Source organism: Bubalus bubalis, chromosome 2 (genome assembly GCF_019923935.1).
Source record: "Bubalus bubalis isolate 160015118507 breed Murrah chromosome 2, NDDB_SH_1, whole genome shotgun sequence".
In the NCBI taxonomy this organism is placed as follows: Eukaryota; Metazoa; Chordata; class Mammalia; order Artiodactyla; family Bovidae; genus Bubalus; species Bubalus bubalis.
This window is the reverse complement of record NC_059158.1, coordinates 20,626,554-20,905,915: the sequence shown is the minus strand read 5'-3', so window position 1 is coordinate 20,905,915 and position 279,362 is coordinate 20,626,554. Positions and strand designations below refer to the sequence as shown.

Genomic DNA, 279,362 nt, shown 5'->3' with positions numbered 1-279,362 from the left:
ACTAAGCTCCTTTCTATTCATGTAATTTTATCATTTTAAGAATGCCATATATGTGGGATTATACAGTTGTTTGTAACATTTTGGGATTGACTTTTTCACCTAGAGTGGTTATTTCAATATTATTTGTTGTTAAGTGGGTTATATTAATATTTTCCCTTGTGGTCTTAAAATTGATTTTTCTAAAGGCAAGACAATGTGGAAGCACTATCAACTTTCATTGCTTATTAATGGGGATAATTATAACTTGTTTCTTAATAAATTGCTTGACAGTATCTCATCATTGCCTGGCATTTATTCCTATGTAGTATCATTATGACAACTGAACTTCACTTTTTGAGTCATTAATTTCTACTTCTCTTAAAAACAGGTGATGAAAATCTGTGCAGTTGATTGTCATTGCTGAGAAGTTTCACAGGGCTTATTAAGGCAAAACTTACCCCAATGAATTTCTTGGTATTCAAAAACACAGGGTCAGTTTTTGAACAACTGCCTAGATTGAAGGGAAAAATTATATCAAGCTTAGATATAGATATCTATCAAGCTTAGATAGAGATGAAACACAGAGTTAAATTGATGATCTTTTTCATTGTTCTCATCTCAGGGCTCATTTTGAAATAAGTGCTTGACCTGTGCAGGTGCTGTATTTGCTTATGATGCTTACAGAGGTGAAGCATCATATATCCACTGGTCCAGCACATAGAACCCAGGAAGAAGGTATTTCGAAGAACCATGAATGTGAGAAAGAACCATCTAGTTAGGTCATCCATTTATTTCCCAAATGAAGCAGGACTCTGGATAGAGATCTATTCCTTAAGGCTGTAACTGAGATTACTAAATTAGAAGATATGAGTAGATTAAGCATCCAGATGTATAGAAAGGAATAAAAGACGTACAGTGGGTTTCTGGCTTTAAATGATGCCCAGTAAGAGCTACCAGGGTAATGGTGATGGCTTGAAGAATGCTTAAACAACCTGTCAAATAGATGGAAAGGTCACATGATACTCTGTGTAGGCAAGCATTTGTCTTACATATAATATCATCTATGAGAGTTCTGAACCCCAAAGCTGCTCCTGCCTCAGGGATTCCTGTAGTACAAACTAGAGACATATAAACCAAGGATAAGTGGGTTATTATGAGGCATATGAACCTCTGTTTGATGCTCACAAAGAAAATATGAGGGTAGCACACAAAGAGAATGGCATTCCCCAAAACACCAAGTCCAGTTTGAAAGAGAAAAGCAATTCCCAGGATGCCATCCAATGAAATCATTCTGACATTTCATAGATTGAAGGACTTCAGGATAAACTTCTGACTGTGTGGATCACAACAAACTGTGGAAAATTCTTAGAGATGGGAATACCAGACCACCTGACCCGCCTGCTGAGAAATCTGTATGCAGGTCAAGAAGCAACAGTTCGAACTGGATATGGAACAGCAGACTGGTTCCAAATCAGGAAAGGAGTACGTCAAGGCTGTATTTTGTGACCCTGCTTATTTAATTTATATGCAGAATACATCACGTGAAATGCCAGGCAGAATGAAGCACAAGCTGGAATCAAGATTGCTGGGAGAAAGATCAATAACCTCAGATACACAGATGACACCAACCTTATAGCAGAAAGTGAAGAAGACCTAAAGAGCCTCTTGATGAAAGTGAAAGAGAGTGAAAAAGTTGGCTTAAAACTCAACATTCAGAAAACAAACATCATGGCATCTAGTCCCATCACTTCTTGGCAAATGGACGGGGGAACAATGGAAACAGTGAGACACTTTATTTTATTGGGCTCCAAAATCAGTGCAGATGGTGACTGCAGCCCCAAATTAAAACGTTTGCTCCTTGGAAGAAAAGCTATGACTAACCTAGATAGCATATTAAAAAGCAGAGACACTACTTTGCCAACTAAGGTCCTTCTAGTCAAAGGTATGGTTTTTCCAGTAGTCAGGTATGGATGTGAGAGTTGGACTATAAAGAAAGCTCAGTGCTGAAGAAGTGATGCTTTTGAACTGTGGTGTTGAAGAAGACTCTTGAGAGTCCCTTGGACTGCAAGGAGATCCAACCAGTCAATCCTAAAGGAAATCAGTCCTGAATATTCATTGGAAGGACTGATGCTGAGGCTGAAACTCCAATACTTTGGCCACCTCATGCGAAGAGTTGACTCATTGGAAAAGACCCTGATGCTGGGAGGGATTGGGGGCAGGAGGAGAAGGGGATGGCAGAGGATGAGATGGTTGGATGGCATCCCTGACTCAATGGACATGAGTTTGAGTAAGCTCAAGGAGTTGGTGATGGACAGGGAAGCCTGGCGCGCTGCAGTCCATGCAGTTGCAAAGAGTCAGACATGACTGAGTGATTGAACTGAACTGAATCTGTTTTTTAAAATTCCTCATTTTAGTAATTATTTCCTGTGACCTCAAGAGGCATTAAACTAGTAGAAAGTAAAGGGAGATGGAGGTTTACAAAGAAGTATTGTGTGGGTGTTAGAAGAAAAATAGTAAGTATGGGAAAAATAAGAAGAGATACAAACTTTGTGTATAAGAGGAAAGTGTTAGAAAAGGAAAACATTTACAGAAGAAAGAGAAAGGATGAGGAGGGAAAGTGGTGAACTCAGGAGAAATGGTGATGAGGAAACGACAAAAAGCAAGGTTAGGGAGGAAGTTTAGCATTGAAAAACATATCACAAGGGAAATTAAAGCCCATCAAAATGTAGTGGGAAGGGAAGAAATGAAAGAAAAGGTGCGAGTACAGTAGACTGGGATGAGAGAACCAGGCACTTAGCATGTCCTTCCTTCTTCCTTGGTGAATTGCAATTATGACCTTCAGCAATTTTCTGCTCCTTCTGCCACCAGGCTACTGGTAAAGGCATAGTGATTCATTTAGGAAGATAAATATTAATAAGTGCTGTTTTGTGAGTCAATAAATTTAAGGCAGTTCACTCATGGTTTTTGGGCTCTGCATGTGAAGCAATTTCCCACACTGAACACCTTATTATTGAATGAACTGGTATGCAGAAAGCTTGAAGATTTACATGTGCATGGGTCTATTACTTTAAAGATTGAGAAAGAAATATTTAAAGATCAGTATATCATGGAACAACAGACTGGTTCCAAATAGGAAAAGGAGTACGTCAAGGCTGTATATTGTCACCCTGCTTATTTAAGTTATATGCAGAGTACATCATGAGAAATGCTGGGCTGGAAGAAGCACAAGCTGGAGTCAAGATTGCCGGGAGAAATATCAAGAACCTCAGATATGCAGATGACACCACCCTTATGGCAGAAAGTGAAGAGGAACTAAAGAGCCTCTTGATGAAAGTGAAAGAGGAGAGTGAAAAACTTGGCTTAAAGCTCAACATACAGAAAACGAAGATCATGGCATCCAGTCCCATCACTTCATGGCAAATAGATGGGGAAACAGTGGAAACAGTGTCAGACTTTATTTTTCTGGGCTCCAAAATCACTGCAGCCATGAAATTAAAAGACGCTTACTCCTTGGAAGGAAAGTTATGACCAACCTAGATAGCATATTCAAAAGCAGAGACATCACTTTGCCAACAAAGGTCCATCTAGTCAAGGCTATGGTTTTCACAGTAGTCATGTATGGATGTGAGAGTTGGACTGTGAAGAAAGCTGAGAGCCAAAGAATTCATGCTTTTGAACTGTGGTGTTGGAGAAGATTCTTGAGAGTCCCTTGGACTGCAAGGAGATCCAACCAGTCCATTCTAAAGGAGATCAGTCCTGGGTGTTCATTGGAAGGACTGATGCTAAAGCTGAAACTCCAATACTTTGGCCACCTCATGCAAAGAGTTGACTCACTGGAAAAGACTCTGATGCTGGGAGGGATTGGGGGCAGGAGGAGAAGGGGATGACAGAGGATGAGATGGCTGGATGGCATCACTGACTCGATGGACGTGAACCTGAGTGAACTCCGGGAGTTGGTGATGGACAGGGAGACCTGGCATGCTGCAATTCATGGGGTCACAAAGAGCTGGACACGACTGAGCGATTGAACTGAACTGATATATTCCAGTGAACTTTCCTTAATGTTCTAATCCATTGGTTAAAATAACACTGTTTAGAACACATTGTTCCACATTCCATGAGAATTCAGCATTTCTAAATAATTAAGCATTGCTAATTGTGTTGGTTGCTTTAGGGTTATTTGAAAACTGCAAAAAGAATCTTGTGAATGGGCTACATGTGGTTAAAACAATTTTCATTTTAAATGAACCATTTGTAAAAATGTGAAAGTCAAGGCAGCAACTTAGATATTTCAAACTGGTGGTCCGAGGCCTAATTTAAGAACAAGCCTGTACCGGTTTTCCATTGAGAAATATGTGAAACTAAATTTAAAACATAAATATAAAAGATAGTTTTAAGAGGAAAATTAATAGTACTGCTAGGTAGTAACCTACTAGGTAGTAGCAGGTTAGTAGCATTGGTAGTCGGAGAAGGCAATGGCACCCCACTCCAGTACTCTTGCCTGGAAAATCCCATGTATGGGGAGCCTGGTAGGCTGCAGTCCATGAGGTCTCTAAGAGTCGGACACGACTGAGTGACTTCACTTTCACTTTTCACTTTCATGCATTGGAGAAGGAAATGGCAACCCACTCCAGTGTTTTTGCCTGGAGAATCCCAGGGACGGGGGAGCCTGGTGGGCTGCCGTCTATGGGGTCGCACAGAGTCGGACACGACTGAAGCGACTTAGCAGCAGCAGCAGCATTGGTAGTAACCTGCTAGGAAATTACAAGTGTGATTTTGAGAATATTTAAAATTTTGGGGTCACTCAATTTTTCAAATATAAGCCTCATATTTTCCCACCCACTAGGAAGGTAGCCTCCCACTTTATCTTTTAAGGACTTTTCAAAGAGTTGTTGTTCAGTCAGTCATTCGTGTCTGACTCTTTGCAACCCCATGGACTGTAGCACACCAGGCTTCCCAATCCTTCACTATCTCTTGGAGTTTGCTCAAACTCATGTCCATCGAGTCGGTGATGCCATCCAGCCATCTCATCCTCTGTTGTCCCCTTCTCCTCCTGCCTTCCATCTTGCCCAGCATTAGGGTCTTTTCAAATGAGTCAGTTCTTCGCATCAGATGGCCAAAGTATTGGAGCCTCGGCTTCAGTATCAGTCCTTTCAATGAATATTCAGGATTGACTTCCTTCAAGATTGACTGGTTTGATCTCCTTTCTGTTCAAGGAACTCTCAAGAGTCTTCTCTAGCACCACAGTTCAAAAGCTTCAGTTCTTCAGAACTCAGCCTTCTTTACAGTCCAACACTCATATCCATACATGACTACTGGAAAAACCATAGCTTTGACTAGACAGACTTTTTTTGGCAAAGTGATGTCTCTGCTTTTTAATACATTGTCTTGGTTTGTCATAGCTTTTCTTTCAAGGAGCAAGCATCTTTTAATTTCATGACTGAAGTCACTGTCCTCAATGATTTTGGAGTACCAAAAAATAAAGTCTCTAACTGTTTTCATTGTTTCCCCATCTACTTGCTATGAGGTGATAGGACCGGATGCCATGATCTGAGTTTCTTGAATGTTGAGTTTCAAGCCAACTTTTTCATCCTCCTCTTTCACCTTCATCAAGATGCTCTTTAGTTCCTCTTCACTTTTTACCATTAGGGTGGTGTCATCTTCATATCCGAGATTATTGATTTCTTCCGGCAATCTCCCGGCAATCTTCCAGCTTGTGATTCATCCAGCCCAGCATTTCGCATGATGTACTCTGCATATAAGTTAAATAAGCAGGATGAAATACACAGCATTGATTTACTTTTTGCCTAATTTTGAACCAGTCCATTGTTCCACATCTGTCTCTATGCTTCTTGACCTGCACACAGGTTTCTCAGGAGGCAGGTAAGGTGATCTGGCATTCCCATCTCTTGAAGAATTTTTCACCATTTGTTGTAATCCACACAAAGAAAGGTATTATTTTAGTGTGATCAATGAAGCAGATGTTTTCCTGGAATTCCTTTGCTTTCTCTATGATCCAGTGAATGTTGGCAATTTGATCTCTGGTTACTCTACCTTTGCTAAATCCAGCTTGTACATCTGCATGTTCTCGGTTCACATACTGCTGAAATCTAGCTTGAAGGATTTTGAGCATAACCTTACTAGCATGTGAAATGAGCACAATTGTGCAGTAGTTTGAATATTCTTTGGCATTGCCCTTCTTTGGGACTGGAATGAAAACTGACCTTTTTCAGTCCTGTGGCCACTGCTAAGTTTTCTAAATTTGCTGACATAGGTAAAGATGGTCAAAAATAAAGTAAGTCCTGAGGAGGTAATGTACAACATGTTGATTTTTTAAAAAAAGAGGTTACACTGAAAATATACTAAAATGGACAGTATGTTGGGTCATAATTGAAGCCTCACTTCAAAGGACCAGAAGCATTCACTTTGCTATTGGTTACAGTGCATTATACTAGAAGTCAATAATAAAAAGGTAATCAGATAATCTATACCTGCTTGGAAATTATGGAACATAATTATAACTTCTAAAATAACTTCTAAATAACACGTGTCAAGACAGAAACCGCAATAAAAAATAAATATTTTTACTCAATTATATAGGCACGTCATATTAAAATTTGTGGATGGTGCAAAAGGAAAAGGAAATTTTATAGATGTGAATGCACTTCAGAACATAAGAATGCCTGAAAATATGTAGACTAATCTTCCATCTCAAAAAAACTGAGCAAAATAATAGGAACTCAAACTCAAAGGAAGCACAAGCAAAACAAATAGGGATACACAGAGAAAACAAACATACAGTGGGAGATAATTAACAAAGCACCAAGAATGGCTCTTTGAAATACATTCTTGTCAAATGCAAATAAAATAGTCACCAAAGTAGACCATGTCCTGAGCCATCAAATGAGTATCTGTAAATTTAAAATTGAAATTTAACAAAATACCAAATTAGAAATCAACAACAAACATACAAAAAATTTACAGATATTTAGAAATAAAAAATAACCCATGAGTCAAGGAATAAGTCAAGTGAGAATGAAAATATTTAAACTATAAGATAATAGAAGGATAACATAATAAAATCCACAAAAGAAAATGCACATACAAAATTGTATGAAGGAAAACACAGAGCTCTGAAGAGAAATTTATTTATTTATTTTTAAAATTTATTTGGCTGTGCCAGTTCTTAGTCACAGCATGCAAACTCTTATTTGTGGCATGTGGGTTCTAGTTCCCTGACCAGAGATCAAACCCAGGTCCGCTGCAGTGGGAGACTGGAGTGTTAGCCACTGGACCATCAGGGATGTCCTGAAATGAGAAATTAAAAGTCAGATATCCGTTTCCACATTAATCAGATAGAAAAAAGAAAAAATTCAAACCAAAACAGTAGAAGAAAGGAAAGAGTAACACTAAGAGAGTGAAAAATAATTAAAATGTAATAGCAAAATAGGGAAAATGAACAAAATAAAAAATTGTTAGTAAATTTGACAAATCTCTAGCAAGTTGTTGGGAAAGTAGCTGGATGCCCTATGAGTCCTGACCTGCCAAATTTTCTCTGCTTGAAAAAACTTTGGTCACCCTCCTGAACCTTCTCCTAGGCCCGTCTAAGCACTCACTTGAGAATTCCAGTTTTAGCAAGAACAGTGTGTGTCAATTTAACCAGAAATCCACCACCATGACCTGTGATTGCCCTCAATTTCTGATCCATTTCCTCATCCTCCATCATCCCCCAGGTGATGTCTGATCTCTGAGGATACAATAAACCTGGATCTACAGGTGTTTCATAAAATCTGGAAAATGGAACAAATGTTTTGTCAATGCAGAGTGGACAGCTGTCGCCCTATAATACAGAACATACCAGAGAATAGTCCCTCTAGTGACAGAATCTAACAGAAAACCAGCCAGCAAAGGGGAAATGTGTTTTGCAGAATCACAGCCCAAGCATCCCCAAAGTGCAACACACAATTGGGACCTATGAGATTCATATCATATATTTTTATGCTAAACTCACGTGCTTATATGAGTTTTCCTATTCTAGATTACCCTACTGAAAAGATTTTTAAATCTTATTTCCAAACTTTATTACATGGGTAACATTATGTCTTTACATATTTTCTGTGAAGTAAATTCAATAGAAAACTACTCTTTTATTCCCTTGGGCTTCAGATCCAAATCTGAGCATCTAGACCTGTCTCAGTTACTGAGAACTTAGGGATTTTCTGCTTATCCCTTTAAACCATGATTCTCAGGGTTTCTTCTACACCCTAATTTATCATGCTATTTTTGATAATGACTTTTAAAACCAACTAAAATATATTAGGTGAACATCAAGCTACTCTCACATCTGCCGATGAATTATAGTAAATAATATTTAAGACCTAGAAACATGATCCTTGCACTTCTAAATTTCTCCAATGAACTGGACTGTTCATATCAGACTCCCACTTGAAGTTTCTTTATAGAAGACTGCTGCTGCTGCTAAGTCACTTCAGTCGTGTCCGACTCTGTGCCACCCCATGGACAGCAGCCCACCAGGCTCCCCCATCCCTGGGATTCTCCAGGCAAGAACACTGGAGTGGATTGCCATTTCCTTCTCCAATGCAGCAAAGTGAAAAGTGAAAGTGAAGTCATTCAGTCATGTCCGACTCTTCGTGACCCCATGGACTGCAGTCCACCAGGCTCCTCCGTCCATGGGATTTTCCAGGCAAGAGTACTGGAGTGGGGTGCCATTGCCTTCTCCATTATAGAAGACTAGTTAACAATAAATTCTACATTTATACTATCTCTATGGGGGTGTAATGGACATAATGTAACATGGGATTAATATTTAGACATGCCAAAACACTAAGATTTAAAATTCAATCAAGCTTCCATTTGATCTAATTTTATAATCACTTAACTAAGTGAACTAATTGAGAATTACTTTATGTAAGGGAACAAAGATTCCTGGCTGTTTCCAGACCTTTGGAATGAATTTTTTATTTTAAGGTTCAACTAACCCTAAGGATGAATCACTTTTATTTTCAAAGTTTTCAAATACATGCAGAAATCCAGTGGTCAAGGGAGAATAACTCGTGATCATAAAGGGAGAATGTGTTGGGCCCAGGAAATCACCTGAGGGAACAAACTTTTGTCAGTGTATGTTTTCCAAAGAAGGGGTAGCAAATGGAAGTCTTTGGACCACGAAATGTCCCTGTGATTCTTGAGAATGTTTAGCACTCTGGTTGTGAAATAGTAGAGCTATGCTTAAGCCAGCTCTGCTTTCAGGTGGGAGAGATGCTCCTAAATTGAGAACATCTTCATGGCATTTCTATTGGGCTCTATTTCTAAAGATGATGGACCATGTACTTTATCAATTTAAGCTGTATTAAAAACTCCTGAGGCTTCCTGAAGATTCAGAAAGTCTGCCAGTCAGGAACCTTTTTCAAAGAAGATCTGGATCAGCAATCATCCTTTGAGGATCATTTGCTTCTGATTCTAGGATTCTTCAGGTTCTCACAGGGCAACTTTGGGCTCTGGATTTCTCGGCCAATCCAAGTTAAATTTCATCCTTCCTTGATGATCTCATATTTCAGAAGATCTCTGTCACCATAGGCCTTCCTGAAGTGCCTCCTTTAGAAAAGGCGCCTGTGGATCCTCTTCTAAAGTCACATGTGATCTTGATTTCAATATAGTTTTCATCTGTTTCTCTGCCTCCCTCTCTCTCCATGTCTGTCATTTGTACTGATTTGTACTGTGTTCTTCCGTCTCTCTCCGTGTCTCTAGATTCCCTCACTGAGGTCCCCATAAGTCATACACCGGTCCCTGTATACAGCAGAGGGGCATGAAAATATCTGTCTCTTCAGATTGGCCTCTCATGCACCAGCAGACACCTTTAACTTACTGATTTCCTGAGACACCTTCACTCTATCCCTCAGTTATTCAGTGAAACTTTTCCAAAGACAACTCTAGGAAACATTTGGTAAGATTTTCACTTAATAAGTAAAGATTTTCAGAACCTGATAGGGAATCAGAATCAGAAAGTAAATAAACCCACAAAGTTCCTAACAGATCACAAGGGAATGGCAAACCACTTCAGTATTCTTGCCTTGAGAACCCCATGAACAGTACAAAAAGGCAAAATGATAGGATACTGAAAGAGAAACTCCCCAGGTCAGTAGGTGTCCAATATGCTACTGGAGATCAGTGGAGAAATAACTCCAGAAAGAATGAAGGGATGGAACCAAAGCAAAAAGAATACCCAGCTGTGGATGTGACTGGTGATAGAAGCAAGGTCCAATGCTGTAAAGAGCAATATTGCATAGGAACCTGGAATGTCAGGTCCATGAATCAAGGCAAATTGGAAGTGGTCAAACAAGAGATGGCAAGAGTGAATGTCAACATTCTAGGAATCAGCGAACTGAAATGGACTGGAATAGGTGAATTTAACCCAGATGACCATTATATCTACTACTGCGGGCAGGAATCCCTCAGAAGAAATGGAGTAGCCATCATGGTCAACAAAAGAGTCCAAAATGCAGTACTTGGATGCAATCTCAAAAACGACAGAATGATCTCTGTTCGTTTCCAAGGCAAACCATTCAATATCACAGTAATCCAAGTCTATGCCCCAACCAGTAATGCTGAAGAAGCTGAAGTTGAATGGTTCTATGAGGACCTACAAGACCTTTTAGAACTAACACCCAAAAAAGATGTCCTTTTCATTATAGGGGACTGGAATGCAAAAGTAGGAAGTCAAGAAACTCATGGGGTAACAGGCAAATTTGGCTTTGGAATACGGAATGAAGCAAGGCAAAAAGGCTAATAGAGTTTTGCCAAGAAAATGCACTGGTCATAACAAACACCCTCTTCCAACAACACAAGAGAAGACTATACATGGACATCACCAGATGGTCAACACCAAAATCAGATTGATTATATTCTTTGCAGCCAAAGATGGAGAAGCTCTATACAGTCAGCAAAAACAAGACCAGGAGCTGACTGTGGCTCAGCTCATGAACTCATTGCCAAATTCAGACTTAAATTGAAGAAAGTAGGGAAAACCACTAGACCATTCAGGTATGACCTAAATCAAATCCCTTATGATTATACAGTGGAAGTGAGAAATAGATTTAAGGGCCTAGATCTGATAGACTGCCTGATGAACTATGGAATGAGGTTCATGACACTGTACAGGAGACAGGGATCAAGACCATCCCCATGGAAAAGAAATGCAAAAAATCAAAATGGCTGTCTGGGGAGGCCTTACAAATAGCTGTGAAAAGAAGACAAGCGAAAAGCAAAAGAGAAAAGGAAAGATATAAACATCTGAATTCAGAGCTCCAAAGAATAGCAAGAAGAGGTAAGAAAGCCTTCTTCAGCGATCAGTGCAAAGAAATAGAGGAAAACAACAGAATGGGAAAGACTAGAGATCTCCTTAAGAAAATCAGAGATACCAAAGGAACATTTCATGCAAAGATGGGCTCGATAAAGGACAGGAATGGTATGGACCTAACAGAAGCAGAAGATATGAAGAAGAGGTGGCAAGAATACACAGAAGAACTATACAAAAAAGATCTTCACGACCCAGATAATCACGATGGTGTGATCACTGACCTAGAGCCAGACATCCTGGAATGTGAAGTCAAGTGGGCCTTAGAAAACATCATTATGAACAAAGCTAGTGGAGGTGATGGAATTCCAGTTGAGCTATTCCAAATCCTGAAAGATGATGCTGTGAAAGTGCTGCACTCAATAATGCCAGCAAATTTGGAAAACTCAGCAGTGGCCACAGGACTGGAAAAGGTCAGTTTTCATTCCAATCCCAAAGAAAGGCATGTCAAAGAATGCTCAAACTACCCCACAATTGCACTCATCTCACACGCTAGTAAAGTAATGCTCAAAATTCTCCAAGCCAGGCTTCAGCAATATGTGAACCGTGAACTTCCTGACATTCAAGCTGGTTTTAGAAAAGGCAGAGGAACCAGAGATCAAATTGCCAACATCCGCTCGATCATGGAAAAAGCAAGAGAGTTCCAGAAAAACATCTATTTCTGCTTTATTGACTATGCCAAAGCCTTTGTGTGGATCACAACGGAAAATTCTGAAAGAGATGGGAATACCAGACCACCTGATCTGCCTCTTGAGAAATTTGTATGCAGGTCAGGAAGCAACAGTTAGAACTGGACATGGAACAACAGACTGGTTCAAAATAGGAAAAGGAGTTCGTCAAGGCTGTATATTGTCACCCTGTTTATTTAAATTATATGCAGAGTACATCATGAGAAATGCTGGACTGGAAGAAACACAAGCTGGAGTCAAGATTGCCGGGAGAAATATCAAGAACCTCAGATATGCAGATGACACCACCCTTATGGCAGAAAGTGAAGAGGAACTCAAAAGCCTCTTGATGAAAGTGAAAGTTGAGAGTGAAAAAGTTGGCTTAAAGCTCAACATTCAGAAAATGAAGATCATGGCATCCAGTCCCATCACTTCATGGCAAATAGATGGGGAAACAGTGGAAACAGTGTCAGACTTTATTTTTCTGGGCTCCAAAATCACTGCAGGTGGTGATTGCAGCCATGAAATTAAAAGACACTTAGTCCTTGGAAGGAAAGTTATGACCAACCTAGATAGCATATTCAAAAGCAGAGACATCACTTTGCCAACAAAGGTTCATCTAGTTAAGGCTATGGTTTTTCCTGTGGTCATGTTATGGATGTGAGAGTTGGACTGTGAAGAAGGCTGAGCACCAAAGAATTGATGCTTTTGAACTGTGGTGTTGGAAAAGACTCTTGAGAGTCTCTTGAACTGCAAGGAGATCCAACCAGTCCATTCTGAAGGAGATCAGCCCCGGGATTTCTTTGGAAGGAATGATGCTAAAGCTGAAACTCCAGTACTTTGGCCACCTCATGCGAAGAGTTGACTCATTGGAAAAGACTCTGATGCTGCGAGGGATTGGGGGCAAGAGGAGAAGGGGACAACAGAGGATGAGATGGCTGGATGGCATCACTGACTTGATGGACTTGAGTCTGAGTGAATTCCAGGAGTTGTTGATGCACAGGGAGGCCTGGCGTGCTGCAATTCATGGGTTCGCAAAGAGTCGGACACAACTGAGTGACTGATCTGATCTGAACAGATCACATCCGTCAAAGCCAGCCCTGGGTGGGCTTGAACCACCACCCTTTTGGTTAACAGCCAAAGGTGCTAACTGATTGTGCCACAGAGCCAGACACTATAGAGTTTCTTTTCCAAGGATGTTATTTTTTCAGTTTAAACTGTATATAACATTTTAGAAATGTATCTTTTGCTGGGTAATAATACAGATATTATTCCTAGTAGAGAAAAACTGGAGTGTCAATTAAGTGGGCACTGGGATGCGGAACTGTTGTTTACCCAAACATGAGCTTATTCTAAGGAAAGACATCCAGACAGAACTTATTCTCATTTCAGTGAGAGAGTTTTCGCTAATAATTCAATTGATGGAAAACCCCTCGAAGGATTCCATAGACACGAAGATACATTAAATGGGAAAGACACCATTAAGAGCAACGAAGATGGGTAAATAATTTAGAAGAAAATCTGTTGTTAAGTTTTCCAATAGAAAGTTGGAAAAGTTGAGGGGAAACAAATGACCATCACGAAAGCCAAGCCTAGCAAGTTGTTCCTTGAAAAGAATTCAGGCGAGGGCTTCCTTTAGGTGAGTAGTTTGGGCACTTTCACATTTAGTTAAGTGAAAGCCATAACTCTGGTCTCCATTATCTTATTATTTCATATTAACTAGTGCTTTATTATGAATTTCTGTCCTGAATGTTCAAATGGGTGCAACAGTATCAATAAAATGTACCTAAAAGTGCATGGCGTTTTTCATTAGGTTATTTTCTCTTTATATATATAGTATATATTATATAAATATATAAAAATGTATTTAAAATATAGACCCTTAACTCAATCACACACAGTAGCTCACGGGTGGGATGAGTGGGCAGTAACTGACAAGAGTCCCGGTTATTCTCAGGTCCCTTGAGACCAGTCCTGGGTCAATGCCTGGTCTTCGCCCTGGAAGCTGCCACCCATTGAAGCCCTTCTACACCAGATGTGCTTCTCAAACACATTTTCTTGTCCTTCCCTCCCCTTTTACCCTTCCCCTGTGATTTCTAGGGTAATTTCAACCACGCCCTCCCATATCCTGCAGTATCCTGAGACACAACTGGTGTTTGTGCCTGCACCAGGCTCCTTTGTAAGTTCTTCTGCATCCTCCCGAGTTGATTTCACGCCTGAAAGGGGAGGCCGAGGAAAGGGAAAGCCAAAACACTTTACATTGCTATTCACGGAAGCTTAGTTCAGGTCTCAGAGGTATTCCACATTTTAACATATTAAAAAAAAAAAAAAATTAGAGCCTAGAAAAGCAAACACTTTAACCAATTACTTTCCATTTCATTCCCTCTGGCTGAGTTTATTACTCAGATCGCTTTGTGTGGTGAAGGAAATGGCAACCCACTCCAGTATTCTTGTCTGGAGAATCCTAGGGACAGAGGAGCCTGGTGGGCTGCCGTCTATGGGACCACACAGAGTCGGACACGACTGAAGTGACTTAGCAGCAGCAGCAGCAGCTTTGTGTGGGTGTGAGAATGGTGGACACATTTACCAAAAAGGAAGAAAATTACCTCTTCTGCTGGGAATTGGAGGTGGGACTCCCTCTTAAAGGTTGGGAAATCTAATTAACACAGAATCTTCCTCTGCTGAGGATAGGGTCACATCAAATAAACCCATCTAAGTTGAAAGCATCTGTAATTCCAAAATGCATTTAATATACCCAACCTACTGAACAGCATAACGTAGCCTGGTGGTGGTGGTTTAGTTGCCAAGTCTATCAGACTAGGCTCCTCTGTCCATGGGATTCTCCAGGCAAGAATACTGGAGTGAGTTGCCATTTTCTTTTCCAGGGGATCTTCCTGACCCAGGAATCAAAGCCGGGTCTCCTGCATTGCAGGCAGATGATTTACCAACTCTACCCTAAATGTGCTCAGGACACTTTCGTTAGTTGGGCAAAATCTAACCTAAAGCCTATTTCATAACTGTGTTATCTCATATTATTTATTGAATACTGTACTTTACCCTTATGATTGAATGGCTGCCCAGCTCCAGGAGAGTATCACACCACTTATCAATGGCACTAGCCATGGAAAAGATCAAAATTCAAAACTGGAAGTAGTTTCTACTGAATGTGCACCACCTTTGCACTGAAGATGAAAAATTAAACACTGAACCATTTTAAGTCAGGGACCACAAGCAATCCACTGAAACGTTAACTCTTAGAGAAACGGCACATTCCTGAGGCTTAGACAAAGGGTTTTTCCCCTTCAACTCCACAGTATTGTTACAAGACTACTTCCAGAGATATGAAGAACAATGGAAAAGTAAACTGAGGAAGAGTGCTTTGTGACTTTTGGACATTTTCAGGAATTTCACATGCCTGGACACACCTATCAAGAGCCCTCCTACTCTCTTAAGCAGAATCCCATTTCTCATCTTACCAATTTATCACTTTCTGCAAATACAGGGTCCTACCTTCTTGGATAGTGTGTAACTAAGTTGATTCAAAGAATTCATTGCAACAATAGGTTCCTAACTTAGTCTAACAGTCTAATCATATAGGGGATGGTTGAGCGCTAAATCACCCAATTTGCAACACTTGGTATTAGATTAATCCATTCATATTTGCAGTAACTCTTCACTATATGTCACATGATGTTCATGCAATAAACATTTACCATATACACATAGGCAAAGCAACTGGGGAAGATGCTGGTAATAAAAAACATTAAGGAGCAACTTGTGTCATATATGAGCCTAATTTTAATGATGGAAATGTGGAGATGATATGATTTTGTATGCTTGTGTATTAAACAAGTTAACTCATATAAAAAACTTAAGCATTGTTCAAATGGGGACAAAACTGGAAGTATAAAAAAGGTATTTTCCTTTCAAAGGGCTTAGAAGTGAGGGAATCACAATTATAGTTCCTGGGAAATCGATTTCCTTCCACCCATTCTTATTTTCATTTTTCACTCCACTTGTGACTTACCCACCCATAGGTGTGAGCTCCACATGCAGAACTGTTTAAACTTGAGACTGAAATGCTGACTTTGAATATCCTTATATATAACATCAATCTGGAAACACAAGTTCATTCATTCAAAAAATTAAGCCCTATGTGTGTTTTACTGTTAGTAACTTAAGTTTCTTCATCTTCGTATTCTCTATGTAGAAGTGACAACAGACACTCAGAACTTTGAATAAATGAATATAACAGCTTGTCAGATTCTGAAACTGGATCTTCCTGGTTCACATGGAAGACATCATGAAGAGTCCACATGGAATAAACCCACATGAAATGAGCACAGATGTGTTTGTGTGCTGAGTTTTGAGGATTGTGAAAAATGTTACACCTAACAGATCATAATTCATTTCTTTCCTCCCAAATAAACTGCACTTAACAAGTTGAGAGCTTAACAAAGCTTAGTTATTTAGAGCCAAAGTAGGTGAATCCACTTGACCCAAAGAACACAATGATAATTATATTGATGACAGTTAAGTAGAAAGAACAAAAAGAACCTAAGAACATAAATGGCACAAACAAAACTCAAATGACTTTACTATTATTGATCTAACACTTCCTGTAAGTTTAAAAGCCAGAATTTTAGTCTATTATGAGGCTGTGTATAGATATTTTTCAGTTTTTTGTTGACATCTGAGTTTTCATTTCCCATCAGTGGCTTACATGCATTCTATCACCTCCAGAGCTGCTTTGCATGTTGTTTGTGAACCTTCCCTTGTCTAAGCGTAGACAAAATGTATAAATGCACCAGAAGGACATCATGTGTGCACAACTACCTCCTAGGCTTTGCCCACCTTCACAACAGTCTGAACCCAACACGTCATCCATGGAGTTTTGTTTGCAATTACAGGAGTATATCAGGCTCTTTCAGACTTTGGTTCACTTCTCAGGATGTTGCTTACTTTCCCAGATAGAATCAATCAGGCCTTCCCATGGCCTCACTCTACCTCTTATATACATCTAGCATGATGCCTACAGTACTTCTATACATTTATTTCTTAAACATCTGTCTTTCTTAGCAGTCTATAAGACTTACACCAAGGGCCATGTGTCCTCATATAGTGACTTAGTAAACGTTGAATTAAATAAGTGTTAACAACAAGGCCTAAGAAATTGATTAGATAGGTAAATGTTGAATTAGGTAAGTGTTAACAACATGGCCTAAGAAACTGATTAGATGGAAAACTATCCAGGTTAAAATGGAGGGAGGTATCCTGTGTCCAGAAGATGGAGCGAAGGTGGGTGAATTCTGTCCAACACACAAGTTGGAACTTATCCAATGACCATCTCCACCCGGCCCCCCCCACGCCATAAACTACAAAGGCATGTTTAAAAATATGTATTTACATATATCTTTTTCTATTCTATAAATATATTTTGAAGGTAGCTCCCAAGCCACTCCAGCCCATTAACCCCTGTCCCTACTAATCTTTTCTAAATAAAAAGGATGTTGCTGCTGCCCAATAATGTGGTTGGTAAACAGCTGTCTGGACTAGCCATTATCACGCTAACTCAAGGTAAAGGCCGTTCCTGGGGCCAGAAAGTAGGACTTTTAAAGGGTCCCAGTGGGCAGAAGACAGGAAGCCAAGAACTGAACAAGGTAAAACAGACATGAGCAGACTAGCATAATCATGCTGGTAAGAACTAAGTGCCTCAGCCAGGCATGTACAGGAGCTGGGAGGAGGAAGAGGAGAGGCCTACAAAACTTCTGAGGAACTCACCAGACTCCTGGTTTGAGAAACACAACAGAATGTCCGCCTGGGTAGTCATTATAAGGTAGACAGGACGCTGGGCTGGGCTAGGAGGTGGAAGGGGCCTCTCTGACCCTCAAGAGTTCCTGACCGGTGAGGAGTTCCCCCTGCTCTCTGAGGGTGTAGGGGCTCCAAAGATCTTGGCAAGAAGCCCTCGGTTGGAGCGGGCCTGGTCCTGAGCGTTAGCCAGGCGAGCTCGTTCACGTCCCCCTGGCCGAGCTGCCTTCCGGGCCCTCATCTCCTGCTCAGTAGGACGCTGGACAAAGGCCCAGGAACCATTCGGGCGGGTAGAGTCCCCATCAGCCGCAAGAAAACGCTGTCCGCGCTCCACACTTCGAAGATAGAAGTCAGTCTCACGCTTGGCCTGGGCAACCTCAGCTCTCAGACGCTGCCTGCGCACCTGGCGCTCAAAAGCAAGATGCTCGCTGAGGTGGGACCAGGTAAAACGGTGCAGGTACTGTGGACAGGAAAACAAGAAAAGATCTGAGTAGGGCAGATCACAGATGGGGAGCTGATGGAAGGGATGGGCGCCAAAAAGATGATAGGGGTGCGTGGGCTGTGGCCGCGAAGGCGAGAGGGTGAGTGGTGCGGCAGACAAGCCAATCCCCTCACCTTGAGGTTCCACAGATCATAACGGAAGGGGCTGCGCCTGCGGGAGCCCATGGGCGTGTTGTGAAGACTGACCGCCACACGCTTGGCTACTCGCTTGTCCCGGAACTCCACCCAGCCCTCCGTGTAGTCCTTGCTGTACTTGGACCGCTTTTTCCCTCCGGCGGCGGAGGCAGCTGCTGCCTTCTTCTTGCGCTTCACGAACCCGTCTGGAGTCCAAGACAAAGCAGTGGTCAAAGAGGCCCATACAGCATCTACTCAACAGCATCTCCCACTCACCAATTCTCCAGACCTCCCCGCAGGCCAGGATCCCACCTTGTCTTTGCCCAGAAGTGGCTAACTGCATAGTCCACACTTTACCCCTCATCTAAACTCAACCTTTTCCTCAAATGTTAATTCTTTTATCATTACGTCTGCCCTAATCGTTCTATTTAAAACCTGCACAGGCCCCCAACCCCAATTAGTGACTGAATGGGAGTTGGGCGCGGCCTATCATATACTGTCTCTTGACCTGGGCCTCGACATGACAAAGAGATACGTTCAGTTTTGTGGAAAAATCAGAGATTTTAATTCAGGCCGTACTCATTTAACAAACTGGTAAATTCGCCTCAAGAAAGCAGGGTGAGCGGAGCCGAGATTAGAATCCAAAAATTAGCGAAGAATTTAGGCTCAGCTAGGTATACAAAGCTACCCACATTCTGCATTTCAGCCTTCTAAAAACGTGCGCGTCACCTACTTACCAAAGAAAACAGACGCAGGTCCCCGGCTCCGTCACCGCCTCCAAGCACGGCTGAGGCAACAAACACGCACTGTGTATTCAGTGCCGGCGAGTACCACCCCTCTTCCCTCACCATCAAGGCCTGAGCACTTACCCTCAGCCTGGAAAAAAACACGCCCGACCTCCCCGTAGGCGCTGAGAAGGTTCCGTACGTGTAAAGGCCTAAAGCGGGGCGGGATGTGGCCCAGGTACACAATGCCCGGCACTACCCGTTTCTTGCTGCCACCAGCCGCCTCTTTAGATTCCTCCTGTTCCTCCTCTGCCTCTAGTTTCTGGTCACTCCCTTCCAGAGGTCCCAGCTCCGCGGCGCCCAGCTCCAAACCCTCTACCTCCATGCTTGCCGATACGTAAGACAGGGCAGCCATAAAGCGCCGCGCCTCTGACGCACTAGTGTGCGACAGCCTGCGTTTGGTGGGCGGGGCCGGCTCGAGTGACGTCAAACGAAAAGAAAGGACTGTGCCGGAAAGTGCAGGAACTAGCGGAAAGGGCGGAAGTAGGCAGGGTCAGCCGCGAGATACAAAGCATGAGAACCTTTGACCCCCGAGCTGAAGAGACTAAGGCGAGGTAGACCCTCAAGTATAATTTATCCTAAAGAATTCCGTGGTGAAATGCAAAAGGAGGGGGATGAGGCATGCTCTTCGGAAATTTTGGAGAACTATTTTGGAAGTGAGGGGAGGTTTCTTTGTATTCTAGCGGTCAAAGTAGCATTTTACCCAAAGGACTCGGGTGAGACTCCAGTTGAGGGATGGCTCAACTTTTGAAGTTTACTGAAATTTCAGGTTTTTAATTAATTAAGTTTGAGTGTTAACTAATTTTCCAAATTTAATTTAGAGATTTGAGTTTTTAAAATTTAAGTTTTGAGAATGTAATTTACCTTTGCAAATAAAAGTTTTAGAAATTTAGTCAGACTTAATGTTTGAAAATTTCACTTGTGACCTTTTCATTTAGTTAAAATCTTTTTTACTTTAAAATATTAATTTAAAATTTGATTTTGTGAATAAATCGTCTAAAAGTTTTAACTTGCCACAATTTTTTATTTTAAAATTTGGCGCCTGTTTTACATTTGTGTTAATGCATGATTTGTATTTATACTTCTGTTTCAAACATCTACTGGCAAATGTATACTTAGCCTTGATTTAAGCCACCGCTAGGACAGGGAGCTTTATTCTCCCTGGGATTTGTGTTTTCACAGTGTTGGGGTCCAGGGTACCCAAAATGTGCCTCAGTGGCATACTGATTATGTTGAAATAAAGTTACTGAAGAATCTGGTATCACTACAAGAACTGCTGTTAGACTCTTCTGTCTCCCTAAAAGCAAGAAATCTCTCTTGTGAAAGGTGTACTCCATGCATTTGGTGGAAAGATACCATTAGCACCAAAGATATTCTAAGTTAAGGTTATATAAACAAACCTTACTTCTTTAATTTACTACCTCAAGCCTAAACTCTATTTAGATTCTTCAGTAGCTGGGTACCCAGAACCTAAGTTTCTTTGTCTAAAAAGTATCAAAGCTGCCTGATTTGGCCACTTCTTAGGTCCCATTTCCATGGGACCTCCATGTTCATGAATTAAAATTTCTTTCTTTTTCTCCTGTTAACATCTTGCAACCACAGGTACTCAAGAGGAGAAGGGGAAATTTCCCCCTCCCCAACAACAGATTTGCTGTTAGATCACAAACTAATTTTCCCTCTGTTGTAGCCAAACACTCCAGAAAGCAAACTCACTCAGAAGGACAGCATGAAGGAGTGGAGTGCAGTTTATTATACCAGCGGGTCTGAGGCAGAGTTTCCTCTTTAGCCAGGGTTACCAACCAATTTTTGTGACAACCTTTTATGCCCAAAGTGTACGTGCCCAAGCCCACATCTGCAAATTCTTTAAAACCCACTCTGGACAATGTTAGTAAGAGATACAATCAGGTTTTAGCCATAAATTCACATTCTAAAGCTATCTGGACATACAGTTTACCCCACATCAATAGGTATTATTAAGATTCAGAAGATAGTGATTGATTACATAGTGGGCATTGCATTCCTTCTGGCTCCGGGAGGTCTAGGTACAGGGTCTGCCTGGTCTGGTTTTTATCCATCCCGGAGACCTGTTCAGCCGCTGGTATTTTATCTGCATGGCCTCCCAGATATACAGTCCAAAAGTTTGCTGAGAGTGTAAGATGGAGTTCCTTTTCTTTTAAAAATGAAGTCAGTCCAGTCAAGGCAACCTGCTCCTTTCGTCTTTCATTCCCCCCTCTTGATGCTCTCAGCTTCTAATGTGAATATCACTTATAGGGACATATTGCACAATAGGTCCTTTGGCATGTACTTGGGTAAATGTAGTCAATATCAGCGACACAAATTGGACAATATACTGGAGAATACAAGGTCCACATAACAAAATTAACAGAGCAACTGTAACAACAATTGACAGTTCACCAATCGCCCTTTATCCATGAAAAAACAGAAGTCCAAAAAGGTACTGAGTCATCTGACATTTGTTTTACATGAGCTTGTGTATCTCTCAGAGCTTCAGTAACATTTCCAGACAAGACTGGGATATACACACAGCACTCAACCTTTATTATGGCACAAGTCTCTCCTTTGAGCAGCGGTCAAGATGTCCAAAGTCATTCTATTTTGAATTACTGCCTTTCTCATTTGTATTTGTTCAGTATTTAATGCTTGAATTGCCTTCAGGCTGTCATTTAGGGCCCTTTGGGTGAAATTAGTTAGGGCTTCAACTCTAATCATTGTACCTGTAGTGCCCAATGAAGGAACAAATGTAGCAGTCAAATAATCATACCAATGGAAAACTGATCGTGACCATCTGGCCCGTAGGGAGGGTACATTTAAGGGATCCTGTATTGTTGGCCTAATGTTCCCATGGGCCAAGGCTAGACCTAAAGTACATCTTCCTACCCACCCTTAGGTACCCATGGCCACAGATTGGTCCTGCATAACCAATGAGTGCTGTTTGGGGCAATCCACCGGATTCCGGGGTTGACTCCCTAGTCCGTCCCAGGCCATTGGGTGGATTGATTGGGATCATAAGTAATTTTATAGATCTTATAACACTGTTCTGTCCGTGGAAAGCCCATTGGCTTCAAGTCCTTTTTGTCTATTGTCTGGTTATTATATCCAGTAGTGAGTACAGCCTGTTCCCAGCAAATGTCAGCTATCATAACAAGTTGTCCCTTTTCTGGAGTAATCCACATATATTCATTTCATATCTGGTAAAATTGGTCAAAATACCTGTTTTTTTTTTAATTGTTTGGACTTATTGGCTATCACATAATATTGATAAGCATTTTCTGAGCTAAGAATACAATTAAAATGTATCCCGTGGCCTTTTGTCAGATCATCAGCCTTTTTATCAAACCAATGGGTAGTGGCTGCTGTAATGACAGTTTCCACATTCGACTTTTGTTGTTTCATCTGAAGAAAATAGTCACATAAACTAGGCATGTCACCCCTTCGTAGAGGTGACACCCACCACGGGAGTCCATCCATGATGGACATGGGCATAGCTCCACATACCCAGCAGTTAGATCTATTGTGGAGTCAGCATAAGAATGTCCCCATGAGATGAAAACGTTGTCTTGTGCTGAAATTAGGGTTAGTCCCAGGATACCAGAAAGTCCATGTAGTAGGAGTTGATTGCGGAGCTTCATTTTTTCTTTTTAAGATGATCTTGGTTTCACGGAAATCAGCGAGGTCCTTTTGTATAGTCCACTCGGCATCCTCCAGGTGTGTGTGGTATGTCCTCTTCACCCTCGTGTGATGGATCCAGGGAGTGACACCTGCAACTTTAACTGCCTTAGGTGTAGTTAGTACAAGAGTATATGGACCTTTCCAATGTGGGGCCAAGGAGTCATGCTTCCAGTCCTTGACCCACACTTGATCACTGGGCACAAATTCATGAATCTGCTCCCCAAGGGGGAATGACACCCATTCTTGGACAAACTTAGTTACCTGGTTTATCACTTTACCTAATTTTTCCATCCTCTGTGAAATCCCAGTCCCCTCTTACATGGCAAATTTGCCAACACCTGTCTTACTATGGGAGGGGGTCTTCCATAGACAGTTTCATAAGGAGAATAACCATGGGAACACGGGGTCATTCTTAATTTGAGCAAGGCCACCGGAAGTAAGTCCATCCATGAACTGTCAGTCTTTATGATCCATTTTGAAAGTGTATCTTTTAGGGTTTGGTTAGTTCTTTCCACCATTCTGGAACTCTGGGGTCTATATGCTTTATGTAATTTCCATTTGACATTTAGAGGTTTACATAGTTGTTGAATTAAATTGGCTACAAAAGCAAGACCATTGTCTGATCCTATACTGGTTGAGAACCCGAATCTGGGGATTATTTCTCGAATCAGACAATGAGCCACTTCATTTGCTTTTTCAGTTCAGGTGGGGAACGCCTCTACCCAACCTGAAAAGGTACGTACCACAACTCGTAAATAATGATAATACCAGTAGAGTTTCATTTCAGTAAAGTCCACTTCTAAATGTTCAAAGGGCAGAGTACCCTTTAATTGTATTCCCGGAGATTTCTGCTTATGTCCGGGGGTAGCATTGACCTCTGAGCAAGCAGAACAGTTCTGGGATTCCATTTTACACAAGGAAGAAAGCCGTGGTATTAAAAAATATTTCCGAATTAATTCTTCCATTTTGTCACATCCCAAGTGAGTGGCCTGGGGTACCGAGACACTAATGAAGAGGCCAATATTTCGGGAACTAGCAACCTGCTATCCAGCAGTTCCCACCAGCCCTTTTCATTCTTGGTGGCCCTTTCTATTTCAGACAGCTGGTCTTGGGCCGGGGTGTACTGTGGGAGAGTTGAAGTTAACTCGGGCATTCTCAAGAGCACAAAAGCCTTAACAATCCCACCCCAGTGACTCCAAATTCTTCAGCGGCTTATTTTGTGGCTCCATCTGCCTGTCGATTTCCCCACGCCTGCAGGGTGCCCTCTTTTTGGTGAGCCCAGCAATATATTATTGCTACTTTTTCAGGTTCCCATACAGCATCTAGTAGGGTCAAGATCTCTTCCTTGTTTTTGATGTCTTTACCGTTAGCTGTTAAGAGCCCTCTCTCCTTGTATAGGGCCCCATGTACATTGCAAAGTAGCAAAAGCATACCTGGAGTGAGTGTAAACGTTGGTCTTCTTACCTTTTGACATCTGGAGGGCCCGAATGAGAGCCCATAATTCAGTCCGTTGAGCAGACCAGCGAGATGGCAGAGAACCAGCCTCGACGATGCTCTTTTCTGTGACTACCGCATACCCCGACAGCCATTGTCCTTGTTTCACCAGGCTGGTGCCATCAGTGTACAGGACCCACTGTGGGTCCAGGATTGGCTAGTCTCTCAGGTCAGGTCTGCTAGCATAAACTTCTTCCAGGATTTCTTCACAATTATGTGAGGGTCCGCCTTCCCCCATAGGAAGGAATGTAGCCGGATTTAAGGTCTGACAGAGCTCAATAGTAACATGGGGGTTCCCACATAAAAGTCCCTGATATTGGGTAATCTGCTACGTTGACAACCATTTGTGGGGATCTCCTCATAGGAGAGCATTGACCTCATGGTGGACCTTTACAATTAAGTTTTGGGCCAAAGTTAGCTTGGTTGCTTCTCGGACCAGTAAGGCAACCACGGCAATCACTCGAAAGCACCCGGGCCACCCGGTGGCAATGTTGTACAGCCATTTTGAGAGATAGGCCATTGGTCTATCCCACGTCCCCATAGCCTGGGTTAATACCCCCATAGCCTGGGTTAATACCCCCATAGCCACTTTGTCTTTTTCAGTCACATAAAGAGTGAATGGTTTAGTAAGTTCTGGCAGACCCAATGCAGGTGCTGATGTAATTGCCAATTTTAACTTTTCAAAGGCCTGTTGCTGCCTCTCAGTCCAATTTCGTGAATTCCCTTCAGGCCCTGTTAAGAGTTCATATAACGGCTAGTCCATCTGAGAGTATCCTGGGATCCAAATTCTACAGAACCCAGTGGCTCCCCAAAATTCTCAGACCTATTGTCAGGTTTTTGGTCATGGGATTCTCAAGATTACTTCGTTTCTGGATTGGTCCAACAGTCTTTTGCCCCCTCTCAGGACAAACCCCAAATATCTTACCTCCTCCTTGTAGATCTGTGCCTTTTTCTTCGAAACTCAGTAGCCCGCCTCCATCAACAGTTCTAGCAAAGCCTTAGTTCCTTCCCAGCAGTGTTCTTTATTCTCTTCAGCCAACAGCAGATCATCCATGTATTGTAGCAACCAGTATCTAAACCTTCCTGGCTGGAATGAATCCAGATCGGAAGCCAAGACTTGCCCAAAAATGATCGAGGAATTCTTAAATCCTTGTGGGAGGCAAGTCCAAGTGAGCTGTTGTTTGGTGCTCCCTGCTGGATCTTCCCAATCAAAGACAAAAATGGGTTCAGGTACTGGAGCAATGTGGATACAAAAGAATGTGTCTTTTAGATACAGGCAAGTATAGATCTTAGCACTTGGTGGGAGGAGGCTGAGTAAGGTATATGGGTTAGCAACAGTGGAGTGTAGAGTTATCACTGCTTGGTTGACCTGTGTGAGGTCCTATACAGGCCTGTAGTCCTGTCCCCCTTCCTTCTTAACTGGCAAGATCAGTGTGTTCCAGGCTGACTGGCATTCAATCATGATGCCCACCTGCTGTAGCGTATTTATATGTGGCAAGATACCAAATTAGGCCTCCAGCGGTAGCTGGTACTGACATTTCCTGACTGGTATGGCACCAGGTTTGAGTTCTCTTACCACCGGAGCTTAATGTTTGGCGAGCCCGGGCAGGGGCAGGGGGGTGGGGGGGGGGGGGGAGGGTGGATATCTTTCGCCCAAACCTCAAGGAATTGTTGGATTAGCTCTCTCTCTGGATTGTTTAACCCATCAGACTTCCCTTCCGAAGGATCATGCAACCTCCATTCATCTTGAGGGGTTACCGAGAGGGAGAGTAAATAGGTGGTCAAGCCCACTGGAGAGTGGGTCTTTCTTGGGGGGAAAGGTCACTTGTGGCCCCAATTTAGACGACAAGTCTCTCCACAACAGAGGTACTGGGCATTCAGGAATATACAAGAATTCATAAGTCACTTGATGCCCCCCACCCCTATCTGGCATTTTTTGGGTAGACAGAATGGCCTAATCAGCTTTTCCCTGGTTACTCCTACAGCAGTGACCTTCTCTGGGGGGCCAGCGGTTCGGTCACCACTGGCATTTCTGCTCCAGTATTCACCATAAAGTCAATAATTTGCTTCTCCACTTTTAGTTTTACCATGGGCTCTTGGGGACCTTGTGTCTTTGAGCCCTGGCACCCCTATTCAGCCTCCAGTTCAGCCAGCCCTAAAACAGCCAATGCCAGTTATTTTTCCCAGCTATTCTGGGGGCATTCATTTTTCCAATGGCCGAAGCCCCGGCATCAGGTGCATTGATTTGGTTGCAGGGCGGTCCTGGGCTTCCTTGTAGGAGGCTTGCCAGGAGACCAACTCTGATTTAGAGGGGGTGGAGGTTTTGGGGAAGGCCCAGGGAGGGGGCTTCCCAAGGCCTCAGCCAGTAACGCGATCCTCTGATCTGCTCTCTTGTTATCCTTCTCTCCGTTTTTTATCAGCCTTCTTTTTTGCCTCCATGTCTCTGTTTCTGAACACCTTATTAGCAATGTCAATTATTTGTCATCTGGTCGTGGCTAATACTCCGTCTACCTTTTGGAGCTTGCGTCTGATATCAGGGTAGGCTTGAGATACAAAGGCTGTATTTATCACAATTTGAGACCAAGCTGCCTCTGGATCTGCTAAGTCACTTCAGTCGTGTCCGACTCTGTGCGACCCCATAGACGGCAGCCCACCAGGCTCCCCCGTTCCTGGGATTCTCCAGGCAAGAACACTGGAGTGGGTTGCCATTTCCTTCTCCAATGCATGAAAGCGAAAAGTGAAAGTGAAGTCTCTCAGTCGTGTCCGAGTCTTCGCGACCCCATGGACTGCAGCCTACCAGGCTCCTCCGTCCATGGGATTTACCAGGCAAGAGTACTGGAGTGGGGTGCCATTGCCTTCTCCGATGCCTCTGGATCTATTGGTGTATAAAGTCTATAGGTCTTGCATAGTCTTTCATAAAACTCAGTAGGTGTTTCAGTTTCCTTTCGGACTACTTCGGTAGGTTTTGCCTTATTTATAGGCTTACGGGACGCCCTCTTGAGACCTTGTAAAATAGCCGCCCTATATCTCTCAAGGTGGCCCCTTCTGCCTCTGTGTTATAGTCCCAACCCGGCCTTTCATCAGGGGTGGCTAATTCTGCCTACCGCTGTGGGTTTACAGTACACTCGGGGGCCACTTCTTGTAGCCATTTTCTAGCCTCAGTATGGATCCTGTGTCTTCTTCAGTGCTGAAGAGGGAGACTAGCAGCTGGATTATGTCGTCCCACGTAAGACGTTAGATTCGAAAAATAGTCTCCATCAGCCTAATCATGCGTTGTGGCTCCTCCGAGTACGGTGGAGTGAGTTTCTGCCAATTTAGTAGGTCCACAAAGGAAAATGGTTGGTAATAGTAGGCGCGGGGAGGCTGGTGGTAGTGTCTGTCTGCTGAACAGGCTGTTGTAGCTCTCTGCGAGGCACTTGTTGCGGGACGCTTTCCCCCGGCTCCTTGGTGGAGCGCAGCCTCGGTCGAATTCCTGTGTCTCCTTCCCCTCTTCCGTCAGTACTCACCGGGAGAGGCGGATACTGCTTAGGAGGTTCCGCTGAGGCTGAGTCCTGTGGACGTTGACTAGAGGTTCCTACCGCCGGGATCGGAGCCTGCCGAGATGGCAGCTCTACGATCTCCGGGGTAATTGGCCCAGGAGCAACTGGTGGAGCCCCAGCAGGCCCTGGATCCGTGGTCATTAAGGCGGCCTCCGGTCCTGGTGGAGCATTAGGTGGCCGACGCGTCATCCAGTATGGGGGAGAGGGCAAATCGCTCCCGTCCGGATCCTGCAGAATTTCTTTTTTGTCATCAGTCGATTTTTGTGCCATTAATGTTTTCCCTCTCTCTTTTTGAATGCAGAGTCTTGCCCGAGGGGGAGGATCTCGAGCCAACCACAGCCATGAATCAATATATGGGTATTGATCCGGCTGCTCCGGCGTTCCTGTTACTACTGCAGAGACTGCTTTTATTGTTTTTAAGTCCATGGTGCCCTCTGGTGGCCATCCTATTCCCAGAGAGGGCCGTTCAACCTCACAGAATATGCGGAGTCGGTTAGGCGTCATGTTCACCCCATAGTCGTCTTCAAATCCCTTCTTAAAATTCTTAATCACGCACTCCAATACAGTTGCCTTAGATACACTTCCTCCCATCTCGCTTACCTTCTTGAACCTTCTTCCTTCCCTTTTCGTTCTGTCCACAAGTTCTCGGTATCCTAAGTACTTCTTGATATTTCCACTCAATGAAACACTTAAATTGCCATTCCGCCTCCTTAATTGGGGTGAGGAGAGCCTTCATGCCAGAAGGGGGATCGGGGAGTCTTCACCTGGAGGTCCGCACGGCCCAACCAGAACACCAAGTGGTCCAAGATTGTTTCTCCTCTCACTTTGAAAGTCCGTTCTGCCTTGGTGGGCTTGATTGGGTGAGGATGAAAACATAGATGGATTAAATATCCCACGTCCCAGACCGTCTCCGAAAAGGTCAATTTTTATTCACTCGCGTATTTCCCTCCCTTTAGCCTGATAACCCTGAGGGGATCAAAAATTCCACAGCAGATGGGACACCTCTTCGGGGAGGGCAGAATATAAGCACACAAAGACCAAGTTTCTTCCTCCCAAAACTCTCTTGCAATCGCCTGGTAATAATTTACCCCAAGACGACGCGGACACCACCTCCTTTGTGACTTTGACTGTCAGTGTGTGTCCCCTATTCCCTCCCAGGGGGTTGATCAGGCCGCCTCTTCCACCCCGCAGGGTGGGAACCTCCTTACCTGAGCGCCTAACTCCCCTGCCGCAGTCCACTACCCACTAACGTGAAAGATCCCTGCGTGGAGAAGTGAAATCTTTCCAGAAGGGCGAGGCGCCTTTCCCCGTCTAGAAGATCCGAGCCGCGAAGCCTCCGAGTAGCCCCAAATGGGACTTGTCTCTCACAGAGAGGAGTTTCCCGGCCTGCCGGGGTCCAGCCCCAGCTGATCCAGGGTATTCAAAGGAGAGACGGCATAGGCGAGGGTCAGGAAACAACTGCTTAATTACACGTTAATTAAGAGTAATAGAATGAGGATAGCTCAGTAGGAAAATTCAGTGGAGAAAAGAGGCTGAGTAGCTTGGTTTAGGCGGGAGACCAATAAACCTTCAAGACAAGAAGTTTGCACCACTTACGTAGGCCGCAGGCGTCCTTCCGTTCTCCCGAAGGAGAGGAGACACTGAGGCCTCCCCGGTCGGATCTTAGAAGCCCAGGCATAATTAGCAAGCATGGTGGGTTCCGCGCTCCAGATGGAGACTCAGCCAGAAGTTGAAAGAGAGAGCGACATGGGGAGACCAAGTTTCAGTGAACAAGGCCCGCACTTTATTTTCCAAAGTAGTTTTTGTACCTTAAGTTATGCATAGAGGATAATGGGGGAAGGGGTGGAGTCATGCAAGGACAGCAGTTCCTGGTTCTAATTGAAGCCAGGCTTTCAAACTTATCATATGCAAAAGTTCAGGTGATTGACATCATCTTCTGGCCAGGAGGCCTGTTAACATTTTAAGAAACTTATTTTTCTCTAAAGGTGATTATTCCAAAGTCAGGCACCAGCCTCCAAAAAAGCACTGGACAAAGCTGCATTTTACATTTCTATACACCCATTATATCAATCAATACACTGCCAAGGACACAGTAGGTAAGGAGTATGGAGACTTAGCAGCAAACATTGGCCCAACAAGTGAAAAACCCTTCACCAATACAATTTCTAATCAATCTTTTAACTACTCAAAGGAATCTGTGTTTAGGCAGTTTAGAACATCTCCTGCCTCTCACAGTTGGGAGGCTCTGAACAATCACATGTGGCCGGAAAAACCTATTCAGGCAGGCTAGAGGATTTCCAAAGGAGTTTTTAGGTTGAAACACTGTCACACCAGGAATTATTAACTGGAGCTGTAAGCTAACTCTTTTTTCAGAGAGAGGTAGTGGGGGACAGCCCCCCCGTAAAGTCAGAGGTGTAGGTGAAAGCACAAAGCAGAAAGTAGGCAGACTCTGGTTTTGGGGGTAGATGCTCCAGAATTTCCAGGGGGACTCCTGAGGCTCGATCCCGCGTTTGCGTATGCCGAGCCTCCTTCCTCATGACCTTTGTCATGGGCGGAGTTCCTCACGCTGGCTCCCGGCAGTGATAGAATTCCAGTTGAGCTATTCCAAATCCTGAAAGATGATGCTGTGGAAAGTGCTGCACTCAATATGCAATATGCACTCAATATGCAATATGCCTGCTCCCGGCACCGGCCAAAGCACGAAATGTAGCCAAACGCTCCGGGAAGCAAACTCACTCAGAAGGATAGCGTGAATAGTGGATTGCAGTTTATTACACCCGCGGGTCCGAGACAGAGTTTCCTCTTTAGCCAGGGACCCGACCGATTTTTGTGACAACCTATTATGCCCAAAATGTACGTGCCCAAGCCCACATCCCCAAATTCTTTAAAACAGGCTCTGGACAACGTTAGTCAGAGATACAATCAGGTTTTAGCCGTAAATTCACATTCTAAAGCTAACTGGACATACAGTTTAGCCCACATCAATAGGTATTATTAAGATTACAGATAGTGATTGATTAGATAGTGGACATTGCTTTCCTTCTGGCTCCGGGAGGTCTAGGTACGGCGTCTGCCTGGTCTGGGTTTTCGTTCGTGTGCTGATATTTTATCTCCATGGCCTCCCAGATATACAGTCCAAAAGTTCGCCGAGGGTGTAAGATGGAGTTCCTTTTCTTTTAAAAATGGAGTCAGCCCAGGCAGAGCAACCTGCTTCTTTCCTCTTTCACCTCCATGAGCTGAACAACCGCTAGAACGAACTCGGCCCTGGCAGTTCCCAACTATGGCGAGGCCTTGAACGCGGTCCCTTCATCAAACCAGAGGCCGCTTTCGGGCTCGCTCCCCTCATCTTGTGGCCGGAGGACTTGTCCGTTTGTGCGCGCTACCCGTGTCCTTAAGGCGCCAAGGTTCCTCCGACCCACATCTGCCTTGGGGTCGACTTCAAGGCGCCGAGCCCTGGAATGCATACAAATACTTGGGCCGGCTTCCTGGAAGGGGCTGTGGACGAGTTTGTGGCTCAAGATTTCCCATCCCGGTGGAACCAGGGAACCAAGAAAGCCAGAGGATGGAAGCAGTAGTAAATCTACCCACAGTTATAATCCGAGATGACAGTCGTTGCTGAACAGGACTCCAAGTATATTTTCTAAAGTTAACTCGTCACGTGCTCTTTGATGGAGTGGTTCTAAAGACTAATAAACTGTGTTTCTCTAGTTCTCATATGCCTGTTTCATTCATTTATGGACGAGAACTTTCTGTTAGTTGCCTCCTACTTTTTTGGAATAGGGAGAGAAACAAACTAGGTTTCGCTTTTAGCTCTTAACACCGAAGTCTTCAAAATACTGAGCCACAGAGAGTGAAACGAGAAAACTTTGGGGGATTGACTACAAGAATGAGGGAGGTGGGTCTTGTGCAAGAGTAGATGATGTCCGTTGCCACTGTGATGGCCACAATGGTAAATTATTCTGTGTTCTTTACCTTGGGTGTATTTGAAATTGTCATTGATAGAAAGTTTATTCACATAAGTCTCAACATAGAGCTTTAAAGGCCTTTGAACCTTTAGGAAAAATGAAAACATTGTGATAGGGTGACCTACCCCTTTGCCATAAACCCCTTCTCAATTCCTTGAAAAATCAGTTCCTGGAGATTCTTTAGCAACCCAGATGAAAAAAACCTTTTTTGACAGCTTCCTGTGCCTACCTCAGGTTCATTTGTTTGTTTATCTATCTATTCCTACAAGGTCATCGTGTTTAGGCTTGCAATGCTGCTAAGTCAATTCAGTCGTGTCCGACTCTATGCGACCCCAGAGACGGCAGCCCATCAGGCTCCCCCATCCCTGGGATTCTCCAGGCAAAAACACTGGAGTGGGTTGCCATTTCCTTCTCCAATGCAGGAAAGTGAAAAGTGAAAGTGAAGTCGCTCAGTCGTGTTCGACCCTCAGCGACTGCAGCCTTCCAGGCTCCTCAGTCCATGGGATGTTCCAGGCAAGAGTACTGGAGTGGGGTGCCTTTGCCTTCTCCGTTAGGCTTGCAATGGTTTTCCTAAAATGAGACCTCCTTCGAGCCGGATTCGAACCAGCGACCTAAGGATGACCATCAATCAAGTTCCTACAGTCCTCCGCTCTACCAACTGAGCTATCGAAGGAGCTACTGAGCAGTTGTCTTAGAATACTTTAAATAATCTTTACCTGAGTATTGTAATTTTGACTATTTAAAAATAAAAAGAGGCAAACATGAAAGGTGCTAGAAATATTCTAAAATTAATATGGGTAGTGATTATGTAATTGTATTTTAAAAATTAATTCCCTTGAACACTAAAGAGTTTTGCTTTGCTACTCCTGTTCTATCTGCTTTAGCTCCTCCTCTCTCAATCAAAAGTGAGCCATGAGTGATACGGTTTTCCTAAATGGGTAGGAGAGAGACTTGTTATCTTGAAGCGGAGTTACTTTTCAAAAAGTGTCCTCCTTCGAGCCGGATTCGAACCAGCGACCTAAGGATGACCATCAGTCAAGTACCTACAGTCCTCCGCTCTACCAACTGAGCTATCGAAGGATCACGTCTGGGAACTTTTTAGACTCTCTTTTCTAATGTCTATCCAGATGATTTCTGCTTTGATAATACGCATTCATTTTTAAAAGTATAATTCATTTTAAGCAGCCTTTTTAAAGGCTGAATAAGTCCTATGTCATGATCTGGGTAATTGCTTTCACGGATTTAATAAACATCTAAAATCCATTGGGTTGTACATCTAGGACGTTAGGATATTGTTCTATGTATATCTTAAAAGTTCTACCGGTATCCCACGTCCTCCTCCCTAAGTTTTACATACCTAGGGTGAATTTCTTGCATTACGCCCGATTTCCTGCTGTCCCCTCTAATTACCATTTCCTTTTTCTCTAGAAAAAAATGTCTGCTGCTGCTGCCAAGTCACTTCAGTCGTGTCCGACTCTGAGCGACCCCAGAGACGGCAGCCCACCAGGCTCCCCGTCCCTGGGATTCTCCAGGCAAGAGAATTTCTCCACTGGAGATTCTCCACTGGAGTGGGTTGCCATTTCCTTCTCCAATGCATGAAAGTGAAAAGTGAAAGTGAAGTCACTCAGTCGTGTCCGACTCTTAGCGACCCTATGGACTGCAGCTCACCAGGCTCCTGCGTCCATGGGATTTTCCAGGCAAGAGTACTGGAGTGGTTTGCTCAATAAATGATATAATTACTGAAAACACAATTAGGTTAAAGAGGACCCCTAAGTTGTGAACAGAGAAATATCTGGTGCATTTTCGTATCATTGTGATTCTCTTTCTGAAAATCTAATGGGAAATTGTGTGTGTTCATAGATCTAATGATGAAATATGTGGAGTGTCAATTTTTTTAGTTGGATAAATAATTTGGGTGGTTCATATTATATTGAATGATTACTGTGGTGCAATTAAAGTGAACCCAAAACACCTATGAAATTTAAATGCAAATATAAATAAATGGTTTTTCCGGAATAAATCGTCAAACATTGAGGTTCAACAGAGATTGCCTTAGACTTGTGCCTAAAGCAGAAATAGACATAAATGGGGAATACACTAAATTATGTGGAGAGAAAAGGCTTTCTTTGGAAATACACTTAAGGAAAATATATTTTATAAATGTCTGTGCTTATTTATACAAATTTATGCAAAACTATATTATTTATACAAAATGATATTATTGAAAAATATTCCCAAATTTTCCTGAAATGGCAGTTCCCAATGCCTTCTATTTAGGAATATTGAGAGCATGTAGTCAATATTGAACTCAGTAATTAAATCCCTTTCCGTGAAAAATTAAGAAAATATCTAGCAACTTTCAGTGTTCCTGACCTAATAGAGAATTACCAGCTGGAGGGGAGAGATCCTAGAAAGTGAAGTTTCTAATTCATTGTCCAGTGTCCTATCCATGCTTCAAATACAAGGTGGAAAATAGCAGATATGCCAAGTGTGAAAAATTCAGCATGGTGCTGGATTCAATTGCTGCTTCAGAACTGTTGTGTCTTTTGGGATGCAGAAGTTTACTGGGGTGATACTTAGAGGCTTAGGAAGCTCCCAGGAAGAAAACTGAAAAGACAAGTCCACCTTTCCTCTTCCTCCTCCAGCCTTGCATTCTCCCGCTAGATTCCTTTTTGGCAAAGGAAGGGGATGACAGAGGATGAGATGGTTGGATGGCATCACCGACTGGTTGGACATGAGTTTGAGTAAGCTCAGGGAGTTGGTGATGGGCAGGGAAGCCTGCTGTGCTGCAGTCCTTGGAGTCGCAGAGTCAGACATGACTGAGTGACTGAACTGAATATAGAGCCTAGTAGTAAGTCAGCAGTGTGGTTTAGAGAGTCCTACCTCCTTTATCACAAGGCAGATTAAAGGATGCGTGTCTTAGTCTGCACCAGCTGCTATGACAAAATGCCATAGACTGGGTGGTTTAAATAACAGAAATTAATTTTCTCACAGTTCTGGAGGCTGGGATGTCTGAGATCAAGATGACAACCATTCAGTTCCAGGTGAGAGCTCTCTTCCTGATTTGACAGAGAGAACTCTGATGTCTCCCATTATGAGGATAGTAATACTACAGGATCAGGGCCCCACCCTAACTACTACATTAACCATAATCACTTTCTAATTCCAAATACAGTCACATTTGGATGTGGGAAGAATACAGTTCAGTCCAGAGCAGTGAGTTTAGAGTTCAGTCAATAGTTTAACAACTGGTAAAATGTCAGTGTGAATTTTATGACAGTATTCTTGATCTTCATTTTACTTCTAATGGAAGCTAAGAGGTTCAAAATTTAATACCTAATCCAATGCTATTGGAAACTAGAACTCCTAGCTCATGGTTGAAATCCCGAAGTTGGTCCCAGTTCATAATCAGTCATCCCAAAGCTCAATCCATGGATCTGAACTGTGGAATTAGGCCACTTTTTTCTTTTTTTCATTCCAGTTCCACATTTGCATCTCTAATATAATCATGGAAAATAAATGCTAAAAAAAAAAAATGAGTGGAGGACAAACTGACTTTTGTACCTGGGTAAATTCTATCCAAGGAAGAGTAAAGTGAGAACATGTAGATGGAGAGAAGGCAAGGCTGACCTTGAGCCGAATTTTGAGATAAACGGTGGGTTTCTATATACACTTGGAATATCTGAGTTTTGAACTCTTTTGTCTCAAATGGAGCGGGTGCAGGAAGGTGGAGGACTTTTTCCCACAGAAAGTTATTCACTTTTTTTTTTTATCAGCCTTGATTGCACTGAAATAGAAAAGAGAAGCACAAGCATTTAAGAGGATTAAAAGGGTTCTGGAAAGGCCTGCACAGCATGCCTACACAGCATAGGAACATAGAGTCACTTTCTTGAGTAAAATGCTCCATCTTCTCCATTTCAATTTTATCACTTTGCCCCAATTTCATTGAGACTAGAAAATAAAATTAGACGATAAGAACAAAAAGTTTCTAATGATGGAATTTCAGACAAAGAAGTAGTTGATATTTAGATGTTGGAGAAGGACCTTCAAATGACTTTACTGCAAGTGATGGTCCTTGAAATGCCCAAGAGTTCTCTTTTCAGAACTGACTCTGTACAGTACCTAGCACCTAAAACAGTACTTGGTACCTGGTACTCCACAGGCCCAGAATAAAAAGTGGCACCTACTACTTTTGTTTTTGTTTTGCAGAGAATCCAGATCTAAGCATGTAACCATGATTATATTCTCTTCTCCTATTAATATTTACCCTTAGAAAAATAACTTGTACACCCTTGATCGAAATCGGCACTACGAAGTCAGAATGAAGGGAGGAATTTACTGGGACGCACATCCCCTCGTGACCTTGTGTCCACCGAAGGAGATTTTTTTTTTAAGCCAGACAGAAAGCAGATCTTAGGGGACATTTGTCCGAACTCTGGAGAATCTGTTTCTGGGGCTAGCTGAGTCAACTGGTGGAAAATTTAGGAATGAGGGAATTGGCAGGAACTGTTGGGATGGCCAAAAGCCGAGTCTCATTGGTCGAGAAACTTGAATTGCCCTTCTGGATGCACCTGCAATTTCCTTCCTGTCCCCGGTTTCCGTAGATATGATTCCAGAGTGAAACTCTTGCGCAATATCGAATACAAGTACAAATCGCAGTGGCCACGAGTTCTGAATTACTTTCAGATTTAAAGCGAGAAAGGAAGAGCGGTTTACCTATCCACGTGGGGAATTAGCTCAAATGGTAGAGCGCTCGCTTAGCATGCGAGAGGTAGCGGGATCGATGCCCGCATTCTCCAGCTTTATGTTCCACTTACGCTTTGGCCTTTATTCCCATGCTTTCTATAAATAATAAACACCTTGGTTAAACATTACCACTTAAAGACGCAATTCAGTAATATTGATGACCTCACCTTTATCTTCAATGATAAGGTAGGCAAGTTTGGGTGCTTTGGGTTTTCTCTCCGGTTTTGAAGATTGTCTCTACCAGGTGAATTTACACATCTACATTCCAGTTATTTATACGTTAATGTTACATTTTTATTCTCAGAATCAATTTCCCACATGTCTGACCTCTTGAAGGTAACCTGAAATTCTTACAACTGAAACAAATGATTTCCACCTTTTTTTAGAACTTGGGAGATGATTGCTTTATGTACTGCTTAATACGATTGTGACGAGCTAAAGAATATGTAGGTATGTTTGAGGTTTGCTTTTTTTTTTTTTACATTCACTCTTTCTCTTCTGAAGTCATCTGGCTGTTTCTACGGAGATGGTGGGGCTGCTGCTGGCACTAATACTGGAAATCTTGCGGAATGTGGCCTAATTATGGGAGGGAAGGGCTTCCAGGTGGCGCTAGTGATAAAGAACCTACCTGCCAGTGCAGGAGACTAAGAGACGCCTGTTCGATCCCTGGGTTGGGAAGACCCCCTGGAGGACAGCACGCAACCCACTTCCCTATTCTTGCCTGGAGAATCCCCTGGACAGAAGAGCCTAGAGAGCTACAGTCCATAGGGTTGCAAAGAGTTGGACACGACTGAAGCGAGTAAGCAGGCAAGCACAGCATGGGAGAGAAATCGTAGTGGAGAACTTGTTTGAATTGGAAGCTCTGGTGAGAGCTCGGTGAGAAAATCCAGGACAATCTAATAAGCTGTGCATCCAAGGCCCATGTTACCTTTGAAAAGAAAATTGGACCATTTTTCTTGTTTACTCTTTTGCCCTCAATTCGCTTTCAAAGAGCAAGGATACTACCAGTTCTAGCCGTTAATACTGGTAGTTGCCAATGTGTTATAGGCAGTGTCTCTCAAACCTAGTTCATTAAGCCTGGACTTCTGTGTCCTACATTAACTCTCTAGGTGGTTCACTCACCAAAGTTTGAGAATTGCTTACTTAAAGAATAAAAGTTCTGAAGCATGGGAAGGAACATGCAAAAGGGTCAGGCACAAAACCCTCAGACAACTCTTTCTTACTTAATATCTTTTATAGTTGGGAACTCTTCTGTAGGTATTCGGAATCACATTTTTCAGACGGGGTAGAAGTGTGGTTAACATATTTTAATGAAATTGACATAAAACTAACAATTATTTTCTATTGTTAACCCTTGTTTATTAATTTTCTAAAAACTTCAATTCTGCAGTGGTTCTCAAATCTTGCAACACATTCAAATTACCTGGGAGCTTTTATTTTATTTTTTATTTTTGAAAAGTTAAAAATTCCTTAATTTTTTATTCCTGGTACCACTACCACAATTTACAAGGCAATATACCTGATGTAATGAAAAGAAAAAGACAAAGCTACAACAGATAAAAGACCTCAGGAATGTACATCTAATTGACATTACATTGCATTAATCAATAGCTGCACTTTTTGCAAACTGTGGCTATGACAGTCCTGAACAAGAAGGGTTTCCTGTTTAAGCTGCAGTAACTTTTCTGACTATGGATCATCGTTCCTTCTGTGGCAGATATTTACAGTTCCTCTAATGCATTTGGGACGACTGTCTCAAAGTAACCTGCAGCTTTCCTGACAACTCCTCGCTCTCTCTCCTGCTAAGAACTGTAGTCCTTTTCTTCTGAGTTTTTAGAACCTTCTGCTACCATATCCACCACTTCCACCACCAGATCCATAACCACCACCAGAGGGACTGCCCAAGCTTCTTCCACCAAAACTACCCCCTTTCATGGGTCCATAATTTGACTGCTGTTGTCCATTATAATTTCCCAAATCATTATAGTTTCCACCACCACCATAGTTACCTCCAAAATTTCCTCCTTCATTGTAACCATCATATCCTCCACCACTGCCACCATATCCACCACCTTGGTTTCCATAGCCTCCTGGTCCACGACCACCGTAACCTCCTCTACTACTATAACCAGGACCACCGCCATAGTTGCCACCATCCCCTCCAAATCCATTATATCCACCATCGCCTCCTCCATAGCTCCCTCTGCTGCCACCACCTCCACCACCATAGCCTCCTCTTCCACCAAAGTTTCCACCATGGCCAAAGTTACCTCCACCACCTCCAAAGTTTCCTCCACGACCCATAAAGTTGCCAGATCCACCTCCACGACCTCTTTGTGATCCAGCAGATTGCATCTCTTGTTTAGAAAGGGCCTTTTTTACTTCACAATTATGCCCATTAATAGTGTGGTATTTCTGAACAACAATTTTATCAACTGTATCATGATCATCAAAAGTTACAAAAGCAAATCCTCTCTTTTTCCCACTCTGCCTGTCTTCCATAACTTCTATGGTTTCAATTGTGCCATACTTTTCAAAGTAGTCTCTCAAATTATATTCTTCTGTATCTTCTTTAATACCACCAACAAAAATTTTCTTCACTGTTAGATGGGCACCAGGCTTTACAGAATCCTCTCTAGAAACAGCTCTCTTTGGTTCCACTACACGCCCATCAACCTTGTGCGGTCGAGCACACATTGCCTGCATCCACTTCTTCAACACAAGAGTAAGTCACAAAACCAAAGCCCCTGGAACGTTTTGTTTGAGGGTCTCTCATCACCACACAATCTGTAAGTGTGCCCCATTTCTCAAAATGTTCTCTTAAGCTATCATCTGTAGTTTCAAAGCTCAGACCACCAATAAACAGCTTTCTCAACTGCTCTGGTTCCTTGGGATCATGACCCTCCATTTTGAGACCGGACTCGCCTCTTCCAACTCGAGTTCAATATGGGACCGAGAGATACCTGGGAGCTTTTACAACTACCGATGTCTAGGTCCCACCGCCAAAGTAGCACAATATAGGCGCTTTGTAAAATATTCGCAGGTGATTCCGACATCCACCCACGTTTCCCAGCCAGTAATGAGAATCACCTTTCTTTGCATAACTAAACCTAGAAGGGGAGGTAGAATTTTATCCCTCCTCCAGGGGTTGTAGGTGGCTGCCAGTAGTAGAGCATCCACCGGGAAAGAATAGAGCAAGTCCCAGAAGTTGGTGATGGACAGGGAAGCCTGGCTTGCCGCAGTCCAAGGGGTCGCAGAGTTGGACACGACTGAGCGATTGAACTGAGGACTCTAGTAACACCAGGGGGCGCTCGTGCTCCACCAGTTACTAACCATTGGTGAGCGTTGTTCCAGCAGGCCGCCCCCTCCCCCTCCCGGGTCCTTCCCGCCCCGGTCTTCGGATCCACAGGGGTGTGGCGAAGACTTGTCCCTTGATTCCTTGATTCTTGGGTCGGGAAGACCCCCTGGAGAAGGAAATGGCAACCCACTCCAGCATTCTTGTCTAGGAAATCCCGTGGACAGAGGAGCCTGGCGGTCCACAGTCCCTGGGGTCTCAAAAGAGTAGGACGTGACTTAGCGACTAGATCACCACCACCTTTGCTGAAAACGGGCCCAACTCTGATCCCCTGGTCGGGGTTCCGGACTTCTCTGCGGCACCGGCCCTTAATGAATTATGGTGCTGAAGTGTGATCATGCGTGTTAGAAGTTGTTACGGAGAACAATAGTTTAAAGAAACATATTCCCTGCACACAGTTGAGTCTTCAACAGATGCACAGCAGGTATTTATGTAACTGACAAAGGCCTTAAGGTGGGGGATTTAATTTAAAACCACCCAAAACATGAACTCCTTCGAGCCGGATTCGAACCAGCGACCTAAGGATGACTATGATGTTTTATGCTACAGTCCTCCGCTCTACCAACTGAGCTATCGAAGGAATTACGTTCTCTAGCTGACCCGCAGAGGATGCCATCGCTGCATAAGGCTGGAAGCCCATTGGTACTTGTTTTGTTCACCCATGCTGTTGATAAATACGCTCTGGTGGCCTCCACGTTTTCTTTCTTTTTAAAAATAATTTAGACTTAGCAGCAGCAGCAGCTGTAGCAGCAGCGGCACTCCTTCACAGGGCGACTGCCCTGGGCCAAGATGAAAACGGTAGCACCCACTGGTTTGCAAAAAGAAAATAAAACAACGAGGCATGAGGAACTAACAAAAATTTAGCAACGATTGTCTTTTACTGTGATGAATGAATTTAAATAACTAGTCTTAGAATTTGAAGTACTTTAATCTGCAATTTTAACAGATAATTAATAGAAGGAGGAGAAGGAGGAAGAAAACAAGTACCGAGTTAAACTCTGCAAACCATACTAAGACTTCTTTAATTGACATTAGTCCCTGTAGATAAATCAGACTATCATACTAATTCTAAACTCAGAAAACAATCTGTCCATGGGGAGCTAAAATAATATTTTAAAGCTAACTCAAGGTAGAAAGTCCTGTCATTCAAATACTAGTTAATTTTGCAAAATGTGAGTCTAGTCTAATTTTCTGTGACAGTCTGAACCTCAAAATGGTTATTACTCTCTCCTAAATGAAATCCACTTGAGGTGGGAGCCGACAAGAAGAATCCGCTTTGGTCTCAACGTTCCACTAAAGATCATTACATTGTCGTACTGTTAGGGGAAGCACGCTAATTAAAACCGCCCACCCTGGCCAGGCACCATAGTAACCATTTGCATGTGTTGTTTTATGACAGGAAGTTCTGGTAAGGAACACAACTAATAAGCCTCCACCAACCGGAAGAGTTCGGCAAAGGTCAAAAGGAGACACCACATATCCGACCACCTCCTGGAACCCTCCTCTCTGCCATGCTGAACAAGGTGTGCACCACTAGGAAGGTGAGACAACCCGGAAAATAATCCCATCACCATAAAACCCGAGACTGCAAGCCATGTGACCAAGAAGTTCTCCTGGGTTCACTTACTCTCATGCTCTGCGCCTGGGCGCACTTTCCCAATAAAATCTCTTGCTTTGTCAGCACATGTGTCTCCTCGGACAATTCATTTCCTAGTGTTAGAAGACAAGAGCCCAATTTCGGGCCCTGGAAGGGATCCCCCTTCCTGCAACAATACGGTGGAGCCATACACATTGGACAAACAAACCCCTTGTGCAAGTAGAACACTGAGACTAGCGTTCACTCTTCCATGGCACAAATATTTGCTTTTTGTTTATCTGTTTCTGAATAGGTGTTAGGGAAATTTAAATAGAGACAGTCTTACTCAAGCTTCAGAAGCAGGATAGCAGGCCTCTGAACAGTTTCTAACCTGCCTGGACTTTGCCAGGATTCCGAGCCTGCCTGCAAGCATAGCAAGTCAGGGAGCACTTTAGATAAGAAAGGGAGCAGGTCTTGAAATGCTTGAGCTCCTGGAGGTCTGGCCAACCGTGCCTGGGGTTTAACCTTTGGCAAGATAAAACAAAAAGCATTGTAATAATGTAAAAGTAAAACCAGAGCTGCTTTTTTTGCAGCCTGGGATTACAAGTTCAGTTCAGTTCTGTCGCTCAGTCGTGTCCGACTCTTTGCGACCCCACGGACTGCAGCCCGGGAGACACCGGAAGACCCCGGAAGCCGGGACACCAGGCTTGCCTGTCCATCACCAACACCCAGAACTTCCTCAAACTCATGTCCATCGAATAGTGATGCCATCCAACCATCTCATCTTCTGTCGTCCCCTTCTCCTCTCACTTTCTATCTTTCCCAGCATCAGGGTCTTCTCCAAATGTTAGGTAGTTAGAATAGGAAAAAGGAGTCCAAAATGGTGGTGGCTAGAAGACAAAGGAAAACGCATGCGAAAATCAAACAAAAATCTGTGGACCGGAGTGAGAACCTCTGGTGAAACAAACAGCCCTCTAGGCTAGCCCAATTTACACAGGGCAGGCTCAGGGGGAAGGAGACAAAAAACTTAAAATAAGAGGAAGCCAAGACGCATTGAGGTCTCTCCTTTGGGGTAGGCCCGCCGTCACCACTCGAGAGTGTATTATAATTTGCTCCCTGAATAAAACTTAGTTGTAATTGAGCTGAAACACTGGTCCACCCTGTAAAATCTTTGTTGTCTGATAGACAGAACCAAGGAAATTACACACTACCCTGACACAATGAGTCAGTTCTTCGCATCAGGTAGCCAAAGTATTGGAGCTTCAACTTCAGCATCAGTCCTTGCAATGAATATTCAGGACTGATTTCCTTTAGGATGGACTGGTTGTATCTCCTTGCTGTCCAGGGGACTCTCAAGAGTCTTCTCCAACACCATAGTTCAAAAGCATCAATTCTTCCGTGCTCAGCTTTCTTTATGGTCCAGCTCTCACATCCATACATGACTACAGGAAAAACCATGGCTTTGACTAGATGGACCTTTGTTGGCAAGTGGGAGCCTCCAGAGCTGCTATTTGAAGTCTCACGGGTGAGATGGATGCATCACCTGGGACCCTTTCCCAACTGTACTCCAGATTGCTGTCATTTCGGACTGCCCAGTGCTGTCCAAGTGTGGATGTAGGTCATCCACTTTTGGTGATATATATGCTGTTACTTCTCTCTATTGTTTCTATTTCTTTTAAGAATTAAGTCAAATGATCTCTGTTATAAATTCAAATTGTTTATTTGTGTGTAACAAATGGTTTGTTTTGTTAATGAATCCTTCTAACCTAAAGCGAAAGTAAAACTTTCCACAAAACATTTAAAAGCAAGTTGCTAATTACTTAATCTGGTCATTTACCCCCTCAAGTCTTCATAAAACTGAAACATCTGTTTTGAGAAGGGCTAGTCTGAATGGTTTAAATATGAAATTTTATCTCCTCCCCAACCCCAACTGACTGAATAAGTTATCCTATTTTATAGATATACTTAGTACTATCCATTTTGTATAAGTATATACAAAAAGTATCCATCCTTCCTTTTCTACCACTCCATATTACAATACAGAAGATTCAGGCGGTTAAGACAGGTCTTAAGGAGCTTTCAGGAAAGAACAAGTAGTAGATTTGAGAGATTCTGAGGAGTGTGTGTACATATGTGAATAACTTGAATTTTTGTAGGTCAAGAATCACATCTGGTTCTTCCATATGTCGACTTAGAAAAAATGCACGAGAGTTTCGAGTTGTTTTATTTGGCACAAAAAGAGGACTGCAGCCTGAGATAGCTCTGAGAAACTGCTCCAAAGAGGTAGGGGAGAAGATCAGTATATATATGATTTTGGTAATGGGGAAGTACATGCAATCAAGCTCAGATTCTCTTTTTACAGAAAGTTTCTGTTAGTCTTGTGAAGCTTCTATTAGTCATGAAGAGCAGTCATCACCGTGAAAGATTTTAGTGCTGTTCTAGATTTGAGGAGATACTAGAATTGGGTTCATAAAATCACCTCCTGATAATATCTAACTGTTGGAAGACCTGTCCTACCAGTTTTCCTGGAGCACAGACTGCCTCATTTCTGCACTCCACCCTGAACTCCTTTCAGGGGGTGTTGAAGGTCAGCAGCTGCAGCAGCACATGATTTAATCCTTGTAGAGTTAGACAGCAAGCACCCATGGCAAGTGCCAATTTGTAATTAAGACATATGTTACCGAGTCCGAACCCACTCTACTCCCTGCACAAGAGACCAATTAACCGAGAGACGATGTGTTGAGGCAAAGAATAGGACTTTATTCTGAAAGCTAGCTGACGGAGAAGGTGGCAGATTAGTACTTCAAAAGAACCATCTTATCTGGGTCTGAATGCCACATTCTTTCCTAGAACAGAGTTGGGGGATGTTGAGGAAGTAAAGTAAAAGGGCCATCAGTCTTGCAAAACATCTCCAGGAATGGCCACCTTGTGGAAGGGATGTGTTCATTTCTTCTTTCTTGCAGCCATTCACAAGTAGGCAGTGTCAGATTATTTCTCTGTGAGCTGAAGAAAGGCACCTGAGTTTGACAGTCAGGCACAGGGGCAGGGTTCTCTGAGGCAGACCATTGTATATGATTATAATAACAAAAGCAACACAAAGCAAGTCAAAGAAACAGTTCCAAAAAGAGTCAGAACTGGCTCTTCCCTGCAACAAACCTAGCCTTCTTTTCCATATATTTACACAATAAAGTATAACAATGTGAAAGTATTAAGAAGCAGGAAAGTTTTGGAGTTCCTTTCTTTTTCGCCTTCATAAGTATTCTTAGATGCAGGTGGGAGACAAATTTTGAATCTTACCATAACCGGAAAGAACAAATCTGACTCCGTTTTAAACATATTTCTTTTACTTTAACCTTTGAACCCACATTCCTCAGTGGTAAAGAACCCACCGGCCAAACCAGGAGACCTCAAATTCAATCCCTGGATGGTGAGAATGCCCTGGAGAAGGAAACGGCAACCCACTCCAGTGTTCTTACCTAGGAAATCTCAAGGACAGAAGAGCCTGGAGTGTTACATTCCAAGAGATCACAAAAGACTCAGACAAGACTTAGTGACTAAACACTTTAACCTTTGCATTCTATTAGCTTCATTATAAATTTATCTCTAAAGGGATGTTGCCTAAGGATTAAAATATACATAAAAGCCTTTCTCCAGGAACCGTGCCTCCCAGGCCTGAGGGCTTAAGGTGAAAAATACCTTTGTTTAGCTTCCAGAGAAACCCTGACCCAGCCCCACTGTGAATGGATGCTGGAAAGAAGAAATTATCATATCCGTCCCCCCCCCAACCCCCCAACCCCTGCCCAAGTCTGGTGAGAACAAGGAAATATTTGCAACAACTTCCTGGGTTTTTTTGTTTGTTTGTTTGTTTTAACTTTATTGCCTCACCTTCCCCTCTTTGTTCCATAAAAGACACTAGCATCCAAGCCAGACCAGAGGGTTCTTGAGGCCATTTGACCACCATCTTCTGCAGTTGGTTGGCTTTGCGGATAAAGTGGCTATTTCTTTCCCCAGCACCTCATCTCTCTATGGATTGACCTGTGTGGGACTAGAAGTAGGAGCTTGGACTTGATCACAAACTTTAGCGACGCCAGTCAGGGCCTTGCTACTAGAGGCCAGCGGGCGGGTTACATAATTTTAGGGTAAGGCCCTAGGAGCTGCAGGAACCACTTGTTCTGAAAATCTTCCCCTTCAAAGTCCCCTGAAGCGGCACCAGACTCTTGCAGCAAGGAATGCACAGACTTCTAGGAACTGAAGAACTCGACCATCCAGTAGTGTGAGTCGCTGTTGGTGGACAACAGGGAACACCCTCCCCCACACAGTTGGGGTTTTCCTCCACCAGGCCAGCCAATTTGTTTTGCCTTTGACTGAGATACGCTGTTGGAGAGGGCACTTGTTGGACTCTACCCGACTTGGAAACTGGTTTGTTTCCTTCTACTCTGTTCATTCTTGTTGGAATGTGTGCTTTTAGTGTTGGGATTTGTTTGTGCTTTTGGTGCTTTGTTGTTCTTGAACTTTTAAATATGGGAAATACGCCATCTGTCCCCTAGGAAAGCCTTTTGGGGGGTTATCTTAAATAAGTGGGCAAAATATAGCTGTGAGCCTATGACTAAGAAAGAGATGATATTCTATTATGACAATGGGTGGCTCCAACATATATTAGGATCAGAAAAGCGATGACACCTGAAGGGCTCACTTAGTTACTATACAGTCTTACAATTGGAATTGTTTTGTGCAAGGGCAGAGGAAAAGGGTGAGATTCCCTATGCACAGCATTTATGCTATTACATCAAGAGGAAAAGAAGTCAGATGACTGCCAGCCTACAGTGCAGCAGTCTGAAAGGAAACTCAAGAGAAAATCTGTTGTATGAAAGAGAGCGGGAGAAAATGAGAGTGAGGGCATGTTATGTCACACCTTAAATCCCACTCTGGCCAATACGGCTCCCCAACCTGACCAGGTAACTTCAGATTGCTTCCATGCTGCGGACCTGCTCACTCCTTTCACGTGTTCATCTTCTCCCTACTTATGGGGAACGATTAGAAGTTTCTATGTTAATCCCTGGGGCACAGGCACTTAGTTTCATATCACCATCTAAGCAACCACAGGGCACTCAGTTTGAATCGGGAGCCACTTTCAAAATGGGGCAGTCTCTTGAGCGGATATCCCGTAGGAGGCTTTAAGGCAAAAGGCCAACCGGATGTCTATGGATGCACAATCCATTCTCAACTTCAGATTTAACTGGAAAAACCATAACCCCCTTTCCTGAGAGGACCCACACCGCCTGACAACTTTTCACTTCTGTCTTTGCCATTCACCATCACTCTCAGGTGGACATTCACACCCTTATGAATTTGATGGTGACTGAAATTAAAAGGATGGTCATTGACAAAGCTAGAGAGGAAGTGCACCAGCTTCATCTAGTGGACCTAGATGGAACTCTAGAAGCAAATCAGGCAGTTCCTACCAGTGAGCCTCACTGGGATCCTAAAAACGGAGACATGCCACATCTAGAGCATTACAGAAAGTGTATCTTAGCAGGTAGCTAAGCAAAAGAGCTTAAACAAAATTCTGGAGATACCAAAAAAGCTCAGTGAAGATCCTGTTAGAGTTTCCAGAAAGAATTTATCAAGCTTATGGGCACTACACTGATGGAGACCCTAAGGCCCCTGAGAATATGATGGTAAACACGACCTTCATTGGGCAAAGTGTACCAGATATAAGAAGAATGTTACAAAAGTTAGATGCTGCATTTGGAATGAACCCTTCTCAGTTAGCAGATGTGGCTTTTAAAGTTTTCAAAAACAGGGAACAATGACAGAGAAGAAAAGATGCAAAACAGCTGGCAGGGGCCCTGGATTCCTGGAAGGCAAGTAACTAGAAGAGAGGTAAGCCACAATTGAAAGAGGAACGATGCGCTTACTATAAGGAGAAAAGGAATTGGAAAAAAGATTGCTCTAGGCTAAAAAATAAGAAGGAAAACAATAAAAGAAAGATAGGAGCCACTCTAATGGTTGAAAGAGAGTAATATTAATGAATGAAGAGGACCAGGGGCTCCATTGGATTTGAGGCCCAATTCTAATTTCCCCACAGGAACCCTGAGTAAAATTGACTAGCGAATGAGTTGATAGACTTTTGATACATGCAGGTGCAACATACTCTGTAGAAAACACCAAGGTGGCACCAAAAACCATCTCGATTCATCTTGCTCATGGGAGTCTCTGGAGAAGAACAAAATTGTAGACCTATGTATTCACAAAATTGTGATTGTGCCTGACTTCACTTTTCTTCCAGAGACTGTCCTCCCAAGGTCAGATCTAACTGTAGGCTAACATGTTCTTGTAGGCAGCCTCTTAAATTACTGACCTCTGGCTGTTCTTTGATATCTGGCTCAATCCAGGATCAGTTAAAATGTAGTCATGAACAGAAAGTCTGGACTCTGCTTTCAGATTATCTGTCCTAAGAAAAAGCCATTTACGTTTTTTTTTTTTTTTTTTTTTTAGTTATTTTGATAGGTGGGATTTATTAAATAATGTTATATGTATAAAAAATTGTGTTAAGTATTCCAAAGGTGAGGCAACTAAATTATTCTTCAACAAATATGTGACAGCTTACTATGTATCAAATTCCTGAATTCCAAAATGTCATAATGTGTTTTTTCTCTTTTGTAACCCCACAGTGTGGCTGTATTTGGAATAAGGAAGTAATTAAAGTTAGATTGGTGTTCTTGAAAGAAGAGATATCCGGGAAGCTCATTCCCTGTTTCTGCCTTTGAGGACACAGCAAGAAGACAGCCCTTTATAAGCCCAGAAGAGAGTGCCCACCAGTAACTGAATCACCTAGTGCCTTAATCTTATACTTCTCAGCCTCCAGAACTGCAAGAAAACAAAATTTTTTCAGTTTAAGCTACCCAATCAGTGGTATTTTGTTTTGGCAGCCCAAGTAGAGTAAGAAACCAGCAGGAACCTATGCTCTTTTTAACCACCTTCCTTTGCTGTTGAAGTGTTAGGTCTAAGGAGTTAGGTTAACTTGTGTTCTGGACCAAGCTCAGGGATGGTCTTGGCCTTGGAGATGTTTGCATGGGTCTTGGGTTCACAAATTCCCTTTTTAAGTAGGTTAACTCAATTTTAACAAGATAGCCCAATGGCCATAAGACTGAGAAAAGGCAATCTGTTCTAAGAAACACAAAAAACTGTTTATATACCAGAAATCCATTAAGGTAATTGACAACAGGACATATGACTTATTAATACCAGTAATATATGTTCCTCTGTGTAGGACATCCCTTTATAGTTTTTATCATACCAGGAAACCAAAACATTAAGCAGAGGCTGCTGAGTGAGCAAAGGGAAATCAGGCTTTATAATAAGACTTAGGGTGTGATATCCACAACATGTGGTCTGTAAATGTTCAATGAGTGTTTTCTCTAGTAAATAAAATGTTCATATGAATCAGAAACAGGATCTCGGTTCCCTTGATTTTAGTGGATAAATACTGGTAATCTCTTAACTCTATTTCTGTCGCTGTCACCTATTTTTTAAAAGTCACTCCAACCACCTTAATTTTGTAATAAGTATCCAACTTGGAAAAGATGCTTAATAAAAATATGGTCATCAATTGATTTGAAAGACTTCTTGTTTTTAAAAGAGACTGGAAAACAGTTACTTTCTAGGAAAGCTGCTGCTTGTCCATCCATTTTCAGTTGACTCTTGATTCTCAGTTTCACTGTTTATATTGACAATACTTCCAGATTGGAGGGTGTCAACTTATTTTAAAACGTGATTCCATATGGCCAACCATAGGTGCTATTGATTTAAATAGGTGAAATATGAACTTTAAACATTGGATATCTTAATAACAATATTCAGGTTCCTGAGTAAAGAAAAAAGCAAGATCTGGATGGGGAAGGTTGGAGAGTGGTAAACAGTATGTCTCCAGCGTGCTCAGAAGTAGGCACTCTTTCAATACAATAATCAATAGTTCTGGGGCTTTTGGTCTTAATAGGTACAGTTAAAATTGTCAGGTTTTCAAAACGACATAATGTTAACATCTAACTCCTTTTGCTCTGATATACACTAAGCAAACTTTCGCACGAATTTTGCCTTCTGAAATTTGAAAGCAGAAGGAAATGGCAACCCACTCTAGTATGCTTGCCTGGAGAATCCCAGGGTCGGGAGCCTGGTGGGCCGCTGTCTCTGGGGTCACACAGAGTCGGACACGACTGACGTGACTTAGCAGCAACAGCAGCAAAAACACTAGGAAAATTTCCCGGGTGGTGAAATGGATAAGAATCTGCCTTCCAGTGCAGGAAACAAGGGTTCGATCCCTGATCTGGGAAGATTCCACTTTCCGCAGAGCCCAGCGCCACAACTACTTAGACGGCACTCTAAAGCCCAAGGGTTGCAATTACGAAGCCCACGAGCCTTGGAACGTGTGCTCCGCTTAGAGAGGAGCCCGCACGCGGCATTGAGAGAGCAGCCCCTGCTCTCCACAAAGAGAAAGCCCGGGCACAGTAGCGAAGACCCAGGGTAGCCATCTTGACTATCCACACTTCCATTCAAGAGAGAATGGCAGAAATGCAATTTGGACTTTAAAAACCAGGCTTAGATCTTTAGATTTTATTTTCTAGGCAGTTTCAACCTGTTGTGGGTTGGATTTTCATCTATGTTGTGTTGTTGTTGTTTAGTGGCTAAGTCGTGTCCACCTCTTTTGACCCCATGGAATGGATCCCGCCAGTTCCTTCTCCAGGGGTTGACCAATCCAGCGATCAATTCCACATCTCCTGCATTGGCAGGTTTCTTTACCATGAGCCACCAGGGAAGCCCCCATTCTCATCTATAAGGAGATCCATTGTGCTGTTTATGTGTGGGTGATCAGGAGATGAAAGGGTATATGGGATAGTGGTAATAGAAAATCTCTCTCGTTACTCCATAATGGCACTTGCTTGAGCCCGAAAGTAGAATCACCATTCTCAAAATTCCATGAACATCACTGCCTCTGCACCCAAAACTGTTTCTTTTGTTTGGATTGTCTTCTCCACCCTTACACTTGACCTTTCCCAACATCCTTGCATCCTAAATCGTTTTTGATGGGAAATCATCCCAGAAGTTTAAATAAGCAAAGCCAATGCCCTACCAGAGACCTCGTATCTCTTATCAAAATAAAAGCTCTAATAAGGTCAGAAAAAAAAGCGTTGCCGCCAGGGGGCGATGAGGCTTAACTTCGCGGAGCCAGAAAGCTGGCCCGAACAGTTCAACAGCCAGTAAACAGTAGCAGGTGACCAGGATTCCGTAATTCAGTATTGGACAGTTTTGGAATATAAAGTTTCTCATGTGTGGCAACTGTGGGGAACTTCGTTTCCGAGATTAGGAAGGTGCGGAAATCTAGCAGAGAGAAAAGACTGAGAAAAATATACCACTCGCCCAACGTGGGGCTCGAACCCACGACCCTGAGATTAAGAGTCTCATGCTCTACCGACTGAGCTAGCCGGGCGGTTGGCTTAAAAACCTGCCTTAATGAATTAAGAGACTATCTCGAACAGACTTCCTGGACCGACGGTGATTACAGGATTCTAGATTTTATTTGACTGCTTTTGTTATCTAAGCTAGATGATATGAAACGGCAAAGAATGTAAGCATTATTAGAAATTATTGGAGCGCACTCCAATCACTTTCACAACTTCTTCCGTCTTCCTCTCATTCTTACCAACCTGTACTGATAGACTACAAACTGTTTCTGGAATCCAAGAGTAGTAATCTGAACGTCCTAAGAGTGACCCCCAACTCTGGTACTCCTAGAGCTTCAGGCCTGGTTGACAAGGTGGTTGGTTACAAGCCCAAAGGGCTCAGGTCCTCGAACCTAGAACTGCACAAGGCCTTCTCCGTAACCCGCTAAGACATTCCTCTCCTGTTTCTATCACCTGTCAACCTTGGCCCCTCTTGCCACACTGTGTAGCTGCGGTCCTGAAGGAATTCCCTGCGGTTTTCTCCTTCCTTTTCAGGCCCCTTATGCTCGTTCATTTGTTGTCCTTCTCCGTAATCAAAGTTTACACACACAGAAAAGGGAGGTGGGAAGGGGTGTTGCAACTGTATTTTAACATAAAATGCTTGACAACCACTGTAACATAGAATCCAATGATTTTTGTGTATTTTGTTTACCACAGACTGCAAAAGTTCATTGATTGTAATATGCTAAACAAATATCTGTTTAAAGAGAATACCAACAGTACGTTCCAGCAGTACGGAAAAAGTGCCCCTTCTCCATAAACAAGCAGAGCCCCTATTCCTAAATAATACAGGAAAACGCAACAAGGAAAGCCGAAAAAAACTTGTACAACATTTTCCAGCCTCACACCTCTATAGGTAAATATTTGATTATTCCATTTGAACCCATTTCTTTGATGTGATGAATAAATGATGGATGACATTGAATTTAGATGTGACCATAGTCTTCCTATACATTTCATATGGCCACAACCGTGGAGTTGGAACTTCTAGAATAACCAGAAATATTTGGCTTTGCAAGAGTCAATTTATAGCTGTTGGAAAAGTGAATAAGAGCCAAAACTGAAAAGTACTTGCCTCTCTTAATTAAATTATCAAGTTATTTGTTGGAATCAGGTGCATACACAGCCTACATCTACATGAATATACAACAGTTTAACTTAACAGCAAATGTACCAATTTCTTGTAGGTGAGTTTTACTTAAAAAAATTCGACAGGGTGAGCAGACAAAACCTGGGCTCGTCCGGGATTTGAACCCGGGACCTCTCGCACCCTAAGCGAGAATCATACCCCTAGACCAACGAGCCATGAGCTCTTTAAGAAGAATTAAATATTTCACTTCTCGCTCTTCATTTGTGTTCGGTTTCATTTGTAGATGTATATAACTATAAATTATATTTACCCCACTGTTTCTCTTTCCCTTCTACCCTCTCTTCCTAGTTTCAAAAACAGATCGACTTGGCTCAGAACTTCCCTGGATTTCCCCGCAGCCCAGTTCTTCGAAGCTTGGTTTGTATAAAGCCTATTTCTCAAAAGTCGCTGATCCATCCTTTGTAAGAAACAACCGTGACGTTTACTTAAAATGCAGAAACTTGTAGTCTTCTTCAAATCTACTGAGTCAAAGTCCCTGCGGGGTGAGGCCCAATAAGCTGCATTTTTGACGAGCTTTACATATCTTAGTATTTTCGACGAAAATAGTGAAAATTCACTCAACGGGATATAAAGCTCTGAGGTGGTGAAAAAAGAAAGAAAATTCGTTGTTCAAGGAACAAGGGGATACATAATTAGGGTCCTGAAAGTCGATTTTAGTGGAAAACGAGACTGATTCAGGAGGCGTTAACATCAAGGAGTGGATGTAACAGAGGGACAACTGCTGTTGATCAACCTGGACCGAATGGTTGGTGACAGATGGCAAGGCAGATTCTGGAAAAGGGCTTAGTCGTTTCTTACTTAAAAAACAAACAAACAAAAACGACAAAATTCAAAGTAGGAAGAAAACTGCTCTCAAGGTGAGAATCCTCCCTTCAGATGAGGGATGATCTAGTCAAATAGGAATCCTCAACTGAGCAATCAGAGATCATTCACACTTGCCCTGCAGCTCAGTATGTTTTCAGACTATTTTGAGGACAGTGTTTGGCCACTAAACAAGCTGGTGACAGTTTTTCCTTCTAATGAATTTAATAATTCCTAAACTGTCCTGCTCTTCTGTCCATGGAATTTTAACCCCCACCCCCACCCCCCGACACCCACCCCCCGACACCCACACCCACACACACGAATACACGGTGTCCTGCTGCTTTTCTGCTTCTCTAGGGCAAAACTTGGAGCACTCTGACTTACCCAGAAGACAGGTGGCCCGGACTCCCTCGGATGGTTTGGTCCTGTGGCAAAATCATGCAGCAGGTTGTCTCGTGGGTCAGTCCCAGAAAAGTAAACTGTGGCCCGTACGGGGATCGAACCCGCGACCTTGGCGTTATTAGCACCACGCTCTAACCAACTGAGCTAACCGGCCACTTGTGCCCTCACGCGTATTCCAAGCTTTAATAAGAAACTATTTCGATTCTTGCTATTTTTGTTTGTTTGTTTTGTTTTGCTATTATGAATAGAATGATGTATCTGAGCCACTAGATTTACCTACACCAAAGAAGCCTTCGTTCTTTTCCCATTTGTCCTACTTTTTCAGTACCGTGACTCAGCAACAATAGCCTCTACGCCCCTTTCAGTGTTTCCGGACCAGTAACCGTTCCAAGTTTCCAGGTTGTTCCTCTTCGGCCGTATGTACGCTGGGTGTGTTTTGCTGCGTTTTCAATTTCATTCATTTTAGATAAAAATATCCTAAAATTCCTCAAGGTTACCCTGCTTCCCTCTCTACACATACAGTTCTATACTTCGTGGCTAAAAGGGAACCATAGAAAATTAGACTAGGATACAAAGTATTCACAGATGTTTTTTAAGGTATGATTTCTGATCACACACGTAAAAGGACCTGGAGATGCCGGGGATCGAACCCGGGGCCTCATACATGCGAAGCATGCGCTCTACCACTGAGCTACATCCCCGACCCCAAAAGTAGCTGTTTGCAGTTCTTCCCAATGCTTTGAATTGGATTTTTCCTCCTCTCTAACTGTTCAGATTTTCTGAATCCTTAAGTTAAATTATTCTTTGCGTTTTCAGTGGATTCTTGAAATGGTTAATGGGGCAACATTCATCGGCATCCCGAGTGGAGACAGCCTTACAGTAATTGCACCCCTGTCAAGCACTTAACATAGAGACCGAAGGATATCTGACGAGGAAAAAAAAGAGTGGGACTGTCCTTTTAAAGCTGCTGCTGCTGCTGCTTCTTTTTTTCTTCTTCAAAGATAGCTGAGACCCAGTACGAAATCATATCGCTCCCTCAGTCCCTCGACCGACATTCAGGTGTCCAAAGTGCGACCGTAAGATGATTTAATTACCCCTTAAAATTATCAGCTTTGGGTTGACTTCCTTTTGAAAGTATTTTGGGCCCAAATATAGAATATTTGACTTATTTCTCTGGGAAACTTAGAAACTAAAGGCCAACATTCTACAGTTTTTGACTGCGCTGAATTCTGTATAGCACTATCGTATATATCTCTATGTATATGCAACATAGAGATATAGTGCTTATTTATGCATACAGCGTTTATCTATACTAGAGAGTGAGAAAGAACTGGGGAGACATTATAATTAATGTAATGTGGTTATATCTCGGCCTAAAAGAAGACTGTGGCTGAGTTTCTATGTCAAGCAGTTTCCAAATAGCCATCTTTGAACCTTCGGAATCACAGTCGAAATGTCTAAAATGGGCCGTCTGAATGTATACATAAATTGACTATAGTCAAAGTATTAGTAGTCATTTATGTGAGCCCGGATAGCTCAGTCGGTAGAGCATCAGACTTTTAATCTGAGGGTCCAGGGTTCAAGTCCCTGTTCGGGCGGCTTTGTTTTCTTCCCTCTTCTCATGTTTATCCCCCAAAATAGTAACGGAAAGGAAAGTAAGGTCAAATCATAGACTGATTTCACACACACACACACACACACACACAAAAGGAAGGGATTATGAGCATGGCATAATTATCATAACCCAGGATATTTTCAGACTGTAGAAGGGCCTTTTAGCCAGAAGTCAGAGCAAACAACATTTCACCTAGATTCTGGAACACAATTAAAAGTTTCATTGGTCACAATTTATCAAAGGCCAAACTCTTTCTTGAAAAGCAACCAATGTGCGGAACTGCTCTCTCTTTCCTACACTGACGAGCTCTGCTCAGCGCTAAGCTTTGAGGATGTCCAGATAAACTGTACAGAGGAGGTGGTACCATACTCAGAACTCATGGCCCAGGGACAGAGCTTTCCAAACTTCTTTGGCCACGATCAATTTGTACTTTAGTTTACATCTGAACCCCTACACACACGTGTAACAGGAACAAAAAGTTGCCTGAATTACCACTTACCACATGTATTATTCTATTTTGGATTCTATGTTTGTCTGAAAATGCTGGGTGATACCCATCTTTAAATTCATTTTATATCACCCTCATTTGGAATCACTGGGCTGTAGGGTGATTAAAAAAAAATGAAATTTAACATACAGTACAGAACAATAAGTACTATGCTTGTTACCGAGACCAGTCCCATACTGCTTGCAGAATGACAGACCAATAAATTGAGAAGCTAGTTTCTGGGGCAATGAATAGCAACATTATTCAGTGTCAGCAGACTGAGAAGATGGTGGACTAGTGTCCCAAAGAACCATCTTCTCAGTTAGAAATCAGGCTTCTTTTATACTAAAGAAGGGGAGGGGGCAAAGTCCTGGTTCTGGGATATATTAATTTCTTCCTTCCTGCAACCATTCACAGGTGGGCCTAGTCAGGTGTCCTGTGAACTAAACAAAGGTATTTTAGTTTAACATTCATTACATGGGAGGCAGGGTTCCCAGAAATGAGCTCTTACCTATAATTTAAGCTAATAGCCAACATCCCTTTAGTGACTAACTTGTAGCAAAAGCAACAGAATACAAAGGTGAAAGTAACTTATTCTTTCCTATTACACCCTGAGTAATCTGCCTGCACTGCCTTTTCCTCTAAATCCAAGTTCTCTCCTCTAGAGACTCCAAAGCCTCAGGTCACCTCAGCACAGGGGCACCAACACCATCTCTGCCCTGTTAGGAACTACTGAAGAAGCATAACTTGGCTTTTGGTAATTCCCCAAAGTGGAAATTTCATCCTACTGCATCCAGCAAATAACAGACAAATAAGATTTTACCTTGCTATTAAAAATTATCAAGGACTTCCCTGGCAGTCCAGAGGTTAAGAATCCAGGCTTCTACTGCAGTTATCAAACAATTTCTAAAACATCTAGAAAAGAATAACAGATCACTCCTTGTCAGTTGACTTGTTGGCATGGTCAGCAGCATATCAGTCTCATAATGTGAGAACCTTGGGGCCTTCCTCAGAGAGTGTAGCATTTGCAGCAAGAAAAATACTGCAGAAGAAGTAACCCAATCTGATCATCATTATTATTGCAATGAGTCACACAAAAAATTTCTCCTTTAAGCGCTTACCACCTTAAAACTTTGATAAGGCCACTCAACTGTAGATGAAAGCTTTTTCTGTCTCTTAGAAAGTGCATTTGGGCTGTGACCCCATAGATTTTTGTTTTTTAATAATGCTTATAATTTTTTTCAAAAGAAAAGAAACTAACTTTAATTAAACATGATAAGCGGTGAGGGGGGTGGTCACAAAATTGAATATTTTCAAATGTTGAGCTGCTACACATCTTGAGAAGATGAAAGACTTACCAATATATCAGTATGTATAGTTAGATGAGAGTCCAAGGATTCTACGTGCAGCCTTTGGGGGAAGTTTGAGATAGACAGAGAAGTGAACCACTTGAACTTTTCCATTTTGCAGCTTGGATCTTAGTGGGCTAAAACACCAATCCTGCTGAGGTGTGTGCCAACAACAAAGGTCTACCTGGATGCTAATCCAGATGCTACAACAAAGGGCTATGTGGCTAATTGACAGACTTGCCAAGAATGTTACTCCAGTTCCAGGAGGTGAGCAGTTTATATGTTAGTTATAAAATGACACTGTATTAAATTATATACAGACAAATTATATCTCCATTCTATACTAGTCTCTTGATCTCTAAACCTGTCCCTATTAGCCTGTATATCTTCAAGCACTTAAAATCAAATGACTTCTAGGTAGAGGATTATTTTATACTATGTATAAAATAAATAAGCCACAAAGATATACTGTACAGCACAGAAGATATAGTCAATGTTTTATGATAACTATAGAGTATTATCCTTAAAAATTCTGAATCACTATGTTGTATACCCGGAGAAGGCGATGGCACCCCACTCCAGTACTCTTGCCTGGAAAATCCCATGGACAGAGGAGCCTGGTAGGCTGCAGTCCATGGGGTCGCTAAGTCGGACACGACTGAGCAACTTCACTTTCACTTTTCACTTTCATGCATTGGAGAAGGCAATGGCAACCCACTCCAGTGTTCTTGCCTGGAGAATCCCAGGGACGGGGGAGCCTGGTGGGCTGCCGTCTATGGGGTCACATAGAGTCGGACAGACTGAAGCGACTTAGCAGCAGCAGCAGCAGCAGCATGTTGTATACCTGAAACTTCTATACTATTGTAAATTAACGATATGTGTGTGTGTTCAGTCACATCTGACTCTTTGTGATCCTACGGACTGTAACCCATCAGGCTTCTCTGTCCATGGTATTTTCCAGGCAAGAATATTGAGGTGGGTTGACATTCCCTTCTCCAGGGGATCTTCCCAGCCCAGGGATCAGATGAGCATTTCTCACACTGCAGGCAGATTCTTTATCGCTCAGCCATGGAGACTTCAATTTAAAAATATATTAAAAAAAAGTAATTCTAATCATTTGCTTTACCAGTCAAAACATGCATCCTCCGCTCATAAAGCCTAGGTACCTTGAGGTAGTTCCACTGGTTAAGGTACTGTACTATAAGATTAAAAATGTTTTATTTTTTGTGTGAAAAGTGTTATAAACCTATTACAGTACAGTACTATGTAGCTGTTTGTATTAGCTGGGTACCTAGGCTAACTTTGTTGGACTTAACAAACTAGACTTAACAAATACGCTCTCAGAACCAAGCTTGTTCATGTGTAGGCACTAACTGAATTTCTCTCCAACCTGTTTCTTTACTCTTATGCTTCATCTAGTCTCAACTTGTGGCTGCAGGGTTGTGTAAAGACATGGGCACTCTCTAGGTCTTTTCACCAAAGGTCATGCTTAGAGCTAAATCCTTTGTGCAAAGCAGCCTTTGAGTTTTTCCTTGCAAAGATGAATGGTTTAGAAACTAAGGAATCAAACTTTGGAACTTTTCACTTTTGCTTTTTTTCTACTCTTCTTTTCAGATAGGTGAGCTTTTTCTCTGTCTCTGGAAGCTGAATACCATCATTCTCTGGTGAAGGCAAGGCCCTTAGGTCTGTCTTTTAGCCTTGGCACATAATCAAAGCTCTAAAAATATTGCTGGATAAATCAAGAAATTTAATCCTTAAAAGCATATTGTCTTCTCTTTCTTTTCACTTTGCCAACCCTACATTCCTTACAAGCACCAAATTCAAGTTTTCCTTTCCTTTATACCACATTCGGTTAGAGTGTGCAAACAGCACTTTTTAGCACTCATATCTAAATGAATATATATATATATATATATATATAGCTAAGTATGTTATATATTTAGTTATTGATTTTCCCAGTTGCTCAGCAGTAAAGAATCCACCTGCAATGTGGAAGACATGGGTTCCATGCCTGGGTTGGGAAGATCTCCTGGAGAAGGGAATATATTATTAAATAAAATCAATTTAGTTAATAACACTGCCTTATATATTTGAAAGTTGCTGAGAAAGTAAATCTCAAAAGTGTCATAAGAAAAAAAAAATTGTAACTGTTAGGTGATGGATGCTAACTAAGCTTATTGTAGTGATCATTTCACAACGTATACAAATAGTGAATCATTACGTTGTACATCTAAAACAAATACCATACTGTATGTCTGTTATACCTCAAAAAAAATTTTAATGACTAAATTAGTGGCTTGAACATTTATTTTGGTGCTGTTTCAAGATTTCATATACTTCATCATGGTCACCTAAAAGAAATTTGAACAGATGTGACAAAAGTAATAATAAAAGTACTAATATCTACATGTGTGATGGGACTTTCAATGTGCCAGGTACTGTGTTAAGCATTTTTGCTGGGTTTCTTAACTTGGGGACTGGTGAACTTGGATAGGGAAAAAAAAAATTACATCTTTAAAACCCCTAACCTCTAACTGAAATTTTGCATATCCTTCATGGATGAATGTAGGCAATGAATTACAGTCAGAACTGTAGAGCAGAAGAACTGTTACATTTCCATATCCCATACTTGAGATACAAAGTATGTTACAGATATGTCATACTTAACTGTTTCAAAATTACAGTAGTCATAAGATGGGTCTTGATGTTTAATATTTAATAGCTGGACTCAAGATTGCTGGGAGAAATATCAATAACCTCAGATATGCAGATGACACCACCCTTATGGCAGAAAGTGAAGAGAAACTGAAGAGCCTCTTGATGAAAGTGAAAGAGGAGAGTGAAAAAGCTGCTTAAAACTCAACATTCAAAAAAAATGAAGATCATGGCATCTGGTCCCATCAATTCATGGCAAATAGGGAAACAGTGGAAACAGTGACAGACTTTTTATTTTCTTGGGCTCCAAAATCACTGCAGATGATGACCACAGCCATGAAATTAAAAGACGCTTGTTCCTTGGAAGAAAAGCTATGACCAACCCAGACAGCGTATTAAAAAGCAGAGACATTACTTTGCCAACAAAGATTTGTCTAGTCAAATCTATGGTTTTTCCAGTAGTCTTGTATGGATGTGAGAGTTGGACTACAAAGGAAGCTGATGGCCGAAGAATTGATGGTTTTGAACAAGGAGATCCAACCAGTCAATCCTAAAAGAAATCAGTCTGAATATTCATTGGAAGGACTGATGCTGAAGCTGAAGTTCCAATACTTTGGCCACCTGATGCGAAGAACTGACTGGTTAGAAAAGACCCTGATGCTGGGAATGACTGAAGGCGGGAGGAGAAGGGGATGACAGAGGATGAGATGGTTGGATGGCATCACCGACTCGATGGACATGAGTTTGAGCAAGCTCCGGGAATTAGGGATGGACAGGGAAGCCTGGCGTGCTGCAGTCCATAGGGTCACAAAGAGTTGGACACGACTGAGCGACTGAACTGAACTGAACCGAAAAAGTACACATTGATATACCGCAAATTATTTTGTTTGATAGCTTTTTCTGTAGTATAACTGCTTTTCTTTGTTATCCTATTTCAATGCTTTTAAAAATGTAATTTGAGAAGGGCTTCGTTGGTTTCAGCAGGAGGCCTGAGGGCTCCCAGGCACCTTGAAAGCCCTGCACCAGCGGCGACTTCCTAGTGCTGGCAATGCCCTTGGCCCAGACTTCACTGAAGGGAACTCGAGGTTGAAGCTCGGGACCGGAAGCCCGAAGGTCTGCGAAGAGTGTAAGGAGCAATCCAGGGGCAAAAACTTCACGGTTTTGGCCTCCCCCATCCGCCTGGGGAATCAGGATGCACTCCAGCGGGGTCTGAGCGAGGCGACCGAGCAGCGGGGACCTCCGAGCGGCCTAGGTTTGCTTAGAGGTGTGTCCCAGCGCTTTGCGGCCTCAAGAAGAGGTGAAGAGGCGAGGACATCAGGGTTCGTGTCCTCGTCTTGGGGCAGTTAAAGTACCATGCTTGTATGACCCTGGGTGGAAGGCGCAGCGGGGCCTGGAGAGGAATGACGTACATTTTCCAAGGAGCACTATGACTGTGTTGAGAGAACAAGAGCAGACCCGGAAAGTAAGTTTCCCTCCCTCTTCTTTCCAACTCTTCCAGGACCAATGCCTCAGTTTTGAGGTCAGAAATTTTATTATTGAAAACGCTGGATCCTCAGTCTGTTTCGTGTCAGACACCCAAATTCTCGAAGTATTAATAAACCAGGATGTTAATTTATGAATTTACAGATAAGAATGTAAATGCTAAGTGGATCAGGAGTGTGGGCAAGAGAGGTTTAAAGGCTACTTTGTAATTTCCAAATTTGCTCTTCTCCAGAAATATTTGTCTAAAAAATTCTCCTCCTTGTACAGAAATAGTATCCCTTCTAGCTTTATGTTGCTAGAGATACACTAAAATTCTAAATTCCTATAACCACTTTCCCCCTTTCAAATTGTCCTTGCATTACTAATCTTCTTCACTGGAAATTACAGCTGTTTAGCTTGTAGAATATTGTTACTTAACAATTGATTTTTTTCCTGATGGTATCTGGGGAAATTCCTTAATCAGAAACACCAAATTATTCTTTTGGATGGATTACCTTTGAGGTTGGGTTACCAGTGATCTTAACAAAGAGAAGCCTTCTAGATCCTGGAGTTATACACCTGGGTCTTAATCTGGATTTTATTTACTGTATGACCTCAGGGAAAATTATTTAATTTCTGTTTGCCTCAGTCTCACTAAATACTAAAATGAGGATAGTAATATGATTCAACTCATACAGTCATGGAAATAAAATTATACATGTAAATCACTGAGCAGAACAGTGTCTAGAAAACAATAAGCACTTAATGAGAAATATCTTATTACTGTTGACTAACTTCTGTTTTCATCTCACTGCTTAGGTGTCAAAATGCCTCAGAAAGTGTACTCTTTCATGCTCTGGCAACAAGGGTCAGGGCCTTCCTTCTGTGGGATTATCACAACAAACACACAGTGATGACTTTCTTGAGTTTGATTTTGGATTCTTGACAACAGGGAATATTGATCTTTGATACTGTTCTGTGGTTTGGCAAAGAGAAAACACACATATTTGTAATATACCAAATAAAATGGGGTGGGAATAGTTGAACAGAGACAGGATAGTAATACAGCATGATAGAGTAGAATTTCCAGCAATTCAGTTGGGACAGCCATCTAACTGGTTTCCTCCTTCAACTCCTTACACCCTACTGCCCATGCATCAGTCACACACACACACATACACACACACACACACAAACAGAGATAACTTAGATTGTGTAGATTCCCTATTCAGAAATTTAATGGCATTCCATCATTTTCAGAGAAAAATGACAATGTGGAGAGTCTTCCATTTTCTGGCCTCGCACTATCTCTGCAATCGTATCAACTATCACTCTTATCCACCCTCACTCCAGTTCAGTCACTTCTGCCTCCTTGTTCTTCCTTGGCACACCAAACACATTTTCATCTCATCTCTGCATTTGATATTCCCCCTGCTGGAATGCTTTCCCCTCGGAGACACATCTCTTATTCCTTTACTTCATTAGAAGCTCTGCTCAAATGTCATCTGATCAGAGAGGATTTCTCCAACCACCCTATCTAAATAGCACCCACTTACTCGTGATGAAAGTGAAAGACAGTGAAAAAGTTGGCTTAAAGCTCAACATTCAGAAAACTGAGATCATGGCATCTGGTCCCATCACTTCATGGGAAATAGATGGGGAAACAGTGTCAGACTTTATTTTTTTGAGCTCCAAAATCACTGCAGATGGTGATTGCAGCCGTGAAATTAAGACGCTTGCTCCTCAGAAGGAAAGTTATGACCAACCTAGATAGCATATTAAAAAGGAGAGATATTACTTGGCCAACAAAGGTCCGTCTAGTCAAGGCTATGGTTTTTCCACTGGTCATGTATAGATGTGAGAGCTGGACTGTAAAGAAAGCTGAGCACCGAAAAATTGATGCCTTTGAACTGTGGTGCTGGACAAGACTCTTTCGAGTCCCTTGGACTGCAAGAAGATCCAACCAGTCCATCCTAAAGGACATCAGTCCTAGGTGTTCACTGGAAGGACTGATGCTGAGGCTGAAATTCCAATACTTTGGCCACCTCATGCGAAGAGTTGACTTACTGGAAAAGACCCTGATGCTGGGAGGGATTGGGGACAGGAAGAGAAGGGGACGACAGAGGATGAGATGGCTGAATAGCATCACTGACTCGATGCACATGAGTTTGGGTGAACTCCGGGAGTTGGTGATGGACAGGGAGGCCTGGTGTGCTGCGATTCATGGGGTCGCAAAGAGTTGGACACGACTGAACTGAACTGAACTGAACACTTGTTTATTTAAAGCACTCCATCACATAAATTTGTGTATTTTCTACACCCTCCCCCACTAGAATATCAGCCTGGTGAAAGCAGAGACTTTGTTTTGTTCACTGCTGTACTCCCAGCACTTGAACAATGCCTAAAACTAGAAAAAGGAAAGACTTAACGACTGTAAAGAAACAAAACAAAAAGAATGTATGGTTATCTATGTAGAAAGCCCAAAAGAGTATACAGATATAAGAATGAATTTAGAAAGGACGATGAATCAACTTCAGCTGAAAACAGAAAATGTAGTAACTAAAAATATATTGTATAAAGGTAGCATCCGTGTACTGTCTCTAAGAAATATTAACAAAAGAAAACATTTAATGGAGAAAATAATAAAACTTTATTGAAAGATATTTTAAAAGCCTAAATAATGGAAAATTATACCATGTTCATGAATTGGAAGACTCAACATTATAATTAATTTATAAATTCAATACAAATCCAATAAAAATTTCAACTTTTCATCTGTTTGATTTGGAACTTGTCAATCTAATTCTAGAAGTTGTATAGAAAAGTAATTGGCTAAGAATAGCCAAGATACTCCAAGGAAGAAAAGTTTGTTGATGTTGAAGGTGGAGGTGGAATTGTCCTAAGATATCAAGACCTTTTTCTAAAGTGGTAGTACTCAGGATTGTACAGTACTGCCACAAGGTTAGACAAATTGACCAGTGAGTCAGAACAGAAACCATCAACAGACTCCCCCACCCCTCCACACAAAGAAAGTTGATTTATGAAAAGAGTCAGTGTTATAGACCATTGGGGAAAGAATGAACTTTTCAGAAAATGGTGTTGGAACAACCACTTACCATATGGAAAAAAACATACTGAATTACTATCTCATGTTTTTGTAAAAATCAGTTCTGAGAGGACTAAAGACAAATGTGAAAAGCAAACTATAAAACTTTTTAAAGGCAGTAAAGAGTAGCTTTATGACTTTTGATTAGGAAATGATCACTCCCCTACCATGAAGCTAACTTGTATCCAGCTTTATAAGAGACTTTCCAAAAATAGTTATTTCCAGCAGGACATGGGTGACATTCCATAGCATCTTACAACTTTCAAACTCCCCTCTCCAAAAAGTCCAAAGACAAAGTCTGTTGCTGCAATAAACAGGAAAAATTTTCAAAAAGGGTGATTATTTTACATGAGGCATTGAAGAGATTTTCACAGGTCAACTCTGACATGGAGGAAAGGAACTAAAAACTCCAGGATTATTAATGAGATGATCCACAAACTACAAACAGGAATCCTGGTTCTTCTGAGCAACACCATCTTGATGTCATCACCAGAAAGCCTGAGTATTGTTACCTGATGCAGCTGATTCTAGGGGTGTCAAGGCCATATCATGACTCCTGGTTTCAGGAAGTCAAGAATGTGCTGATGACATCAAGAAAGGAGAAGACATGAAGTATTTTTTCTCCACACAGTAAGGCTTCTGAGCCATAGTGGCTGACATGCGTGAATGTTAGAGAATCTCTTCCGGGAACCAAAAATAATCTTCAAATACGAGGACAGATACTTCTATTTCCCCCCATTTCAATCTAGCTTCTGAAACATTCTACCAGTGGTTATTTGCCCTTTCCACACAAGACAACAATGAAGTATCTCGTGTGCTAACAACATAACTTAAAAAAAAAAATCTACATTTTTATAAAATTTGATTTAAAAATAGTATTTCAAACAGTAGAGTCACTAGAAGTACAGAGCTATCAAAAAGGTACACTTCATTTGGCATCCCCAGTGCCTTCTGCTTTCTGTGACTGGACTGTAGAGGCATCTCGGTTTTTCGCAGGGTTGTTCCCATCCTTGCTGACTTCTGCTTTCCCCTTTCTCCCTTTGGCCAGCTTCTCTCCCTTCTTTGCAGGGGCCTTTTTTGGCCTGGGCTCCGGTTTTGGAAGGGCAGGTTTAGCAGACAACCGTGCTGATCTCCTCTGTGGCTCATCCTTCACCTTCCCTTTGTCACCTTTAGCATCTCCTTTTGCCTTTCTCTTGGGCATGGTGGCAGCAGCGCTCGGCAGCCCACGGGGTTCTTCTGTCTTTCTCACTGTTCCTAGAAAGATTTCTCTGACAAGACACAAAAAGTGTAAGTCATAAAGAAAAAGACTGACAAATTTAACTACATTAAAATTCACGTTTAACTATATTAAAATTTGTAATTTATATAGCAAAAAGATGTGTAAAAAAGTTAAGTTACAAGCTGGGGAAAGATCTTCATAATACATATAACTGACAAAGGATTAGAGTCCAGACTATGTAAAGAATTCCTACAGATCCATGAGAAAAGGATGAAAGGAAAATTTAAAAACAATGGGCAAAAGTATTAATAAGTACTTCTTAGAAAAAGCATGAATGGTGAATAAGCAAATAAAAAGGTCAACTTCATTAGTAATATGGGAGTGAATACAAAAATCAAAGGATATAACATTTCATATCCATCAAATTGGTAAACTGTCTGACAATATTAAGGGCTCAGCAGATGTGGAACAATTAAAATGCATACACTTCTAGGGTGTGTGTTCATATGTGTGTAAATTAGTGTGTGGCATTATTTAAAGCAATTTCACCTCTAGGTGTTTACTTGGAGGAATTCTTGGAGGTGTGCATAGGAGAACCCTACAAGAATGTTTATAGCAATTCTGTAATTTAAAGAACCTAGAAAGCACCCAGTGTCCTTCAATAAATAAATTTTGGTAGTATCTGAACAAGGGAATACTATTCAGCAGTAGAAATGAATAGACTACAGCCACATGCAAAAACACGGATGAAGCTCAAGAACACAATGTTGGGCAAAAAAACAGAGTTGCAAAATGGATCTACAGTATAGATCCATTTCTAAGTGTAAAACTAAATGACTTTTTTTATGCAGTAAAACTGAAAAGAGCAAGGGATAAATATAAAAATCAAAACAGTAGTCACCTCAAAGGGAGCTGAGAAAAGGATGGTGTTCATCCAGAAATAAGAGGGGGTGGGGAGTTCTTTCCCTTAAACTAGAAGAGGGTGGGGAATGAAACATGAGTAATACACCATTATTCTCTATATGTTACAGAGAGTAATTTTATGTGTCTGCTCAAGAATAAAAGCCACTTAAAAAAGGTGGGTAGCCCAGAGCACAGATTCAAGGTCTTACAGAATAGAAATGATTTGAGTCTTGATAATTAGGACTTGGGACCATGGCTGGTATTCAAACACTATGGAAATTTTTTAAAGCTTTAGGCCAAGATTAGCTACTCATCCTTATGTCCCATCCCTGAAAATGTTACCTGGGGAATTCTGTAACCCTATGCTCTGCCTTACTCCATAATATTTTATTTTAAGGAAAAAAATATTATCTTTTATGTAAATTGCTCCAGAGTTTTGTTTGGTACTTTTGCTGGATCTCACCATCTAGACAGAGTGGGCAAACTTGGACTTTGAGTAAACTCAGATTTTTTTTTGAGCAAACTTAGATTTGATTTCTATATTTCTTGGCTAACAAAGGCAAGTGACCACCTGTAAATGGTGCTAAAACATCAAATTACTATTTTTTCACTATGACTAGAATTTCTGGAAATTTTGTAGTTTTCCTTCCTTCTTGTGGAACAGAGAGAGAAATGAATTAAAATAAAGAGGCTCAGTGGTAAAGATCTGCTTACAATGAAGGAGATGCCAGTTCGATCTCTGGGTCAGGAAGATCCCCTGGAGAAGGAAATGGCAACCCACTCCAGTATCATTGCCTGGGAAATTCCAGGACAGAGGAGCCTGGCAGGATATGGTCCATGAGGCATGGCAAGTCATTCTCCTTCCATCTCACTCCAGTTTGTTTCTTAGCCCATGTCCTGTCCTGGGAATGCTCACAGTCTTTCCTAGGCTCAGTCTTCATGTTAGATACCTTGAAATCCATCCCAAGCAGAGGAACCAGGATCATCACATGTCAAAGGCCCAAACACAGCAAGTGACAACAAAGGTAAATTCAAGAAAAACAGGCCACAAGCTGGATTCTGGATCTGAGTATATGAATATGGATTACATCCTTGAAACTCACACTTAGGAAGTTTATCAGGAGAACAGGTGACTGACCTTACAAATATAGGAGATAAATGCACAAATAATGAAAAAGCTGGCAGGATAAACATTATGTCATTTTCATGAAGGCCAAGGAGGTTGGGGAGGAAAAGGCTCTCGCTGCATATATTAATATAAAATAAATTACTTGAGGTAGAGTACAGGGAATTTTTTTAGGGCAATGAAACTATTCTGCATGCTACTAACTGTAATGTTGGATAATGACATTATACATCAGAGAAAACCCACAGAAGTACATACAAAGCATGAACCTTAATGTAAACAATAATTATAATAATTAGTTAATATAATGTATAAATATTGGCTCATCCATTGTAACAAACATACCACACCAATGCAAGTTGTTAATAATGGAGGTAGAGAGAGAAGAAATATATGGGCACTCTCTTTCTGCTAAACCTAAAACTGTTCTAAAGAAATAAAGTCTACCAGTTAAAGTTAAACAAAAACATTTTAAGAATTAAAAAAGAAAGAAAGAATTTGCTAGGTGATAAAATATATAAGTCACAGGACTATAAATATTCCATCATGCATGTGAATGAAAATAAAAATTATTAATTGGCAGATAAATCTTTTCTAAGATTTTTTTTTTACTTAAAAAATTTTTAACTGAAATATAGTTGATGTACAATATGATTTTAGCTTCAAGTGTGGCAGATAAATTTTTAAAGTAATATAACTTTTGGGAATACAGAGATAGGACTTTCAATGGTATCAACAAGGCAAGAAATTATCAAGACAGAAACTGAGGTTTTTTCCCCAAGACATGGCAACAATTTTAAAAGCTTTAGGAATCTAACAATTCCCTTTTGTTAAAATAACACTTCTCATGGCAAAATTTTATTAACAGACAATAGAACAAGTTTGTGAAAGTTCTGAATCATTGGAATTCATATTGTAAAGAACTGGAGTGAAATTCTTGAAAAAAATCTCAATTTAACCCTTCATTTAACCAAATTGCTTGTTTTATGATGTGGAAAGGTATCTCTCTTAGTAGCCTTAAGGGCTCCCCCTTATTTAAAATCCTTTTCTTAGCTATGAAGATTTGTGTGTGTGTTTTTTTTATATTAGAAAAAGACCTATGATGTTTAAATATACTGACAGAAACAGCTTTAAAAAAAAAAGACTAATAGAGAAATAAAAAGCAAATGATGTTTTTCTTCTGCAATAAAAATATACAAATGGTTAGTAAGATGAGGAGATGCAGGTGTATTAAAATCTTCTGCAAAGTTAACTTCTGGGAATTCCCCAAACTGTGTCAATAACATATAAAATACATCATTCTCTGTCCCCAGAAGTGGGCTGAATTTGTCCACCCCCAAAAACAAATTCATAGGTTGAAGTCTTAACCCTCAGTACCTCAGATTGTGACTGTATTGGGAGATGGGGCCTTTAAAGAGATGAACAAGTAAAATGAATTTATATGGGTGGGTCTTAATCCAATGGCTGTCATATTGGATATTAGGACACAGATAATACAAACAGAGAGGACCACGTGAGGATACAGCAAGAAGATGCCATCTGCAAGTCAAAGAGAGAGGTCTCAGAAAAAGCTGAACCTGCCACCACCTTGATCTTGGACTTCCAGCTTCCAGGACTGTGAGAAAATAAATATCTGTGGTTCAAGATATTCAGTCTGTGATGTTTTGTTATGGCAGTCCTAACAAACAAGTACAGGAGGAAAGAGTGTAAAGGCCTCAGTGACTTATGATATATCTTGTATTAGATTAATTCTGATATTTTGCCCAGCTTTCAAAATCTTTTTTCCATGCTTTTTTTTTCTCTTTCATCATGAGCCTGTCTCTACTATCCGAGGACCAAATCCCACCTCATCCCATACGCACCCCACACCAACCCCAGCAAAGGCACATTTTAGCAGCAGCCTTTTGCTTCTTTGTTACTGAACTGATTTCTAGGAAGTTTGTTCTAACTTGGATTCTGGTTTCAATCACATCCCAAAGTCAGAAAGCCACCCTCTTCTCTCTGCCTCTTACTTATAGCAAGATAGTGCCTTGGCGTTGGAGGGAAGACCTGGAAAATGGTTACAACACCAAGCTTAGGAAGGAGACAATAAAGAATATAGTATAAATAAATAAAAGATCCTATTCAACGTGCAGTACACTACAGGAGCAAGAGGTCACACAGTGTCACTCTCCAAGGCCTATTTGTTCTCCACATTCCAAGGTGGGTAGACTGAGCTTCCATATGAGGTTAAGAGAGAGACTGGGGGAGGAAGGGAGGGTTATTAGGTGAAGGTAAGAAAGGGCAGAGTGTTTAAAAGGGTAGGGCTACGGCTGCGTCTTGTCAGAACACACCTGATTTGAACAGAATGAGAGAGCCATAAGCTTCCAGACAAACTGTGACCCATCTGCAGCACGTTGGCTTGGGGCACACTCAGCTTCCCTGCTAAAGGACTCCTGCTCCTCGGCACCAGGGAAAGATGGAGAGGATGAATCCTCATCACCTTCTGGGCCCCTGAAGCCCTTGTTCCTCTCAAGGCACCACATTAACTCACCTGCATTTCTGAGTAGTATAGAGGGGATTTTAAGTGAAAATGTCTTAGATAAGTTTGTATTGAGCACTTGCCAAACTTACTGTCTTGTTAACAAGCAAAACTATTACAAGATGATAAAAGCATGGGTCTTCCAGAGAAGGTATGAAAATGGAGGAGTAGCAGGGCTGGGGAAGGGATGCCTATACACATTGCCTGTTAAAAAACGGAAGGAAGGGAAAAAACAAAACAAAACAAAGAACAGTTCACAACAGTTCATTAGATAAGGATTGTCCTTTCTTGTCTTAAGGCCATAACAACATCACATTCATATTAGTCATTTGAGGGAACCTGGAGCAATGTGATCTGAGAGACTAGGTTTGGCTAACTGTTAGAAACAGTAACAACAATAATATTAATTCATCTAAGAAGAAGATCCTGAGGATATACCCAAGGCTGTTTGGTATTATAGCAAGACTTCTTTCCCAGAAAAGCGTTTGATTGATTCACTTAACATGGAAGCAGGTCATGTCACAAACAGAGTTAAGAAGCCAGGCCACAAATCCTGGTTTTAAACAAGTGCTGCCAGTGACTTCTCAAGCTTCAAAGCAATACAGAACATCCACAGCTGGCCCATTTCTTAACTTTGGGGTCTTTTTTCTTGTTGACAGGGAAAGGCCAAAGTGGGGGCAGACTCAGCCCTTCGGTGTCTCCTTTAGGAGGGGGTTCTCAGTGGTGAGGCCTCGTAAGCTGGGGAAGGGCGGTGAGAAAGAGTCCAGGCCAGGGCAGCCCAGCCCACAGCCCTGCTGGCCCAAGGTTTTTAAATCCCCTCCTTGCCTCCCTTTTTTTCTGCCCTAGCGTCTCCGTGAAGGGACTTCTCATCCCTGAAGGACCTGAGATCTCTCTAACCTTCACCTCCCGGATTCCGCTTTTCCCAAAGATTCACACTCGAAGCCCAGGAGAGCCACGGCAGCTGTTCTGGAGACTGGAAGGCAAGGTGGGGCTGTCGGGGGCCCGGGGTCACCTAATCACGACAACGGCCAGATTGCAGAAGGGTCGCCAATCTATGGAGGGCAGCGGGATTACCCCGGTTTTCCGGAGACGCAGGCTCAGGCTCCCCGGGTACTCACCCGAGTCTCGCGGCCGTCCGAGGGGCGCGGGACTCCCAGCTGCCGGCCTGCAGCGCCGGTGCCCGGGGCTGAGGCAAGGCCGTCACGGACCGCAGGCTGGCGAAAAGACGCCCGGAGCTGGGCGCTGCCGGGAACAGGAAGGCAAGTCAAGGCAAGGATGCGCTTCCGGGGCTGCGGGCTTCGAGCAGCCTCGCCGAGCCGGGGACCGGCCGGCTCTCCCCCGCGCAAAGCGTGCGTCCGCTTCCGGCGGCTCCCGATCCACCCTGAGCAGCGTGGCTTCGGCACCACGGCCTGGGGCGAGAGAAATAAGAAAAGGAGGTGTCAAGATTTTTGACTACCTTAAATTATAAAGGCGAGCCAGGGTCGCCAAAGAAAATACTTGTTTCCGCCCGGTTTCGAACCGGGGACCTTTCGCGTGTGAGGCGAACGTGATAACCACTACACTACGGAAACATCTTGGAAGTAAGTTCCCTCCGCAGATCCTTTCTGCTAAAAACAAACTCCTCCCATTTCCTCCTCCTCTTCCGATTTCTCATCTTTATCCTTGCAATTGTGCATTGTTAATACGCGAGTGGTTCTTCTACTTCTCTCCCAAATAAGAGGCCAATTAGATGCGCAAACAAAGCCCTTGCAGCATACAGATCTGAAGCCAAATTCTTAATACATTCTTATTCTGGAAATGACCGGATGGGGGAGAAAAAGAGACTTCAACCCCTTCACTCTTATTTTTCTCCCCACCCCCCTCACTATTACTTTTCAATCTGAACTTTTGGATTTTAATTTCTTTCTCTTGCCTTACTGCTGCTGCTGCTGCTAAGTCACTTGAGTCATGTCTGACTCTGTGTGACCCCATAGACGGCAGCCCACCAGGCTCCCCGATCCCTGGGATTCTCCAGGCAAGAACATTGGAGTGGGTTGCCATTTCCTTCTTGCCTTACTAGGTTACCTTAAACCCATCTTTCAGTCAAAATGGACTGGCTGGGCTGGGCGTGTCACCGAGCCCAGGCACAGTTCTCTGTTCGGCTTTTGCTAGCGCCACCGCATGGTCGGACGCGGAATTTGCTCTGCAAAGGAGTTTTGACCCCAGTTGTGGTCAAAAGCGGGTCCTTCTCGTTCCTGAGACTTACAGGCAGAGGAACTTGAAACTTCACCTTGCAGTGGATTTTCTTTTCTTTTTTTTTGCAGTGGATTTTCTAACTCCACTCAGTTCCTCAGGGGTCAGCAGAGGTAAGGAAGGAAAAGTGAGGATGCGCACTACGAGCCAGCCAGGAGTCGAACCTGGAATCTTCTGATCCGTAGTCAGACGCGTTATCCATTGCGCCACTGGCCCTCGCACGTGGGTGGCTGGGAGGCGGACCTGCCTTCATCAGAAACTAGACGGCGGCACACGTCCACTTTTTGGAGTCTGTTCCTGGGCCTGAAAGCCGCGTTTTCTTGGCTAGTTCAGACTGCAGAGCGTGAACTCTCTGGCGGCCATTTCGTTTGCAGGCGCCCCAGAGTCTTCCTCCTTTCTCAGGATGTCTGTACCGACCCCTGCACCCTCTCTGTCCCCAAATCACCTCTCCATTCATTCATTCATTCAACCAATATACCATTCAAGGCACTGGAAAGACGACTGAAGGAAACAAGTTGTGATCTTTCACCTCAAGAAGATTGCATGAACGTAGCTAAGACGGTATTAAAACACCCAACAAATGAAATAACCGTGATAAGCACTTAGAGGTAAAAAGAGAAACGGGAAAAAGAATTTAAAAGTCCATCAGGCAAAGGGATGAAGATAAATACGGGTATCTAGGAAAAGAGCCATCTGGAACTGTGGAAATCTCCAGGGCAAAATCCTGGAGGTGGGAGCGTGCTTGGGACGTTTCAGCAATATCGAGGAGGCCAGTGCTGGGCAGAGAGGGGTAGGAGACCTCGGGGAGATAACCTCGGGCCTTGTACGCCCTTGTTTGGACTTTGGCTGTTACTCCCTAGGAAACTGGAAGCCTTTGTAATGCCAAAATCTTGGCTCTCTGTGCACCCATGCTGAACAGAAATACGGAGGCAGTCATGGAGGAGAAGGAAAGAGTGGCTTCACTTCTTTGCCAGGCAAAGGGGGAACACAGTAGGCTAGGACCTCAAGAACTGTGCCCCGCCCCTCCTTCCGTGGTGCCTAGGGAGAAGTTACACAGTCAGGCAGAGGTGTATGATAAAGATCAAGGCAGTAACAGTCTAGCATTCTTCTTCTGCCAAGTTTCAAAAGGGTGGGGTTGCTGACAAGATTAGGGTGTGTGCCAGTCTCAGGTGATCCGGTTTCCTAATTCTGATGAGCCTCTCTGGTCCCTTTAATCTTGCTTCAGGTGGTCTCCCGGCTGCCCCTCCTTTGATTAACGCTGTTCGAATCTGCTCTTTGGAACTCAGGGTCATGGAGGCTGGGGTCTTACTTACAAGAAATGGGGGACAAAAAGGCCTCCCTCCATGCCTAGGATCCCTCTGCTCCACATAATATCTGCAAAGACCTCCCTTCGTTTTGAAGGTTTTGTAAGGTGTTTTCTTTTTTTTCTCTTCTTTTTTTGACTTCCTCAGATTTCTCTGGTGTTCTGACATGAGCTGAGGCCTGCTTTCATTTTGTTTTTAGAGATCTTCTGCTGGGTCTTTTCTAAGGGTTCCAGTTTCCAGTCTTTTCTTCAGGGCTTGTCCCAGCTAGAAAAAGAGAAACAGAGAGTCCAGAAAAAACATAACCAGTAGGAAAATATACATGCATTTCTAGAAATTGGCTTATGTGATTGTGGTGACTGACAAGTCTGAAATCTGTATTGCTGGATGGCAGTCTAGAAAAATCTCAGCCAGGAGCTTAGTCTTGAGACAGTTTCTTCTTCCTTAGGAAAACCTCCATTTTGCTCTTAAGTCTTTCAACTTGTTAGATAAGGGCCATGCACATTACTGAGGATAATCTCTTTTACTTATAGTCAACTAATTGTAGATGTTAACCACATTTATAAAATACCTTCACAGCAACATGTACAGTACAGTTCATTTGCTCATTCATGTCCAACTCTTTGCAATCCCATGAATTGCAGCATGCCAGGCTTCCCTTTCCTACTCTCACATCCATACATGATGTACATTAGTGTTTAAAGAACTGCAACATGTACATTAGTGTTTAATTGAATAACTGGGCTCTGTAGACTAGCCAAGTTGACATGTAAAATCAATCATCCCTGTGGTGGAGTCTCCTCCTCCCTGGGTCACAGTGCACTATTCTTCCAGTTCTCTCCCAAGTATTTGGGAAATAGTAGCACTGCCAGCTATTTCCACTCTCAGCAGTCTATGACACAGAGATCTACACCTTCTCCAATTTCAGTTGTGTGGAACAGAGCCAATGTCAGGGGCCTGTCCATGGTCTTTGCAGATCACATCCACATTTCTGAAAATGATTGTTCTTAGTCTCACATTTTCTCCCAAGACTTGTCTCTGGCTTGTTAAAAACTCCTTTGACTTCTCAGAATTTCTGTGCAAATTTTGAACACGTGCCAGTCAAAGGAAAAACCCAAACCCAATATTACTGGCTCTGCTGTCTTTCTAAATGTCCACTCCAGCTTGGACAGTCATGTTAGGTGTGACTGTGCTGTTTATGATTATCTTGGAAAATTCCATGGGCTGAGGAGCCTGGTAGACTGTTACTGCCTAGTAGACTTCCATGGGGTCGCAAAGAGTCGGACATGACTGAGCAACTTCACTTTCTTTCTGGGTCCAAGCACATTGATAAAACGATGGTTAATCTTATATTATTAAAGAAATCAGTGCTAACTTATTTCATGGAATCAATCAGACTGTGCGTCAAGTTCATAGACTCAATTGTTTTATGAAAAAGAAATCTAGCAGAGTCAGGGCTTTTTAACCTCTCCCTCACATCATGTTTGCAGGCAGAGATTAATGCCAATGGCTGGTTTAGAGTGAGACAGAGATACCCTTCAATATTGATACAGTTTAAAAATACCGGCATGTTAATTTCAACATTTTCAGAATGGTCACAGATTTCAAACACGCAGCCCATTATAATTACAGGTTTCATTTGGGAAGTTACTTTCACAGCTATGACAACAATTTGTAAAACTCTTGCTAGTTCCATTAAAGTCCTTTGTCTAAGGACATATCTATTTCATAGAATAGAATGAATTTGGAACAGTTACAAATACACAAGCACCTATGAAAATATAGTACTTCTTGTGGATGCTCTCAATTTAACAGTTTTATCAAGTAGATCCTTTGGGTAAGTTATCGAACAAGAAAGCTTCTCTTCCTCTAGCTGCAGAGGAGAGGAGATTGCTCCTTTATCTCTTTTCAAGACTAGGTTTTAATAATGAAATCTTGAATTTTTTAAAGATACGACGTAGTCAAGCAAGAAGCAGGCAGGTGGGAGCCAATTTTACGGAAAGAAATGGGGTAAGGAAGAGCTCGAATTTTAATTAAAATCCATGAAATAAAGAACACAGGGAGTTCTTTCTGCAGGGACTAGTTCCTGGTGCAGAAAGGGTTCTGGTGCAAATGTGTTACACGACTCAGAGGGGTGTTCTCGTGTAAATGTGGCTAATTTCCTTTCCTCCAGGGGTCCCAGGTCATACTTCACCCAAGGAAGCCTGAGCTGCTGAACTCTTGCCCTTCCTGGCAGTTTCCGGAGACTTCTCTAGCGCAGCCCAGAGCTTCAGGCTCGCTCCCGAGTTTCCCTTACCTCACTCCTGCACGGAGCGTCTCAGTTTTCCTATGGCAGCGCGGTCTTTTAGGTCTTTGGGGGAGAAGCAGGGGTTCATCTTTAGGATTTGAGAGATCGTCTGGGCAGCTCGCCCGAGCGTCAATACAAGGAAATACATACAGGGGGCGGGGGAAAGCCAAGATCATTCCTTTTCTCTGTTGATTTGGAAGCTGGCAAGCGTGTTGGCTCCGTGGCTTAGCTGGTTAAAGCGCCTGTCTAGTAAACAGGAGATCCTGGGTTCGAATCCCAGCGGGGCCTTTTGTGGTTTTCTGCCCGCAAAAGATACTGAGAGATGAAAAACTCAATCAACTTAAAGTGTAAATTTTCCCTATGGGGTTTCACGAAAGTGCTTAATGTGTCCCTGAGAGTGGGGACGGTTTTATTGTTTACAAAAAAAGAAAAAGAAGAGACCAAGATAAATTTGTTTTTCTTTCAGAAGAATTTCTACCTTTCTTAAGTTTTCATGTAATATTTTTTTTAGCAAGTACCAAAGGAGACAGGGAAAGCCTAAGGCAAAGGAACCAGATTTAAACTACAAGCGGCATAATAATCTCTAGTCATTCTATTCTTTTCCCTGGTGAAATCTCAAATAATTGGGATTTCATAATCTACTTTCACAACCTACAGGCAATATTTTAATCAAGATCAGCCTCTGGAATGATTGATAAATGTTTAAGAAGGCTTGTTGTTTTTCAGTCGGTAAGTCGTGTCTGACTCGACTCGAGTCCATGGGCTGTCGCCCGCCAGGCTTTTCTGTCTTTCACTATCTCAAATTTGCTCAAATTCATGTCCATTGGGTTAGTGATGCTATGTAACCATCTCATCCTCTGCCGTCCCCTCCTTTTGCCTTCAGTCTTTCCCAGCATCAGGGTCTTTTCCAGTAAGTTGGCTCTTGGCATCAGGTGGCCAAAGTATTGAAGCTTCAGCTTCAGCAGCAGTACTTCCAATGAATATTCATGGTTGATTTCCTTTAGGACTGACTGGTTTGATCTCTGCTGTCCAAGGGACTCTCAAGAGTCTTCTCCAGCACCACCATTTGAAAGAATCAATTCTTTTGCGCTGAGCCTTCTTCATGGTCCAACTATCAAGTCTGTACTTGATTACTGAAAAAATTATAGTTTTGACCTTATGAACCATTGTCAGTGAAGTGATGTCTCTGCTTTTTAATACACTGTCTAGGTTTGTCATAGCCTTCCTTCCAAGGAACAAGTGTCTTTTAATTTCATGACTGTAGTCACCATCTGCAGTGATTTTGGAGGCCAAGAAAATAAAATGTCACTGCTTCCACTTTCCCCCCTTCTATTTGCCAAGAAGTGATGAGACCAGATGCCATGATCTTATTTTTCTTTAACCTTAGAGAATGCTGCAGCATCTCAATTCATACCAACCACTAAAATCCAACCATATAACATGAGTTGTAAATGGCTATTTTAAAAGGTGGACTTGTGCTCAGAGTTTTTTTGGAAAGGAAAATCAAAGAGGAACATACTCCTCACAGTGATTTCAGAAAGAAGTTATCAGGAGAAGCATCCTTTTGATTGTATACCCACAGGGTGGACATCCCACTAGAACAGACTCACCTGAAGCTGTTAGCATCCAGGCTGACTTGAAGAAGCAGTCCAGGAGGGTCTAGGGTGCCTTCTTCCAAACTCTATAAGAGAGAGGAAGGAAATATGAGAAGTGGAAAAGAAGTCTAGTGTTTTGCTCATAATTTGGCCCCTTTATATAGAAACTCAAGGTCAGGGAAACAAAGTTCATTGTAACTGTTACCCACTTGCTCATCTCCCAAGACCAACCCCTCTACCAACTGGCCCAGAAAGTCTTACCAACCTGACTTTTACCTTCAGAGCACATGATTTTGTGTAGATGGTCAACAGTTGAAATATGATCTTCTGTTCTATCTGCAGAAACAAAATGTCCCAACACTTTGAAAAACAGTTCAGAAAACAATTCTACTTCTATGGAGACTTTCTCCACTCACTCTGCAGCTTAATTCCCCACTTTTCCTTATAGACATCGCAGAGCAATGGAAGTGTCAATGAAAATTCAATAAATAATCAACTTAAGAAGAAAAAAAAGGGAATTTTATTTGAGCTAAACTGAGGATTGTAACCAGGAGACAGATCCTCAGAAAACTCTGACAACTGTTCTACTTGTTAGAAGTTGAAGGAACAGTCATTTGCATTTTCGAGACAAAGGATAGTACATCAACAAGATAGTACATTAACATGACATGCTGATATTTTATGTGAAGTTCACCAAGGTTACACCTAGTCCATAGAAGCACATACAAAGCAAGCATACAGTTACCATACTCCCTACAAAATTGGTAAAGAATGCTATTCTTTTAAGAAAAGGAAAGAGGGAAAAAATGATCTTTATGGTGGAGCAGTCACTTCTATCTTTGAGGTGCTCTGGTTAATGTGCACACTGCACATTAAGGAGGGAGGAGGTCCAAACAAACACACAAGAAGAATTTTATGTTTAATTTTTCTGTCCTACTTTAATATACAAATTTTATTTCATCAAGAGACAGACTGTCTTTTTCATATGCTTCTATATTCTGCACAACAAAGCCTTTTTCCCAGGCCCAGATTACAGACCTCAAATGGTAAGGCCAGCTGGGTCACTGTAGAGATGTCAACACTAGATCACTCCTTAATTCTGTTACCAAATCTACCTTAACCTTCACCCTTCTGCTCCATCAGGCTCCAGGAATACCTTTACGAGGATGCTTCCAGCCAAGTGGCCCTCAATAGATTGCCTGATCTGTACCATTGAGATAATGTTACTGGCTATGGAAGCTATGGAATATTCCAGGTGAAGAATTTAGCCATCTCTCCTAAAGTCTAAAAATCTTCCTAACTCTCCATGTATCCATTGTGAAAGTGATTTACATATACAAGTGAAAATGGTTTACAGTTAAATACTTGTTTATCTACCAAGTGCTTATCATGTGGCAGGCACCATGCTAGTCTTACTTCGGTCATGAGTTTTGTCCTAAAGAGGCTGATGGAAGGGTGAATCAAACAGTTCAATGGCAATTACAGCATAGTGAGCTATAACCCCATTGGAGTGGAGGGTACAGTAGACCACACTTTGATACTCAGCTCAGACTGAGTGGAGATAGACGGTGGGGGAAGACTTCCTGGAAGGAGTGATAGCCAGACTGAGCATGGAGGAGATGTAGGCGAGATCCAGACAAGAAAGTGGGCTGGAGATGAAAGGTTGTTGTTGAGCCGTGAAAGACATTGGGATTCTTGGCCTCCAGAGGAGAGGAATTCAATCTGGAGCCAGTGATGAGGCTTAATTGCGCAGAACTTTTGTGTAATAAAGTTTTATTAAAGTATAAAAGAGGTAGAGAAAGCTTCTGACATAGACATCAGAAGGGGGCAGAAAGAGTACCCTGCTAGTCTATAGCGGCATGCTTTAGGTCTGTTAGAAAGCTATTAATCAGATAAGAGAGACACCTCAGGGCTGACCGAGTTTCACCAGGCCCCTCTCCCACAATATGCATTTTTGAGATAGGATGGCACGAGGTGTGTCATCCCGCAGCCATAAAACAATTGATATGAATACTGGTTTGTTGAGCTATTATCAGCCCAAGGTTTGGGAAAAGAAAAAAAAAGTTAGTCTGAGGTGGAACCATTTTAAAGAAAGGTAAATTCCAAAGCAAATACATAGTTTCATTAACATAGCTTAAGAAAACATTTCCATAAGAAAAACACATTGGTTAACTCAAGGTTTGAGAAAAGTTAATTTCAGGTGGAACCAGTGTTGTCAAGGCAGCACAGAATTTTAATAGAAAAAAAAAATTGACACTTGCAGCCTATTTCCTCCTTTTGGAGACCCCTGGCCTTCCTGCCTGTTACCTTCTCAAACAGAGAAGTAGAAGAGGTGCTCCAGGCAAAGGGGACAGGGTGTGGTGAGGACGAGGATGCTCAGTTTGGGTAAGTGGAAGCAGTAAGAGAACAGAGTGTGCAGATCCTGAAATTCTTCTTTGTCTGGAGATGACCGTAGGCAGGTAGGCATGTATTTATGGCATCATGAAAACCACAGGTGGACTTGACTTGACAGCTGATACAGCTCAACTGTTTCATACTTTCTTTTTAGAAGATCATAAGTTACCAAAGCAGTATGGGTAGAACTTGAATTTAAAAGTTATGGATTGAGTAGGGCCTCTAGCTGGGCTGCTGAGGATCTCTATGGGGTCAGATCCTTCCCACTAAAGGATCAAACCCTGGTCTTCCCCGCAGTAATTGAAAGTAATTGTTCTAGATATGGTCTAGGTGTATGCACAACATCTGCTAAAAAAACTGTGGCCAAAAGGGACAAAGTAAAAATAGAATGAGATATATGACACAGCGGCATTTACATAAATTAAAAATGTATATAGAGAAACCAAAAATGTGTTCTACAAAAACACACAGCAAGAAAGAAAAGGATGATCTTTCCGATGATTTCTTAAGGGGGAGTGGGACATGAGAAATAAAATTGAAGAAAGGCAATTAAAAGGGAATCTATAAATAAATAAAACAAAAGAATGGCCCTGTAGACATCAGTGAAAGGAGTAACTTTTATTCAACTCCTTGAATGTAAAGGAGAGAGAGGGACAGACAGCTAGAGACAGGGAAAGAGGATTAAAATGACTAGATCTTAACTTGTGGGTACTCTTCTGGGTACAGAGTGCTTTCATTTTAGAACTTGGCTGATTTCTTTTCTTTAATATTTAAAATTTTTTTTATTTTGAATAATTTATTTAGGAAAAGAGGAAAAACAGATTAAACCACAGGGGAAACGTGGGGGAAAGCTGATGATACACACAACCGTTAGACTGATTCAAAAACGTAGGCAATGTCAGGAGTGGGATTCGAACCCACGCCTCCAGGGGAGACTGCGACCTGAACGCAGCGCCTTAGACCGCTCGGCCATCCTGACCTGCTATGAAACGATTGCCCTCAAATTTTATTTCAGTGTCTACATGAACGATAGTCCCCTTTTTTCCCCTTTTTCTCTTTTTCTGAGAATGCGGAAATTTTTCAATTAAAAAAGGCAACCACCAGTTTACGTACGGCCCTGACACCGACCCCGAGTGGAAACGCGGAGTCAAGTGTCGGGTTGCGGGGGCCGCTAGGCAGTGTCTTCTGAATGAACGCAGATTCGATTCCAGGCTGCAGCCGGCGGGGCGGCGCTCGGCTGGGTAGCCAAGAGTAAGGGAAATTTCTTTCCGCTCTCGACAGAATTCTTGTTTGTATAATGGCACCCATATTGCTGAAATTGCCTTACTTAAACTGACACCTGCTCCTGGGAAGTCTTAACGCTATTCAGTCTGGTGCTTGCTGGGGCCCAGCCCTCGGGTGCTCATTAAGTCCTCCCTCCTTTCCTTTCTGTCCGCTAGACCCTCGAGACCCATGGGAGGGGGTCCCAGTGTCCTGCTTCTTGATCTGAATTTTCTAGCTGTACCCTGAGGATTTGTGGACTTTTCTGAATGGATGTTATGCTGCTCTCAAAAAGGAGCCATCAAACTAAAACCAGTTCTGCCTTTCTCTTTCTACAAGTATGTCACTCTATCGTCCCTTAATTCGTAAGGTTTTCGTACATCTGTGTTTATGCCCAGCAAAGCTGTACCTCAAAGACTTTCCAACTAGTTTGAAACACTCCTCAAAAAGTATTTAGTTTAAGTCCTTTGAACTAAACAATACAGATTCTTTTTATTTTTTAAAGGAGAAGTGAAAGTGAAAGTGAAGTCGCTCAGTCGTGTCCGACTCTTTGCTACCCCGTGGACTGTAGCCCACCAGGCTCCTCTGTCCATGGGATTTTCCAGGCAAGAATACTGGAGTGGGTTGCCATTTCCTTCTCTAGGGGATCTTTCCAACCCAGGGATTGAACCCAGGTCTCCCGCACTGCAGGCAGAGATGCTTTAATCGGTTATATTTGAGTGAGATTTGGGATCATTTTTACTTTTTAAAATTAACTTTCATATGTATTCAAGGAAAAAGACTATTTCTATTTTAAATTTTAAAGTGAGTGGCAAGAGTAAAGGCGCGTATAGTTGAGAGTCGATTCGGAGTTTTCCAGAGGGCGATTTGAGGAGACCTGAGTGTTCTTTGGAGGCAGAAGGAGCAGATGAATAGGGATATGCAGAGAGATGGCACGGAAAAGCTGTTGTTGATTAGTGATGATAGGAGTTGCACAGTTATTTTTCTCTTAATGTGAATGCCTGAGTCTCTTTTAAAGAGAGGCAGACCCTTTCAAACATGTGATGACCAGAGTTAGCTTTTGGTATGTGAAATGAAGTCCTGTTACTATTATTTCAGGAGCATTTGCATTTTTAAGGCTGGTCTTTAGCTGTGGGTGAAAGGTTTTAGTTTCTGGTTTAAAAAGGAAGTCAGGCCTTGGAAATACTGCAGTTAATTATTTGCACTGGTGGGAGAGGCCTTTCTGGACCTTCTGAAACCATAGTATCACTGATTCTGCTTCAGGTCATTAAGACAGGCTTTGACGAAGCATCAGCAAGGCCACCTTTCTTCTCTTTCGGAAGATTTGAAAATAAAGCCAGAGATACCAAGACTGTTAATTTCCTCCTTCAGGCACTGGTATCTGGTGCCAGATGGAAAGGGAGCTGCGGTGGAAAGGGAGCTGCAAGGCTTATCACATAAGTTCAGAATCTACTGCCAGCTCAATACTGTGTTTGGTAACCATTTTCCTTGAAGATCATGAGGAAATAGGAAGGTGAGGGCAGTCGCAGAGCTAATTGAAACCTCTGACTAATTCTCTTTCTACTCTCAGAGAGGGGTTCTGGTGGCAGCCCCATTTATTTAGGGTAAGATTTTATATATACATTTCAGGATACGCATAGTACATTAAACTGGCAAAACAACTACTTAAGATTCTCAAGTATTTTTTAAAGAAGCTTGGACTTTAAAAAAAATCTTTTACTTTCTAAAAGTACAATTTGAACATAAATGAATACTTTGAAAGCAGAGGTAAATGGTGGTCTTCTCTCAGGAGCCCAATGTAGGGTAGGCTGAATACAGCTTGAGGAAGGGGCAAGGAAAGGAGGATCACCCAAGTTTGTTTGTTTATCCAATTATGAGGCATCACCAAATATTTCCTCCAGAGGCTACGGGTGGGTAGCCACTGGCACTGTGGCCTTTTTGTAAGTAGCTGGCCCTTCTTGGGACAGGAGGCCCTGTGCTGCCTGCCCTGGTGAGCCTACTGCCATCAGGTCTGGGGATGGGTCTTGGATAAACAGAACCACAGTGCTTTGACCCACTGAGTTCCCATGCAGGTTTCTTGTCTCTGTTTTTGTGTCAGTTCCATTTGTTGGATAAAGAAAGGGAGGTGCAGAAGCTGTTTTCAACAATCAGACAGACTTATTTATTAGGTTAAGACCATGGGCAACATTGACCCTGGAAAACCCAATGGAAATGGAAGGTGGGAGCCTGGACAAGACAAACACATACAGGAAAATGCAAATACAAACAAGTGCAATCAATCTAGCTGTGCTGAGCACAATGATGCAGCTTTCATGGGACCCTGAGGAGAAGTAGCACGTAGGGAAACTGGGTGGAGAGAGAGTGATTCGTGGCTCAGTATGGAAGTGGATGGTGGTTAAAGCTAATTATAGGTGTGGTTGAGCAGTTTTAAACCATATGTTGGTGAGACGTGGCCATTGGCCATGAGACAATGGCCAATGAAGTGGTGATATCACTGAAAGATGATGCCTGAAAATGCCTCTAAAGTGAAGAGATTCTAGATAAAAGAAAGAAGAGAACCAGCAACTTATGGGATCAACAAAGTGAGGTTGGAAAGAGCCCTTTGCATTTTGTTTAACATTCTCTCCTCTTTCATTCTATCTGACCTCCTCACCTTCTTTACTCCCCTTACCAACTGCTCAGATCCACCCTGTAGGAATGACTTAGAAAATCTGAGATACGGGCCCTAAAACTCTAGGGACAAGTCAGATGTTTATCACTGCCTGAGTTCACCTCATTTTCCTCTATCCTGATGTGCCCTCCAAGTTCCTTTATGGGATTTCAGCCACCGGTTTTCCCTTCCCAGAACCCTTTGGGTTTTCTGCTTACTTAAAACCTGTTCCTCTATATACCCCTATCCTGGACACCAAGATGTTTCTGTCATAACTCCATGCCGACCTAACTCCATCTTGATCCCCAAACTGCAATTCCCTCCCTAGAGGATTTGGCCTCTGGGATGGGAGACCACAAGAAGCAGTCTGAGTCACCTCCCTGCCCCTTGACTATTGTTACGGAAACAGATTAGGAAGGGCCTATTCCTCACACTCTATCAGCAGCAACACAACCTTCTCAAGATTAATTAATCCCTACCCAACAGGAAGAAACAGGGGCTGAGTAAAGCTGGCAGATGAAGCCCTGGGAGTGGTGGAAGAGGGGGTTAGAGTAGAGGGAAAGAGCTGAGCTGGAGTATTTCTTAAGGCACCCCTTGGCTGGGCTGGAGAGGGATTAGTTTAGAATGGAGGGTTTCTATATCCCCGGAGGCAGAGTCCTCCCCCATGGGGGACAGTGGGATCTCCTTTGAAATGTTCTTGGCATCAGCAACTACCATGACTCCCTCAAGCCCATCAGCGATTGGGCAGATAGTCAGGGGCTTTTTACCACAGGACCACAAGCAGAAGAAGGGCCGGAGGGGGCCAGAGAAAGAGGCCTTGGAGAAAGTATAGATATGGGATCCATCAGTCATGTTGTAGAAGAAGATGTCTCCTGATTCATAGTCAAGGAAGACCCCAACCCGGCGGGGGGGTCCAGCCAGTGGGAGAGGGGTCCGCAGTGGTGTGAGAGCCCAGTACCCATTTCCATAGAGCTCCACAGCCCAGAACCCATTCTCGGGTGTCATGGGGTCAAATCCTTTCTTCATCACATTCTCCCTACACACCCCAATTGCCCAGTCTGTCCTGTCTCCCACCTCCACCTCCCAGTAATGTCTCCCCGAGGTGAAGGCCTCACGACCCATCACACAGGGCCAGGAGTCAAATCTCTCTGGTTTCTCAGGAAGTTTCTGACGTGAATCTTCCAGTCGGACAGATTTTGAATCTTCATACAGAAAGAGGTGGGGGTGGGCAGTATCTGGATCCAGAGTCACATCCACTAGAGACAGAGAGAAAGTGAGTCTGATTATCAGTGAATGTCACAGGTTGAAAGAACCATCCTTTCTTCTCTGAAGAAGTGGAGACCTGCTCTAGCAGTTGACAGATCTCCTCAGGAAAGGAACTGCTTGGCCTGCTCAGCTGTCTCTTTTCCCCTCTTCCATCCACAGCCATAGGGTGATGTATCAACTGACTGTCCCCAGTACCCCATGGGACCCTGTCAGAGGGGGCTTGCCTTCTAGCCATCTTCCAAGGGCCCTTTATGTGCCTCAAGGATAATGTTGAGGCCATTTGCCATCATCTTTCCCCTCTATATATTAGTGGTTTTTATTTCCAAGTATTGGAGGACTTTCAATACCTGCAGGGTAGCACCTCAAAGCCCTTAAGATATTCAAAGTCACTGACCTGCATGCAATGTAGCCTTTTTCCATTCTGTAGTGAGAGAGGGTGAGGAGAGGGAAAGAGTGTTATTGACATGTTTTATAGTAAGAGAGAGACAACTCGGTGGATGAAAAAAGACAAAGGACATAGAACTTACTGAGCTCTTCCAGGAGTTTCTCTGGAAAACAAACAGAAATACCTTAATGACCATCTAGCCTGGGTGTGAGGGAGGGAACAAAACAGTGTGAGAAACATATAAAGGAGAAACTATTTAATTCACGACTACCTGATTATTGAGGCATTATCAACAAATGAAGAACAAGGATTTTGTTTTGTTTTCTAAGAAATATGCAGGAAGTTCCTACTCACTTGGTATCAGAAATTTAATCATTACTGAGAAACCAAGTTAAAAGTAAGGATAGAGTCTGAAGGTTAACAATGAATAAACATCAGGTCTATTATCTCAATTAGAATTGCTTTTGACTCATCTTATACCCAAACTCTGTTATTCTTCATATTGGGTGCCACTGAATTCAGGAGCTTTATAATCCCTTCTGATTTTTAGAATTCTAGAATCAAGTAGATAATTGATTGGCAGTTTGACTCCCATTGGCAGTCATCCAATGGGAGTCTAAAGGACTTGGGTTCAAACTCATGTGGAAGCACTCCTGACAGGTAGACTGGGATTCTATGACTTACCTTTAGAGCTGAATTCATTCCTCCTCTGTCTGGATCTTTCCTTGTATAGTCTCCAAGTAAAAAATATGGACCCAATTGTGAGAAGTCCTAGGACCGCCAAGATGACAGCCACAGCCACCATCCAGGGAGTCAGCCTTGGGAATAAGGAGGCTAGAACAAAATCCCCAAGAAGGACATTTGTTGAGAAACTCAGAGCAAATCTAGCTCCTCTCTTGATTCCAAAGGGGGCTAGAGAGAGGATGACCTGGACCTCTCACATTCCTCCCATGGCAAAAGAGTCCCTCCAATACCACTCTGAGGTTTTCAGATAAATTTTGGTCTTAGGTAAGAGAGAGCAGAGAAAGAGAGGAATGAAGATGAAGAAGAGTCATTTGGGGACAGGACCTGTGGAATAAAGAATATAATGGACCGATTCATGTTATCATGGAAATTTCTCCTTAGCCATCAATGCAGGATGGGAGCCAAGGGGATGAGGGAAGTAAATAAGGAAGGGGAAATATCACTTCTATGTGCAACAGAAGGGTATTCAATGACCCAAGAATAAGGAAAAGTTCCTTGCTGAACCAGAGGTAGAGTGTGAAGACTCTGGAAACTTGGAGCTCTAGCATGGGATAGGGAGGAGGGGGAGGTAAGGGTGGAAAGAGAACTGATTTAGCTAGATCCAGAAGGCTCTGAATCAGGAAGACCACACCCTTCAGAGACAAAGCTTTTCCAAGATATATCTCCTAAGAAAATCTGGAAGACTTCCCTATCTAAGATATATCTTCTAAGATGGAAAATCTGGAATGTCTGTGAGATCTAGGTATAAAACTTATGCCTTCAGAATCTCTAGTGAAGTTGGTGGGGCTCAGCGGGCAGGAGTTTAGGTGGGGAAAGTTTAAGATGAGAAAAATAGACAAGTCTGCCAGGAGGTTGTAGCTGGGCAGATGTCCCATGTGATGTTGCCTTGAAACTGTGTCAAAAAGGAACCCAGCACCTGTTTTACTGACCTGGTATGGAAACCTCTACTTCTTTCTCCTGGTCAAGAAGGAGGTTCCGGATGCAGCAGGACACATTCTTCATAGAAGTGTCCCTGATGATCACTGAAGCTCTCACAGTAAACAAACCTTCTTCATCAGGATTCCTGGACTCTGACATGGATGGAAACTCTTCTCCCCTGTGAGTTCGCCACTGTACTTGGGGCTCTGGGTACCATCCCACTGAGGTACACTCCAGCTGGATCTCTCCACTCTCTTGAACTTTCATACTGATGTGAGGATCAGAGCCCAGAGCTATGGAGAAAGAAGGTGCCTTACTCCTTTAGTGGACACTCTTCTGGGAGCCTTATAACCATAGGGCTATATAGTTTGAGAAAGAGAAGCCCAGAGGAATTGGGAATGAGAGGGACCCATCTCCATGTTTTACTACACAAAGGAACTGAGGTATCCATAAAAGAAGACATCTTATCAGAGATGAAACAACTATTGGCTTAAAGTCATATTCCAAGTTGTGTATATATGTGAGAATGTGTATTCTTTTCACGAAAAGGGCCATCATTTTCAGCAGATTCTCAAAGGTGTCTATCATTCATAAAAGGTAACATTGACAGCTTTATGCTCTCAAATCTCTAGGGCTTTAAGACAGTCTTTAAGACACTTTAACCAGTCTTTAAGACACTTCCTTAAAAAGGAAAGATGAGTTATATATGATACTACCATGTGGGACATCCTGTTATGAAACAGGGACCCACATTTCAGCCATGTATTTTTCAAACTTCATCTTTATTTGAATATATGCATAAAAAGAAATATATATTGCACAGCAATATTCTACAAGTATATAATGCTTTTAGAATTGACACAGCAGTTTCTCAGATTCCAAGCATGAGGGGGATCATAGTTCCCTGATCAATGCCCCTGCATTGGAAGCGCTGAACCACCAGGGAATTCCTATATTGATTTTTTTTTTTTTTTAAATCTCATTCTTGCAAAATCTTGCTCGGCAGGTGCTCCCCCAGTTTTACAGTAGGAAATGTAGCTCAGAAAGAAATTTGCTTGGTGCCAGGTGGGAAAGGCAGACCTCAAAATATACTTTGTTCCTCAGTGTGTACCATTTCCTTATAGTTTCACTCTGAATTCTGGCTTGAAGCAAAAACAGAAACAAAACCAAAACTTTTCTAGGTAGGTCAAGACCCTTAACAAGCCACCATGCTCTACAATCTCACAAAATCAGTCTTTGGGTACTAATCCACAAAGTAAGCACTGGGATTGCTCACTATAGCCTTACTATAAATGGTGACAACTTAAATGCTCAATTCTGGGCTTTGACCAAGCAAATTATGATGCACTAATAGAAGAGAATGTTATACAGTCATTACATCTTACACTTATTTAATTATTAACATGGGTAAATGATTATCCTATAATTGAGAGAAAAAAGCAGGACATCATGGAAACAAAGTTCCAAGGAGAAAGATCATTCGCTGCTCCCTGTCTACTCAGCTCAAACCCTCTTCCTACTTATCTCCTACTCTAGTCCTGCCAATCCCTTCCAGCCTGAAAGGGATTTGGGGAACAGGTTTGATGGTTTCCAAAGTAACAGCCACAGGAAAATATTATCTCGCATGGAGTCACCGGAGAAAGTCAAAACCCGTCCACTCACCAGCCACCTTCAGATGCACGATGGCCTCTTCGTAGTTTTCGTCCTGCCTGAAAAAGCATCGGTACTCCCCATCATCAGAGGCTTTGACCTCCTGTATCCTCACAGCGACCCTGCCCTCGGCGATGTGGTCCTCCACCAGCGACACTCTTCCCCGGTATTCAGCCATCTCCTCGCCCTCCTGCTCTCGCCCTTCGCGGCTCACGAACACCGCAGGCGAGACCTTCTCCCGGAACCAGCGCAGCTCCATGCCCTCGGCGCTCACGTTGGGGGAGAGACGACAGGGCAGCTCTGCATCTTCACCCACCACCGCCAGGATGGGCTCCGGGGGTCCGATCACGTCAAAGGGAGCTGTCAAAACACCAAGAGGGTCAGACGGAATGTGGAGGTGGGAGTTGAGGACTGATACAGATGAGGATCCCACTGAAGGGCACTTTCCCACTACAGCTCCGGGGAATCCATCTGGGCCCTTGGGGAAGTCGCTAAGGACAACCAAATGGGATTGCTTACAATTACTGAGAAATTTCAAGCTTGTAGGCTAGAAATTATCCTATAATTGAGAGAAAACGGCAGGACATCATTAAAACAAAGTTCCACCCAGAAAGATAATTCTCAGCTCCTTCTCTACTCAGCTCAAACCCTCTTCCTACTTATTTCCTAGTGTAGGCCTGCCAACCCCTTCCAGCCTAAAAGGGTTTTGGGGAACAAGTCTGATGGTTTCCGGACCTACCAGAATCCAGCTTGGGTAGCTGGAGGAGAATGAAAATGAGCAGACACCCCAGGAGGCAGGAGTTTGGAAAGACTGTCATCTCCAACCTTTCTGGGCAGCAAGATGCTGGTGGGCTCGAGTTTGTCGGGAACTTCAGCCTAGGAGAGATGAAAGAATAGGCAATAACTAGGAGTTGTTGAGACACCGTGCTCCTGTGCCCTCCCAGCAATTCTTTTCAGCTTGGAAAGCATCATTTGCACCTTAAGCTTCCTCCTTGCCTTCTGCCAAGTGTAGATTTTCAGTCCCGGCCGTCAGCACACATCCACCTACCACCCTAAGGTTAGTCAATCTTGTCTGTACAAAACAGAAAATGGGCCCTAAACCCCCAAGGGAGTCTTAGGAGAAGGCAATTGTGATGCATAGTACCCATTAACGGGTTTCATGTATTATAAATAGACAAGTCTTGGAACTACTGTGTCAAAAAAAATCTCTTCTTTCAAATACAATAATTTGACATCTGCTTTTAGCAATGATAATAAAGATACAGTGATGGAGGCAGAGATGGAGACCAGGGAAATAAGCAGGAGCAGGAAAGAAGAAAAGCTGGAGGAGACAGAACAGGAAAGGGGAGCTGAAGAGAGCTAAAGGGCTTGAAGAGTAGAGGGCCTGGGACTAGGGAGGAAGGAGCCCGGGAAAGAGAAAATGACTCTGGCTGCTGGCTCTCTCAGGGGTGAGAACAGTCCCAGATACTGACCTCTGATGTTGGAGGAAAAGGCACCAACAAGCTTCTGCTACCAAATGAGAAAGCTGGTTGTGGCCCCATTGGCAAAAGTTAAAGGAGAAGGAAGGGGGAAGTACTCTCAGGAAAGCCTGCCTCCCCCCACCCTTCCACCCCAACACATTCCCTCCTCATCCCTGATGTATTTACTTTGGGGGAAAAAAAAGTTCCAGAGAGGAGAAGGGTCTGTGGATTTGTGGTCTTCAACTTAGAAATTATGCTATGCATTGATGACCTGTTTACAGAAGGGGACAGAGCAAAAAAGAAAGAGGATTTAAGAAAACACTAAAATAAGAGGCAAAGCCTTGGGCCATCTCCAAGCCTCACTTGTTAAATCTCTAAAATTGAAATATTGTTAATAATACCTTCTTTGGAGTAGTGGTGCAAGGGTTAAATGAGATTAAGCATGTTATGTGCTTAGCATATAATAGGGATTTAGAAGAGGGGAAGTTGTTATTCTATTATTATTTATATGAGCAGAACACTAAAGATAGGCTGAGAATGCATGGGTATGATTCAGTTTTCAGGGCCCAGAGTTGCCTCTCTGCAAAGCTACCTCCCAAAAGCAATTTATGAGGCCTACAACTCTCTGTTTTGGGTTAAACCCCTTACTGTTATAGAAAACATTTTAAAGATATGTATTTTTTAAGGTAGAAATCACTCATAATGTCAGCAAGTAATGATAGCCTCCAGTAATAGAACTGATGATTTATATAATTTGATATACTTTTATATAATTTGGGCTTCCCTGGTGGCTCAGACCATAAAGAATTTGCTTGCAATGCAAGAGATCAGGGTTCATTCCCTGGGTTGGGAAGATCCCTTGGAAAAGGGAATGGCTACCCACTCTAGTATTCTTGCCTGGAGAATCACATGGACAGAGGAGCCTGGCAGGCTACAGTCCATTGGGTCACAAAGAGTCAGACATGACTGAGCGACTAATGCTTTTATGTAATTTGAAGCATTGTTAATAGCTATATTATACCATATTGAAGGTTCCTATAATTCCTGAGATCATGGCACATCTTGGGGTTTTTGCCTATTATAAATAGTGCAGTTTATACACAAGTCTTTGTCCACATTTTTGTTAACTTACTGATACACTTTCTGCTGAATTCCCAGAAATACCATCATTAGGCCAAAGGGTATGAACATATTGTCAAAGCTTCTTCCTGAAATGTCAATCCAATCACACCATTAGTGGAAATGTCCTTTTCACCAGCACTGAGATCTATTCTTCCTTATCATCACTAATGGGCTGGATGAAACTGACCAAATTATTACTTTATTATGCATTTATATGATAGTTAGGTTGGTCATTTTTCATATTTATATATTTTAATATATTCTGGAAGTAAACTTTTCAAGTAAGTGCCTTTTTTGACAGAGTCTGGTGCTTTTTTAAAAAAATCAGTATGTGTGAATTTTTTAAAAATTGAAAACATCAGCTCTGTATTATATTTGTGGCAAAAACCCTTCACCACTCCTTTGTTCTTTGCCTTTTAATTGAGACTGTGATCAAGACCAACAAAAGAGAAGTGCTTAAAAAAGATAAAAGAAAAAGATATTTGCTTCAGTGGATATGCCCAACTGCCAGGAGAATGAATTTTCTTAAATACAAATCTGATCTTGTCACTTTTTGCTTAAAAATGTCTACATGACAGCTTAATGACCCCAGCATCCAGTTCAAGCACCTTAATCTGGTCAAGAAAATGCTGTAAGATCTAGTGGCCTTCCTGCTTCCTTTCTCTTTGCCTTTTCTCCCTAGTCTCCCAGCACTGGCTAACTCACGTGAGAAACACTTCTAAAGTCTTCAGTCTTATCTATAACATTTAAGGTAAATTAAAACATTTTACTGCATTAAATGTGAAATTTCAAAAGAAATGTGACCCTGACTAGACTTTACCCCCTCCAACTGAAATCGACTCTCCAGGAAGATGCGCCAGATTTATCCTGTGACATGGACAACTTCCTGGTCCCTCTTTGCTGTCAGGAACGGGACCTGAAGCCTACTCTGAGACACACATGCATTTATTTTTGTCTTTTGTTTTCAAGTCTCTCTTCCCCTCCTAAACTGAGCTCTTTGAGTTCATACTCTCTGACCTCTTATCAGCACATAGACGGAAGTAGAATTTGCAGCTTAAATCACACCAACCAGTCCTTGGCTTTCCTAGTTTGAGATGTATCTGCCTCATTTTCAGCTTTCGTTTGTGCTTAACTTTCACAAATATCACTGATAATGAGTTTCTTCTCCTTAATTCATTCTGATTAGACTTCTCTCCCTTGCTCTGCATTGTCAAAATATCTAATGATAATTTGGGAAGAGGGGAGGGGGAAGAACTTTTATTTTCACCTAAGAGAGCTAGACTGAAGGAAAGGAGCCAGGAAATAGACAGCAAATGGTACATAGAACTCAAACTATTATGTGGCAGCCAAGGTTCTGGTTGGATAATATCTGAGTCATTTCGACAGAAACCAACAGCACTGGACAGGATCTCTGAATTTTCCAGGCTCCATCAGTGAACAGAGATTCTAGATGCCCCCACCTGTCATGACTCCCATTGTTTGTGGGGTACCTTTGTGATGTGGGGCTGCTATGAGCAATTTCCTGCTGTTCTGGAGACTAGACGCATAAACTTTTTCTTTTAGACATGAAATCATTTGGGCTGAAGAATGTGATGTGCTCTGTATAAGACCAAATTGAATGCAAAAATATAAGGGCTTCTCCCCACCCCACTCCACTTTTCATCACATGCCATTCAAATTTCCCGGTATTATAAACTAGTCAGAGCCAATGATTACTCTCACCCTTGTCTTACTTGACCTCCAACTGCATTTTACTGAGGTAACCACTAGCATTAAAAAAACAAACAAACAAACAAAAAAACAGTCAGTTTCTATTCTGTCAAGGTCATCCATATAAAGCTTTAAAAAAAAAAAAAATAGTATAAAGAGCTTATAAGAATAGCACCAGTCTCACCCTATGTGTTCTCATTCCCTAGAAATAGCCTCTTCAAATGCTTTGTTGCTTTATCTGGTATTTATCTAAGTATTCTCAAGAGGAACAATTTATGTTGCTATTTCTTGATGAATTAATTTTTAGATATTACTTTTTGATGCTCTAGTATGGTCAGGGATGATTTAGTTCTTGTGATGGTTGATTTCATGTGTCAGCTTGATTGGGCTAAGGACTACCAGGTAACTGGTAAAATGTTATTTTTGGCTGTGTTTGTGAGGATGTTGCCAGAAGAGATAAGTATTTGCATTAGTAAGTGAGGAAATTGCCCTCACTAATGCAGGTGGGTATCATCCAGTCCTTTGAGGGCCTGAATAGAACAAAAAGATGCAGAAAGGGCGAATTTGTTCTTTGTCTGGTCTGAAACTTCCAGGTCCTGCCCTCAGATGTTGGCACTTCTGGTTCTCTGGCATTTGGACTCTGCCTGGACTTACATCACTGTCTCCCCTGCTTCTCAGGTCTGCATGTTTGGACCAGAACTACACCACCAGCTTTTCTGGATCTCCAGGTTACAAAGGGAAGATTGTGGGACTTCTTTGCTTTTATAATTACATGAGCCTATCCTTCTTAATAAACCTTCTTAAATATATATCCTATTGGTCCTGTTTCTCTGGAGAACCCTGACTAACACCATTCTTTTATATCACCAATAGAAGTATGCCATTTTTGTTCAATGTTTCCTATACCATGGTTATGTGACTATATTTTTATGAAACCAAGTTTTGTATGTAATTACTTTTATTTTCCTGTACAACTTCTTTTGTGTGTGTTTGAGGGAGATGGGGAAGGGAGGGAGTTAAATGATTGATCTTATTTCCTTTGTTTGGTTTTCTGTGTTCCCATCACAGATTCTCCCCACCCCTTTAACAGCCTCTAAGTACAGTTTGCATAGTCAAACATCTCACATGATTTATTAATGCTATTACAACCCCTCCCCATTCCCATCCCTCCCAAAGCAGTGCTTCTCTAACTTAAGTGAGCATATGCTTCACTGGAGGGTGTTATTAAAAACAGATTCTGATTTAGATCTGGACTGGGACCAGATTTCTCCATACTGGCTGCTGCTGGTCCACAGGCGCTGTATCCTGTTCTTTACATGGATGCTACAGGTGGAGAGGCAGCTGCTGGCTCTGCGCGAATTGTGGAGATGCCCTGCGTGATGGTTCTGGCTCAGGGTCTTGGGCTTATGTCTTTTGCATGTGGCTAAACTGAGCTAAGACAGAGGGCTGGGGGAACACAGGCACATGATGCATAGCACCATATCCTGTGGCTTGTCATGAACTTTGTGGCCAGCCGCTTTTTCTCAGGGCACACACTATTGGCATGCTGGTAATAATTAGATGTGATCTAGTGATATGTTGACATTATAATGCTGACACAATTCCCCCATTTATTAAGCCTGTATTAAGTTCATGTGCATTGTGCAGTGATCACTTTGTAATGTACAGAAATATTGAATCACTATGCTATGCAGCATGGACTAACATGCTTGTTAGGTTGTAGGTCAGTTATGCTTCAAAACAAACAAATGAACCAACTCATAGAAAAAGAGATAGATTTGTGGTTACCGGAAGTGGAGGGGTAGGGCGAAGGGGGAATTGAATGAAGGTGATCAAAAGGTACAAACTTCCAGTTTTAAGATAAATAAGCACTAGGGATACAATGTACAACATGATAAATATAATTAATACTGCTGTATGTTGCATATGAAAGTTGTAAATAAAGTCAGTCTTAACAGTTTTCACCACAAGGAAAGAAACCTTTTTCCCTTTTTCTTTTATTTTGTATTTGTATGAGATGATGGATGTTCACTAAATTTATCTTGGTGATCATTTCCTGATGTATTTAAGTCAAATCATTATGCTGTACACCTAAAACATATACAGTGCTCTATGTGAATTAGATCTCAATAAAACTAGAAGAAAAAAATTATGTGCATTATAGTACAACCGATTTGTGTATGTAAAGGGTGAGTAGAAAGGAACTGAAGAAGCCCGAGGAAGATGTGATGGATTTTTGTGTAGAAGGGCAGCATTCCTGGGGGTGGAGTAAGGTTAAATGTGTCCCCCTGCAGCAAGAGTCTGAGGACTGGTTGAGGGGTGACATCTCTGAGTCATATTCCTGGAAATACTTTTGAAACAGAGAGTTCCTAGAACAAAGAGACTCAGGAAGGGAATATATGGGAGCCAATAAAGTGAGGTTGGATTGTGCAAGGGATAAATAAAAGGATAAAAGGAAGGAGTTGGAGTTACATGAGCCACTCTGAGTAGTTCCCAGAATCCCCCCCACTGACCCTCTCTTTCTGTTACTTGGTGGGATGAGGTCCTCCAAAAAAGGGCTCCATTCACCCTCTGGAGGACAGGCTATAGAAAACATGAAAGAATGTTAGAAGCAGGCTATGAATTCATCAAGGCTTTCCTTGTGGCTCAGCAGCAAAGGATCCACATCCAACTGCCGATACAGGAGGCATGGGTTCAATTGCTGGTTCGGGAAGATCCCCTGGAGAAGGAAATGGCAACTCACTCCAGTATTCTTGCCTGGGAAATCCCATGGACAGAGAAGCCTGGTGGGCTACAGTCCATAGAGTTGTAGAGAGTTGGACACGACTTAGCGACTAAGCAACCAACCAACAATCATGAGTTCATTATTGGTCTGATTTTTCTTTGAGGTTTTCACAGAGAGGTTTTATAAGAAATACAAGGCCTTCCATGCTACTCTCGTATGAAAAGAGAGCTGGTAGGGGGAGGGGGAGAAATACAAAGCCTTGTTTATAGAACAATGGAGGAAACACCAAAATTCTCCAAGTTCTTGTATGAGTTTCTTTGGAAAATTACCCATTAAGATTTGAGTTAAAGATGTAGGAAGGAGGATGGAATGTGAGCATGAAATGCACAATGGAGTGACTGTTCCCTTCTGTGAATACTTGATTACTGAAAAATTATAGATACATCATGAACAAAGAATACTTTTTGTTTCAATTTTTGTTCTGAGAAATCTGTGGGAAGTTCCTCTTGGCTTTAGATACTGAGAGATTTTGCTGTATCTGAGGAACTGAAAGTCTGGGGCCAAATTTCATGTGGATGGGAGTGAGCGCTGGAGACTGATAGTGGGGTCTGGCTTGCCTGTGACCATGTTGAAGGCCAGCAGCCAAAGCCCACCTGTAGTTGAATGAAATTGGATTTGTTGGTACTTGTTACAGTAGTGTGGATTCCACACACCATGTGGGGCTGGGAGGGGAGGAGTGCATCAGTGAGAGCAGGCGCACTGAATATTACAGGATTTAGGACTGTGTTGGGTGATTTGGGCGAGGTTCAAAGAAAGAAGGGTTTGTTCTGGATGAATGCTGTCAGAAAGCAGTGGGCTGTTGTAGGAGTGAATATTCCAATAATTTTTATTAGAAAGTAAAGAACAGAGTGGGCTAGAATTGCAGTTGGTGGGAATTTCCTGGTGGTCTAGTGATTAGGACTCTGAGCTTCCATTGCAGGCGCCCAGGTTTCATCCCTGGTTGGCAAACCAGGGTCCCACAAGCCTGGCAGTGGGGCCAAAATTAAATAAATTGCAATTGGTAAAGATGTAGTAATTACTGCAGTTAGCCAAGAGAGGGAGGTGTATGGTCAATTTTGTGGCTTGCTTTGTGTTCTTGTTTTGTTTTTCCCTGTGCTGATAAGATCGTAGAGTGGATTTGTTTTTGTCTCTCTCCATCACAAGCACAGAATAGTCTTGTCTGATGTTGGTGTCTGTGAGATGTTTAAGTGAAGAACACTATAGCCGCTGCTAGGCTTGTTTCTTTCTTTCTCCCTCAATTGGAGTCTGCATTTTCCTTCAGATCTAAACATATTGGGGGCATTATAACCTTTAGAGTCCCTTTCAACTTTGAAAAATCTAGAATCATATTCCTAAATTTCTAGACTAGGATGACCTTTGAGTGGAAGTTATCTAAAAGGGTATGAAATCCCAGCACATGTCTAGAGATAGGAGGAGTGCTAGGGATGGAAATACTACTAGAAGGTTTTGAGTAAGACATAGAAATTTGGTGGATCTTGAACAATGTGTGAAAGATTGAATTACTAACCCCAGTCCTTCAATCCTCCCAGAATCCTCATCTTTGATATGGTCTCATCATGGCAAAGTATATTTCCCCACCTCTTAACTTTGCATTTGGCCACGTGATTTGCTTTAACCAGTGGCATGTAGAAATTGACAATATTTCTTTTCCAAGACCTCTTGAGATGCCTTGCCTGTTTCCATTCACCTTTTTTTTTTCTTTTATTTTTTGGCCACGGCATGTGTAATCTTAGTTCCCCAACCAAGGATTGAACTGCGTTGACAGTGCAGAGTCTTAACCACTGGACCTCCAGGGAAGTCCCCACCATTCACTCTTGAACACCATAAGGAACTGACTGTCATAAGAAGAAACTGCTTTGATCAGTCATTTAGTCTTAGGATAGGAGACAAGTGGAATAGTTGCCCCAGCCAACTCATAGACTTGTCGTGAGAAGCTGAGCTACTTAGCCACTGCAGCTTGAAGCAGAAAAGCCCAGCTGAGTTGAGGACTAGATTAGCCACACTCAGCTGACACCTCGACATATGAATAATAACAACTGAGTGTTATTTTAAGCCAGTAACTTTTAGGGTGATTCGTTACTTAGCAATAAGTACCCAGTTAGAAACTTGTTCCTAGAAGTGCAGTGGTATCATATTAAAAAACAACCTTCAAGGAGGGGCAATACAGGGGTAGGGGAATACTATTAGGTGTAAGATAAACTACAAAGATATGGTAGTTTACAATAACTAAATAGACTACAACCTTTACAAATTGTGACTTACTATATTGTACACCTATAACTTATGTAATATTGTACAGCAAATACACATCAATAAAAAAATTTTTAATAAAAAATAAAAATCAACTCTCTTAGGATCTCTGGTTGTGAAAATTAAACTGACAAAGACAAATTAACAGGAGAAAAGCATACAAATTTATTGAATTTTTTACATGTGTTACTTGAGAGACCTCACAAGAGATTGAAGACCTGAAGAAGTGGTCCTAGCAGGAAGTTTCAATCCATTTTAGGCAAAGAAACAAATTTGTGAGGAATTGATGAGGCAAAGGGGCTCAGGGTAAAGGTAAATTGTGAAGTAAATTGTGAAGAAATAACAGGTTTGTTTATATAGCCTTCCCCTTGGTGATAAAGATATCTTCTTGCTACCTGGTACAGGGAAGTTACCTTTCATATGTGGGATTTATATTTCTGCTTTCAGGGAAAAAAGGGTGAGAGGCAGATGCCTTTCTCCTGCAATTTTCTTAGACTCCTTTATCTTTAGTTCAGGTCAGTTCAGTCGCTCAGTCATGTCCGACTATTTGCGACCCCATGAATCGAAGCATGCCAGGCCTCCCTGTCTATCACCAACTCCCGGAGTTCACCCAGACTCATGTCCATTGAGTCAGTGATGCCATCCAGCCATCTCATCCTCTGTCGTCCCCTTCTCCTCCTGCCCCCAATCCCTCCCACCATCAGAGTCTTTTCCAATGAGTCAACTCTTTGCATGAGTGGCCAAAGTACTGGAGTTTCAGCTTTAGCATCATTCCTTCCAAAGAAATCCCAGGGCTGATCTCCTTCAGAATGGACTGGTTGGATGTCCTTGCAGTCCAAGGGAGTCTTCTCCAACACCACAGTTCAAAAGCATCAATTCTTTGATGCTTAGCTTTCTTTATAGTCCAACTCTCACATCCATACATGACTACTGGAAAAACCATAGCCTTGACTAGACGGACCTTTGTTGGCAAAGTAATGTCTCTGCTTTTCAATATGCTATCTAGGTTGGTCATAACTTTCCTTCGAAGGAGTAAGCATCTTTTAATTTCATGGCTGCAGTCACCATCTGCAGTGATTTTGGAGCCCCAAAAAATAAAGTCTGCCACTGTTTCCCCATCTATTTCCCATGAAGTGATGGGACCGGATGCCATGATCTTCGTTTTCTGAATGTTGAGCTTTAAGATATTCTATATGCCAAGGTGCTATGTTTTGGAATAGTGTGCCCAACACTAGCTTCTAGAGGCTACCCATTTCTCTAACATCAAGTTCATTAGTATAACATCTTCAAAGTTTTCTATTTTTCTCTTTTAAAAGGAAATTCTTTCTTTTTTTTTTTGCCTCACCCTGCATTATCTTATTTTGCCCACCTCGAATTGAACTCATCCTCAGCAGTGAAAATGCAGAAACCTAACCACTGGGCCACCAGGGAATTACCAGAAATTGTTCTGTTACTTCCTTGTTTACAATAATAGTTTCCAATTATAGTTAAAAGAAAACACAAACTCCTTTTGCTACCTCAAGAGTCCACACTGCATTTGCTCTCCCTATTTCTCTGGCCTGTCCACACTTTTCCCTACCATCCTTTGGCGCTCTGATCTTTCTATTCTGGTAGTAGCCCAAATCCAACTGCACCCTAGTCCTTTCCCCTTGATATTGTTTTTCAAACTGTATAGTGAGGGGTCTGGCCTTTGTCTAGTCTCCTGGGAAATAAACTAAACCCTTGGAATTTCTGAGTATTAAGAGTGTTGTATTATTCCTGGTGAGCTCACTGGACTGAACCTGATAGTTTATTCTAATGAGATGGTGAGTCAGCAAAACATAAAGTCCAATCATGTGCCAAGGGGATTGAGGATTTGAGCTTTTTGTGGTCAGCTTGACTCAGGAAGAGAGAGGGGCTGGAGAAGGAGTTCAATCACTATGTGGTCCATGATTCGATCAGTCAAGGCTACATAATGAAAGCTCAGTAGAAAGTATGGCCATTGAAACTTGGGTGTGCTCCCTGGTTGACAGTACTCCATGCATGACACCTGTCTTGATTACTGTTATTTTTCATCAAAGCCTAGACAGTGGTTGGCTCATGGCCAACAGTCAATGATTGTTAGATGGATGTAAAAATAAGCTGCATGTGTGCTGATTCATAATCCCAAGAGACTGCTTGGATTATAAATGTTAGCTTATTTACTGATAATTGTACATATACCTTATCTGTGTCAGATTACTTATGTCGCTAATATCAAAGTCCTCTAAGCTTGATCATTAATAGTAACTGTAATTAAAAGGTCTGGGATAATTATACATGTACCTTGCATTTTATGGTATGAAAGGGTTGATTTAGAGCCAAGCATCAGGGAGACTGGGGAAAAAAAGAATGATCCTGTGAACCAGCCTGGCAGCAATGTGCCTGGCTGTTTCCCGTCGAGCCTGTGTAAATAGTTATGTGATTAAGGAAAGCTCTCCATGAGTCCAGAGATACGTAAGTTTCACTTTCCCTGAAGCTGAGAAAACTTCCAATAATGGTAGGATGTGCCAAGAAGACCTAACTTCCAATCTCCCCACCACACCTCCCTCCTTGGCCCAGCCCACTCTCTCCAACACGGGGATCAAAGGGGAATAAGATTAACCACTGAAGAAACTATTACCCAATAATCACTGATGATAACTCCCAGTCCATCCGAGGTAAAAGATTAAAGTCCCTCTTTTATATGTATAATGGAGTCACTTTGCTGTACACCTGAAACTGTCACAGCATTGTTAATCAACTATTAATCCAGTATTAATTTTTTTCAAAGTCTCTCTTTAATTAAACTAAGATGCCAAAAATCTGAAAAACTTCCACTAGAAGGTCTTGATTCAGAATTCTTTGAAGTTGAACAGAAAATGTCTGGAGTCACCTGACATTTTGGGATTGAATCCAAGTCTCAGTCAGAGCCAAGAGGGCAGATGGGAGTCACAGACACTGTGGCTCTCAGCCCCTGAGGGTGCTGGAATCATTATACGGGCCCGACTCGTGACACTCAACGAAGGGGAAAAGTCCCTGGAGGCCATTCCCCTTTTCTTCATACTCTACTCCACCTCCCTCCCAGGCCCCAAATCCAGAAAGAAGGAAATTCTGGAAAATTTAATTCCCCATGCTGTTAAGAATTAGTAATCTGGGACCTCCCTGGTGGTCCAGAGGTTAGGACTCTGTGCTTTGCAACCTGTGCAGTGTGGCCAAAAGAAAAAAAAAGTAATCCTTTTAGGAAGAGGAAATAATAACACTCGGGTGACTCCAGACATTTTCTGTTCACTTGAGCTTTGGTTTTCCGTAAGATTCTGCTTCAGTTTGATTCTCAGCACTTTGCTATGAGGCCCCAGAGAGTCTGTCTTCTTTCTACTTGTTGGTCCCATTCTCAGTCTTTGCTCTGACAGTAGGGGGTTATGTCCTTTAACTAGTTAGTTTACTTCTGCTTTGGGGCTTGTAGGCACAAGAGTCCTGCCGCTTGGGAATCTTTCTTAGTCCTCAAGTCTCAGAAGACCCATCACTTCCTCCAGGAAGCCCTCCTTAACTTTACCATCTAATTTTCTACCTAAAGTAGCCCTCCTTAGCTCCCACCCATTCCTCTCTATAATATCATCCTGTTTATTTCTTTCATGGCACAACAGACTGCACAAGATCAATACATTAAAGGTGATAAATTTCTTGAGAATGAATGAATAAATAAATATATGAATGAAAGATTGAGTAAAGGAAGCTGGGAGCTGAATTCTATGCTATTTTATAGTGATTAGCAGAGCACTGGGTTCATGCTTAGTTTCAATAAATACTTAAAACATCTAAATTTTATGTTTAGAAGCTGCCTGAAAGATGAGACAATTTTTTAAAAAAGTAAGAATGAAAACTCTATTTTCCTTAAATAACAACAAAAATCACTTTAACTTGCTAGACCACACTATTTCACTGTGAAATGGGGATTAGTATATTTCTTATGAGAAAGCAAGGATACTGAATAAATAAAAGTGTTTTACAAACTATAATAAAAGATATGCAAACCCACGCAAAGTCTTATTTTATGGAATCCAAAACACTGAAAAGCTGTAATTTTTCTAAGATTAATACAGGCAGGTATTTAGTAGCACTTGTTTCCTGACTCGCGGTCTGGTGCTTTTAGTTAAAACTGCTCAAATGTTATCATGTCAACAACACCAAAAATAAAACACATGCACATTAATAAACCAGTTTTCCATCTCAACAAATCACCAAATTCAGTGTTTCAGATATTTTCTAGAACGTGTCCATCGTGACACCTTGTTTACTGTAGGAACTGCAGTAATACAATTTTGAACTTTTTAACTATCTTTTAAACTTTTCAGCCAAGTTTTACAACTGGATGGCCGAATTACATAAAGTCCAATACTACCATTTATGCCATAATTTTAAATACCTGACTCAATTCCAGGATCCTTTATCCTGCTTCTCAAAGGATGTTTTACAGACTTTTTTTTGGGGGGGGGGGGCAATCTCTGTTACATTTTGAGTCTACAAAGTTAATATTGTTCCATAATAATAATAAGATATTATTTGTCATTTTTCCTCTCATTCTCTCAGTAGTGTAGATAATGCTTTCTAGAGCCTCCATGACCTGTGATTCCAGCACTGAATACAGAGGCAGATGGTGAGGATCTAGCTACCTTCTAGGAGCCAGACATTAGATTTTCAAAAACATTAAAAAATACCACACTTCTCAATAAACTTTATTTTACATTGAAAACAACAGATAGTTGCCAGGGTCCAGCCCCGGCTGATCCAGGGTATTCGAAGCCGGGACGGCATCGGCGAGGATCAGGATACAATAGCTTCAATTAGATATTAATTAGAGATGTAAAGAGTAATAGAATGAGGATAGCTCAGTAGGAAAATTCAGTGGAGAAAAGAGGCTGAAATAAGGATAGCTCAGTAGGAAAATTCAGTGAAGAAAAGAGGCTGAATAATTCAGCCAGAAGATAAGAGAAAGAACGACATGGGGAGACCAAGTTTCGGTGAACAAGGCCCGCACTTTATTTTCCAAAGTAGTTTTTATACCTTAAGTTATGCATAGAGGATAATGGGGGAAGAGGTGGAGTCATGCAAGGACAGCAGTTCCTGGTTCTAATCGAAGCCAGGCTTATAATATGCAAAAGTTCAGGTGATTTACATCATCTTCTGGCCAGGAGGCCTGTTAACATCTTAAGAAACTTATTTTTCTCTGAAGGTGATTATTCCAAAGTCAGGCACCAGCCTCCAAAAAAGCATTGGACAAAGCTGCATTCCTAAGGCAAAGGTGAGGTGGGCTCAATCAAGAAAAGAATTAACTCAAGGGTCCAAGGTTACAAACATTGAGGCTACTACTTACATTTCTATACACCCATTATATCAGTCAATACACTGCCAAGGACACAGTAGGTAAGGAGTATGGAGACTTAGCAGCAAACATTGGCCCAATAAGTGAAAAACCCTTCACCAATACAATTTCCAATCAATCTTTTAACTACTCAAAGGAATCTGTGTTTAGACAGTTTAGAACATCTCCTGCCTCTCACAGTTGGGAGGCTCTGAACAATCACATGTGGCCGGAAAAACCTATTCAGGCAGGCTAGAGGATTTCCAAAGGAGTTTGTAGGTTAAACACTGTCACACCCAGGAATTATTAACTGGAGCTGTAAGCTAACTCTTTTTCAGAGAGAGGTAGTGGGGGACAGCTCCCCGTAAAGTCAGAGGTGTAGGTGAGAGCACAAAGCAGAAAGTAGGCAGACTCTGGTTTTGGGGGTAGATGCTCGAGAATTTCCAGGGGGACTCCTGAGGCTTGATCCCGCCTTTGCGTATGCCGAGCCTCCTTCCTCATGACCTTTGCCATGGGTGGAGCTCCTCACGCTGGCTCCTGGCAGTGATAGACTTCCAGTTGAGCTATTCCAGATCCTGAAAGATGATGCTGTGGAAAGTGCTGCACTCAATATGCAATATGCACTCAGTATGCAATATGCCAGCTCCCGGCAGATAGTGATCATTCCTGAAACATGTTTTTCATATTAACCTTGTTCCTTTTTTAATATAAATTAATAAATACATTAAAAAATTTCTCAGTTTAATCTCTAATGTCACACATATTGATAGATATAACCCAAATGAGCAAAAGCACTTTTCTGTCCTCAATAATTTTTACGTGTCTAAATGCATCCTGAGGCCAAAAAGTTGGAAAGCACTGCTCTCCTCACTGAACCTGAACTTTGAGATCCACTTGGTCCAATGCTTATCTGCTCATCTGGGACCTTAAACCTTAGGCCACAACCAATAACAAAGTACTGATGCCTTGTTTATTGTAGGGACACCTGAGCCAGGCCAGGCCAGGCCCAAATGCATCCTTGTCCTTCATCCTCCTTCATCCTAGATCATCCTGAATCTAGGCCTGTGGAGCTTTATTGCATGCTCTGGAAATCCTGGGGGTGGGTTAGAAATGGACCTTCTGTCTTACTTCCTCCATCTCTGACCTCCATTTCTGGCTCCCTGCCCCTCTTACATCCCAGTATGTCCCGTTGTCCTTGCCCCAGATCCACAGTGAAAGTGCAAGTGCAAGTCGCTCAGTTGTGTCCGATTCTTTGTGACCCCATGGACTTTACAGTCCACGGAATTCTCCAGGCCAGAATACTGGAGTGGGGAGCCTTTCCCTTCTCCAGGGGATTTTCCCAACCCCAGGATCAAACCCAGGTCTCCCGCATTGCGGGTGGATTCTTTACCAGCTGAGCCACAAGGGAAGCCAAAGAATACTGGAGTGGGTAGCCTATCCCTTCTCCAGCAGATTGCAGGTGGATTCTTTACCAACTGAGCTATTAGGGAATCCCCAGATCCACAGTATGTGATGTCAATTCCAGTCTCGGGCTGAATGCATCATCTGATGTTAAAGCAGCTGGTTCTCTGCCTGTCACTTTCTCACATTTACTTGTTGGTTGGGAGCCATGTGGCAGCACTTAGTGTTCCTGAGACTGGCCCCTGCCCCATGGTTACATGCAACAAGTTACTAAAGCAATAGCCTAATGAGGGAGACACATGCTCTGGGGCTTGAAGACATGTCCAGGGGAACCCCAGGGGAGATTCTCCTGTGACCAGAAGGAAGGAGGGTAGTATTCCTCCAGGCGGTGCTGTAGTAGAGGTGGCCTGGGTTTCCCTACCTGGCTCTGAGACCAGGGAATTGGTGGTTGTGGTGGGTCTCTGTTCTGTGAAGGACCAGGCCCCCCTCAGGCACTGTGACCCCCTGGGCCCCTCTAAACGATGGACAGATACAGAGGGGGCTGTCATCGGACCCCAGCCTGAAGAAGGGCCTCAGGGGCCCAGAGAAGCGTGAACGGGGACATGTGTAGACGTGTGACCTGTCCTTCATGTTATAGAAGGACACATCTCCAGCTTCATAGTCCAGGAAGACGCCCACCCGGTGAAGGCGCTCTTTCAGGGGGAGAATCTTCTCTGGGGAGGAGAGGGCGCGGTATTGGTTCTCAAACATATCCAGGGTCCAGAAGCCGTTCTGAGGAACCAGGAGGGCCTCCCCTTTCCTCTCAACATTGTCTCTACAAACCCCCACAGCCCACACCATCACGTTTTTGACTTCCACCTCCCAGTAATGTCTCCCTAAGGAGTAGCTCTCCAGGCCCAGGACACAAGGCCGACAGTCGAATCTCTCCGGGTTGTCAGGCACGCTCTGCCTGGAAGGGCCCCTTCTCACACTTCTCCGGTCCTCTGACAGGAAGAGCTCAGGATGAGCAGTGTCTGGGTCCAGGACCACATCAGCTGCAGAGGAAATCTCAGGGTTAGGCCTGGGATCTCACAAGACTGTGAGATCCTGAGATCCTGAGACCAGGACCTGACTCCTGGCCCCTGAGAGATCCCAGAAAGCATGGGGAGAATCCCCTGGGAAACAGTCTTTTCCATGAAAGCCCCTTGATCCCAGATCCCAGGCAGCTCACAGATAGAATTGAATTACTGAGTCTGCACTTCTCTCTCTTGAGTGGCAGGAGCGCTGCCACGGGTAGAGGAGGACTGGGGCTCTAAGAAATACAGAAAGTTCAGCCAATGAGCTGAAATGAATGGCTCCCACTTTCTCTCAAAGTTCTCGGATCTGTCAGCTTTTCTATTCAAGATATATGATCTCTGGGGATCAAGTTAGAATAAAGTTTCCCACTTGGCTTAAACTAGCAAAGAGAATCCATCCTCTTCCCCTCCCTCAATTAAGCAAGTAAGGCCGATTTTTCCCTATACAGATAAGGGTGATAAAGGGTCCCTACATGGTCCTCTGTGTCCTACTGGTTTAACCTGCTGACAACTGATTTAAATGACTAACAAGAGCACCCTTCAGAAGCTAAAAAAAGGAAGATAATGTCCCCCAAAGTCATCCTGCTGCCTGAGGGGTAAGTATGGCAAAAGGTAGGGAAAACGAGATCCATCCATTTTGCTTTAATAACATGAGTGTGATGACTACAGTTATGACTTGTCCGGATATAAGAAATGGTTCAGACCCCTGACATTCTGCAGCCATCTCTGCAGTTACTTTTTGGCAGTTACTATTAGTCAAGTCTACATCTAATACAAAACAACTGTGTTAAAATGATTTTCTTCTTTCTCCAAATTTATATGTCTAACGGTGATAATTTTGAAATTTGAAAGAGGAAACGTCTGAGTGCTGTGGGATCCAGCAAAGGCTGGATTCTTTGATGCTCTTGAGCAGAAGGTGACAAATCATAAAACTCAAAGGTGCTTACTAGGACCAGGTCATTGCACCCTGTACTTTCCCTCTTGCCCACATCCCCTCCCCTATACGCAGAATATTAGTGCTCTCTTGGAGCAGGAAGGCATTTCTGGCCTCTATACACCCCTGAGCCAGGCCTGGGAACTTCATTGCCTTTCCCACACACGGCTCTTCCACTGTGTAGTCTATATACCATCTCCCACTTTAAAGACAGCTAAGCCAGTATCGTCTTCTTTCAAATTAATCAGGACTCAAAGAACAACGGCTACTAAAATGTAACTTTGTGGGGGCTCTACTATGTGTGGTTTCCTGGGTTTTGGCAGCCTGAGTGTTTATGCTTCTCTGGTGGCCCAGACAGTAAAGAATCTGCCCGCATCGCAGGAGACCCGGGTTCGATCTCTGGGTCGGGAAGATCCCCTGGAGTAGGAAATGGCAACGCACTCCAGTATTCTTGCCTGGAAAATTCCATGGACAGAGGAGCCTGGCAGGCTATGCCCATGGGATCACAAAGAGTCGGACACAACCGAGTGACTTCCCTCACTCACTATGTATGGTAGACCTTTGGTGATAATGGATGCTGCTGCTGCTGCTAAGTTGCTTCAGTCGTGTCCGACTCTGTGCAACCCCATAGACGGCAGCCCACTAGGCTCCCCTGTCCCTGGAATTCTCCAGGCAAGAACACTGGAGTGGGTTGCCATTTCCTTCTCCTGTGCATGAAAGTGAAAAGTGAAAGTGAAGTCGCTCAGTCGTGTCTGACTCATAGCGACCCCATGGACTGGAGCCCACCAGGCTCCTCTGTCCATGGGATTGTCCAGGCAAGGGTACTGGAGTGGAGTGCCATTGCCTTCTCCGGATCATGGATGAAATTATTCTGAAAAAGAAAGGATGGCCAGAAGTAACTATAGAATTGGTTAAGACCTGTGGAGTGTCTCTGACAGCAGAGGTAGAATCCAGCACTGGGTGGGATCCTGCTAGTGCACTAAGCCAGGCTCCTGCTTCCCCAGCCAGCCTTGGGCCCCCTTGCTCCTCTAATGTGTCGTGTTGGCTGCCTGGTGGGGAGAAAGCTCAGGATCTCAGGGAATGTTAGAGGCGCTCACCCGCATGTAAGAGGCTTCTTCTCCATCCTGCAATGGGACAGGCAGAGAGATGAGCTTCATGAGATAATGGCTAAGAGAGGAGAATACAAATCATGCAGGGAATAGTTTAAGAAATGTTAAACTTACGCAATTCTTCATGAAGTTGCTCTGAAAAGGAAATAGAAACAAATGAATGTCTTTAAGAGAAGAACTAAGAAAGTCTGAGTTTGTCTTAAATAATGAAAAGTTGATCTTTTCTGTGAATACCACCACCCTCCTCCCACACTGCCTAGGGAACTGTCAAGATACCAGAAATGATATATGATCAGGTGGCTAGATACTATCAGTACTTATTTAGATTTGCTTTTGTCCAACAACATAGGGCTACACGTAGCCAGGTGAATGGATGCAGCATTTGCAGAGTGGAAGAAAGTCAGGTCTGAGGGATTCATTACTAGGATGTGAGAGTTCCAAGCCCTTTGCTGCTGCTTTTATTCATGCCCTCTCTGTTTCCCAGGCTTTTAGCTGGCCGAGTTGCGTGACAGTGAACTGTCCTCCTACTCTTTTACCTTTTGTTTGGCATTCTTTCTCTTTTTCCACATGTTCTTTCCCCAGTTCCTTACGTGCAATTTCTTTCTCTTCATTTTCAGCCTCTTTTTGCATGGACAGAATCTTTTTTCCCAGATGGAGTTTCTTGATGAGATAGATGCTCCCAGCAATGAGGAGAAGCAGAGAGGGCAGGATGACCGCCAGGGCCACCATCCAGGGAGATGTTCTGGGAATAAAGGATTCTGAAAAGGGAGCCCCAAAATCCTATTTAGTGAGAAAAAGGAGCTCCAGAATGAGAGCCCCTCAGGGCACAGATCTGAAGAGCTCTCTCAGGTCCCTGCTCCACCAGCTTCTCTCTGAGAAACTCCAGCTAGGGAAAGAAACTTCGACTTTGCACTGGCTTACCCCACAGTGATTGCCAGGATCGGGGGCTCAGCAGACAAAAAAGCAAGTAACACCTTGAGTCACCATGGGTGGGACAAGGCTGACTAAAAGCTAACCAGCCATATAGAATCAGCACAGACACCGTGTGATATAAGCCACCATCCCTTCTTGCCTGGAACATTACAATACCCTCCTCCCTGCTTCTGTCCATACCTTCTGCCCTTCTGCTGTCTGTCCTCAGCACAGCAGCCTAAGTGAGATCATGTTATTTCTTTGTTCAAAACCTTACAATGTTTCCTATCTTACTGAGATTAAAAGCCAAAGTTCATTTGTGGCCTACACTGCCCCATACGATCCAGACCCATGGCCTCTCTGGATTCGTCTCCTCCAACTCTCCCTGGCCTCAATTCATTCCAATCATATCTGCATCTTAAGGGGTCTTTGAAAACTGCCAGATAAACTGCCTCAGGAGTTTAAATATAATATTTTTCTACAATACTTATCACTATCTGATACAGTCCACAGTTTAATTACTTCACTCCTTGTTTTAATTAATGATTTCACTTATTGTCCTCTGCTGTTTTAGAATGTGAGACCCACGAGGGCAGGCATCTTCTTGTATTTTGTTCACTGATTTATCTTTGATTTCGAGAACAGTACCTTGAGCATATGAGATACTTGTTTAGTACTTCTTTAATGCATTTATGAATGTCTATAGACAGACTTTCTTCAGCACTGTCCCTTGGGAAATATCATGGGGAGGAAGGGAGGGCTTCAGCAGACAACACCCACCCACACCACCGTCCATTGTTTTAGGACTGTTCTAAATGTTTGCAAATTGCTGCAGGATAAGAACCATGATCAAACAACTATCAGATTTACCCTTAAGGAGGCTTTCTACCCCTGTGTTTTGAGACAATTTGATTTTCCTCTTATGACAAGGAGAGGCCTCAGCTCAGCTGTAGCTTCCAGCTCTTCAGGGCTCAGGATCCTTCTACCCCATGGCCCTACCTCCCCATCCCCCTGCTGGGCTCCAATCTGTCTGCTGAGCATCCTGCCTCCATGAATTGAGCCTCCAGGAAGAAAAAAAAGAAAGAAAGAAAGAAATGAGCCTCCAGAGAGCAGGGAACTAACCTGGAATGAAAATCACAGTTTCCTTCTCCTGGTCGAGCAGGGTGTTGCTGACAGAGCAGGACATGTTCCTCACCGAATGGTCCCTGATGATCACAGCCATGGTGACCAGGAAGAGCCCATCTGCACTCACAGTGTAAGCCTCTTCCAGGGGGAGCATGGTCTCACCATGAGGGCCCCTCCACACAGCCTGGGGCTTTGGGTACCACCCTGCAGAGGTACACTCCAGCCGGATGCCTCCATCCTCGGGGCTCTTCATTTCAATAATGGGTTTAGAGCCCAGGCCTGGGGAGAGAGACCAGGGCTCTGTAACAGAGGTAATGGTGTCTTAGCCAAAGTGTCTTAGGAAAGCAGCTCTTAGTGACGAAGAGGCAAGAAAGCAAGAGGCTGATGTCCAGAAAAAACTATTAGGCACATTCCATGCACTCTCTTCTGTGAAGGGAGAAAGAGGGAGGGATGGAAGAAGGAAGGAAGAAGACAGTAAGGAGAAAAGGAAGGAAGAAAACCTTGATTTTGGAGAATACCAGGAGGCCAACATGTTGAAAAAAAAAAGTGAGATCTCTAAGAGGGGAAATGCTTACATTGCACTCTTCTTTGGGCTCTCCCTACGGACTCCATCACAGGAGCAAGCATCTATCTGCCTCCTAATAAATGTTTGTTGACTGATTCATTCAGCTAGAGATTTTAATTTTCTCACTTCTGGATGGGTGTGTCCACTCTGATCAGAAACAAACAGGTCTAGGCTTTCACTTTCTGCCCTGAGAGGACTTCTCGGCAGCTCTGGCTTCTTGAAGTTTTAAGTGCAATATAATAAGGACAGAAACCTGCCAGGCTGGCAGAATTTTAAGAAACTTTTTGACTTCAAGGCACTGTCTCCCTTCTCCTGGTTTAGGGCTTCACATCGCCACAGCTATCTGATAATCAAAAGGAGGTGTTGATTTTTAGGAGAATTGACAGAGCTAGCGTGCAGAGCCAGGCCTTACGCCCCAATTCAGAGATATTTACCTTCCACAAATTATACCAAAGACAAAATTAAACCTCACTTAAGTCTTACTGATTCTTCCTCAATTTGATCTTTTCAAGATGGAAAAGAAAAAAAACAACTAGTTGCGGATTGAAAGGCTGGCATGGAAACTCTGAAATCCTACAAAACATTTCAGGGGGATTCAGTAAAGGCAAGTATGAGACAACAGGTCTAAGGACAAAACCAGCCAGCCAATTAACCAAACCAAAAAAACAGTAAAACAAACAAAAAATTGTATGACTCAATTCAGAGTGGGATCGGCCAGGCCAGGTTCATGTTTACCATAATTTGCCAAGCTCTCTTTCCCTCTGCCAAGGTGAACCATAAAGTTCCAGGCAGGTCTGTATGAAGTAGAGCCCCACGGGACTCATGAAGGATATACTTCCTGTGTCAGAAATAGATTTTTGTTGATTTAACCTACTAGGATTTTTTTTTTTTTCTACTAGGATTTGAGGGCTGCTTAGACCAGAGCATAAACTCAACAATCCTGACTAAAGCACATGTCAAAGATGATTAAAAGCATGGACTGGTAAGAGGCTCATGGGGAAAGGTGAAAAATAAAATAGATCTCAGGCTTAGAATAGAGATAGCTCAGGTATGATGTGATGACCACTTACAGCTTTACGGAGCAGATTCATTTATTCCGTCGATAATATTTACTGAGCATCTGTTATGCTCCAGGTTCAGTTCTAAAGATGTGAATACAGCAAGAACAAAAGAGAAAACAACCCTTTATGAAAACTACATTTTAGTGGAAGAGACACAATAATCTGGATAAATAAGTAAAATGCATACTCTGTAAGATGGTGATATGTCCCAAGGAAAAAAGCAGGGAAGGGAGAGGAAGTGAAAAGCATCAAGAATGGTGTTTGATCCTCACAGTCATGGAAAATAACTTACTAGAAAGGAAAAAAAATAGATTGAAGTCACATGTGAAACACTTCTCTTTGGACTTAATGAAAAAGGTGTGGAGCATCCTATATGATCGGTGAGAGTGTATATTGGTACAAACACTTTGCAAAACAAATGTGTAGTATCTATTAAGGATGAAAATAAATATTTCTCATTATATTTTTAATATTAAATATTTAATATTCTCAAAATATTTAAATGTTTTCTCATTATTTCTCATTTTACTCCTAGGAACCTGTCTCAGCTGGGGATTTTGAGAAACGGCATGTTATGGATTGAACTTTGTCCCTGCAAAATTTTTATGCTGAATCCCTAATCTCCAGTCCCTTAGAACGTGACTGTATTTGGAGACAGGGCTTTTAAAGATGTAATTAAGTCAATGTGAGGCTGTTAGGGTGGGCCCTGATCCAATCTGCTGGAGTCCTTATAAAAAGAGATTAGGACACACAGAGATACAAGAAATGCACACCCATAGAGCAAAGGCCACATTAGGACCCAGACGGAAGACCAGGGTAGCCACCTGCAGGCCAAGGAGAGAGGCTGCAGGAGAAACCAAACCTGCTGACAGCTTGATCTTGGACTTAACAACCTCCAGAACTACGAGCAAACACATTTCTGTTATTTAAGCCACAGAGTCCGTGGCCTTTTGTCATGGCAGCCCAAGCAAACTGACACTGTCAGTAGAAGGCAGCATCCTATCTGTTGATATGAGGAGTGGTTGAAGCTCATAATAATTCAGTAATCTGTACATTAATGTTCTACTAGTTTTTCTGCACGAGTACTGTTTAATGGGCCTTCCCAGGTGGTTCAGTGATAAAGAATCTATCTGCAATTCAGGAGACGCAGGTTTGATCCCTGGGTTGGGAAGGTCCCCTGGAGAAGGAAATCACAACCCACTCCAGTATTCTTGCCTTGGAAATCCCATGGACAGAGAAGCCTGGCAGGATACAGTTCATGGGGTCACAAGGAGTTGGACACAACACAGGGACTAAACAACAACAAATTCTATTTAACAATAAAAATGTCTAATTCTAAAACATGTTACTGAGAAATATGCTTAGAGATTTCTCAGAAGTAGGCATAAGGATAATCTGTAGGGACTAAGCATTCGCCCTTGCTCAAGATGACAGCTGTGTGTGTCTCAAGAGCCGATACCCACAGTAGCAGAGCAAACCCATTCAGTGAGTCCTTGAGGAGGGAAAAGCCACCCTCCCTGTTTACTGGGAATTCTAGGCACAAACTCCCCTGATCTGCAGCGGGCCTGGAGTGAGGAGAAAAACTTTCCCCAAGAGTCAGACTGTGAAAAAGCAACCTCACAAAACGAAAGCACGCACCTGTCACTGTCAGGTGCATGATGGCCTCATCGTAAGATCTGCCTTCTTGAAAATAACAGCAGTAGATGCCGTTTTCGTGGGTGGTGACGTTGTGTATGATCAGCCCCACGCTCCCCTCGCTGATGGCTTCGCTCACAAAAGTTGTTCTTCCGCGGTATTGCTCCATCTGCTCGTCTGTTCTCTCCCTCCTGCCCTTGTACACGAACACAGCAGGGGAAAACTGCGTCCGAAACCACCGCACCTCCATATCCTCAGCGTTTTTCTCAGGTGACAGGTGGCAGCGTAACGTGGCGTCTTCTCCCACCACGGCCAGGATTGGATAAGCTGGTCCCAGGACAGTAAACTGGACTGTTACACAAAGCGGTAGACTCAGACAAGGGCAGCAGCCATCAACTCTCTGAGACAGCAAAGGAACTGGGTGTTCCAGGGGACAGACATGTTCTCTCTAAGGCCTTAGGGGCTTCCTGGGCTGAGGATTCTGGGGGCGAAGGGATATGGCTGGTCGGTAGTAAAAAACAAAACAAAACAAAAAACACCTAGTAGGGCTGTCTAGCGGGGGGTGCTAATGCTTCATGAACAACACATTGAGAAGCCTACGCTGATCACCCCTCATGCACCCTGAGCTCACAGGGGTTTTCTTCTGTTTCCCAAACCAGTGCGGTGCCTGCGGTACAGGATATAAACTTTAGCTGTCCAGTGTGATCGCCACTAGCTAGTCCCGATTGACATGTGCTGTAATGTAAAAGACACACAATTTTGAAAATTTAGAATAAATTTCATAATTTACATTATGTTCATATTTTACATTAATTAAAATTTTAAATAATAATACTTTGGTTATTTGAAGTTAAAATGTTTTATGAAAGTCTGTTTCATCGGTTGGTTTCCTTTTCCTTTTTAACATGTAGCTACTAAGGATTTTTAAGTTACATATACAGCTTGGCTTTCTGGCTCTCACTGGATTGCTACTGGAGTGCGCCTGGGATCCATCTGATGCTGTGATCCATGTGATGACTGTGTGCAGAATGAAAGGGTGAGTGAGCACAACTGCAGCCCTTCTTTACCCTTTGCAGACTTAAGTGTTGGTTTTCCTTTCTGAGAAGTTGATAGGAGTCAGTGGCGTACCCCCCTACCTGAGACCGGTGCAAACGAGCTGAGGAGGTGGAAGAAGAGAAGGAAGCCTGGCAGGGAAAAATACAGAGAAGCAACTGGCTCCATAAGCATCCAAGAGGAGTCACCCGGAGAGGCAGCGACGGGAGACCTAGAGAGACGTGGAGAATCAGCCAAGGAGACTTGGCACCATAGTTCTGATCTAGGTCATACTTTCCTGTAACCCATGTTGGTATCATCAGCGCCCCAGCTTCTCTCTTGGGCCGCCCCCTTCGACTCCCGGTTTAGGTATTTCCCGATAGATGGATCCTTTAAACACTGCATGGAATGTCAACAATACAGCGATCTGGAAGGCAGTTTTCCCCTCTCCTCGGCTCACTTTTCCAGCCAGAGTTGAGTTTCTTCAGACGTCACCTGATACTCTTCCAAACTCTCCCTCCCTTTTCTCCCAGCGATTCAGGCTAGACGCCAAGATAAGTCCACCCTCGCCTCCGGAAGCCTCCCTTCCCCGGGTCCTCGCCTTTCCCCTTATTGGGTTTTGTTCCTCCCATCTACCGCCTCCCACCCTTTGCCTCACCCCGAACGGTCGCACATCCCCTCCCCTTCTTACCTTCTAGAATGAACGTCTGCGTTTTCTTTTCTCCTCCCTCCGCTCAAATAATGATTTTCTGGCTGTCCCTCTTCCCCCTAAACCCGCCCAGGGGCATATTCACCACCCTTCGGAAAGCGGAGAAAAAAACTTTTCTTCACCTCCTGTTAGTGGCGGCGTGCGGCTTGCGGGCCCCGAGGCCCGGTCCACCTGGTGATCACAAAGTCACAATATTTTCAATGAATGATTCAGAGCCGGTTGTGGGTCAGCCAGCCAATGGCATCCCTGAGTTTGCTTTCTCACTAGTTACTGGGCAGAACACACAGAAACAGTACAGGAATTGAAATCTTACAGCTGTGCAGAGCCTTTTAATAATTTCTTTTTCTTTTTTTTCAGAAGCGTGATACTTTTCTTTTTCTTTTGAAGCCTTGATACTTCCCCAAGGATTTTGGCGTTGCTTGTAATCACCAGGAGAGCCCTCCCCATTTATGTGTGTATGTATGTGTGTGTGTTTAGTGGTTGGGGTGTGGGCAGGTGATGATGTCAGCATAGCACATCTCAATTTCACATATTTCTTAGTGCTGGATCAGAGAAGGCAATGGCACCCCACTCCAGTACTCTTGCCTGGAAAACCCCATGGATGGAGAAGCCTGGTGGGCTGCAGTCCATGGGGTCGCTAAGAGTAGGACAGGACTGAGCAACTTCACTTTCACTTTTTCACTTTCATGCATTGGAGAAGGAAATGGCAACCCACTCCAGTTTTCTTGCCTGGAGAATCCCAGGGGCAGGAGAGCCTGCCGGGCTGACGTCTATGGGGTCACGCAGAGTTGGACACGACTGAAGTGACTTAACAGCAGTGCTGGATAGATGGGATGGAGCCCCGTTGCCACATGACAACCAACTGATTAATGTCCCCTTTATGTCATTTTTCTTTTAGTTGGCTTTCTCTTCTTATTTATTTTCAAACTTGCAGTTTCTTGGGATTACATCTCAAACAGACAACCTGACACAAAGTCCTTGACTCAGAGTCAGCTTTTGGGGAACCAATGGTGACTGCAGCCATGAAATTAAAAGACGCTTACTCCTTGGAAGGAAAGTTATGACCCACCTAGATAGCATATTCAAAAGCAGAGACATTACTTTGCCAACAAAGGTACGTCTAGTCAAGGCTATGGTTTTTCCTGTGGTCATGTATGGATGTGAGAGTTGGACTGTGAAGAAGGCTGAGCACCAAAGAATTGATGCTTTTGAACATCAATTCAAAAGAAGTGTTGGAGAAGACTCTTGAGAGTCCCTTGGACTGCAAGGAGATCCAACCAGTCCATTCTGAAGGAGATCAGCCCTGGGGTTTCTTTGGAAGGAATGATGCTAAAGCTGAAACTCCAGTACGTTGGCCACCTCATGCAAAGAGTTGACTCATTGGAAAAGACTCTGATGCTGGGAGGGATTGGGGACAGGAGGAGAAGGGGATGACAGAGGATGAGATGGCTGGATGGCATCACTGACTTGATGGACGTGAGTCTGAGTGAACTCCAGGAGTTGGTGATGGACAGGGAGGCCTGGCATGCTGCAATTCATGGAGTCGCAAAGAGTCAGACACGACTGAGTGACTGAACTGAACTGAACTGACCTAAGAGATGAGATCAGTAGAAATTTCACCAGATATCATCAACAGGGAAAATCATCTTTTCTGCAAAGGGATACTTACATATATACCTGAGTTTAGTAATTGAATGAAGAACTACAGATTAAATTTCCAAAAAGAGTCACTCTCGTTGAGAGTCACAGGAATGAATCTCCAATCATGGAGGCCCTTAGCATATACAGAACAGAGGCCTCCTTAAGAGTGAGCGAGGCCATGGCTATGTGTGCTAGGCTGAAGAGTTCACACCATAATCTTAATAGCCTCTGATTATGACACATTACATGGCAAAAAGAGACCTTCAGTTCAGTTGCTCAGTTGTGTCCAACTCTTTGTGACCCCATGAATTGCAGCACGCCAGGCCTCCCTGTCCATCACCATCTCCCGGAGTTCACTCAAATTCACGCCCATCAAGTCGGTGATGCCATCCAGCCATCTCATCCTCTGTCGTCCCTTCTTCCTCCTGCCTCCAATCCCTCCCAGCATCAGGGTCTTTTCCATAAGTCAACTCTTTGCGTGAGGTGGCCAAAGTATTGGAGTTTCAGCTTTAGCATCATTCCTTCCAAAGAACACCCAGGGCTGATCTTCTTTAGAATGGACTGGTTGGATCTCCTTGCAGTCCAAGGGACTCTCAAGAGCCTTCTCCAACACCACAGTTCAAAAGCATCAATTCTTCGGCACTCAGCTTTCTTCACAAACCAACTCTCACATCTATACATGACCACTGGAAAAACCATAGCCTTGACTAGACGGACCTTTGTTGGCAAAGAGACCTTACAGGTTGGAATTAAAGTTACGGATCTTAAAGTAGAGAGATTATCCTGGATTCATAGGAAGATTATCTTGGATTATCTGGATGGACACAATCTAATTACATAAATTCTTTAAAAATGGGAAGAAGCAGGAGAGTCAAAGAGATTCAGTGGAAGAAGACCCAGGGTGGATTCCAAGATGGAGAGGGATTCAATCTGCCATTACTTCTTTGAAGATGGAGGAAGAGGTCCAGGAGGTAGGGAATGTGGGAGCCTCCAGAAGCAGGAAAGAGCCCTAGGCTGACAGCCAGCAAGAAATGACCACCTCAGTCCTACAACTGCAAGAAACTAAATTCTGCCAACAATTTGAATGAGCAAGGAAACAGATTCTTTGCTAGCGCCTCCAGAAAGGCATACAGTCTGCAGTCACCTTGATTTTAGCCCAATGAGACCCATGATGGTCTTCTGGCCTACAAAAATATGAGATAATAAATTTATTTTTGTTTTAGGTCACAAAATTTGTGGCAATTTATTACAGCAACAATAGAAAACTAATACAAGGAGAATTTTGTGAAAATATTATGAGATGAATTGTAAAACTTGTGGTGAGTAAACTGTAGGGGCTTAAAACCTAGAAAAGATTCAGTTAAAGAGTGAGGATTATTAACACATTTATTTAACAAATATAACTTGACAACCACATGTCAGATAGAGGGGATACATTGGTGAACAAAATAGTGATGATGATGAAGAGTAATTTCTGCCTGGTACCCGTCAGCTGAAAGGAACATCCATTAATATCAATAACTGATCAGGCGTGGAAATATCCCTTTGCTAGAAATGGACTCTGCTGTGTGATTAAAAATACCATTACAGTTCACCCTGCTTATTTAACTTATATGCAGAGTACATCATGAGAAACACTGGGCTGGAACAAGCACAAGCTGGAATCAAGATTGCTGGGAGAAATATCAATAACCTCAGATATGTAGATGACACCACCCTTATGGCAGAAAGTGAAGAAGAACTAAAAAGACTCTTGATGAGAGTGAAACAGGAGAGTGAAAAAGTTGGCTTAAAGCTCAACATCCAGAAAACTATGATCATGGCATCTGGTCCCATTACTTCATGGGAAATAGATGGGGAAACAGTGGAAACAGTGGCAGACTTTATTTTTTTGGGCTCCAAAATCACTGCAGATGGTGACTGCAGCCATGAAATTAAAAGACACTTACTCCTTGGGAGAGAAGTTATGACCAACTTAGATAGCATATTGAAAAGCAGAGACATTACTTTGCCAACAAAGGTTCGTTTAGTCAAGGCTATGGTTTTTCCAGTGGTCATGTATGGATGTGAGAGTTGGATTGTGAAGAAAGCTGAGTGCCGAAGAATTGATGCTTTTGAACTGTGGTGTTGGAGAAGACTCTTGAGAGTTCCTTGGATTGCAAGGAGATCCAACCAGTCCATTCTAAAGGAGATCAGCCCTGGATATTCTTTGGAAGGAATGATGCTAAAGCTGAAACTCCAGTACTTTGGCCACCTCATGCAAAGATTTGACTCATGGAAAAGACTCTGATGCTGGGAGGGATTGGAGGCAGGAGGAAGAGGGGACGACAGAGGATGAGATCACTGGATGGCATCACCGACTTGATGGGCATGAATTTGAGTGAACTCCGGGAGATGGTGATGGACAGGGAGGCCTGGCGTGCTGCGATTCATGGGGTCACAAAGAGTCGGACACGACTGAGCGACTGAACTGAACTGAACTGAACAGTTCATCTGGTTTCATTCCTCCCAAATTCTTGTTCTACAGACAATCTTTAGGTATTAAGTTAGGGTTTCTAGACATCTTGAACATAGGAGGATTGGTTCTGGCTCCAGGATTGCACATCACATTGACAGGGGGAGGAGAGAAGCAGGGCACACATGCTCTTTAGTAGTTAAGACTTTGGCCTTTAGTCCTTTTGCACTTCTGTGTATTCATTCTCTGGACCAAGTCACCCTGCTGAGCCAACCCAATGAAGTGCTGGACCTATAGCTGTGACAATCAACCCTGAAGGAACCAAGTTGGGTGTGGCTTCCATAGGCACCTGCAGTGATCCTTAACCTGGGGTGCCCTGGGAAGAAATGCTCAGGGCTGCACATGGTCCCTCCCTCTCAGAGGCAATGGGGCTGGGAAAAAAGCTAGGGGTAGAGGGTGGGTGGGTGGGGGACAGGAGCCCCAACAGCACTGACTCTTTGATGAATTATATAACTTGCTTAACTTGGCCCTGCCTCAGTTTCCACACTCTTGAAATGAGGCTGTGACATAGGGTTGCTATGAGGAGTGAAACATTTAAAGCTTTTAGCACAACACCCAGTACATTGTAAATCATCTGTAACTGTTTTATTATTCAATGCCCAGCCATCATTTACTAGCTGAGTGACTTCTAGGAAGTGAGACAATAAAGCAGTATCAAACTCAACTGTCCATATGGAATAAATAACTGTATTAATATTAGTAGAGTGCTTCACACTGTGTGTGCCTTTAACATTTTATGGTTGTGATTTGTTGCTGCTGTTAGGGAAGAGACCCTCAGCTGCAGGCTGGGCAGGGAGAAGCAAGGACGTGACTTCAGCCTGAGGCTCTCCATTCTCTTCAGCTGAGCCTAGGACCACTGGGATTTCCAGGGAAAGGTCAGGTACTAGGCCAGGAACACCAGGACTCCCTGCTCTTGTTGACACTGGGCAAATGGTCAAGGCAGTGGGTTCCAAGGTCAAAATCCTGAAAACAGGCCACAGAGGCCTGGAGTGGGAGGTGTGCGGGAAGGTGTAGATATGAGATGCATCCACAGTGTTGTAGAAGGAGACTTCACCAGTCTCATAGTCCAGGAAAACCCCCACTTTTTCAGGAGGGCTGGCAACAGTCAGTTTGGTCCGGGGCTCAGTGAGAGTCTGGTAGTCATTCTCATCAGACAGCCCTATAGTCCAGAAGTCATTCTCCCGGCTCATTTTAATCCAGCATTTTCTCTTCACGTCCTACCTGTACACTCCCACATGCCACTCTTTCCTGTCCACCTCCACCTCCCAGTAATGTCTCCCTGACGTGAAGCTCTTGCAGCCAAGCACACAGTAGTACCAATCAAATCACTCGGGGTTGTCTGGCAGATTTCAGCGTTCCTCTGCCCATTGCAGGCTCCTCTGGTCATCAGACACGAGCAGGATGGGGTTAACTGTGTTGAGATCCAAAATCACATCCTCTGCAGAAATTCTGGGGGGGGGGGGGGCGGGATCATGGGTGAACCATTGTCCCTAGATCTCAGAGCCTCAGCCCTTAAGCCCTGGGTCTGGTTGAGGAAGCCCAAGTCCAGGGCTGGGTGCCCATAGACTGCCCTGAATGTGACCCTCTCAGCAACACCAGAGGAAAGCCCTAAGGGGCTAGTGTTCAGTAGGAAAGGGGAAAGTGATGAGCATCAGGGTCTGCTTAACCAACATCTAGAGCTGGCTCCTTCCAGCTACGTTTTTCCCGTTTCTCTCCCTGAAGTGACTCTGCCCACCTGTATTTCATAGGCATAGATGCTTGCTAAGTCGTTTCAGTTCAGTTCAGTTCAGTTCAGTCGTTCAGTCGTGTCCAACTCTTTGCGACCCCATGAATCGCAGCACGCCAGGCCTCCCTGTCCATCACCATCTCCCGGAGTTCACTCAGACTCATGTCCATCAAGTCAGTGATGCCATCCAGCCATCTCATCCTCTGTCGTCCCCTTTTCCTCCTGCCTCCAATCCCTCCCAGCATCAGAGTCTTTTCCAATGAGTCAACTCTTCGCATGAGGTGGCCAAAGTACTGGAGTTACAGCTTTAGCATCATTCCTTCCAAAGAACACCCAGGGCTGATCTCCTTCAGAATGGACTGGTTGGATCTCCTTGCAGTCCAAGGGACTCTCAAGAGTCTTCTCCAACACCACAGTTCAAAAGCATCAATTCTTTGGTGCTCAGCCTTCTTCACAGTCCAACTCTCACATCCATACATGACCACAGGAACAACCATAGTCTTGACTAGACGGACCTTCAGTAGTGTCCAACTCCTTGTAACCCAGTGGACTGTACCTGCCAGGCTCCCCTGTCCATGGGATTCTCCAGGTAAGAATACTGGAGTGGTTTTCCATACCCTCTTGCTGGGGATCTTCCTGACTCAGGGATCAAACCCTCATCTCTTACATCTCCTGTATTAGCAGGTGGGTTCTTTACTACTAGTGCCACCTGGGAAGCTCGTGCTCCATAGGCATATGGGTTTAAATTTCAATCCTTGTGCTACCACTCATGAAGTGAATGTCTTTTCTCTTTTTTCCATTGACCCAAGCTGTATAATATTTTAAGCCTCAATTTTCTTATCTGAAAAATGGGGCTAAAAAATACTAATCTTTAGGGTAGAAGATAACACACATTGTGTATTTGGTTTAGGGCCAGGCATAGAGGAAGTCCCTGATGTTTTAATAGCTGCCAGTCCTTTTCTGTGCTAAGGGGCATTATGTTGAGGGCTTCATGTGCTCCCAGGCCCACTCTCCATGTTCTTCTACCCTTTTCTGGACCCCGGAATCTGTCCTCTTTGGACAGTGACACTGGGCTCCCTTGCCTCTGGTTACCTGTTGGGTTTGGTCAGTGGGAGGTTGAAGCTGAAGATTGGAAGGAGCAAGAAGAGAGGCATGGCATTTATTTCCTCCTCCACTTCTTCCCTGCCAGCTTCAGGGAGTGATGCTTGACCAAGGGGATGACTCATCTCAGGCTGTCCTCTCTGTGAGCTACAGCTTCCTGTGGGCTGAACACTCTCCTGCCCATCTCTTCAGGCCCAGCATGGTGACAGCACCCAACTGTTGTGAACCCTTGGGGACTGAATAGTCCTTTGTTGGTTTCCCTTTGCTCTCTTTCTTCCCTTTGTAAATAGTTTATTCTTTAAGCCCTCTTCAACCACCCATTTTGAATATACCGTCTCTTTTTTGCTGGCTTTTTGACCAAGTACACGTTCATTAACTCATTTAGTCTTTACCTCAACTCTCACATAAATAGGAACTACAGTCATCGTCTACAAGCAAGGAGACTGAAGCTCAAAGCATCAAATAACTTGAGGACACACAGTGGCAAGAGGTGGCATATGGACCTTGGGAAAGGACATGGCCTTTGAGCATTGCTTTCTCTCCTTGGTCACATTCATCTGCACTCTCGCTGCAATATTATTTCACCCTGCCTGTCCTTCCCCTCACCTCCACCGCTGATGCCTCTTCCTTCCCATAAAGATCTGTGGAAGCCCAGGAGACCAATTCTTACCAGTTCTCTGGGCACTCAGTGGAAGGCTGCTGGAGACTGAGATCTCCAATCAGAACTCTCCCAGTCACAGGAAGTTGCTGTCCCAGAATCTCAAGACGTGGAAAAGAAAAAGGGAATATGGTCCCTCGGGTGTTCGTCCTGGGGGATGTACAGTGATTCACTCACCAGCTTGGAAGAGGGCCTTCTTCCGCTCTGAAAGAAAGGAGACACAAAAAGGAATGCTCATTAATTCTGATCTTTCCCTCACCCATTCTCACTGAGCCTTTTCTGTGTCCCTTTCTTCAGTCTCTTCCTTCATCTACAGCTTGGGTAAATCAGGCATAAAACCTCTCAAAAATGGTGGATTTTCTTCACTCTATTGCTGGGGCTGCAGGTGACATGGCCAGGCTATACTAGGCTGTGTGTGTGTGGGGGCGGGGGTGGGGTGGGTATGTATGTGTGTGTGTGTGTCTGCAGGGCAGGGAGTGGTTAAACTGCCCAGACACTGTATCTGAAGGTCCTCTCTGAGACTGTAGAAAAGCAGGGATGGTACTCCCCACAGAAAATGAGCCTCTGGGTTAGATCTGAATATTCCTACTGCAAATGCCAGTGGGTCACACAGCAGGGAAAAGGTTTAAATGTTTATCTACCTGTGCCAGGAAACTCAGAGAACATCCAGGTCACTCACCTGGATAGGTTTGAGACTTCTCCCCACCTACAATGGAAGAAAGGTAGAGACATTACCTGAACTCTGTCATTTCTGAGTCCTTTCTTTTTACTTTTGCCTCATCTCGCCTTCTTTTTGACCACTCCACCCTTCCTACCTTCTGCCTCTACCTGTTCAACTCTCACCTCCTCTTTCTTCTTTAGGGAAGGAGATTGAAGGCCCCTTTCTCTATTAAAAAAGAAAACACTCTCTATTCTCCCTACCAAATACTTCCCCCTCTCCAGTCACCCATATTTCTTCTCCTGGGAAAAAGGATCCAGAACATTCCTTTATCCCAGGGCAGAGTTAGGGGCTGAGGAACCGGCTGGAAAATATATGGGCAGAGACAGTCTTATATGTGAATTCAGAGAAAATGTCAGAGCCACTTACAAGTTATGTACTGGACCTTTCTCCACTCTGAAATGGAAGAAAAATGGTGAGTCATTAAGTTGTAAGTCATAGGAAGATGAGCATAGGTCCCTGGGGGAATCAGAACTTACCGAGCTCATACTGGAGCATCTCTGGAAAAGAAGCAGGGGAAAAAAAAAAAAAAAAAGTACTGTTATTGGGGTGGAAGGAGGAGGACCTCTAGAAGATAAATCTTAAAGATGACCAAGTGCTGGGTTGGGTGCGAGAGGTGGGGATGGGGTGAGGTGATCCAGCTCCCTCCTGCAAAGCATGGGCCTTAGACTCCCTCTCCAGGTCAGATACCTTTTATTCTTTTTTCTTGCTCCTTTTCTGCCCAAGCTGTTTCTTTTTCCTTTTTCGCTCTTTCTTTCTCCATGAATAGAGTCTCTTTTTCCTTCCTCTGTAGCCACAGGAAGTATCCAGCTCCAGCGAGAAGCAGCAGACAGACCCTCAGGGTCCCTGCAAAGGCAGCGATCCAGCGCTGGGCCCTGCTGAAGAAGGGGTCTGCAATGGGATCCAGTCTTAGCTTCTCACCCTCAGGACAGGGTTCATGGCATTCATCTCCTGATGTTAAAATCTTTCTCTTCCTAAGTTCTCAGAGACCTTTAGGTAAGACTTTGGGAAGCCCCGCAAAGGTTTTATAGATACAATAATAACATAATACCAGAACTTGTCTTGAAATGTCTGTCTCTCACATGTAAACCTGTTATGTAAGCATCATAATCAAGTTTTTTTCTTCTAAAAATTTATAATAGGTTACATCCACATGGTTCCACTATCAAATAAAAGCACATAAAACATTATCCGAGTCTCCTGTCCACTCACACAAGTTTTAATACACATTTCTGTAGTGAGTGAGGCTGGACACTCTTTCATGTGTTATTCCTTTTCTGTGAACTAATAATTCATCCTTTGCTCTTTTTTCTACTGGTTTGTACTATATTTTAATGGGATTAGCATTTACTCTAAATTATGAGTTGTACATGGACCCACCTGCCTCCAACTTTGTCATTCGTCTTTGCTTAAGGATCCTATCTTCGCCACTTCTCTCCAGTTCCCATTGCCTGTCACCATTCCTGGCACATAGGAAATGCTCAGTAAATACTTGTGACATAAACAGGAGAAAACAAAAAAAAACCTAGTTCCATTAAAGGTTCTGGAACTTAGCTCAGTGACTCACTTTCACTGTATACCACAGAGAAGCACACATCCCCCTTTCGTTTCTCTTCTTTTTTTAAAATTTATTAAATTTTTTTTGTTTTTATACTTTTCTCTTTTTTAATATGGCTATACTAGATTTCAACTGGTTAATGTTTACATTGTCATTTTGTCTAATTTTCTATAGATTAAAATTTACATATGTCTCTTTTAAGGAATTTTTTTAAACTGAAGTATAATTGACTTCCTTATATTATATTAGTTCCAGGTGTTCACATCCTTCTTCTTCCAACAGCCATGGCTCCTCACAGTACACCTGCACCTAAGCAGGGTACTCACTTGCAATGGAAATGCGGGCTGTCTTTTCCTGGTTGAGGAGGGGATTTCTGGTGATACAGGACACCCCTTCCCCAGAGCCGCCTTTCACGATTAGAGATGATGTGACTGCGTACAGGCCCGCTCCATCTGCAGCCGGAGGTGCTGTCACAGCTGGCACGTTCCGGCCCTCGGCATCTCTCCGCTGAATCTGGGGCTGGGGATACCAGCTGGTGGACTCGCACCCCTGGTGGATCTCTCCATTCTCATGGCCCATCACTTGAATGTGAAGGTCAGAGCCCAGTGCTGTGGAAAGGATGAATGAGCCTCAGTTCTTGGGAGTGTCCTGTGGTGAGGGTCTCAACAGGAATTGTATGGCACACTCAGATAAATTAAACTTGAGTTTTCTAAGAAACTGTTTGCAAAAGGGTGGTCATAATGAGGAGAAAACTACGTGGAATAGAGTAGTACTCCAGGGCCAGGAACAATGGAGTGTTACCGCCCACCCCTAAACCCAAAGGGGAGTGAAGAGGGAGCTGTTTTGAAGACTTAAAGTGGGAGAGTCATGTAGGGAGAGCTTTCATAAGAGGAGCTGTGATCTTCTGGAAGGGCATGTAGCCAGCTAGAGGTGGCCCTGTAGTGAATAAGCCAGGGGCATAAGTACCCTGACCCCTCTCTCTTCCTCCTTCTACCTTCTGCTATGGCTCCCCATGGACCAAACCCAGCCAGAAGCCACATGGCAAGAGAAAGAGATACATCCTGAGAAAGAGATATGCAATGCTTGACATGGAATATGAGTCTAGTCTTGGTGTTCTCCTGTGGAACACAAGCAATTTCATGGAATATCAGCATCAAAGGGCCCTTTGTCACTATGACAGGTGAAGACACAAGACCAATAACAATCATGTTTGAAGATAGAGAAAAATACGAGCACTGTCCCAAACATAACCTTGACCAAACATTCCCCTATCCTGGCTGAGTGACGCCACTCCTTTACCAGTCCCAGATTAGCCTCACTCTAGTCTTCCTCCTGGATAAGATTTATGAAGTTATCCACCCACAGAAATATACCTCCTCCTCTCTGACAGCATCCCATCCAGAGCAAAGCCCATTTCCATAAAGCTTGCCCTAAATCTCCTAACAGAAGCCCAGAGTCTATACCAAGTCTCCTCTATCACCCTCTTCCTGAGACCCCTATGCTCCCACAGGGCATGCACTGCTCCTCCTGTGACAAGGATTGAAGTCAAATGGTCCAATTGCAGGTGTGCTCTGAGGGGGTGTGGTTTGGAGAACAGTGACAGCACAGATGCTGCCCATACAGGTCAGCCTCCCAGGGCTCATGGCGGCGAGTACCTGGAGGGGCCCCCAGGAGCCACCTGGAAGGCAACTGAACCCAGACACCCATGTGCCATCTCCAAAGAGATGTTTTCCTATCCTTCCCATCCTGACCTTCCAATTCCTAGCTTAGACCCTGGCAGTTGGCAGGAGGGAGCTCTTTACTTGACAAGATAGCGTACAGGAGGGGGATCTTCCTGGAGGAAGACCTGCTTCTTTCCTGAGGGTCTCAGAGAAACAAAGTCAGAAGACAGAGGAGGCAGTTCCTGATGATCAGCCAAGAGCTTTGAGAGGTGGATTTGGAGCAGAAACTCTGCGTCTACTCCTAGGTCCCAAGAGGAATACATTCAGAACAGAACCTGAAGGCTCACCTGCAAGCTTCAGCTCCAATAAGGCTTTCTCACAGAAGTTGCCATCTTAGAAAATAGCACAAGTAGTTTCCACTGTCAGAGGCTCTAACGTTGTGTATTCGGAGACCAGCTTTCCCTGCAGTGATGCCTTCTTTTAAAATCTCAGTTCTCCCTTGGTACTCTGCCGTCTGTCTTCCACTTCTCACCATGTGCATACATGAAAACAACCTGCCTGAGGCTGGATCGCACCCACTTCAGTTCCATGGTCTCCACGCTCATCTTTGGGGACAGGTGACAGGGCAGCTCAGCGTCTTCACCCACCATAACAAGGATGTGGCCAGGGGGTCCAATCACAGCAAACTGAGCTGGTCAGAAAAGTGGGGGTGGGGAATTCCATGAGGACATGATGGGAAGGGGTTGTCTCAGGCTTAGAATAGCCTAGAGAGGAATAGGATCCTGACAGAAGGACATTTGTCTTTATGGCATGTGAGCCTTCAGTTTGCAACAGGACTTCCAGGAATGAGGGGATCAAAGGTTCTGACTGGGTGCAAACAGGTAATTATCTGCTTCCAATACAAAACAGCAGCATTGTTCCCTACCTGAGCAAGGAGTGAGCAGTTGGTCAGAGATGAGGCAGATAAGGAGGTGAAATGGAAGGAAGTCTAGGGACCAAGCCATTTTCATCAGTGCTGCAAACAGAGAGATAGCAGAAAGAGTCAGGCAGAAATACCACCTGGAGGAAGATGGAGAATTCTGTGTAGGAACCTCTGCCTCCCCAGGGCCGACTCAGGGAGAAACACAGGATAAGTAGTGTGAGGACTCATGATCCTCCTCTGCCAAAATGTCTGCTTGGGAGTCTCTTCACTTTTGAGTTCCCACATGGAAAACCTCCTGTAAAAATATGTATGTTAAGTGTACAGACAGTAACCCTAACCCATCAAGACATCCTTGGCTCTACTGAGTATGTTCAGAATCTCTACACTCGCCCACACTTCCCCAGCTATGTCAGGTCCAAGCCTCCACCATCACACCCTGATTAATATAGGACTCTCCTTTCTGGGTCCTCCAATTCTGCTTGTGTTTCCTACAGTCTCAATATAACATCCAGAACATTCCTGGAGTCACATCCTGTCACTCCTCTGTTCAGCACCTTCTGTGGGCTCCCATTTCATTCTGAGTAGATGCTGAAGTCCTTCCAATGGCTGGCATGGCCCTCCTGGAGCTGCATGCTTCACTTCATCTCCAGGCACACTGTCCTTCCTACTGTTCCTTGGACAGAACACGACAGAAGACCTTGACCTTGACTCTTTCCTCTGCCTGGAACCCTCTTCCCCATACATCCACAAGCTCACTCTCACGCCTCCTTCAAGCCCATCCTTTAAAGTCAGTTCCTCTATGAGACCTTCTCTGATCACAGAATTGTGGCAAACTATTCCCATCCCCCTCAACTTCTCTCTTTTTCCCATTGCATTTTCACCAGTGAACATATCATACATTTATCATCTGTCTCCAGCTGCTAGAATGTAAGTTCCACAAAGCAATGATATTGGTTTATTTTGTTTCCTGATGTATAAGACACCTGTAAGAACGGGGGTGGTTCACATGAAACCCTCAGTGAATATTTGTTGAGTTAGTGAATGGATGAGGACTTACTATTAAACCATCAATACTCACTAGCATTTTAGTTCAGTTTAGATGATCAGAATAGTCAGGTGTCATCCAACTAATGAGAGGAGGGGAGGTGGAGAGTTTATGGAGATAAGCATTTTTCTGCATAATGATAATGCTCTTTTGGCCTGGCTTAGAGAGCAGAGCCTGGCCTCCTGTGCTTCCGCTGGGGACTTAGTTGTATTAAAGCATTTATTCTTATTTTTCAATAAAGTGGTTTCAAAGAGCAAGCCTATCCTGGACATGCAAGTGTTGCAACTTGGTAAGCCTTTAGTGAACTCTTTTCACAACTGTTCTGGGAATTCCCTGGTGGTCCAGTGGTTAGGACTCTGCATTTTCACTGCCAGCTTCAATCCCTGGTTGAGGAACTAATCTCATGCCATGACCAAAAAAAAAAAAAAAAGTACTTTGGGGGGAAACATTTGTTCTTTAGTGGGAGAAACATCTCTGGAAAGAAAATGGCTCACTTTCTTTTTTCCCTTTCCTCCTGTGTTTATCAATGCTCCTTGGCAGATGGCCTGCCTCTGGGCTCACCAGCAATGAATAATTTCCCTATCTTGGTCTTTGCACTGCTAGGGAAGTGCCTTTTAGGTGTGGAGATGTAATTGTTGGCACTTGCACAGAAGGGCAAATATGTCAACTTCCAAACACACAGCAGACCAGTGCAGCTTATGCCTCTATGAAGTGCTGGGGTTCTCCCAGCACAGAGGCAGGGCCCCTGCAACTCCCCAGTTCCAGCCCAGTGTTTCCAAATGTATCTTGGTCCATAAAAGCACGTCCACCTTGTGTGATAAGAGAAGTGTGGGGCCCTTGCCAGCTAGCCAGGCTTGATTATAGCTGGAGTTCTAACTTGGCTTCCACTCCAACCACACCAGAGTTGTATTCCTCCCTATATAGTGGAGAGCCTGAGAGTCGATTATTCCAAGACTAAGAACTCCAGATGGAGCCCTCTCCTTTCTCCCATCATGTATTCTTTCCTTCCCTGAAAATGTCACATGAAATGGTGTGCTGATGAAGTACTCAGGGTGTGCCCATTTGTCTCCTCTAGGCCCAACCCATGGCCATCACAAAGTTCACATCACTCTCCCATCAGACTGTGGTCCAAGATCCTGGCAGATTCCCTGGGTCAATCAGAGGCTGAACCTACCACTTCTTTTTTTTTTAGTTTGGGCCAAGCTTTGCGGCTTGCAGGATCTGGACCACTGCCAGTGAAAGTGCCTAATCCTAACCACCGGATCTCCAGGGAAGTCCCATGAACCTACCACTTCTTAACCCCAAGGCGAGTGAATTGGAGAGTTAAGAATAAGGCCGGGTCTCAACCAGGCATTTTCATTCCTTCAACAAATGTTTATCGAGCACTCACTGTGTGCCAGGCCCACTATGTGTTAGATGTTGGAAATGAAAAGGGTGTGGGAGGTAAGTCATGGCACTATGATTCAGCAGCTCTGTGATTTCAAAAATCTGTTTGAACTTCAGTTACTCATGACACATTATGAAACAGGAAGTTTAGAATGTACACAGTTGATTTAGTAATTTCACTTCCAGATATCTGGTCTAGCAAAACACTTGCATGGGTGCAGAGAGAATTGTGTGTAAGGCTGACACTGAAACATTATTTTTAAAAGTGGAAAAAAAAAAGGGGGGTGGGTAAACAAGCTAACCAGCCACTCTAACCACTAACAGAAGACTGGTTGGTTAAATAAAGGCTGATCTGTATGAGGGAACTCAGTGCGGCAGTTAAGAGTAATTTATAGTCACTAACCCAGAAAATAAAGATATATTAAATAAATAAAAAGCACACTGCAGAGAAAATTAATGATTATATTAAAAAACAAAACCTAAGTTATTAATTTGTATGTACATGTTTATACCTTGGACTTCTTTGGTGGCTCAGATGGTAAAAAATCTATCTGCAATGTAGGAGACTGGGTTTGATCCCTGAGTTGGTAAGATCCCCTGGAGAAGGGCATGACAACCCACTCCAATATTCTTACCTGGAGAATCTGCATGGATGGAGGAGCCTGGCAGGCTACTGTCCAAATCACCTTAAAAGAAATCATGCTAAACTGAAAATCGAAGACTGAATGAGAGACACGTTTGTGCTTTGCCTCCTACCTTTGAAAATTATTCGGATGTTTTCAGTTTTAAAAGTTTTCATGTTTTACTCAGCAATTAAAATTTTTTACAAATAATTACTCTGACTGCAACATATTGGTTGTTCAGAAAATACCAACTCCTGTAAATCAACTGTATGTCAATAAATAAATAAAGTCTCCTCACACTAATTCACCCTAAACAAACCAGTATAAGGCCCGCATTCACAGTACCTGCTACTCTTAAACCTGTGCCAAGAACTGCCTTTGAGAAGAGGCCGGCAGAGGGAGGTGAGTGGGTTGAGGAGGAGCTGGGAGCAGAAATTTGTCCAGCTGGGATTTCTTGGGAGCCTGCATGAAACTCAGACATACCCTCAGACAAAAGATTGCCTTTCACCATATCTTCTGCTCTTCAAAACTGCTCCCTAAGATGCTAGAGAGGGGATATTATTATTATTACTATCATCGTTATATAGGTCACAATTTCAATGCTGTCCTCAGAGTGAGGAATATATTTTCACTAATTTTGGGGGGATGTTATTGTTTTTTTTTTTTTTTTTTTTTTATTCCTGATTATAGACTGAAGAAGGAATTCATAGGGCCTGGACTCCATCTTAGGCCTGTTCATGCTAATCATGCTCAGCCACTTTTCCAATGGATTCTGAACTCTGTGTTTATTGCCTATGAAAACAACAACAGAAGGATAAGTCCCCCTCCAGACAGGGGAACCTTGAAGATCGTATCTAGGTTACTCATCGCCTAAGAGAAAACATACACTAATTACCCTTTCCTCCAGACAGGCCATAAATTTTTCTATATCTATCAGAGTGTAACCTAGGGTTTATTGATTGTTGGCTAATTGTTTGACTGTTTGAGCACATAAGCACATAGCACGTGAATGATGGGGTTATTAGGATTGTATTTTCCTTGGTTTATGTAAGTTTCAAGGAATTTGGGGTGGTGGGTTCGGACACATACACATGGAGTATAAAAGATTTTCACAAATGCTGGTCAGCGTCCTTGGCTAGGAGGAGACTCTGCCTTGGGCCCGCCGGTGTAATAAACTGCACTCCACTATCTGCATTGTCCTTCTGAGGGAGTTTGTTTCCCGGAACGTGTGGCTACAACAAGACAACATCAAAACAGAGAAAAATAAGAAGGAATAAAATTTAAATAATCTGTGATAGTAATCATATACTTTGCTTCATGGGACTATAAGGATTTCTGGAAGTATTTTGACCATAGATATATACTAAATGCCTGAAAATTGTCAAAATTATCATTTGACCCAGAAATTTCGCTTGTAGAAACTACTCTCAAAGAAAAAAAAGTCAAGTATTAACACAAACATTCGAGTTTAAAGCTGTTCATCATAAATAAGATTCAATAGCAAAATGTAGATACAATTTAAATCTCCAAATTAAATCCAGCTTTGTTACAATTAGAAATAAAAACTCTTTTTTTAAAAAATTTAAATTTATTTATTTTACTTGGAGGCTAATTACTTTACAATATTGTATTGGTTCTGCCACACATCAACATGAATCCGCCATGGGCATATACGTGTTCCCCATCCTACACCCCCCTCCCACCCCAGAAATAAAAACTCTTTATTAAAAACATGATTCCAAAATCCCTTTCATGATTGGACAATGTGTTTGAATCCATTCTCCAACTGTTGCATATGTTGATTCAGATTTTTAAAATTACAAATAATTCTACGATGAACATCTTTACATGCAAATCTTTAAGGCATATCTTTTTTCAGAATCTCTTAGAACACATTCCCAGAGATGACTAGGAGAGATAAGAGTCTTTTGCTCTTTTTTGATCACAGTAATTGATCACAGAACATGCAATCAGCAAGCTTTTTTCATTCACATTGTGACTCTCCCACAAATGCTCAAATTCAGGTCTTTAGCCTTTGCATTGCCCTGCTGTCTCCACCCCCTCATCCCCTTACTACAGCTCACCCGAGGCCCAATCACTTTCTCTGGGCAAGGCCCACTCTCAGCTCTTCAGCCTCCCTCCTTCCAAGGCTCGTCACCCTGGATTTGACCTATTTTCCCACACTTACCTCTTGGCAATCCCATCTGAAAATTACATCCCACAGAGTAAAGATAATCAATAGTTCCTCATTATAAATAAGAGTCTCTTTTCTCTGGAAGAAAGGAAAATGTGATGCATGCTCTCTCTGACGAAGAGTAAGAATCGGTCTGTGAAAGTAGTTTCGGATTGGCTCAGAGGGGTGTTCTCATCAGTTGCTAGGCAGAAACCAGTGAGGCGGTTTGAAAACTGAAACTATACTGTGTTGTGAAAAAAAATTCCAGCCTAATTCTCACTTTGTATCACTCTGTGTTTCCCTAATTGAATCATTTATGCATATTTATGTATGTATAAATCAGTATTTATTATATACACCTGCTTTATGTCTTAAATATGATAATAGATTTATTTTTTCTCATAAAAGATTTACTGAGTAGAGAAATAAAAGGTTTGAATGTGTGAAGAGAGGAAGACATGCATTAATGAAAACATTTCTGTGGTTTTTGGCTAACGTCTGTTTGCATGTACAGCGGACATGGAGCGGAATATATTTTACAACAGAGGCAAATGAACAGAAAACCAAACCCTCTCCACCTTTTTTAGAACCTCTGAAATTCAGGTCTCAGATTCATTATCGAATAATATAATTTTCACATTTTCCAGAGCAGTGTTCTGGTGACTGATTGGCATATTTTACATTTTTCAGAAAAATTCCTTTTTTTTTTTTTCCAGAAAAATTCTTATTTGGGGTGTTGCTGAGAAGGCTCATGAACCCTCTGAGCCTTATTTGTGCTAATTTCATATGTATTTCTTTCTCTTCTGCCAGCAGGATTCTTATTCCCCGAGGTTAGAGTCTGGCTGGTCTGTGGATACTGTTACCGTTAGCGGTCTTTGGGACAAAGTGGTCCTGTGGCCTAGAGCCTCCCAAGACAATTTGTTTGCCCCTTGGGACAATGAATAAAGCTCAAGGGACTTCAATATGGCTTTGCTGATGGAATTTAGTTACATATATGTATATATATGCTGCTGCTGCTGCTAAATCGCTTCAGTTGTGTCCGACTCTGTGTGACCCCATAGACGGCAGCCCACCGGGCTCCCCCGTCCCTGGGATTCTTCAGGCAAGAACACTGGAGTGGGTTGCCATTTCCTTCTCCAATGCATGAAAATGAAAAGTGAAAGTGAAGTCGTTCAGTCTTGTCCAACTCTTAGCGACCCCATGGATTGCAGCCTACCAGGCTCCTCCGTCCATGGGATTTTCCAGGCAAGAGTGCTGGAGTGGGGTGCCATTGCCTTCTATATACATACACACACACACACACACACACACACACACATATGCGTACATACGCATATATGGGATTCCCTGGTTGCTTAGCAGTAAAGGATCTGCCTGTCAATGCAGGAGACACGCTTCAGGCCCTGGGTTGGGAAGATCAATCCCCTGGAGAAGGAAATGGCAACCCATTCCAGTATTCTTGCCTGGGAAATCCTTTGGACTGAGGAGACTGGTGGGCTACAGTCCACGGGGTCAAAAAGAGTCAGATAGAACTTGGTGACTAAACAACCAACAACAAGATATACATGTGTGTGTGTCCAGCCTTGTCGGACTTTTTGTGACATTATGGACTATAGCCCACAAGTCTCCTCTGTCCAAAGGATTTCCCAGGCTAGAATACTGGAGTGAGTTGCTATTTCCTACTCCAGGGGATCTTCCCAACCCAGGTGTTGAACCCTCATCTCTTGCATCTCCTGCATTGGCTCTTTACCACTAAGCAACCAGGGAAGCCTATATATATAATATATTTTATACAGGAAAGCCTATCTATCTACCTTTTTTTTTTCTTTCCCCAAGCAGAGATCTAACCTGGGCCCACATTAGTGAAAGCATGAGTCCCAATCACTGGATCACCAGGAAATTCTTGGAATTTAATAATATTACAAAAGTTTGAATTTAGGCTCTGTGGTAGAGATAGCTGGATGCTTGTGCAAGTTTCATTTTCTGTCTTTTTTCTTTTTTAAAAACTTACAAAGAGTTAGCATTCCTTCTGCGGTAAGGTTGAAGGAGGAAACAGACAGAACAGGCTCCATCTTGAAAGCAGTACTCCATCTTGGGCCGGACTGTGGACTTTGAGCTCTATGCCCAGTATCTACGGAAACGACCTACCAACTGGAAAACCAGGCTCCCTGGACGGAAGAGCCCTAGGGCTTGTACCCAGACTCTCTGCTGCCTTAAAGAATACCCCAATTATCTGCATAACTGAATAGAATCATAAATTCTATTACACTTATTGGGGTATGACCATAGGCCTATTGATAATTGTCCCCTTTGTTGTATCAAAGATACAACTTTGATTGTATTTTTCTTTTCCTTTGTTCAGACTAGTTTCAGGGAATTTGAGGAGGTGGGTTTGGCACATACACTTAGGGTATATAAGGTTTTCAGAAAAACTGGTCAGGGTCCTTGGCTAAGAGGAGACTCTGCCTTGGGCCCACCAGCGTAATAGTGTAATAAACTGCACTCCACTATCTGCATTGTCCTTCTGAGTGAGTTTGTTTCCTAGAACACGTGGCTACAACACTTGGTGCATGGGCTGGGAAACTCCTCACTTTGAGGAGACAAGTCCCATTTGGGACTACTCTGAGGCCTTGTGGCTTGAACCTTCTAGGGGGGAAGGTGCCTCGCCCTTCTGGAAGGATTCTGCTTCTCAGTGTCTGGACCTTTCATGTTAGCAGGTAGTGGATGGCAGTAGGGGAACTGAGCACTCAGGTGAGGAGGAACCCACCTGGTAGGGTGGAAGAGGGGGCCTGATCACCCCCTGGGAGGGATTAGAAGGGGCACAGATGCACAGGAGCCTGGAATAGGCAGGTGGCAATGATTGCTTGGTACACGGGTTGACGTGTGTGGTAGGGCTTAGAAAGGAAATTTGTGAAGGTCATTTAGGAGGTGGTGTCCATGCCGTCTTGGGGAAAATTATTACCAAGCAATTGCCAGGGGATTTTTAGGAGAAGAAACTTGGTTTTTGTGTGCTCGTATTCTGCCCTCCCCAAGGAGGTGTCCCATCTGCTATGAAATTCTTGACCCCCTCGGAATTATCAGGCTAGAAGGAGGGGGATACTTAAGTGAGTACGAATTGGCTTTTCCGGAGACGGCCTGGGACATGGGATATTTAACCTAACTGTATTTTCATCCGCACCTGATGAAGCCCACCAAGACAGAATGGACTTTAAAAGTTAAGGGAGAAACAGTCTTGGATCATGTGGTGTTGGTTTGGCTGTGCTGACCTGCAGGTGAAGACACGCTGATCCTCCTTCTCCCTTTGGGATCTGACAGGTAAGGCTCTTCTCACCCCAATTAAGAAGGAGGCAGAATGGCAATTTCAGTGTCATTGAGTGGAAATATCAGAAGTACATAGGGTACCGAGAACTTCGTAGACAGAACGAAAAGGAAAAGTAGAAGAAGGTCCGAGAAGGTAAGCAAGATGGGAGGAAGTGAATCTAAGGCAACTATATTGGAGTGCATGATTAAAAATTTAAAGAAGGGATTTGGAGGAGACTGTGGGGTGAAGATGAAGCCTAACTGCCTCCACATACTCTGTGAAGTCGAATGGCCCCCTATGGGAGTTGGATGGCCACCAGAGAACACCATGAACTCAAAAATAGTGGAAGCAGTCTATATAGTAGTCACAGGAGAGCCAGGACACATGGATCAAAATCCATATATTGACTCATGGCTAGGGTTAGCTCAAGACCCTCCTACTTGGACAAGGTTCTGTATTCCAGAAGGGAAAGGGAAAAATATTAGTGGCACAAAAATTGACTGATGATAAAAAAGGAAATTCTACAGGATTTGGACAGGGATGACCTGACCCCTCCCGCATACTGGATAATGACGCGCCTGCCTCCCAGTGCTCCACCAGGACCTGAAGCCGCCTTAATGCCCGATCCAGGGCCAGGTGAAGCTCCTGCAGCAGCCACTGCTCTTCCACCGGCTCTCCCCGAGTTCGTAGAGCCGCTGTTTCGGCGGGCTCCAATCCCAGCAATGGAGACCTCTGGTCAATGCCCCCAGAATTCCACCTCAGCTGAACCTTGTAGATTGTATCCACCTCTCCCGGTGAGTACTGATGGGAAGGGGGAAGAAAACACAGCAATTAGACAGAGGCTGCTCCCCGCCAAGGAACAGGGGGAAAGAACCCCACTACAGATGCCCCTCAGAGAGCTACAACAGCCTCCAGTTCAGGCACTACCATCAGCCCCCTGTAGCCTAGTATTACCAGCCATTTCCGTCTACGGATATGTTAAACTGGCAGAGACATGCTCCACCATACTCGGGGGAGCCACAAGCCACGATTAGGCTAATGGAGACTATTTTTTCGAACCCACCGCCCTGCATAGGATGACATAATCCAACTACTAGTCTCCTTTTTCAGCACTGAGGAAAGACACAGGAGGCTAACTGAGGCCAAAAAGTGGTTAAGAGAAATGGCACCTGAGGGTACTGCAAACCCGCAGCGGTAGGCAGAAGTAGCCACCCCCAATAAGAGGCCCAGTTGGGACTGTAACACAGAAAAAGGGAGGGGTCACCTGGAGAGAGATAGGGTGACTATTTTACAAGGTCTCAAGAGCGGGGCCTGAAAAGCTATGAGTATCGCAAAACCCTCCGAAGTGATTCAAAGGGAAAGCGAATCACCCTCTGAGTTCTGTGAAAGACTGTGCAAGGCCTATAGACTTTACACGTCAATAGACCCAGCCAGAGGCTGCTGGGTCTCAGATGGTGATAAATGCAGCCTTTGTGTCTCTAGCCTACCCGGAAAATGTCAGATGGGGGGACACCAAGTGACTCATGAATTTTTATACATCCCTGAATGCCCAGTACCTTTGTTAGGAAGAGACTTGCTGTCTAAATTGGGGACACAAGTGACCTTTCTCCCCACGAAAGACCCATTGTTTGAGTGGGCTCAACCGCCTATTTACTCTTCTTCTCAATAACCCCTCAAGATGAATGGAGGTTGCACGATCTCCCAGAAAGGAAACCGGACAGGCTAAACAGTCGAGAGAGAAAGTTAACTCAACAATTCCCTGAGGTCTGGGTGGAAGACAGCCCACCCCAGGGTTGCAAAATAAGTCCCACTGGGAATAGAACTCAAACCTGGTACAATTATGTCAGCACCCGCCTTGGGCCTGCCAGATCTTGCTAAGCTGTTTACTCCTTATGTGACTGAAAAGGACAAGGTGGCTACGGGGGTGTTGTCCCAGACTATGGGGACACGGGACAGACCCGTGACTTATCTCTAATCAGCTGGACAGTGTTGCCACTGGGTGGCTGGGATGCTTACGGGCAGTTGCTGCAGTTGCCTTACTGGTCCAGGAGGCAACCAAGCTGACTTTGGGCCAAGATTTGATCATAAAAGTCCCACATGAGGTCAACACTCTCCTGCGAGGGGACCCCATAAATGACTGTCAACATCCTGGATTACTCAATACCAGGGACTGTTATGTGAGAACCCCCATGTTACTACTGAGCCTTGTCAGGCCCTGAATCTGGCCACTCTACTTCCTGTGGGAGAAGGTGGGCCCTCACATGATTGCAAGGAAATACGCCAACAGACTTGACTTGAGAGACCAGCCAATCCTGGACCCAGATTTGGTCCTGTACACTGATGGCACCAGCCTGGTGAAACAAGGACAATGACTGTCGGGATATGCAGTCGTCATGGAAGAAACCGTCCTTGAGGCTAGCTCTCTGCCATCACACTGGTCCGCTCAATGGGCCGAACTATATGCTCTAATCCAGGCCCTCCAGCTGTCAAAAGGTAAGAGGACAAACATTGACACAGGCTCCAGGTATGCTTTTGCCACACTACAGGGCTCTGTATAAGGAGAGAGGCCTTTGACAGCTAGTAAAAAAGATATTAAAAATAAGAAAGAAATTAAGACCCTATTAGATGTTGCCTGGGAACCAGAAAGGGTTGCAGTCATACACTGCTGAGGACGTCAAAAAGAGGATACCCCTGGGGCTCCAGGAACAGACTGACAGATAAGACCGCTAAACAAGCAGCCGAGGGCTTGGGGGTGACAAGTGAAGCCCCTATTAAAGCTCTCATATTGGCGGAGCTACCTGAGCTATCGCTAGACTCTCCAAAATACACTGAAGCCCAAAACCAACTAGCCAAAGCAGAAGGGGCCATCAAGACTGAAACGAGATGGTGGGAATTGCCAAGTGGCAAATTATTGGTACCGGAGGAGCTGGCACCCACTCTGGTAAGCCAAACACACCAAGCGACCCATCTAGGCCGTGATAAACTGGAAGAGCTAATTTGAAAATATTTCTTGGTTCCCTGCCTCTCTTCCCTATGCAGGACAAAATCTCAGAACTACACTGCCTGCTCACAGGTCAATGTTGCCTCTTGGCACAGACAGAAACCTCCAGGGATTCAGGTAAAAGGCACGCTGCCCTTTGAACAGCTGGAAGTGGACTTCCCTGAAATGAAACCTCACCGACACTACCATTACATGCTGGTCATAATATGTATGTTCTCGGGATGGGTAGAAACTTTTCCTACCCGGACTGAAAGAGCATCAAAAGTAGCCTGTTGCCTGCTTATGGAGATAGTTCCCAGATTTGGATTTCCTACCAGCACTGGACTTCCCTGGTAGCTCAGATGGTAAAGCGTCTGCCTACAATGCGGGAGACTTGGATTCAATCCCTGGGTCAGGAAGATCCCCTGGAGAAGGAAATGGCAACCCACTCCAGTATTCATGCCTGGAAAATCCCATGGACCTAGGAGCCTGGTGGGCTACAACCCATGGGGTTGCAAAGAGTTGGACACGACTGAGCGACTTCACTTCACTTTGCCAGCGTTGGACATCTTTTTGGGTGTTAGTTCTAAAAGGTCTTGTTCTGTGGTGGATTCATTTTGATATTTGGCAAAACTAATACAGTTATGTAAAGTTTAAAAATAAAATAAAATTAAAAAAAAAAAAGGTCTTGTAGGTCTTCATAGAACCATTCAACTTCAGCTTCTTCAGCGTTACTGGTTGGAGCATAGGCTTGGATTACCATGATATTGAATGGTTTGTCTTGGAAATGAACAGAGATCATTCTGTAGTTTTTGAGATTGCATCCAAGTACTGCATTTTGGACTCTTTTGTTGACCATGATGGCTACTCCGTTTCTTCTAAGGGACTCCTGCCTGCAGTAGTAGATATAATGGTCATCTGAGTTAAACTCACCCACTCCAGTCCATTTTAGTTCACTGATTCCTAGAATGTCGACGTTCACTCTTGCCATCTCCTGTTTGACCACTTCCAATTTGCCTTGATTCATGGACCTAACATTCCAAGTTCCTATGCAATATTGCTCTTTACAGGATTGGACCTTGCTTCTTTCTAGCATGAGTCGCATTCACAACTGGGTACTGTTTTTGCTTTGGCTCCATCCCTTCATTCTTTCTGGAGTTATTTCTCCACTGATCTCCAGTAGCATATTGGGCACCTACCAATCCAGGGAGTTCCCCTTTCAGTATCTTATCATTTTGCCTTTGCATACTGTTCATGGGGTTCTCAAGGCAAGAATATTGAAGTGGTTTGCCATTCCTTTCTCCAGTGGACCACATTCTGTCAGACCTCTCCATCATGACCTGTCCATCTTGGGTGGCCCCACAGGACATGGCTTAGTTTCCTTGAGTTAGACAAGGCTGTGGTCCGTGTGATCAGATTGACTAGTTTTCTGTGATTATGGTTTCAGTGTGTCTGCTCTCTGATGCCCTCTCGCAACACCTACCATCTTACTTGGGTTTCTCTTACCTTGGACGGCTGCCCCAGCAAAGTGCAGCGGCTGCTCCTAACCTTGGACGAGGGGTGTCTCCTTACGGCCACCCCTCCTGACCTTGAACGTGGAGTAGCTCCTCTCGGCCCTCCTGCGTCCGCGCAGCCGCCGATCCTTGGACGTGGGGTAGCTCCTCTTGGCTGCCGCCCTGATCTCGGGCGTGTGGTAGCTCGTCTTTGCCGCAGCCCCTGACCTCGGGCAGATGGTGATTACAGCCATGAAATTAAAAGATGCTTACTTCTTGGAAGGAAAATTACGACCAACCTAGATAGCATATTGAAAAGCAGAGATATTACTTTGCCAACAAAGATCCGTCTAGTCAAGGCTATGGTTTTTCCAGTGATCATGTATGGATGTGAGAGTTGGACTGTGAAGAAAGCTGAGCACTGAAGACTTAATGCTTTTGAACTGTGGTGTTGGAGAAGACTCTTGACAGTCCCTTGGACTGCAGGGAAATCCAACCAGTCCATCCTAAAGGAGATCAGTACTGGGTGCTCACTGGAAGGACTGATGCTGAAGCTGAAACTCCAATACTTTGGCCACCTCATGCGAAGTGTTGACTCATTGGAAAAGACCCTGATGCTGGGAGGGATTGGGGGCAGGAGGAAGAGGGGATGACAGAGGATGATATGGCTGGATGGCATCACTGACTTGATGGACATGAGTCTGAGTGAACTTGGGGAGGACAGGGAGGCCTGGCGTGCTGTGATTCATGGGGTCGCAAAGAGTTGGACATGACTGAGTGACTGGACTGAACTGAACTGAGCAGCGTTGGATCAGACAATGGCCCAACTTTTGTAGCTGATTTAGTATAACAAGTAAGTAAAATTTTAAACATCAAGTGGAAATTACATACAACGTATAGGCCCCAGAGTTCTGAGATGGTGCAAGGAACCAACCGGACACTTAAAGAAACACTCTCCAAGTGGATCTTAGAGACTGACTGTTTCTGGGTGGACTTGTTTCTCACAGCTCTGCTCAGACTCAGGATGACCCCACAGTCCCATGGCTCTTCTCCATACAAAATTGTGTATGGGAGGCCCCCTCCCATAATAAAACAGGTGTCAACAAATTTGCCTCAGGTAAGGGGAGATGAGATTTCCCAGCAGATGGAACAACTGGGTAAGGTAATAAATCAGGTAACTAAGTCTGTACAAGAAAGGGTGCCATTCCCCCTTGGGGAACAGATTCACTAATTTGTACCCGGGGATCAGGTGCGGTCAAAGACTGCAAATACACTCCTTGGCCCCACATTAGAAGGGTCCATGTAACTGTTGTTCTAAGCAGCCCTACTGCAGGTGTCACTCGCTGGATCCTCCACATGAGGGTGAAGAGAGCATACCACGAGACCCGGAGGACGCCAAGCGGACTACACAAAAGGACCCCACTGATCCCTGTGAAACCAAGATCATCATAAAGAAGAAAAAGAGATGAAGCTCTATAATCAACTGCTGCTACAAGGACTTGCTTGTATCATCTTGAGACTAACCATAGTTTCAGTACAAAGAGGGACCTGTGCTATAATTAAAGTTGAATGTTGTTTATATATTCCTGATTTATCTGGCTATGTATCAGCCACCCTAGATGACATGAAAAGTCAGGTAAAAGTTATGTCTGATGATAATCTTCCTTTTTGGACTTCGGTCCTATCTTGGGTGAAGGGTGATTGGTGGAAAACTATATTTACCATTGTTATAGTTGTCTTGATAGTTCTGCTTTGTGGACCCTTTATTTTACAATGTATTATGAACTTTGTAACCCAAAGGTTGATATCGTTCTCCCAAATTAGAGGTCGGAGAGTCAGGGTGCAATATATCCCTATGAATGATGCTCATACTATGAGTTAAGAGCATCAAGAGTGGGGGATGAAGGAGGAAACAGACAGAACAGGCTCCATCTTGAAAGCAGGACTCCATCTTGGGCCGGACAGTGGACTTTGAGCTCTATGCCCAATATCTATGGAAACGACATACCAACTGGAAAACCAGGGCCCCTGGATGGAAGAGCCCCAGGGCTCGTACCTAGACTCTGCTGTCTAAAAGAATACCCTAATTATCTGTGTAACAGAATAGAATCATAAATTCTATTATGCTTATTGGGGTATGACCACAGGTCTATTGATAATTGTCCCCTGTTAATTACCTAGGCTTAAGGCACATGAATCACGGGATAACTTTGATTGTATCTTTTTGTTCAGACTAGTTTTAGGGAATTTGGGGAGGTGGGTTTGGCACATACACTTAGGGTATATAAGGTTTTCAGAAAAACTGGTCAGGGTCCTTGGCTAAGAGGAGACTCTGCCTTGGGCCCACTGGTGTAATAGTGTAATAAACTGCACTCCACTATCTGCATTGTCCTTCTGAGTGAGTTTGTTTCCCAGAACACGTGGCTACAACAAGGTATGATGTCTTAGATGACCCATTCAAGGAAGTTCAGCTTAATGAAGAGTCCAGCTTAATGAAGCCTACATACCTTGCATCCTGATAGAACATTAGAGGCACATATTGAGGCAATATTTCTGGATCAGACTGTGTGGGTTTGAGCAGATATAACAAGACAGCTTTTGCCAAATTTTCTCAGATGGTTCCAGTAGATCTGGTGGTGACCCTTCTTGCTTTCTTATTTGCAATGAGGCAAAAGTTCCCTGCTTCTTAGTATTCAAACCCAGTTTGGGGGAGTAGTACAATGAGTCCGTTCTTATAGATAAGAGAGTCCAAGGGACTTAAAAATCTGCCCTCCAAGTCATCAGGCTGGGAAAACAGACAGTTAACAGGAAGTAGTGTTTCTCCCAAGATCATAAAACAACTGCAAAGGGGCATATCAACCACTTTCTCGGAGTGCTTCCTGCTTCCTAACTCACTGGGAAATTTCATTTTTAAAATTCATCATCTATCAAAAAGTTTTGCTGCTGGAAATCATATCAGTAAGAATGAAATAGTCCCCTCTTATCTGGAGGGTCCAAACTACTCTGACACAGAGAAGCAGCCTTGAGTTTCAGCATAGACCCTGGAGAAAGGGTTTCTAGGCATAACATTTTGTCCTCTTAACTTTACAGTTTCCAGAGAAATAGGCACCAGATCTACTTATTATCCAGACCTTTACATAAAGTCTTGAGAGAGAAATACATATGAAATGGAGCAAGAAAGAATTCATTGATTTAACACACTTTTATTGAGAATACTTTTATTGATTTACATACAAAGATATTTATAGTAGCATTATTTGTAATAGGGAAGAAACAAAACTATCTTGATTGCAAATAATGAAAGATTAGTATTTAAGATTTGTGTTAGTCACTCAGTCCTGTCTGACTCTTTGCGACCCCATGGACTGTAGCCCGCCAGGCTCCTCTGTCCATGGGGATTCTCCAGGTAAGAATACTGGAGTGGGTTGCTATTCTGTTCTCCAAGGGATCTTCCCAACCCAGAAATTGAACCCCAGGTCTCCTGCATTGCAGGCAGATACTTTACCATCTGAGCCACCAAGACTTGGTATTAAGTAAGAGAAGCACGTCGTGGGACAATTATATAACAAAGCCCAATTTTCATTAGAAAAACTGTGTGTGTGTGTGTGTGTGTGTGTTTGCATAAGCAAAGAAGAAAAATTAATATGCACTTAACTGTTGATGACGTAAAATAGTCTAAAGGTAGGAAGATAATTAGGGAGCAGTAAACAAATTCACAAACTGGAAAAGTAAATCTTGGATCTGGGGTGAAAAGTGTCACTGAATGGGTCATTGCAATTGCTTTATAAGGAATGATTGGACTCTTGGAGGCACTATGATTGGCAGTAGATGTAAGAATGTTGAATGTGCCATCAAGTCCCAGACCAACAGAGTGATCTGGAGAAGTGAGTTTTCTCTGTGAACTTTATTTAGTCTCTCCCCAGGTTGTACGTGGGTCAAAATGAAATAAAGTCTTTGTGTGAAAAGAGGGTGAAAACAGCCAAGTGCCATCCAGATTCAGCTTCCAGCTGTTCTATTATGCAGACATTAAAGACAAGGAGCTCAAGACCAGAGATCACACTCCACCCAGGTAGTCTTTCCATCCGTATCTTGTCTCTGGTTTCTCTAACGGTTCCTTTTTCAGTTTCCAGCTAGGATGGCAATACCAGACTTTCTTGACAACATTCTATGGGGTTACATTGTCCTTTTTGGCCTCTGTACCACTCAGGTCTGGAGAATTATAAACTGTCTCCAGTCTTTATCTGCAGAAAAGGTCAGAGGGGCTCAGCCTTCACTGCTGGCTCAGCTGGAGTCTTGGGGGCATTGTCCCCAGAAATGTGACTTCTCAGTCCCAATGATGGGTTCATCCTTGTGCATTCAACTGAGAGAAAGGGTGGGGACAGATGGGCTCAGTGGCAGATGGTCAGAGGGGTTGGGTGATAGAACCAGAGGCAGAAGAAAGGCCGAAGAGGCCCAGAGAAGGAGGCCTGGGGGAAAGTGTAGATGTGGGACCCATCAGCCACACTATAGAAGGAGACATGCCCAGCTTCATAGTCCAAGAAGACCCCCACCCGGCTGGGGGGCTCACTCAGGGGGAGAGCAGTCCGAGGGGAGGTGAGGGCCTGGTACTTATTGGCGTAGAGTTCCACAGCCCAGAATCCATTCTGAGGTGACTCTGCGATCCCCCAAGCCCTATCCACGTTTTCCTCACAAACCCCCAGCTCCCAGTAAGTCCTGTCGCCCACTTCCACCTCCCAGTAATGTCTCCCCGAAGAGAAGGACCTGTGGCCCAGCACACAAGGGTCAAAAGAAAACCTCTCAGGTTTTTCAGGAAGATTCTGCCACAAGTTTCTCCGCTTCACACTTCGGTGATCTTCAGACAGAAAGAGTTCAAAGAAGGCAGTATTTGGATCCAGAGTCACATGAGCTGTGGAAAGCATTAGAGAGAACAGAAGTCCTGTCAACTCCGGTATCCCAGGGCCCTCAGTGACTGGGAAGTGGGGAAAAAAGAAGCCATTCCTAACCCATGAAGTTGCCTTCCTTTCTCCACAAAAGAGGTGGAGTGATAAACATTTCCCCAGATGTCTTCAGGATCATACTTCAAAGAGCTTAGGAGAGTTCAGAGACTTACAAGGAGGAGATAATCCAGAGGTTCCAGGTCCCTGGGAGCAGGGGTGGCTAATCACAGCCCGCCCCCCCCCCCGCCGCCCCCCGCAATACTCTCATCCCCCACAGCATTTTGTACACCCCCTCTCATGTCATCGCACTATTATTGTTTATTTCATATTTCTGTCCTCTACTAGACCAGGACCCCAAAAAGTAAAGACTATATTTGTTCATCTTTGTATTCTTACTGTCTAGCATTGTCAGACTCTGCCTCACAATTGGTGCTCAATAATGTTTGCAGAATAAAGGGCTGGGGAATGTCCTTGGCCAGCCTCTAGCCACACCTCTCTACCAACCTGAAACCCCAGGACATTTCACGGAGAATTATCTGGCCAGAGATTTTTGGCCAACTGTGTAAAACATCTGGAGCAAATGCATACCCATCTTTAATAGACTGTCCCTGAATCTCACAGGTTAGAAGTGTCATATGGGAGAAACTTTTATGGGTTCATCAAACATTGGTTCCTTTTCCTCCTGGGTACATAGCGAGATGACATTTTCTAGTCCCTCTTGGATATCCAGCAGAAGAGTTGGCTGCTTCCAGGCCTCACCAATAAGAAAACCTTTACACAATATTTGCATTCCTTTTTCTGCCATTTGCCAGCTAAATGTAGAGGAGAGTGAGGCCCTAGGTCAAAATCTAGCAAAGCTCCTACATCCCCATTTGATCTGTCCTGAACACTGAAGAGATGAAGTAATATACTGTTGTTGTGTTTCCCTAATGAGATGCTCTGAGGGGAGAGAAGCTAGGTGGACAGAGTCGCCACATCTCCTCTAAGATGCACAGAACCCACTAGAGACTGAATGTCATTTGAATGAAACCTTTCTAGTTGTACCCTTAGGTCCATGATGCTGAAGATATTGAGTGATAGTTGCTCAGTCATGCCTGACTCTTTGCCACTCCATGGACTGTAGCCTGCCAGACTCCTCTGTCCATGGAATTCTCCAGGCAAGATTACTGGAGTGGGTTGCCATGAGTAGTAGAGAGACTCAAGAGAGGAAGTAGATGAGGAGCCCTTTAAGAAGGAAAAGAAAAGAAAAAAAAATGGTATAAACTTCTGGAAAGGAAAAAGGTGCAGGTGCTGAACTGAAACTTGGTAGTACTTGATCTTGATGTTACTTGGATCCTCCCTGGGTCTCAGTTCATTGCCTGCCCAGCCAGGCCACTATTTGGGGCTGGAAGATGGAGAAAGACCACTAAGATCTTCTTTTATGGAGTCCTGGGCCTGAGACCATAAGAATTAGACAGTCACTCACCAGCATAGGACCGAGCTTTTTTCCAATCTGCAATAGAAAAAAGAGAGGTGAGTGCTCCCTGGCGAGAGCCATATATTTCTTGGCCCTTTCTGTGCTCTGGTTGCCTTTCCTTCCCTCCTTGGCACCCTCATCACTCATCTCCAGAATTTGTCTGGGCTCCTTCCTGGGCTCATGTTCCTAAAAGAGAAAATGTCTAGGAGGAAAGAGGCCAGTCAAAATGTACTCTTCTGTTTTCCCTTCTTGGTTCCTAAGCACAGGCTCCAACTCCACCGGGAGCTCTTTACTCATCTCTCTATATTCCCCATACTGGACGGCTTTGTGCTTCAGTAGCTGAAAGGCACCAGCTTATGCAAACATGAGAAGGCTGCCATCACAGGGGACATGGTCCTGGACATAGGACAGAACTCTGAGGGATTCACTCCTTTCTTCACTGTGATCATGCATTAGTCATTCTCACAGTCAGGCACCTGACCCCATCTCCTGCATCTTTTCCATGACCTCCATACACTGTCCTGCATGGAGTAAGGATGGCTGCTGCTGCTGCTGCTGCCTGGAAATCTGTCTCTTATTTAGCTAGTCTCTGCAGGAAACATGCCTTTTTCATAGTTAATATGCAACCTTTTGCTGTGATTAGGGAGTCCCACACACTTATTTATTTATTTATTTTTGTACCCTCACCTGGGGGAGCTGCCCGTGTGCTCTGGGCACTGTATCCGCTATTAGCTCACAGCTCTTGCCTTGATCCCAATGTGTTATTAGCCACAACTCATTAGCCATGAAACCCAAAGCCAGTTTAATTAACTATTCAGTCTCCATTTCTACATCTGTAGGATGGAGATCAGACTAACACTTGCTACTTATAGACTAACACCTGCAAAAATACTGAATCACCATGCTGAACACCTGAAACTAACACAATATTGTAAGTATGAGGGAGGTCACAATTAACTTCATTACCTCCACCATAGTTTGAGTGAAGTGAAGTTGCTCAGTCGCGTCTGACTCTTTGTGACCCCATGGACTGTAGCCTACCAGGTTCCACCATCCATGGGATTTTCCAGGCAAGAATACTGGAGTGGGTTGTCATTTCCTTCTCCAGGAGATCTTCCCGACCCAGGGATTGAACCCAGGTCTCCCGCATTGTAGGCAGAGGCTTTAACATCTAAGCCACCAGGGAAGTCTAATTGTAACTATATTATACTCTAATTAATAAAATTTTTTAATCTAAAAAAGGCATTTTGAATTATGAAAGGTCACAAAAAAAAAAAAGAAGAAGAAAGAAAAAGATACAGAGGAGAAGAAAAAATAGCTTATATTTCTAGCCCTGACCTCCTGTATGGACTACACACTTGATTATCCAACTGCCTATTCTGCATCTTCACTTGGATCACTAACACCCTCTTCAGCATTCTGACTCTGTGCTACCCCCTCCCCTTGCCCTGACTACCTTGTTTTCTTTTGGCTTCCCCGTTGCAGAAAAATGGCAATTCCATTTTTATAGTTTCTTAGGCCTAAAAACCGTGGAGTCATCCTTGATCCACTCCTTCACTTTTGCACTACACTATCAACAAGGGTATTTTTACTCTGTTTTAAAAATAAATCCAGCACTGAAGCCCCTCTCACCACTTCCAGCACTCCTCCTTGGTAAAAACCATCCTCATCTCTCCCCTTGATGTCTGCGGTAGCTCCCAGCTGGTCCAGTCGTGTCCAACTCTCTGCAATCCTATGGACAGTAGCCTGACAGGCTTCTCTGTCCATGGGATTCCCCAGGCCAGAATTCTGGTGTGGGTTGCCATTTCCTCCTCCAGGGATCTTCCCGACCCAGGGATTGAACCTGCATCTCTTATGTCTCCTGTATTGGCTGCTAAGTGGCTTCAGTCATGTCTGACTCTGTGCGACCCCATAGACGGCAGCCCACCAGGGTCCTCCGTCCCTGGGATTCTCCAGGCAAGAACACTGGAGTGGGTTGCCATTTCCTTCTCCAATGCATGAAAGTGAAAAGTCAAAGTGAAGTCACTCAGTCGTGTCCGACTCTTAGCGACGCCATGGACTGCAGCCTACCAGGCTCCTCCATCCATGGGATTTTCCAGGCAAGAGTACTGGAGTGGGATGCCATTGCCTTCTCCACCTGTATTGGCAGGTGCGTTCTTTACCTCTAGCGCCACCAAGTCAATCTCACTGTAGCATCTAAAGTAACTTCTCAAAACATAAGTCAGGTTCAGCTCCCCTTCTGCTCAAAACCCACCAGTGGCTCCTTTCTAGAAGCAAAGCCAAAGCCAGCATGGATGACTTTCAAGGCTGTGTGATCTGACCCTCCAAACCCCTCTGATTCTACCTGCTCCGATTCTCCTGATCACTCCCTGCCTTCTAGCAACACCGACCCCTTTGCTACTCTTCAAACAAACTAGTGTGTTTCTGACTCTGGGCTTTGGCACTGTGGTTCTCTCTAGTTAGAATGCTTTTCCCTCGGCTATTCCTGTGGCTTGCTCGTCTACTTCACCATCACTCTATTTTATTATAATTTTTAAAATTGAAGTATAGTTGATGTACAATATTTTGTTACAGGTGTACAATTAACCACCTTATTTTAAACTGCACCTTCCAATGCAATATTCTGTTATCTCCTGAGTGCTTATTATCATGTGCCAAACTGTATATTATACTATTTCATTTTTTTTTCTACCTTCTTCCACTAGAAGGTAGATTCTTTGTGAATGGGATATTTCTGTTGTGTTCATTTCTGTGCCTAGGGCACTTAGAAGAGTAACTTAGTTACTAGTTACTAGTAACATAGTTAATAGTTGTGGATCTTTGTTGAGCTGGTGAATGAGTGAATGAAATGAATAGAGAATCCATGAGGGAAGCTGGAGAGTGAGTGATCCAGGACAAGAATGAAGAAATAGCCTCAGAAAGGGAAAAAGATGCCTGCTCTGTTGAAGTCGGAGCCTACAGATCCGAAAGGGCAGGTGCAGGTGGCAGGGCAGGAAGTTTGCCCCTCTGCCTTCTCTTTTTTCTCTGAGGTGGGGGGTTGCATCACCTTTAGAGGTGTGGGAAAAGGATGCGGTGATGAAGGATCAAAGCTAATGCTCACTGAACTTAGCTATGTGCTACAACTCTACTAGGTGTCCCCACCTTTATATCTCATTTCCTAACATCTGCTCAAAGTAGTAGTTGCAATTAAATCAATTTCTAGGTGGGAAAAGTAGAACTTCAAAGAGGTTAAGGAGCTTATCCCAGTTTGTCTGACTGAGTAGAACAAACAGGGTCAACAGATGTGATGAAAGACAGAGGAAATGGGCACAGAAGTGGGAAAATGAATGATACATGCAGGGCACCGCTGGTGGTGTGGTCAGTCCAGTGTGGGGTGGCGCGTGTCAGGGAGTGTCCAGGGATGGAACAGAAATCAGACTGGACCATTAAGGCTGACTGCATTGTGGGGATAAAAATTGCAGATTGGACTTTACCTTTTAATGTAGTGTTTCTTCAATTGAGTTATGTAAAAACCTTGATTAGACACAAATTAATTTCCTCTGAAAATAAATCTTCAAAGTCCTGAGGGAGCCAATTAAAAAATGTAGCAATGAAAGTTAAAATCTGTCTTTAGACAGTTCCTTTGTCACTAATGCAATTATGAACACAGCAGTTAGCTTAGAAACTAGAACCATTCACACAATAATTGATTAACAACAACAAAAAAATGGATATTACGCAGGTGATGTAGAATCTGCTTAGGTTGTGTTAGTTTTGACAAAAATTGACATTAAGACAATTTTTCTTAGAAATTTGAAAATCCTTTTAGAATTTACAAATATCCACCCCAGTAAGACGGCAGAAGGCAATGGGAAGCCACAGATGATTTGGGGCGTAAGAGGAATGTAATCAGATTTCTATCTTAGCAAGCTTACTTTGAAACTCTAAACTATGGAAACTTTTCACAGGCAAGGTCTTGTTTATGCTGGTTGTTTTTTTAGATTTTTTTGGGTCTGTTTCCTAACATTTATTTAGGAACTAAGTCTTAAAAGGAAAAGGGCAGCAGTAGCTCTTGAGGGAACAGAAGCAGCTTGCTGTTGAGAGAAGGGTCTTGATAATCTACTCCCAGGGATCTTTGACAAAAGAAGAAAGAAAGATTGGGGGAGGTATTCTATGCCTGAGTAGGGGTCCTGGGCTAAGCAGTAAATGGACTTGCCCTGAGGGAAGGAGAGAAAGGAGCCCCCTTGGCTGGGTGGTGGTAGCATTGGATGGTGAGGGGAGGGGAGGAGGAAGGGCAGGTTGACAGCAAAGGGAATGGAGTTCAGTGTTGGCAATAGGTTTGAAAAATCTTTGGGGCATCCATGACATATCAACAGAGCTACTGGGGTTATCGGCTTAAGTCCAGATGGTGCAAGAATGAGCAAGGCTTCAGAGGAAAGAATCAGGAGAAAGGCACTTATTAAATGAAGCAGATAAAGTGTTAGATGAAAAACAAAAATTTCAATTTACTCACCATCCACTTTCTGGGCTTTTCTCCAGCCTAAAGTAGAACAAAGAAACTTCATGAGATCAATGACACATGAGAGGGTCTCAAATTGTACACGTGGGAGGAGGAAGTATGGAACTTACGGAGCTCTCTTTGGAGTTGCTCTGCAAAATGACAAGAAATGAATCAGTATGGTTCATAGGAGAAGGGCCAGGTTTACATGGAAAGGGTCTGTGGGAGACCCTTTCCTGCATCATGTGTGCAGTGAGTCTGTTGAGCTGTCCCCAAACTAGAAAAACCAGGGCACAGTCAGGGTCCCAGGATCGGGGAAGTAAAGAGGTGGGGGTGCTGGTATTGAGGGAGGAAAGACTGAATGTAAAAACCTCAACTTCAAATCCCCTTCGCCCTCTTAGTCCTGGTCCTCCCCTTTCCCCTCTGTCCAATCCCTTTTCCGTAGTCTTCTTTGGACCTCACTGCCTCAGTCTTCTGATTCCTTTACCTTTGGTCCAGCATTCTCGATCTTTCTCTCGGCGAAGTTTCCAGATGAAACCAAGAGCAGCCAGCAGGAAAAGTCCCAGAAGAAGCAGGAGTGAGGTCTGAGCTGTTGCCCAAGGAAAGTCCTTCAGAAAGGCAGTGCCTGAACCGGAAGTGCTGGGCATTATTTCTGCAGCAAAAAGAAGGAAAGGGCCAAGGCCTGGGGGTGCTGGGGAACACAGAGGATGCTGGAGGACTCCCTGAGATGCCTGGGTCAGACCAGTAGCAGAGGGGCCTGGCTGGGAGAATAAGTGACTCCAGCTCTGCCCCATTCTCTCCCAAAGGATGACTGGGAAACCAAGATACTTTGAGAGACAGCATGGAACGACAACAAGTAAGTATAAAGGCTCTGGGTGTGTGTGTGTGTGTTAGTTGCTCAGTCATGTCTGTGTCTTTGCAATTCCATGGACTATAGCTCGCCAGGCTCCTCTAACCATGGAATTCTCCAGGCAAGAATACTGGAGTGGGTAGTGTTTCCCTTCTCCAGGGGATCTTCCCAACCCAGGGATCAAACCCAGCTCTCCTGCACTTCAGGCAGATTCTTTAAGTGTTAAATTAAGGAGGTCCAAATCACTCCTGAAATATGGAACTAAAACTGGGATCAGGAGGTAGGGGTGGAAATTGCCCCCTTTTCCTCAATTCGTGAGAAGAGATGCCTTCCAGTGAAAATCACCCTGAACGTGGGAGGAATGTGGGAGCCTCTGACTTTACTTGCAATTGTTAAGAGAAGTGTATTTTTGGTAGGGAAGTGGATGATGCTGGGAATTAGAAGCCCTGAGTACTAGTCCCACCTCCACTGCAGACTCGTAATTTCAGCCAAGCCATCCTGTGTCCCTCTGTCTCCACTATAATGGGGAGAGTTCAATAATATTACCTGTGCTATCAGTACCATCAGATCAACAAGCAAGCTGCGAGAAGAGAACCTGGCTATATATATGAAATTTTATGCATGTGTTTCTTTTAAATATCCCTTAGCACCAGGCCATGCTATTCATTTAGTTGTTGTCTAGTTGCTAAGTCATGTCTGACTCTTTTGAGACCCCATGGGCTGTAGCCCACAAGGCTCCTCTGTCCATGGGATTGCCTAGGCAAAAATACTGGAGTGGGCTGCCATTTCCTTCTCCAGGGGATCTTCCCCATCCATGGATGGAACCTGCATCTCCTACATTGGCAGGTAGGTTCTTTACCACTGAGCTACCAGGAAGCCCAATAAATACACTGAGTCAAAAAACAAAAAAGAGTGTGTAAACCTTTTATTTCTCTATCAGCAAAAGGATTCCACGTAACTAGAGAGCCTTTCCAAAGAGGTTTTGCAAATTCAGCGACACATTTTATGTGCAGGAAAAGTTAAATTAATAAAATAAAAACTACCTATACAAGTCAGAACAGAGTCATAACTGATATAAATATAACAGCCTAAGGTCAATGCCATAAGCAAATTTCCTCCCAGTATCTGATGAATGTCATTGTTGTGAGGATTAAATAAACAATGAACAATCAGTTGTCGTTAACCTTCCTAATACAGTAGAATTTTTATTGACAAAATAGGTTCTGGCAATTTTTCCTGAGACTAAAGCATCATGGTTTTTTGTTTGATTACTCATTACTTCTCACAGAAACCTACTTCCTTATTTGTATATATTTGTCCTTTCTCCAGAAAATTTACATCTAGATTGTGGACTGTTTTGTATCATTTCCTAGCTATTTTGTACTGGTAATGGCTTTACAATGAATATTCTGTATGTCTTAATAAAGGATAATTTTTAAAAGATAAATATACAAAAAGACTGTGCAAAAAATTTATTTAACTTATTATTTAATAAGAAAACCAGTAAAAATGTTAAAAGTGGTTTAAATGAGGATTTGATTTGCAAAATCTTATATTCTCTATCAGAGAGAAGTCATTTGCATCACTAAGGACAGGAACAATTTGTATTACTCTCAGTGTTCTATAAATTAACATCTGTCTCTACAAAGTTGTAAATGATCTAGAAAAATAAGCAATGGCTTTGTCCTATGGAATCAGAGATCCCTAATGTGAGAACTACCAGACAGGATTAGTATTCCTTAGAAGAGACACCCAGTCATCCTTTTTAACCACTGAAAGTCTTTCACAAATTTTCCTGGCCATTCTTTCTTTCCCCTAGTGTTGAGCACAAAGCAGTCAGGGATGGTTTACACAGAGGCAGCAAATATTTGTTAAACAAATAATTTCCTAAGAAATACTGCAAAGTGTGCTTTTAAAAAAACCAAGAGCAAAAAAAAAAAAAAAAAAAAGATCAAGAGGACTTCCAGAAATGATTCAGACCATTTGCAAAGAGGCTAAAAGAAAGACAGAGAATTACACACGTGTACCTCCCTCTGTCCCTTTAAAAGCCATCCTCACCTGCATCCTTCTGCCCAGCAGTGGTGGCTTCACGGAAGTCCCAGCCCTGGGCAAATGGTGAGTACTCAGGGACTCTGACTTGGCATCTCCCAGTGGGAGAGCTACAGGCTTGCCCTTTGCGGTGCAGATGGGTCCCATCCTTGTCCAAGCTCATGACCCGAGAGGACTGCTCCTGCTGCTGCTGGATGTCCATGGGCTCCTGTCTCACTTGCAGGGAGAGGGAACCAGGAAGTTCACTGTCCTTCAGACCTCGGCGGCAAAGTCTGTCACCTCAAGGGTTGCTCCCTGCCAAATGAGCTGCTTCCCAACCAGTAAGAGCGAGAAGAGGAGGAGACAGGTAGGAATGAAGGACACTGGGCCAACCTTAAGTTGGGTCACACCTCTCCCTCAGGAGTCTGGGAAAACAGATACATCTGAGTCCCTGCTTTATTTTTGTCCATAACTCTTAAAATGTTTTCATCTCTCTATATTGGTACGATCACTAGGTAAAATAACTTGTATTACAATTTGCTAAATCAGGGAACTTTAAACACAGGAGACTCTCAGCAACCATTTTGCAGAATGAATGAATATAGTTTTCTGCCTGGAGGTTTAATGGGAGAAACAGAGAATCAAGGCAGAGAAACAAGGCAGCAGGCAGAGGGGAGTTGGCCTGGGAGGCAAGGAAGCTGGCTTGAGTTTCTAAGCAGAGAGCACTGTCTGTTTGCTGTGGGCCATACCTGTGCTGAGCATGGAGGCAGGAACAGAGGAGTAGAGAGAGGAGTCGGAGGGCCTGGGCCTTCCAGAAGCCTGCAGCTCACACCTGCTGGCTGTCTCCCCACTGTCAATTCTCTCATGCACTCACATTTCTCTGCTCCTCAGGGTGACTCAGTCTTTGAATCACTTTGTGATTCAGAAACTAGGCTGGACCCGGGCTCCAGTCAGGATTGTCCACTGCCTGGTCTCTCAGGCGGGATCACAGGCAGAGGCTGGGGAATACTCACGGGCTGGATCTGCCTTTGGCAGGGCACCCTGAGAACTCCAGGTAGATGTGTCTGATCACAGTGCCCCTGCCCCGATGGTGACACTGTCTGTGATGGGGATGAACTCTGGACTGTGAACCCCTTTCCTCTACATTTATGATGTAAGATATCGATGTTTTCAGGGAGAGAAGCGAAGTCTAGAGATCAGCCTGCACACACCTGAGTTGGTCACTTTTGCCACAGCACTGCCTACTGGGAACGCATATCACCTGCCATGAGGCCTTTGAGCTCAGCCGGTTTGTTGGCCATATTTCATGGGTCACTGGAGATAGGGCAGTGACATGGCTGGGGGACCTGGGAATGAAGAACAAGCTGGAGGCAAATAATTTTATGTTAAAACAGAACCAGAAAGAAAGCTCAATGCAGGATGTATCTGATAAACATTTTTCACTTCTTTAGTCCTATAGGGCGGAGAAGCCAATGGCACCCCACTCCAGTACTCTTGCCTGGAAAATCCCATGGATGGAGGAGCCTGGTGGGCTGCAGTCCATGGGGTCGCTAAGAGTCGGACACAACTGAGCGACTTCACTTTCACTTTTCACTTTCATGCATTGGAGAAGGAAATGGCAACCCACTCCAGGGATACCAGGCTACCCCCAGGGACGGGGTAGCCTGGTGGGCTGCTGTCTATGGGGTCACACAGAGTCGGACACGACTGAAGCGACTTAGCAGCAGCAGTCCTATAGGGATTTGCAGGATGATGAGAGGACAACAGGGACAGGAGCTAGTGCTAGGAAGAAAGGTCAGGTAGAGGGGTGGAGTCAGAGAATGTACGATTTTCTTATTAATATCAGGAGACAACTTTCACGGCGGGCAGGCAAAGTGGGTAAAACTATAAAAATGATGCTCTAGAGCAGTTAGAACCTGGGACAGACACAGATCAAATGAGTCACCAAGTATTAATACCCTCAGTAAACTTCAGTGGGATACATGCTCTGCAAAAGTCCTTTCCAAATCTGAGCCTCTCTCTGGCTGGCAGATTTTAAGGCCCACAAACCAGATGATACCCAGATGTGGGTAGTAAATGTGTTCTTGACCTAGGGGCACAGCATTTTGGCTAAAAGGGCAAGTATTTCTAGGGTTATGCCATCTGGATTCATGTTTGAATCCACTTGTTTTGCTGGCTGTGTGAACCTGGGCGTGTTATTTACTTCTCTAAGCTTCCTCTACAAAACACGTTGAACTGTAGTGATGGTGTCGTAGGAAGGCTGTGAAGATGGAACCTGGGTGTGTGTGTGAAGCCTTGGTGCAGTGCCTGGCACCGAACACTCGGTAAATATTAGCTATGGCTCTATTAGCTCTCACTCCAATCAACTCAACACTGCGGCTGTTGATTAACATTGAGCTATCCCTCTAGATGGCAAATCCTTGAAGAGTTGTCTGGGCGGTTAATCTTTATTTGAACTTCTCTCACTCTCCCCCAACCCCAATATCCTCCTTACTTTTTCCCAGTCCGCTGACCCCTGAGGGCAGATTCAGCAGTCTTTGCAGTCTGGTTTCTGGAGGGGACCTGCCCAAAGGGGACGATAGCAAAATCCAAAGGGGATAACTGAGACTCCAGGGTTTCAGTCCCAACTGGTCAGCAGGTGACAGTGGCTGCCTCCCTGCTCTAGAGTCAGAGCTCTGTTGAGACACTACTGTGGCTACAGATCTCACCTGCTTGGAAAATACTCTCCCTTTGCTCTTTCAGACCCACTATTGATGTTCCTGCACTGGCCTCAGAGTATGTCACTATTCCTTGCTGGTGTTCCTTCCCTGACCTTTGCAAATGGTCCCTCCAGTAAGCTCTCTTCAATTGCCTTTCTGGACTGTGCCAGGACTGTGACTGGTCTGGGCCCTTGTTGTTGTTCAGTCGCTAAGACGTGTCTGACTCTTTGTGATCCCATGGACTGCAGCACACCAGGCTCGTTTGTTTGTGTCTTCAGATGTCACCTCACCCATGAAAGTCTTTGATCATTATAGCACCTCCCTCCTAAATCTCCTTCCTATGAACCTTCAAAACATTTTATAAGTCAGGAGAGAGGTCTTGGCACTCCATTACCCTTATCAATGCAACTGTTTTAGAGCCTATTCTTTCTCAGAATTCATAATATCACAGATCTCATCTCGTTCCCCTCCCTTTCTCCTTATCCTTTTGCAGCAGACAGTCCTGGCTAAGATGCTTTAGTGGATGTATCCAAAGTCATAACATAATTGGTTTTCAGATTTTTAGCCTAGTGATCTTTCCCTGGCCCCATGCTACTCCTGTTTTATTCTGGGAATCTGATCTGGAGGACTTCAGAGGGGAAGAGACCCTGGGTCCCAGGTATTTGGAGACAGGAATTGGCAGTGTTGTTTTTGCATCTGGCTAAAAGATATCCCACTGAAGCGATCATTACATAAATAGAAAATGAAAGCAGCCCCTGGTGGTACAAAGGCAGGTGATCCCCAGGCACAGGAAAGAAATGTACTGGAATAGACTGGAGAGGCAGGGCCTGGAGAGGAAAGGAAGTGGTGGAGAAGGTGGAGGGCAGGGTTGCTGGCTCACTTCTGATGTGACTTCTTGCTGTGTGCAGCACCCTTTACATCCCATCATTAGTCTCCTTTCAAAATGCTTCCATCTCAAGTCTCTCTCTTATCCATCCTTTCCTCCTATCTCTGCTTTGTTGTTCAGTTGCTAAGTCATGTCCGACTCTTTGTGACCCCATGGACAGCAGCATGTCAGGCTCCTTTGTCCTTGCACCAGACCTCAATTTTCTGAAAAAATTGAGGCTGAGAGAAGTTGGATAATGGAGCAAAGTCACTCAGCCAGACAGCAGCAATGCCAGAGTGAACTCTGCTCTGTCAACTGCAAAGACTGACTTATGAACTGGTTCAGGTGTGCAGCAGGCCTGCCCTGTTGCAGAGGCTGCACATGCTGACCCTGACCCCGACCTCAGCTCAGACCGACTGATTAGGGGGCCAGTTGGCTTTTGTGCAGGCTGGTGAGTCAGGCAATGAGAGTAGGAAAGGAAGCTCCACCCAGCTGAGAAATGTCACACAAATGCATAGTTCCTTGGCTCAAGCCTAGTGGATCTTTTTCTTGCCCAGAGTTTATTAAAGAATAACATGAAAGGAAATTTTTTTGTACTCCAAGAGAAGTGAAAGGCAAAGGAGAAAAGGAAAGATATACTCATTTGAATGCAGAGTTTCAAAGAATAGCAAGGAGAGATAAGAAAGCCTTCCTCAGTGATCAATGCAAAGAAATAGAGGCAAACAATAGAATGAGAAAGACTAGAAATCTCTTCAAGAAAACTAGAGATACCAAGGGAACATTTAATGCAAAGATGGGCTCAATAAAGGACAGAAATGGTATGGACCTAACAGAAGCAGAAGATATTAAGAAGAGGTGGCAAGAATACACAGAAGAACTGTACAAAAAAGATCTTCATGACCCAGATAATCACGATGGTGTGATCACTCACCTGAGATAGATATCTTGAAGTGTGAAGTCAAGTGGGCCTCAGGAAGCATCACTATGAACAAAGCTAGTGGAGGTGATGGAATTCCAGTTGAGCTATTTCAAATTCTAACAGATGATGCTGTTAAAGTGCTGCACTCAATATGCCAGCAAATTTGGAAAACTCAACAGTGGCCACAGGACTGGAAAAGGTCAGTTTTCATTCCAATTCCAAAGAAAGGCAATGCCAAACAATGTTCAAACTACTGCACAATTGCACTCATCTCACACAAAGTAACGCTTAAAATTCCCCAAGCCAGGCTTCAACAGTACGTGAACCGTGAACTTCCAGATGTTCAAGCTGGATTTAGAAAAGGCAGAGGAACCAGAGATCAAACTGCCAACATCCACTGGATCATTGAAAAAGTGAGAGAGTTCCAGAAAAACATCTATTTCTGCTTTATTGATTATGCCAAAGCCTTTGACTGTGTGGATCACAACAAACTCTGGAAAATTCTGAAAGAGATGGGAATACCAGACCACCTGACCTGCCTCCTGAGAAATCTGTTTGCAGGTCAGGAAGCAACAGTTAGAACTGGACATGGAACAACAGACTGGTTCCAAATTGGGAAAGGACTACATCAAGGTTGTATATTGTCACCCTGCTTATTTAACTTATATGCAGAGTACATCATGTGAAATGCCAGGCTAGATGAAGCACAAGCTGGAATTAAGATTGCTGGGAGAAATATCAATAACCTCAGATATGCAGATAACACCACCCTTATGGCAGAAAGTGAAGAACTAAAGAGCCTCTTGATGAAAGTGCAAGAGGAGAGTGAAAAAGCTGGCTTAAAACTCAACATTCAAAAAACTAAGATCATGGTCCTAACACTTCATGGCAAATAGATGGGGAAATAATGGAAACGGTGAGAGACTTTATTTTTTTGTGCTCCAAAATCACTGCAGATGATGACTGCAGCCATGAAATTAAAAGACTCTTGCTCCTTGGAAGAAAAGCTATGACCAACCTAGACAGCATATTAAAAAGCAGAGTCATTACTTTGCCAACAAAAGTCTGTTTAGTCAAAGCTATGGTTTTTCCAGTAGTTATGTATAGATGTGAGAATTGGACTATAAGAGTTGAGCACCAAAGAATTGATGCTTTTAAACTGTGGTGTTGGAGAAGACTCTTGAGAGTCCCTTGGACAGCAAGGAGATCCAACCAATCCATCCTAAAGGAAATCAGTCCTAAATATTCATTGGAAGGACTGATGCTGAAGCTGAAACTCCAATACTTTGGCCACCTGATGCAAAGAATGGACTCATTTGAAAAGATCCTGTTGCTGGGAAAGATTGAAGGCGGGAGCAGGGGATGACAGAGGATGAGATGGTTGGATGGCATCACCTACTTGATGGACACAAGTTTGAGTAAGCTCTGAGAGTTGGTGATGGACAGGGAGGCCTGGCGTACTGCAGTCCATGGGGTCGCAAAGAGATGGACACGACTGAGCTGCTGAACTGAACTGATAGATGGTATGAACAAGGCAGCTGTATAATCATAGCATTGAAACACAGACCTTACCCAATGCATATGTAAGTAAGGCAAATTTACTGGGGCTTGCTGCAAGGGTGGCTTAACACTTCCATGAGCAAAGGCAAACTGTAATGTAAGGTGGCCTACCCAATTGACTGGAAGCCATGGCCCTAGGTTTGATTCACACAGCCATTGGGTGCCTTTAGGGGTGCCATCTAATCCCAGGGTTGTACTTCCAGTCTGAGCCAGGCCAGTGGGCTGGTAAATCCGGATGATAAGTGACCTCTAATATTTGTTCACATTGCTCAGAGGACAAATATCCCACATATTTCAATTTTTTTGGATCCATGGAATGGTCAGCAAATCCAGCTTTTTGTTCCCTTTGTTCCCAACAGATAGGGGCAGGGACAATCGGTTGACTTTTTTCCGGGGTCATCCAAAAATATTCATCCCATATCTGGTAAAATTGTTCAAATTACCTGATGGATTGGCCCTTCTTCCTGGCCATTGAGTTCTCATTCTTTTTATTTTTTAAGTAAAAGGTATAGGCTTTGGTCACTTTTGTAAGGCTTATATTTACTTCAAATGTTACCCCATGGCCTTGATCAATTTGGTTAAAGTCCAGGTTATGCCAGGTAAGAAGTGGCAGGTTGTGAGTTACCAAGGAAGCAAATGACTCTTATTGCTGTCTCAAAAACGAGCAGAGGGAGCTAAAGTCCCCTCTGCATAGGGGAGACACCCACCAAGGAAATCCACCCATCACTGACAAAGGCATGGCCCCACAAACCTAACAGTTAGAAGTATTATGGAAGTTTGCATTGGAGAAGGCAATGGCACCCCACTCCAGTACTCTTGCCTGGAAAATCCCATGGACGGAGGAGCCTGGTAGGCTGCAGTCCATGGGGTCGCTAGGAGTCGGACACAACTGAGCGACTTCACTTTCACTTTTCACTTTCATGTATTGGAGAAGGAAATGGCAACCCACTCCAGTGTTCTTGCCTGGAGAATCCCAGGGACAGGGAAGCCTGGTGGGCTGCCATCTCTGGGGTTGCACAGAGTCGGACATGACTGAAGCGACTTAGCAGCAGCAGCATATGAGTGGGCCCAGGACAGGAACACAGTATCCTGTTTGCAGTCCTGGTAGGGTCATCATGCCAATCAGGAACAGAAGAATTATTCTCAGCGGCTCCATCCTGAATCTGTGGTTGCCAATGGAAGACAAGTCGGGTCTTCAGTGGCTCCTCTGGGTTAGAATGGGTGGTCCAGTGTCCTTTTTCCTCTGCTGCTGTCTTGAGCCGGGTGTGGTGAATCTAGGGAGTAATACCTGCAATTTTAACTGCAGAGGGAGTGGTTAGTGCAGTTGTGTAAGGCCCTTTCCAGGTGGGGGACAGTGTCTGTTGCTTCCAATCCTTTACTCATACTAAATCTCCCGGTGAGTATGGGTGTACAGCAGTGTCTAGAGAAAATGGAATTCTTTTTTGAACATAAGGGGTGAGGTCATGGATCACCTTTCCCAATTGTTCCATTGCCGCGACACCTCCATTCCTCCTTTCTGTAATAGATTGCCTTTTACTTCCCGAATAAGAGGGGGAGGCCTCTTGAACATTATCTCATAGGGGGAATACCCCAGGTTGGGGGTGGGGGTGATTGTCATTCTGATCTTCATTAACCCTAGTGGCAGCATATCCATCCAGGGGGCCCCAGTCTCTTGCACCCATTTTGCCAAAGTTACTTTGATGGTCCGGTTTATTTTCTCAACCACCCCTGAACTTTGTGGTCTGTATGCTGCATGTAGTTTCCATTTGATAGTCATTGCTTTGCAAACCAATTGGAGTAACAGCCACAAATGGGGGCCCATTATCTGATCCTATACTCTGAGGGAACCCAAACCTAGCAATAATGTCTCTCAGCATGCCTCGGGCCACTTCCTTTGCTTTCTCAGTCCTTGTCGGATATAAAGGTACATACCATCACCAGTAAATATTTGTATCCTCGGCATGGCTTTACCTCAGTGAAGTCCAGGAGTTCAAATGGTGTGGTCCCCTTTAATTGTATTCCGGGAGGGGCTATCTCCTTGGAGCCGGGTTATTCCTGGCACAGGTTACCCATCGTCAGCTTGCATAGGCACACAAGTCTGTTAGACATGGTATGACAACATAGCGGGCTAAAATTTCATAAGTCTTTGTCTTTTCTAAATGGGTGGACTGATGGAATTTAGTAACTAGTTGAAATGCCAGCCTAGAGGGAATGAAGAATCTCCCATCCGGGAGCTCCCACCATCCGTCCTTCTGCAGTGTTCCTTGTTCAGTTTGCACCCGGGTCATAGACTGGGGCCGCTTGGGCGGTTAGTAGGGTAGACACCACAGGCGGCACCCTAAGTTTGGTTGCTATATTGTCCTAGACAGCTGCTTGTTTTACTGCTCGATCAGCCAAACAGTTCCCTTTCGCCTGTGGTGTGTCTGCCCTCTGGTGGCCGTTACGGGGCATTACTGCCACCGCAGCAGGTTTCCACACTGCTTCCACCAGTAACAAAATTTCCTCTTTATTTTTATCTTTGCCAGTTGCAGTCAATAGCCCCCTTTCTTTATATATGGCCCCGTGTACATGTAAGGTAGCAAAGGCATACCGTGAGTCAGTGTATATATTTACCTTCTTACCTTTAGCCAATTTCAGGACCCCGTATGAGCGCCCAGAGCTCTGCTCGTTGAGCCGAGCGGTATGAGGGGGAGTCGTCCTGCTTCGACTACTGCGTCTGTTGTTACCGCGTATCCAGTTTTCTCGTGTCCTTGTTCCAAGTAGGCGGTCCTGTCTGTGTAGTAAGTCTCGTCTGGTTGACTTAAGGGGATGTCTCTGAGGTCTGGTCGGCTAGAAAAGACTTCCTCTAGCATCTCCTCACAACTATGGCTGGGAGTGCCTTGGCTTACCAGTAAGTAAGTTGCTGGGTTTAAAGCCTGACAGGGTTCCACCCTTAAGTTGGGGATTTTCGTATAAAAGTCTCCTTGGTAATGCAGCATCTGAGAGGTGGAAAGCCACCTTGCCCCAGGCCCCATTAGGAGAGTGACGATGGCATGTGGCACTTTTATTATAATAGTCTGTCCCATAGTTTGTCAGCTTCTCTCATTAAAATGGTGGTGGCTGCCACTGCTCTCAGACATTGGGGCCACCCAGAGGCTACAGGATCCAACCTTTCGGATAAATAAGCCACAGGTCGCTACCGTGAGCCTATTGCTTGTGTCAGCACTCCCGTGCTTCTTGTTCTTTCTCATGGACGTACCAAGTGAAAGGTTTGGTTAAATCAGGGAGGCCTAGTGTGGGGCCTTTATGGCTCTCTTTAATAGTTCAAAAGCGTGATTCTGTTCTGGACCCCAAATTAGAGAGTCATTCCCGGGGTCTTTAGTGGCAGCATACCAGGGTTTAGCTATCTGTGAAAAGCCAGGTATCCAAATCCAGCAGAACCCCATGGCTCCTCAAAATTCTCTCACGCCTTTTGATAGTAGGCTGGCATATCTGATTGAAAACTTGTTTCCATTCTAAGCCCAAGGCATGCCTCCCCTCCTTTATAATGAATCCCAGGTACTTTACCTCAGTCTGGCGGATTTAGGCCTTTTTCCATGACACCGTATATCCGGCCTGTTCTAGCAGGCCCAGGAGAGTCTTAGTTCCTTCCCAGCATTGAGTACGAGTCTCTGCCATCAGAAGTAGGTCGTCCACATATTGCAGGATATGGCACTTAGCATCTAATGGGAAGGAGAGGAGCTCTGTTGTCAGGGCTTCCCCAAATATTGTAGGAGAATGTTTGAATCCTTGTGGCAGCTGAATCCAAGTCATCTGGGTCTTTCGACCCATCCCAGGGTCCTCCCATTTGAAAGCAGAAATCTTTTGGCTAATTGGAACCACCCTTATACAAAAGAAACCATCTTTCAAGTCCAAGCAGGTAAATACTGAAGGGGGTGAGGAGAAGCTGGGCTATGTCATCCCACACTGGATGGTGGGTCCTAAAATAGTCTCTATTAGGTTAATTGTGCCTTGCACCTTCTCAGAATAGGGAGGGGTGTGCCTTTGCCAGTTCAAGAGATCCGTGGTGGAGAATGTCTGTAGTAAACGGCAGTGGGGCCAGGTTGGATGTGCTTGGCCGGCCCCATCTATGGTGCCGCTTGGACCTCCCTGAGAGGCACCTGCAAAACCTCTCTCTCTTGTGGCTCCTTTGTAGACCTCAGCCACCTCTGAACACTTGGCTTTCCCTTTTTTTCCCTCTCATACAACGGGGAGGAGTGGGTATAATGCTGGCGCAGTTGCTCCCACCATACTCAGTGGTGCAGTAGGAGGGAAGGGAGCCTCTTCCACTGGTGGAGATGGGGGAGGAAAATCTCAAGGGGGATATCTTCATTGTTAATCTAACTGGGGCAGCCTGACCTTAACTCCAACCTTGTTGTTTGACACGTTTGCCATCTGTGGGGAGGGAGGTCTCCAAGGAGACCTGGCTTTCCTTTAACAATGGTTTCCTCATTCTTGGGCAAAGTTCAGGCCCAGTTCACATCCTGCCTTAAGATGGTTGACAGCCTCAAGATGGAGATCCTCTTGCCCTCCCCATAGCGGGCCCAACAGAGGTGTGTCACCTGTGCAGGGGCACGGGATCCATACTAGGTAGGGCGCCACTCTTGGTTTAAGACTCTGCTGTTGCCATCTTGAAATTCTTAATAATTTTATCTTTATATATTTTAAGTGAAGTCCAATGGGCCACCTGAGCAAGGTCATGATTAGGGGGTATGTAAACAGTAAGTGTGTCCACTGTTTTGGCAGCTCCATTCGAGTTATTTATGATGCCCTATGAGCACAAAATTCCAGGGGGCCACAATGTGGTAGAGTTCAGCGAGACTGAGAGTGAGTATGAGGTCAGCAAGTTGCACATACGACTGAGAAAATGAGATGCTGACAGGCCCTAGGGGCCATGCCTCCCTTTTGAACCAAACTTTGCTTCCCATGAGGAAAGAAGCCAATGAAGTCCTAAGAAACACAATCCTATCGTGCCCTGTCATGTGCTACTTCCTTGTATTTGCCAACCACTTATGCTGAAAATGGAGAAAGAAATGGCAACCCACTCCATTATTCTTGCCTGGAGAATTCCATGGACAGAGGAGCCTGGTGGCTGAAGACCATGGGGTCACAAAGAGTCGGACACGACTGAGTGACACTTACGCTGAAAATGATGACAGAAAATCAGGAAAAGATAGGGCAACACATCCTTCCTTTTCCTCTCATTCTTCCTTATTTATCAATAAGTCAAAGAATGTGTCATAGAAGGTATATAAGTGAAGAAGAGAAATAATGGCAATGGAGTTAGTTTTGTGCATAGTTTCCACTGTTCTGGTAAGAGTGAAATGTATGTACATGCTATGAGATACAAATGGTATAACTGTTACTGGGTCTAAGTGGTGTAATTGTTACTGAATCCAGTAAGCCAATAAACACTCAAAACCAATCAACCAATCAATACCAATAAAGAGGAGATGTTGGGACAAGGAATGGCAACTGTATTGGGAAAGCTGGCTATTTTCTCAGATAGCAGGCTAGTGTCTCAAAATAACTACCTTATTGGGATCTGGATGCCTGTTTCTATAATAGAACAGAGAGGGTGAGGAGGTGAGGAAGTAAAGTAAAAAGGCCATTAATCTCACAAATATATCCTGGAATGAATGGCCAGCCTCAGGGAGGGGATGTTTTCATTTTTTCTTTCTTGCAACCATCTATAGGTGGACAGGATTAGGATATTTTCCTGAACAAAGGCGCTTTGGTTTAACTTCCAGGCATAGACGCAGGGTTCCCAGAGACAGGCTGATGATGTATAATCATCCTTTTAGTGAACAAAAGCAATGGGAAGCAAAGGTTAAATTAAAAGAAACCAATCCAACATGTAGTCAGATTTTGTTCTTCCTTGTAACATAATTTTAGTGATTTTACTCAGGAGTTAAGCGCTCTGATATTTGTATTTAAAACTGAAATTGCACATTGTAGAGTCCAGTAAAATCCATGTTAAGAATTAAAAGTCTGATCTTTCTTTACTTACAGTAGTATTAACCAGCAAATAAAAGTCACTATGATGAGTTGAGGGAAAGACAGGCTATGGAGGATTCAAGAGAAAACCTTTCTATTTTAGTATTTTTAAAAGCACTTTCCCCACTTTAATAAATAATAAATAAAGGGACCACACATTTTTATCGTATCCTGCAAAGTCCGTAGGCTCAACTCTGTAGAGAAATGGCATCTGCTGGAGGTAGGGTAGAGAGAGTGAGTTTTCTGGCTTATCCCAAGGTCATGGTTTGGTGACTGGGGTGGGCAATAGTACTGCTGGGACAGCACAGCCAGAAGGAAGAGCTGAGCAGGTGACGATGGCAGCCCAGTATCTGTTGTGTCAGAGCTGCCTGTGCGTCACTTAGACACAAACATCCTCAGATGGAGAGGCAGGCCTGGGGCTTATGAGAAAGATGGGTTATATACATGGAAGCGGGGCCTGGTGTAAACGTCAAGGTCATTCAAGACAGAGAGAGTGAGGGCAGGAAAGCTGTTTACATTTGCTCAGCACTTGCTAAGGCCTATAATAACACATTTGTTCCTTGAACATTGGGAGGTGGGGGCTCCTGGCCCCATTTTACAGATGAAGAGGCTGCTCAAAACCTTCCCCAACCACTCCCTCCACCCTGTCTCTCTTTCTCTCTCTTCTGTGCTTAATTTTTCTCCATAATATTTAGATCACTATCTGACAAATTGCATGTTACTTACCTGTTTTCTCTCTCCCTCTCTCCAGCATGCCAAGTCCCTGAGGGCAGACTTTTGTTGAGTTTTGAGTACTGCTATCTTACCCTTTTGTCTGTGTCTGAGGTCTGACAGGAGGACTCTTCTGAGACGGGTTTTGTAGAATTACCTGTACAGAAATAGAAGAATAAAACTGTAAAATATAGTAAAAGTTCAATACTCTTTGATTCCCCACTCCTGCATGTTTCTCTTCATTTTGTCATGTATCAGTTCAGTTCACTTCAGTCACTCAGTCGTGTCCGACTCTTTGCGACTGCATGAATCACAGCACGCCAGGCCCCCTGTCCATCACCAACTCCCGGAGTTCACTCAAACTCATGTCCGTCGAGTCGGTGATGCCATCCAGCCATCTCATCCTCTGTTGTTCCCTACCCCCAATCCCTCCCAGCATCAGGGTTGTTTCCAATGAGTCAACTCTTCACATGAGGTGGCCAAAATTGTCATGTATAAAGCATTCTATTTTCTTGATTCTCAATATTTCAGGTTGAAATAAAATAAAACATGGGTATTAACATATACACACTACTCCATACAAAACAGATAAACAACAAAAACTTACTGAGTAGCTCAGGGAACTATATTCAATATCTTGTAATAACACATAATAGAAAACAATCTGAAAAAGTATATATATTTATGAATTCTTTTTCTGTACACTTGATACTAATACAACATCATAAATTAACAGTACTTGAAAAGATTCTTTAAAAATGTAATTAGGAATCATTATCTATCTGCGTTGTTGTGTGAGGAGAAAATGAAACAGTATCTATAACATTTTATAAAATATAAAGGTCCCTGACAAATGTCAAAAGCTGCTGTTGAGAAAATTATTTCTTTCCTTCAATAACTTGTCTCTCCTGCTTTTTCTACCTCTCTTTCCTCCTTCCGGCCCTCCTCTGCCACCTCTTTATCCTCCCTTCCCTTCCTCCCCGCTCCTCGGACCCTTTCTTTCTCCCTCTCCTCCCTCCTTCCTGTCCTGGGCTCTAGTCCCTTTTTAGTCCTTTTCTGTTGATAATCTTTAGGCTTTTCCTACCCTCGGTGGCCAATATGCATCACTGCATGTGCTCTCTACTTGACGTTTCTTTATTTCTGCCCAGCTTGGATACAGGATATAGGGCGAGGAAGTGAAGTGCAGCAAGATTCATAAATTAGTTTACAAAATAATTACACATTGTTAGTGAGGTAACAATTTTTAGAATTTTGGAAACATTTGTGAATTTTATGTCATATGTGTATCATTTGTGTGCTAATGACTCCCCCGTTACATGATCACTTTATGTATTATATAATGTAGATATAATTATGCTATCTAGAGTTAAGCACTAAAATGTGGGACATTGATAAGCAAGTGACAGTGAAACTCTATTGTATTAGTGATACTAATTGATTTATAACACCCATAAAAAACCATAAACAAAACCCATAAATCTCAGGTTTTCATCTCAACAAATGTTTGCTTTTCTCTCAGGCAACGTCTAATGCAGATTTTCTGGTTGGTCTTCACATGGTCGCTGAGAGACTATTGAGTGACTCTGGAGTCGAGGACTATGGAGTCCTCTGCATTTGACAGATATAAAGGCAAAGGGAGAAAAGAGGAACCCCCGAGAGAGGTTTTCCTGGGTTAAGTTTCAAAGTTGCAAACTGGCTGGTTACACTTTTCTTTGCATTGATTGTCCAGATCTCAGCCACAGGGCCAAAAGTAATCACAAAGGAGGCTAGGAAGTGTAGTTTAGATTGAATGTTTCTGTCCCCTTAAAATTCATATGTTGAAATCCCTGATGTGATGGTTTTTGGAGGTGGGGTCTTAGGAGGTGATTAGTTGGAGCCCTTATGAATGGAATTAGTGTCTATGAAAAAGAACTCCAAAGACTCCCTGGCCCCTTCCACCATGTGAGGACACAGTCATACTGAACAGCTGATGCCTTGATCTTGGACTTTCCAGCCCTCCAGAACGTTAAAAATAATTTTTTTGTTTGCTTAAGCCACCTACTCTATGATATTTTTGTGATAGCATCCCAAAGGAAAAAAGAAAATTGTATGTCCAATAAGAAAAAAGAAACAGACTGGTAACTACTCTAGCAGCCTATGCTACAATAATTTATTGTATGTTCAGCGTCACAGAGGATCTACAACCAAAAGGAGGGACATATATCAACTCTGAGAGCCTGAGTTTTTAGACCACTACCACCCCCCAGGTAAACTTCCTGGTATTTGTTCTTAGCGGGTAGCAGTAGCCAGGGGGTGGTGGTGAGGTGGATGTGGTAGCCAAAGCGGGTATATTAAGTGGAGTGCAAGCTGACCACTCAGATGGATCCCGCAAGAGGCTGTGCCTTAGCTTTTAGTCTGTTGCTGCTGCTAAGTCGCTTCAGTTGTGTCCGACTCTGTGCGACCCCATAGATGGCAGCCCACCAGGCTCCCCTGTCCCTGGGATTCTCCAGGCAAGAACACTGCAGTGGGTTGCCATTTCCTTCTCCAGTGCATGAAAGTGAAAAGTGAAAGTGAAGTCGTTCAGTTGTCTCCAACTCTTTGCAACCCCATGGACTGCAGCCCACCAGGCTCCTCCGTCCACGGGATTTTCCAGGCAAGAGTACTGGAGTGGGGTGCCATCTTTAATAGGTAATAAATAAATATATAAGTAAAATATATGGTATACTAGATACTGATATATAGTATGCAGCATCTAGCCTAGGAAAAACAAGGAAAAGAAATAAAGACAATCAGGGGTATTCAGTTTAGGGACTCCTGGACAGGATATTCTGAAAAATGACCCACTACTATAAAAAGGACACTGAAAATGAAAGTTTCCTTTTCTTAATCTTGAAAAATGAGTCCAGAGCTCTTTTTCAGAATATCTTCTTCCAGGAGTTCAAAGAGACCTCTCTAGTATTTAGATCTTGGAAAATAATCTCATTGAGATTCGACACCCAACTGCAGTTTCTCAGACAGGTGCTTTAAACAGCCTAACCACGGTACCAGAATCACTTGTATCCTCGGGCCAAAAAAAAAAAAAAAAGGGGTTCTTGCCCTTCTTAGCGGCAGTTTCAGATACAGTGTTCAGATTCGGAAGAACTCTTGCAATGTGAAATTGATCATTTCAACGAAGCACAAGAGTGGGTGTAAGAAGACGATGTTATTTCGCAGGTAGGAGCTGCACAGTTAGACAGGCCGGCCCCGGCTAAATTCGTTTCCTCGAAACACTAGTATGTGGTTAGCAACTACCATCAACTTTGGTAACAGATTCAAAACCCTGATCAGCGTCCCTGATTAGGGGGAGGGCTAAGGGATGAGGGGAGGGCACTCTTTGTTACTCTTACTCCAACTCAGAACGCCCGACTTTAAACCGAATGTTTATTATTTCTAAAAAAACGGAAACGAAAACAGAACAAACCCCGAATGTCTATTTTTGACGTATATGGAGAAAATTAGGTAAGAAAAGGAAGGAAATAGAATAGGAAGCAATGGAAATAGAAGCATTTTCGGAGGCAGAGAATCAGTAAGTGATTGAAGGGACTAGCTGTTTTAATCCACACCACCAGGCATTATTTTGTATCCAGCTGCATGGTCTTCACTGAGTACCGATAATTAATTTCATAGATCAGGTTGACAAGGAAAGGAGGCACGGGCCCCCGCAGGACCTCGTGGCGCAACGGTAGCGCGTCTGACTCCAGATCAGAAGGTTGCGTGTTCAAATCACGTCGGGGTCAATTGTTTTACTGTCTTATGGGATGCACTGGTCTGAAACTTGGTGGGAAAAAAAGATGTTTTCTCCAACTCTAGCTGCCCTTAACGCTGCCCTTTACAAAGTAGGTAAATAGGTGTACACTATAACTGTGCTTGGGGGGTTTATTTCTGGGTCCATAAAGACATTTTTATTCTTTTCTGCAAAAGACATTTTTCTTTTATTGCAAACGTTCTGAATTTCAGTCTTTGCCAACTCCCAGCCGTCTCTCCACGCTCACTTCTGTGCTCCCTGACCCATTTCCTTATCCACATCTCTCCAACGGTCAGAAGCTTCCCACATCTTCTGACATTTCCCGCTTCACACCTGTATCAGCTTTTCCTTGCCAGAAAGGTTACACAGCAAGCAGAATCTTGGCTGTCTGCAATTCCCCTACTCCAACAATCCAAGAAGGAAGTCAGTACATTTCCAGATGCAGAAAACCTGAACATAATTTTTTGTTTGGTTTGCCAAATTGAGACTAGAGGAAATGAACCATTACATCAGAAGAAGTAGTCCTCTGGGCTAGAAGTTCTAAGAACTCCTTAAAACTCTGTTTTTTAAAAAAATGTACAGGACTGTGTATTTTTTTTTCTTACCTGGGACTCGAGCACCCTCCAACAGATTATGAACCATTACATTAACAGTGCAGAAGAAAAGGAAAGCAGGCTTATTTCATCAGAACCTCTTACTTTGTATAACTTAGAATGGCTTTAAAACATGACATGTGGAACATCAGCAGATATTTTGTTATAGATGTAATGTACATGTTCACATAGCACACGGGAACAGACATTGCATCTAAGCATGCCTTTGTGCATAGAGGAAGAGTATCCAAAATAGTCCTTCTCTATTTCTTATTAACACTTTTCTTAGCAGTTAGTTTAGGCCCTTGGCCATCACATTATAAAACAGAGATTACTGCTCTGGGGGAAAGACAAAGAGAGACAGAAACACGAAAAACAGTTCAAGAAAACACTCAGCTCCATAGAATTGAAAAAAACAAGTCTGTGGTAAGCTGAATACTAAGTATGAGGGTATAGTCCATCGCAGCAGAGTGGCGCAGCGGGAGCGTGCTGGGCCCATAACCCAGAGGTCGATGGATCGAAACCATCCTCTGCTAAGGCAATCTTTTTTTTCCTCCTGAAGAGAACTTTGAGAGTAGAGAAGAGAGTTTATTAAGAAAATTTGGCATTGTATATCCCCTTTAGTGAGGTGTTTGGCCCACTTTTTAAGCACATAAAAAGCATATGTCTTGAGAACAAAGTAACTGTGAGATACCACTACACACCTATTGTTGTTTTTCAGTCCATCAGTCGTATCCGACTCTTTGCGACCCCATGGATCGCAGTACGCCAGGGTTCCCTGTCCTTCGCTATCTCCTGGAGTTTGCTCAAACTCATGTCCATTGAGTCGGTGATGCCATCCAACCATCTCATTCTCTGTCGTCCCCTTCTCCTCCTGCCCTCAATCTTTCCCTGCTTCAGAGTCTTTTCCAATGAGTCAGCTCTTCGCATCAAGTGGCCAAAATAATCCAGGACACTGAACATCAAATGCTGGAGAGGAGATGGAGTAACAAGGACTGTCGTTCAGTGCTAGTTGGAATGCAAAGTGGTACAGCCACTGTGGAAGACAGTTTGCCAGTTCATATGATCCAGCAATTGCCCTCCTTATTAAATTGCCCAAAGGGGTTGAAATTTTTGTCCACACAAAAGCCTGTCCACACAAAAAACCTGTTTACAACAGGTTTATTCTTAATTGCCAAATCTTGGAAGCAACCAAAATGCTTTTCAGTAGGTGAATGGATAAACTGTGGTACATGCAGACAATGGAATATTATTCAGCCTTAAGAAGAAATGAGCTATTAAGCCATGAGAAGACATGGAGAAACCTTAAATGCATATTACTAACTGAAATAAGCCAATCTGAAAGGCTGTACATACCGTATCATTCCAATATATGACATCCTAGAAAAGGCAAAACTACAGAAACAGTAAAATCATCATTGGTTTCCAGGGGCTGGTAAGAGGAAGGATGAACAGGCCAAGCAGAGAGGATTTTTCAGGCAGTGAAAATCCTCTGCGAGATGCTGTAACAGTGGATAAATACATGCCTTTCTGTTCAGTCATTCAGTCATGTCCGACTTTTTGCAACCCCATGGTCAGAATTGGAGAAGGAAACGCCAACCCACTCCTGTATTCTTGCGTGGCCCTGGCGGGCCATGCTCCATGGGGTCGCAGGGAGTCAAATACGACTGAAGCGACTAAGCACGCACGCACGCACGGACTGTAGTATGCCTGCTTCCTTGTCCTTCGCTATCTCCCAGAGTTTGCTCAAACTCATGTCCATTGAGTCGGTGATGTCATCCAACCATCTCATTCTCTGTCGTCCCCTTCTCCTCCTGCCCTCAATCTTTCCCAGAATTAGGGTCTTTTCCAATGAGTCAGCCCTTTGCATCAGGTGGCCAAAGTGTTGGAGCTCAGCTTCAGCATCAGTCCTTCCAATAAATATTCAGAGTAGATTTCCTTTATGATTCTACATTTGTTTAAACCTTTAGAATGCACAACATCAAGGGCCAATTGTAATGAAACCTATGGACTTCAGTCCATAGTAGGCTTATCATTTCGAACAAGTGTACTCTGTTGACGATGGGGGAGACTATACATGTGTGAGAAGGTGTGTGCTCCTTCCTCTCAATTTTGCTGTGAACTACTAATGGCTCTAAAAAACTAAATCTTAAAAAAAGAGAGAAGAAAAAATTGCTATCAAGAAATCTTCTCTTTGTGAGACTTTCAATCTTAACTCTTTGAGAATGATGCATTTGAAAGGTGTTCCCTCTTTTATGTTTCCCTCATACACCTAAGTAAGTTTCCGTCAGTTTCAAGAACAATTTAATGATGTGATTTAAAGAAAATTTATGTATGTAAAAGAAGAATAGCGAGCTATAGCTAAAGCCTGTGTATTAACACTGTTGTCCTTTTGTATGGAGTGATATTGTAAAATAAATAGAAAATTAGAAAAGCTTAACACGGAGGCCTGGAGAAGACAGGAATTTGTGGAATTTACAGAAAGGGCGTTATAAAAAGCACCGAGCCAGCCAGGAGTCGAACCTGGAATCTTCTGATCCGTAGTCAGACGCGTTATCCATTGCGCCACTGGCCCACGCGCGAGTTAAAGGGGACTTACAGTTTTAGAAAAAGGGAAGTTGTGGCATCACTGTTGCGTTAAATATGAATGTGTGAAATCTTTCCTTTCGGTTTGAGAAGCTGAGAAAGCTCAGAACTGAAATAGAAGAAAGTCTTACTGGTTCTTTTTTCTAACTCTTAAAATATGACTCCTTCATGGTCTGTGAGAACTCTGTTTTGATGTGATTTGTAAAAGGTCTGAGAGAGTGTTTAATATTTTTAAAAAAGTATCTTGAAATTGAAGGTAAATCCGACCAGGCAGAAATTTTATTATGCTAAAAAAGAGGAAAAACTAATTCGTAGTCGGCAGGATTCGAACCTGCGCGGGGAGACCCCAATGGATTTCTAGTCCATCGCCTTAACCACTCGGCCACGACTACATATATACATGGTCTCCTTCAATGTTCTCCATGTTACTATATATCATTTATTTTAAGCAACTTCAGTATTTAGTAATTAAAAAGGGCAAAACAAAAGATGATAAGTTCCATTAATAGTTGATAAAATCGAAGAGGAGTCAACCAACTTTATTTCCAGCATGTAGTGAACTGAGAATGGTCTTTTTCTAGAAAGCAAATCGCTATATATTGCAACAGCTAAAAAAAAAAAATCCTCTTATTTCTGCTGGAGTAGGAAATTAATGCTCAATAAATAATCTGGCACAGTTGTTCCTTACAGACACTCTATGTCTTTAGACATTTAATCTAGTGCCTTAAATATAGTAAGGGCTCAACAAATGTCAGCAGCTTTTGTAACTGTTATTTTTAAGTTCAAGAATGAGGATCTATCAAAATATTTCCCATGAAGCCCCATCTCCCATCTCTTTGTAAAGCTCAAAATATTTTAGAGCAGTAGGTAAAATATTTTTGAATAAAATAGTAACATGAAAATATTTCTGAGAATCAAATCCACTTCATGGCATGGGACTATTTTCTCACAGAGTATCTAATACTCTATGGATAATGTTTAAAAATATTTGCAGAGACCACCTCCAAAACAAGACCAGAACCCCAGGATCTTCACTTTTCTGAAACTACCCAACCATTACCACAATCTTAACTGTATGTGCATGCATGTGGGTGTGTTAGTGTACAAGTAGAAGATTTCTGTATTTCATCAACAACTCCATTTCATGAACAGAAGGAGGACAGGGCATGATTGATAAACCACTGCTTATGTGCTGATAGGTTGAAAATTACCTCCTGCAGCTCAGACCTCATGTCTGGGCTCCAGAAAATGCAGTTGTCCTAGTTACTTCTTGTTGCATGTCCATGTGCATCTCAAAAGCAATACATCCCCAAATGAAAGCTCCATTCTTTCCTTCTAAAGTTGGGTCTTCTCCAACAACCTAGATTTTTGTTTGACAGGAGCACCCAGATACCAAAACCAAAGACTTAGAACTCCCCTTATATCTATCTGTTCTCTAACTCCCTGTCCAGAGGCCACAGGTTTCCAGGTCTTTGGTTCAACCTTGGAACTGTTTCTCAATCTGACTTTTCCTTCCAAGTGTCAAATCCATTTTCTAAGATCAGGTTCCAACAGTTTCTCATAGGCTTAACTGCAACAATTTCTTGGAAGTTTTCTGGTCCATTGTCCCTGAAAAGATTCATTCATTTCTTCATTGTTTCAAAAATTGTATTCTGGGCACAATCACAGGACAAACACTTTGCTAGGTGCTGCTCGATCAGTGGAGAGACACAAAAATATGGCTACTGTTTTGAGAAATTTTCAGAGTGAACAATTACAAAAATGAATATTCACCACTGAGTTTGATAAGTGAGAGGTCCAGGGTGCCTTAGTAGCCCACAGGAAGAATGTAGATCCCAATCATGAATATCTTAGGTGGTTGCCTGGAGAGTCACTCATTACACACCAAGTTTCATGAAGAACTGTTCCAATTATACCTTATCTCTGGCCAAACGGATACTCAAATATATGTGGAATGAATCATGTTTAAACTTAGATCTGAAGGATGTGTGAAAGTGAGCGAAATTGGAGATGGGAGCAGTGTTCTAGACTTAAACTTTGTGGAATATGAGATAAATAAAAGAAAGTGTTGTCTGGCTGGAATGTTGCTTTTTTGGAGGGGGAGAAGGCGGGAGAGCAGTGACAGATAACACCTTGGAGATGTAGTTTAGAGCAGATTATGTAGGCAGGGCTATGTCAGCACTAATTGATGTGTTAATCTGAGAATGCAAATTAGATTGGGTCTCTCCTCTGCTTTAAAGTCTTAAAAGTTACTTTGTGGCCTTCAGGGAATATCACAAGTGTGTAGGACTCCCTCATCACGGGCATCTGTCTAATTTTCTCAGCTCTTTTTCTGACCACTCTGTCAAGGGAGCCTGGATTCCCGAGGCAAGAAAGGATCTGCTCTACCTCGCACAATGCTGGTTTCTTGATCCTGACCCTCTGTCTTGTATCCTAAGAGCCCTGTGCTCTTCTCCCAGGGCTTTTGTTTAAACAGAACAGCTTCTGTCAATCCCCCCAACCCCCCCTTTTTTTTAATTAGACTTTTACTGTAAAAAATTTCAAGCATTTTAAAAAGTTGAAAGAATCGGAAATTATCTATATACCCACCACCCAGATTCAATAATTGTTATCAGATTCCTGAGCCCCACTCCCAAAATTCTAATTTTGTAGCTCAAGTATAGTGCTGAGAGGGAACCAGGACAAGCTGGGAAAGTTTGCATTTCTAGAAAGCTCCTCGATGTTGGCATTGGTTTGAGGACCAAATTTTGAGAAGAGCAGACCGGGAGAACTAACTGGTGATAAATATTGTGGATAGAGGAACAGACATTGGACGGGTAAAAAGAAACATAAAGCAAAGGAAAAGGTGTTGAGCAGAAATGCATGGAGGATAAAACTATTAAGGAGAAAAGGAGATTTCTGATTACGGACTTTAACCAAGAAAATTGGATTTTAAAGAATGATCGTTATAAAAGTTCACAGTTTATGAGTGGTAATAATTTGAACACCTACCAACCACGAAGGGATTCGAACCCTCAATCTTCTGATCCGAAGTCAGACGCCTTATCCATTAGGCCACGTGGTCGGGCCGTATCTGTGTTACTGTGTTTGGATGATTCATTGAAAGAAAACAATCTCAACTATCTTTGTAGCATGTGTTATTATTGTTCTCTTGCATCGGCAGGCGGATTCTTCACAGCTGAGCCACCAACTGCTGGTGCTGCTGCTGCTAAGTCGCTTCAGTCGTGTCTGACTCTGTGTGACCCCATAGACGGCAGCCCACCAGGGTCCTCCGTCCCTGGGATTCTCCAGGCAAGAACACTGGAGTGGGTTGCCATTTCCTTCTCCAATGCATGAAAGTGGAAAGTGAAAAGTGAAAGTGAAGTCGCTCAGTCGTGTCCGACTCTTTGCGACCCCATGGGAAGCCCATAATTGTAACATAGTGAGAGTATTATTGCAAACAAGGACATTTCCAGCTCCTCAAAAATCCTACCATCTAGTTGGGGAAATAGGTTGAACCCGAGTAAAAATACTGTAAAGTTAAAACAAGATGATCCTACAATAGCTAATAATAGAGTGCTTTTTATCTTTTGATGAGAATCTGGGAGAAAGGCCACAGTAGGGAAGGAATGCTTGAGCTGAGAGCTGAAGGAGAGCTATAGAGCTGGATTGCTTTATTTACTCAGGGGACCACTGCTGCCTTGCGGGGGGCTTTCAGGTAAAGATTGTGGATGAAAGACAATAATTCGCTTTTGTGCACTCCAGAAATCCCACTCAAAACAGCCCCCAAACCTAAATTCAAATAGAATCAAAATTTCGGGAGAGGAGGCAACAGTAACAAACTTGGCATCTGGAAAGCAGATTGAAGTGTGATACTTTGTTGACTTGTCAGACCCTAGAAAGCTGAATTCTAAACACATCGTGTAGGAAAAGTGAAGAGGCGATCGGATACACACCACAGAACCTCCATCGTCACGCCCTTTGCCAGGCTCAGGAATTGTCAGCAGCAGCTTCACCTGGAAACTGGCTATTAGGAGCTGAATTGTGTCCTCCTGTCTGCTTCCCCTACTCCCACCCGCGCCTCATATGTCGAAGCTCTAACACCTAATATCTCAGATATGACTTTGTTTGGAGACAGGGCTTTTAAGAAAGTAACTAAAGTAAAAAAGGTCATATGGGTAAGCCCTGATACAATGACTGGGGTCCTTATTTTTAAAAGATCAGGACACAAACACACAGAGGAAAGACCATGTGAAGACCCAAGGAGAAGAACTGCCGTCTATAAACCCATTGACAGGGTTGTTCTTGAACTTCTAGCTTTCAGAACTGTGAGAAGATAAATCATTGCTTAAGCCATCCAATCTGTGGTACTTTGCTATGGCAACAAACTAATATCACCTTGCCTCTCCACCATCCTGGAAGAAAACGGAAAATTATTATTATTTTGAGTGAGCAAAGTATAGAGTTTCTAGGCTAGGGCAGTGTTTCTCAAGGTTTTCCCTTCATCACGATCAGGGGGGTTTTGTTAAAACAAAGGCTGCTGGGGTCCGCCTCCAGACCTGATTTTGTAGGCCTGGGGCGTGGCCAAGGACTTGCTTCGCTAACAGGTTCACAGCTGATGCAAGTGCTCCTAGTCCGTGAGCACTTTTTAAGAATCACTGGCTAGAAGACGCTCTAATAACACAGAACTGGTAGAAAATGCTAAGAACTCAGTAGATACTAGCGATTTGCTTTGAGTTGTTGTGAACTGAATGGCAAGTGTACAGTATAGAGAGCAGAAGGCTCTCGGAATTCCAGTGAGAAGTGAGGGTGTCAGGAAGACAAGCCATCTATGCTACTCTTTTGAGGATAAAGCAGCTTTTTAGCGCTGAGGTAGGAGGGGTGTGTGGGACGGGGTGGCGGGTGCAGGGTCAAGGACTGGACACCGCAGGGCAGGGAAGGCTGGGAATCTTTTTGAGAAGAAAGACCCTGATGCTGGGAAAGATTGAAGGCAGGAGAAGGGGACGACAGAGGATGAGATGGTTGGAGGGCATCAGCGACTCAATGGACATGAGTTTGAGTAAACTCTGGGAGTTGGTGATGGACAGGGAGGCCTGGCGTGCTGTCCATGGGGTCGCAAAGAGTCGGACACGACTGAGCGAGTGAACTGAACTGAGGTCTAGTGAATTTATAGGAAAACTGGTTGTTCGAAAATAGTGGCAGTTCTTAATCCTGTTTCATTGTGGATCTAAGCTGAGTACGTACACAGTTATTCTCAAGACAGCAAAGTTTCGACAGGTGGGAAGTGAGAAACCAATGAGTTTCCCCTATGCGGATCACTGGGGCTTTTGAGTTAATATTTAATCTTTCTTATCTTTCTCTACCAAGTATTAGTGAAGCTGTGAATAGCGGGGAGAAATATAATGAAGTTTACCAATAGAAAGATAAATCTTTAGGACCTGGGGGCGGGGAGAAGGCATTATTTAAACCCTAATTTAGAATAGAGTCCACTTTTCACTCGTGACCTCGTGGCGCAACGGTAGCGCGTCTGACTCCAGATCAGAAGGTTGCGTGTTCAAATCACGTCGGGGTCAAATTTTGGAGAAAGGGAGCTTTCTTTCATAAAGTTGCTGGCCAGTTTGTGTTTGACTCACGTAATCTGTTGAAGAGGAACCTCTTCCCAGAAATTATTGAAGATCATCTGGCAAATAGAAGTAAAGAGAATGTAGAGCAACTTGAAGCATTAAGCTTATGATTTTTATTTTGCTTTTCAGGAATACCGAAGAGTAAGTAAATGGATGGAAATGATGAAGGAGGTGGAGGAGAAGGAGAAGGGGGTTAGGGGAGAGAAGATGGCAGAGGAAGAGGAAGGGGAGGAAGAGGGGAAGAGGTATATACTCCAGCCCCAAGTAAGTAGATGTCTGTAACTCTTGTCGACGTCCTGTTTGCTACCTTGTAAGAGACTAAAAGTTATGACCAACCTAGATAGCATATTGACATTAAGCAGAGACATTACTTTGCCAACAAAGGTCCGTCTAGTCAAGGCTATGGTTTTTCCTGTGGTCATGTATGATGTGAGAGTTGGACTGTGAAGAAGGCTGAGCGCCGAAGAATTGATGCTTTTGAACTGTGGTGTTGGAGAAGACTCTTGAGAGTCCCTTGGACTGCAAGGAGATCCAACCGGTCCATTCTGAAGGAGATCAGCCCTGGGATTTCTTTGGAAGGAATGATGCTAAAGCTGAAACTCCAGTACTTTGGCCACCTCACGTGAAGAGTTGACTCATTGGAAAAGACTCTGATGCTGGGAGGGACTGGGGGCAGGAGGAGAAGGGGAGGACAGAGGATGAGATGGCTGGATGGCATCACTGACTCGATGGACATGAGTCTGAGTGAACTCCGGGAGTTGGTGATGGACAGGGAGGCCTGGCATGCTGCAATTCATGGGGTCGCAGAGAATCAGACATGATTGAGCGACTGAACTGAACTGAACTGAAGAGACTAAAAAGCCTCTTGATAAAAGTGAAAGAGGAGAGTGAAAAAGTTGGCTTAAAGCTCAACATTCAGAAAACTAAGATCATGGCATCTGGCCCCATCACTTCATGGGAAATAGATGGGGAAACAGAGGAAACAGTGTCCGACTTTATTTTTTAGGGCTCCAAAATCACTGCAGATGGTGATTGCAGCCATGAAATTAAAAGACGCTTACTCCTTGGAAGGAAAGTTATGACCAACCTAGATAGCATATTCAAAAGCAGAGACATCACTTTGCCAACAAAGGTCTGTCTAGTCAAGGCTATGGTTTTCCAGTGGTCATGTATGGATGTGAGAGTTGGACTTTGAAGAAAGCTGAGCGCCGGAGAATTGATGCTTTTGAACTGTGGTGTTGGAGAAGACTCTTGAGAGTCCCTTGGACTGCAAGGAGATCCAACCAGTCCATTCTGAAGGAGATCAGTCCTGGGTGTTCTTTGGAAGGAATGATGCTAAAAAGCTGAAACTCCAGTACTTTGGCCACCTCATGCGAAGAGTTGACTCATTGGAAAAGACTGATGCTGGGAGGGATTGGGGGCAGGAGAAGAAGGGGATGACAGAGGATGAGATGGCTGGATGGCATCACCGATTTGATGGACATGAGTTTGGGTGAACTCTGGGAGTTGGTGATGGGCAGGGAGGCCTGGCATACTGCAATTCATGGGGTTGCAGAGAATCAGACATGACTGAGCGACTGAACTGAATTGAACTGAAGAGACTCCAAGCTGGGTAAACCACTCCTGAATTCCAGATCCACAGAAAATATGAGATAGTAAATGTTTGTTGTTTTAAGCCACTAAGTTTTAGGGTAATTTGTTACACAGCAGTAGACAATGAGTACATTTTATCTCAAAATCATCTCCTGTGTCTAGCAAGACTAATATATATTACGGTCCTTATCCAATCCTTACTCACCAAAAATCCAGATTTTGAAAATCTCACTAAATAGCTCAATTACCTTGAGCTAATTACCTTCTCACTCTGAGTCACTATTGAGATTCCTGACATAATGTTTTCTCTAGTCCAATAAACTCAGCTTTGTTTTTCAATGAGGTTATTGGTGACGTTCTGAGGAGATAGCAAGGGCTTCCTTTGTAGCTAAGTTGGTAAAGAACCTGCCTCCAATGAAGGAGACCTGGACTTGATCCCTGGGTCGGGAAGATTCTCTGGAGAAGGAAACTCCAGTATTCCTGCCTGGAGAATCCCATGGACAGAGTAGCCTGCTAGGCTACAGTCCGTGGGGTCCCAAGACTTGGATATGACTTAGCATCTAAACCAAATGAAATCTGAGGAAAAAGAGTGCACATTGTAAAGATTTCTTTTATAACAAAGAACATACTTTTAGATATTTGTTCTAAAATAGCCTACAGTATGTAATCAATTCAGTACAACTAATGTGAGCACCAACTATGTGCATTACACTAAAGATCTCTGTTTATAATAGAAGATACAACTTCTGACTCCCAGTGGTTCATTAAAAAGTTCCATGAAATAAATATCAGTGGCTAATATTTATCTGATAGTTTTATACTATTTTTCAAGGCTTCAATAGGCATCATTTTATTTTATTTTTACAACCCCTAGAGGAATGTAAGTTGAATGAGTTACATTCAACTCTGCTAGGCTCTATTTACATATGAATAAACAAATTAGGAAACTTGGCTGAATTTATTTATATCTCTCAGACTGTCCAGTTATATATTATTCTGTTGCTAGGATTTGGAAGAACCTAATTTATGGCCCAGATTCTTCCTTTAAGATCAACATTAGTAATCTCTCAATTTACTAAAAGGCTTTTTGCCATTCTTCCCCTTCAAAGCATCCTAATCATAGCCGCCTATTAAATATTGCAATTTCTCTATTCTGAAGAAGTGAAGAGATTTCTAGAGTGAAAAAAAGTTCCTGGGCTTTCACATGCTTTAATAATCCAGGCTGTCAGATTCTGCTACTTCCCTAAAGCCCACACTCAAGAGTCATTTCAGTAGAGATTATTTTCATTGATTATCAGTAGTTTTCTCTGTGTTGCTTTTCTCCTCCAAACCAGCTGAAAAGTCCTGAAACACAGGATTTGTTTCTAGGCCCCATTTGTCTTTTGCTTCCAAAGCGGCACAGTGACCTCGGCAAGCTGTATCCAGGAGCAAGTAAGAAGGAAGTGGGAGAATTATTTTTTCCTTTATTATTTTCTTTTTTATCCTGCTTCCGTTGACAATATCCTCCCTGCCAAACTTGGGTCTCCATAAACAGAATGACAATAGAAGGTCTTTTTTCCAAAATGAAGCAACTTAGTGCCTCAAACTTGAATTGAGCACGTTGGCCTAGTAAGTAAACGAACTGGCTTTCGGCCTTAATGAGAAACTTTCAGAAAGTGTTTTCATTAAAGATATAAACTGAGGAAGGGATGGAGAAAGACATTTTTATATGTCGGGTGTTTATAGGTAGTTTTCATTTTCAAAAGACTCCAAGTCACATATCAGCAGTGTCAGTTTCCTTCTAGTTCACAGGTTTTCCCAGAATATTTAGATGTAATCTGTTATTTGACGGGATTTAGGAACATTCTGGGGAAAAAATACGCATTCTTATTATTTGCCCCAGAATTTAGGAATAAGATAATTATTTGAACACAAATAAAGAGGGCTCAATTCGTCGAGGCATTGGTGGTTCAGTGGTAGAATTCTCGCCTGCCACGCGGGAGGCCCGGGTTCGATTCCCGGCCAATGCATCATGCTTACCTTTTCCCGAAAAGCCGCAAACAAGAAGTATTTTAAGCTAAGTGCACTTCTGGTAATTTACTGGTAATTTACAATTTCATCTTTGTAAATTCACAATTTCAATTTTATAAATTATACCTATTGGCATGCATTTGGTTTTCCAACAACAAAAAAACCTCAATTGATAGTAGTCTTTAGAAGGTGATTTGTGAGTAAGTGGTATTTGGAGGTGGAATGTGGCCACGTACAGACATATATGCAGTATTCCTACTCTTCGAAGCAGCTTTAGAAAGATATTCATAATATTTTAGATCTAAGAAAGTGCCAAAATTTATCCCCTTGAAAATGAATTAAAAAACACGGGACACGTGTTAGCAGAGTGGCGCAGCGGAAGCGTGCTGGGCCCATAACCCAGAGGTCGATGGATCGAAACCATCCTCTGCTATTTGCGGTGTCTTTTTGTTGATTGAAACCTGATCTTAGAAGGGACTGAATGCTTTTACAACAGACTATCACATGTAGCTTGTGTACTAGCTCTGGATGTGTAAGAATCCCTAAAGTTGCTTGTTAGAAATACCTCTTTCCCATTTTTAACGGAGGTAAATCTTATTCTTTACGTCCGATAAATCTGTTGGAATTTAATCTTTCAGATTTGGTGACCACTACACCTCGTAGGGATTGGAATGTGACCTTCGTAAGATCTCTGGTATACTTCAGACAAAGGTTACATTTTGTGATAAAATCTGTAACCAACATCTCAATCTTCAAATTGTTGATATTTTTATCATGATGACAGGCATTCCAGAACAGCTGTTAAAATGAAAGGACATTTGTAACAGGCAAGATATTCCTCATGGGAATATATCTAGACAATCTAATCAGTTCTGTAGTCGTGGCCGAGTGGTTAAGGCGATGGACTTGAAATCCATTGGGGTCTCCCCGCGCAGGTTCGAATCCTGCCGGCTACGTAGTCTTTTTTTTTTTTTTTTTTTCTCCTTCTCTCCAGGTCCAAGTACCAACTGTGGAAACTTGACACGAAATACAGTTTCCCTGATTATTATTATCTTTCTCCATAAAATTGGATGGAGGAAATTTTAGTTCCCTAGTATAACTGTCTGTAGAGAAAATCTTTGAAATTTACTTTGGTAAACGCTAGGGATTTCTGAGACCATTATAATTTTTTTTTTTTTTTTTAAGCTCAGGCATTAATTCATTTTGAATTACTATCTCCCGAACTTAAATTCTGTTCGGTCTGACTTTCGATCCTCACTTGCCTCGTTTTCCCCTTAATGAATTTCCAAGAATTTGGGTATATCAAGGCATCACTATTCTACTCGTGAATATTTTGACGTTTCAGAACCAGTATTTCAAACAGAAATTTCCAACATTTCCTTCTGGAGCCCTCTTATCATTCCATTTAGGAGGCCAGATTGTAGGGAGGAAGTATCAGTTGAAGAATATTCAAAACTGTTTTCAGATTTTGGCTAAATTTTATTTAAAAAAAAAACAAACAAACAAAAAACCCCAAACATACCAAAAACTGTTTCGCTTGCTAAAACTCTTTCTAAGACATACGCACACGGTATATACGACAGAAATAAGTATGAATAGAACAAAAATTCAACTTGTATTAAACTTGCAATCGATCCATTTGGAAATGCGGATAAGCAAAAATAAGTTTGTAAAAATACTCCAAAATTTTTCCTTAATCTCAAAATTACCAATAATTTCCTAATTTATCTTGAACGTTTTTCTTCTTTTTCTATATTCACACATGTCCTATGGAATTTTTAAGTGTAGACACCATATATAGACATTCATGGCCCAGGTCAGAAATTCAGTAAGTGCAGTTTTGATTTTGCAAGGAAGGCAGGTACTCAAACCCTACGTGGACTCAGAATAACTGGAAGCAAAGTGAGCTCTACGCTTTTCGCATTGTGGAGCACTGATAATGAGGCCTTCATTCATACAAGACAGAAATCATCAGAATAAAGTGCATGTGACACACTGCAGCCACGTTTCTAACTGCTTGCCTCAAAGAGCGTGTGATGGCCCCATGGTGTAATGGTTAGCACTCTGGACTTTGAATCCAGCGATCCGAGTTCAAATCTCGGTGGGACCTGACTTTTGGTGCCTTCCCTCCCCTTCTCTTCAATCACTGTGGTACCTCGAGGAGGCCAGACACCTAAGCACTTGCGCGGCTAGACACCCCATCCCCGTCAGCAAGGAGGCAATGTCCTGCCGAACAACTTTCTTCATCCATTCATCTGAGATTTCCCATCTGTTGTCTTCTTCTCCATTTCCTTCTCTGGACCACAGAATCCCCTCAGATTCTAGTAATTTAGATTGCTGTCTGCTTGACTATTCGCGTTTTATACCCCTGACCTCAGTTCTGGGTCCAAGTTCCATCAGTTTTTAATATGAACTGGGTCCTGAGAAATTCGTAGTGCCTGTGAGCCTTGGTCGTTGCATTTCACTCGGATCCTTTGCTGACTGGGATACAACTGATTCTTTATATATATTTTTAAGATAAAAATTATAGTTCACAAAGTCCTGAATAGAAGCACAGGCTCTTCAATGAATATTCAGAAATCTTCCAGGAGACAGTAGGTTGTAGTGGCCCCATGGTGTAATGGTTAGCACTCTGGACTTTGAATCCAGCGATCCGAGTTCAAATCTCGGTGGGACCTTCTTTAGTTTTGGTGGCCAGCCAATTTTCTCTCGGTTTGCCTCAAATTGATAATGTACACATCGGTTTCCGGGCATAACCTTCCCACTCAGGCATCCTCCGGAGAAGCATTCTCCCTTACTTTCTTCTGGGACTCCTATGAAGTGGGTCAGATCTGTAAGTGAACTACGTACTTGAGTGATTAAGAGTTCATATATCAGAGGCCTTTACAGAGTCCCAGAAGACAGGCCCCACCTGTGACCCTTTTCTCCTTCGGAGCTCAGGCAAATGCTCTGTAGGCTGCAAAACTCTGCATACAGACCAGAAAATGTCCAAAACATAGAATAAGATTCTAAGCTATTGGTCATCTGAGAGTCTCCACTGTCTCTTTACAGGACAGTGTTAAGTCTCCACTGTCTCTTAATGTTCCCACTGAATCTATGCTGAAGCCTTTGAAAGATCAACTGACCAGGATACAAATCTTCCTGTGAAGGTTACTTATATCAAGGTCCCATGGTGAAGTGGTTGACCCTCTGGTCTCTGAGTACAACAATATCAGCTGTCAGTGGGACTCTAAATTCCTTCTGTTGACTTTCTCACCACAGTTTGAGCATGTATCGTCCAGTACTCTCAATGACAGCAAAATAAGAGTCCCCACAAATGTGTGCCTCTGGCATTCTAGAAAAAGTTCTGCAAAGTTCTTCCTGCTTATTAAGCCCCCGTCATGGAAGTGCTTTAGAACCTCTGTATTAATTTCCTATTGCTGCTGTAGTAATTGACCACAAATTTAGTTACTTAAAACAACACAAATTTACTTTCTTACAGTTTTGGAGTTCAGAAGTCTAAAATCAAGGTTTCAGAATGGCTATGTTTCTTCTGGAGACTTCAATGAAGACTATTTCAAGAGACTTCAAGAATATTTCCTGGCTTTTTTCAATTTTAATGGCCTCTCCCATGCATTGCTTCTTGGTTCTGCATTCACATTTTCTACTATTGAATCTGATCCTCCTTTGGGTCCACTTGGAGAATCCAGGATACTCTTCCATCTTGAAATCCTCAATTTAATCATATCTGCAAAATCTCTTTTTACCATGTAAGGTAACATATTCTTACATATTATGAGTGATATCATACAGTATTTGTCTTTCTTTATATGTATTATCTCACTTAGCATAACACCCTCAAGGTCCATGTTGTCGTGAACGGCAGAGTTTCCTTCTTTCTTGTGGCTGAATAACATTCCATTACACACACACACACACACACACACACCCCGCATTTTCTTTATTCATTTCCTGACAATTTTTTCCCATATCTTGACTATTGTAAACAGTGTTGTAATAAACATAGGAGTGCAGATATATTATTGATATCCTGTTTTCATTTCTTTTGGATAAATAACTAAAACTGGGATTGTTGGATCATAAAATAGACCTAGTTTTAAGCCTTTTGAGGATCCTTCACCCTCTTTTCTTTAGTGCTTGGAGTGTGGTCTTTTATTTTTTTTTTCCTTTATCAAAGCAAGAGGGCCATTTATAGGGAGAAAAGACATTTTCTTCATAAGTTAAAGAAATAATAATAATGTAATTTCACAAATAGAACTCTGTTGTGTAGAGAAATATAATTTTATCGGGGGAGAGTCATGCAGGTGACGAGGTGGCCGAGTGGTTAAGGCGATGGACTGCTAATCCATTGTGCTCTGCACGCGTGGGTTCGAATCCCATCCTCGTCGTCCTGTCCTCTCCCGCTGTAGTGTGGGAGTGAGGTTTTAGTGCCCTGTGAACAAGGTATAAACCGTTACGGACGAACTGTGTAACTTTCACTATTAATAACGCATGTTTTTAACCCCTTTTATAGAGAGATTAGGAAATCCGTCGCGTGGATGAGAGAGTTAAGAAACTGCTGCCTCTGCTCAGGCTCAGGTTTGCTCACTGATTCTACTGCTTCTCCACCTGAGTCAAAAACTGATTCCGGGCCTTCTGAGTTCCGTTGTCTGTTAATACCCTGCCCAACCCGCTGGCCGCCTCCTTCCTGCCTGCGTTCCAAACGGTGAAGCAAATTACACACTCCCAGGGAGTTTTCTCAAAATGTCCTCGTTTCCGCCACACCTTCACACAGCTGAATCAGTAAACCTGAGGGTGACGTCTCTGTGGTTGCAGGCACCACAGGTGATTCTGATGGGCTGAGAACCACGGGTCATTCTCTTCATTCACTGCTCCCAACCGCTCTCCAGCCATGGTTCCTTGTCTCGGCAGTTTTTGTATATTTGCCTTTTAAATCCCAGGCAGCACGTTTCCAGGTCCAAGGCACTCTCTCCTTACACCTCATCACTCCCTACCCGCCCCGCGGTGGCCCCCAATCTCTTCGTCAGACTCTAGCTTTATCTGAATCCTGGTCCCTGCTTTCAGGAGCAGAAACTGTTCACATGCTCTGCTTTTGCTCATGCAGTCACTTCTGCCTGTAAAGTCACTACTCCTTGGTGGCAAAATCTTTTTGCAAGAGGCACATCAAATGTACCTTTTCTGTGAATTCTCAAATGAAAGCATCATTCTCCTCTTTGTGTTTTGTATGAATGAATTTAGTCAAAGATCTTTTCAGGAGTTCCAGGCTCTGTTTCCTTCCTTCTTTGATCATCTTCTGCCACTTATATCTTAATTTTAGCCCGAAATCCCATAAAATCTCATCTGTTCCCCCTCTTTTCTTTCACCTTACAGGCAAACTATAGCAAAGGGCTGAGCACATGGTGTGGAATAACAAAATTTGAAGGGACCGTAAAGATGATCTTTTGGAAAATCCTCCCTCCCATCACCTGTCTCTTTTACGGATGAGAAAACCGAGGTAGAGACCAGATAAATTGCTTGTTTTTTTTTTTTTTTTAATCATACTTTTTTTTTTTTTTTTTACTAAGGTTCATGGGAACCAAGGTCTTTTAGATCAGGGGATGATAAGGTCTTTCTAAGACTCTTGAGAGTCCCTTGGACTGCAAGGAGATCCAACCAGTCCATTCTGAAGGAGATCAGCCCTGGGATTTCTTTGGAAGGAATGATGCTAAAGCTGAAACTCCAATACTTTGGCCACCTCATGCGAAGAGTTGACTCATTGGAAAAGACTCTGATGCTGGGAGGGACTGGGGGCAGGAGGAGAAGGGGACGACAGAGGATGAGATGGCTGGATGGCATCACTGACTCGATGGACATGAGTCTGAGTGAACTCTGGGAGTTGGTGATGGACAGGGAGGCCTAGGGTGCTGCGATTCATGGGGTCGCAGAGTCGGACATGACTGAGTGACTGAACTGAACTGAACTGAACGTGCTCAAATCCAGTGACTGGGATTATGATTTTTGAAACTTGGAAAATTCTTCTAAAGTACACTGGTCATAGGTCAGCAGATCTTCCAAAGGCTCATGAGGAATGAGACCTATGAAGTACAAATTTTGCAGTAAAATCTGTTTTTGAATTTTTTAAGGTATGGCTTATGTGGTACATGTGGTTCAAAGATGGCTCACAAACTATAACCCATTTTATTTGGAAAATAAAAACCGAGGAAACGATGATTCAGATTGGAGGCCAAAGTGGAGTCTTGAGGAATTGGTATATTTTTTTTATATCTTTGAATTTTCTCGAATAAATAATCACAGATACTGGATATCTGAGCAGTCAGTCTTAACCCTCTTGCCTGTCCATCCCCATGTTACCTTGTTTGAAAATAAGGTTGTAGGGGTACCACCCTTTTATATCCTTGTCTCCTCAACTTTGCACACTGTAAACATTCAGCAGATAATCATGAAATAACAGGCTACTGTATATATGTGTATGTATACGTGTGTGCATGATATTGACATGGGAGAAAAAAAAAACTTTGTCCAGGCAGAATATACCTAGGGTATTTGTCACTTCTTTTAATATACATTAAAGGATTATTTGGGGCTTCTCAGTGGGTAAGAAACCCCCGCTCACCTGGTGCAATGTAACAGAGGGAGACACAGGCTGCCTCCCTGGGTTGGAAAGATGGCAACCCATAGTATTTTTGCCTGGAGAATCCCATGGACAGAGGAACCTGGTGGGCTACAGTCCATAGGGTCGAAAAGAGTCCAACGCAAAAGATAATTTTAAATGTGCTAATCTCTTCTATTGTTTCCAAAAAACAGAGAAAGAGGAATATGTTTAGTAGAAAAGAGCTAAGCCTCCATATGACTTGAATCTGGGAACATCATATGTTTCACTAAGAACTCAACATTGGAAATTAAGTTTTCTTCATCCTAACTTATTATTAAATTCAGTTATTTAGGTACAGAAAAAAGTTTTTGTATATTTTGTGTGGTTATCTTCTCTGCCTTCCTGTTTGCATACACTTTGCAAACAGTCCAGCTCTTTTAATGACCTTAATATTTTGTTCTGTAATTTCGGTTTGAATAAAAGCTGTTCTCATCCTTTTGATGGCAATAAAACCAAAGGAAAAAAAAGAAGTTCAGATGGAAAAGACAGGAGAAGAGTGGAAACCAGTGACAGATTCCAGCAGCCAGAACTCAGGACTAACAGAGAAGAGGTTGTGGCTTCGGACGAAGTCATGGGAAAGGAGAGGCAACAGGTTTCCCCCTGTGCTACCAACTGGGGGCTCAGTTGGAGAGAGCTCCACTTACACATCGGAATTTCCTATTCAATGATAAGCTGAGTCTGTGAAGATGAAACTCAGGAGCTCAAATCCAAATTTAGGGAGAATGTGAGGGCCCCCAAATTATTGGAAGCTTTGTTAGTGTTTTGATTTCCAGCCACTCTTCACTCTGGTTCTCCGAAGGCTTTTGAGAATAATCTCTTAAAAATAGGGCAGAAAGAAAATGGTTCGAGACACAGTAAACACAGGGTTTTCCATCGCCTATCCAGGAGATATGGCTATTAAATTCTATTACAGGAGTGAAAAGTCAAAACTAACCACGAAGGGATTCGAACCCTCAATCTTCTGATCCGAAGTCAGACGCCTTATCCGTTAGGCCACGTGGTCTCCAAGGACATGAAGCTCCTGAGACACTTAATAAATTTTCTGTCTCGTCCTGAATCCTGAAAGCTGCGTAATGGCAAAAAGGCAATGGTCCCTGCACCACCCGCGCCCTGTCTTTAGAAAAATGGAAATTCGAGATTACAGGGGTTATTTGGGGCCAAGGAGTACCACCTTGTGAAAGATAAGAACTGACAATTATTTCGGTCTTGGGTACTCCATGCAGGGAGTATATGGCACATAAAGGATGCCAAAACGTTGCATATATATATATGTGTGTGTGTGTGTGTGTGTATATATTTATATATATATACACACACACACACACAGCCTTGTTGGAGACTATCTTATCTATGAGAAAATTATTGGCCTGGAAATTCAGCCAAAATGATTTTAGAGCATGACTGGTGTCTTTCTTTTCATGACTTTTCCACTCAAGCAAGAGAGTCCGTGTCATCCTTGAAGATGGAGGACAAGGAAGGCTTCTCTAGTACTTGCTTGTGTATATCTTTTTCTTTTTGTGTCCACACTTTTTTTCTTTGCTGTAATAAATCTTAACCTTGGATATATCTTGATTCATGTGAATCCTTCCAGCGAATCACCAACTACTGGGTGGTCATAGGGCTACTGGAAACATCATTTTCCCTTTCCCCCGTTGCACTTAGTGTACACTTTTAAAGAAATATCTGTACTGTACATACGTGTACTATACATAGTTACACATGGTTTTAAAAGCATGTCTACGCTGTAGGCTACTTAATGAGTGTTCTTAGTTCCTAGCACAGTATGTAACATAAACATCTGAATAAGAATATTTTCTGAGAGAGGAAAAAAAATATAAAACAGTCCACACATATATTTAAAAATAAGCATAGAGAATAGTTCTGTTAGAGGTTGAAAAGGAAGATAGAGGGTAGACACATTTACAGTAGCGGCCGAAGTGGTCTTCTCAGGTCAGCGTACAATTAAGGTCACCAAACTCTGCACTCTGTCTCAAACTGTTACTTATTTACTCCAAAGATTAAAACTCTAGTAGTTGCAAAGAATCTGCACAGGCATGGCCCAGATTTTCAGTTTGTCACTTTAACTACATGGCCTCAGTTTCTTACAAACAGTGCTTTCTGAATTATGAGTAGAAGGAAGCATAAAAAGATCTGGGCTTCCGCTCCTGCTCTCTTAATTCAGCACTTTCACAGCATCACAAGACAATGAACGCTGTGATGAAAACTGGAGACAATAATAACATGGTTACTTTGGCAAACAGAAGAAATCACGGAAACGGTTTTCACATTTATTTTCAGGGCATTTTCTAGTAGTTCAGAAAAAGCTGAAACTAGCAGAGGATGGTTTCGATCCATCGACCTCTGGGTTATGGGCCCAGCACGCTTCCGCTGCGCCACTCTGCTTTACAACCTGAGTGCGTTACTAATAATACCCTTAACTGTACTAGTAAGCACGCCTCTAACGAGAAAACTGTAAGGGCGGGGTCGGGGAGGGGTATTTATTTCAATACTTTGGCTACAAGATGCCAACAGTTCGTATTAATGTCGCTACCAGAATCAGAGAAAACAAGGAATAGAAAAGTAAACATTAATACGGAGTTAAGTTACTGGGCGCAGAAGGAGGAACGGTTAGATAATTAAATCAGAATCACAAGTTTTAATAATCAAAGAAGAAAACGAAAATAAGACGTGAAAAGAACTTTGGTTCCCGCGGCTGGCGAGATTTCTACCGGAGAATCGCTAAGCAACCATGTATTTGCCTTTTGTGAAAAAAATCTTTTGGTTAGATTTCCCTTGGCTTGGTGATGGAAAAGACGAGGTCTTGAAGCTTTTCAACTCTTCTGGAGAGGGGTTTCGGTTTAAAGGGGTTTTGTTACCGGGACGGAGCAGCAGTGCTGAAGGCCCCGTAAACGTGGAGGTAAAGCCGGGCCCTCATTTCCAACGAAGGTTACAGCAGTTCCGGTCATGTGGGCCATGGCTCCAGTGCAACCGTCCCAAAGCATTCTAAGCAGCAAAAGAAAATTAGTAAATGTTAATTTCTTTAGCCTGACCCAGTTTTAAATTGCATTCGAAAATTGCTTAGGGAGGGAGGACCCACCGGAGAATCGTCAGCGGAGGGCCCGCTCGGTGGGCGGGGACTAAGTTGTCGTGACGTCACCCAGAACTGGGTCACGAGGGGAGGGGCGAGCTGGCAGGCTAAATGAATGTGCCCGCGAAAGCGCTTTCAGTTCTCACTTCGGTCCGGAATCCGCTCATATAAAGGAATTGCCTGTGCTTTGTCGCTGCTGTTTTGGAAGTTCTCTTGGCAGCTTTACCATGTCTGGACGCGGCAAGGGCGGGAAGGGCCTTGGAAAAGGTGGCGCTAAGCGTCACCGCAAGGTTCTTCGCGATAACATCCAGGGTATCACCAAGCCCGCCATCCGTCGTCTGGCCCGGCGTGGAGGAGTTAAGCGCATTTCTGGCCTCATCTATGAGGAGACCCGCGGGGTGTTGAAGGTGTTCCTGGAAAATGTGATCCGCGACGCGGTCACCTACACCGAGCATGCCAAGCGCAAAACTGTCACCGCCATGGATGTGGTCTACGCGCTGAAACGCCAGGGCCGCACCCTTTACGGCTTTGGCGGTTAAGCTGCTGGTTCTCGGCGATCCTAATATTTCCACCAAAGGCCCTTTTCAGGGCCGCCCACATATTTCGATGAAAGAGCTGGCTAGCACTTCTTGCTGTTTCTTTTGTTTCCTAAGGCACATCTCTCATGCTCAGTTTGCGCTAACAAAGCCTACCTCTCGGAACTTAACACTGGAGGATTGCATGGTAACCCACCCCAGTATTTTTGCCCAGATAATACCGTGGGTAGGATTGCAGAGTCAGACATGACTGAGTACGTACGCACACAGGAAGTTTTAGAGAAGTGGAGGTTCACTGTGGTTTTAAAAATAACTTCGGCGCGTTTAAGTTTTAAGAGACCCTGTCTACCCCAGAAAGATTAGCTTAATTCTGGGATATTTCGAATTTGGAATCGAGTATCCGCAGCACTTGAGTATTACAGAGAAGTCGGCTTACACTCACCGCGATGTAGCGATGCTTGGCTCTCCCCCGGCGGTGCCCTGTGCTCAAGATGGCGGCGAGGCAGAGGAACAAAGAAAGCCCGCGCCCGCGGCGGGAAGCGCGACTCGGAACAAAGGCGAATTCACGAGTAGGGCGGGTCTTCCTCTCAGCGGGGGCGCGCTCCTGGCCTCGGCTGGCGTGTGGCGCTGCTGCTGTGCTCTGCTGACTAAAACTTGTACCCATGCATTGGGGGAACAATTAAAATTGACCCACCGGGAGAGCTACCATGTATTAGGTATAGAGGACACTATAGTCTGAATTTCTGTTTGAAAAATTTAAAAAGTCGACAGGCAGTATGTTTTTAAATGAGCAATATAAATGGCACTTAGGCTTAAGATTAAATAAACATTTAAAAAAGTACTATACAGACATCAGGATTTTTTTTACCTCAAAGGAAGTATGCACTGTTTTTGTTTGTTTAAAAAAGTTACCGGTATACTCACTGCCTAACTAAATACCTAATAGTCGGTGCACATGAACAAATCTCTGTTATACCTTAAATGTCTTAGAGATCTAGTTTGTTTAGAGGAAGATCCAATCTTCCCTTTTGTTCTGTCTCAGGCCTCTTAATGCACTGATACACGTTTTCTCCAGATTTCCCGGATCTCAGTTTTTTGACATTGATTTGATATAGACCTGGCCTATAGAATGTCCTCCTGGTTTGGCTTGTTTCCTGATGGGGTTATTTTCCTTGATTTCTGTACCCTGTATGACCTACAAAGTAGAAGTGATTTCCCCTACATTTGACTGAAATAACATTAATTTTCTTGTCAAGGAACAGGTTATAGATCATTGTATGTAAATACTGTTGTACATCAGGGTCACTTGTTAAGGGGACTATGTAGGTTCTAGGTCAGTCATTGGTTTAGGATAATTATTAATAGTTTCTTCGTAAAATCCGATTTCTCCTCCTTATGGCTGGCAAGTAGTTTGTAGGGTGATACTTTGAAAGCCAGAAATCAATGGAGTCATTTGGAATGTCATCTCTTTTAAAGATATGGGCTCTGGTGTTTAAATATGAAAAGAATCAGATGTTATTGGAGCTAAGGCACTGATTTGAGGAGATAAATTCATACCATTATGTTAATTTAACAAACAAAATTGAGCACATGGCATGTACCAGGCACTGTTCGATGCTATGGAATTACAGCAGTAAACAACGGTGAACAAAACAGTATTTCTAAGTTCATGGAGCTTATATTTTGTTGGAAGGGGCACAGACAAAACAGGTAAAACAGTTTGTTAGATAGTGCTAAGAACAAAACTGAAGCTGGGAAAACCTTTATAGAGTAGAGGAAGGAGATGGTAGTTTAAATGACATAGGAAGATTCGGGGGAGAAAATCTGACTCGAATTCAGAATACGCGGGTTTGATCCCTGGGTTAGGAAGATCCCGTGGAGAAGGAAATGGCAACCTACTCCAGTATTCTTGTCTGGGAAATCCTGTGGACAGAGGATCGTGGTGGGATACAGTCCACGGGGTCACAAGAGTCAGACATGATGTAGTAATTAAACCAGCACCACCAGAAGGCTTTACTTGTAAGTGATGATTGGGGAAAAAAGATTGAGAAAGTGAAGTTCCAAATGGAAGGAGGACTAAGTAGCAAAGCCTGGAGGTAGCAAGGAAGTTATCTGGTGGGCAGAGGGAGGCCAAGGGGGTGTGGAGAAAAAAGAGACCAAGTTTGAGAGGCAAATGGAGGTGAGTAGTTTGCTTATGGCCTTGGAACCCAACACATCTGACTATTAAAAAGATACCTCTAATCCTAGTGAGGCACGAGATAATCCCTGGAAAATGACGCATATGTTGCTTGAACTGGCCATCAAAGGCAGGGAAGACTTAGAGTCACAGGCACTAAGTTGTCCTCAAAACAGTTCAGGGAACAGAATTGTTTTTTCAACAGGGGCAGGCCTGTTAGAAGCGGTTTGTATTGTTCACAGTGCCAGACAAGGAATCCTAATCGGTGTTAAATGCTAGTAGTCTTTCCAGCCCACTGCCTTGTTCAAGACCTCAGGATTCTGAGATTCTAAAGTGGGCAGACCTGAGGGGAACTTCCCGGAACTTCAACTAGCCGCTTTAGCAACAGCTAATATTTTAGAGGACTCTCTTTGTGCCAGCACCACCCTAAGGGCTCTTTTATTGATCACCCCAGCCACGTCACATAGTAGTTCTTAATTATTATTCCCATTTTAGAGGTAAGGAAATGCTCACGAAGGGTTTAAGTACCATGTCCAAATTTAGCGTTCAAAGAGGCGAAATACGCTGGGGGATTTCTCCTTAAACCATGATTATCTATTTCTTAAATATACTTATTTGTTTTCCAGAATACACTGTTTTAAAATGTATTTACAATTAACCTTGGAAAATGAGAAATGAATGCTTTAATTATATGTAGGCTTTAGGGAATTTCCTTCACAAGCACCATAACAAAATGTAGTAACATTTAATGTTCACAAAAGTCTGTGTAGATATAGGGAGAAAAAATTTTCCCTTCTTTCTTTCCATATTCTTTGGTTGGTGTAATTGATACAAGATATATTAACAGGGAAAGGCAAACCGAAACACCTAATTTGTATTACCTCCTCTGTACACTGGAGATCCCCAGTAAAACTGAGAAGACTACAAAATGCCTGAGCCACTACCTTAAAATACCATCTTCAGATTAAAAAAAAAACATGATGGGAGGGGGTAGTCAGTTGTTTTCAGAGGTAATCAGGAAAAGCAATGTAAACATTGGTAAGATTGTTAATGCAGATTTAAGTAGTGTCCTTTCCCATTAAAAAGCAGATTCTATTTGGACATTTTCTTCCTGGTAAAGCAAGGGAAACACTTGCTTTACAGGGAAGGGAAACGCTTACATTTGGATTATTTACTTTATAAATGTAAACGTCTTTAGGAAACACTAACTTTTCTAAGTATTAAGAGATTTTCCTGCTTCTTAAAAATAGCCAGCTTAGAATAACTGACATCCTACCTTTTAAGAAACGTTTGCAAAGACACGTGGCTAATATGTAGCAAATGAAAACTTTTGCGGTCAGGCTTAGCGCTGCTCAAAATTAGCTTCTTTGGCATTAGTGGTTGGGGCATAGACATTTTTCCTCATACCACAATGGTCAGAAACCTTAACCCTGATGGCTGTATATAATCTTTCTCACTGCTTGACCGAGCCATTTTAATACAGTCTGGAAAGTTACAGGTCTTTTGAGACAAAGTGGGTGGCTCTTAAAAGAGCCTTGAGTTATTTGCGTTGTTTCAAATGACGAAATTTACTTGGAGCTGGTGTACTTGGTGACGGCCTTGGTACCCTCAGACACCGCGTGCTTGGCCAGCTCCCCGGGTAGCAGCAGGCGCACCGCTGTCTGGATCTCCCTGGATGTGATGGTCGAGCGCTTGTTGTAATGCGCCAGGCGCGACGCCTCGCCCGCGATCCGCTCGAAGATGTCGTTGACGAAGGAGTTCATGATGCCCATTGCTTTGGACGAGATGCCGGTGTCCGGGTGGACCTGCTTCAGCACCTTGTACACGTACACAGAGTAGCTCTCCTTGCGGCTACGCTTGCGCTTCTTCCCGTCCTTCTTCTGGGCCTTGGTCACCGCCTTTTTGGAGCCCTTCTTAGGGGCAGGAGCGGACTTGGCTGGCTCAGGCATCACAAAACCCAAACAGGACCAGGAGGTGAACACAAAATACGCCCACAAGCAAAAGATCTTAGTATTTGCTTGGCCCGTATGCAAATGAGGGATGGCAGAATTACAATTTATGAGTGGTCTTTTCATCACATCCTAACCTCTGATAGGCTCTTTATTTCAAACTCTTATTGGCTCTTCCCTTAGCTCACCGTTACATAATTTGACCTTTTCACTACAAGCTCCCTATGTAAATTAGCAGGTGTTGTTTCAGATCTGGCTTTTGATTGGCTTGGATTTGTGTTTAGCCAATCGCATAGGCTGTTTTACCAAACCACCAGAGAGTATAATTACCTAGCTTCTGGTGCCTTCAGGATTCATTTGTCTGGGTCTCAGCCTGTTTCTGGTGTTTCATTATGTCTGGTCGTGGAAAACAGGGCGGCAAAGCACGCGCTAAGGCGAAGACCCGCTCTTCGCGAGCAGGACTCCAGTTCCCCGTGGGCCGAGTGCATCGGTTGCTTCGCAAAGGCAACTACGCCGAGCGGGTCGGGGCTGGTGCTCCGGTGTATTTGGCAGCGGTGCTGGAGTACCTGACAGCCGAGATCCTGGAGCTGGCGGGCAACGCGGCCCGGGATAACAAGAAGACCCGCATCATCCCGCGTCACTTGCAGCTGGCAATCCGCAACGACGAGGAGCTCAACAAGCTGCTGGGCAAAGTCACCATCGCTCAGGGTGGCGTCCTCCCTAACATCCAGGCGGTGCTGCTGCCCAAGAAGACTGAGAGCCACCACAAGGCCAAGGGCAAGTGAACCTACCTAGATCTCAGTGTGTGTCGCTACAACCTTTTACCCAAAGGCTCTTTTAAGAGCCATCCACATTGTCACATTTAAAAGAGCTCGTAAACAACAGTACTCCGTGTATGCGTTGTAATACTTACATTGAAGCTACTGGGTAGATAGTACAGCATGTTTACCCGAAGTTATCCTTTCTTCTTGACGGGAGTGCTCCAAATGTGATTCAGGAAAATGAATTTATACAGGAAAATGGTAGTTTCAACAGCAAGGGTAACGTTTACAAAAGCTGGAGTGGCTGTTTCTCTTGAGAAAAGGAAAACAAATTAGTGGTGGTAGCCTGGAATGTCAGGCTACGGTCTTTTGAAACAGCAAAAGGAAAGGACCCCCGAGATCAGTGCGGGCTTTTCAAATAAATCAATTTCTGTTCACTGGTGCCGAATGGAAACCTGGCGACAGTTAGGGTGAAGTAGAAAATGGTAGTTTTTATTGCTTTGACTCTGCCCTCCCTTGAAAAAGAGTAGGAAGGAATTTTATACAATCTCAATTCAGTTCAGTCGCTCAGTCGTGTCCGACTCTGCGACCCCATGAACTGCAGCATGCCAGGCCTCCCTGTCCATCACCAACTCCCGGAGCCTACCCAAACTCATGTCGGTGATGTCATCCAACCATCTCATCCTCTGTCGTCCCTTTTTCCTTCTGCCCTCAGTCTTTCCCAGCATCAGGGTCTTTTCAAATGAGTCAGCTCTTCGCATCAGGTGGCCAAAGTATTGGAGTTTCAGCTTCAACATCAGTCCTTCCAATGAACACCCAGGACCGATTTCCTTTAGGATGGACTGGTTGGATCTCCTTGCAGTCCAAGGGACTCTCAAGAGTCTTCTCCAACCCCACAGTTCAAAAGCATCCGTTCTTCGGCGTTCAGCGTTCTTTATAGTCCAACTCTCACGTCCATACATGACTACTGGAAAACGTCTACAGTCTTGGAGTGGGAAATAGGGCCGTCGGTAAGGATGCAAATTTGTGCTCTTTTTCACAGGGAAATTTCAAAATTAGCTTCGCTGGTTGTTAGTAAATTCTAACCATAAAGTAATCATTTTCAAAGTGTGGGTAAGCAAGAAAGAAAACCATCTGTCAGAGTGGGCTCAAAGAATAGAGTCTAAAATGGAGGCTACTAGTTTCTGCTATAACAAACTGAAGCATAAATCCCATTTGGCCACTACGGGAAAGTCAATGATTTTCTTCTTTTTTTCTTCGCATTTTTGCCGCTCACCTCTGGCCTGTCGCTTTCCCTGTGATTTCCTAATGGAGCCAGGAAGTGGTTGTCCAAGGCAATCTGAATTCAGAACAGAAAAATAACCATTGAGAAAAAAAAAGAATACAAGTAAACCTGTTTCTAAAGCTTGATCCTCAGAATTTCAGCCCCATTACATAGATCTGAATCAGAACAGGCATCTTTCCTGATGTCCAAGTGGTTCCTTATTTACAGTTTGAGAAGCCCTGAATTTAGAACTAGAATATTAGCTCCTTTGGAGAGCAGACTTCAACAAAAAGGATTGAAAAGTGAACCAATTCATCCAATCAGAATCTTTAGAAATTGACCAATCACTTCAGTGACTCTTCAGCCAATGGATTTGTTTCGCGGGAGTTTTGAACTAGAGTAAGACCAATCAGACTGTTTCTGAGTATATATAAACGGAATGTCTTTCTCGATACATCTAGTCTTTTTTTCTTTGTATCGCCATGGCTCGTACTAAGCAGACAGCCCGCAAGTCCACCGGTGGTAAAGCACCGCGGAAGCAGCTGGCCACCAAGGCGGCCCGCAAGAGTGCGCCGGCCACTGGCGGCGTGAAGAAGCCGCACCGCTACCGCCCCGGCACGGTGGCCCTGCGAGAGATCCGCCGCTACCAAAAGTCCACGGAGCTGCTGATCCGCAAGCTGCCGTTCCAGCGGCTGGTGCGCGAGATCGCGCAGGACTTCAAGACCGACCTGCGCTTCCAGAGCTCGGCGGTGATGGCGCTGCAGGAGGCGTGCGAGGCCTACCTGGTGGGGCTCTTCGAGGACACCAACCTGTGTGCCATCCACGCCAAGCGCGTCACCATCATGCCCAAGGACATCCAGCTTGCCCGCCGCATCCGCGGGGAGAGGGCGTAAAGCTTCAACTGCCTCACTCCAAAGAAAAAGGCTCTTCTAAGAGCCACCCACAATTTCTTTAAAACAGCTGTCATTTAAAATTGAGCGTCTTGAGTGTTTTGGTTCAGGATGCAAGCAGATTTAAATCTGGGCATCTTTAAATAGTTGGTCAGCTTATTTCTAAGGGGTACCTAGTGAACATACAAAAGGATCTACTGCGCTTCCCATTGTTTGGCTTTATATACTGTTGATAGGTAGTGTGCAGAAGTTACTCAAAGGTAGTAAGTTGGTTTCTGTCTTGGAAGTGGAATATGAGGACTTTAGGCAGGTGAACTGGGGGATTATTAAACTTGACAATAAGTCGTGTTTATATAGTTTGGAAAGGGCAAAAATTCACGTAGTGTTAGTGTCAGGTTGGGTTATTTGAGCACATAGAAAACAAAAGGCTGAATATGGGTGGAGGTGATTGTGGGTTTGCTGTTTATCCTTTTTAGAGCTATATTCACATATTTGGGCATTGACAGTTGAGAAACTAGAGCATTTGTTTTTGCTGCCTGTTTCTGAAACCTCAATTTGCTCAGTTCCAATCACAGCCAGGTTCAAAGTGAGACAGTTTTGGCTTCCCTATAAAAGGTCATTTTACACAGAGAGCAGTCAGGGCACTTTTGTTGACAGCGACTTATATAAAAAAAGATCACCCAATCAGTATTTCTGATAAGCTTATTGGTGGCAGTACTCAAGGAAGAGCCATGCTGACTTCTACAATTTCACCACTCATAAAGTGTCTGTGACAGCTGCATGAGCGTCAGTTGGAAATTTGCTCGAAATGTTAGGTTTTCGGACCCTTCATGTCTACTAAGTCACAGTCTACATTGTACGAAGTTCACCGCAGCTGATTTATGAATGCTAGTTTCAGAAGTCTATTTGTCAGTCATGTTTAAAAAATTAAATTAAGCGTGGAGTAGGGTGAGGGATGGTATTTTTGGTCTCTTCAAGAAAGGCATACTGTGAACTCTTAGTAAACTACATTTATTTATATAAATTGAAATTTCTTTCAAGAAATTGCACATAACACCTGAGTCTATATTGAGATTGTGAGTCTATATTGAGAAATGGGCTTCCCTTGTGGCTCAGCTGGTAAAGAATCTGCCCACATTGTGGGATACCTGGGTTCAATCCCTGGGTTGGGAAGATCCCCTGGAGTAGAGAAAGCCTCCCCAGTCCAGTATTCTTGTCTGGAGAATTCCATGGACTGTAGTCCATGGGGTCGCAGAGTCGGACATGACCAAGCAACTTTCACAGCCAACAGCATATTGAGAAATGGAGCTGCTTTCAGCAGTTGACATTACCAGGTTTTCAGGGAGAAGGCAATGGCACCCCACTCCCGTACTCCTGCCTGGAAAATCCCATGGACGGAGGAGCCTGGTAGGCTGCAGTCCACGGGGTCTCGAAGAGTCGGACACGACTGAGCGACTTCATTTTCACTTTTCACTTTCATGCATTGGAGAAGGAAATGGCAACCCACTCCAGTGTTGTTGCCTGGAGAATCCAAGGGACAAGGGAGCCTGGTGGGCTGCCATCTATGGGGTCGCACAGAGTCGGATACGACTGAAGCGACTTAGCAGTAGCAGCAGGGATATTTCAAGGAGTATTATTCTACATCTGTGGTGTATGCTGTGCTTAGTTGCTCAGTCGTGTCTGACTTCTGTCTTCACATTGGGCCTTTCCTGTACAGATCAGCACAATGTCCTATTTGGGCTTTCTGATGGTCTTTTAAAGACTTCTCCATAGTCTTTTAAAAATTTATTTATCAATTTATCTCCTATCGCCCATATAATTTCATTCTCAATTATTATTATTTTTTTATTATGCAACATTTGAGAATATATGGAAGTACAGATAAAAGTTTACCCATCCTTAACATCACCAACACCGGGCAAATATGTTTTATCTATACCTCTTCTACCTTGATTGTTGCCTTGATGACTGTTGAGGAAATTATATCATTTCCTCTGGTAGCATTTTAATATACATCTACCATTTTAAAACCTAATTATGATGTCATGATAACTCTCAACAAACAATATCTAAGATTGATAAAATTTTAATTCATTCCACATATATTTATTGAGTTTATAACAGTACCAGATGCTGTTCTATGCATTGGGAATATACTCAGATGAGATCCAAACAGACAAAATTCTTTGCTCTCATGGAATTTATATTTGACTCTGGAATAAACAATAAATCAGATAAACAAATATATGTAATAAATGAGTGCAATGAAGCAAGAATAAGGATTCTTATGAAGAGTTGAAATTTAGGTAAGGTAACCAATGAAGATGGCACTAAGAAGCCATTTATCTCAGCAAAATGTTGAAAGGTGAAGAGGCAAGCTGGGGTAAAAGGAAGAAGAAATGCTGAAGAGCTAGGGTGGCTATGTGGAAAGGGCTGGGCACTGTAGGAGGAGATTAAAAAGCAGAGAAATGAAAGGAAGCATGATCCTGTAGGGGCTTGTATACCGTTGTAAAGAATTTAGCATTTGCTCTGAGTGAAATGGAAGAACTTGAGAGAAGTTGAACACAGGAGTTTTTGTGTCCTTTTCTATCATTTAATCAGGTTCTGCTTTATTCTTCAGAGAAGGCAATGGGACCACACTCCAGTACTCTTGCCTGGAAAATCCCATGGATGGAGGAGCCTGGTAGGCTGCAGTCCATGGGGTCGCTAAGAGTCGGACACGACTGAGCGACTTCTCTTTCACTTTTCACTTTCATGCATTGGAGAAGGAAATGGCAACCCACTCCAGTGTTCTTGCCTGGAGAATCCCAGGGACAGGGAAGCCTGGTGGGCTGCCGTCTATGGGGTCGCACAGAGTCGGACACGACTGAAGCGACTTAGCAGCAGCAGCAGCTTTATTCTTACTGCATGTGTGCTCAGCCCTGTTTAGCTCTTTTGCGATCCCACGGACTGTGGCTTGTCAGGCTTCTCTGTCTATGGGATTCTCCAGGCAAGAACACTGGAGTGGTTTTTAGTTGGCTCAATTGTGCTCCAGCACAAAAATCAAAGCCCAGTTTTCTTCATTTTGTGCTATTCAGACCTTGAAAATAGAGGCTGATCTGGGAGATTTATAGTTAGGGAGAAAAGAGAAAATTATTCATAAAATATAAACCTTTGGAGTTAAAGTCGATTCATACTTCAATTTACTAGTTTTATGACCACAGGCAAATTGTTTGCTCTCAGGTACCAAACTTGATTTATTGGGGTTGTGAATTCAAATGTCTTTCAGAACCCGGCAAAGAGTTTCTGTATAAGGGAAAATGGTGAGCTTTCCAGCTTTATTTCACTAGGTCCTTCAGTCAGTAGCAGATCTGGCTGAATTCAAGCTGTGTCCATATAGCACTCTTGATTGTTATGTCAGTTGCCAAAAAGAGATGCTAACAATAATGGCCTTTGGAGCTGTCCAGCTGGTAAAAGATTCATGAGTTTATAAAGTCAAAGTCTACCTGAGTTTCTGCATGGATTATTTAATTTAATCCTCACAATAACTCTGTGGGTTGGGGGGGCCATGTTACCTCAAATACTATGATGAAGAAACAGAAGCATAGTGAAGGGGAATACCTTCTATAGTGGTTCATTTTGTTAAATCTGTCATGGATTTTATCTCTGGGGTTAGAGAATGGAAGGCATTTTGTGTTACATGCATATTTTCCTTTTACCTCATCCATCCATTCATCAAAACCTTTTTGAGTGAGTACTGTGTGCTCAACAATGTTCTAGGTGCTGGAAAGAACAGTGCATATCATGGCAGAGATCTTTCTGTGTGGAGTTCACTGAGAGAAAATGAACAAAGTTAAACACAGTATTTTGGCAGGTCAAGAGGATTAAGAAAACATAAAGAGTCCAAGGGGATTAGGGACTGTCATAGAGTGGGAGATGGGTAGTGGACAGTTGCCATTTTAAATAGAGTAAGTGGGGAAGACTTCACAACTGAAATGAGACATGAAAGCCAGTGGCATGAAATCTGGAAGGGAGTGGGATCTTCATACTTCTGTAGAAGGATCATTCTTCACAAAGGAAACAATGATTGCAAAGGTCCCATGTTGGAAGCATTACTTGGAACCATGGCCACAGTATAGAACCAACTTTCTCTTCTTCTTTCACAAGCTGGAGTTTCTGGATAGCTCATCAATGAGTTTACACATCGCCCCCCACTCCCCACCCCCCACCCCCAAAGTCTTACTCCATTTTCCTGAATACATTCAATTCAGATGTTGTAGAATCTGGAGTCACAAAACACACCTCGGAGGACACTCATGGAGTACAGTTAATTATGCCAGCGGGTCCAAGGGGAATCAGTTCCCAGCAAGGACCCTGATGTTTCTGAGAGGTCCAGTTTTATACCCGCCACTATGTGACTGGTTACATGTTAGCAACCTCTTTGTTGTATATGATTGAGTTTTACAAGTAGGTGCTAGGAGAACAAACAAGGTTAAAGCGGGGGAACAATGATTATACATCAGAGAGCATGTCTTCATGGTTAATCTAACAGGGGCATCCTGACCTCAACTACAATCTCCATTTGTCATCTGTAGGGAGGGAAGTCTCCAGAAGACCTGGTTTTCACTAGCAGTGGTTTCTTCACTTTTGGGCAGGCTTCAGGCCCAGTTCATATCCAGTCTTTAAGACAGATGACAGGCTTCAAGATAGAGTCTCTCCTGCTTTCCTCACACTGGCCCCAACACAGAAAATAAACTGAGGCCAGAGCAGAAATAGATGAGTACTAACCCGAGGGAGACAACTGCCAGCTAGTTCAAGAAGTACTAGTCATTAGGGAGAGTATTAATTCTGTGACTATTTAAAATGAAAAGTAAGATTAAAAAAGGGTATTTAACCAAAATGGGTCTTAGTTGCAGCACATGGGTTTTTTTTTTTTTTTTTAAAGTTTCAGCATGAGAGATTTTTATTATCAGCAGAGGTATCTAGTTTCTCAACCAGAGATGGAACCTGAGTCCCCTGCATTGGGAGCATGGAGTCTTAGCCACTAGACCACCAGGGAAGTCCCAAAAGTAAGATATTTTGAGGTTCCAAATAATTACTACCATTGTTTTACTTTTCAGGAAAAGAGAATTCAAATGTAGTATTTCTAAAAAGGCTTTATACACTGTAATAAGTACATTTTCTAAGATTATATTGGCTATTTACTAATGAGTCTCCAAATATAAATAAAACTGTTCATCTTTTGGCTCATGGCTAATAGAATTCCATACGAAAACCTTCAAAATGGTGGTGATTTGATGGCCAAACGCATGATTTTTTGAAAGAAAACAAATTTATTTATGATAAAAATGATGCATGTTATCAAGTGCTGATCTAAGCTATAACTGACTCTTGGCATTGAAGCAAGAGATCATGTATCTTCTGAACCCTTCCTATTGGGAGAGACTGCAGTTCAAATGCAGAGACTTTCATTAGGGTGTATAGGCTGTTAATTACTCTAATTTTTTAGAAGCAGTGTTCAAGGAAGGACAGGAAACTGGTGTTGTTCAGGTTTTGCCAAATAACTATGAAATTGTCTTGGAAGAAAATTTCCTCTGTCCTTTGCCAACTAAAGAATGTTGCTAGCCATCTGGTTCTACAAGGTTTGAGATCCAGCAGCAAGTAACTGAACTTTTTAGAAAATAGAGATTATCATGGTGGAGGGTATATAAGGTAAATTTCCAAACTTTGTAGATGAAGAATGTCACTTGCTGTATCAGTAAACAAAGGATGTGGCAGCCATCTAGCCTTAAGCCTCTGAAACTGCCACCCCATCCCCACAACTGTGCACACTGAGTGGATTCAGGATGCAGAAAAATAGGATACTGGCCCTAGGTAGTTAAGTTACATATCAAAGGAATGATTTCAATGAGCCCAGACTCTTGGATCTTCTCAGACATAGAAAAGTATGAAAAATTCACTAGCTTGAAATGTCTGTTTTCTTTAATTAACCGTAATTTTTTGATGTTTTAAGTACCTGCTTCCCTCTTCCCACCCCCAACTCCTATATATCTTGGTTCTCCCTTACCTCTTCAGAATAGTCCCTTAGAGCTTTCTGAGAGGCTGTCTCATGGGTTTCAATCCTTGGTATACCTGCTGAATAAAACATAATTCTCAACTTTTGGTTTATTTATTTTTAACTGACAACCTTAAAGGCTTATTGCAAGTTTATTCTCTGCTTTTGTGAGATCCAATAGGGTATTCTAGATCAGCAGGCAACTCTTTCTTCCAAGCAGTGATTCTGGAGCACATGTGCCTTTTTTTTTTTTTTCCCCCTGGCCATGGGATTTTTAACTCCTTGACCAGGGATAGAACCTGTGCCCCCTGCAGTGGAATCAATGGAGCCTTAACCATTGGCCCACCAGGGATGATGCCCCCCACCTCCATGTCCTTTTATATTTGTATCTCAATTATCTTAACACATTGCTTTCACATGTTAAAAATAGAACTCCAAGGACTACATGTTAGAAATGTTATTGGTTTTATTCAGTGATTCATGAATCTGGCAGCTGCCAATCTAGCAGACAGAAAGGAGCTCCGAGGAACTATATGAAATGAAAGGTTTTTCTAGGCAGAAAGGAGCAGGAACAGGGAAATTATACTAGGAAGAAAAGTGGGTTGATTATTCCAGGATCTAATGCCTGTTATTAATGTAATAATAATAGAAATAAAGTGCACACTAAATGTAATGTGCTTGAGCTGTTTACAATAGCTAGGACATGAAAGCTACCTAGATGTCCATCGGCAGACGAATGGATAAGAAAGGTGTGCTACATATACACAATGGAAACTCAGCTATTAACAAGAATGTATTTGAATTAGTTCTAATGAGGTGGATGAAACTGGAGCCTATTATACAGAGTAAAGTCATTAAGAAAAACACCAATACAGTATATTAACGCATATATATGGAATTTAGAAAGATGGTAAGGATGACCCTACATGCGGCGAGACAGCAAACGAGACACAAAGAACAGACTTTTGGGCTCTGTGGGAGAAGGTGAGGGTGGGATGATTCGAAACATGTATATTACCATATATGAAATAGATGGCCAGTCCAAGTTTGATGCATGAGACAGGGTGCTCAGGGCCGGTGGACTAGGAGAACCCTGAGGGCTAAGATGGGGAGGGAGGTGGGAAGGGAGTTCGGTATGGGGGACACATGTTATACCCATGGCTGATTCGTGTCAATGTATGGCAAAAACCACTACAATATTGTAAAGTAATTAGCCCCGAATTAAAATAAATAAAATCATTTTAAAAAAAGAAAAAAAATGAGCACTTCAAAAAAGTTGAGCACACAGCCTCCAAAAAAAAAAAAAAAAAAGTAATGGGCTTTAATTATCCCCAAACCGTCCCCCCACCCATTATGGGGAAACCTCCTTTCATGAAATCGATCCCTGGCGCCCAAAAGGGTGGAGACTGCTGCTTTAGGGGATGACAGGGGTCTGTTAGTCTGACTAACTGTGATTAGACAATTTTTGGTTGAACAGTAAAGATTCCATTTCTAGAGAAGCCAAAGTTGTACTTAAGTCTTGGTCTGGTAACATTGGGGTTAGCATTAGTTTGGCCCTGTTCAGTTTTTAAAACACTTTTGCCCTGGGAAGAGAAAGAGCATCTAGTCTTTCTGGGAGGCTATTATGCCCCAGACCCACAAATATAAGTTTACTCTTATCCCATTGTTAGGAATTCAACCAGAGGCCACATCTAACAAGGGAAACAAGCAAATAAAGTTGCTAATTGCTCAGGGAAAAGGTTAATAGCTGTTGTGCCTCAATCTCCAGAGATTTATAGTTTATTCTAGTTAGAAACGGTCTGCCTATCTGTATTGAAATAGCTCATTTCTTTTAAGCTGATTAAGTTACCTAGTTATAAGAATTACTAAAGAGAAAATTTTCTGAAAAATTAAAATCATAAATTCATAACTTTGAAATTCAGCATTACTTTTCCCCTAGAGGTTACAACAATATCCAGTATTAAAGCCCTTTGGGAAAATGTGAGTGGCTCTGAAAAGAGCCTTTGGGTTTGACAGCTCCTAAAAACATTTACTTGGAACTGGTGTATTTGGTGACAGCCTTGGTGCCCTCGGACACGGCGTGCTTGGCCAACTCCCCAGGTAACAGAAGACGCACGGCAGTCTGGATCTCCCTGGATGTAATGGTCGAACGCTTGTTGTAATGCGCCAGGCGCGATGCCTCCCCAGCGATACGCTCAAAAATATCGTTGACGAAGGAGTTCATGATGCCCATTGCTTTGGACGAGATGCCGGTGTCCGGGTGGACCTGCTTCAGCACCTTGTACACATACACGGAGTAGCTCTCTTTGCGGCTGCGCTTGCGCTTCTTTCCGTCCTTCTTCTGCGCCTTGGTCACCGCCTTCTTAGAACCCTTCTTCGGAGCAGGAGCAGATTTAGCCGGCTCAGGCATGATGGAAGAACGACACACAGAATAAACTGACAAAGAAAACTGAACAATGCGACTTATAGTGCCGGCCTATATTTGTAGGGCTACTATGCAAATAGATGCTTGATCTATCTCAATCGCTGATTGGATCAAGTCAGCCAGTAGAAACGTTGTATGCAAATAAGGCGATTTCGATTCTATTTCTTGATTGGCTGTTTAACTGGAACGAACCCTGGATATCCTCAGCCACCAGGTAAGAAAAAGTTTCCGTTTTCAAAACTGTAAAGGATTAATGTTTTGAACTTAAATATTTACTTGTGAGCCTTGTTTCGTCCTCGATGTGGACCTAAAGAGACAAAAGCCCAATATAAATTTATGATTCTAGTTTTCGGCCAAAATTAAGTTACCGAGTTAGTAATTGTAGAAAAAACATAAAATTTTGCTAAATACTGAAATGTTTTAAGAATTAAGCCATTGGCATTTCCAGTTTGGCTTGATCAAACATTTAAGATTTACCAAGATTCAGCATCGTCGGAGAAGGCAATGGCAACCCACTCCAGTACTCTTGCCTGGAAAATCCCACGGCGGAGGAGCCTGGTAGGTTGCAGTCCATGGGGTCGCTAGGAGTCGGACACGACTGAGCGACTTCACTTTCACTTTTCACTTGCATGCGTTGGAGAAGGAAATGGCAACCCACTTCAGTATTCTTGCCTGGAGAATCCCAGGGACGGGGAAGCCTGGTGGGCAGCCGTCTATGGGGTCGCACAGAGTCGGACGCGACTGAAGCTACTTAGCAGCAGCAGCAGCAGCATCGTCACATTTCAACAGCGGTAGTATTTTCATGTTTCCTAGGAACAGTGTCTGGAAGTGATGGCAATGTTTGTTGAAGGGTTGGAAATTCTATAATACGATACTTGCATTGCAAAAATAAAACATTTATTCAAAATTAGAACCTCTGATAAATGACGAAGCTGCACTCGATCAATAACATTCAGAAACGGAGTTTTTGAAAGGGCGCGGATCTGTGGGACTTTCTTTTTTGTCTCTTCCCAAACAATCTCGAACAAAGGGATTAAAACCAATTAAGGTAAATATAAAGCACATAAAATACAGGGTGAATAGATGGAGAATTTACAGAGAAAATACAGAACATCAAAAGATCAAGGTTTTCCAAAGTGAGAACTGGTAGCCAATCACAAGGCTTATCCAGTTCCTTCTTTCACCGCGCGAAATTTGAAGATTCGGACCAATCAGGATGACTTCGCCTTTATAAATAAGAGCAAGAAGAGCCGGGCTTGAGTTGCAACAGTTTTTTCAGTTCGTCTTGATGGCTCGTACTAAGCAGACTGCCCGCAAGTCCACCGGCGGTAAGGCGCCGCGCAAGCAGCTGGCCACCAAGGCGGCCCGCAAGAGCGCGCCGGCCACCGGCGGCGTGAAGAAGCCGCACCGCTACCGTCCCGGCACGGTGGCCCTGCGAGAGATCCGCCGTTACCAGAAGTCCACGGAGCTGCTGATCCGCAAGCTGCCGTTCCAACGGCTGGTGCGCGAGATCGCGCAGGACTTCAAGACCGACCTGCGCTTCCAGAGCTCGGCCGTGATGGCGCTACAGGAGGCGTGCGAGGCCTACCTGGTGGGGCTCTTCGAGGACACCAACCTGTGTGCCATCCACGCCAAGCGGGTTACCATCATGCCCAAGGACATCCAGCTTGCCCGCCGCATCCGCGGGGAGAGGGCGTAAATTGTCGACACCAACTACTAATACCAAACCCAAAGGCTCTTTTCAGAGCCACCTACAACTTCACTTGGAAGAACTGTATCACAAAGTAGATCATCTCCAAAAGAACCTCTAACAAAACAGTGGGAGCAGAGCATAACTCCGTGTTCCATGTACCAATCCTAGGAAAATAGTTGACTTGCAACCTGTTTTACATGTAAAAACCAGGGCATTGACACCTGAAACTTCCATTGCAATCCGAAAAGTTAAACAGCAAAAAAAGTGATGCGATCCTCTTAAACCCTGAAAATAGTGATCCTCTTCCTCTATAAGCAGCAAGTAGTGTGAAGATATTCTTAAACCAGTATAATAGGATGCATTATGAGAAGTAAATGCTAAGTTATATAAGCAAACAATTCTACTTCAAGTACAAGTCATATATGTATATATATATGTGTGTGTGTGTATTGAACCTGCTTTGGTTACTTCTTGGGTCTTCTAAGTGACTTTCCTGTGTAAATTACCAACACCCCTCCCCACCCCCCCTCCCCACCCCCCCACCCCCACCCCTTATCTGTCATCTTGGTTTAGTTGTATTTTTCAGTCCCTGTCATGTCCGTTCCCATCAAATGCAGCACTCCAGGCTTCCCTGTCATTCACTATCTCAGAGTTTGCTGAAACTCATGTCCATTGAGTCAGTGATGCCACCCAACCATCTCATCCTTTTGTCCTGTCCTCAGTCTTTCCCGCATCAGGGCCTTTTCCAGTGAGTCAGTTCTTCACATCAGGTGGCTGAAGTATTGAAGCTTCAGCTTCAGTGACAGTCCTTCCAATGAATTTTCAGGACTGATTTCCTTTAGGATTGACTGGTTTAATCTTGCTGTTGAAGGGACTCTTGAGTCTTCTCCAGCACCTCAGTGCAAAAGTATTGACTCTTAGGTGCTCAGCCTTCTTTATGGTCCAATTCTTACATCTGTACGTGACTGCTGGAAAAACCATAGTTTTGACTGTACGGACCTTTGTTGGCAAAGTTGTGTCTCTGCTTCTGAATAAGTTGTTTAGGTTTGTCATAGTTTTTCTTCCAAGGAGTAAGCATCTTATAATTTCATGGTTGCAATCAGTGTTGGCAGTAATTTTCCAGCCCAAGAAAATAAAGTCTGTCGTTGTTTCCATTGTTTCCCCATCTATTTCCCTTGAAGTGCTCAAACTGGATGCCATGATCTTAGCTTTTTGAATGTTGACTTTTAAATCTACTTCTTCACTTTCCTCTTTCACCCTCATCAAGAGGCTCTTTAGTTCCTCTTCGCTTTTTGCCATTGCAGTGGTGTCATCTGCATATCTGAGGTTGACTTTTCTCCCAGCAATCTTGATTCCAGCTTGTGTTTCATTCAGCCTGGCATTTCACATGATATACTCTGCACAGAAGTTAGATAAGCAGTGTGGCAATATACAGCCTTGACATACTCCTTTCCCAGTTTTGAACCAGTCTTGGTCAGGTTGCTTCTTGTCCTGCATACAGGTTTCTCAGGAGACAGGTAAGGTGGTCTGGTATTGCCATCTCTTTAAGAATTTTCCACAGTTTGTTGTAATAGACAAAAAGGGTTTACCGAAGTCAATGAAGCAGAAGTAGGTATTTTCTTTGGGATTTTTCTTCTTTTTCTGTGATCCAATGGGTGTGGGCAGTTTGATCTCTGTTTCCTCTGCCTTTTCTAAATCCATCTTGTACATCTGGAGGTTCTTGGTTCACGTATTTTTGAAGCTTAGCTTGAATGATTTTTAGCGTTAACTTGCTAGCTTGCCAATGAGAGAAATTGCATGGTAGTTTGAACATTCTTTGGCATTGCCTTTCTTTGGTATTAGAATAAAAACGGACTTTTCCCAGCCCTATGACCACTGCTGAATTTTCCAAATTTACTGGCATATTGAGTGCAGCACTTTAACAGCATCATCTTTTAGGATTTTAAATAGCCCAGCTGGAAATCCACCACCTTCACTAGCTTTGTTTGTAGTAATTTAATTATTAGATCAGGCAAAATAATTGAAATTTTCCTGTCCTTGAGACAGGAAGTCCAGGGATGATGTAGTATATGATAAAAAGCACTGGTCCTTGAGCAGCCAGAAAGTGGCATGCATACACACTGATATTTTAGGACCCATGCTGAGTACTACTGGAGACCAGTTTGCCGCTAATCCATTTGTTTTTGTGCTGAACAATACATCATTTGGTAAATGTAGTCATCCTTTCTGTACTAAAAATAGAGATCTGGTATCCAAAACATTGGTTCCGTGGGATTTCCAGAATTCAGTGTCCAGCAGCACCACCAGCAGTTAGTGATGCAGATGGGGAGAGCATAAATTCACCAAATCTGGGGCCCAGACTAATAAGGATGTTCAACACTCCAGGAATTTAGAGCTTGTTGCAGCAAGTTACTGAAAACTCAGATTGTGCAGAATGTGTCTGCACTCTGCAAGAAAAACATGATGTAGTCACTAAGGCAGAGTTTGCAGTCATCATTTATTATTAATCCTCAGGAAAAGAGCCAATGAGACAACAGCTCCCAACTTTCTTCCAACAAAGGTAGAATCCTAGGATAAACCATGGAGCAATGCAAGATTTCTGTATTCTGTCAGGTTTTATAGACATTAGCAATGGGAAATCTCAGCCTTATTGCTGGGTTTACTCCTAGCCTGGGGAGATTAAGCAACACTGGAGGCTCTCGAGGCCCTAAGTGAATAGTTCTGCATAGAAGTGAAAACATTAGTCCCCTGGCAGGAACCAAAGGATCTGGACACCAACAGTTTAATTAATAAACATTACAGACTGTTGTGGAGCAAATCCTCAGCTACAGAAACCAGAAGTCAGATTTCAGAAACAGCTGGAATAGCTCAGTGCAATGTTTTTGAATTTTGAGACAAATTTTCAAGAAATAATGGCAATGCTGTATGATTTCTGTGTGATGACTGAAAGGCCTGTTAGCCTCCCAGGCATCATAGCAGCATTTCTGCCATTTAAAAAATATGTAATTTTCAGGTGGCATGCAGGAGATACTAAAAGCAAACCAAATGGTGTGGGGGTGGCTGGGGAAAAAGAAAACTGTTCATAACATCTTCATTTACAAATTAGAAACAAGTTCGTATCTTTCAATTGGTCAATGGTTGTATTAATTCTCAGACACCCATACAATGGCATCCTACTCAGCAAGAAAATGAGAAGCTATTGACATTAATACGTGCAACTGTCTACATGGGTAATGCTTAGTAAAAAAGCCAATCTTAAAAAGTTATATATTGTATTATTCCATTTATATAACATTCTCAAAGTGATGATACTGAGATGAATAACAGATTAGTGATTGCCCCAAGACAGGGAAGATGCTGGTGGATGTAACTATAAAACATTAACATTGAAGAGTTCCTTGGTAATAATAGAATAGTTTTGTGTCAATGTTGAGGTGATAGTTACATGAACTGATGCATGTTTTAAAATGGCATAAGACTACACATACAAACACACAGACAGACACAGACACACACACGCAGGCAATATGAAAATCTGTGAGAGCTGAATAAGGCCTGTATGCTAGTTAACAGTACTTTGCCAGTGTCAATTACTGCCTTTGATATTATGATATAGCTATATAAGATGTCACCATTAGGGGAACTCTGGCTAGAGGAACTCTAGATACTATTGTAGCAACTTTTTGTAAATTTTGTTATTTCAAAATGTATATTTTATTTGACAATGTTAAAAAAAGCTGTGAGAATTCTTTATGAGTTGCTATTGTGTATTCCTGTGGATTTCAAGTGTTGTTTAACAAGTTAATGTTCTTTTTTGGATGTGTTTGTTTTGTTTTTCTTAAACAGCAATATTTTCCTTTCTTCTGCCTGTTTTAGTGATGATATGTCCACTGAATTGAAATTTCATTCATTTATGCTGGTGTGTGATTGGTTTAGCTCTTGGTGCTGCCACCTCAAAATAAATTGTTCTGAAATTTGACATTCATAATCTCAAATTTTCTGATGGAGCACTTGGCTGAGCTAATCTATACTCTTTAGGACAGTGTGCTTGGTATATCATAAGTGTGAATTTTAAAAAAGCCATTTTGAACATTCTATTTATTTTAAGGGCATCATTTAAATCTTAGTGCTCCCATGTGCTCACCAAAAAGAATTTCTTTTTAAATAATATAAAAACCTAGGGAAGATCACATTTTTATTTCTGGCACTTGTGTAAATTTCTTTGCCCACCACTGGAGTTTATGATATCTTTGCCTGAATTCCATGCACCAACTACAGGAAAGGACAATCACCCTTCCACCCTCTGTCCTCTATACAAGAACATTTTATTAGCCCCTGACAATTTACATTCTTTTCCTTTGCAATCCTTCACTGATTAAATGTATATGCTCAATTTGTATAAATTAAAGCACACTGTACAAACTAGTATTATATTAGAAAGTTTTTAAATCTTTCAATGTGTGTTAGCTATTGTACTTTGCTTTCAGTAACAGATTCCAGGAATTTATTGTCCCCGAACTAGATGCTATTTTGTTTACAATAACTCAGTTATTAATAGCATTTATCATATTGTACGAAGAAAGCTACTAAGATTCAGATAGATTGATGGAGTATGTGTGTGGTCAGTCTTGTCGGACTGTTTGCCCCTTTATAAACTGTAGCTCGCCAGGCTCCTCTATCTATGGGATTTCGCAGGCAAGAATACTGGAATGGGTTGTCATTTTCTTCTCCAGGGCATCTTTCCGACCGACCCAACCCTCGTCTCCCGCACTGCAGACGGATTCTTTACCTCTGAGCCATTTTCTAAATACAAGTAAATCTCCCTAGCCTGTTTCACTTTAGATTTTAGAAGGGGCGGGGACTCAGTGCAGTTTCCCGCCTTTCTGATCTTCCAGTTTTCACAAAGGTCCGCACTATCGCTACATAATAGGCGGCAGGGCCTTGCATTAAGCACATTCGGCATTAGTATTCAGCATTTAGGTAATATGTCTGGTCGCGGCAAGGGCGGAAAAGGCCTTGGAAAGGGGGGCGCTAAGCGTCACCGTAAGGTTTTGCGCGACAACATCCAGGGCATCACAAAGCCGGCTATCCGTCGCCTGGCCCGCCGTGGAGGAGTGAAGCGGATCTCCGGTCTTATCTACGAGGAGACCCGTGGGGTGCTGAAGGTGTTTCTGGAGAACGTGATCCGGGACGCGGTCACCTACACCGAGCACGCCAAGCGCAAGACTGTCACCGCCATGGATGTGGTCTACGCGCTCAAGCGTCAGGGCCGCACTCTCTATGGATTTGGTGGTTAAGTTTGAGCTTTGTAAGGCTCTTCTTGTAGCACAGTTAAAGGCCCTTTTCAGGGCCACCTACTTTTTCTATGAAAGAGCTTGCACTTGGGTGCTCTGTAGGTTAGCTTGATACAATACAGATGGTAAATTATAGTACTTTGGCCTTTCATCCCTAGCATGTTGGGTACTATCTTAATTCCTACTGTATTTCCTAGCGTGTTGGGTACTACTACCTTAATTCCTACTGTATTTTCTAGGAATTCCTTAACTGGGGGCCAACAGTGTCTAGTGGCTAAATAGTGGCCCTCCAACTGGTAAGTGAAGGTTCATGGGTCCTTTGAGTAGAGAAAATTTGGGGCTCTTTTCAGACACCATAGATGGCAGCTGTTATTTTTATTAAATTACACTAATGAGAATGACAAACTAAAGGGACTTTTAGAGTAGTTAATGGCAGAAAAAAGAGGGTTAATCTAACAATGCAGATTTCTCTGCTTAAAGTTTATCTCTGGTCATAAGGATTCTATTTTTCCTCTGGTACATTGGAGTTTGATTCTGTGAGTTTAGAACAAAAATGAGAGGTAGGAGTGCCCATTTGCACCTGTTTTTCAAGTGCTTTTAGCTCAAATAAGTCATGCCAAAATGGCAATTTTATGGTGGCAGTTTCACCTTCAGGTGCACCACACAACTCTCCCAGAGGTTATTAAAATGTTTTAGGATTTTGAATCAATGTTGCAAAAAGCACAGGGAAAGAGATGGGGTTGCACACCATCCTCAGGATAAGACAAACAAGTGGAAGGTCCTGCTAGATGAATCTTGTTCTAGCACAATGTTCATACATCTTTTGTTTTGCCTCATTAGCCTTCCTGTGTGATGATGGGCTTGTGAGGATCAGAGTTAAGTTGAACAAGAGGACTGAGCAGGTCCAAGGTAGCTGGGTCTGATCACATGGGAAGTTTTGCTTGGTCTATAGTTGTCACTCACCAATGGGTTTTATCTGCATGCCATGGGTAGGGGGTAAGTGATTGGCCGACAAGGTTTCTTAAATATGAGATGCCTCATAGATGCCGAGTTCTTTATGTGCCTCATGAGTGTGTGGTGCCTGTTTTGTCCTTCAATCCTATCCTCTGTGTTTAGAACACGTTTGTCTCTAGTTTCTGAGTCCAACATATACTTAGTATCCTTTGCAGAACTGAGCACTCTTTAATAACATAGTGAATCCCCTGCCTCCTCTCCACTCTCTGCTCTTTCCTCAGCCTAACACTTGCTACTTCTTCTGGGCCCATCTCCCAAATGACCTTCTGCCTCACACCCTCATAGCTACTTTGCCTGCAAATGGCTCTAACAATAAAATTTCTCACCATCAGTGTCCCTGCTTGAATATATTCAATGTTAGTTTTTTGAACACAGCTTTGGAAGAGGCAGTCTGCCCTGAGAGTTCCTGCCTGTTCTCACAGGGTGTGTCAAGAATGCTACTCAGGGTTGAGGGACCTTAAAGAATAGGGTAGTGGTTGCCCCCAAAGAGCAGGTTTGCTTGCCACACTCACTTTAAGCCACCAGTCCCCCAAGCTGTCCCGTGGCTGTGATGCAAACCCACTGTGCATGCAGCATCCACCTGGGCCCCTCCAGGTCGCCCTTGTGGGACTTGGTGGGCAAGGTGAACCAATGCAACCTTGTTGCTGCTGTGCTGTGAATAATAAAGCCTCTTGTGTCTGATCTAGGTGTTGTGTCTACAGCCAGCAGTCATGAAAAAGTTACAGGTTATTTTATTATCTCCTAAGTAGGGTAAGATCTCAGACTCTTTACAGTTTCTGACAAAAAGTGAAGAAGAAGAAGAATAGGAAGGAGAAGAGGAAGATGGAGAGCAGGAGGAGGAGGTGGAGGAGGAAGAGGGGGGTGGCAGTGGGGAGAGAGAGAGAGAGGCTAGCTCTCTGCTCCTCTTGGTGGCACGATCAGGCCTGGAATAAAAGTTAGGCTCCTATAGGGGATAATGAAATCTGCTGTGGGAGATAGTGATCATAGAATGGGAATAATGCAGGTAGAGAGACCTCTCAGGCCATGATAGGGATTGGAAAGCTTTGTAGGAGGAGCGAAACTTTCCTCTACCCTTTTAGGATTTCTAGCCAGGCTTGAAAATTTAGTTGACATAAGACAGATTAATAGCAGAAAAGAATGCGAATTTTATTTAATCTTTTTATATGTATATGGGAGTCTTCACAGGAAAATGATAATCTAAAAAGCAGTTAGGCCTAAGTGTTTAGTTTGAACAAAGAGTAGTAATTGTGAAATAGCAACTAACATACATGAGGAGACTAAAGGAAGATAAGGATTATTTTAACAAGGTCTGTTTGTACAGATTTCTCTTATCCTGGACTCCCCATTTTTTGGTGACAAGATTGTTTATTTTTTCCTGGTAAAGGGATGGCACCTTTCATATTGGAATAATTATCTGCTTTGGGGAAGAAAAAGGGAAGTCAGAGCCCCATTCTTACATCAGCTGTTCTTCAAGTTCCTTTGCTGAAAATAATTTTTATGCCATAGTGGCATATTTTGGGGTAGCATAGTCTAAGTTATAGTTGTTATTAAATTCTTTTTGGGGTGCCATGTGTCTTACAATTTTTGTTTGTTTTTTTTTTAGTGTCTTATCATTTATGGCACATTCTGGAAGAGATGGCTCAAGGAGGGTTTACAAATTGATAATGGAGAACAAGAGTTTGTTGTTTGGCACGAATCACAAGCCAGGAATAGGAGCCAAAGAAGCAAACTGAGAAACATCACGGAGAACATAGGATCTTGGTGAGGAAAAAAGGAACAACGGAACACTGTGAGAAGGTTATGAAGTCAGGAGTAATAAACAAAGTCTCATGTGGCGAGATTAGAAATATAGTTTTAGATTTGCCCATTCAAAGGTCTCTGGGAACTATGGGAAGGATATTTTTCCCAAGTGGGAAACAAGGCCGGTTAGCTTAGTTGGTTAGAGCGTGGTGCTAATAACGCCAAGGTCGCGGGTTCGATCCCCGTACAGGCCACTTTCTTTGGTGCCCAGGAGGCCCCCAACTGCTTTATGAGGAAATTTGCCTCTTCAACCTACACAGACCTGGGAATAGTGGGTAGAGCCCCGTTGTTGCCATGTCCTACTCGTTGCTACCTCTCGGACCGTAGGACTCCAGGCTTCTCTGACCACCACTGTGTCCCGGAGAATGCTATTTAACTAGCTCATCCTTTGGCGTCCTCCCCTCCTCCCTTGGCTCCCAGGCTCTGCCTGACAAGGCAGGAGTTGCTGGCGACCCCAGTTCGATCCTTGGGTCCGGAAGATCCGCTAGCCAAAGAAATGGCAACTCACTCCAGTATTCTTGCTTCTTGCCTAGAAAATCCCACGGGCTAGAGGAGCCACCACATATAATCATGAAAAGATATGCAGACAGTGACTCCAGATTATCCAAGGCTTGGAGATTTCATAAATGGGAAGGATCTAGTAATTGACAGACACTAAAACATACACAGGAAGGAGGAATATTAAAACCTTAAGCTGGGACATCACTATTGTTAAATAAGGATGACCAAGTAATTCGTTGTACAATCTAGTTATTGCTAGTGGAAGTGGGCTCCATTAATATCTAGCTTGAGAAAACAAGCACAGAATGAAACTGTCCCTGGATGTATTCACCCACACCAGTGTTTCCACTGATACAAGTTCTCAGGGAGTTAAAGACTTAAAACGCAGGTGGTAGGGAGGTCTGAAGACAATCTTTTCTGCCTAGTGTAAAATGGAGCGGGTAAGGATAGTCAGATGAGGTGGGGAGGCCATAGGTTGACCTAACACAGGAATTTAAGGCACGTTATCAATATTTTGGAAATAAGGTGTTAAGATGACTGATGACCTCCTAGTCACGCTACATTTCCAACGGGTCCTTCAAGACTGCACTGGGTAAGACAATTTTTAAATGTTCCTCCCACCCGCCTTTATTAGCTATGGATCCATCTGTCTATGGCTATCTGTAATGTTTCCTGTAGGAGGGAGGCTGTTTCAGTCTCAAGTACCCTCTACAGAACACTAGGAGCTGGGTCAGTGGAACATTCTAGCAAATTTAACGTTTGTGAAATGAGATGAATTCAAACACATTGAAATTAGAAAACCACACTTCCAGCTACAATCCACTCCGATTGAGAAAAAAAAAAATAGCAGTCCCACTACCCAAGATTTTCTTCGGCCTTGTTCTATTAACATGTCTGAGAACCGCCATCTTGAGACGTCAAACTTGAAAAAAAAAGCTAAAGACGAACAATGACTAGCTTGCAGTCAAAACCGCAAACCTTCTATTGCCGTTAGATACCAGGCGTAGTACCTCTGGCTTACTCACTTATAAGTAACAGCCCTTCTTACGACCAAGTGGGTGGCCCTGAAAAGGGCCGTTTTGTACCAAGCAGAAGCTTCGTAACTACTTGGCAACTTAGCCGCCGAAGCCATAGAGGGTGCGTCCCTGACGCTTGAGCGCGTAGACCACGTCCATAGCGGTGACAGTCTTGCGCTTGGCGTGCTCAGTGTAGGTGACCGCGTCCCGGATCACGTTCTCCAGGAACACCTTCAGCACCCCGCGGGTTTCCTCGTAGATGAGCCCAGAGATGCGCTTCACACCACCACGACGAGCCAGGCGCCGAATAGCAGGTTTGGTAATACCTTGGATATTGTCCCTCAGAACTTTACGATGGCGTTTAGCGCCTCCTTTTCCGAGCCCTTTCCCTCCTTTACCTCTACCAGACATGATGAAAAGCAACTATTGTTCTTTTGCAGTAATCGAGATCCAGCTGCAGCCCTTTATATATCAGTTTTGCGGACCTTTTAGGAAACTGAAACAGCGAGGGCGGGAACTAGACTTCTGCCCCCGCCTCTTCCCTATCTTACTGGGTGTTTGGTATTGCCAAGAAGGGAAGGGGGCGTGGAAATGCTATTGGGTGTCTGACCCTCCTGTTTCCTGGCTGGGGTCCAGAGACGCTGGTTTTGCGGTCTCTAGACATGTCCCTGTGAGTTTTCTCAATTAATATTGTACAAGTTTCCTCACCATTTTTATTATTTAATAAAAGGAGGCTGTTCTGCCACATCTGTCTATTAAAAGGGACAGAAAGGAGAATAAAACTAATTGTAAATGGGAAGATACTTTAAAAAAATGTATTTCTTAAATTCCCTAGCAATACTTATCAAATTTGGCTGATCGTCAACGTTTCCGTTTGGCAAAGCTTTAGATACACATCGTTTCAACATTCCTGATAAAGCGGGAACTTCAGGAAGGGGAGATAAAGTTAATTGAATTTCCACTTTATTCTGGAAAAGCACGATTTACATTGTGAACATGAAGAATCCCAGGCTTGAAGACCTAATTCTGTTCTAATAAGTAGCATTGTTGGGGTTAGAACTGATGCTTTCTGATCCTGGGGTCTAATGTCTTTGCAACCTACCATGAATCTATGTCAGTGAAGTATTGAAGATACAGCATGATGAATTGTGGTGGTGGGTTAGTGACTAAGTCATGTCCAACTCTTTCAACCCCATGGATTGTAGCCCTCCAGGCTCCTCTCCATGGGATTTCCCTGGTAAGAATACTGCAGTGGGTTGCCACTGAATAAGAATTTGCAAATTAACCGCATTTAAAAAATTATTGACTGAAATGTTGTTCATGTTAAAAGGATAACTGAAGTTCTACACACCGATGATAGGTATTGATAAGTTTACTAGGCAAATGCCAATATTTACTCACATTCCACATATTCACATTGAATGCCTTCTATGTAACTACAGAGGTCATTAAGAAAAAACTCCCTTCTTTGCTGGTGTTTACCGTATAGGCAGTTAGAGGATTATTATTTCCTGAGTCACAAAATTTTGAGATTTATTTCAGGTGTGCTTACCGGTGGATTTAGACAATTTGTTCTCCCATGCTCTCCTTTTTGAGAAAGGCACTAAACAAGAATCATTGATTCATCCATTCAACAATTCAGGGTCTATTATATTCCAAGTACCCCGTGTACGAACAGTGCAGTAGTTGCAGGAGACACAGATTTGATCCTGAGTCAGGAAGATCTGCTGGAGTAGGAAATGGCAACCCACTGCAGTATTCCTGCCTTGGGAAATCCCAAGGACAGAGGACCCTGGCGGGCTGCAGTACACGATGTCGCAAAGAGTCAGACATGAACGGTTGAGTAGGCAGGCTCAGGAGCTTAGACTTAGAGAATTTCAGGACTAACCCCAAGTCTACTGATTGATACAGCATTTTAAATAATATCTCCAAGTGGGTAGTTTGCTCCAACCACTTGGCCGGTTTGAGAGAGTTGTTTTAGAGCTGTGCTTTCCTACATTAGCCACTAGCCACCTGTGCTCATTTAAATTTAAATTAGTGAAAATGAAATCAAATTAAAGAAATAATTTCTTCAGTCACTAACTACTATTTAATAGGTGCTCAATAACCACAGGTAAGTGTAGTGATTGTGCAGATACAAACACTTCTATCATTGTAGTAGGTTGGTTTAGGCTGTATTTTGATAGAAAATTTCTTCTGGAGAACTTCTACCCCAGCCTGAGAAATGGAGTGTGGTAAATATATGAGAATGAGACTTGCTGCTGGAACTGAGGATTGGCGTATTTTTGAAGTATAATAGAAATTAGTTAACTTCTAGATGTACCCGATATTACAGATAGAAGGACATTTAAAGAAAGAAATTGGAAATTTGAGTGTAGTAATTTTGGTTTAGGAAATTAAATTAATAATATGTAGTTATGCTTGGAGGGAAGTTTCAAGCAGGAGCGTGTCCTCAGGTGAGATCATCTGACAGAAAATTAAAATGGATGTGACTTCTCATTACCTTTCTGAGCACATGATTATAACACAATGCTCTATTTGTTATATAGCTCTTATTTTTAATTTGGCCTTTTTGATATTTAGTGAACATAGTCACTTTTTTCCTTAAATTTTTGAAAGTTAATGAATTTTAGAATGCTTACATGCAGCCCCCGTGGCTTGCCCTGGTGCACACTACCTATATCTTTCACAGTCACTGGCTATGGTTGAGTGGGGTGTTGACACCAAAATTAAGAGGACATGAAGTTGTGAGATGTCCATCATTTGTCTCACTTTAGTTTTTCTTATTTTTTACATCTATAAGGTAAAAATAGTTGAATTCTTAGTCTAGCAGAAAAATACACTGTTTTAGACTCTATGTAGATTTAGGATTCAAAAGTAATAAACACAAGTTTTTTTTTGTGGGCTATAAGTAACAGGAGAAACTTTCCAAATTTACAGTCCCATGGGGATGATCCTGCTTTCAAGAACCTTGTCCACACTACAGTTAGAGTGTAAGTGCTTGGGTCTCAAGCAATAACATGCAGCACAGCTCCATCATTCTATAAACATCTGGGGAAGAACTTTTCAGGTGAAAGCATGTCTCAATTATTGTCCTCTAGGAAAGGCAGAGACCTATACACAATGAAGCGAATGGCCCTGAGCCCAATGTCTTCTCACTTATTTGGTACCTAAATAGCCATGGAACCAACAGTGGTTGCATAAGAAAGAAATTGTGACATCTGCTGTAGGAAGTACTTTTCACCTATCTTAAACTGAGTACATATAACTTAGGGAACAAGTTCAACAAATATTCAACAACTGATATTGTGACTACAATGATTACTAATATAGTAAAGTTTTAAACATCTGAATTTTACCTGTATCTTGAGGACTGATAGTATTAGGCTCTGGCCCGAAAAGGAAAAGGGCCTATATAATGTGCTTGAAAAGGAAACGGGCCTATATTACTGTTACTGTTGCTATTGACAGTGATATCATTGAGGATGACAAGTAGCCCTTTTCTCCAGACACTCATAAAATACCTGTCCTGGGAAAACTGGAATGTTCCATAGCCAAAATTTTAAGCTTCCCTCTTTATACACTGTATTTGTATTTGGTATATAACATGGTCTCAAGTCCCAGAGGTTTAGTTTTAGACAGTGTCAGTCCACAATAACTATTGAAAAACAAACCAAGTGATGTCTATGTAATTAGTTAAGTATGGAGAGATGACATCTTTAAAACTGATTATCCTGTCTTGGAATTATATGAGAAAATTCTCAAGTTACTATTGAATGTAGGCCAGAAGAACTAGATTTTTGAAAGTAGGGATATTTATGAGAAAAAAATCACAACACCAAAATATCTTTCCTGTTTATTTACTTTGACAAACATGAGGATTAGTTTCAGTATTTGATTATTTGATAGATACTAATTTTGTGCTTAATAATCCAATATTTACTCAATTCCATTAGTTCTGCATGTTACAAAGAGATGGACTAGTAAATCAGCCATATTTGCTATGAAATCTTAGTTCAGCTCCTCAGGTAAACATATTCAGCCAATTAATTTAGGTTGTGACAGTCACCTTTGTATTTTGCTAGTAAAAACTCAAGGAAAGTTTTGAAGACTCAGGAAATGATTTAAAGGAGAATTTTTTCTTCTAACCCCCTGTGTGCCTATTTGCAATGTTGAAAACAGTTAAATCAAATATGTATTTTAAGTATCATTTCAGAATATAGGAAATATGTACAGAATTGTATGCTAAATATTGGAGAAAAAAGGCTAATGGACAGATTGTCATTAAGGAATTTACAATATTACCCCAGGCGTCTGTTTTTTGAGCTTAGAGCTGGTTAATTGTTATAGAACTGCCATTCTGGGGCTTCATGATTCACTTTTCTTCACTGAGGATGGCATGAGGTATTTCTAACGCCCATTTTGGGTCTAAAAAATCTATTATACTAAGTTTGAAAGAAGGTTTTAAAGACTGTGTTTGGAGCTGTTTATCTAGAAAAACAAACAGAGCAGCCCCACACCCTAGCCTTCCAAAAAACCCGTTTAAATCAGGAAACACTGCAATCAAACCCAGTTTATAGTCTCATCCCTCATAAACTTTATTAAAAAGTCAATTTTTACTAACATAGTTATCTATCTTGTACGTAGAATTTTCTACCCCAGTGCCAATTCCCAGTGCTTAGTGCAAACAAGTTGCAGGAGAGCTGTGCTATTGCTCTCGCGAAAAAACCGATTTTCCTTGTATATTTCAGTAAAAATGAGGTTATTTATATAGGGTTGAAAAGAAAACAATGTGTATGACAATGCTCTGGAAGAAAGATTTGCAAAGGAAACAGAGAGAACTAGTAATTTTAAGGAAAATCTGAAAGTTGTCTCAATTTGACCGAAGTTTCCAAGAGAGTTGGGGGAATCAGGAAAGTTTCAGGGAGCCGGTTTTTAAACTAGGTGTAGCAAATAAGGCAGGAATGAAGCCTGAAGAGTGTCGGATCAGTTTCCCCCACATGCCTAATTATTTCATGCCCAGATTTCTTATATTTTTCTTCTTTTTTAAGGGGCAAAAAACACAGCCACTCGGCAGAGCCGAGGAGTCCTCCCTAGCCGCGCGGCGCACAGAGCAGGCAACCAATCATCACTCAGCGACTCTCTATATAAACCCCCAGCCGGCGACGCCCGGGACACGCCGTTCTGACAGTTTACCCTTACTATTTTGTCTTTCCTGGCTAAACAGAAGCATGTCGGAGACGGCTCCGGTTGCTCCTGCTGCTCCCGCACCTGCAGAGAAAACACCTGTTAAGAAGAAGGCGAAGAAATCGGGCGCGGCCGCTGGAAAACGCAAGGCGTCCGGGCCCCCGGTGTCCGAGCTGATCACCAAGGCTGTCGCCGCCTCCAAGGAGCGCAGCGGCGTGTCTCTGGCTGCGCTCAAGAAGGCACTGGCGGCCGCCGGCTACGATGTGGAGAAGAACAACAGCCGCATCAAGCTGGGTCTCAAGAGTCTGGTGAGCAAGGGCACCCTGGTGCAGACAAAGGGCACCGGGGCTTCTGGCTCTTTCAAGCTCAACAAGAAGGCAGCCACTGGGGAGGCCAAGCCCAAAGCGAAGAAGGCCGGCGCGGCCAAGCCCAAGAAGGCTGCTGGGGCGGCTAAGAAACCCAAGAAATCCACGGGTGCGGCCACTCCGAAGAAGGCTGCCAAGAAGACCCCTAAGAAAGTTAAGAAGCCGGCCGCGGCTGCTGGGACCAAGAAAGTAGCTAAGAGTCCGAAGAAGGCGAAGGCAGCCAAACCGAAGAAGCCGACTAAGAGTCCGGCTAAGGCCAAAGCCCCCAAGCCCAAGGCAGCCAAACCTAAAGCTGCCAAACCCAAGGCTACAAAGGCCAAGAAGACGGTCTCCAAGAAGAAGTAAATCTTCAGCGGCACCTCCTGCTTTGAAAACCTCAAAGGCTCTTTTCAGAGCCACCCACTAATTTCAGGTGAAAGAGCTTAACCGGACATAAATCCCTAGGTTTACCAACGAGTTTTGTAATAAAGGTAATTATTTTTTTTAAATCTGCCGCTCTACTGTGATTGGACAGCTGAATGTGCGTCCGGGTGCGCGCGCACCCCAGGATCCCATGATGGTGGTCACAGTCCTCTAGTGCGAGCTCAGAGGCTCTGAAAAGAGCCACTTGTGACGGTTTTGGGCCTTAGCAGGGATGTTGAGCAGGACGCTGCACTGTGCGATGGTAACGCGACCCCAAAGTTCATCGTTGAGGATTTTAAGCTTCGGGGGTGGGGTGAGTAGTGTACGTTTTGTGATGGGCCCCGTTCCCCGCCAGCTCTGGTATCTCGGCCTTGTACTCCACCACGGTGGTCTCATACACCGGGACCCCGTCCCCGACCCGTTCGGAGTAGTTACCCTTGGGGAGCAGACGATGCACGCGGCCCCTGGGAAAGTGGAGCCTGGCCCGCGAGGAGCTGGTTTTTGGCCTTGGTTCGGGCTCTGCCGCCCTGTTTCCCTCCTCCTCCAAAAAAAAGTGCAACCTCAAGAATGGGGTTTTTACCGTCTGGAAGTTTGTAAGGTTTTCTTTCTCATTGGTTTGTAGCGTCTAAGGAGAATTAGCCAATCAGGATGCACTCCTGGGCTTATTTGCTTGGTGTCTAGGAGAAAATACGGCGTCAATTAGAGATTGAGATATGAGGACTTGAGTATACTTGGAAGCAGTTGAAAAGCTTGCATTTTTTTCCCGCTTAATGAATTGTAGTCCTGTTCGAGGGGACCTTGATACTATTGATACTCTGCCTGAATCTGCATAATTGTTCCTACTATGCTGACATTGTGAACTGCTCAGTCGTCCGACTATTTTCGACCCCGTGGACTAGCCCGCCAGGCTCTTCTGTCCTTGGGATTTCCAGGCAAGGATCCTGGAGTGGGTTGCCATTACGCTCTCCCGGGGATCTTACCGACCCAGGGATCGAACCTGTATCTCCTGCATTGTAGGCGGATTTTTCACAGCTGAGCCACTGGAGGAGGCAACCCTAAGGTATAGTAAAAAAAAAAAAAAAAATTGTTAAAAAAAAAAAGTGTAAAAGCCATTCCTGGCGGTTTATAATTTACCCATTTATCACATTCTTAACCTCTTAAGATGTTGATAGGGCCCAGGGAGCCATGGTTGGCAGTCTCAGATCTTTTGGTGGATAATAAATAGATAGAAATAATTAAGCTTTGGGAAACGCAAGGAGAAATGTTTAGAGAGCTCCTTGAGCCGCAGTAACCAGGGCCAAATAAATGGTTCTAGGAAGATGGATGTTTCGTCATTTCCACTTCATCCTGTTTTTAATTTCAGGGGAATACCACTGTGTTTTACTGATGAATCTTGACAAAAATCTGTTTTGTAGACCAGTAGGCAGTTGTAAACATGGTTGGGGAATAATTACATCTTATCTTAGCAAACTAAATGCAGTTAAGCATTTCCTTATAGTATGTCTGTAAGCACAGGCAGTTACAATGGATTTTGCAGACCTTATTGAGGTTTTCAAGTGGCATCACAGATGTTTTAATATCACTTTGAAGATATCTTGAAATAAAGTTTACATTATTCTGAGTCCTTTAAACTGACATTTGTTATTCCACCTGTTGCTCCTTGTTATTTGATATGACTGATGGAGCACATTATATGTACTTAAATACATTTTAAAATTATATTTTAATATGCCTTTCTTTTTTTGTATTGGTATTCTAAAACATGATATTGGAAAGGTGTTTATAGTTTTCCCCAGGGTGTCCATAGAATGCACCATACAAGTCATGAGTCCCTGAGCAGATTGTCAGTGGACAAATACCTCATGGTTAAAAGGCTTCATCTTGTTTATTTGCTTACAGCATATCCCCGCCCCACCTCACACACACATGCATACACACCTTACTAGTTAATAGTTTATTAAATTTTTAGTTCTTCAACTTCAAAGAAAAAAAAAATATAGCCCGTGATTATCTTTCTAGCTTTTCTAAATGAGATTTTATGTTTCATCCATTGCAGTTGCATTCCCTACTTTCTTCTTTCTAGAAAGAGCCAAAAATCCCGTCTCTTAGGACAGTGGTTTGATTGAGAAGGATATTTGGATAAATGGGAAAATGTGAAATGGTTGCTCAAGAGTCTTTTTGAATATAATAGATTGCATCAAGGGGGAAAGTTAAGAGGGAAGAGACCCTTGAAGTCTTTAATACCAGAATGAGTTTGGCTTCTGATGAAGAATAATGAGGAATAAGAATTATGTGGCAATGTGACATTCAATGAGAGTGGTACTATACAGTATCTGTAGTTACTTACATTTTACAAAGCTCTTCTATGTCTACCTCACTCTAAAGCTCTTGAAGTAGGTATAGCTAAACTCCTTCTTTATGATTATTATTATTAGTGTGTACTGGATAGACCCTCTTTTGGGGTCTTAGTTCCCCAAGCAGGAATTGAACCCAGCCTTTGCTGTGAAAGCACCAAGTCCTAACCACTGGACTACAAGGGAATTCTCAATGCTGTTTGTTTTACAGTTAAGAAAATTGTGGCTTAGAAAGATGAAATGGCCAGCATCATCTTGTCAATAAATAGTGCACCTGAGTCTCAAACACAAAGTCTCAAAGTTTCTTTTTTCCTAGTGTCATTTTCTGTCCACTGCTCCCCATCTATTATGCCTACTGGAAAATGAGTTCTCTATTTCATTTTGATGCCCATCCAGAAAGACATAACATTCATGTATTTCTGTTTGAGACCCCTTGTGACCTATCCAATTCACAATCCCTTTGGAATGTACCAGAAGTAATTAAACATCATTCATTCAATGCTTTTCTAGTTTTAGTGTGGTTTCTGTAAATTAATATTCATATTCCTTTCCCTTGGACATTTTCTAATTTCCAAGGAAATCAGAACTTGTTTAAATCTTTCTCCATCTTCCCAAGTTTTGTTGCACTTAAAGCAGCTTAAAATGAACAACTTGGGAATGGGTAAAGAAGACAAAGAAGGCTTGATATTCTGCACCAGGAAGATGAAAGATCAGAAAGCTTATTCCTGTCCCAAAGCCACATCCCTAGGAGAGCATTCTGAAACATTCATCCTTGGAGTTCTGATGTTCTTTTGGTGAACAAAGGTGGTCTGTCAGGTACAGTGGCAATATCCAGGTTTAGGAAAACTCAACAGATCGACATTTAAAGATGACATATCGGACAGGAGCCTGTATGAGTAGTTGTCTGCAAAATATACTAAAAGGAAAAAAAAGGTTTAGCTTGGAAGGTGTGAAGGGCATGTTCATATTTTCTTAAATGCAGGAGGGTACTTAGGCATATGGCATAAATCTAAGCCAAATGTATTAAAAATCTTTCAAACCAGCCTGAAGTTACTATTTTCTTACTTCTACTTAGTAATTACCTGACTCCTTATAACTGCATGAGGTAGACTGAGTTCATGTCACTGTGTGGAGGCCTTGATTACTCATGTCACTCAGTCACTAAAAAGCAGGTAGATGTTTATATAGTAGTAGTAGTGAAAGTCACTCTGTCCTGTCCGACTCTTGGAACCCCATAGACTGTAGTACACCAGGCTTCTCTGTCCATGGGATTCTTAAGAATACTGGAGTGAGTTGCCATTTCCTTCTCCGGGGGAATCTTTCCGACCCAGGAATCGAACCCATGTCTCCTGCATTGCAGGCAGATTCTTTACCGACTGAGCTATGAGGGAAGCCGATGTTTATATAATCTGACATTTTCTCCCCTCTCACATTCTCTCCTTGTCCTCTTACACCTGGGATAATTCCATTGCTTCCTAACTAGTATTGTAACCAGGTTGTTCCTAACTGGTTCTTCCTAATTACTTTCTCCAGCCCCTAATTCCTAAATTCTGATCATCTGTCATATAAAAATTATTACTTGCTCCCGATTAGCCTTTGGTTCAATGGGGAACTTTATTGCCTTTTGTTGTTGCTGCTGCTTTTGTTTGTTTTGACAATTCTGTTCATCTGTAATTCTCTCCCTTCTACCTGGAATAATCTTTCCAATTTCATCTCAGGTTGCATCTCAATGAATAAATTCCCCTAATTAAAAAAAATCTAGTTTCTCTGCTAATGTGCCTTGATGACATTAATACTTCAGTACCATTATTATCAAGGGAATATTTATAATGCATCTTTTCTCATTAAACTAAGCCCTAGGTCATTAGTTTTCTTTGTCTTGTTTTTCCCAATACTCTAGGTGTGTTTTTAATTGACCAATCTTTAAAATCCTGTCAGATGGTGGGATTATCTCCAGATAATCAGATTCAGTGATTTCATTTACTGTTTTTCTGTATGAGGCTCTATCACTCTCCTCCCAATGGCTTAACTTAGGCACTGTACTAGCTCATTTACTGCCATCTAAGGTGTTGGGGCTTCTGAAAAGAAAGACATCCCCAAATGAAAACAAAGTAGCAAATAATAAAAAAAAAACCCTTAAATATAACACCTTTGCAGTAAGTCTTCAAATGTAGAATATAAAAATTTACCTGTGTGCACATGTGGTAGGCAGGAAATGGGGAAAGTATGAAATGGTATTTCTGAATCATCTTGATTTTTTAGCTATCATTTCCATAAAATAAAGATACTGATTATTCAGAGATTATATATATTAGTGTTTAGTTATGTATTTATAGGCAACCAGGTAAGGTTGAAATGGTTATACAAGTTAATGTTCCAACAGGTACCTATAAAATGTCATGTGATTTAGATTTGTGACATTTTCCCAATAAAATACAAATTCATTAAAAAAGGTCTCATATTAAGCACTAGCTTTTCAATGTATTTAAAATTAAAAAAAAAATTGTGTGTGTGTCAGCTAGCAACATCATTGTTTAGATAATGAGCAGAAAGGCTAAAAACTCAATTTTAATGTTTTATTTTTATAGCTGTTCAATTCTATTTCTGTGCAACTGGCTGTAATAATTGTAGTATAATTGAACACAGTTTTATGTGACTCTGTACATTTTCAAAATCTACCCATTTAACATATACGAAAACATTTAGATAAACATGTCAGTTTGCTTATGACGGCTCATCTTAGGAATTAAGCCTCAGGGGTAACTACTGAGGATCACACTAATACTGTTGTTAACTATAGTAATGCTTAAAGGGGAAATGTTTTTGGTTCTACTCCTTTTTACCTATACATTTTTTAGTTTCAGTCTCCTCACTTGTAAAGCACTAACAGAATAATAATAATAGATATTTGGAGATACCTGTTGAGTTTACCTTATTTATGGAGCTTTCACAGACTAATACATGACTTCTGGTCAACTCAATAATGCAACCGTCAATTTATTTCTATGTGATTAAACTATTTAGTATTAAACTAACATGAACTCTATCAATCTTTTACTCCTATAATCAACAATACATTGAATGGTAATTCTTGTTTGTCTAACAACTTTTAAATTCTAATTTCACTAAATTTCTTGAGAATTTAATACAAAGAACTGTTCTAGATGTTCTGGTGGATTTCATATAACTAGATATTTTTCGTGCCTTCGTGGGCCTCATCTGACATCCATCATCTGATGAGACAGACATTAAAAAACTCACTGTTGTATAATCTCAAACAAAGTACAGAATATGGGAAACAAAGTTCTAATATGGAAGGCTTTTATTTGGCATTAAAAATGTCTTACTTCATTATTGGAAATAATGAATATACTTTCTTTCCTTACAAGGGTCACGGCTTTCCAGTTCTCAGCATCCAAGTCTCAGTTACCTGACAGACTTCCAAGAACAATTATTTCATGTTTAAACTTCTATTTCTTACGATGGCTAACTTGGCCTGAACATTTATTTAGACTTGTTTCTGTTAAATTTACCACCTGGTTCTTGTTTTTCCCTTAGTGAGTCCCGAGATACAACAGCTCACACACACACGAAATCCATGTACCACGCCTAAGTGTGCAGAATCTACATACAATAAGGCAAAATGGAAGCGTTTAAGCCGTGGAGGTAGTTGCTACATTGAAAGCTTACAAAGAGCGTAGGACTTCCTAAGCAGCTGCATACACATAGGATTCTTCAATCTCTGCCAAACTTGTGTTCCACTCACATATTACAGCACCCTTCATAGATTAAGTGATTGGCTCTGAAAAGAGCCTTTGGGTTTAAGTTATTGTCAGTCGACAATTAAGCCAATTTATGCCCTCTCTCCGCGGATGCGGCGGGCAAGCTGGATGTCCTTGGGCATGATGGTAACCCGTTTGGCGTGGATGGCACACAGATTGGTGTCCTCGAAGAGCCCCACCAGGTAGGCCTCGCATGCCTCCTGCAGCGCCATCACCGCCGAGCTCTGGAAGCGCAGGTCGGTCTTGAAGTCCTGCGCGATCTCGCGCACCAGCCGCTGGAACGGCAGCTTGCGGATCAGCAGCTCCGTGGACTTCTGGTATCGACGGATCTCGCGCAGAGCCACCGTGCCCGGGCGGTAGCGGTGCGGCTTCTTCACGCCGCCGGTGGCCGGCGCGCTCTTGCGGGCCGCCTTGGTGGCCAGCTGCTTGCGCGGCGCCTTGCCGCCGGTGGACTTGCGAGCCGTTTGCTTAGTGCGCGCCATAGCTAGCCTGCAAGACAATGGGATTAGACTAGGAGGGTTGCTCCTGTATTTATAAAGGACCAGAATCACTCTGATTGGATTGTGGGCAATTCCTGTTACTCACGGGCTGCTAAATTCCGGAAGTGCTTCGAGCTATTTAACATTGGTTCATCCATCCGGTGCAAATCTCGGATTGGTTCATTTCAATCAGCAGCCATCTTCCCCTTAAAAAAATTTTTTTTTCCGAGTTGCTTTATTGATAGTACTCTGTCAAGTATGGTCCACAAGCACATTAATCGTTCAGTAATGTTGAACTTTTCTCCTGTTTGGGATATAAAAAATAGAATGTGTCCGTGAAAGCCCTCTAGAATTCATACACCTGCCATTTTATGCATAGTTAACTCTTTTTCATCAGGATTCTAATCCCGATAATTGTCCCGTTTTAGAATTCACCGTCTAAGCCTCTCGAGTCCTATTTCACATCTACAGTTAATGTCTCATTCCCGGTAACATGGTCTTTTAGTACATACTGTTAAGATGTGAAGAATTTTGTATTATTAAGGGGACACAGCAAAATCCCAATATTCTGGAATCTCTAATGTTTATTTTCTTCTTTGACTCAAAACTGGTAATTTGGCTCTGTTTTATGGTTTTGACGCATTTAAAATGTCAATCTGGGGTTAATGGCGACATCCGTCAACAAAAGGTTTGCAATGCGGAACCTTAAAAAGATGGCGGCGATCGAGAGCCTTTAGCACACTGCAATGGGCTAGAATCTCGGGACTCTTTCCAAGAGTCTCAGGGTGTCCAAGACAAACCCACAGTGCTTTTATGAAGACTTGACCCGGCTACATAATAGGATTTCTTTACCTAGTTTTCACATCCAAACGCTAAGACTTTCCTGTAATTAAAAAGTTTTATCGATTTTTAATTGAATGATTTATGTCATGTAACAGTGTTCTTAATCAACCTATAGGAATACATGAACGCCTTTCTTTTTGACCCAATAAAGAAAGCAGTTTTTGAACCTTAATTTACATACTATTTATCTATTGGTCAGTTTATATCCAATTAAAGATCAGATTTGTGAGTCTTTGCTTGTATCCGTGATTTAATTCTTGGTGATGTCTTGTTCTCCTCGGGTTTGTTTCCCCATTTTTCATGCTGTTTTCCAAGCCAGAGATAGCTAAATACGCCCCCGCGTCAAATAATATTAGTCACTCATTCGTGTCCGACTCTTTGCGACCCCCATGGAATGTAGCCCACCGGGTTTCTCTGTCCATGGGATTCTCCAGGCAAGGAAACTGGAGTGGGTTGCCATTTCCTCTGCCAGGGGATCGTCCTGATCGAGGGATCGAATCCGGGTCTCCTGAATTTCAGGCCTATTCTTTATCGTCTTAGCTACCAGAGAAGACCCCAGCCTCAAAAAAGGGTCCAAAAAAGAAGGTGGTGACCAAGGTCCAGAAGGAAGATGGCAGGAAATAGAAAACTGGGTTTAAGGAGAGCTGTTCTGTATAGGTCTGTCTATAAAATGCTTAAGTAGGTTCACCTGGACACTGGCATCTTGACCAAGGACTTGGGCATCAAGGACTCGTTTGTCAACCTCAACATCGAGATATGGGGGGCGGGGGGCGGCCAGATGTCGAGCTTGGCGCGTAAGTGCTTTACCATCACAAAGTGCTGGACCATCACGTTCAGGGTGATTCAAAGGGCCATGTGCCTGCTCTTGTGCATGGAAATGACCAAGGACTCAGTGTTCAAGAGCACCAAGTTTATCACCAAATTACACCAGCTCCAAGTAAAAATTTTCTCTACCTCTAGTATTCCTCAATGTTTCCTTATAGAGCTACTAATTTTTGTGTAATGAGAACTATAATATCAAGATTTTCCAGCTTTTTACATTTTTTTAAACAGTCATTCTTTAAAATGCAGGAAACCATAATACAATATGAGAGGTTAATTTTTGTTCTTTAGTGCAGCAAAGAATTTGAAATAATTGCGTATTGTAATAAGTATTAGGAAATTCTAGTATTCTGGTTTTAATGTTTTGTTCCTTAAAATCTTTTAAATTGTTCTTACATCCATTCATTGTTTAGATTTAAAATTGTTCTGGTGATTTCCTGTGGACTTAAATTTGTTTAATGATGGCACTTGTGTTTGGGGTCCCTGTTTCAAAAAATCTTATGTGTTTCACAAATATTAGTCATGAGAATGTGTTTGTACAAAGAGGCTCAAAATGTCATTTATACAGTGTATAGGCCTAGGGTATTTAGTGGAATCTCAAGAGTTTAATCTCAACCACTAGGGTAGACTATTTCAAAGGTGATTATTCAAATTTACATTAAAAATAAAAAAAATTCACTTTATTTTCCTTGAGTCTATTATTGGTATAATTAATCCTACATTGTGCTGAAGCAGGGTCTGAAACCCTCATTTTGAGACATTTTTTAATTTTTATATGCCCTACCTTCAGTCAGCTGTAGGTTCTGTATTCATTTACACAGGTGAAGGGAAAAAAAAAAAAATCAAAAGAAACAGAAATAAGATGTAGAAGTGCAGGGAGGATAGAGGATATGGAAAGAAATGCATAGTTTTCCTGAAAATTTGATAGTTTCTGTATTGCTGAAAGTAAAATAACATTGATAAATTGTTTTCAGTACTTTTCATGACCTACAGACTTGCTATTTGGTACATCAGATAGGCACTACGAATGTACATGCCAGAGTGTATTGTGTGTTTGTGAGGAGTATGGAGGTTCATCTAATTGTGAAACAATGTTTGTTAAAGTTTTAATTTGTTTTTAAATTTCATTTTCCCCTTAGATAAAGACTGTAGTTTCAGTTAAATATATCTGTTATTTTAGATGACATGGTAGAATCTTTAGAATCTTAGATGAAGATTCCAAATGTGCTGGCTATCTTTATTGATGGATAACAGATTGCCTTGAAGCTACTAGCTTCCCACATGTATTATCACACAGATTCTTTGAGGCTGGGCATGTTTTATCTGGGTCCTCTATAAGGATGCTGTTGGGGTGTTATGCAGGGTTGTGGTCTCTTGATTGGGGAAATATATGCTTCCAAACTCACTTAGTGGTTGGTTCTTTGTAGTTTTAGGACTGAGAATCATATTTTCTTCTTGACTGTTGGCTTGAAGCCCTTATAGGCTGCTAGTCTTCCCTCAGTTCCTAAAGAGCCCTCTGAGTTTCTTGTCATTTGGACAACAGAGATGCTTGGTTTGTCAAAACCAGCATGCAGGACTTCCCTGGTGGGCCGGTGGTTAAGAATCTGCCTCCCAAATTAGGGGATAGGTGTTTGATTCCTAGTCCAGGAAGATTCCACATGCCACAGGGCAACTAATATTGAGCCCTTGAGCCAGAGCTACTGAAGCCCGCGCACCCTAGGGCCTGTGCTCTGCAACAAGAGACATCATCACAATGAGAAGCCCATGCAACTAGAGAAAGCCTGCGTGCAGGAATGAAGACCTATCGCAGCGAAAAATAAATACAATTTATATTAAAAAGCCGACCCAGCATGCAAGAGATTGGAAGATGTTACAATATTATTGATAACCTAGTCATAATCACAAATTTTTTTACATCCTGTCACCTATGGTCACATGCTTTGATGGGTAAAAAGAGGTCACAGGTCACATCCACAGTCCAGGGGCTTGATCACACAACGGTGAACATTAAGACCAGAAATCGTGTGGGCCACCTTAAGAGACCATCACAGGACCCAGTATGATCAAAAAGCAGTTACCTAACACTTGTCTTTTCCCTCCCTCTTCCCCTCACACCTGCCCCCACGGTACTGGGATTGGTTCAAATGGCCTGCAGGTAGGAAATATACTTAAGTAAAGGGCATCTACTATCTTGAAGTCCTTTTAAACAGGGCTTTGCCAGTTACTTTGTCTTGAAGCCCAGACAGACGACTTTGTTCAGTTATTGCTTCGGGGACTTCTTTCCCCTTTTCTTTGCAAATGCTGACGTATGAAAAATCCTGGTGTGGCTGAGTACCCAGCACAGGGCTAGATGTCCATGTGTTTATAGCTAGCTTTCTGACGTTATACATGAGAAAAGAATCCGGAGGGTTCATCAGGTGAATTAGTTGTTGCTTTTATTATAGACTACCAGGGACTAGATTTGACAAGGCAGGAAACAAATCCCAAATTCTTTGTAGATTAAAAAAAAAAAAACAAAAAAAAAACTTGACCCGGTAGTTTATGGCCCTCGTGCTACGTAAACCTCCTCACAGGTGCCTTCACTTCCTTTAGTTCAGTCTTTCATTGTACCTCGTCTTGAGTTTCTTTCCTAGCAGCTATTTATCAGATTTTCTTGAGATGTGAGGCTATTAAAGTAGTACTTGCATTTGCTCACCAATGCAACTTATGGCCTATTATCAATGTCTTATTTTAAAAACTTATGAAATTCATCAATTTTGCAAACTAAGGGTTCCTAGTAACAGAGCTCCACAATTTAAAAGCCATTATGTGGCACTGTAACTGCATCACAGAGCAAACATTTAATGCACAGTTACACAAATAAGAGCGTCTGCCTACAATGCAGGAGACCTGGGTTCGATCCCTGGGTTGGGAAAATCCCCTGAAGGAAATGGCAACCCACTCCAGTATTCTTGCCTAGAAAATCCCATGGACAGAGGAGCCGAGTAGGCTACAGTCCATGGGGTCGCAGAGTCGGACAAGACTGAGAAACTTCACTTTCACACAAACGAGTTATATTAAAGCAGTTATTTACACCCCGAGATCACAAGTTCACTAAGCCCCATTTCCTCGCAATAGAAAAAAAAAGAACAAAAACCAGATTAGTGCAAGAGCTCTTTCAAGTGAACAGATAAGTGGCCCTGAAAAGGGCCTGGTAAACTGGCACAGAAACCTTGTTTGTGGGTCCGGCTTAGCCGCCAAATCCGTAAAGAGTGCGTCCCTGACGCTTCAGCGCGTAGACGACGTCCATGGCTGTCACCGTCTTTCGCTTGGCGTGTTCGGTGTAGGTGACCGCGTCCCGAATCACGTTTTCCAAGAACACTTTCAGCACCCCGCGAGTTTCCTCGTAAATGAGGCCAGAGATGCGCTTGACCCCACCGCGACGAGCCAAGCGGCGGATCGCGGGTTTAGTAATACCTTGAATGTTATCCCGCAGAACCTTACGGTGACGCTTCGCGCCTCCTTTCCCAAGACCTTTTCCACCTTTACCGCGTCCAGACATTACTAAACCTAGGTAAGGAAATCTATGCACAAATTTAGGTGACTTGGGGCGAAAGTCTTATAGTCCGGTCGCGGACCTATTTGAAAACTACAAAAAAGGCGGGTAGGGGAGGGGCTGATTCGTAACCTAATTTATCCCAGCCCACAAACGCCTGAGAGTCTGTGGGGCGGAGTCGAGAAAAGAAAATTTCTTTGCTCATTCCCTGAATTTCACCTGAAAGAGTCCTGTTTAAGGGCGTTTAAAAACATTCTTCTGTTTATTAAGGGACGGTACCTATTAAGGCAACATTTGTTTTCAATTTTGAATATTTAAGCTAAGTCATTGACCGAGATTTTATATTGCCTCATTCTTTAAACGCATATCTGAAATGCGAACGAGTTCCTGGGAAGCATTTTTGTACAATTTAAATGATAGTGAAATAATTATCGTGGTAAACTGATCTTAGGGAGCAAGGAAATTACTGATATACATTGGGAAACAAGGTTTTCTCGCTGATGTGCATTACTCGGAGACATGACTCTATTGCCTGAGCCCTCATTACTTGCTACTTTTTCACATTCTAAGGTTTAGGATCAGGTTTGTGACAGGTATTTTCTCATTTTCATTTTTTTTCATTTGCAGGATGAGGATTTTAATTCTGATATCATAAAGGTGTTTGGAAAACCAAAAGGTTAATTTTTGGTTAAATGTTTCTTTTTGAGTACTACTGCAATTACCTGAGGAAATTTCATCTTCTTGCTCCAGAAATTGACTTTCTCCCCAGTATTATTATTATTTTTTAAATTTATATTTCACTTTTTCTTTATTTTAATTTTGTGCCCGCTGCCTCACAGGATGTGGGATCCAATTCTCCAACAAGGATTGAACCGACTTCTTCTGCAGTGGAATTGTTACGTCTTAACCACTGGAAAGGTGGGGAAGTCCCGCTCCCCAATATTCTTAAATCTCTCAATCTGGTATTTTGCAATCTGGGCCTATGTTAGTTGCTTTCATAACTTCCACATCCCTATGTGTGCAAACTTTTTATTTAAGAAGTCAGTGCTAAACTCTTGTTGTTCAGTCACCAAGTCGTGTCCCGCTCTTTGCGACCGCCATGGATATATATATATATATATATATTTCCCTCAATTGAACCAGCAGTATCCATTGAGATCTCCATCACTTATTATGGGGTGTCCCTTCCCCATTTCACCTCGGAATAGCCTTTCTGAGCCTATGTAGATGGAAGGTCTTGACCTGGAGAATGAGGAATTTATGTTATCTTTATCTTTTATCTAGGCAGGGCTCAACTCCTCTCTGTTTCTGCTACTACTCTACTCTCTTGAAGGATATTCAACAGGGAACAAACTCCAACTGCTCAGCCTGGTGGCATCTATCTCCTGCCTATATGTGAGAAAAATTGTCTGAGCCTTGAAAGCAAGGCTAAGATGGACTGGAATAGGTGAATTTAACTAAGATGACCATTATATCTACTACTGTGGGCAAGAATCCTTTAGAAGAAATTTCAGTAGCCATCATAGTCAACAAAAGAGTCCGAAATGCAGTACTTGCATGCAATCTCAAAAACGACAGAATGATCCCTGTTCATTTCCAAGGCAAACCATTCAATATCACGGTAATCCACGTCTATGCCCCGACCAATAATGCTGAAGAAGGTGAACAGTTGTATGAAGACATACAAGGCCTTCTAGAACTAACACCCAAAACAGATGTCCTTTTCATTATAGGGGACTGCAATGCAAAAGTAAGAAGTCAAGAAACACCTGGAATAACGGGCAAATTTGGCCTTTGAGTACAGAATGAAGCAGGGCAAAGGATAATAGAGTTCTGCCAAGAGAACACACTGGTCATAGCATACATCCTCTTTCAACAACACAAGAGAAGACTCTACACATGGACATCACCACATGGTTGACACTGAAATCACATTGATTATATCCTTTGCAGCCAAAGATGGAGAAGCTCTATACAGTCAGCAAAAACAAGACCGGGAGTTGACTGTGGCTCAGATCATGAACTCCTTATTGCCAAATTCAGACTCAAATTGAAGAAAGTGGATAAAACCACTAGACCATTCAGGTATGACCTAAATCAAATTCCTTATGACGGTACAGTGGAAGTAAGAAATCGATTTAAGGGACTAGATCTGATAGAAAGAGTGCCTGATGAACTATGGATGGAGGTACATGACATTGTACAGGAGACAGGAATCAAGACCATCTCCATGGAAAAGAAATGCAAAAAAGCTAAATGGCTGTCTGAGGAGGCCTTAAAAATAGCTATGAAAAGAAGGGAAGGGAAAAGCAAAGGAGCAAAGGAAAGATATATCCATTTGAATACAGAGTTCCAAAGAATAGCAAGAAGAGATAAGAAAGCTTTCCTCAGTGATCAATGCAAAGAAATAGAGGAAAACAATAGAATGGGAAAGACTAGAGATCTCTTCAAGAAAATTAGAGATACCAAGGGAACATTTCATGCAAAGATGGGCACAATAAAGGACAGAAATGGTAGGGACCTAACAGAAGCAGATGATATTAAGAAGAGATGGCAAGAATACACAGAAGAACTGTACAAAAAAGATCTTCACGACCCAGATAATCATGATGGTGTGATCACTGACCTAGAGCCAGACTTCCTGGAATGTGAAGTCAAGTGGGCCTTAGACAGCATCTCTACGAACAAAGCTAGTGGAGGTGATGGAATTCCAGTTGAGCTCTTTCAAATCCTGAAAGATGATGCTGTGGAAGTGTTGCACTCAGTATGCCAGCAAATTTGGAAAACTCAGCACTGGCCACAGGACTGGAAAAGGTCAGTTTTCATTCCAATCCCAAAATAAGGCAATGCCAAAGAATGCTTAAACGACCGCACAATTGCACTCATCTCACACGCTAGTAAACTAATGCTCAAAATTCTCCAAGCCAGGCTTCAGCAATATGTGAACCGTGAATTTCCTGATGTTCAAGCTGGTTTTAGAAAAGACAGAGGAACCAGAGTTCAAATTGCCAACATCTGCTAGATCATTGAAAAAGCAAGAGAATTCCATAAAATCGTCTATTTCTGCTTTATTGACTATGCCAAAGCCTTTGACTGTGTGAATCACAATCAACTGTGGAAAATTCTGAAAGATATGGGTATACCAGACCACCTGACCTGCCTCTTGAGAAACCTGCATGCAGGTCAGGAAGCAACAGTTAGAACTGCAGATGGAACAATGGACTGGTTCAAGTTAGGAAAAGGAGTACATCAAGGCTGTATATTGTCACCCTGCTTATTTAACTTATATGCAGAGTACATCATGAGCAATGCTGGGCTGGAGTAAGCACAAGCAGGAATCAAGATGGCCAGGAGAAATACCAATAACTTCAGATATGCAGATAACACCACCCTTATGGCAGAAAGTGAAGAAAAACTAAAGAGCCGCTTGATAAAAGTGAAAGAGGAGAGTGAAGAAGTTGGCTGAAAGCACAACATTCAGAAAACTAAGATCATGGCATCTGGTCCCATTAGTTCATGGGAAATAGATGGGGAAACAGTGGAAAGAGTGTCAGACTTTATTTTGGGGGGCTCCAAAATCACTGCAGATGGTGATTGCAGCCATGAAATTAAAAGACCCTTACTCCTTGGAAGTAAAGTTATGACCAAACCTAGAGAGCATATTAAAAAGCAGAGACGTTACTTTGCCAACAAAGGTCCATCTAGTCAAGTCTATTGTTTTTCCATTGGTCATGTATGGATGTGAGAGTTGGACTCTGAAGAAAGCTGAGTGCTGAAGAATTGATGCTTTTGAACTGTGGTGTTGGAGAAGACTCTTGAGAGTCCCTTGGACTGCAAGGAGATCCAACCAGTCCATTCTGAAGGAGATCAGCCCTGGGATTTCTTTGGAGGGAATGATGCTGAAGCTGAAACTCCAGTACTTTGGCCACCTCATGCGAAGAGTTGATTCATTGGAAAAGACTCTGATGCTGGGAGGGATTGGAGGCAGGAGAAGGGGTTAGACATTGAGTTAGACAAGGCTGTGGTCCTAGTGTGATTAGATTGACTAGTTTTCTGTGAGTATGGTTTCAGTGTGTCTGCCCTCTGATGCCCTCTTGCAACACCTACCGTCTTACTTGAATTTCTCTTAGCTTGGGCGTGGGGTATCTCTTCACAGCTGCTCCAGCAAAGCGCAACTGCTGCTCCTTACCTTGGACGAGGGGTATCTCCTCACTGCCGCCCTTCCTGACCTTCAAGGGGAGATAGCTCCTCTAGGCCCTCCTGCGCCTGCCTTGTCTAACTCAATGAAACTAAGCCATGCCCATGGGGCAACCCAAGACGAGCGGGTCATGGTGGAGAGATCTGACAGAATGTGTTCCAGTGGAGAAGGGAATCGCAAACCACTTCAGTATTCTTGCCTTGAGAACCCCATGAACAGTATGAAAAGGCAAAATGATAGGATACTGAAAGAGAAACTCCCCAGGTCAGTAGGTGCCCAATATGCTACTGGAGATCAGTGGAGAAATAACTCCAGAAAGAATGAAGGGATGGAGTCAAAGCAAAAAGAATACCCAGCTGTGGATGTGACTGGTGATAGAAGCAAGGTCCGATGCTGTAAAGAGCAATATTGCATAGGAACCTGGAATGTCAGGTCCATGAATCAAGGCAAACTGGAAGTGGTCAAACAAGAGATGGCAAGAGTGAATGTCGACATCTAGGAATCAGCGAACTAAAATGGACTGGAATGGGTGAATTTAACTCAGATGACCATTATATCTACTACCCGCGGGCAGGAATCCCTCAGAAGAAATGGAGTAGCCATCATGGTCAACAAAAGAGTCCAAAATGCAGTACTTGGATGCAATCTCAAAAACGACAGAATGATCTCTGTTCGTTTCCAAGGCAAACCATTCAGTATTACAGTAATCCAAGTCTATGCCCCAACAAGTAACTCTGAAGAAGCTGAAGTTGAACGGTTCTATGAAGACCTACAAGACCTTTTAGAACTAACACCCAAAAAAGATGTCCTTTTCATTATAGGGGACTGGAATGCAAAAGTAGGAAGTCAAGAAACACCTGGAGTAACAGGCAAATTTGGCCTTGGAATACAGAATGAAGCAGGGCAAAGAGTAATAGAGTTTTGCCAAGAAAATGCACTGGTCATAACAAACACCCTCTTCCAACAACACAAGAGAAGACTCTATACATGGACATCACCAGATGATCAACACTGAAATCAGATTGATTATATTTTTTGCAGCCAAAGATGGAGAAGCTCTATACAGTCAGCAAAAACAAGACCAGGAGCTGACTGTGGCTCAGATCATGAACTCCTTACTGCCAAATTCAGACTTAAATTGAACAAGGTAGGGAAAACCACTAGACCATTCAGGTATGACCTAAATCAAATCCCTTATGATTATACAGTGGAAGTGAGAAATAGATTTAAGGGCCTAGATCTGATATATAGAGTGCCTGATGAACTATGGATGGAGGTTCGTGACATTGTACAGGAGACAGGGATCAAGACCATCCCCATGGAAAAGAAATGCAAAAAAGCAAAATGCCTGTCTGGGGAGGCCTTACAAATAGCTATGAAAAGAAGAGAAGCAAAAAGCAAAGGAGAAAAGGAAAGATATAAGCATCTGAATGCAGAGTTCCCAACAATAGCAAGAAGAGATAAGAAAGCTTTCTTCAGCAATCCATGCAAAGAAATAGAGGAAAACAATAGAATGGGAAAGACTAGAGATGTCTTCAAGAAAATTAGAGTTACCAAGGGAACATTTCATGCAAAGATGGACTCGATAAAGGACAGAAATGGTATGGACCTAACAGAAGCAGAAGATATTAAGAAGAGATGGCAAGAATACACAGAAGAACTGTAGAAAAAAGATCTTCACGACCCAGATAATCACGATGGTGTGATCACTGACCTAGAGCCAGACATCCTGGAATGTGAAGTCAAGTGGGCCTTAGACAGCATCTCTACGAACAAAGCTAGTGGAGGTGATGGAATTCCAGTTGAGCTCTTTCAAATCCTGAAAGATGATGCTGTGAAAGTGCTGCACTCAATATGCCAGCAAATTTGGAAAACTCAGCAGTGGCCACAGGACTGGAAAAGGGCAGTTTTCATTCCAATCTCAAAGCAAGGCAATGCCAAAGAATGCTTAAACAACCGCACAATTGCACTCATCTCACATGCTAGTAAACTAATGCTCAAAATTCTCCAAGCCAGGCTTCAGCAATATGTGAACCATGAACTTCCTGATGTTCAAGCTGGTTTTAGAAAAGGCAGAGGAACCAGAGATCAAATTGCCAACGTACTCTGGATCATGGAAAAAGCAAGAGAGTTCCAGAAAAACATCTATTTCTGCTTTATTGACTATGCCAAAGCCTTTGACTGTGTGGATCACAATAAACTGTAGAAAATTCTTCAAGAGATGGGAATACCAGACCACTTGATCTGCCTTTTGAGAAATTCGTATGCAGGTCAGGAAGCAATAGTTAGAACTGGACATGGAACAACAGACTGGTTTCAAATAGGAAAAGGAGTATGTCAAGGCTGTATATTGTCACCCTGTTTTTTTAATTTATATGCAGAGTACATCATGAGAAACGCTGGACTGGAAGAAGCACAAGCTGGAATCAAGATTGCTGGGAGAAATATCAATAACCTCAGATATGCAGATCACACCACCCTTATGGCAGAAAGTGAAGAGGAACTCAAAAGCCTCTTGATGAAAGTGAAAGTGGAGAGTGAAAAAGTTGGCTTAAAGCTCAACATTCAGAAAACGCAGATCATGGCATCCGGTCCCATCACTTCATGGGAAATAGATGGGGAAACAGCGGAAACAGTGTCAGACTTTATTTTTTGGGGCTCCAAAATCACTGCAGATGGTGACTGCAGCCATGAAATTAAAAGACCCTTACTCCTTGGAAGGAAAGTTATGACCAACCTAGATAGCATATTCAGAAGCAGAGACATTACTTTGCCAACAAAGGTCCGTCTAGTCAAGGCTATGGTTATTCCAGTGGTCATGTATGGATGTGAGAGTTGGACTGTGAAGAAGGCTGAGCACCGAAGAATTGATGCTTTTGAACTGTGGTGTTGGAGAAGACTCTTGAGAGTCCCTTGGACTGCAAGGAGATCCAACCAGTCCATTCTGAAGGAGATCAGCCCTGGGATTTCTTTGGAAGGAATGATGTTAAAGCTGAAACTCCAGTACTTTGGCCACCTCATGTGAAGAGTTGACTCATTGGAAAAGACTCTGATGCTGGGAGGGATTGGGGGCAGGAGGAGAAGGGGACGACAGAGGATGAGATGGCTGGATGGCATCACTGACTCGATGGACGTGAGTCTGAGTGAACTCCGGGAGTTGGTGATGGACAGGGAGGCCTGGCGAGCTGTGATTCATTGGGTTGCAAAAAGTCGGACACAACTGAGCGACTGAACTGAACTGAACTGAACTGATGGGACCAGATGCCATGATCTTGGTTTTCTGAATGTTGAGTTCTAAGCCAACTTTTTCACGCTCCTCTTTCACTTTCATCAAGAGGTTCTTTAGTTCTTCTTTACTTTCTGCCATTAGGTTGGAGTCATCTGCATATCTGAGGTTATTGATATTTCTTCCTGCAATCTTGATTCCAGCTTGTGCTTCATGCAGTCCAGCATTTCTCATGATGTACTCTGCATATAAGTTAAATAAGCAGCATGATAATATAGTCTTTACATTATACAACCTTTCACTATCTTTAACCAGTCTATTGTTCAATGTCCAGTTCTAAGTCTTGCTTCCTGAAATGTATACAGATTTCTTAAGAGGCAGGTCAGTTGGTCTGGTATTTAGAACTCTCAGAATTTTCCTCAGTTCGTTGTGGTCCATACAGTCAAAGGCTTTGGCATAGTCAGTAAAGCAGAAGTAGATGTTTTTCTGGAACTCTCTTGCTTTTTTTCATGATCCAATGGATGTTGGCAACTTGAGCTCTGGTTCCTCTGCCTTTTCTAAATTCAGCTTGAACATCTGGAAGTTCACAGTTCCTGTACTGTTGAAGCCTGGCTTGGAGAATTTTGACCATTCCTTTGCTAGCGTGTGAGATGAATGCATTGTGCAGTAGTGTGAACATTCTTTGGCATTGATTTTCTTTGGAATTAGAATGAAAACTGACCTTTTCCAGTCCTGTGGTCAATGCTGAGTTTTCCAAATTTGTTGGTGAATTGAGTGCAGCACTTTCACAGAATCCTCTTTTAGGATTTGAAATAGCTCAACCAGAATTCTATCGCCTCCGGTAGTTTTGTTCACAGTGATGCTTCCTAAGGCCCACTTGACTTCACATTGCAGGATGTCTGGCTGTAGGTAAGTGATCACTCCATCATGTTTATCTGGGTCATGAAGATCTTTTTTTGTATAGTTCTGTGTATTCTTGCCACCTCCTCTTAATATCTTCTGCTATTGTTAGGTCCATACCATTTCTGTGCCCATTTTTGCATGAAATGTTCCTTGGTATCTCTACTTTTCTTGAGGAGATCTCTAGTCTTTCATATTCTGTTTTCCTCTATTTCTTTTCATTGATTGCTGAGGAAGGCTTTCTTATCTCTTCTTGCTATTCTTTGGAACTCTGCATTCAAATGGGTATATCATTCCTTTTCTCCTTTGCCTTTTGCTTCTCTTTTATTCACAGCTATTTGTAAGGCCTCCTCAGACAGTCATTTTGGCTTTTTGCACTTCTTTTCCTTGGGGAAGAGACCCAGGAAAAACTAATTTAAAGACGTGGGTTAGAACTTCAGTTTACATAGTGTCTTCATCGAAGAATTGATTTGTAGAGAAATGACAATGCAAAGAAAAGCAGTTTTAGGCTTCTAAGGGCAGCAAACTGTGAGAAGGTAAATATATGGCAGTAATCTAACCCAGGTTTGTTAGCAAATTTCTGTGGAGCCTCTCTACTCTGACATGTCTACAGCCGTCTCCAGGATAGAATTTATATGTTGCCTTAAGGCAGAAAAAGAGGAGTAGAGTGGGCTTTTTCTTGCCATTATTGCTTATTAACTGACTCCTGCTGCTGCTGCTGCTAAGTCGCTTCAGTGGTGTCCGACTCTGTGCAACCCCATAGACGGCAGCCCATCAGGCTCCCCTGTCCCTGAGATTCTCCAGGCAAGAACACTGGAGTGGGTTGCCATTTCCTTTTCCAATGCATGAAAGTGAAAAGTGAAAGTGAAGTCGCTCTGTCCTCCCTGTCCGACTCTTAGCCCTTCCCTGTCCGACTCTTAGCGACCCAGTGGACTGCAGCCCACTAGGCTCCTCCGTCCATGGGATTTTCCAGGCAAGAATACTGGAGTGGGGTGCCATTGCCTTCTCCAATTAACTGCCTCAGTCAGTTCAGTTGCTCAGTCATGTCCGACTCTTTGCAACCCCATGAATCGCAGCATGCAGGGCCTCCCTGTCCATCACCAACTCCCGGAGTTCACTTAGACTCACGTCCATCGAGTCAGTGATGCCATCCAGCCATCTCATCCTCTGTCGTCCCCTTCCCCGTCTGCTCCCAATCCCTCCCAGCATCAGTCTTTTCCAATGAGTCAACTCTTCGCATGAGGTGGCCAAAGTACTGGAGTTTCAGCTTCAGCATCATTCCCTCCAAAGAAATCCCAGGGCTGACCTCCTTCAGAAATGGACTGGTTGGATCTCCTTGTAGTCCAAGGGACTCTCAAGAGTCCTCCAACACCACACTTCAAAAGCATCAATTCTTCGGTGCTCAGCTTTCTTCACATTCCAACTCTCACATCCATACATGACCACAGGAAAAACTATAGCCTTGACTAGACGGACCTTTGTTGGCAAAGTAGTGTCTCTGCTTTTGAATATGCTGTCTAGGTTGGTCATAACTTTCCTTCCAAGGAGTAAGGGTCTTTTAATTTCATGGCTGCAGTCACCATCTGCAGTGATTTTGGAGCCCCAAAAAATAAAGTCTGACACTGTTTCCACTGTTTCCCCATCTATTTCCCATGAAGTGATGGGACCGGATGGCATGATCTTCGTTTTCTGAATGTTGAACTTTAAGCCATCTTCTTCAGTCTGCTCTTTCACTTTCATCAAGACGCTTTTTAGTTCCTCTTCACTTTCTGCCATAAGGTGTCATCTGCATATCTGAGGTTATTGATATTTCTCCCGGCAATCTTGATTCCCGCTTGTGCTTCTTCCAGTCCAGCGTTTCTCATGATGTACTCTGCGTGTAAGTTAAATAAGCAGGGTGACAATATACAGCCTTGACGTACTGCCTAGGGAGGTAAAATAACCGAAAGCATTACAATCGTTCTTATCGACAAAGTAGGTGGCTCTGAAAAGAGCCTTTTTCCGTACAGAGAAAGCAGCATCCTTGGATTAAGCCCTCTCTCCGCGGATGCAGCGGGCAAGCTGGATGTCCTTGGGCATGATGGTAACCCGCTTGGCGTGGATGGCACACAGGTTGGTGTCCTTGAAGAGCCCCACCAGGTAGGCCTCGCATGCCTCCTGCAGCGCCATCACCGCCGTGCTCTGGAAGCGCAGGCCGGTCTTGAAGTCCTGCGCGATCTCGCGCACCAGCCGCTGGAACGGCAGCTTGCGGATCAGCAGCTCCGTGGACTTCTGGTAGCGGCGGATCTCGTGCAGGGTCACCGTGCCGGGGCGGTATTGGTGCGGCTTCTTCACGCCGCCGGTGGCCAGCGCGCTCTTGCGGGTCGCCTTGGTGGCCAGCTGCTTGCGCGGCGCCTTGCCGCCGGTGGTCTGCTTAGTGCGAGCCATGAGGCTAACAGAAAACTGGCAGGAGAGTATTATGCTGCTAGTGCTGCTTCTGACCTTATTTATAGGAGCAAATCAGTTTGATTCCTAGGTCCCGCGCTGTGATGTAATTGGTTCTCACTTTGCCTTTCGGAGAAATATGATCGGATTTCCTTTAAAAATTAAAAGTATAATCGAACTTTTATACTGAGTCTATAGTCCAGTATAACATGAGTCCATACAGTAATATAACAGTGAAGTTTCATTTAGTACTGATTTTAATGTAGTTCATTTATTGCATTTTATGAAGAGAAATAAACAACGGACTAAACAATCCTAATCTCGTTATCTGCAAAATTTAAAAATCCCGCCAGTGACAAATCTGGCCAGTGACAACTGGCCAGCTATTCCTCCTTTGTTCTCTTATTTATATTATACTTTTTGACAGGAAATTCATTTGACTATGCATATATATGTAAAGACATATATCGTGTACAATACACCCAAAACCTCTCAATGAGGCCTTACGGTCTTGTTATTTACCTACATGTACGTTATTCATAGCCTACAAGCCCAAACTTATGTTTTGATACGGAATTCTCTCAACATGGATTCTTTTGAATTTACAAATTATACCTTTTGTTATAGGCTAGGGTAGAAACCTACGAACATGAAGTTTTCTAAGACTTTATGGCGCGTTAAGTGACCAATGGCTAGCAATTTAGCACCTTTTTTCTAAGCAAATATGGGAGATACTCTTCCCTTTTTAAAAACAATACTTAACACTATAATATTAGCAAACAAAACTTAACTAAGATAATCCATTCGTTTTCATTGGAACACGCCTCCTGTAGTTACTAAGTAGTCCAGCACTTTCCAGAAAAAGTGAGTGGCTCTGAAAAGAGCCTTTGATTTTCAGAACTGGGAATATAATACTGCTAAACGTTTCACTTGCCCTTGGCCTTGTGGTGGCTCTCGGTCTTCTTGGGCAGTAGCACCGCCTGGATGTTGGGCAGCACACCACCCTGAGCAATGGTCACACGACCCAGCAGCTTGTTGAGCTCCTCGTCGTTGCGGATGGCCAGCTGTAGGTGACGCGGAATAATACGGGTCTTCTTGTTGTCCCGGGCCGCATTGCCTGCCAGCTCTAGAATCTCGGCGGTCAGGTACTCCAGTACCGCCGCCAGGTACACCGGGGCCCCGGCACCGACCCGCTCGGAGTAGTTACCCTTGCGAAGCAGTCGGTGAACTCGGCCCACGGGGAACTGCAGTCCGGCCCGCGAAGAACGGGTCTTCGCTTTTGCTCGGGCTTTCCCTCCTTGCTTCCCGCGCCCAGACATGGTAAGCGTTGAGCAAAATCAGAACCACCACAGGAAAATCAGAAAAAAAGTGATCTATAAGCAGCAACAAGATGGCAGTTATAGTGCTGGGTGGAATTGCCGTATGCGAGATAGGATTGGTTAAAATCTTCTGTTTCGTGTCTAACCAATAAGAAAAGAGATCTGGTGGAGGTAAATTTACATAAACTCGTCACGAATGCCTTGTCAAATCAGGTATGAATATTCGTAAACACCTTATTTGCATAGACCGCCTATAAAAGACGAGATTCTATTTGCCAACAGGAATTTCAAGACCTTTCTGGATGTTTGGGTATAGTTACTATAGACATGCCTGAACCGGCTAAGTCTGTTTCTGCTCCTAAAAAGGGCTCTAAAAAAGCTGTGACCAAGGCCCAGAAGAAGGACGGCAAGAAGCGCAAACGCAGCCGCAAGGAGAGCTACTCCGTGTACGTGTACAAAGTGCTGAAACAAGTCCATCCGGACACCGGTATCTCGTCCAAGGCCATGGGAATCATGAACTCCTTTGTCAACGACATTTTTGAGCGCATCGCTGGCGAGGCATCGCGCCTGGCGCAGTATAACAAGCGCTCGACTATCACATCCAGGGAGATCCAGACCGCCGTGCGCTTGCTGCTACCTGGGGAGCTGGCCAAGCACGCCGTGTCCGAGGGCACTAAGGCTGTCACCAAGTATACCAGCTCCAAGTAAATAAAATATGACTTGCCGCTGTTGACGAAGAAGACAATGGCACCCCACTAGTCCATGGGGTCTCTAAGAGTCGGACACTACTGAGTGACTTCACTTTCACCTTTCACTTTCCTGCATTGGAGAAGGAAATGGCAACCCACTCCAGTGTTGTTGCCTGGAGAATCCCAGGGACGGGGAAGCCTCGTGGGCTGCTGTCTATGGGGTCTCACAGTCAGACATGACTGAAGCGACTTAGCAGCAGCCGCAGCCGCTGTTAAACCAAAGGCTCTTTTCAGAGCCACTTACATTTTCATTTAAGGAGTTGTATACTCTTTCTGCTGTAATTTGGCTGGGTATTAAAGTGCGGTTGTTTGGTGCCTGAGATAATGAGATGAGAAGCTTCTATTTTGAGAAGAAGGCTCTTAAATCTAACATTTACCCAAACTTCTGTTCTGTACTAAATCGGCCAGTTTTTTGTTCTTTTCATATGGAAAGCAAGGGTGGCGGACTAATTGTAGTTCGCAGCTTCCCGCAACCTCTTTTTTCAGGCCAGATTCTTTGTTTCCACATCAGCCTGACCCACAGAGTTAAGATCCTTAACTCTTATCAGGCCTTCGCTCCAGAGTTAAAGATGCTTTCCCCTGACATCCCCGCCCTCACCTCACCCCCTTCCTCCTCCTCGGCGCCTGCGTATGGCAGGACCCCTTGATCACCTTTGTAAAAACAACCAATAGTTTTCCAGTTTCCTGACGGGACGTTGAAGTGGTGCCAATCTTCCCTTGATTTTCCTTATTTCACTTAGTTTAAAAGTATTAGGCACTTTGATAATCATTGCATTTTCCTTAATCTGGATGTCGCAAGATTTCATAAAAAATGAACAAATTCACCGAGAGATGTAGCCTAATGCTGGGAGAGGAGGTTATTCTTGTAAAAAGACTTGATGTGTTGAGAGATCTGTAGATGTGAAATGTTTTTCAGTTCTATCTGGACATCTTTGAAAGAACATTGCCTCAGAAGAATATTGGTTGGAATTTGAATTTTGTGAGGTAAATAATCTTTGGTTCTCACAGCCTCAGTTTCTTACTGTAAAAATGAATATTATGGGAGTTCCCGGAGTTGTCCAAAGGTTAGGACTCGGCTTTTTCACTGCCTTGGCCTGTTCAATCCCTGGGAGGGAAACTAAGATCCTGCCAGCCCGGTGGAGCAGCACCCCACAGCACTCCCCCCCCCCCCCCAAATTATTGTAACCAACTCCATTGACAACATTTTTGTGTGGGAAAAAATGCAATAATTGTAATAAACACAAACATGTTAGATAGATATACAACTCATGAAGTTATTTATGGACATTATGAGGTCAATTTTTTCCATCATTCCTACACTTTACATATAAGAAAGACAAGTTTTTGAAGTAGTGTTATACTCAAAAGTAATAATAATACTATAATGAGTGAGGAAAGTTCTGCTCCATGAAATTAGACATTCTTTTGTTCAGTAGGACCCTATGGGGCCTTCTGTGGAAAATTCTTCAAGAGATAGGAATACCAGACCACCTTACCTGCCTCCTGAGAAATCTGTATGCAGGTAAAAAATTAACAGTTAGTCTGGACATGGAACAACAGACTGATTCCAAACTGGGAAAGGAGTACAAGGCATCTGGTCCCATCACATCATAGCAAATAGATGGCGAAACAATGGAAACAGCGATAGGCTTTCTTTTCTTTTCTTGGGCTCCAAAATCACTGCAGATGGTGACTGCAGCCATGAAACTAAAAGATGCTTACTCCTTGAAAGAAAAGCTATGACCAACCTAGACAGCATATTAAAAAGCAGAGAAGTTACTTTGCCAACAAATGTCCATCTGGTCAAAGCTATGGTTTTTCCAGTAGTCATGTATGGATGTGAGAGTTGGAGTATAAAGAAAGCTGAGCACTGAAGAATTGATGCTTTTGAACTGTGGTGTTGGAGGATACTCTTGGGATTCTCTTGGACTGCAAGATCAAACCAATCAATCCTAAGGAAAATCAGTCCTGAATATTCATTCATTGGAAGGATTGATGCTGAAGCTGAAGGTTCAATACTTTGGCCACATGATGTGAAGCACTGACTTATTGGAAAAGACCCTGATGCTGGATAAGATTGAAGGCAGGAGTATAAGGGGACGACAAAGAATGAGATGGTTTGCTGACATCATGGACTCAATGGACATGAGTTTAAGCAAGCCCAGGGATTTGGTGATGGACAGGAAGCCTGGTGTGCTGCAGTTCATGGTGTCACAAAGAGTCGAACACAACTGAGCAACTGAGCTGGATTGATGGGGCCTTCCCCCATAACCTTTGTTTTAGATCCTCTCTGAGGTATCTTCCCTGATAGTTTAGTTGGTAAAGAATCTGCCTGGAATGCAGGAGACCCTGCATTCCTGGGTCGGGAAGATCTGCTGGAGTGGAATAGGCTACTCACTTCAGTATTCTGGCCTGGAGAGTTTCATGGACTGTATGGTCCATTGACATGTATATTCCATAGGGTCACAAAGACTTGGGCACGACTGAGCGACTTTCACTGAGGTATCAAAATTTGATGCAATCTTTCTGACTTTTTTTGCAGAAGTGAAAACCCTTCCACTGAATGGAAGATGTTAACTACTTCATGACCATGACCACCTAGCTCCATGCCTCCTGGAGCCTAAAGTGAACTGAAGAGGCTCAGACACGTCTGACTCTTTGCGACTCCGTGGACTGTACAGCCCAACAGGCTCCTCCATCCATGGGATTCTTTAGGCAAGAATACTGGAGTGGGTTGCCATTTCCTTCTCCAGGGGATCTTCCTGAACCAGGGGTCAAACCCGGGTCTCCTGCATTGCAGGCAGACGCTTTACCCTCTGAACCACTAGGAAAGCCTGGAAACGAAGATCTGATCAATTTAACACTTGTAACACCACCCTGTTACTCTTTATAAGTCAGTGAGAGAATTTTGTATAATCTAATCAAATACCCTGGGAAACCACTTCCCTCAGCTAGCTTTTAAAAACCCAGGAGCTTGAGGCTTTTTAGGGCCTGAACCACCTCTCATTGCAAGGCTGTAGAAAAAGCCTTTCTCTTTTCCCAACGCCAAAGTTTCAGTTTGGCCTCACTGTGCGTTGGGCACAGGAGACTGAATTAACATTTCTGCTATTAAAACCTAGACACCCTAGCTAAAAAATGGAAATGTAAACTGTTGCTGTTAAAGCAATGTCAAAATTATGTGAGTCTGCAGCATTTAGGAAGCATTTACTAGTATCTATAGTCATTTTCGTATTTACCCTTCTAAATTTCAGATATGTAGTTATAATCTTAAAGAACATCATTGAATGAACATCATTGAATAATACATTAATCAATAATTCTTAAACACGTGTAGGTTCATTAATTTTTGGTTGGGGTCTGATAAATTATCACAATTATAGTGGCTTAAAACAATACATTTATAATTTTAGGTTCTTTAGATCAACATTCAGAAATGAATCTCATTGAGGTAAAATCAAGCTGTCAGAGTAAGAGTGAATCTGTTTCCATGCCTTTTGCGACACCTGGAGTGGTCTTTGTTCCTTTGCTTATGGCACCTTTCCTAGATTTGAAAGTAAGCAATATCTGGCCAAATTATTTTCATGCTGCCTTCTTTCTGGATATGCATTCTGATTCCCTCTTCCATTGATAAGGGCCCTTGTATTATATTAGGTTCACTTGGGTTCTCTAGGATAACCTTCTATTTATTTATTTGGCCTCACCACCCAGCATGTGGGATCTTAATTTACCAACTAGGCATCAAACCCCTGCCCCCTGCAGTGGAAGCATGGAGCCCTAACCACTGGACCACCAGGGTACTCCCTAGGATAGCCCTAATTAAAGTCAAATGATTAGTAACCTAAATGGCATCTGCAATCTTAATTCCCATTTGTTATGTGTCCCAACATATTCATAGACTACAGAGATTAAAAGGTAGACAAAATTGTGGAGGCATCATTGTATCTAGCACAGTAAATGACAGTATTTTTAAAATTTGACAGAATGCTATATATTTTGCTTTTGGCGGGAAGAGGAACATATGGACACACTATTGTATGTAATTTCTGGGAGTTCGTATACTCCACTAAAGCTCATGTAGTAGACCTGGTTTAGATATTTACCCCTGGGACTACAGAAAGCAAAAATTGTCTATTTACAATAATATGAAGTCTTAAGTACAGCTATATGGTTTAGTTTTCATTCTTTCAATATATATATGTATATGTAATAAATATATATTTATATTTATTTTTATATATTATATATAATATATATATGTTGTTGCTTTTCTTCTTTATGTATATTGTGTTATTTGAATGTTTGCATACATTTTTGTGTATGTTGTGTTGTAAACTTAAGTGTGCTTTGAGTGGGAAGCCTGCCATTCATGAGAAAGTAATTTACACAATGTTATAGGCTATTATGACTTTTTTCCTACCAGGGTTGAAATCCTAAAGTATTTTAAAATATACTCCTAGCATTTGTTCAATATGGGATGTCATTTTAGCGGTTTATAACCTTAAGCAGGTTTGTAAATGGGGATTCTCTGGTGGCTCAGCAGTAAAAAATCCACCTGCAAGGCAGGAGACGTGGGAGAGGAGGGTTGGGTCTCTGGTCTTGGAAGAACCCCTGGAGGAGGGCATGTAACCCACTCCAGTACTCTTGCCTGGAAAATCACATGCACAGAAGAGCCTGGTGGGCTAAAGTCCAGTAGTCGTAAAGAGTTAGATACGACTTAAGTGACTAAGCACACACACTCCCAGGTTTGTAATTATGAGAAAGGGTAAGTTATAATGACTGTTATATATGTGTTCACATGACAGAAGAGTGTTGATAACTGATGTATGAATTGTTTTTCCATTAATTTTTTTTTTTGCTGACCGAGATGAAAACAATCATATGAAATCCATCTTGGGAGAAAGTAACATAGTTTAAGGGAGAGGATGCATCAAATACCTTCTGGACATTTCTTTCCTGAACTGCAAGTGTTATGAATCCCAATATGGTAGTTTGGCAATGGTCTAACTTTTCATTAGCGAAACCTTGGACAAATTCTCTTTACAACTAAATGGCCCTTTTCTGGAAACGGTGATACTCACTTTTCAACCACTATGTTCATTAATTGCCTTGTTCCCATTAATATTTTGAAAAGTTATATTGCTTTAAGCAAATAAATTGAATACATGTACATTTTCTTCTTACCACAACACTAATACAAGAAGCATTGCATTACATCCCCTATATGGCACATGCCACATGGTCAGCCTGCTTCTGGTGTCACAGCCAGGACACACCCTGAACACAGGGCGCCTCCTGCGGAAGAAGCTGGTGGGTGGATTCTGCATCCAAATCTCCAGATCCTGGGCAGGCCTGGCCTTCCCCCGCCATGCTCTGCTTCCTTGACTGGAAAGGCCCAGAACTGCCTCCCAAGTGCTGTACTGGCTGGAAATTTGGGGTTTGAGTTGGGGCTGCTGGGTGAGGTGAGGGTGGGAGCTTTAGCTCTCTACTGTTCAGCAAGACCTTTCAGCACCTGGACACTCTGGGACTGGAAAGCCTGCCGGTTCTTGGGCTGTGAGCAGATGCCTCTCCCCACCAAATCGCATCTCACCTGTAAAATGGATGCGTACACCAGCCCCCGGGAGATTGCCGCAGACAGCAGTGCCTCTCCGCTTACCCTGGTCGGCCTGTCAAAGGTTCTGCCCACAGCGAGGATGTCTCCCCCACTGCATGCAGCTTGATTGGTCTGGTGTTTGGAACCGCTCGGCCCTGCGTCCAGTACGCTCCGGTCACCTTGTCCACTACGGACCTGGCAAGCCCTCCTTGCACTGATAAAAAAAAAAAAGCAGCATTGTAAAACTAAAGTTGCTCTTTTCATGAATTCAGTTTGTAAAGCACACTACCACACCAGTTCAGAAGTTCAGATGATACTTGCATGTCCACACTCGGCTAGCGTTCTGCTAGTGAGCAGTGAAACAAAAACAAAAAAAGGCCATGCTACTACTAAACTAAAGTACAAGAACATGATCGTGTTTTCAACCGAATGGTCTGTGTCTCGGGAGTGTTAGCACCACAAAGCACCAAACTGCTTTGGAGAAAGTAATGGCAAGAAAACCCAATTTTGGCAACCGGTAGTTGTTACAACGCTTCTACTGAAAGAGTGGGTGGCTCTTAAAAGAGCCTTTGGAATCAAATATGAAAAACGCCCCTTTGTCGGGATCACTTGGAGCTGGTGTACTTGGTGACAGCCTTGGTGCCCTCAGACACTGCATGCTTGGCCAGCTCCCCGGGCAGCAGCAGACGCACGGCGGTCTGGATCTCCCTGGATGTAATAGTCGAGCGCTTGTTGTAATGTGCCAGGCGAGACGCCTCGCCCGCGATGCGCTCAAAGATGTCATTGACGAAGGAGTTCATGATGCCCATGGCCTTGGAGGAGATGCCGGTATCCGGATGGACCTGCTTCAGCACCTTGTACACGTACACAGAGTAGCTCTCCTTGCGGCTACGCTTGCGCTTCTTGCCGTCCTTCTTCTGGGCCTTGGTAACCGCCTTTTTAGAGCCCTTTTTAGGGGCAGGAGCGGACTTAGCTGGTTCAGGCATAGCTAACAAACCGAACCACTTCCAGTCAAAATATAAACTGTGCTGCTGTTACAGTGGTCGTGATATTTGTAGAAGTAGTATGCAAATATGGTATGTAAAATCTTGCATTCTCATTGGATAAGTTTTGCTAGTTAGTATGGCGGTATGCAAATTATGTGCCATCAGTTTTCGTTTTTAATTGGTTGCTACCTTGAAGACTCTTTAGCCAATCGAACTGCGTAACTTACAATTCGGCTTACAAGTATAATTGCCTCTGATTTGTTAAGCGAATTTGTGTTCCTTTTTCTTTTCTTTTGCTCGTTGTGTTGGTTAGACTGTTAAAATGTCTGGACGGGGAAAACAAGGTGGCAAGGCTCGAGCTAAGGCCAAGACCCGCTCTTCGCGGGCCGGACTTCAGTTTCCCGTGGGCCGAGTGCACCGTCTGCTTCGCAAAGGGAACTATGCTGAGCGGGTCGGGGCGGGAGCACCGGTGTATCTGGCGGCCGTGCTGGAGTACCTGACGGCCGAGATCCTGGAGCTGGCGGGCAACGCGGCCCGGGACAACAAGAAGACCCGCATCATCCCGCGTCACTTGCAGCTGGCCATCCGCAACGACGAGGAGCTCAACAAGCTGCTGGGCAAAGTCACCATCGCTCAGGGCGGCGTCCTGCCCAACATCCAGGCCGTGCTGCTCCCTAAGAAGACCGAGAGTCACCATAAGGCCAAGGGCAAGTAAACTGGAATATTCCAAGTTCTCGTTCCTTGAGCATTCAGTCTTAGACAAAGGCTCTTTTCAGAGCCACCCACGTGTTCATTAAAAGGGCTTACATTATTTTTTAAGCCGAATGCTTTTCAGTGCAATTTGTCCATCTTGGAAGTGCTGAAATATTGGTGTCAGTATTTACACTTTGAAATGCCAAACTAATCACCCAGTTTAAAGTTAAAAAAAAAATTCCTCTTCTAAGTATGTGATCTACAGAAGCCTTATGTAACAAGTAACTTGATCAATTCAACAGGTCCTCAGGGTTGTAAATATTGAGAAAAGGGTTGCAATAAGATAATGAAGAGTAGATACTGAAAGTTGACATGGAGATACAGTTAGTGACCTACAGGTTGTTAAAGTCACTCCTTTAGTACTACTCCTTGTTGAAAGGAATTGTTTTGCATTATAGTGGGATAAATTGATCTGCCATTCACACTTTGGCTTTTAATAGCCAGTCTCTACTAAGCTGGGCCCTAGTTAATTGTGAATAAGCATACAGTATTGGATAGCCTGGATTTAAAATTTATTTTGGTAGGGCTTAATACAGGGTCACCTTGAGTTCAAGGAGCAAACAGTTACATTTGGGTTAATACAATAGGAAGTGTGAAATTATTCCAGGGTTAATGGTTTTTTGTGCATCGTCGAAAATTCTGTACAAAGAATTAAGAATCTCTAATAAGAATTGAACCCTGAACAGGCCCCAATCTGTCTGTGGTTTGAGGTTGCTATATGTTTCAGAAAGCAGCTTGTCTCCCGTGAAGACAAAGTCCTCTTCTTTGATAGAATATCTAACTAATATAGTTGGGTTTCGCATCTTCTAGGTAGAGGAGTTCAGAGATTGAGACCTGGGCTTTAATTTGAGGTAGAGGTAACCAGACCATCCAGACTGGGATGTAGTTGCCCACGGAACGTTTCACTGTTAACCCAGTATGGATTCATGGCAGTTACAGTAGTTGACACCTTCAGTTCAATTCAGTCTCTCAGTCGTGTCTGCCTCTTCGAGACCCCATGAATCGCAGCACGCCAGGCCTTCCTGTCCATCACCAACTCCCGAAGTTTGCTCAAACTCATGTCCATCGAGTCAGTGATGCCATCCAGCCATCTCATCCTCTGTCGTCCCCTTCCCCTCCTGCCTCCAATCCCTCCCACCATCAGAGTCTTTTCCAATGAGTCAACTCTTCGCATGAGGTGGCCAGAGTATTGGAGTTTCAGCTTTAGCATCAGTCCTTCCAATGAACACCAAGGACTGGTCTCCTTTAGAATGGACTGGGTGGATCTCCTTGCAGTCCAAGGGACTCTCAAGAGTCTTCTCCAACACCACAGTTCAAAAGCATCAATTCTTCGGCGCTCTGCTTTCTTCACAGTCCAACTCTCATATCTACCTAGAAGATGACTGCTGGAAAAACCATAGCCTTGACTAAACGGACCTTTGTTGGCAAAGTAATATCTCTGCTTTTTAATATGTTATCTAGGTTGGTCATAACTTTCCTTCCAAGGAGTAAGCGTCTTAATTTCATGGCTGCAGTCACCATCTGCAGTGATTTTGAAGCCCCCCCCAAATAAAGTCTCACACTGTTTCCACTGTTTCCCCATCTCTTTCCCATGAAGTGATGGGACCAGATGCCATGATCTTAGTTTTCTGAATGTTGAGCTTTAAGCCAACTTTTTCACTCTCCTCTTTAACATTCATCAAGAGGCTTTTCACTTTCTGCCATAAGGGTGGTGCCATCTGCATATCTGTGGTTATTGATATTTCTCCTGGGAATCTTGATTACAGCTGTGCTTCTTCCATCCCAGTGTTTCTCATGATGTACTCTGCATATAAGTTAAATAAGTAGAGGGACAATATACAGCCTTGATGTACTTCTTTTCCTATTTGGAACCAGTCTGTTTTTCCATGCCCAGTCCTAACTGTTGCTTCCTGACCTGCATATAGGTTTCTCAAGAGGCAGGTCAGGTGGTCTGGTATTCCCATCTCTTTCAGAATTTTCCACAGTTTATTGTGATCCACACAGTCAAAGGCTTTGGCATAGTCAATAAAGCAGAAATAGATGTTTTTCTGGAACTCTCTTGCTTTTTCCACGATCCAGCGGATGCTGTTGTACTGAAAGAGGAACTCCCCAGGTCGGTAGGTGCCCAATATGCTACTGGAGATCAGTGGAGAAATAACTCCAGAAAGAATGAAGGGATGGAGCCAAAGCAAAAACAATACCCAGTTGTGGATGTGACTGGTGATAGAAACAAGGTCCGATGCTGTAAAGAGCAATATTGCATAGGAACCTGGAATGTTAGGTCCATGAATCAAGGCAAATTGGAAGTGGTCAAACAGGAGATGGCAAGAGTGAACATCGACATTCTAGGAATCAGCAAAATAAAATGGACTGGAATGGGTGAATTTAACTCAGATGACCATTATATCTACTACTGTGGGCAGGAATCCCTTAGAAGAAATGGAGTAGCCATCATGGTCAACAAAAGATTCCAAAATGCAGTACTTGGATGCAGTCTCAAAAACGACAGAATGATCTCTCTTCGTTTCCAAGTTGACTCCTTAATAGTTTCTAAAAGGTGTTACGTCTTTCCAGGTGTCTTTAGTCTTCCTTTTCCCCATATCTTAGAGATATAATCAGATCACAATCTATATGGGTGTAAAATCTGAAACATTTATGTATCATTAATATACATTGTACTGTAATTCTAGGGATTCCTTTCTCCTATGGCCACAGCTCTCAGTCCAAGCAAAAAATTGACACTGGTACATGATGGCTTGGAGTGAACTGTAAGAGCCCATCCAGTGACTGCCAAAGGAAAGCCATTTAGGTCTTATGGGGAAGTTAGAGAAGGGTGGGTTCGGGGGCCTGGTTTGGCGGTTACAATAAAATTCCAGGCATCTTTCCACCTTCTGCTTTCATCTGATCTCTGAACCCCTAAAATGATGGTTCTCAATCCTATCACATACAACACTCTTCCTATAACAAATACTGCAACTACTTTTTTTTTCCTATACTTATACTGAAGTGGAATTTATAGATAATATAATCTACCAATACATATCTTAACTGTAAATATAAAAAAGAAAATAAAAGGAAAGTATTTTGTTAAAAATTAAAAAAGATAGTAGAAATTGATGCAAAATTAGCCTCACTAAACTTGAATGAGTATATAAAAATAACTTGACCAATCACGTGTAACATACGCCTTTTCAGAAAGTGATCAAAAGAAAGCCAGTCTCAGGTGCCAAATTTAAATTTTTTTATTCCACGAACATTAAGCATTGTGATAATTTGTGTTAAATTCTGCGTAGAAAAGCCACAGAACATTGTAAAGAAATGGCATAAGGAGACGGAGGCGAGAAAGGGTTGAAAATAGCGATTCAAACGAAAGCTCACGTCATCGAGGAGCGAACTTGTGTACCAATGCCTTCACCGCGAGCAATAAGGAACAATTGACTTGTCCAATCAGAACGGGACTCTCTTTATATATACTGGAAGAAAGGGGCAGGGCTTCGTTTTTCCATCAGTTTAGCTGCTTTTGGGAAATCTGTAATGGCTCGCACTAAGCAGACCGCTCGCAAGTCCACCGGCGGCAAGGCGCCGCGCAAGCAGCTGGCCACTAAGGCGGCCCGCAAGAGCGCGCCGGCCACTGGCGGCGTGAAGAAGCCGCACCGCTACCGCCCCGGCACGGTGGCCCTGCGCGAGATCCGCCGCTACCAGAAGTCCACGGAGCTGCTGATCCGCAAGCTGCCGTTCCAGCGGCTGGTGCGCGAAATCGCGCAGGACTTCAAGACCGACCTGCGCTTTCAGAGCTCGGCCGTGATGGCGCTGCAGGAGGCGTGCGAGGCCTACCTGGTGGGGCTCTTCGAGGACACCAACCTGTGTGCCATCCACGCCAAGCGCGTCACCATCATGCCCAAGGACATCCAGCTCGCCCGCCGCATCCGCGGGGAGAGGGCCTAGATGTCCCCCCCCAGCCCCCATCAGTACCAATTTTCCACCCAAAGGCTCTTCTCAGAGCCACCACTTTTTCTGTTAAAGAGTTGTGTACTGGTATCTCCATTTCGAGCGAAGAGAAACTTACCGGAAGAGGTATTATTACAAGCTCTTTAATAAGATGAGTTGGGTGGCTCTGAAAAGAGCCTTTAGGAAACTAATCCTTATTATTGTCCTACTTTTTGGGGGTTGCCTTTTTAGGCTGGACCGCTTTAGGCTTGGCTACCTTGGGATTATTAACTTTAGCCTTGACTGGACTCTTGGCCGCCTTGGGCTTAGCTGTCTTCACCTTTTTCGGGCTTTTGGCCACTTTCTTCGCCCCAGTAGCAGGCTTCGCCTTCTTCAAGGTCATCTTAGCGGTTTTCTTCGGGGTGGCTACACCCGGGGCTTTCTTGGGCTTCTTAGCCGCCCCGGCAGCCTTCTTGGGCTTGGCCGCGCCCGCCTTCTTCGCCTTGGGCTTGGCCTCCCCGGTGGCCGCCTTCTTGTTGAGCTTGAAAGAGCCGGAAGCCCCGGTGCCCTTGGTCTGCACCAGGGTGCCCTTGCTCACCAAGCTCTTGAGACCCAGCTTGATGCGGCTGTTGTTCTTCTCCACATCGTAGCCGGCGGCCGCCAGTGCTTTCTTGAGCGCAGCCAGAGACACGCCGCTGCGTTCTTTGGAGGCGGCGACAGCCTTGGTGATGAGGTCGGACACCGAGGGCCCGGACGCCTTGCGCTTCGCGGTACTGGTGGACTTGAGCGCCTTTTTCTTCACCGGTGTCTTCTCCGCAGGAGAAGGAACAGGAGGCGCGGCAGGTACAGTTTCAGACATGATTGTCAGTTTGGTTTCCTAACAGTAAAAAAATATCTCAGAGTTGAGTAGCCAGGCCTCCGAGCGTCTCTATATTTATACACACAGCGCCACTGCTCGCTGATTGGTTCCCAGCTGTCTTCATCTTGACAACGACCTAGTCTCAGCTCTGTCCCAGAATTGTGTTTGTTACAATTCAAGAAAGCAAAATATAAAAAATTTCCTGTGGAGGCATCACACCATGTATATTCTACAATGAACCAGGACACCTCAAGGTTTGAGACTTTTGTGGTTACTTCCTCCAGTTTTTACCACGTTGTTCAAAGCCTTTTTCAAAAGCCCCTAACATTCGTGCAGATTCAGAGGTCAGAGGGACAACTTTTTGATTTTCTTTTAAAATACAAATATTCTCTTTATGTCTTCAATAACATGCTCTCAAGTGACATTCTATAGATTCTTGGTTTTTCATGCCTTCAACACTGGCTTGATTCTTATTGAGATTTGCCCAGAAAATCTGTTTCATATGAGGAGAAATAACACAGACTCTTTCACTTCTCTACAAAAAGCTGTAGTAAAGGCTCCTTGGAATAGTAGCAATATCTGATAAGAAAAGTCATTATTTAGTTTGAAAAAGTTTTATCATAGCTTCTTGTGACTATTTACAGGGTTAGTTAATTTGGGGACTTTAGGCATTCAAAATTTGTCTAGGAAAATGGCAAAAGCAATAACCAATGATCATCTTGTCATGATAGTTGTGCTTGTGTTGCACTAGCTGATGGCAGAGAAAATCCATGTAAAGACTGCTTTATGGGTTTTAAAAATTATTTCATTTACCTTGATTTTACTAAGAAGGCTCACTTATTAAAATGTTCACAAGCTCTTGAGTTCTGACTTCTGTCATGCTTCTGGAAGATAATTTTGGGAAAGTAACAGAATTAAGGAATATACACATGTACAACACTCACACACATACATAATTCCCTTAAGAGAGGGAAATTTAAAAGCATTTATATTCACTACTATGTTTCTTATTTAATCAAGGATATAAGTTTATAGGAAACACATTGTAGCTTATACTTTCTGTTCACTAGGAAATAGATTGATGGTAAAAAGTAAAAAGAGCTTTGATTTTCTTCTTCACTCCTCAAACTATGTCTTTAACATATTATGTTTATTTTGAAGCAGCCATGGACTTCTTTGTATTTTTGATAAAGCTTATGAGCCCCTTTCCAGAATAGTGCTTTTTAGTGCTTAATTTATGTAGGATTACAAAGGAAAACAGTTATATTAAAATATCATCATCAAATTTATTGAAAAATCCAAATTGGTAAGGTATTCATGTGTTCTTTATTAATTCATTACATAACAAGATTACCCATATGACCAAGTTTAGAAGGTGTAATATATTTAAACAATATGAGAGATGGAGATTGACAGCTGCATCTGCGACTTGATATGAATATAGCTCAGGTCCTGTCACCCACACTGTTTGTTCCCTGCATTCAGAATAGGAGGAAATGCTAAGGTTTGGTTGTAGTATAATAAAAATAAAGTTGGGAGTTTTTGTTCTATACAATGATCTGAATCCATCTATATGTCCCAGGTTAAGAACTCTATTCTAGAATTTGTTTCTGTGCATTGTACACTTATGGAGCAGCTTTGATAATCTTGGTTGTCCTCACAGACCATAGAGCTTTGATAAACTTGGTCCTCCTCACAGATCATGGAGAAAAAGAAATTAAAAAAAAATCTATCTAAGTCATCTGGAACTCAAAGGAATTAACCATTCATTAAATCTTTATGTGGGCTTCCTTGGTGGCTCACACAGTAAAGGAACTGCCTGCAATGTAAGAGACTGGGGCTTGATCCATGGGTGGGGAAGATCTGGAGGAGGGAATGGCTACCCACTCTGGTATTCTTGCCTGCCGAATTCCATGGACAGAGGAACCTGGTGGTCTACAGTCCATGGGGTTGCAAAGAGTCAGACAGGACAGAGCAACTAACACATTAAAAAAAAAAAAATCTTCCAAATTTTTATGTGTTATTTTGTGGAATCCTTAAAGAAAGGTTTTAGTAAACTAATTACTTAGACTTTCACTTTAGAGGCATGAATTTTGAGTGCAGGAGTTGAGAGAAGACAGGATACTGTAATATGTCATAATAAATAATGCTAAATAATTGCTTCTTTGCAGATGTTTTAAAAAAGTTGTATTGTCTCTTTTAAATTTCAGTGCTCTATAATTTACACTTTCTTATACATTTAAAAGGAAAAAAAAAACAAAAACAAAAACAAACGTATAGACTGCTCAAGGTCACAAACCAGTACGTGGAGCAGGCTGTCTCCAGAGTTTGACTGGAGTAATGCCGCAGAAATAGAATGTGGTTACAAATATAATGCCAGATACAACCTGTTTGTAAATTAATTTATAATCATACCACAAATTTTAGGCTTACAGCCCAATAAGTTTTTTTAATTCACTTTCGGATATACATATTTATAAATCTCCAGTGTAGCACTCAATGGATTTGTTTAAATCCGTAGTTAAAGCATTTCATGGTGGGCTGCCGTCTCTGGGGTCGCACAGTCGGACACGACTGAAGCGACTTAGCAGCAGCAGCAGCAAAGGACAATAGCATGGGCTATCTGATTATTTCATACTATAGGAAGTCTGAAGAACAAGTATCAGGCTTCTTTGGGGAAAATGTATGAACTGTTGCCTCACTTAATGGCTGCCCGTTTTGTATGCACGCACAAACACAGATATCCGTAAATAGGAAAAAAATTTATATTCCATCTCCATGATCCAGTCGCTGGAGGCGACTTGCCTAGCTGCTATAGCTGTGACCAAGCGACAAATAAGCGAAGGGCGGGAACTGAATGTGGTTACCGCCCCTGCTTTTTCAGTTTTCAAACAGGTCCGTTCAGTTACTATAAATACTCTATAAAGGCACACTTAATCCTGCTCGCTGTTGTTCAATCTGCGGTTCAATAATGTCTGGACGCGGTAAAGGCGGAAAGGGGCTCGGGAAAGGTGGTGCCAAGCGCCATCGTAAAGTTCTGCGAGATAATATCCAGGGCATTACTAAGCCCGCCATTCGTCGTCTGGCCCGCCGTGGTGGTGTTAAACGGATTTCTGGGCTCATCTATGAGGAAACTCGAGGGGTGCTAAAGGTGTTCCTGGAGAACGTGATCCGGGACGCGGTCACCTACACCGAGCACGCCAAGCGCAAGACTGTCACCGCCATGGACGTGGTCTATGCGCTCAAGCGCCAGGGACGTACTCTCTACGGCTTTGGCGGTTAAGTTCCAGGCGGCCATTTGGCATAGCCTAATAATAAAACCAAAGGCCCTTTTCAGGGCCACTTACCCATTCAGTTAAAAGAGTTTTGCGCTTTATGATGTAGTACGAAGCTGTTCAGGCTATTACTGCTTTTTAGTCCATAGGCTTACATTGACTTACGTTCCTCCGCCACCCCACGTTTCAGATCAGTTGCAGACCACCAGAGCTGGTAAACAACCTCGAGCTGAACTTTTATTTAATATACTTGAACTGTATATTTGGCGGGTAGTAGTTAAGAGGCCAGCTCAGTGCGGTAGACACTTTGAACAGCCGTTAGTGAAAAGGCTGAAAGACTTCTAGAAACAAAAGGTAAAGTCTCATGCTAGGAAAATGGAAAAATCTAGATAGGAATTTTTGAACTGAAGATATTAAAACAGCATGCCTTCTCGGACGTAACAATAAAGGGTAGTGTGTGCCCATAAAATATTTTGAAGGCTGTTAAATTCTACTAGAAAAAACTACTTGGTAATTAAGAAGATTGTAAATCGACTGTGTATATTTATTCATATATAGAGAGTGTAGTTAGGGTTCTTTCTTGAGTTTTAAAGTGGAATGGAGACAGACTGACTTGTCTCTGCTTCTCTAAACTGTCCTCCCATCCCAAAGGATCTCTTACTTGAACCTTTCATTAAGGTTGATATAAGTGCTTCATATAAAAAATACAGGTGTATGTTCCCACTCCAGTATTGTTACCTGGAGAATCCCCATGGACCGAGGCCCCTGGTGGGTCCATGGGGTTGCAAAGAGTTGGACACCACTGAGCAGCTAAGCACACTGCACACGTTTACAAAGTTGTTATTATGTTGGCTCTAAATATTTAGAGTTTAAATATTTAATAATCTAGTCCCTTGGACTGCAAGGAGATCCAACCAGTCCATCCTAAAGGAGATCAGTTGTGGGTATTCATTGGAAGGACTGATGTTGAAGCTGAAACTCCAATCCTTTGGCCACCTCATGCGAAGAGCTGACTCATTTGAAAAGACCCTCATGCTGGGAAAGATTGAGGGCAGGAGGAGAAGGGGAGGACAGAGGATGAGATGGTTGGATGGCATCACCGACTCGATGGACATGGGTTTGGGTGGACTCCGGGAGTTGGTGATGGACAGGGAGGCCTGGCGTGCTGTGGTTCATGGAGTTGCAAAGAGTTGGACACAACTGAGCGACTGAGCTGAACTGAACTGAATCTATGCCATTGAATAAATAGTTTATTAGATTTTCAAGAAACAGTCTCAATACCCTTCCTCAGAGATAAAAAGAAGGAAACCTTGTGCACAGGGATGCTATTCTTTTTCTCTCTCCTTGGATAAGTCATTTAAACCTGTGTATGACTCTGTTTCCTTATCTGTAAAATGGAGATAACTTTAATTCCTATCTTATAGTTTCAGGGGTGAATGACATTAAATAGTACTTCATATTTTGGCCACTGCCTGTCACATCGTAAATGCTGTATGTTTTGGCCGTTGTTATTTGCATTATTGGTATTCTTATTTCTCATGTCATCAAAGAGACACGGAGAAAAAGAAAGTGGCATTTGAACCATGATGACATACATTTGAAGTCTTGAATAATCATTTTCTATAGTTGTGGTCTTTAGCAAACTGTTAACCACTGTTCCCTTATCTGTAATATAGGAGTAAATTCATATTTTTGTGAGGATTGAGTGAAACAACCTAAGAATATGTTTATGTATATGTTCAACAAATATAGTTTACATATGTTCTTAAGAAATTGAAAGTGTACAAATGGTAGTTCTTTTGTACAAATGGATGTAAACATAAAAAAACAATTCCAGATAATTAAAAAAAAAAAAAAAACTTTCTAGAAAGTTAAATTTGCTGACTATATTTAAGGAATTACTGAACACTTAGGCCTTTTTCTTCAGTCCCTTTTTTTTCAATTTTAGGAAAGCAAATCTGATTAATCCAGGTGGGCAGATGCCTACATCAATCAAATATGATGGCCCAAGATAGAAGGTAACAAGATAATGGTCACACATGGGGCTCAGTCCTAAGTAGAGTTTTTCCCAGGCCATTTTTATCACCCAGAAACTCCTGTGTTAGCTTTTTCTTCACCATATATTAGATGTTCTCAAAACCTACTACCTAAAGAGCATCTTTATTTGCGGGGCATTTTTTTTTTTTGTAAGCTAAGTTCTCACATCTCCCCAGGGCTAATGAAACAGAAACTTTGGGAATGGGGCCAGCAATCTATCCTTTAACAAGCCATCTGGGTGATTCTGATGTATACTCAAGTTCTTTATAGATTCAGTACATAATTCAGCTCTTGGGACTTGAACATACAATGAACTTTGTGGATGTACCTTCTGTCTAGAAGGTTCTTACATCAGGCAGTGCACGTGCCATCTTAAAGTTCATTTGCCCTCTTTCCTTACTAATACAACCTCGGTTTTTTTTAAGGCCTCCATTTTCTCCCTGCCTTGTGCTCCAGGGAAAGCAGAGTCCCTCTCTTAGGATCAGGAATGGGGTTCTGATTCCACCCAAGTCCCTCAGTATTGATTAATTTGAGGTGGGGAGGTGAAGGTGGATATACGGCCAGTTGTTTGTGGCTCTGAGAGCCTTAAACAGTGGAGTCCAGCTTCCCCAAGAATCTAGTCATTAGGCTGAAATTGGAGTTGCTGGTCAATAAACTGTGTATATGCTGGGGATGGATGTGGAATCAGGAACATTTCAGGCAAAGAATAATTGCAGAGGCCTGGAGGCTGGAGAAACAGGCCCACAGTTTAAAGGATGTAAGGGAAGGAGGGTGGTGGGAACAAAACCAAAAAACAATGAAGAAACACAAAACAAAATAGAGAAAAATGAAATCCTTTGAGTTTGGGCTGGAGAGAGATGAGGGCCAGACTTTGCAGGGCTTGTGGCCATAGCATAGATTTTTTGATTTCTGTGAGATGGGGGATCATCCAAAGGCTGTGAGCCGGTAAAATTAAAAACACACATACACATAACACACACACACACACAAACGAAACATAAAGCCCCCCACGGTGACTCTGGAATAGAAACCAAATTCACTATGGACAGAAGAGTTTCAGTATCACCTCAAACTCACAGCAAGGTGATCAGAATCAGTGCAAGAGCAATTGTAATTTGGCAACCTGAAAATAAACTGGTTTTTATCCTTGTGCTTATTTTTTTACCTTTTTGAGACAATAAAAGGGGGCTCTGATAGACTGGCCAGGGAGGCCGCCTAGGATTGTTTCTAAAGGACAATAATAGCAGTTCTTGGGTGGATTTGGCATTTCCATGTGTGGGTGAGGTGCCCTTAACCGAACCCTTCATTCCTAACTTCCAAAAGGACGCCTCTAACTTGCAGTTTCCTGAAATATGAGGAAGTGCCCTGCCTTTTATCTTTCGGGATTTATTCTCTTGAGCATAAACCGTAGGCTTTCAAACCTCGGTGTTCGGCTCACAACGTTAAAAAGCATCTTTACATCCACAGTTTTCCTTGTTTGCGTTCTGAGCCGGCCCTGAGGACCCCTCTTCTTTGTCACTAGGATGGCTGCGTTTTCTGAACTGAGCGCGGGGAGGACTGGAAGCAGGATAGGGGGATAGGCTCGGAAGATCGCAGTGACCGGACGGACTGGAGATTGTTGAGACAGGTTTCACAGTATGTGGCCGCACGAGTGAAGACTGAGTGGGCTGAACACAGAATTCTGTGAACTTTGCTAGTCTAGTTTGTAAAACGAGTCAGAAGACTGGGATGATTGTATTCTTAAAAAAAAAAAAAAAAAAAATCTAATGACGAGAGCCTCTCTAAAATCCTGGAGGAAGATAAAACAAAACAAAAAAATAACTACTGTTCCCTGACTGGAGAGTTGCAGCCACCAAACATGTAAAGAATCTATGCTTAGCCAGAGCTCGAAAGCCCTAGGCAAAGGGCCAGGGGTAGGCGAGAGGGAGTAAAAGGAATTAGTCGTAGTAGTAGTAAAAGTCACTCAGTCGTGTCCGACTCTTGAGACCCCATGGACTGTAGCCCGCCAAGTTCCTTTGTCCACGGGATTCTCCAGGCAAGAATACTGGAGTGGATTGCCATTGCCTTCTCCAGGGGATCTTCCCGACCCAGGAATCGAACACCATGGCTTCTGCATTGCAGGCACATTCTTTACCGACTGAGCTAGGAGGGAAGCCCTGGAGCTACACAAAAGAACCCGGGTGGAGACCCGCAACGTCATACTTACGAAGTTTCGGTTTTATAGAGCGGGATTTTCAAACCTAAATGTTGCCTCTAGAATTCGGCAGGGTGACGGTTTAGATATAACCAAGATCAGAGATTCATAAAGTGCCCATAGTAGCCGACGGAGCACCCTGTACAAATTTTAAGATAACCTGGAGCTCCAAGAATTGGGGTTAGATTATTTCAGCCGAGGTTGTTAGGCTGCTGGGGACCTTTGTAAGCGGAACCGTTGGTAGAAAGTAGTGCTTTGATAAATACATGTTATCCTAAACACTGACGGAACGCCTCGTATTCACACCAGTACGCAGCTCTGATGGTGAAAACATGAGGTGGCTCTGAAAAGAGCCTTTGGGTTTTATAGTTACTATAAATATATCTACTTGGAGCTGGTGTACTTGGTGACAGCCTTGGTGCCCTCAGACACGGCGTGCTTGGCCAGCTCCCCGGGCAATAGCAGGCGAACGGCGGTCTGGATCTCCCTGGATGTGATGGTCGAACGCTTGTTGTAATGCGCCAGGCGCGATGCCTCGCCAGCGATGCGCTCGAAAATATCATTCACGAACGAATTCATGATTCCCATGGCTTTGGACGAGATACCGGTGTCCGGGTGGACCTGCTTCAGCACCTTGTACACGTACACGGAGTAGCTCTCCTTGCGGCTGCGCTTGCGTTTCTTGCCATCCTTCTTCTGAGCCTTGGTCACCGCCTTTTTAGAGCCCTTCTTAGGGACCGGTGCTGACTTGGCTGGCTCCGGCATTATAACTGCAGTGTCTTCTGAGAGAAAATAAAATGGCGGCTACGCCACCGAATTTGTAGGCAACGTTATGCAAATGAAGGCCTACTTTTACAATTGCTGATTGGTTCACTTGCATGCAAATACATGAGTCCAGATCTACTTTCTCATACCTGTGACAGTTTTCCCCCAATCAGGCCAATTTTTTAATCTAGTTAACCTTTTAATAATAAATTCTGTTTCGCTTATAACAATTCAGACTACTTTGTTTTAAACACTTGAAGTCACTCTCGCCAGTGCTTTAAAATTACCAAAGAAGCAAAGCTCGAGGCACAGTTCTGTCTCCTATTTGCAAGGCCTGTTTATACCTCCTTGAAAGCAGTATCATTACATCTGAATCTAGATTTTAGACCAGGGAGAGGAAATGAACTATGGTCATCCAGACAATTCTGAATACCATGGTTCCTATTGTACACAAGATGCAGAAATAGAGCGTGAAAATAAAGGGTAGGGGGAAAAAGTACATCACTTGAAGGGAGATAAGGAATTTCATAGCCCATATGGCTACAATCCTTCGAACTGGAAAGGATCAAATCACATCTAGTTTAGCCACAAAGGAAGGTCAGAAATAGTTCAGTCCAACCAGTGAGAAGATTAAACACATACACACACACACAGAGAGAGAGAGAGAGAGAGAGAGAGAGAAATGGAAGAACCCGTTGTTTAACGCCTATATTTTAAAGTTTTTATTACCAGCATCATCATCTTCGACTGAAACCAGTTCTTAGCTAATTCTTCCAATACCATCTATCTTTTCTGCAGAGAGGTGTGTTCCCTGAATTTGCCTTTTCCCCTAACATTCCCCAGGCTCCTTAACCTTCCGCTGCTGCTGCTGCTGCTAAGTCGCTTCAGTCGTGTCCGACTCTGTGCGACCCCATAGATGGCAGCCCACCAGGCTCCCCCGTCCCTGGGATTCTCCAGGCAAGAACACTGGAGTGGGTTGCCATTTCCTTCTCCAATGCATGAAAGTGAAAAGTGCAAGTGAAGTCGCTCAGTCGTGTCCGACTCTTCGCGACCTCATGGACTGCACCACCAGGCTCCTCCGTCCTTGGGATTCTCCAGGCAATAGTACTGGAGTGGGGTGCCATTGCCTTCTCCGCAGTTAGTCAGTTCAGTCGTTCAGTCGTGTCTGACTCTTTGCGACCCGGTGAATCGCAGCACGCCAGGCCTCCCTGTCCATCACCAGCTCCCGGAGTTCACTCAGACTCACGTCCATCGAGTCAGTGATGCCATCCAGCCATCTCATCCTCTGTCGTCCCTTTCTCCTCCTGCCCCCCAATCCCTCCCAGCATCAGAGTCATTTCCAATGAGTCAGCTCTTCGCATGAGATGACTGGAGTTTCAGCTTCGGCATCATTCCCTCCAAAGAAATCCCAGTGCTGATCTCCTTCAGAATGGACTGGTTGGATCTCCTTGCAGTCCAAGGGACTCTCAAGAGTCTTCTCCAACACCACAGTTCAAAAGCATCAATTCTTCGGCGCTCAGCCTTCTTCACAGTCCAACTCTCACATCCATACATGACCACAGGAAAAACCATAGCCTTGACTAGACGAACCTTTGTTGGCAAAGTAATGTCTCTGCTTTTCAGTATGCTATCTAGGTTGGTCATAACTTTCCTTCCAAGGAGTAAGCGTCTTTTAATTTCATGGCTGCAGTCACCATCTGCAGTGATTTTGGAGCCCCCCAAAATAAAGTCTGACACTGTTTCCACTGTTTCCCCGTCTATTTCCCACAGACAACCCCTGAAGTTTTAAATTTGTGACCTAGGTTCGTAGCGCCTCCTAGTGCCTTATGAAGGCAAACACAAACACCTTCAGGCGGGAAGCCTCTTCACCACCCACTTTCCTAGATACAATGTGAACAGGTTGATTGTGATTTATTTATTCAGCAATTATTTATTTAGCATCTATCATGTTAGGAACATTCTACCAGGAACTTAGAATGTCCAAATATAAGATTATAACAAATAGTATCAAATCAAAGAGGAAAAGAGACACTGTAGAGTTCAGGCTTCCAAAGAAACAACAGCCTTAGATTCCCTCTTTACGTCAATGATTTGCAGATACTGAAATTATCAGATACTATAACATAATAATTTACTGAAAGTTTAAAAAAATCAAAATCTGATAGTGCAATCAAGGAACAAGGGACAATAAAAATCAACCTAATTTTTAAAATTAAAAAAACATAGAAATTCTAGAAATCAAAAGAGCTATATTCCATAAAGATAAAATTAAAATCTACTGATAAGATGAAACATTCGGGACCTCATATGCCCATGATTAAGGTAACAGCTGACAGAATTAGCAGGAGAAGTTCAAATTTAGAGCTGTTTGTCAACTTTTCATTATATTAAGCTTATAAATTCTCATAGCTAGCAAACAAAAAAAAATGTGTATGCTTATAGAAAATTTGGACAACACAGTCAACAAACTTGATCTATCTGTGTGTGATTCCTGTATTTCACACATACAGAATGTCCAACTTTTAAAGAACACATTTAATAATCTCGAAAATTCAACACTGGCTTCAGAAAATGTCACAATGGATACAAAAGAATCAGTTTCATATATATGACACTTTTATCATAATCTAATTAAAGAGCAATAGAAAAGATTTTTTTTTAGGATAATAAAAATAAAACAAACTTGATGTATGATTGGAAACTAAAAGCACACTTCTAAATACAATGAATTAGAATATTATCCCAGAAACTATGCAATATTATGAGATAAATATAAATGGAAATAATACACATGAAAATTGTTGGATGTATCTAAAGGTGTACTAAAAGGGATATACATAATATTAAAAGCATACTTTAAGGAACAAAATTCACTTAAGATATACAAAATAGGTGTTCAACAACAACAACAAAAAGCTAGAAAAAGAACAAGAAAGTAAATCAAAATTATGTCGAAAGAATTGGTCTTAGAATTCTTAGAGTGTGTTGTACTGTTGTGAATGATGCTCTGTTTCAATTCCAGATAGGCCAATGTTAATGTATAGAAAGGCCATGTATTTTTATGTGGTGCACATATTTACCAACCTTACTGAGTTATTATTTGATTTCATTGTGTGTTTATAGGTTCTCATGGATTTTCAAGTTGACATATTATTTTAAGTATGTCAACCTCAAAATTAAAAAAATTTCTTTTAAATGGAGATAATCCATAAACAACAACCTTGTTCTTTGAAAAGTCTTATGCTGCTGCTGCTGCTGCTGCTAAATCGCTTCAGTCGTGTCCGACTCTGTGTGACCCCATAAGACGGCAGCCTACCAGGTTCCCCTGTCCCTGGGATTCTCCAAGCAAGAACACTGGAGTGGGTTGCCATTTCCGAAAAGTCTTACAACAATAAACATCTATAAAAATTAATGAGGAAAAAAATATTGTGTGTGTGTGAAAAAATTATACAAATAGAAAAAAGGACAGTTGCTACCAAAAGAGAGATACTAAGCTTTAACAGAAAACAATAATTTTCAAGAAAAACTTAAGTAATGGGCTGAATAAACAAGTTATGATTATGAAAATAGGACAGGCAGTTAAAAAACAAATTTCTTGTACTCTTCAGTCTAAATGATACCACACTTGGCTGGGTTTTACAGGCTAGTGAAATTTAAGTAATTGATAATCCCTATTTTGCAGATGTTTCAATAGAAAAATAGCTATCTTGTTTTTTTGTTGGTTTTTTTTTTTTTTTTTTGGTTAATTGTTTATCCTTACCTAAATTGGACACAGAATGAAAGAGAGAAAGAGATGAGAAAAAGTTATAGTCTCATTTTACTTACGAAATTCCTTTTCTTTCTTTTTTTTTTTAAGCTCTATTTAGAATGCAAGCAAATGGAAACCAAGAGATAACATTATTTAAAAAACAATAGTATATTATGTTTGGTTTATTATAAGAATGGAAAAAATTTTAACATTCGAAATCTGCCACTGTAAGAAATTAATAGAGAAAAGCTGTTATCATTTGCATAGATACTAGGAAAGTATTTATTAGAATATCACACGCCTTCATTATCAACATTTTTAACAAACTAGAAGGATAAGGAGTAGCGACTCACTTTATAAGAAGTAGCTACAGTGAGCACAACATTTAATAGTGTAATTTTAGAAGGATTCCAAAACTGTAAAAAGACAAAAGCTTTTTGGTACTACTCTTATGCAACGTAACACTGAGGGCCTGGCTAATATCATAAGTACAAGAAACAAGAAGGATAAGTATTCAACAAGAAAAGACGTTATCCTTATTGTTTGAAAATAATGTCATTGTGAAAATTAACAAGAGTCTATAAACAATTAGATCTTTCTGAGCATAAGAGGGTTACTGAATATATGAGTACCACATAAAAATTCATGGCTTTTCTGGATTTGAAATAGAAAATTCAGACATTATTTACAACAGTAGAATACATTCTAAGGATTCTAAATCCAAGAAAAAATATTCCAGATCTGTGTATATAAAACTATGAAATCCTGAAATAAAAAAGAAAATTCACTCAAGCTAAGAGACAGATATACATTAGACTTCCTTCCTCAGTGATCAATGCAAAGAAATAGAGGAAAACAATAGAATGGGAAAGACTAGAGATCTCTTCAAGAAAATCAGAGATACCAAGGGATCATTTCATGTAAAGATGGGCACAATAAAGGACAGAAATGGTATGGCCCTAACAGAAGCAGAAGATATTAAGAAGAGGTGGCAAGAATACACAGAACTGTGCAAAAAAAGATCTTCATGACCCAGATAACCATGATGGTGTGATTACTCACCTAGAGCCAGACATCCTGGAATGCGAAGTCAAGTGGGCCTTAGAAAGCATCACTACGATCAAAGCTAGTGAAGGTGATGGAACTCCAGTTGAGCTATTTCAAATCCTAAAAGATGATGCTATGAAAGTGCTGCACTCAATATGCCAGCAAATTTGGAAAATTCAGCAGTGGCCACAGGAATAGAAAAGGTCAGTAATTCTAATCCCAAAGAAAGGCAATGCCAAACTATGTTCAAACAACAACAGAATTGCACTCATCTCACACACTAGTAAAATAATGCTCAAAATTCTCCAAGCCAGGCTTCAATAATATGTGAACCGTGAACTTCCAGATGTTCAAGCTGGATTTAGAAAAGGAAGAGAAACCATAGATCAAATTGCTAACATCCTCTGGATCATCAAAAAACCAAGAGAGTTCCAGAAAAACATCTACTTCTGCTTTATTAACTAGGTCAAAGCCTTTGACTGTGTGGATCATATCAAACTGTAGAAAATTCTTAAAGAGATGGGAATGCCAGACCACCTTACCTGCTTCCTGAGAAATCTGTATGCAAGTCAAGAAGCAACAATTAGAACTGTACATGGAACAACAGACTGGTTCCAAATATTGAAAGGAGTATGTCAAGGCTGTATATTGTTACCCTGCTTATTTAACTTATATGCAGAGTACATCATGAGAAATGGTGGAGGGGATGAAGAACAAGCTGGAATCAAGATTGCTTGGAGATATAGCAACAACCTCAGATATGCAGATAACACCATCCTTGTGGCAGAAAGTGAAGAGGACCACCCTCATGGCATCCGGTCCCATCACTTCATGGCAAATACATGGGGAAACAATGGAAACAGTGACAGACTTTAATTTAGGGGGCTCCATAATTGCTGCAGATGGTGACTGCAGCCATGAAATTAAAAGACACTTGCTCCTTGGAAGAAAAGTTATGACCAACCTAGACAACATATTAAAAAGCAGAGACATTGCTTTGCCAACAAAGGTCCATCTGTCTAGTCAAAGCTTTGGTTTTTCCAGGAGTCGTGTATGGATGTGAGAGTTGGACTATAAAGAAAGCTGAGCGCCTAAGAATTGATCTTTTGAACTGTGGTGTTGGAGAAGACTCTTGAGAGTCCCTTGGACTGCAAGGAGATCCAACCAGTCCATCCTAAAGGAGATCAGTCCTGAATATTCATTGGAAGGACTGATGCTGAAGCTGAAACTCCAGTATGTTGGCCACCTGATGCGAAGAGCTGACTCATTGGCAAAGACCCTGATGCTGGGAAAGATTGAAGGCAGGAGGAGAAGGGGATGTCAGAGGATGAGATGGTTGGATGGCATCACCGGCTCAATGGACATGAGTTTGAGCAAGCTCCATGAGTTGGTGATGGACAGGGAGGCCTGGTGTGCTGCAGTCCATGGGGTCACAAAGAGTCGGACATGAGTGAGTGACTGAACTGAACTGATACACTAGACTATGTTTAATTTTTTTTGATGACTCAATATGGTAAAATGTTCTTAAACTCCAAAATAACCTAAAAATTCAATGTTATGTGACAAAACTTCACTGTGGTAAAGCATTGTAAAATTCACATTAATTACCCAAAATAGGATGATTCTCCAAAACAAAAACAAACAGAAGTGAATAGGAAGAAAAAAAGTGGATTTCGATTTAGGACAGGCAACGTAAGACTAGCTAGGGTTATCCTAGGCCTTGAGCTGTCAGAAACTACATTAATCGTTTGTTTAAGTCTTTGTAGGCCAAGTCAAAAAGAAAGCTCAAGAGTAGCCATGTTCAGTGCTAAGTTGATTCAGTCATGTGTCTCTTTGACCCTATTGACTGTAGCCTGCCAGGCTTCTCTCTCCATGGGATTTTCCAGGCAAGAATACTGGAATGTGTTGCCATTTCCTTCTCTAGGTAGCCTGGTTAGATCGTTCTAAAGTGACAATATCTCATCAGTGGTTTAGAGCATGGTGATACAGAGGCTATGACTCCTGGCTTCCACTGCAGTTGGTGCCAGTTTGATCCCTGGTGGGGATGGGTTTCCATTTCCTTCTCCATGCAGACTGGTTAGTTTGTTCTAAAGAGAGAGTGTCTCTATGCAATGGTTTAGAGCAAGGACTCTGGATCTAAACTTCTTAGGTCAGAATGCCCTTTACCATTTATTAATAAGATGATATTGGATACATTATTTTAAGCTCTGAGCAACTCAATCAGTTCAGTTCAGTTGCTCAGTTGTGTCCGACTCTTTGCGACCCCATGGATTACAGCGTGTGAGGCCTCCTTGTCTGTCACCAACCTCCGGAGCTTATTTAAACTCATGTCCATTGAGTTGGTGATGCCATCCAACCATCTCATCCTCTGTCATCCCCTTCTCCTCCTGCCCTCAATCTTTCCCAGCATCAGGGTCTTTGCCAATGAGTCAGCTCTTCGCATCAGGTGGCCAACATACTGGAGTTTCAGCTTCAGCATCAGTCCTTCCAATGAATATTCAGGACTGATCTCCTTTAGGATGGACTGGTTGGATCTCCTTGCAGTCCAAGGGACTCTCAAGAGTCTTCTCCAACACCACAGTTCAAAAGATCAATTCTTAGGCGCTCAGCTTTCTTTATAGTCCAACTCTCACATCCATACACGACTCCTGGAAAAACCAAAGCTTTGACTAGACAGATGGACCTTTGTTGGCAAAGCAATGTCTCTGCTTTTTAATATGCTGTCTAGGTTGGTCATAACTTTTCTTCCAAGGAGCAAGTGTCTTTTAATTTCATGGCTGCAGTCACCATCTGCAGTGATTTTGGAGCCCCCCAAAATAAAGTCTGTCACTGTTTCCACTATTTCCCCATCTATATGCCATGAAGTGATGGGACCAGATGCCATGATCTTAGTTTTCTGAATGTTGAGCTTTAAGCCAACTTTTTCACTCTCCTCTTTCACTTTCATCAAGAGGCTCTTTAGTTCTTCTTAGCTTTGTGCCATAAGTGTGGTGTCATCTGCATTTCTGAGGTTATTTATATTTCTGCTGGCAATCAATACATATGGCTAAAATAGCAATAATAATAGTTCACAGGTGTGTTAGGAAGATTAAAGGTGTTAACATCTAGAAAGCACTAGGAAATGTGTACACCAAAAAAAAAAAAAAAATAGCAATTAGAAAAAAAGTAAATAGAAGTAATTGGAGATGTTTGTGTGTTACCTGCACCCAAGGTTGCACTGTTTTGCGGGCCCCACTCTCTTTTACCTTCCTGGGCCCTCTCCTCCATAAAACCAACAAAAACAGTAACATTATTAAAATTACATAAAGTATTAGAACGTTTAGTAGAACGGTTTCATCGTTCTAGTTATATGGTATATTAGAACGTTTTCATCGACCTAAAAGTTCATTTTTAATTCTGATTTTAGATGAAATTAAAATACATTCGTGAGCCTCTAAAAATACTGTGGGCTGTACGCTCCATGTCTGCTCTAGCGTAATGGATGTAGGCCGTTCATGCATCTGAAGATGAAACTTAAAACACATATTCAAGTAGGAAATAAT

At 42.9% G+C, this 279,362-nt stretch overlaps 24 protein-coding genes, 3 long non-coding RNA genes, 28 other non-coding genes and 3 pseudogenes across 76 annotated transcripts; 23 read left to right on the top strand and 35 right to left on the bottom strand.

The window, feature by feature from the left end:
• Positions 1–16,461: 16,461 nt before the first annotated feature.
• ABT1 (activator of basal transcription 1) lies at positions 16,462–19,619 on the bottom strand. Its single transcript, XM_006047997.4, has 3 exons — positions 19,311–19,619; positions 18,442–18,647; positions 16,462–18,286 (listed from the first exon to the last, which is right to left on the bottom strand). Exons 1-3 carry the CDS (start codon positions 19,579–19,581, stop codon positions 17,906–17,908), a joined length of 858 nt encoding a protein of 285 aa, XP_006048059.2. The 5' UTR covers positions 19,582–19,619; the 3' UTR covers positions 16,462–17,905.
• A 7,630-nt stretch (positions 19,620–27,249) lies between these two features.
• LOC123332261 (protein transport protein SEC31-like) lies at positions 27,250–29,377 on the bottom strand. The gene is made up of 2 exons (XM_044938268.1): positions 29,158–29,377; positions 27,250–28,800 (listed from the first exon to the last, which is right to left on the bottom strand). The coding sequence occupies exon 2, from the start codon at positions 28,538–28,540 to the stop codon at positions 27,725–27,727; it is 816 nt and encodes a 271-aa protein (XP_044794203.1). The 5' UTR covers positions 28,541–28,800; positions 29,158–29,377; the 3' UTR covers positions 27,250–27,724.
• Positions 29,378–32,497: 3,120 nt separating this feature from the next.
• TRNAY-GUA lies at positions 32,498–32,587 on the bottom strand. The gene is given in 2 exon segments: positions 32,498–32,533; positions 32,551–32,587. It is a non-coding gene; the product is annotated as a tRNA-Tyr (tRNA).
• Positions 32,588–32,904: 317 nt separating this feature from the next.
• Positions 32,905–32,994, bottom strand: TRNAY-GUA. Its single transcript is given in 2 exon segments — positions 32,905–32,940; positions 32,958–32,994. It is a non-coding gene; the product is annotated as a tRNA-Tyr (tRNA).
• A 3,646-nt stretch (positions 32,995–36,640) lies between these two features.
• Positions 36,641–36,713, top strand: TRNAA-AGC. The gene has a single exon. It is a non-coding gene; the product is annotated as a tRNA-Ala (tRNA).
• A 1,395-nt stretch (positions 36,714–38,108) lies between these two features.
• LOC112587853 lies at positions 38,109–39,613 on the bottom strand (annotated as a pseudogene).
• An 892-nt stretch (positions 39,614–40,505) lies between these two features.
• TRNAY-GUA lies at positions 40,506–40,595 on the bottom strand. Its single transcript is given in 2 exon segments — positions 40,506–40,541; positions 40,559–40,595. It is a non-coding gene; the product is annotated as a tRNA-Tyr (tRNA).
• A 4,536-nt stretch (positions 40,596–45,131) lies between these two features.
• Positions 45,132–48,493, top strand: LOC123332266. Its single transcript, XR_006549105.1, has 2 exons — positions 45,132–46,010; positions 48,266–48,493. It is a non-coding gene; the product is annotated as an uncharacterized LOC123332266 (long non-coding RNA).
• A 2,512-nt stretch (positions 48,494–51,005) lies between these two features.
• Positions 51,006–51,078, bottom strand: TRNAK-CUU. Its single transcript has one exon. It is a non-coding gene; the product is annotated as a tRNA-Lys (tRNA).
• A 1,246-nt stretch (positions 51,079–52,324) lies between these two features.
• Positions 52,325–52,396, bottom strand: TRNAP-AGG. The gene has a single exon. It is a non-coding gene; the product is annotated as a tRNA-Pro (tRNA).
• Positions 52,397–53,527: 1,131 nt separating this feature from the next.
• TRNAI-AAU lies at positions 53,528–53,601 on the bottom strand. Its single transcript has one exon. It is a non-coding gene; the product is annotated as a tRNA-Ile (tRNA).
• A 475-nt stretch (positions 53,602–54,076) lies between these two features.
• On the bottom strand, positions 54,077–54,148 carry TRNAA-CGC. The gene has a single exon. It is a non-coding gene; the product is annotated as a tRNA-Ala (tRNA).
• An 824-nt stretch (positions 54,149–54,972) lies between these two features.
• TRNAK-UUU lies at positions 54,973–55,045 on the top strand. Its single transcript has one exon. It is a non-coding gene; the product is annotated as a tRNA-Lys (tRNA).
• An 8,229-nt stretch (positions 55,046–63,274) lies between these two features.
• Positions 63,275–75,856, bottom strand: HMGN4 (high mobility group nucleosomal binding domain 4). 2 transcript variants are annotated; one of them, XM_044938293.2, is made up of 4 exons: positions 75,719–75,856; positions 73,435–73,689; positions 71,008–71,298; positions 63,275–65,388 (listed from the first exon to the last, which is right to left on the bottom strand). In XM_044938293.2, the coding sequence occupies exon 4, from the start codon at positions 65,319–65,321 to the stop codon at positions 65,049–65,051; it is 273 nt and encodes a 90-aa protein (XP_044794228.1). In that variant the 5' UTR covers positions 65,322–65,388; positions 71,008–71,298; positions 73,435–73,689; positions 75,719–75,856; the 3' UTR covers positions 63,275–65,048. The 2 variants fall into 2 exon arrangements, with proteins under 2 accessions (XP_044794228.1, XP_006048058.1); XM_006047996.4 differs by lacking the exons at positions 73,435–73,689; positions 75,719–75,856 and having other exon boundaries at positions 71,008–71,427.
• TRNAV-CAC lies at positions 71,388–71,460 on the bottom strand. Its single transcript has one exon. It is a non-coding gene; the product is annotated as a tRNA-Val (tRNA).
• On the bottom strand, positions 72,265–72,337 carry TRNAR-ACG. The gene has a single exon. It is a non-coding gene; the product is annotated as a tRNA-Arg (tRNA).
• Positions 75,857–75,923: 67 nt separating the features above from the next.
• TRNAT-AGU lies at positions 75,924–75,997 on the top strand. Its single transcript has one exon. It is a non-coding gene; the product is annotated as a tRNA-Thr (tRNA).
• Positions 75,998–80,594: 4,597 nt separating this feature from the next.
• Positions 80,595–80,677, bottom strand: TRNAL-CAG. The gene has a single exon. It is a non-coding gene; the product is annotated as a tRNA-Leu (tRNA).
• Positions 80,678–83,093: 2,416 nt separating this feature from the next.
• Positions 83,094–90,187, bottom strand: BTN1A1 (butyrophilin subfamily 1 member A1). Of its 5 annotated transcripts, none has more exons than XM_045162014.1 (8): positions 90,044–90,187; positions 89,311–89,447; positions 88,584–89,062; positions 86,933–87,214; positions 85,944–86,093; positions 85,402–85,422; positions 85,269–85,295; positions 83,094–84,864 (listed from the first exon to the last, which is right to left on the bottom strand). In XM_045162014.1, the coding sequence occupies exons 1-8, from the start codon at positions 90,110–90,112 to the stop codon at positions 84,191–84,193; spliced, it is 1,839 nt and encodes a 612-aa protein (XP_045017949.1). In that variant the 5' UTR covers positions 90,113–90,187; the 3' UTR covers positions 83,094–84,190.
• Positions 90,188–104,626: 14,439 nt separating this feature from the next.
• On the bottom strand, positions 104,627–115,053 carry LOC102404706 (butyrophilin subfamily 2 member A1). Of its 7 annotated transcripts, none has more exons than XM_025295644.3 (8): positions 114,918–115,053; positions 114,191–114,318; positions 113,058–113,405; positions 109,791–110,072; positions 108,293–108,514; positions 107,871–107,891; positions 107,745–107,771; positions 104,627–105,692 (listed from the first exon to the last, which is right to left on the bottom strand). In XM_025295644.3, exons 2-8 carry the CDS (start codon positions 114,279–114,281, stop codon positions 105,076–105,078), a joined length of 1,608 nt encoding a protein of 535 aa, XP_025151429.3. In that variant the 5' UTR covers positions 114,282–114,318; positions 114,918–115,053; the 3' UTR covers positions 104,627–105,075. The 7 variants fall into 7 exon arrangements, 6 of the variants coding, with proteins under 6 accessions (XP_025151429.3, XP_006048051.4, XP_006048052.4 ...); XM_006047989.4 differs by having other exon boundaries at positions 114,778–115,006; XM_006047990.4 differs by having other exon boundaries at positions 108,347–108,514; positions 114,778–114,991.
• A 3,797-nt stretch (positions 115,054–118,850) lies between these two features.
• BTN3A3 (butyrophilin subfamily 3 member A3) lies at positions 118,851–131,497 on the bottom strand. The gene is given in 12 exon segments (XM_006047988.4): positions 118,851–120,389; positions 122,614–122,640; positions 123,116–123,142; positions 123,524–123,550; positions 123,634–123,654; positions 123,845–124,045; positions 125,039–125,320; positions 126,721–126,766; positions 126,768–126,897; positions 126,899–127,064; positions 127,299–127,388; positions 131,439–131,497. Coding segments are annotated over 12 exon segments (1,725 nt in total). The 5' UTR covers positions 131,443–131,497; the 3' UTR covers positions 118,851–119,685.
• Positions 131,498–142,763: 11,266 nt separating this feature from the next.
• LOC102394199 lies at positions 142,764–143,204 on the bottom strand (annotated as a pseudogene).
• Positions 143,205–143,489: 285 nt separating this feature from the next.
• On the bottom strand, positions 143,490–155,482 carry LOC102403511 (butyrophilin subfamily 1 member A1-like). Of its 6 annotated transcripts, none has more exons than XM_025295893.3 (7): positions 154,794–155,482; positions 154,075–154,281; positions 151,654–151,791; positions 151,298–151,318; positions 151,182–151,208; positions 146,699–146,725; positions 143,490–145,202 (listed from the first exon to the last, which is right to left on the bottom strand). In XM_025295893.3, exons 1-7 carry the CDS (start codon positions 154,804–154,806, stop codon positions 144,685–144,687), a joined length of 951 nt encoding a protein of 316 aa, XP_025151678.2. In that variant the 5' UTR covers positions 154,807–155,482; the 3' UTR covers positions 143,490–144,684. The 6 variants fall into 6 exon arrangements, with proteins under 6 accessions (XP_025151678.2, XP_025151635.2, XP_025151669.2 ...); XM_025295850.3 differs by having other exon boundaries at positions 151,654–151,818; positions 154,794–155,477; XM_025295884.3 differs by having other exon boundaries at positions 151,654–151,818; positions 154,919–155,476.
• A 5,569-nt stretch (positions 155,483–161,051) lies between these two features.
• Positions 161,052–166,979, bottom strand: LOC123332268. Its single transcript, XR_006549107.2, has 3 exons — positions 166,909–166,979; positions 162,709–163,788; positions 161,052–162,185 (listed from the first exon to the last, which is right to left on the bottom strand). It is a non-coding gene; the product is annotated as an uncharacterized LOC123332268 (long non-coding RNA).
• A 3,517-nt stretch (positions 166,980–170,496) lies between these two features.
• On the top strand, positions 170,497–170,568 carry TRNAW-CCA. Its single transcript has one exon. It is a non-coding gene; the product is annotated as a tRNA-Trp (tRNA).
• Positions 170,569–171,633: 1,065 nt separating this feature from the next.
• On the top strand, positions 171,634–171,705 carry TRNAM-CAU. The gene has a single exon. It is a non-coding gene; the product is annotated as a tRNA-Met (tRNA).
• Positions 171,706–173,671: 1,966 nt separating this feature from the next.
• Positions 173,672–173,744, bottom strand: TRNAR-ACG. Its single transcript has one exon. It is a non-coding gene; the product is annotated as a tRNA-Arg (tRNA).
• A 321-nt stretch (positions 173,745–174,065) lies between these two features.
• Positions 174,066–174,147, bottom strand: TRNAS-AGA. Its single transcript has one exon. It is a non-coding gene; the product is annotated as a tRNA-Ser (tRNA).
• A 2,599-nt stretch (positions 174,148–176,746) lies between these two features.
• TRNAR-UCG lies at positions 176,747–176,819 on the bottom strand. Its single transcript has one exon. It is a non-coding gene; the product is annotated as a tRNA-Arg (tRNA).
• A 2,416-nt stretch (positions 176,820–179,235) lies between these two features.
• On the top strand, positions 179,236–179,307 carry TRNAW-CCA. The gene has a single exon. It is a non-coding gene; the product is annotated as a tRNA-Trp (tRNA).
• Positions 179,308–182,889: 3,582 nt separating this feature from the next.
• Positions 182,890–182,960, top strand: TRNAG-GCC. The gene has a single exon. It is a non-coding gene; the product is annotated as a tRNA-Gly (tRNA).
• Positions 182,961–183,322: 362 nt separating this feature from the next.
• On the top strand, positions 183,323–183,394 carry TRNAM-CAU. Its single transcript has one exon. It is a non-coding gene; the product is annotated as a tRNA-Met (tRNA).
• A 441-nt stretch (positions 183,395–183,835) lies between these two features.
• TRNAS-UGA lies at positions 183,836–183,917 on the top strand. The gene has a single exon. It is a non-coding gene; the product is annotated as a tRNA-Ser (tRNA).
• A 1,082-nt stretch (positions 183,918–184,999) lies between these two features.
• TRNAQ-UUG lies at positions 185,000–185,071 on the top strand. The gene has a single exon. It is a non-coding gene; the product is annotated as a tRNA-Gln (tRNA).
• Positions 185,072–185,567: 496 nt separating this feature from the next.
• On the top strand, positions 185,568–185,639 carry TRNAQ-UUG. The gene has a single exon. It is a non-coding gene; the product is annotated as a tRNA-Gln (tRNA).
• A 1,628-nt stretch (positions 185,640–187,267) lies between these two features.
• TRNAS-GCU lies at positions 187,268–187,349 on the top strand. Its single transcript has one exon. It is a non-coding gene; the product is annotated as a tRNA-Ser (tRNA).
• A 3,194-nt stretch (positions 187,350–190,543) lies between these two features.
• Positions 190,544–190,616, bottom strand: TRNAR-UCG. Its single transcript has one exon. It is a non-coding gene; the product is annotated as a tRNA-Arg (tRNA).
• A 1,328-nt stretch (positions 190,617–191,944) lies between these two features.
• TRNAM-CAU lies at positions 191,945–192,016 on the bottom strand. Its single transcript has one exon. It is a non-coding gene; the product is annotated as a tRNA-Met (tRNA).
• A 238-nt stretch (positions 192,017–192,254) lies between these two features.
• LOC123332264 lies at positions 192,255–193,819 on the bottom strand. Its single transcript, XR_006549095.1, has 2 exons — positions 193,680–193,819; positions 192,255–192,616 (listed from the first exon to the last, which is right to left on the bottom strand). It is a non-coding gene; the product is annotated as an uncharacterized LOC123332264 (long non-coding RNA).
• LOC123332263 (histone H4) lies at positions 192,856–193,326 on the top strand. Its single transcript, XM_044938291.1, has one exon. It carries the CDS (start codon positions 192,929–192,931, stop codon positions 193,238–193,240), a length of 312 nt encoding a protein of 103 aa, XP_044794226.1. The 5' UTR covers positions 192,856–192,928; the 3' UTR covers positions 193,241–193,326.
• Positions 193,820–196,224: 2,405 nt separating the features above from the next.
• On the bottom strand, positions 196,225–197,413 carry LOC102402411 (histone H2B type 1-C/E/F/G/I). Its single transcript, XM_006047983.3, has one exon. It carries the CDS (start codon positions 197,360–197,362, stop codon positions 196,982–196,984), a length of 381 nt encoding a protein of 126 aa, XP_006048045.1. The 5' UTR covers positions 197,363–197,413; the 3' UTR covers positions 196,225–196,981.
• Positions 197,414–197,610: 197 nt separating this feature from the next.
• Positions 197,611–198,246, top strand: LOC102413952 (histone H2A type 1). The gene has a single exon (XM_006048018.3). The coding sequence runs from the start codon at positions 197,755–197,757 to the stop codon at positions 198,145–198,147; it is 393 nt and encodes a 130-aa protein (XP_006048080.1). The 5' UTR covers positions 197,611–197,754; the 3' UTR covers positions 198,148–198,246.
• A 924-nt stretch (positions 198,247–199,170) lies between these two features.
• Positions 199,171–210,860, top strand: LOC102413645. The gene is made up of 3 exons (XM_044924859.2): positions 199,171–200,276; positions 208,482–208,607; positions 209,976–210,860. The coding sequence occupies exons 1-3, from the start codon at positions 199,870–199,872 to the stop codon at positions 210,433–210,435; spliced, it is 993 nt and encodes a 330-aa protein (XP_044780794.1). The 5' UTR covers positions 199,171–199,869; the 3' UTR covers positions 210,436–210,860.
• Positions 208,221–208,827, bottom strand: LOC102413318 (histone H2B type 1-C/E/F/G/I). The gene has a single exon (XM_006048016.3). The coding sequence runs from the start codon at positions 208,719–208,721 to the stop codon at positions 208,341–208,343; it is 381 nt and encodes a 126-aa protein (XP_006048078.1). The 5' UTR covers positions 208,722–208,827; the 3' UTR covers positions 208,221–208,340.
• A 4,511-nt stretch (positions 210,861–215,371) lies between the features above and the next one.
• On the top strand, positions 215,372–225,242 carry LOC123332262 (histone H4). Of its 3 annotated transcripts, XR_006549090.1 has the most exons (4): positions 215,372–215,721; positions 218,341–218,498; positions 219,564–219,630; positions 225,106–225,242. XR_006549090.1 is itself a non-coding variant. In XM_044938282.1 (2 exons), exons 1-2 carry the CDS (start codon positions 215,415–215,417, stop codon positions 218,397–218,399), a joined length of 366 nt encoding a protein of 121 aa, XP_044794217.1. In that variant the 5' UTR covers positions 215,373–215,414; the 3' UTR covers positions 218,400–218,588. The 3 variants fall into 3 exon arrangements, 2 of the variants coding, with proteins under 2 accessions (XP_044794217.1, XP_044794218.1); XM_044938282.1 differs by lacking the exons at positions 219,564–219,630; positions 225,106–225,242 and having other exon boundaries at positions 215,373–215,721; positions 218,341–218,588; XM_044938283.1 differs by lacking the exons at positions 219,564–219,630; positions 225,106–225,242 and having other exon boundaries at positions 215,373–215,737; positions 218,341–218,588.
• On the top strand, positions 218,658–218,731 carry TRNAI-AAU. Its single transcript has one exon. It is a non-coding gene; the product is annotated as a tRNA-Ile (tRNA).
• LOC102411988 (histone H3.1) lies at positions 219,989–237,907 on the bottom strand. 4 transcript variants are annotated; one of them, XM_025296402.3, is made up of 3 exons: positions 237,537–237,907; positions 232,294–232,663; positions 219,989–220,477 (listed from the first exon to the last, which is right to left on the bottom strand). In XM_025296402.3, the coding sequence occupies exons 1-3, from the start codon at positions 237,827–237,829 to the stop codon at positions 220,154–220,156; spliced, it is 987 nt and encodes a 328-aa protein (XP_025152187.3). In that variant the 5' UTR covers positions 237,830–237,907; the 3' UTR covers positions 219,989–220,153. The 4 variants fall into 4 exon arrangements, with proteins under 4 accessions (XP_025152187.3, XP_044794208.1, XP_044794207.1 ...); XM_044938273.1 differs by lacking the exons at positions 219,989–220,477; positions 237,537–237,907 and adding an exon at positions 232,730–232,893 and having other exon boundaries at positions 231,667–232,654; XM_044938272.1 differs by lacking the exons at positions 219,989–220,477; positions 237,537–237,907 and adding an exon at positions 232,730–232,893 and having other exon boundaries at positions 231,667–232,633.
• On the top strand, positions 225,216–226,094 carry LOC102412313 (histone H1.3). The gene has a single exon (XM_006048014.4). The coding sequence runs from the start codon at positions 225,286–225,288 to the stop codon at positions 225,949–225,951; it is 666 nt and encodes a 221-aa protein (XP_006048076.4). The 5' UTR covers positions 225,216–225,285; the 3' UTR covers positions 225,952–226,094.
• Positions 226,180–227,872, bottom strand: LOC102394507 (annotated as a pseudogene).
• Positions 237,908–248,130: 10,223 nt separating the features above from the next.
• On the bottom strand, positions 248,131–248,574 carry LOC102394835 (histone H3.1-like). The gene has a single exon (XM_025296099.2). The coding sequence runs from the start codon at positions 248,572–248,574 to the stop codon at positions 248,176–248,178; it is 399 nt and encodes a 132-aa protein (XP_025151884.1). The 3' UTR covers positions 248,131–248,175.
• Positions 248,575–248,819: 245 nt separating this feature from the next.
• LOC102411659 (histone H2A type 1-B) lies at positions 248,820–249,950 on the bottom strand. Its single transcript, XM_006048012.4, has one exon. It carries the CDS (start codon positions 249,888–249,890, stop codon positions 249,498–249,500), a length of 393 nt encoding a protein of 130 aa, XP_006048074.1. The 5' UTR covers positions 249,891–249,950; the 3' UTR covers positions 248,820–249,497.
• Positions 249,951–250,164: 214 nt separating this feature from the next.
• Positions 250,165–250,609, top strand: LOC102411322 (histone H2B type 1-C/E/F/G/I). The gene has a single exon (XM_006048011.3). It carries the CDS (start codon positions 250,218–250,220, stop codon positions 250,596–250,598), a length of 381 nt encoding a protein of 126 aa, XP_006048073.3. The 5' UTR covers positions 250,165–250,217; the 3' UTR covers positions 250,599–250,609.
• A 6,138-nt stretch (positions 250,610–256,747) lies between these two features.
• Positions 256,748–257,271, bottom strand: LOC102410999 (histone H2B type 1-C/E/F/G/I). Its single transcript, XM_006048010.4, has one exon. The coding sequence runs from the start codon at positions 257,213–257,215 to the stop codon at positions 256,835–256,837; it is 381 nt and encodes a 126-aa protein (XP_006048072.1). The 5' UTR covers positions 257,216–257,271; the 3' UTR covers positions 256,748–256,834.
• A 205-nt stretch (positions 257,272–257,476) lies between these two features.
• On the top strand, positions 257,477–258,040 carry LOC112587907 (histone H2A type 1). The gene has a single exon (XM_025296165.2). It carries the CDS (start codon positions 257,538–257,540, stop codon positions 257,928–257,930), a length of 393 nt encoding a protein of 130 aa, XP_025151950.1. The 5' UTR covers positions 257,477–257,537; the 3' UTR covers positions 257,931–258,040.
• Positions 258,041–260,384: 2,344 nt separating this feature from the next.
• LOC102410667 (histone H3.1) lies at positions 260,385–262,037 on the top strand. The gene has a single exon (XM_006048009.4). It carries the CDS (start codon positions 261,503–261,505, stop codon positions 261,911–261,913), a length of 411 nt encoding a protein of 136 aa, XP_006048071.1. The 5' UTR covers positions 260,385–261,502; the 3' UTR covers positions 261,914–262,037.
• A 6-nt stretch (positions 262,038–262,043) lies between these two features.
• LOC102410341 (histone H1.4) lies at positions 262,044–262,937 on the bottom strand. The gene has a single exon (XM_006048008.4). The coding sequence runs from the start codon at positions 262,752–262,754 to the stop codon at positions 262,122–262,124; it is 633 nt and encodes a 210-aa protein (XP_006048070.3). The 5' UTR covers positions 262,755–262,937; the 3' UTR covers positions 262,044–262,121.
• A 2,730-nt stretch (positions 262,938–265,667) lies between these two features.
• Positions 265,668–266,115, top strand: LOC102395151 (histone H4). The gene has a single exon (XM_025296348.3). The coding sequence runs from the start codon at positions 265,726–265,728 to the stop codon at positions 266,035–266,037; it is 312 nt and encodes a 103-aa protein (XP_025152133.1). The 5' UTR covers positions 265,668–265,725; the 3' UTR covers positions 266,038–266,115.
• A 3,004-nt stretch (positions 266,116–269,119) lies between these two features.
• On the bottom strand, positions 269,120–271,920 carry LOC102410005 (histone H2B type 1-C/E/F/G/I-like). Its single transcript, XM_044938281.2, has one exon. It carries the CDS (start codon positions 271,023–271,025, stop codon positions 270,645–270,647), a length of 381 nt encoding a protein of 126 aa, XP_044794216.1. The 5' UTR covers positions 271,026–271,920; the 3' UTR covers positions 269,120–270,644.
• Positions 271,921–279,362: the final 7,442 nt, after the last annotated feature.

Bases quoted from the DNA above. Each gene is read 5' to 3' on its own strand.
- LOC102395151 (XM_025296348.3), top strand. From the start codon at position 265,726: ATGTCTGGACGCGGTAAAGGCGGAAAGGGGCTCGGGAAAGGTGGTGCC.
- LOC123332263 (XM_044938291.1), top strand. From the start codon at position 192,929: ATGTCTGGACGCGGCAAGGGCGGGAAGGGCCTTGGAAAAGGTGGCGCT.
- LOC102413952 (XM_006048018.3), top strand. From the start codon at position 197,755: ATGTCTGGTCGTGGAAAACAGGGCGGCAAAGCACGCGCTAAGGCGAAG.
- LOC102413318 (XM_006048016.3), bottom strand. From the start codon at position 208,721: ATGCCTGAGCCGGCTAAATCTGCTCCTGCTCCGAAGAAGGGTTCTAAG.
- LOC102413645 (XM_044924859.2), top strand. From the start codon at position 199,870: ATGGCTCGTACTAAGCAGACAGCCCGCAAGTCCACCGGTGGTAAAGCA. The intron at 200,277-208,481 runs GTAAAGCTTCAA...GTAATGCGCCAG, and splicing joins CGCATCCGCGGGGAGAGGGC to GCGCGATGCCTCCCCAGCGA. The intron at 208,608-209,975 runs GTAGCTCTCTTT...TTTATAAATAAG, and splicing joins ACCTTGTACACATACACGGA to AGCAAGAAGAGCCGGGCTTG.
- LOC102410341 (XM_006048008.4), bottom strand. From the start codon at position 262,754: ATGTCTGAAACTGTACCTGCCGCGCCTCCTGTTCCTTCTCCTGCGGAG.
- LOC112587907 (XM_025296165.2), top strand. From the start codon at position 257,538: ATGTCTGGACGGGGAAAACAAGGTGGCAAGGCTCGAGCTAAGGCCAAG.
- LOC102411659 (XM_006048012.4), bottom strand. From the start codon at position 249,890: ATGTCTGGGCGCGGGAAGCAAGGAGGGAAAGCCCGAGCAAAAGCGAAG.
- LOC102403511 (XM_025295850.3), bottom strand. The intron at 151,819-154,074 runs GTGAGGATGGCT...TTTTTGCTGCAG, and splicing joins TGCTGGGCAGAAGGATGCAG to AAATAATGCCCAGCACTTCC. The intron at 151,209-151,297 runs GTAAGTTCCATA...GTTCTACTTTAG, and splicing joins GCAACTCCAAAGAGAGCTCC to GCTGGAGAAAAGCCCAGAAA.
- LOC102410999 (XM_006048010.4), bottom strand. From the start codon at position 257,215: ATGCCTGAACCAGCTAAGTCCGCTCCTGCCCCTAAAAAGGGCTCTAAA.
- ABT1 (XM_006047997.4), bottom strand. From the start codon at position 19,581: ATGGCTGCCCTGTCTTACGTATCGGCAAGCATGGAGGTAGAGGGTTTG. The intron at 18,648-19,310 runs GTAAGTGCTCAG...CTTGGACTCCAG, and splicing joins TGTTTTTTTCCAGGCTGAGG to ACGGGTTCGTGAAGCGCAAG. The intron at 18,287-18,441 runs GTGAGGGGATTG...TCCTGTCCACAG, and splicing joins ATGATCTGTGGAACCTCAAG to TACCTGCACCGTTTTACCTG.
- LOC102410005 (XM_044938281.2), bottom strand. From the start codon at position 271,025: ATGCCGGAGCCAGCCAAGTCAGCACCGGTCCCTAAGAAGGGCTCTAAA.
- LOC102411988 (XM_025296402.3), bottom strand. From the start codon at position 237,829: ATGTCTGGACGCGGTAAAGGTGGAAAAGGTCTTGGGAAAGGAGGCGCG. The intron at 232,664-237,536 runs TTACGGATTTGG...ATACAGGAGCAA, and splicing joins AAGCGTCAGGGACGCACTCT to CCCTCCTAGTCTAATCCCAT. The intron at 220,478-232,293 runs GCCATCCACGCC...AAAGAACAATAG, and splicing joins TCGAGGACACCAATCTGTGT to TTGCTTTTCATCATGTCTGG.
- LOC102412313 (XM_006048014.4), top strand. From the start codon at position 225,286: ATGTCGGAGACGGCTCCGGTTGCTCCTGCTGCTCCCGCACCTGCAGAG.
- LOC102411322 (XM_006048011.3), top strand. From the start codon at position 250,218: ATGCCTGAACCGGCTAAGTCTGTTTCTGCTCCTAAAAAGGGCTCTAAA.
- LOC123332261 (XM_044938268.1), bottom strand. From the start codon at position 28,540: ATGGGAGGAAGTGTATCTAAGGCAACTGTATTGGAGTGCGTGATTAAG.
- BTN1A1 (XM_045162014.1), bottom strand. From the start codon at position 90,112: ATGGGGCCACAACCAGCTTTCTCATTTGGTAGCAGAAGCTTGTTGGTG. The intron at 87,215-88,583 runs GTGAGTGGACGG...CTTTCTCCATAG, and splicing joins CGTGCATCTGAAGGTGGCTG to CTCTGGGCTCTGATCCTCAC. The intron at 84,865-85,268 runs GTCAGTGACTTT...CTCTGTCTCTAG, and splicing joins AAAGGCTACATTGCATGCAG to TGGATGTGACTCTGGATCCA.
- LOC102394835 (XM_025296099.2), bottom strand. From the start codon at position 248,574: ATGGCTCGCACTAAGCAGACCACCGGCGGCAAGGCGCCGCGCAAGCAG.
- HMGN4 (XM_044938293.2), bottom strand. From the start codon at position 65,321: ATGCCCAAGAGAAAGGCAAAAGGAGATGCTAAAGGTGACAAAGGGAAG.
- LOC102402411 (XM_006047983.3), bottom strand. From the start codon at position 197,362: ATGCCTGAGCCAGCCAAGTCCGCTCCTGCCCCTAAGAAGGGCTCCAAA.
- LOC123332262 (XM_044938282.1), top strand. From the start codon at position 215,415: ATGTCTGGTCGCGGCAAGGGCGGAAAAGGCCTTGGAAAGGGGGGCGCT. The intron at 215,722-218,340 runs GTTAAGTTTGAG...TTTTTTTTTTAG, and splicing joins CACTCTCTATGGATTTGGTG to TGTCTTATCATTTATGGCAC.
- LOC102410667 (XM_006048009.4), top strand. From the start codon at position 261,503: ATGGCTCGCACTAAGCAGACCGCTCGCAAGTCCACCGGCGGCAAGGCG.
- LOC102404706 (XM_025295644.3), bottom strand. From the start codon at position 114,281: ATGCTTATGGAGCCAGTTGCTTCTCTGTATTTTTCCCTGCCAGGCTTC. The intron at 113,406-114,190 runs GTAGGGGGGTAC...TTTGTGTAACAG, and splicing joins CTCGTTTGCACCGGTCTCAG to TCCAGTTTACTGTCCTGGGA. The intron at 105,693-107,744 runs GTGAGCGCCTCT...TTTCCTCTGCAG, and splicing joins AAGAAGCCTCTTACATGCGG to CTGATGTGGTCCTGGACCCA.